The sequence below is a fragment of the Xyrauchen texanus genome, chromosome 34 (assembly GCF_025860055.1).
Source record: "Xyrauchen texanus isolate HMW12.3.18 chromosome 34, RBS_HiC_50CHRs, whole genome shotgun sequence".
Taxonomy (NCBI): Eukaryota; Metazoa; Chordata; class Actinopteri; order Cypriniformes; family Catostomidae; genus Xyrauchen; species Xyrauchen texanus.
Genome location: NC_068309.1, coordinates 23430464 through 23707019, shown reverse-complemented (window position 1 = coordinate 23707019; position 276556 = coordinate 23430464). Strand labels below are relative to the sequence as shown.

Here is a 276556-nt window from a genome sequence, read left to right as displayed (position 1 = left end):
CCTCAGGGGAATTCACCAGGGAGGGGCTGTCGTGAGGAGCATGAAATCCAAGAACCAAGTCCGTGCCAGCCAGCACGATGGGTTGGGAAGTGACAGACACGTGTCCAAGCTCTGTGCGAGGGGCACTAAGGGGACGATCGTTTTTGATGTACCTATCAAGGCTTTGCAGCGGGGCGGAGCAGGTAGTGTGGCATCAGGAGGCAAAAGCGCATCCCGAGGCTTAGGTGCTGAGAGAAGACTTGAAGCACTTACCTTACTCTGCATACACGGCAGGGGGCGGCTTAGTGACTGAGGAGGAGGTCCCGTATAGGCTTCCTCTGAACTCGTCAGAACCGGCCGGCAGGGGTCAGCAGTCGTGGTTCCGGAGGCGAGGGATCCACGTTCGTCTGTCTCAGGAATGCTTGGGAGCCTTCCGGGTCCTCGAAGACGTTCAGGAGACAGGGGGCGTGCGCTTCCTGCAGAGCGCTTGACGCTGGGGCTGAGAGCTGGGCCCAGGTTGAGGCAGAGCTGCCTGAAGTTTGGAAGCCACAGGAGGATGCCCTCGCCGAGCAGACGGAGCACGGCCCGCACTGGTAAGGCAGCGGGGCATGATGTGAGAAATGGCCTCTGTCTGTCTCTTCACCGTTGAAAACTGCTGGGCAAAGTCATCAGCGGTGTGTCGCCGAATAGACCGAGCTGGGAGACGGGGGGCGTTGAGAAATCGTGCTTTGTCTATTTCCTGCATCTCGACCAGGTTCAGCCATAGATGATGCTCCTGGACCATGAGGGTGGCCATCGCCTGCCCGAGTATCCGCGCTGTGGCCCAGAGGGTGAGGTCAGTCGCGGAGGGGTCAGGACTACCCAAGTGCAGATCTTCGAGTGCCTTGGCCTGGTGAACTTGCAGAAGGGCCATGGCATGCAGGGCAGAGGCGGCCTATCCATGGCGCTGTAGGCTTTGGCAGTCAGTGACAACGTCATCCTACAGGCCTTGGAGGGGAGCACCGGGCGATCCCGCAAAGTGCCGGCGTTCTAGGGATACAGGTGGATCGCAACCAACTCTGTCTACCTGGGGGACCTCCGAGTACCTGTGGGCCTCCCCACCATTGAGGGTAGTGAGAGCGGATGAGTGAGGAGGTCGGTTGCGTGCAATGAAAGGTGCCCTCCACAACCTTGTCAGCTCATCATGCACTTCCGGGAAGAAAGGAACCGGGGGGTTGGGGGTGGGTTTGTGAGCGACACCCAGACTCGAGCAACCAATTGTCTAGCCACGAAGGCTGTGGGGAGAACGGAGGTTTCCAGTCCAACTCCACTCTGACGGCGGCCCGGGCAAGCATGTCGGCCATCTGGGCAGCAGCCTCAGACTGGGCATGCCGTCCCGAAGGTGGCAGTGCAGCGGCGAACTCATCATCCAGCTCGGATGTCAACGAGCGTGCCAGGGGGCGGGTGGTTCGTGGGGATCTACCCAGCGAAACTGAACCTGCTGCCTTCCCCAAATCGCCTCCATCACCAGCCGGGTCATCCTCAATCCCGTGGGAAGAAGGAGCGACACTGGGGGGCAGCTGGAGTGGTTTTCCTCTTTAAGAAGGACAGCAGCGACCACAACGTTGCCATGGTAAGGTTCTTGCAGTGAGAACACGAACCATCCACAAACGCTGCCTCGGTGTGATCGCTGCCCAGACACACGAGGCAGCGCTTTTGACGTCAGGAGCGGAAGGGGTGGAAGGGCATCTTTATAAAGACGTGTCCTGAAATGGCAGCTGTGTATTGCTCTTTTAGAGAAAAATATACTCTTTTTTTTGCAGTGCTGTCGAAGCGCCCAGAGTCGCAGCTGCACTGCTGTGCAGAGAAGGAGAAAGCCGCAGAGGTGTGTGAAACAGTAAGTGATCTCAGCTTGATAATCGCACAACCGCTCGGCTCCGAAGAAGAAATCTGAATGTACAGAGGCATGATTCCCTCCCTTTAAACCTGTACGTTCGGGGGAGGGACATGCAAATTCTGTCTGCCAAATTCTCATTGGCCTTTTCTCAAGTTCAGTGGTAAACGAGGCCTTCAAGAAAGTCCCCTAGTGTCGCTTCACTCGACACAACGTCGAAGTGAGCGACAGACAGGGAACAGAGACGTGCACAGACATTTTGAGGGGAAGGGGCTCTAAACCTTTTAGAGGGGTTTGGGGGTGCACATGCATGAACTCAATTTCTTTTATGTCATAGTAATTTTTTTTTGTTTTTTTTTGCCTTTTGTTACTTTTAAAGCTTAACTAAAGAAATGTATAACACTTTTATCAATGGAGTAGGCCTGTTACTATATCAAAATATTATGCTTAGTAGCCTAATTAGACACAAAACTAGATACAATTATTTTGTATCCATAATTATTGTTCCAAAATATGCTAAAGATGAAAATATAAATGTTGGGATAAGTTGCACTACACAGGAAAAAATCAAACAAATAAAAACACCTTGGTTTAGGTTACATTTACCGGTTCAAAAATGTTTAAAAAAAGACACATTTTACTGTTGTTACAAATTATAGAGTCAATATCAATAAAGTATTATAATGCCTGACTTTATGCAAACAAACACAAAAAGACAGTACGTAGACTGCTGATTATGCCTTATAATTGATTATTGTACTCTGTAAATGATACATCAAAGTTTCAGCATAATGTTGATGCATTTTTACACCCCTACATAATTTTATAAAGCTTAAAAAAGTAATTTAATTTGGGTGTGCAAGCTTTCATTTTGGGTGGCATTTGCACACCCTGGAGCACTGCTCTGTTGGAGGGGCACCTCAGCAAAAGGGCAGAGGCTCAAGCCCTTAGAGCCACCCCTCTGCATGTGCCTGTTTGCTAAAATGCATTTTAAATAAATTTGCGGTCCCTAGATTAATTATACAGCTCTCTACTGTAGCATACACTGCACTCATAATACATCTACAACTAGATTAGGCCTAGAACAAAATAACAGGTTTTATATAAAATATTAATATACAGTAAATATTAGTGCTGTCAGTCAATAAACTTTTTAATCGCAATTTTTGGAAGTTAATCACTATTAATCGCAGATTTTAAAAATGCTTAAATTTGACACTAGATATATTTATTTTCTTGTCAGAATGAATATATTTCCATTTTAGGAAAGAAAACTAAATAATATGTAACAATATAATGCTTTATTAACATTTTCTAAACAAAACCTTCCACCGTATAAAGATAAAAATGCACTAAAATAGCACCAATTCTAGTAACATTAAACGTTACCCAACTTGAGACTTTGACTAATTGAAAGAATTAATCACAATACTGCGATTAACCTGTTGCTCATGTAAACAGAATATTGCGATAATCAGAGTAATGATAATCGCAATAAGATATGTAGAATATTCCTACTTTAATCACTTTATACTGGCATGTAAACTCTTTAATCGCATTTCTTCCACTCTGACCAAAGTGTACCTGTGACAGTGCTGCAGATGGATGATGTTACGCTCAAGCACAGGTTCGAAAACATTATGAAACAGCAGTTTCTTGCACTGTTTTCAAGCATTGGTGCTCCCCAACTGCAGAATCTACAGGCCCACGGCAAAATAAAACATATTTTCCTGAGTTGTGAATGTCCGTTTGCAGACTTGTTGAAATGTTGGTGAGATAAAAAGACCGTATTCTGTAACAAAATGGCAAGTGCATCTTTCAAATGAGTTTGTCCTTGTGGGCGGAACACAACAACATCCAGTGTATTCCGATTCACAAACAAGTGACTCTTATGAACCAATCCTTTTAATGAATCAAAACAGACAGAACAACCAGTGTAGCCTGATAAACTAATGACTCTTATGAATCGATTCTTTTTTGTGAACCAAATGCATTCAGTGTTGTCGAAAATTACTCTTATTAACCGGTTCTTTTAATAAATAATTCAAAAAGATTCACAAACTGACTGACTAATTTTCCTTACGCCAAGCTGTATTTAAAGATACATATTTGCAACAACTTGTTTTTTGTAATATTATTTTATAAAAAAAACAAAAAAAAAACAATAACCTGAGTATTGGCAAGTAGCATGTAAATGTGATTGAAGAGGTTTGTCAAAATCATGTGAACATCTTAATCTAAATGTTCCTTATTCTCGGATTATTGCAATAATCAGACTCAGAGTATTAGTGTACATGTAAATGAAGCGCTGTTGTGTGAGTGTGTTGAGAAGTGTGCATCAGTGTAATGACTCTGGGTGGACACATTACAAAGGTTCCGCCCTTCAAACCTGTTTTAACGTGTAATGGGGTTCAAGGATGGGCAAGGAGGAGGCGGGAACCATCTGAACAGTCGACATTACTTTAATGACATAAATCAGTTTAAACACAGACACTCAGCTGCCATGTGCGTCTCTCTCTCTCTCTCTCTCTCAATTTTCAATTTCAGTTTAAAAGTACTTTATTGGCATGATTGTGTTAATATACAATATTGCCAAAGCATTAATACACAAAACAGATAATGACAAAACAAATAATAATAATAAAATTGTATCAAATAACACTAAAGATAGAAATAAAATAAGGTGCCAGGTAATGAATCAAATAAAATAAAAACTATAATAACAATATACATTATACAATATAAAATAAAATAAGCATGGTCATTATGAACATAAGAAAATAAAAGTACTGTGACTGAAGTACATTAAGGCAGTAATTGGTTTCTGAGCGTGTGCATCTCAAAAATGAATTTTGCTGCAACTGATGCATGATGGTCCTCCCCCAGTAACACCAGCATCTGATCGGTTTCTGCCAAACTGGAAAACTGTGGCATGAGGTTTGAGAGTTTGTGGAGGTATTTCTCTCTCAACTCTGTACATTTATCACAGTGAAGGAGAAAGTGAGTCTCTGTCTCGACCTCACCCGTGTCACAGTGAGCACAGACTCGTTCTTCCTTTGGAGCCATGTTTGTCTGTGTCTGCCTTTTTCTATGGCCAGACTGTGATCACTGAGTCTGTATTTGGGGAGGATCCATCTCTGTTTTGGATCTCTTACAGTGCGGAGATATTCTGATCGATTATATGTTCTGTTTAGGGCCGATAACATTCCAATTTGCTTTGGTTTTTACTTTCATTTTCCCATTTTCTCTCTCTCTCTCTCAAACTGGCACCTCTGGCTCGTCTTTATCACCCTCCAGGCTGAGTAGGACAATTCATCCTCACGGCCCAGCTATGCTCTCCTTCTCGACACATAATGGTAAATGCGTTAATCTTGATTAAGAAAAATGTACATGTCAAACTTCAATCAGGAGTGTGACTTATTTGAAAAGTAGGGTCGTTTTGTTGTTGAATTTGTATTCTGTCAGTAATGATTTTCACAATTATTAAAATTTTCATTATTTTATTTGAGGTAATTTGCCTTTATTTAGAGTGAAGACTGGAAATAAGGGCTGAAAAATAGGACATGATGAAGGTCAGACTTGAACCCCTAAACTGTATACTGTATGTCCTGAGCATGTGCAGAGCCCACTTGGCCACAACTTCAGCCTCCAAATGGTTTGTGAAATAGATGTTGAAATTTTTATGTTGCTAAATACATTCAAACCACCATAAATATAAAAAAATAAAATTTTTGTTGGAAAATTCATATAACCGTAAGCAAGAAAACAAAAGAAAAGCAGTGAGTGGTGCTGTAGGAGAAAGGTAAGGTACCAGCTGCAGGCCTGGAGAGCTGGATAGAGTCCTCAGTGCTGTAATGAGCCCAGGTCTGTGGTGCAGTCATCAGAGCAGGATCTGTAATGAGTCACAGTCTCGGGTGGAGGCCCAGTTTGCTGGGTTCATGCAATAGTGTGTGTGTTTGAGTGAGAGAGAGAGAGAGACAGAAAGAAAGAAGTGGAGCTAGAGAGTGAGAGAAAGAGGGAATGTTCCCAGCTCCCCCCTGGTGACAGCGATGGGCCAGTGCCATGGTCGCGGCGCTGGGAGGAAGCTGAGGCTCTGCATTATTAATGTGCGCCGCGGCGTCCTCGCCTCTTCCCAGCCACACAGCTCACTGCCTGTCCTGCCATCACAGAGGGAGAGAGAGAGAGAAAAAGAGAGAGAGAGAGAGGAGTGTGTGTTTGTGTTGTGGGGGTATAGATAAAGTGAGCAAGAGAGGGGGAATTGGATTGTTGTTGTGCATGTTAGTGAATGCAGTGTGTTTGTGTGTGTTGGGCCGAGAAAACATAATGTTGTTTTTTTTATGTTGGTCAGTGTGAATATGTATGCCTGAGAGACGATGAAGTTTTCTGCCATGCAATATACATTATCTACAGACACAAAAACATCTAGATCTAGTGTGTTTTTGTGTTTTGTGCTGAATAGACAAGCATTTCTCACTAAAAGTTTGCACACCAAAATCAGACAGAAGGGAAAGGTGCAGGGTTCAACGTGATCCGCATTATTAACTTTCTAAAGAAACACAAACATTTAAGCAATACAGAGACACTTGGTCTCTTCCAAAAGTAAGCTGCTGATGTGATTACTATTACAAAAGATAGGACACTTAATTAATTTGGCCAAATTCTAATGCAGCATCTTATGGATCTTTTACTGGGAAGGCAGACAAGGTGAGAAAAATATAGATTAGAAATAGTTTCATATTACAATCAATACATATCACAATACACATTAATAAATATAGTTCAGCTTTATTTATGGAATATTACAGGGTTCAATACAAGTTAAGCTTAATTGACAAAATTTGTGGCATTATGTTGATGAACACAAACATTTTTTTGGCATGTCCCTCCTTTTCTGAAAATAAAATGCAAAAATCGAAGTAACAGTGAGACACTTACAATGGAAGTGAATGGGGCCAATCCGTAGATGTAAAAATACCAAAATACTTTTGAAACCATTTCAAAACTAAAGCCACAAGATGTAAACAATATGTGTGTTAACATGATTTTAGTGAGATAAAACCACTTACTAACCATTTCTGTGTAAATTTATATCCAGTTTTACAACTTTGTTACAATTACACTGTAATGCCGTAAACCCTAAAACCCTAAAATGACACTTAAAAATATTTAAGCAACTTTACAGCTCAAATAATACACAAGTTTTAACAGAATACTTAATGTAAGAGCTTTATAAGATTCTAAGCTTCACATTGCTACCGTTAAACCAAAAATTGGCCCCATTCACTTCCATTGTAAGTGCCTCACTGTAACCTTGATTTTTGCTTTTTTTAAAGAAAAGGAGGGACAAGTCGAAATTATTTTTTGTGGTAATCAACATTATGCCACAAATGCTGTCAGCTGAGCATAACTTGCAGTGAACACAGAATATTCCTTTAAGACTATTATTTTACCCAATATTTGTATGCTTATATGAGTATCACAACACTAGCTTATAGCAACATACTAACATCAAACTATATTTAAATAAATTGCAAGTGGAACCTACTGTACCACATGGAGTGTTATTTGTGTTGCACGCAGAGTATGTAGGGCATTCCAAATCAGTCACTTATGAGTTCAATAATGGTTCAGATGCTGTCCCAAAAAGCAACTGCCTATGTAGGCAGTAGGGAGTGAGGCACCTCACAAGGTTTTGGAACAGAGCTACTGTCAGGAGAACTGTCTGTAGTAACATTAACTCTTATAAATCACAAATCATAGAATATCACAGTTTTTAAAACTATTTTTGAGATGTTCATGTAGGATGTGCAGTTATAGTGGTATGAGAAAATTGAGATGTTGAGGCAGGGTGGGTTGGGTTGGGTTGGCTGTAGCAAGAAAAAGTGCCATTGAAGCAGGGGATGAGGCACTGAGACAGCTTGAGTGTGGTTGTATGCAAGCAGGCTTTGTGAATTTCTGTATTTGTTGGTGTAGAGCCAGTTTGTCCTATGGAGTTAAATGGCACCAAAGTTCCTTCAAAAAGATAATTCACCTAAGAATTACAATTCTCTCATTTACTCACCCTCATGCCATCCCAGATGTGTATGACTTTCTTTCTTCTGCAGAACACAAACTAAGATTTTAGGAGAATATCACAGCTCTGTAGGTCCTTTTAATACATGTGAATGGTGACCAGACCTTTGAAGCTCTAAAAATCAAATTAAAGCCACAAAAAAGTAATCCATATGACTCCAGGTGTTTAAAATATGTCTTCTGAAATTATTTGATAGGTGTGGGTGAGAAACAGATCAAATATTTAAGTTTTTACCATAAATCTCCACTTTCACTTTCAAAATGTGAAAGAATATGAAAGCGAAAGTGAAAGTGGAGATTTATAGTATAACAAAAAAGGACTTAAATAATGAAGTTTCTCACCCACACCTATCATTTCACTTCTGTTGTGAAAAAAAGTCATGCACATCTGGAATGGCATGGGGGTGAGTAAATTATGAGAGAATATTCCTTTTTGGGTGAACTGTCCCTTTAAGGAAAGTCAGCTCATTCAGTGACCATCTTGGCAAAACCCTCTGGAAGTTATTTTCTAGTCGTGCAAGGACCGCTATCTTCTGTCTACTTGAAATGGGGAAAGATTCAAATCTCAAAAACTGTTTGCCAAGCTATATCCAGGGCTCAACAGTAAGGATGGCCTTCTGCCCTGGAACCAGTGTGAAAGAGATGCGAGCCAGTTGACAGAACTGTCACTTGCTCTATCGGCCCAGTGTTGCACTGTCACTAAATATTTCAGTCGTTGATCATGTTTATGCCTTGTAAACTTAAACAATTGGTTTTCTTTGATGAATAACATTTTGTGGTTTTAAAATAATGTCACAAAGGTAACATTATATAACTTGCTAACAAAGATAAGGTTGTCGGAATTACTATAATGACTTGTAAGAGCCTTAGAAGCATCAGTTAGAACGGGTTGCAAATTCTAAACCAATCAGTAATGTTTCACACTGTGTATCCTAATTTTTTGCAAAATTGTATATGAATTTATAGCAGCAAATCAAATTATTATTGCAAATGAATTAAAAACCTATTCTTCTTTCTAAAGAAAACTTAACATTAATGAAATATTAGTAACTGAATTTCACTACAGTTACCATTTAAATTGTTTGTAATCAGAATACAGTTACATTCAAAAAGTATTTTGATAATTGAAGAGATTAATTTGCATTTTAATGTAATTTGTTTCATTTAATATTTAACCTATTCAGTTGGTCAACATTTATTTGTATAAATTATGTGATCCGAGGAGCATTTGATTTACGGTGAAACACTTTCTTATGATGTGTTTCATTCATATAAGTTCACACTGTTGTGAGTGAAAAGGTGGATATGATGCAATTGAGGAACTTTCCCTTGGGCGCTTAATAGAGGAGCTACATCGTGTTTCTACAGCTTAACAAAAAACTGTTATGAAACACTTTGACAGATGAAACATAAATCCAATAAATACATGATTACATGCCTTGTCTGTGTTTTTAAAGCAGTTAGGGTATTTTTACAAGAAAAAACATTGTATAGAAAGCTACAAATAATATATTTTCTGCCTCATTCTCTGAACAGAATTCACATATGATTAGAAAAGGATGCGATTATATTTTATAATTAATTCTATAAATAAAAATCACGTTAGAGCATACCATTTTTCTCTAGTTAGAGAAAAGGCTCCTTTAGCTAAAACCATGCAAAAAACAAAATTTTTCAGGTTGGTTCAGCTAATGCACTTGCACATCCAAGAGCAAAAAGATCAGGTGATGACTTGCTTCCTTTGCCACAGCTGCCATATTGATCACAATATAGTGACAGTATTTGAGATTATTTTGAATTTTTTTGGCAGTAGTAGGTTAGTGTTTGACACTGCAGTGTCGGTTAAGCAGTTGTTGAAAGTTAAAAGTTCAATTATGACATTAGTCAAATTTTCCTTGATCTTTTGACATATAAGAGGTCATTGTACTATAAAAACATACTGCAAGTTTTAGAACTCAATCTTTCTCCTCATTGCAAAAAGAGCATTTGTTGAAACCAAGCTGCCGAAGCCACTCGCTCTATACTTCCTCTACTTCCTACATTGTGATGTCACTTTTTGCATCTGACTACCTCCACAACAACACATCAATGGCTAATTTATGTTATCACTTCCGTAGCCTGCCTAGCAGTGGTTAAGCAGTGAGATAACAAGGAGAAAGTATGTCAGTCAAGAGCAGAGAGCCAATCATAACAGTAGACATTTACTGTCAAGTCTTAAAGGAAATACAAAATCAAAACCAAGCATTTCTGACAGAGGGTCAGAATGAGGATGGAAAATTATCATGAACTCCAAATATGTGACTGTTTTTTTGTGCAAAAAACTTTGCTAATATTATAAGTGAACATCAAGGAACATTCAAATAATAGTCAACAGGCATGTCTTGATCCCTTTAAAGGTTATTATGTTGGTTGTATATGGATTTGTAGATGCTTATGGTTGGAGGGTAAGGAAGGTTCTTTGGGCATATCGTGGGCATTCATGATGAGTAAAGGCAGTAGATTTGGACTCTTTGGTGGAGATGGTGAGGCTGGATTAATCACGCTGTTGTGGAGTGGAAGGTCAAGGTGCCGAGCCGACCTGTCACAGTGGGACAATCCGTGTTGGACTCCACTGCTACGTGTCTCTGTGTGATGACGACTAAATGCAGCCGGTGCCAGCCAAACATAACTTCAGTCTATTATGATGGACTTCAGAGGATGAACTGATGCCAACTCCAACCATAAGACATGGGATACTTCATATGCCATTGCTTGAACCTTGGACTTAGGATAGACCTCACCGAAATTACCGGCCGGTTGAACTACGATGCACCTCACTGATCTCTGCCTGCATCACCTCGGTCTATTGATGGACTACACTCTTATAATGGAATACATAGACTAACAATTAATTGCCAACAAAGGACAATGCATCTGTGAACTTCTGCAGTTAATACAGAATGAACTTCAAAGACATTAGTCATTAATCTTACAGTTCACACAAAATCTTTGTTAAAACTATATTCATGATGTTAGCCAGAGGAGAACTGGCCCCCACAGTGAGTCTGGTTTCTCCCAAGATTATTTTTCTCCTTTAACCAACATATTATGAAGTTTTGTGTTCCTTGCAATAGTCGCCTTCGGCTTGCTCACTGGGTTTCTAAGTACAATTATTATTGAATTACTTATTTTTAAACACAATATGTACTTACATATTTTTATCAAACTAAACAATGATGATGACTCTAAGACATTATAGATATTACAGTTTTATCTTCTGTTAATGCCTGATCTTCTGTAAAGCTGCTTTGAAACGATGTTTGTTGTCATTTTACACAAATAAAAATGACTTGACAATCCTACAATCTTATCACTGCAACACAGACATGCAACTGCGTTGATCTGCTCACCCTCTCGGCCAACACATGCATGCCCTTCCCCCAGTTTCACGCTCGCTTCCTCGCAACAGCCACAGCCAAGACAACAGTGACAGCCAACAGAGACCAATAACCCTGCTGGACCGCTCAACTGGAGACATTCAGCGCTGCATTTAGGAAAATACAAACAGGCAAAACATCAAAGCCTAATGCATAATCGGTAATTGATTCCAAGATTGATGATATAAAATAGATATTTTTATGTATACTAATTTTCAAACACTGTAGAGTGTCAAAATCTAACCTTTATTCTGTGCAATTTGATCAAATATGAAAGTTCTTTAAAGCAAAAATGTGTTGTGTCACTAATGGCAACAAACAGAATTAAAAAGTAATGTCTGTTTCCAAACACTCCCCCCATTTGCCATTGTTTAAACAAATGGGTATCCTTGTGGGCACAAAGCATACTTCTTCATTGATGGCCATTCAAAGTGGTTGTGTATTCAGAAGAAATATAAAAACAGATTTCTCACAAGCAACATATTACAAGATATTACAACATATTTCCATCACAAATGTTTCATATTTTAGTAGATGTTTCACCATGCAATGACATGAAACATATGTTCTTCCATGTCTGCAAAGAGATATAATAGAAAGTGATCAGTCACCATGCTAGAATTCAAATGTGGGTCAAATATTGACTGGCCATCTGCTTTTTGATAATTTTTTACGTTAAGTGATCTTTAGATATGCCACTTCAGGTATTCCTCAATTGAGCAGTCTTTGACCATGTGAATTGACTTTTTTAAACATTTTGTTTAAAATGTTTTTTTAAATTATAAGATAATTTGCATCACTATCCCTTGAATGGATATGTTGATCCTACAGTATGACACTTAGGCCAATATGTTTACTCTGTTGTTCAATGTATTTAACACTGGTATTACTCATGCAATACATTGATTGTTTTCATTTGTGATGCAATTAAATATATGTTAAATACTATATTCATGTACAATATGCAAGTATTGCAAGTTGTCATTCAGCCAATTCTTTTATCCAAAATGAATGACATTATATCCATTACAGGGATAGTACCCATGGACCAACCTGAGATTAGATGCCTAGTTCACAACAAAAGCACAATTGTAATAGCTCAAGGACCACTTCTTAATATGTTTGAACCTTTCTTTATCCAGTACGTCTCACCACTCCATAAAACAAATACAGTATAGCTGCATAGAGTATTATAGATAAGGCTACCTGTTTAGTTTATAAAATGTTTGGAAGTTTATTTAAAAAAAATGTATGTACTGTGTTTGTGTGGGTAGGGTTCACATGGGCCTTTTTCGACCCACATATGCAGGGGGGATTTTGGGAGTGAATGTCTGTGAAGCAAAGATGGCATTGTCCAGATTGGTCGTGTACTTCCAGGGCTACATGCATCAGCCCGGAAACTCCCATTGAGATGAATGGGAATGCTGATGGATACCTCTCTGATCCAGGTAGGTGAACATTTGGCAGTCCAAATAAATAATGAATCAAGAAAGAGATGTTAAAAATGACAATATTACTTTCAGTTCATTTACCACAATGTGAACAGTATATGCAAATTAAAATGGAATTGGAGAAAGTATTCAATAAAAAAAAAATCAGATCGGCTAAAAATGCAGATCTAGAACTTTCAAGAGCAAATACAATTGCCAAACATTGACCAAATGTTTGACTTGGTCCAACCACTGATTGTGGGCTATATCTCCTCATCAAAATATATGAGCTCTGACATTTGCACACAAAATGGGACCAAACACGAGTCACAATCAGGGTGTGGATCTAGGCAGAAACCTTACCCGACTTCTCTCCTCAGGGTGAGGAAGAGGGAGAGGAAGCGAGAGCAGAGGAAATGTTTCAGCGCTGTGGGAGGCTGACAGCCTGAGGGCCTGTGTTTGAGGCGTGAATGAGCAAACCCAATGAGCTGTTGCAGTAGAGGAGGGCACGTCACCATCACTGTGGAGATTTTGCAAGACCCCTAATGCCCCACAACTGCACATCACAATACACTTTGAAAAACAAGGTGTATTGTAATGTACAGTTGTGGGGCAGTAGGGGTCTAGCAAGAAGCTGTTCCAAGAATTTGTGAGTTTCTTCTTGTAACATAGCTCCAGCATATGCACTCCTCTGAGGTGAGCTGACAGATGTCCACTCAGATAGGTACCTGTCATTGTAAACAATGACAGGAAGGCATTGTTTCAATTCAGCACAAGCATGAGACATGTATTGCCTAGGGTGCATATGGTAGATGCGGTATATTCCTGCTGTAAGGGCACATGACACTGCTGTGTATGAAAATAAAAAACTTTCAATAAAACATGATTGATGCATTTCTACCCACCTACAAGCACTGTAGGGAATACCAACACAGTTCACCTGCAAAAGAAAGCAATTTACACAATATAGTGTGACACACTACACAATGTTAGAATTTTCAGAGCTCTTGAGGGGTCCCCTTATACCAACCACCTACCAACCCCCCTTTCCCTTCACAAAATATATTATGTTCAAATGAAGCTGTATTTATGATAAACAAATGAAAACATTAATCCAGCTGTTCAGCCACCTCTTTAAATACTGATTGATAGTATCTTTATCACACTGTAATATAATTTCTCTTTCTCTTGGGTTTCTCTAACAAACGACAGGGCACATGATTACCTCACCACAAACATCACAAGCACTGGAGCTCTCAAATCTCTTTGCCATTAATGTATATTCAAATATGCTGCATGACAATCCATCAGGTTTGATGTCAGTATCCAAAGCCATTCGCTAAATCTCCTTTTATATTCCATGGAAAAAAAACAAACAACAAAAAGAGACAGAAGTTTTTTTGTATCCACATGTACAAAGGTTAGGGCAATGGTGTTTCTACATTAGGGGCAGGTGGGTCTGTGGCCCACCAGATGTGGCACTGTTGTGAAAAATGTGTGGCATAATCACACATTAATTTAAATAATATTTTATTAATCTTAAAGGAATTTTCTGGTTTCAATAAAATATGTTTTATTAAGCATTTGTGGCATAATGTTGATTACCAAAAAATATACATTTCTTGCCCTCCCTTCTTTTCTTTAAAATGATCAAAAATAGAAGTTACAGGGAGACACTTACAATGGAAGTGAATGGGGGCATTTTTTGATGTTTAAGGCTTCTTATTTTATAAAGGCACTGACATGAAGTCAAAATGTATTTTTGTGGTAATCAGCATTATGTCACAAATGCTGTCAATTGAGCTTAACTTGTATTAAACCCAGACAATTCCTTTTAAGTTGTTTTATGTCCATTATACAAAACAACAGTTAATTTTCTTATGAGGAATTCTGTAATTATTAAGGTCTGTTGTGTTAATGCCATTTAATTGTTCACATTTGCTATGTGTGGGGCTAGCACGTCATCCTCAGGGTTAATCAACAGAGATCTGGAGAACGTATACGTATGTACAACGAGCGTTCAATGATAACACGAGGAGCATGTTTGCCTTTGCCCCTTAGCCAATCAAAAGCTTAAATCAAATGTATGTCAAGCTGGCATCCATGGAATTGACCTTTCTTGACTGCAGACCTGCATAGTGACTTCATTGGTATATTTTAAAGCTAATTTTATTCTAATGTGTTGCTGGGTGGATTAATTAAAGCACACCTCTCATCAATTCAGTGAAGTGAATGCCATTGCTTTGAGGTGTTGTTGATGAATTGGTTTGTGATTTTTTTTATTTTATTTTTTTATAAATTTGCAAAGATTTCAAAGGCAGCATGAAAGTAATCTGCTGAAGTGAAGTGTGATGTATATCGTTGAGTTCACATGAGAATTCGGAAGCAGGGCTTATTTACAACAGAAGAACGAACGAGAGTTTGGCCATTTCAAACCAGTCCTGGATGGAAGTGCTGATTTAAAGATAAAAAAAATGTAATTGTCGACTTGTTTCTCACTTAAACCTATAGAGACAAAGATGACATTCATTGATCGACTGGAGTCGAATGGATTACTTTTATGCTGCCTAAATATAACTTTTGGACTGTCAATGTGCTGGCTCCCATGTACTTCCATTATAAGCACTTGACATCTGGAATGGCATCAGGGTAATTGAATAATGAGAGAATTTTCATATTTGGGTGAACGATTATTTAACACACTAATTAACACAATACTCTCAGTTTTTTCTCTTTCTCTCGCTTTGAAGCGTAGAGCTTGCATTAACAGAATCTGAATAGGCTAAATGTAACTTGAGAATCTCAGTTAATTAAATAGTACCTCTCGCGCTCTTACACTCTCCTATGAGTCCTACCACCCCTCACAATCACACACGCGCACACACAAACACACGCTCACGCAAGTTTACTCGCGCGCACACATAGAAACAGATTAAGCTCAAATCAATGGCTGGAGCTGAAGCGGAGGAGAGATTTCACTCTGTCTTCTCGTTAAGGCCCGGCTGAGGCGCGGAGGCTCGGGGGAGTGTTATTACCAGGGTGATGGTTGATAAGACGCTCGTTCCTCCACGCCGCTTCCCGCGGGACAGATACATCGCGCAGCCATGGAAACCATAAGGCTAGGTGTTATGCTATAATTGGGCCTGTGCTTTTAACAGCACAGCCAGGTATGACATCGTCTTCAAATGAGAAATTATACCATAGTGTGTGTGGGGAGAGGGGGAGAGAGAGAGAGAGAGAGAGAGGGGCTCGTGGGGCTTCACCTTTTCTAATACTGCAACCTATTTTTTCCCTACTCTCCCTGCATCTGTAACTGTCCAAATATACAGTAGATACGTTTAAATCATATTAGTTACATTTATAGAAACTGCAATGTTAAATCAAAAGGATGCCTTTTTTGTTCCAATCTTTTAAAATCAATAAGATTGCATGAAAATTAGATTAAAGCATATTCATATTTTTATTTAATAAATGTCATGCTATATATATATTGCCCAGGAAAAAGTAAATCTGTTCACTGAACACACGTTGACTTTTTGTTACAACATGCCCCAGTAGCAGGGAATATTGTCACAATATATGGGGAAAGATGTCACAATTGAACATACCTCTAAGCAAGTCATATAGGTTTTCAGCCAAATTTTAAAGCTAAAACAACTATGAAGGACAAATTAAATTAAAAACAAAAATGGAAAAGTTTATGTAAAAAAATATCAAAACATTGGTTGGGCAACAAATTAATTAAACACACGTGACCCGATAGAAATGTGACAACATGCCCTGACCTGACTGTCATTAAAAATATCTTTGTCCTAACAGCACATTTCAAGTTAAAGTTCACCCAAAAATTTGACATTTGCTCACCATGTATTAACCCTCATACTGCCCCTTTTCTGAAGAATACAAACAAAGATCACAATGCAAGTGAATGGTGACCAAAACTTTGAAGCTTTAAAAAGCACATAAAAACAGCATAAAAGTAGTCCATATGACTCCAGTGTATAATCCATGTTTTCTGAAACAATCCAATTGGTTTTGGGTGTGAACAGACACAAATGTAACCCCTTTTTCACTATATATATCTTGACATCAGCAGTCACTTTTTGGCAATCATGATTTCAAGCTCGATTACACTTCCTAGCACCATCTAGTGCTCTGCATGTGTGTCAAGCACTAGGAAGTGTAATCAAGCTTGAAATCATGATCGTGCCTAGAGACTGCAATGGCAAGGTGTACAGTGAAGAATCTGTAATATTTTGGTCTGTTCTCACCCAAAATCAAGATGGCCACCATTCACTTGCTTTGTATGAATCAACAGTGCTAAACCATTCTTCTAAAAATCTTTGTTTGTGTTCTGCAGAAGAAAGAAAGTCCTACACATCTGGGATGGCAGATCTGGGAGGGTGAGTAAATGATGAGAGAATTCCCTCTTTTGGGTGTATTAATCCTTTAAAACTTTCAGTAAAAATCTGCCTTAATAATAACATTTCTCATTTGTGCATTTGGCAATACAATACTGTGTGTGTGTGTGTGTGTGTATGAATTTTATACAGTTTTTCTTGGTTGTTGGCAGATAGGATGTTCCAAGCTTCTTGGAGAATTTACCACAGTATATATATATATATATTATGGAAGAAACATTCTTTGTGTTGACTTTGATTCATGCCTATATACATTATATTATGATTATAACCAACTAACACACAGATCTGCTCTTCAATGTTTTGTGTTGTTTATATAGACTTTGAAAACTCCAGGAGGGAGCTGCAGGAGATGAGTGGAGATGTAGGTGCAGGGTGCAGAAGAGAGATTCGATGGGCAGCCATTCGCTCTGCAGGCGCTGTTGATTACGATCAATTTCCCTCGTATCGATGCACACTCTGGCCCTGAGTGCTAGTCCCTCCTGCTTTTTACATGCTACGTGCTTTGTGTACCATGGCAGTTCTCTCTCTTCCTTCTCAGACTCTATCTTTCTGTCTTACTTTCTTTCTTGTCTTCAGTTTTTCCCATCACGGCCTTTGGAGCAAGTCACACCTACAGTATGACTAATTTTGTACGTGAGGCTAGAAGGTCTCTCAGGATGGCAAAGTGTGAGTGGTGCATTTAAAAACAAACAAACAAACAATGGCTGCCTGTCTCCAACACACATGCATTTCCTGTTTTCTGACATAAGTGGTAGGTTCTCGGATGCAGCTCGGCAGCTGCCGGAATGCTGTTTAATGCAGGGCCAGTATTGTCAGATGGAAGGCCTTGCACGAGCAGGCGGACGGCAGATAGCCGTAATGGAAGAGAAAAAATTGTTCTTCTGCAAGAGTGAGACCTCAGGCAGGCAGAGTGTGAGAGGGCACACCCGTCATCGCTCTATCTCTCTGCTCTTGGCAGCCTCCATCCGAATTAATTGCATCTCCGAGAGAACGGGAGAGAGCGAGAGTGGCTGAGAGAGAGAAAGAGGGTGAGTGAGTTGGCCCTACCACTACGCTGGTGTTGCTGTGGTTGGAATCATTTAAAATTCTACCTCCCGTGTGGTTGCTGGTTTCCAATTTAATGACCCCCCTTGCTCTTTCTGTCTGCACCCCTCCCTTGGTCTCTCCCCATCTTTCCTTCACTCTAAGCCCTTACCTCCCTTGTTGCCTTGTTCACTTATCTGTTATCTCTCTCTTTCTATCTCTCTCTCTCTCTCTCTCTCAGGCATCTTTAGAGAACTCTCCCCCCACAATGCTGTGGCTGCCGCAGTTCTACGTAACGCCCTGCTCTGCAATTATGAATCCGACATCCTTTCTGTTCCCCCAGGTATTATGTCTCTACACCTGTTGTCACAGGCGACAAATTAACCCTTTCGCTGATTTCCGCGTGCCACGTGACGGACTCCAGCAATATTTTCGAACCAGGTGGAAGCTCAAAATCAACTTGATTTCGTTCCAGAATGATTTTATTCAAGTAGCGGTGAGGACAGAGAGGACATAAGGGGTTATATATATCAGGAAGCCCTGTGGACACCCAGCACCTCATTGACATTTACACAGAGTTTGGCAACTGCATGACTCACCTGTGACTGCAAGGTATGGCATGGAAGAAGAGAGAAAACCAGGAGAGAGAGAAAGATTGAGAAAGATAAGGAGAGAGAGAGAGAGAGAGAGAGAGAGAGAGAGAGAGAGAGAGAGACACACATGCAGCCAGACAGAGGAGAAAGAAAGACTCTTATAAGCAGGAGCGGTTGCATGCTTTGGGTTGTGGCCCACCTTGACAGTCAACGGGGTCTGGGACCATCTGGCCTGCGTGTGTGCTTGTGTGTGTATTTAAGTATCCTGCCAGGTCTCTGTGCTCCTGTCACCTGCACCAGTGGAGGATAGCAGGAAGGAAGTGCTCTTATTCAGCCAAAAGAGAAAGTGAGAGAGAAATTTGGTATTAAGCGCCAACCAATAAGACTTGTATCCAAGCCATTGCATACAAAAAACATTAAAACCTCTATAACACACTTGTGTAAGGCTGAACACACACAAGGTTAGAATGACAAGGTTAGAATGTGTTTTGAGTGCTAAGCTTTGACGAGTGTGAATTATTATTTTTTTTGCTTGTCAGGGCTAGTTTGGTGGACCTAATTTATGTTTTAATTAGTAAAACTTAGCTGGTGAAGCTGGTCAACTAACATGTCTTCTGGTGAAGCTGATTAACCAAGGAAGTCTTGCTGGTTAAACTACATTTAGTACTGTATATTTCAAAATGTCTGTCATGATTTACTCACCCTCATGTTGTTCCAGACCCATAAGACTTTCTTCCATGAAACACAAAAATATTTGAGAATGTTAGATTAGGTCAACTTCTAATTTCACTCAGTGGCAATTAAACCACTGCTTTCCCTAAAATATAATAAGAAATGCAGCAATGAAGAGTTTAATTTACAGTTGCACTCACTGAGCACTTTATTAGGAACGTAATAAAGTGCCCGACGTGGTCTTCTGCCGTTTTAGACCATCCATCTCATGGTTCGACGTGTTGTGCATTCTGAGATGCTATACTGCTCACTACAATTGTACAAATTGATTATCTTAGTTTCCGCAGCCTTTCTGTCAGCTCGAACCAGTCTGGCCATTCTCCGCTGAACTCTCTCATCAACAAGACGTTTCCATCCTCAGGACTGGTGCTCACTGGATGTTTTTTTTGTTTTTGCACCATTCTGAGTGAATTCTAGAGACTGTTGTGCTTAAATTCCAGGAGATCAGCAGTTACAGAAATACTCAAACCAACCTGTCTAGCACCAACAATCATGCCATGGTCAAAATCACTATCACCACATTTTTTTATCATTCTGATGGTTGATGTGAACATTAACTGAAGCTCTTGACCAGTATCCGTATGATTTTATGCACTGCACTTCTGCCCCAGGATTGGCTGATTAGATAATTGCATAATTAAGTAGGTGTACAGGTGTTCCTAATAAAGTGCTCAGTGAGTGTATATAAAAAAAATAATCTGTGTAAATGATATATTATTGTTTGTGTATTTCAAAATTTTAACAAACATAACACATCACTTTCGCATGGTTTGTTTAAGTAACACAATCCGCTTTTTGAATCAGTTTAGACCAGATTCGCTTTTTGAATCATGAAGACAGAAAATGCACAGCTCATAGAGTGCTATGAAGCCGTGCTGTAATGGGAGTCTATGCCAGTTACAGGTATCATTAGATTTTAGGGGAGTTTAGATCAATGTTCATTAGACGAGAGGCTCTAAATGGATAGTTGCTGTACTTCTCTGAGAGTATATGGGAGGTTCATCAGTGATATTTGAATTGTATTGCTTATTGGACATTGGGCTTTCAATCAGTGTATTTTTGTCCCACCTGGAAGCCTGGCTTCTCTATATAAGGATTGGTCGAGCTCTCAAAATGGTGGGACTTTGCAACAGATGGCCAGTAATTGAAATAGTGATTTGTACATGATTGTCAGAGTATGAAATGTAAAAGCACCTTAGAGTTTTCGGCGGTTTGGTAACTGAGGCTGTCGTTGTGCCTTACATCTCTTTATGTGTTCCACTGAAGAATAAAAGTTGGAAACAACGTAAGGTTGAATAAATGATGACAGATTATTTGGTGAACTACCCTTTAAGAAGTCTCATGAGCACACCAGCATTCCCAGCATTCCTATGCTTGTTACCATCCAAAACACAACATACGCTGGCACTCACCTGTGCTGATCTTTTCAACAGGGTGTGTTTGTGCGTATATGGGGTTGTTTTATATGTTATTCTGGTTGGGTGTGGTATGTTCTGGCTCCCCTGGTCTCTCCCCTGTTCGGTCAATAGCTGAGCACAAGCTGTGGATCGATGTGGGGTCAATAGCTTTCAGACGCCTGCCTCTTTGTGCCTGTGCTGATTTAGCTAGCGTCCAGCCCTCTTTCTTACAAACTAGTTTTTTTCTTTATGACTGTCTCATTTAAATACATCGGCAGCCTGAAATTAGAGACACAGTATTAATTCTGTGACATGCTGAGAGCTCTTCACTCTAGACCAATCTCTCTCTCTCACCAAACATGCCATAAAAGCACTGAAACCATAGAAATTCCTTTTTGCATCACAACACAAATTTCAACTAACCTCCCTTGTGGTTGTGTATGTGTGTGTGGGGGAGATTGTGCAAATATGGTTTGGAGTTAAGGGAAAATAGAGCTGATTAGGCTTGAGCTTTTTTTTTTGTCTATTTCTTCTCCACACATCTGCGTCCAGGCCAAAGTTCTTCCCCATCACAGACCTGAGAGTTTGTTTTCACCATTGGCTTATACAGTATTTCCTATGTTGCTGTGGGCTGCATGGATCGATGTTTAGCGTGTGTGTTTACATTACATGTTAGTTAGACAGTGGATCATTGATTGCAATGAAGGTAAAAAAAAACTGCAGGGACAGAGAACTTATAAATGTATCTTGGATAGCACAAGTTTTTAAATTGTTAGTACCGGCATTTCAAACCATCCATCTTTTTTAGGTTCAATAAGTGACTTTGGGTTGGTGTCCGCATTAGTGTGCTCACAATTGTTCTGAATGTTGATTTATAGATAAAAATCACACTCTATTGACATATTGGTCGGCTGCCAGTTTGTGTGTGAGGTTACAACACACTTCTCTTTATCTCTCTCCCACACACAAACACAGGCACTTTGAAACACATAAATAGACGTACAGTAAGTGTCCTCGTCCCGTGCATCAATGTTCCAGATCTCACTTCCTTTCAGAAGCTAACGGCGTGATGGAGAGGCTCGTAGTGAGCAAAGTAGCATAATGGTAATTGTCATTACCGAGGCTGCAGCGGATGCTTGACTGACGCCATTAGAGAGAGTGCAATTACTGTAGGGTTTGGCGACCTTGCTGACTGGAGGAGGTCAGGGCTTCTCATTAGAGCGGCGTTGAAGGCAGCCCAGTGTCTCCAGTCTGCCAATCAATAGCAGCGCTCCCCTGGCCTGAACTAATCACAGACATGCCGCCCAGGCCCACCCTCTCCAAGAGAGCCCAGGATGAGGAACGTTGATGATGTGATATGCACACACGTTAGCTCAACGCACACAGATTGAGGCTCACAGATGAACATACATGTATAGGTCTGGTCAAAGCAACTTATGAGCATCGGTTCTTATTCTTAAGGTTGGGCATCCATCCATCCATCTATCTATCTATCTATCTATTCATCTATCCATCTATAATCTGTCTATCTATCTATAATCTGTCTGTCTATCTATTTATCTATATATCCACTTGCCTTCCTCTTATCCATCCATCTATTTGTCTGTCGGTCGGTCGTTCTGTCTGTCTATTTACTGTATCTATTTATCCACCTGCCTGCCTCTTATCATCCATCTGTATTTGTCAGTCTGTATCTCTCTATCAAACTGCCTGCCTGCTTCCCATACATCCATCTATTTTTCTGTACATCTGTCTGTCCGTCGGTGCGTCTGTCATCTGTCTGTCTATCTGTCTATCTATCTATCTATCTATCTATCTATCTATCTATCTATCTATCTATCTGCCTGCTTTCCATCCTTCCATCCATCCATCCATCCATCCACCTGCCCTGCCTGCTTCCCATCCATCCATCTGTCCATCCATCTATCTGTCTGTCTGTCTGTCCATCCATCCATCCATCTATCTGTCTGTCTGACCATTCATCTGGCTGTATTGCCATCCGGCTGTCTAACTATCTGTATGTCTGTGTAGTTTATGACAATACTGTATCTTTAGACAATTCTTTTGATATATGTGATGTAAGTGGGCCACATGTTTGCTGTCTGTATGTGTACATAATACGTCACTGTGGCAGGGCGGAGGGCGGGGCCCGGTCGTGATCCTACGCACCCGGTCCCGCCCTCCGCCCTGCCACAGTCACCTATTTGTAACATGCTGTCGAAATATGCAGTTACTGCAGTATGTGAGTCAGTAATGTGTATGTTTATGCCTGAATATACAGAAAAATTACATGTTTGATGTAGAATGGATATTGTTATGCTCTGAGGTGAGCATGTGTGCGGGGCAAGCAAGCTCTGAGTTAGTTGTCCTCAGAGACAGGGAGCGAGAGGGGGTGGGTTGGTATTGTTGGGCCGGAGGGCTCCAGGCTCCAGCACATTTCCGCACTGTTTGCCCTCCACTGCCTCAGCCACCAGCCGTGCCTATTAAATCAAGGGCCCCACTCTACAAAGACTTCAAGTTATGCCCGGATGAACCACCATTCTTCGTCCCCCCCTCTCTCTCTCTTTTCTTTCTCTTTCCTCCATCTCTCTATTTTCCCTTTCGCTGTTGCTTTTCTGAGTAAAAGTCAGAAAACTTGATCCCATCTCCACTAGTCCCATTATTCTCTCAGGTACTGATGAAGCTGTGGTGAAAACACATGCACAATGGTGTAACAGGAGAAAGTTTAATCAGAGCTGGATTATAAATGAATTTAAGACAGCTGAGTGTCTGAGCCAATTCCCATGACCAATTCTTAAAGCTTTAAACAAACGTTTTGGAATAGTGTATTCAAATAATCCCCCACCCCATTCCTAACTGTGAAAAGTCCTCTGGCATTCTTCTTTCACCCCAACTTGCCCTTTTTATGTCAAGAGGTGGGCAGGGGGCTGCCTCTAAATTCAGGACAAGTTTGGACTTGTGCACAAGGAGTTCTTATTTACATAGAGCAAGCTATCTTTTAGCATTCCTAGTCATGTTAATGGCAGTTGATCGACTGGTGCATGCAGCCCTGTAAGTTTGTGACCTTGACATTGCAGTTCCAGCAAAACTGTAACTGCACAACTCTATTGTAGCACAGCACACTTTGAAACCATTGAAGGAGGAGGAGGATGAAAGGACTGCACACAAACTTTGCTGGTTCTCATGTGCATCATGTACATTGGTTCTTACTGTAATACAATTAAAATAAGATTTTCATCAAAACATGTTGCAAGTAATCCAAAAGTAGATTGTCCATGTGTAATCTTAAAAAGTAATATTTTTAAATGACAATTTTGGTTGTGTAATTTGTAATCAGTTCCAGATTACATTTCAGAAGTCTACTAGAAATCTACCCAAACACTGCCATTCTGCTGGGTAATTTTGAGTTCCAAAGGAGAAAAAATCATGACATGAGAGTGAGTATACAATGACAACATTTTGGGCAAACTACCCCTGCATTACATGAACAGGCACACTAGTGAAATTCATTTGAAATAAATTTACAATGCTATTTACAATGTTTTCCTTCAGCTCATAGCATTAGAAGCACAGCATGTAAGTAAATTAAGTTTGGCAAATCAATTTTAATGAACACTGTTTTCCATAAACCATTTAACCACACAGCAACTGGGTTATTGCGGAGCTGATATTCACAATTCTGACACTATAGATGGATTACAGTGTCTCTATCCTGCCTATTCACTAGAACTGTTTGTGTTGTTTGTCATTCTAACATATTACTTTAACAATGAGGTATATATATAATTTTTTTTTATATATAGGTGCAGTTAGATGTTTAAAATATTCTTATTTGTATTGTCAACTGTTAATTTACTGTTTTTTGACTAGTTTGGTTAGATAACATAATGAAATTCAAAAGTTTATCATCGTGCAGATTGGTTTTCTCCGAAATTAAAAGCTGTGTCAGCAATATTGTCAACAGTTGTTCGCCTGTGTCACTGATATTTTACAATCCACATCCTGGCGTTAATAATCAGTTATGTAAACATGTGGACCGTCATAAGTGACTATATTAAGTGACCATATTTTGGTACCAACATTTATATTTTATGAGGCAATAACACTCTGTATTTATGTGCTGTTGCATTTTTGCCTGTATTGGCAATAAAATGAAGTAGATGTTTATGCTATCAGTTTTTTGCGCAGCTGAGAGTATTTTCACATATCACTGTGAGCAAGTGTCTATGCATGTATGGGCATGTGCTTTCGGGGAGGTGGTGGGTCTCTGACAGGGTTGCCTTATGAAAGTGACCCCAGGAAAAAGTTGTTTTCTTCAATTCTGGCTCTCCCTCTGGAAGAAACCTGTCCTTAACAGACCCAGATTCTGTACTTCTCTCCAAGGCAAACACCATAACACAATCTCCCTCCAACACTGTCTCTGTATTCCCATAAACTCCCAGCCAAACATTTCTGCGGAGTGGCAGCAGAGTTGCGTGATTTTGCCTGAAGCGAGGAGTGGTGTTTTCAAAAGTTAAAGCGTCAGTGTTCTCAGACAGTCCTTCCCCAAAATCACTTCATTGGTTGAGCAAATGTTGCTGTGTCGGGCTGGACTCAAGAGTGCGCATGCGCATTAACTGGACCAACCTAAAAAAAATGTTGTGTGTGTAATCTGAGCTGAGGAAGCACAATTTATATGAAATATGTTTTTGATTGTGATCTTGATCAACCATTTTAGAGATTTCAGTCTTTCTCCATTCAAGCATATAGGAGCTATGCTTGTATCCATAGAAAATAGTGTTACGAATATGGCTGCTGTGTAACCTGAATTCCCTTAAACGACTTTGGTAATACATCTCTCTCATCTTGCAGATTAGTTTATTCAAATGCCCTTGCAACTCTATAGAAATTGCTCAAACATTATATAATTTCATATTCATGCCCATATGTTCATGAAATATGTATAGAAATTTACTAAAGCAAATGAGCGCAAATTTTGATATGAAGCAAACTCTGGGGGTGAGTGGGGTTTCTCTCGCCAGTGAATGGGGAACTATCGAAGAGTGGGAAATAAAAAAAGAGGGAATTTGCAGAGATTCACACACCACACGTTGCTACTAGCCTCACTCTATCTCTCAGTAACAACTTCAGAAGATGTAAAAAATATCAAGTGGACCAAAGGTAAATCTTTTAAGTGAAACTGAGCAATCATTCTGTATTTCTCTCTGTATATTGTGCATCTCTCTTTACCTCTCTGCCTGCTGAGTTACAGAACTGAACCCCAAAGGATAAGAATGGTGAGATACTGAGCAATGTCAGTGAATGTATGTGCCACACGACCGGGGTGATGGCCGCTTGTTTACCAGACTCATTATGTCAGCTCTCTTCATCAGAGGCTGTGGCAGGTCACGCCGAGGCCTTCTGTTCACCCACACACACACACACACACACACACACACACACACACACACACACACACATACGTGTTGGTGCGGCTAACCTTTTGTACTGTATCTAAACTATAGATTATTTCTCCTAACCCTAACAAAAAACTTTCTGCATTTTATATTTTAATAAAAAAACAAATAAAAAAACAAACATCGTTTAGCATGTTTTTTTTTAAGCAATTTGAATTATGGGGACACTAGAAATGTCCTCATAAACCACATTTATAGCATAAAACCCTTGTAATTGCCAGTTTGTAACCTAAACAAATTACAAACCCCAAACCCCCAAACCAAGATTTCCATGTATTGCCAAATGCTATTTCCCGCTTCTTTACAATAATAGAAAGATTCACTTACATTGTCTGTCAGGACAGTTGAAGCAGCACCAATAATTGGGCCAGAAGTGCACTTCCAAAAGTTGTCAAAGTTGCAAAAACTGCATATGACTTGTACACATGTAAACTCCTGTTATTAGGGACATTAAGTTTTCATTAAGGAGTATTTTTTAGGTACAAAACAGTGTTCATTAAGGGAAAAGACCAAACACAATTAATTTGAATAATGAGTGTGGTCTCAGTCACCATTCACTTTAATTGCAGTGTTTTTCTTTGCAATGAAAGTGAACATTTTCTAAAAATCTCCTTTTGTGTTTAATGGCAGAAAGAAAGTGATATAGGTTTGTAACAGTGGCGAATTCTCAGGGCCAGCAAAGCCTTCTCTGCTGGCCTAACATGCTAAATAAATACTGTAAATATTTTTCATCCTCAATCACCTTTTTGCCTATGTATTTTTAATCGCTTTCCACTCTTAATTAATCTACAATAGAGAAAAATGAAAAGTTTATCCAGTCTGAATTTATCCCTTGTTGCTTACAAGCCAAGTGTGACAACTGTTTCACAAATCGCATGCACGAAGCAGCTCGTGAATGTGAGCTCCACGCCCTCAGGCCTTTAGAATTTCTTCAGAATCCCTCAACAGTGCAAATGAATGGGCAACTACAGTCAGAATGTCAGATTCATCAGCCAATCAGATTGATTTATTTGTTCTTGTGGGTGTGATCTTTATAGGATATGTCCCGGTCAAGGCCTCCATGAATATATGACATGAATAACATCCATCAATGAGTCAAAGTTCCTACATTATATGATAATATAACCGATTTCATGAGTTCTTATGCCCATATAATCTTTAAGCTATTAAGGTTAAACTTATCTGGCATGTTGTCCAATATGGAGGGGCTTGAGGAAGCAGCTTCAACCTGAGCTCTGTAATATGTAATTTCCAAAACATTTTCAGTGGACACAAATCTCCAGAAAACATTGCCATATAGTGTAGCAATCAGGGGTAGGAACCGGAAGCATTTGCCATTTTTAAGCTGATGGCAGTGATGGTTCAAACGCATGTGATGTTTTTATTGCTAGCTTTAGCGCATTAGCCAACATCAATACAGTCACACAGCGTGAGGTGATGCTAAAGTATTCAACTAACATTTACAAGGTGTTGTCCTCACAGAAGTTACAGTAGTTGTTACATTCACCATTAATTACAATGGTTTATTTAGGCCAGCATTACGGCCAGGCCTTGCCCCTTTTATTATTTGTTAGACAAGCTGTTCACTGAGTGCATGAAGTGTAGAAATTTCACGCTGTTATTTTGGTTGAATTACATCATCCAGGTACTCGTAGTGCTCTTTTTTTTTCCATTGCATTTTCAGTCTAAGCACACTACTGACATTACAAAATGGCGTGAACTATTAGAGAAGTATCCAAAAAGGGACGCAGGGTTCGTGTGTGGAAGTGAGGAGACGGGGAGCAGTGACATGCTTCAGGTACCATCACCACAATCACACAAATCTAAATACTGTTTAGTTGTGAATAAAATTGCCTCTGGTTGATCAATGAGGCACTGCAACCTCAAAAAAATAAAACCTTGCTTTTTATGTTACTTTTTTGTGTGAATGTGCACAGCAAGCTTACTACTTTCAATGTTGCTCTGCTGCCTCTCTCCTATTAAATGTAAAATTATTAAGTGCAGACATGAAACTCTGCAAGCTGATTGGTTCTTTGAACGTGTTATCTATTACATGTTTGTAATCAGTTGTCACTCACATGTAATATGTCAAGCCAATCAGCTCAACACATAATCGGGTTGCCAGTCAGCTTGCATTCCCTCTCATGTCTAGAGCATGTCTAAGTCAGTATGTCTCAGTATGTTCTAGCAGTATCCAGTCTCCTATCAATATGTCATACCCACATTAACATGCTTAATCTTGTTAAGTTGTCATGACTGAAATGCATTTATTGTTGTTATAGATCAGCTACTTTGCTTTGTACCACAGATTCTAGCATCATAAAGTGGTGTTTATTTGTGAATTATTTGGTAATGTTTAAAGGGGTCTTGTTTAAAGTTTAAATGTTAAATGTTTAAAGTTTTTTTTTTTGCATTAAAACAGTCATAATATAGTAATAAATGATAATTTTCTGCCCTTTTTTTGGTCCTCCGTCTGAACGCTCGGTTTTGGCCTAAGTGCCTCCTTAAAACTTCAACATATACGCCCACTGTTATGATTGGCTAATATTGTGCAGCCCCTTGAATACAGCCATTTTTGAATCTCAATTGTAAGAGAATGAACCAGTTCAACAACATTATAAAAGTAAATGTCATGGTTTACACATAATGCACATCCAACTCATTGCATCCGAACAGTTAACACTCACACCTTGTCTACACTGGGCGCAAGAATCGTGTCGTGTCAAAAGCAATGGAACCTATTATAATCAATGATGCTGTCTGCCATGGAAGCATCCAAATAAATGGTTTAGAAAGTTAGTGTCGAGGTGCCTGGTGTAGACAGCCTCAAGCCATTGCGTTGCGTCAATGTAAACAGGATGTCAGCAACATAAACGATCACGCAGTCATGACAAATAAAATATTCATGAATTAAACTTTTTACTCTCTGTAAAGGAGTTCAATGGGAAGGAGGAGGCGAGAACCGGCTTGGCAATATAAATAATATTTTAAAGAATAACTTAAGACAAAAGCACACACATGATGGACATGTCCGTAAACGATCTCTCTCTCCTCGCACCACCATCTGCCATCGGCCTTTATCCCTCTCGGAGGCTTAATTAGCCTGATAAGGGACCGGGTGTGTATAATCACGACCCGCCCCGCCCCGCCCTCTGCCCTGCCACACTCATGTTTTATGTGATCACATCCAAGTGTTTTAACTGCCCCATCCTTCAACAACAGTTCCTTTTCAAAGCTTGAATCGTAAAATACGCTGAAGACACATCCACATCCAGTTTCCAGTATCATTCAAGAAATATAAATAGCGCAGATGGGTGAAAGAATGCTTCCATGACACGTTTGTGCTCAGCAGAATGATAGAGAACTTCTCCTCTTTAGACTTATAACTTGACACCACGTCTTTTAAAAGCAGCCCGAGATATGCATCAAGTGGTCAGAGACATCTGTCTGTGCATGTTTATGTAGAAACATATTTAAATACAGACAGGCACATGAAGATGTTCTGTGTAAATCCACTTAGGATGAATCTTCCATGACAGGCCCAATCTCTCTCCACTTCAACTGTGTGACTGGCTGTGCACCAGTGGGTGGGGCCAAGGGTGCAATGACGGAAAAATAGGCATTACATATGCAGATGTATTTGGTCTTTGTGACGTCGCAAGTTCCAAGAATTCCAAACAAGCCGTTTTTGCAGCTTGGTTTAAATAAATGCTTTTTTTCTATTAAGGAGGAAGTTTTCAGTTCTGAAACGTACATTATGTTTTTGTAGTACAATGAACTCTTATATGTCAAAAGATTATGGAAAATCTGATTCCTCATGTCATGACCCCTTTAATTGTCAGGTTAAGAATTCTACTCTGGTTTGGTTCTGTTTTCCAGCCTCATGGTGGATTGGCGTCAAGGCGGCCATTTTGTGATTTGAGCTGAGGAAAAGAGCGTGTTGTCCTGCACTCCCTCATGGATTAGCTCATATGTTTGCACTCCCCCCACAGTGCACCTGGGAGCTAGGGCCGTATGTATCCGTCGAGAGATCGGGGGTAGGGGGTGGGTTTGGAGAGATAGATATATCCCTGTTCAAGCCTGTGACACATTAATTATTAACAAACTCAAAGTAAATGCGTTAACACTCTCTCTCTCTCTCTCTCTCTCTCTCTCTCTCCGGTCCTCTCATCCCTCTCTCCTCTACTGCTCGCCATCTCGTCTTCACTCATCCAGATATTCCTCCAGTGCTCTGTCTCCAAAAAACACATCTCCCTCTCTCCGTCTTTTTCTCCTATGCATACATAGCCACTGACAAACACCCCTCTATAAAGCTTTTTTCAGCTAGTTTTCCACCGTTCTTCTTTTTGTGAAGTGCAGTTTGCTGCTCGTAAAATGAAGTGAAGCATGTCAATTGGTGGGGGGTGAACGCAGAAGGGTGGGTGACAGCAGTTTCAGGCACAAGGCCCTGAGAGAGAGACTGAGAGAGAGATGGGAGAAGAGGGGCTTGGTGACAGAGTTTGAGGTTAGTATCTCATAAAAGGAAGCTAAGATAAAATGTTAAAGTCAACATGAAATGGCGTTCGACATATAAAGGGGCACTGGTCCATTCAGATTTATGGCTGGTCCACCCAATCAAAGCTGGTTGGAAATTAAAAGAAGTCACATTGTGTCGCATACAAAGTAATCTAATCTGAGATTCATAAATATCGTCATATTTCTGCAGACTGATGTTAAAGTTAAATCGAAAACAGTAGGCTACAATCGGTCTGCACTTACCGACATTTGAAACACTGCCCCCAGTGGCTAAAGTGGTAACTGTTATTTGGCAAATGGGCAGGTTTGAGCTCCATTTACTGGGTGTAATGTCCATGGAGGGGCGCCAAAAGAAAGTTAAGCTAATTGTTTTCAGCTGTCAGGCTGTAAAACAGTAAAGAGGAATGCATATTTTATCAACTGTACCACCCAACCCAGATCCCAAACCTAAACCTAACCACCAATAGGGTCAAATAGTCATGATAGTGGGTAAATTGCATCCTCCGAATTGCGCTCGTCACTGATTATGCAAACAAGATTACTTCCTGGTTGAAATGCGAGATGCAAACCTCGGTTCTCCCACCCTGCTGATACGATACGGTTCCGGTCACGTCACAAGGGATGGTAAACATACATAAGCCCATGCAAAAATGCCTTGTGGGAGGTGAAGCTTATAAGTTAGGCAGCATAATGCAGCTGATCCTTGGGCACTGGAACTTTCGGAAACATCATGCCGACTTCCCTTGTGATCATGCTGATTTCTATTTTATATACAGTATCTTTATATAGTTTGAAACACAGTCAATCCATTCACTAACCATATGATGCATATTGCACACAAAATCGGAAAGCACTTTGTCGATCTATATGGCTCTGATGTGTTTAAATTTAAACAACAACAAAAAATTTTTAAATGATATTTTATATTTGAGGTCAATTTAACCCCAGCAGAAACACTTTGTAAAAAAATACAATAAAAGAAATTAAAATAAATTACTAGCAGGAATGTATCTACAGTGTGTACATCAGTCTGAGAATCTGCGAATAGTGTTGATCATCTCCTAACAAGGCCACGTGTCAAGGTCAGTGTTGATTAGATGGTAAGTGAACAATCAGTTCTCATAGTCAACATGTTGAATGCAGGAGAAATGGGCAGGAGTAAAGGGCTGAATTACTTTGACAAAGGCCAAATTTTTATGGCCTGACAACTGGGTCAGAGCATCTCTGAAACGGTAAGGCTTGCAGAGTGCTCCTCCTACCGACAGTGAGTACTTACCGACAGTGGATGGCTCATCGATGTGACCCCGTCTGGTCTGAGCTAACAGAAGGTCTACTGTGGCACAAGTCACAGGAAATGTTAATGATGATTACGGGAGGAATGTGTCACAACACACAGTGCATAGCACCCTTTTGCGTATGGGGCTGCATTGCCACAGACCGGTCAGCGTGCCCATAATGACCCCTGTCCACCATCGAAAGTGCCTACAATGGGCATGCGAACTTTTGAACCTTGGAGCACTCAAAGAAAATTGCTTGGTCTGATGAGTCCCGTTATCTTTACATCATGTGGATGAGGTCAAATGTATTGACAGACATTAAAAAAAGAATAAACATGTAATTAACATTAAAGGGCTAACATCTGCAATTTATTACGCCTGCTTCTCTTTATTTGTAGGCAATAATCAAAAACACTTCTCGGTAAAACTCTATCATTTCGATTATATCGGTCAAATCTTTATCAAATCATTAACATATTTATTTAATCTCACATATAGAAGCAATTATTTAATGAGGAAATCGACAAATGAATATCAGTTAGCGAGTTGCTCCCCAGAATTAAAAAATATATAATTTTTGAATTCAGCAGCGGCAGATTAATATAGCGCAATGGCGATTACCAATCGAAGTGATCCTCCCTATGCCCTATTCACTTCGAAGGACAGAACTCTTGAGCTGGGCAATCTGAAGAGAGCATGGCAGTACTGTATGAATGCACACTTCGACAGCAGTCTTGTGGAAAAGCCCTTCTTGGAAATAAATATTTTCTTTGATGTGAAACGACATTTTGAGTTGCATCCTCTTCTCGCAGTGCCCTTTAAGAGCGCGAAAACGCCCGAATAAAGCGCGTGAGTACCAAATGCGTGTGACGCAGGATAGGTGTATACTTTAATGTGTTAAATTCCAATTTTCCGTGATCTTACTTTTACTTTACGCTTTACTGCACTATTGTCAGTATTTGTTGTTTATCAACCTCTCTGAAAAATATTCAAATATAATGAAAAACTAAAATGTGAACTAAATCTAACAACATGTCTTATACAGTAGGCCTATAAGATAAATTAAGACTGGAATCTCGGTTCGCCATATGGCACATTGGATTCTGCTCAGTACTTGGTGCGCATAAATCTGCACTTTTGTGAAGTATAGCCTACAATTGAGTAAAGAAGAATAGTTTAAATTTAACAGGTTCCACTAATCACCCTCGTGGTGACTTCACATAAATCACAACTATAAACCAGCTACAACACAAGCACAACAACAGCCATAAGAATCAAAACTATACATTTTTTAATAATAATTTTTCTACATAAGTTGCCTTGTTTTGACCAAACCTTTGTACTTGATAATTTTGAGTCAGTAGTACTCAAAGCCAAAATTTAATGAATGTGTATATTTGAGTTATTATTACAAAATGTGACATTTCAAGTACTGTTTAATTTGGACCACTTAAATATTTTTTTATTAATGACAACTTTAGGGTTTAGAGTAACAGTAACTCAATTAAAACAAGTAAGAATAGAAAATGTTTTGCTTGAGTAAACAATTTTGAAAAAAAAAAAATAATTTAGATAACTATTACTGTTTACATTTATCTTCTGACCCTTGTGCCTTGTGAAATGTATATTAGGTTATTATAGTACAAGTATTATCCTGAGTCATTGTGGCTTACTACATATGACATCACATTTGGATGTTTATTTTAGAATTTGATTCGGCATGTGTGTCGACACCAGGGAGCAGTGTGTGAGAATTTCACACATGTATGAAGAGAGACAGAGAGAGCGAGACACAGAGAGGGGCTGGAGTGTGGAAGTGGGTCATCTTTGTAACGTGAAGCAAAACAATTCCTCAGGAGAGCTCAGGCTTGGTCTCTTCTTTTTACCTACACACTAGCATCTTTATCCTCCATGCTGTCTCTTTCGTCCTTCTTGTCCTTAGTATTCTTAGTTCCACAAGCTAAACTTATACATTTGATGACTCTATTAGCAACAAGTAGCATCACAGAGTTTTTAAATGCAAAATACATTATTTTTACACAAGACTGTGTCCTTTCTGCATCTTTGTTTGGATGTAAAAAACATTTTACATCTTTTGAACAAATAATTAATACCAAAACAGAACTAACAGTACATTACCCTTTAAAAAAGTCCCATGTAATCTTATTTTAAAGGAGGTCCCTGTTTGGTGCCATTGAAATTGTATATGTAGGTTGATTTCCTCACAATACCACAGAGACACTGTGTTTAAGTATTGCTCTGTTGTTTTGAGCAACAAAGCAACATTGTCTTGACCAATGATGTGAGTTTGGGGCAGACAGTGTTCGAAAAAGCATTTGAAAACAATGTTTAATTTTTGCAGCTAATTTCAGCTTTAAGTACATGAATATTGTTATCAAACAGTACAATCATGTACACCTATATCAAAATGCCCTGGTATTTCCTCAGTCCTTTTTTTTATTTATACATGTCAAACCTGACTGTAAAAATCAACCTAAATGTCAGAGTGCTGCTATTCATTTAGTAATTTTAAAGTACTAAAGTAAATGAATCTAGGAATCAAACAGTATAACAAAATATAATTACCATGATATTTCCAGATAACTTCCAACCCTGACAAGGTTTTGAAGGTCATCCCAAATTTCCTATTGCTGATCTCTCTCACGCACGCACGCACGCGCGCGCAGCTATCATTATGAGGACTCTCCATAGACATAATGATTTTAATACTGTATGAACTATAGATTCTATCCCCTAACCCTAATCCTCACAAAAAACGTTCTGCATTTGTTCAAAACAGTCATCGTAAACCATTTAAACCTGCCCAACCTTCCCCCCACACCGTCTTGCTAGTAATTATTACAGCAGATATTAGGGGAACTGTTAATGGTATCTGCCTCATTGCACCTTCAAATGTTTTTTAACCAGTACTTGCCCTACACAAGCTGAGATTAAGGGAGATACAGCTACACCTCACACCTACACACACAAAGAGGGTCTCTCCCCCTGCCCACTTCCTCTGCAGCCCATGGTGTTTCCATTGGGGTGAGAGAGTGCCAGCTCTGTCCCCCCTGCTCCCCAGTGGGGTCCTGCCTCCTGGCATCTGTCAGGGCAGCTGTCTCTCTGCTCATACCGCGCCCGTCCTCCACGCAGCACTGAACGCCACAGACACACACACGCACAGGTTTACTCAGAGCTGTGATTATTCAGTGCACACATGCGTGCATGCTTACACACACACAATTCACTTTAGACACACGTACACATCCCATAGGAAAGAAAAATCACTAAAGAGATATTTTTTATATCTCAATTGTTTCTCCTATATATAAATTATATTAAATGGAGAGCAAATGAAGACTAAGTCTCCTGCATAGATATTTCTCCTGGGAAAAAGACCCAATTAACCTCACGTCTCCTCTATAGTTTCAGGAGAAACCTCATATAGTATATAGTCTCAAACGATGCTCAGATTTGCTCAGACATCTAAGTCAAAAGTCAGAGATTTAATTATAAACTCATTTTAAGACCAAATTATCTGAGCAAATGTTATACACATAAATTTTACAGCTCTACATTTTTACTTTGTAAACAATTTCTTTGCTATCTGCCATTTTATTTCTCCTAAGGAACTTGCGGAGAAACATCTGAGACAGAGATGATAACTGTAAATGAAACATAATTAAGAGCTCAAAGTCTCTTCAGCTATGAAAGACCAAACTCTGAGAAAAAAAAATTCCTCTGGGATGTGGAAAACTGACATACAAATGAATTTACATAAATAGTACAATACATTACAGTGCTGTATGACCATGTGTCAAACAAGCCAGATATGAACATGACAGTTTGGGCCACTGATTTGGTTGGAAATAATGACACAGGTGAGAAAACACTCACACTCACTCACTCACTCACTCACTCACTCACTCACTCACTCACTCGGCTGATTGCAATCTTATAGCATACACACAAACACATGAAGTCCGCTCAGAATCACATCATGATGGGAAGTCAAAATGAAATATGTCGAACAATCAGTGAAGACCTCAAAATTTCAGTGAAAGAAGCTAGTGTGTGTATTTATGTGGGCATGTCTGCCTGTGTGTGAATGCGTGTTTTGTGTGCATGTTTGTGTGTGTGCACCCAGGCGTGTGAGCACTACAGAAGGTAAAAATGAGAAAGTGTGCAGGTGTTAGCGAACATTCTAGAACCCCGTCAAGCCCTGTAAACACACACACACACACGCTTGACACACACATGTTGTGTTTCCATGTTTTATGGGGACTTTCCATAGACATAATGGTTTTTATACTGTACAAACTTTATATACTATCCCCTAAACCTAACCCTACCCCTAAACCTAACCCTCACAGAAAACTTTCTGCATTTTTACATTTTCAAAAAACTGTTTTCCTCATGGGGACCGACAAAATGTCCCCACAAGGTCAAAAATTTCGGGTTTTACTATCCTTGTGGGGACATTTGGTCCCCACAAAGTGATAAATACACGCTCACACACACACACACACACACACACACACACACACGCAAATGAGAACTAGTGATTCTCACAGCATAAACATAAAAACTCCACGCTAAACCACTAGCTTTTACAAAGTGAATGCACACCAAAATAACATAGAATATGATTGGACATCAACAACAAAAGATATCTCCTCCTATAAGCCCATTATTATGTTATTCTAACTATAAACAATTATATACTTGCCAAGTTATTTGATTATTTGAGCTTTTTACCCCTCCTGTCTGCTACCTGACAATTTAGGATGAGATTGGTTATTAGTATACTTTCAAATAGGAGAAATTGTAAAACCGAATGTGGCGGCTCTAGGAATGAAAGTCCCACCTTACAGTTATAAGAGGCAATCACCTTTCAGATAGAAACATCGCCGGTTACTTTTCATCAAGAATGCACATGTGCATTGTCTGCACTAGCCTAAAATAACAAAAATTGTGTTATCTGATCTAAAACGGTGCAGTACATTCTTGTCAAATTTTATTGCTGATTTGAAATGTTAAAAAAGGCCGCCGAGTGTCCTGACTTACAGGCTTCAATTTTACATTTAAATGGACCAAAGAATATGATCAGTACCACAAATTACCACAGTAATTTCTGTGTAAAACCTATTGGTGAAGGTCAACCTAATGTTTTAGCACTGGTCTTCTGTAAAGTACAGTACCAAGGCAGTGTTGTGTGTAATCTAATTACATCTGTGCATAACATTTCAAAATCGTAATCAGATTACAAGTTATTTAAAACATGAGTTACATTAGTATGTAAACCTGTTTGCCAAGTCAATGAACAAGGACAAAATATAAAAAATATTTTGAATTTGTTGAGTGGAAAACCAAGATTTCTGTAAAAAAGATATTTCGAAATTAACTCTGAAGTAATCAGTAATGAGGTAACTTTTTCAATTAAGTAATCAGTAAAGTCAGTAATCTGATTACAACTTTTGAGTTATAACTTGTAGTGAATTACTTTTTTGATTAACTAACCCAACTTTGTATCAAGGTATATGAATATGGTATGTGAGAGAATAAACATTTACGGTCCCCGCTAAATCCTAAATTGAATGAATGAATGTTACATTAATATAGTGCTTTTCTGACACTACACTCAAAAAGCGCTTTACACAGAAAACAGGGGACACTCCTCAACCACCACCAGTGTGCAGCATCCAACTGGATGATGTGACAGCAGCCATAGTGCGCCAATACGCTCATCACACACCAGCTATTGTTATCAAACAGTACAATCATGTACGCCTGTATCAAAATGCCCTGGTATTTCCTCAGTACTTTTTTTTTATTTATACATGTCAAACCTGATTATAAAAATCAACCTAAATGTCAGAGTGCTGCTATTCATTCAGTAATTTTAAAGTACAAAAGTAAATGAATCTGAGAATCAAACAGTATATCAAAATATAATTACTATGGTATTTCCAGATAACTGACAACACTGACAAGGTTGTGAAGGTCATCCCAAATTTCCGATTGCACACACACACACACACGCGCACATGCACGCACGCGCACACCTGTTAATAGGGAGGGGGTGGCCAGCATGAATGCAGCCCTGACTAATTGGGCACGGCGCAGGGAAGTGGGTCTGGAAACAACCTGGCAATTTCCTGCAACCCTCCCTCAACCTCTTCCTCTCTCCCCCTCTGTCTCCCTTTTGCCTCTCTCTCTCTCTCTCTCTCTCTCTCTCTAGAGTGAAAATAGTGAAGCGAGTGGGCAGGTGGGCTGCTAGGAGGAGTGGCTGCAGCTCTGCGTTGATATTCCGCTGGCGTTCAGCTTGTCCGTCGTCCTACATAGCAGGCGCTCCCTCTGGCAATGCCTGGATTGGCTCGAGGCTCAGCGCTCCGCACACTGTGGCTCCAAAAGACTTTACACATGTGCACACATGCGCTCACACATGACACATCCACACGTTCACTCAAAAATATGTGAGCACATGATGAAATGAGCTAACCTTCAGACATGCTAATTCACGCGCACACTACAAAGAAAAAGCTGGCCAACGTTGACCAGAGCTGCAATAAGACAGGGATATGTCATTGTGCTGTGAATGCTGCAGTGGGTATAAGCTTAGGCCTGCATCAATGTACCTGCTTTGGCCCTTGAGGTAGACAAAGAGAGAGAGAGAGAGAGAGAGAGAGAGAGAGAGTCAAAAGTAGATCACTCCCATTATAATCAACAAGGCTGACGCGCTCTTGCAGTGTCCGGCTGTGTTGATTATAATAGCAGTGATGTAGTTTTGTTGTGTCGCTTACTCTCAGGGTAGACACTATACAGGGTGTCAAGGGACACATAGGGATGAAAGAGGAAGGAGAGAGGTGACAAATATTTTTCTCTTTTACTGTATATGCACGGTAAATGTGCGTCCATTACCATGTGGAGCAGAACAGAGGCTGCCTTAAGGCCGAAACATACTCTATGTAAGCACGCAAAGGCAGACGTTTCTAGCTACACAAGCTCAATTTCAAGTTCTGTTGCATTGCGAAATGTGATACACCATAATGCACAACAACGCAAGTATGCTTTGTAGTCTTAATGTTGCTGCAAGGGGCACTACAGCTGACAGTAGATTGAACTGTCCACATCTATGATAAATAAGTTTCTCTTTCAACTACTGTCATGGCTGAGCAACAGCTGCTGAAGATAAAGTAAGCAAGTAAGATAAATTGAGTATATTTATAGTAACTTACCAAAATAGTAACACATCCATTTTAATAGCACAAACATTTAAAGGTAACTCTAACGCCCTCTGAAATACTGAGATTCGTTACTGCCTCATTAACGTAAGAGCACACCATAAAGCTTGTTGAACCAAACCACGTGTTGGCCTCCAGCTTGTAATTTCATATGCCTACTTAATGTATGTTTCTGTCCTTATGGTAGGAATGGACAGATCAATCCTAAAGCACTGATACTATGATACTGATATTGTATCAAGAGGATCAATCCTCTATGAATAGCGATGCTCAATTTTTTTAATTAGTCTACGATATTGGCCTTGAGGGTACTTAGTATCTTATCCAAGGGATTGCAATCCCAAACTTAAACGATAAGTTTCCCAAAAAATTAAAATTCTGTCATTATTTAGTCCCCTTCGGCTTCATGTCGCACTAAAACCCAGTTACTTGCTTCCATGGAACACAAAAAGAGTCATTTTAAAGAATTTCTATGGTCACTCTTTTCCATACTATGAAAGATCCAAACTTTTATAACATCATCATAAAAGTATCATAGATGTGGTCCATACAACTCGTGTTATATTCTAAGTCTTCTGAAACCATGTGATAGTTTTGTGTGAGGAATAGACAAAAATGTATATATTTACCACTAAAAATCTTGACATCCAATCTTGCTTTCCTTGGTGCATCATAAGAGAAGTAGAGATGTCAGAATTGTGAACTAATCTGTCTTTTAAGTCTTTTAAATGAATCGGTTTATCCAGTTTACCAAACTGGTCTAAATAATTTGTTCACAAATCAAACTGATGCAGTTCTCGAGTTCAACTCACTGACTCAATGGTTAATATAGTAGCTGACCAGAGATTATGAATGAATTACGATTTGAACTTTGTTCACAAAAAGCTATCGCATGACTTCAAAAAACTTAGAACATAGTGCACAAGGCATTTGGACCACTTTTATTATACTGCCAATATATTCTTCAGAAATTCACATTTTGCGTTCCATGGAAGAGTTTGGAACATTATGTTATATGAGTAAATGTTGAAAGAATTAATATTTTTGGGTGAACTATACCTTTAATGAAAGCACAGGAAGAGGACAGCAGCTGGTAGCGTGTGATTGAGCCATGAGGATAAGACATTCACGCTGCACTCGCCAGGGTCTTTCTGCAGCACCACTTACTCACACACACGCACACATCTGGAGAGACTGAGCTTCTTTGTCCGATTTGCTGCCGCCAATGCTGGAAGAAGGCCTGGGCCGCAGGGGCTCGCTTGCCTGCCTAGGAGCCAATAGCACTGAATCAGCCATGACTACAGCAGAGCACAATTTCAGCCCAGATCAGACACAGCTCTCCCCCAACAGCCCCAACATCACAACTGCTCAGTACAACAGAAAAAACGAGAGAAGAACATTGTTAGTAAAAAGATAAGTATACAAAACAAACATGGTAAGAGTGAGGACATTAGCCACAGAATAGGGAGTGCAATCTAATTGGCTTAGTAGATTTGGGCAAGCATTAACATTCGATACATTTGGTTTGTTGAAATGTTAGCTTGTGTGTCATGAAATATTCCAAAGGGAAATGTAATAATGGAATTGTGCACATATTTATACAACCTCAGAATAAAATAAAAAAGATCTCTTGACACCATTTCCCATACAGTACATTAAGTGACCAGTTTGTCAAGATTTAAAAATGTCATAAAAGCACTGCATCATTAAAGTATCGTGAAAGTTGTCCAGAAAACAAATGCGCATGATGCACTATATTCCAAGTCTTCTGAAGTCATACAATTTGTGGCAAACAAATATGGCCCATGGACATATTTGACGTCTTGAAGTTTGGTCACAAGCTGTGCATGAAACAATTATGTTTAAAGTTATTGGCGTCCAATATAACCAAACCCTGGTAATCCATTTTTTAGAGCTGCAAAATAATGGCATACAGGTTTGGAACAACACAAGGGTGTGTAAATAATGACATTTTAATTTTTGGTTGAACTATTCATTCAGTAGACAAAATCATAAAATCTCCATTGAGTCAAGCTTAGAAATGAGATCTTTAGGGGCCAACAGACAGATGTGGGGTTGTTTTTTCCATGTAGTCCACAGCTGGGGAGAAATATCAAAGTTTTTAACCGTTTAGCGCTTGCAACATAATAATAGAATCCAGAGAGGCTGTTATATGTCACAGCGTGTGTGTGTGGCATGCTACATGCACATATCTTTCTGTATCTGCACGCATATGTGCCGCATGTTTCCTGATGCCGTGAGCGTGGAGGAGATAGCAGTGCGATGAAGGAGAGGAGGGTAAGGAAGAGAGAAGGGGGGATTTTGGGGATCGGGGCTGGAGTAGGTCTTGGGGCACCAGGGAGATATAATTTTATAAACAGTTTACTTTCATTGTTTGGAAAACAAGATGCAATATAAGTCACAAAACTTTCACTAGAACGATCCCTTTAAGTTAAGCATAGAGAATCTGAAGGCTCTGAAATCAAACCCCAGGAATCTTCAAACTTTATTTTTTCTATGTAGGCTAACTCTAGCTGCAAGTTTCTCAAATGCTTAAGCTAACAACTACAACAAATTCAGCCCCAACGTGAGGCACATTCTGAGGTAGATGTGATAATCATTTGTTTAAGTTTTTCATAGATGTCTCATAGTGTAACAGTGCACTTCATTGTCTCACATTCACTGTTATATATTATAATGGGTTGTAGCCTGTTCAGTTTTAATCAGTCACCAGTGTGACACACTTTTTCTCAGTACGATGCCCATTAACGCATGAAGTCTTTTGTACCCTTAATTCCTCTCCAGCTCACAACTCTTGCTGGCCAGTGGCATCACTTAGCAACTTCAGCCCTCGTCCCAGCGGCGACGCCAGCTCCCAGAGAGCCCAGAGTCTCCCTAAAAGTCAGAACCACCATCTCCTGGCAACAGCGCAAGCCTTCTACTAACATCTAACACCTCCTGTCTCCTGGCAACTGTGATCATGTTCACAAGCGATGGTGCCTGTGCTGATGCTACAATCTGTGTGGCCACAGGGGTTGATGGCGCCCCCTTCAGATTGGAGGTGTCATCACAGGTGTGGAGTAAACAGGAGTAATCGCATTATGAAGAAGTTGTAGACTGAGAAGGTCCATTTCGTCTGAGTTTGTTCCAATCAAAATAGAGCAGGTCAATCGTACAATCATACTCCACCTCCTATCCTGCCAGGCGTCATCCTCCACCAACCCCACGGAAGTCTGTCTCCTAGCAACGCTGACTGCATGCACCCCGGGAGGGATCCGGAAGTCCACATGCTCAAGCAGTGCTGTTCTTGGAGTGCATGTCAAAGCACCCCCTCCAAATTTTTTTCTTTTTTCTCTTTCTCTTTCTCACTCTCTCTCTCTCTCCCATTCCCTCTCTTTGGACTACTCCAGCTGGCTCCCACGCACAGATTTGGAATGGCTCCTGCACAAAGAGCCTGGGATGAAAATAACAAGGCCACAAAAAATCTTCCACTTTACAGTTCTTTTCCTTCTGAAATCAATCGTTTCTCTGTTAAGAATAATAAACTAATGACCTCGGACTCTTCAGCACTTGTAAGCTCCAAAAATAAGTATGTCCCTGCTGAAACGACCAATTTAACCAACTAGTCATGATGTTTACCAGGAAAACCTGGTTTACCGTTATGGTTTTTCTGATAATGCTGGTCAAGTCTTGTTGGCTAAGCTAGCAAAAAAGGCTTGTTGGAATACCAGCACAGCATCCCATATTGTGGACCAGCATTCAAAACACAAGCAGCTATGCTGTTTTATTTTAGCAGGGGTCCCATAATCAAAACCTCTGAATAACCTCAGATTGTCTTGATCTTTAGGCCTGGTCTTTGCCCCAAATTACCCAGGATCTTGAAGTTTATCCACTCTCTTCTGAACCCTCTTCACCTGTCCACTGGGTCACTATTGTTGCCAGTTTACTTAAAATGACTGTGATAGCTTTCATATGTGTGTACACTAAGAATGTTAGGATTTTTGTTAACTTGGTTTTTTATGGTAAATATACATGGCTTTGCCTTTGCGAGCTGCCTTAAAGTTGGCTTGGGTATCAATTTTGAGTTAGATATCAGTGAAAACTAGCAAAAACAACCCATATCAAGCACTGGCGGCTTGTTCTCCAGAGTCTAGACCAGCTCATTAAGGTTGGCATCACACTTCTCTTCATTTCCGTAAGTCTGCTGAAGCCCCAATCTTCCCCACCCACTCTCTCTCCCCTGAAATCCCATAGCAGCTCTGCAGTGTCTCCTCAGAACTCAAGAGAGTTCTACTTTTCCACTAGTCAGGGCACTTGTTTGGTGAGCAGCTCCAGCCCACCTTCTGCACATCAGAGAACCTCTGTGAAATCCTAATCCCTAGAGCAGGGTGAAACACAGGCCCGGCTTGCCTGACCTCTTTGGTTGCCATGGATACAGTGCACTATAAATAAAACAGAGGTTTTTTATAAAGCAGTTTGGCAGGGCTGTTCGGACTGGTAGGGTTCACTCTACACACCCATCCACCCCCTTTTCCCAATTCTACTGTAAATTAAAAACTACTATCTGTGTTGGTGTTTTTCTTGGGTAGTATTAATTGAGTCAAAATCTGATGGAAAGGCAAAAGAGAAGTTGAGAGAGGGAGAAAGACAGGGAGGGAGAACAAAAAGTGAGCTCTTGAACTGGTCCTCACGCACAGAGGAAGCCAAGTTGTTTGCTGGTGACGTTTTTGGGAGCATTTAAATCTGTCGAGTGTAAACAGATGGAGCTGTCCTAATGGATGGCCATTAAAAAAAAAAAGAGGTCCATTTTCTTCAAAGTGGCGACACAGAGGCGTTGAGAGACGGGGGAGGCTGCATGTTTGTGCACTGAATCAGGGATGCGTTGCAGATTTTTTTATGGCGAGGCGAATCTCGGGAAGCTAGAATATAATTTAGTCACGGCTGTGGGAGGTTGTGGGGGGTGGATGACTGTGGGGGGTGGGGGAGCAGGGTTTCGACCGTTTCGCTGCGGTGAGAACACGCTTGACACTACATTCCTTTCCAGTTAATGCAGTACGGACTGCTGGAGTTTAACCCTCTGCCTGCCTGGGCCTGGAGCTGGCCAGAGTCTCAGCTAGTGACCAAAGAGCTCAAGCAATGTACATCCAAAACTAGTCTGACCATAAGAAACCAGCATACTAACCATTCGAAGATCAAAATATTTGTATATATGTGACGGTAGTTGTTTCATTAAAAAAAAGAAGTGTGTGTGAACATGAGGATAAGGCTATTTTTTTGGGATATGTACCATACCATAGTTTCTTTTTGGAAATGTGCCATTTCCATTATTTTTGGTACTGTGAGGTTAAAAAGTTTTTTTGTAGATTTCAAAGTACTATGGTATTACCATATGATACCATCACTTTACCATGGTACTGCCATAGTACTTTTAGTAAGGTATTGGTAGCCTTCATCTTGCCTTATTCTTTATCTTGGGCTCTTCTTATCAGCTCTGAGGCACAAGTTTAGCATCCAGTGACCATGTCCAAGCAGCATGCCAGTAGACAAACATCCCTGTCTGTCCCTGACAGAGGCACGACTGAGCCTTTGGCAAAAACAAAGACTCGCTCCACTTTCCAATCAAACTAACTCTGCCTCTGTTGCAGGTGGACACGTTGGCTCACGTACTGGCCATCAACCCAGATTTTCTGTGTTTTTTTTTTTGTGTGTGCGCGTGTAACGGGCGAGCGGGGAGTTAATACGGCAGGCCTGTGGCAGTCCTCCTGCCCTTAGCCTGATTAATCATGCAGTAGACCCTGTTCCCTATGCCTGAGGGCTGAGTCGTGCCCGCATGCTCACCCTATCACATGGGCCAGACCCCCTATCTTTTCTGTCCTCTCCTCTTCCTCTCCTCTATATGCTCCTTTGGGGCTAAAAAAGGGGGAGGGAAACGCACCAGAATGCCACACTTTGCTCCCTTCCCTTTCTGTCTTTTTTCTTATTGCCGGTTTCCTTCTGTGGGTGTCAGGAGATAGAGACAGGGAGAAAAAAACAGCAGTGTTCCTCTCATCTTCCCTCGGCCGCAGTGGCAACAATGGCCCCTTTTATCGCTCATCAGAGGGGCCCATTGGCAGTGACCAGGCTTTGACGGCATGGAAGGGGTTGTTTGCTAGGGGCTTCCCGCACTTGCCTGGAAAAGACTCACCGATGTCTCTGTGCATCGGAGAACAGCCGCTGCTATTGTTACGTTCAGTGTTGCAGAACTGGGTGCCGGCTCCCATTTGACCATGCCTTTTGATGGATTAGTGAGTGTGTGTGTGTGTGTGTGTGTGTGTGTGCATGCAGGGCCGATGACACATTAAAAGATCATAATGATATCACACACAAGACCAGTCAAGTTTGTAGTTCACTGCAACATCTGCCTGAAAATATTTACAGCCTCAAATTTGTACTGTACCATGCTATAGAGGGGTGTAGCAACCCTTATAATGGCCTTTTTTTTTTGTCTCTACCACTTTACAGAAAAAAAATAGTTTAAAGTGCTTTGCTGTTTGAGCATGGCAGCAATAAAACTATGGCAAAAGTGCTCAGCAGCAATCTACATCTTCCATGATACACTGCGAATGACACAATCAGGTCTCCCTACACTCTCAAACTACATTTACATTTGTATATAACTGAATATTTGGCAATATACTTTACATATACTGATTCTATACTTACAATTAATACATTTAAATCAATATTTTTTCCATAGTTTTAATTAAATTACGTAATTCACAGTGCTCCACAGATTGTAGTTCATTGTCTCATTAAAGACATTTAGTACAGTCTTTTTTTAACTTTTGTCTTTTTGTCCAATTTTTGAATACTTTTTCAGCTTCAGTCCAAGGTTTGTGATTCACCTAAGATCTATTGGTCTGGTTAATGGCTTACAACTCTTTTATTAAGAACTTTACTTCAGGAACCAAAAAGGCTGAAGTGGGTGGGCACTGATATCTATTGGTACAATAACTAGATCATAAAGTTACAAAGAAGTGTAAAACTTAAAAAAAAAAAAAAAAGTTTTAATTGATAGTTGATGCATAATGTGTCAATTAACTTTTAGGAAGATCAACATTTTAGGATAAAACTGATATTAAAGGGAAAGTGTCATTTGGTCTTGCTATTGGTTGGCATTTCTTATTTTTTTGGCCTTAACATTTTAAATGGTCATGTGGTGTGACAAACAAATGAATAAAAGTACAAATATTCCATGTAGTCTCTCAATTAAAAGGAGGTAATGTATCTGCATTTAAAGTAACTATAAAAGAATAAGCAAAATGTTAAGATGAGATTATAGCATGTCACATCGCAGGATGTGTCAACTTCCCAAATGTATTCCATGTCAACAACCAATTACACATTGATGTAAAACCCCCTCCCATCTTTCTCTCTCTATTTTATTGTAATCAACAAGCAGGGGGCATCCAAGAGAACAGCCCAACAATCAAACACAGCCGAAAGCTCTTTATGTGTGCAATGTTTACATTCTAAATGATTTGTAATCTCTGTCAGCTCTTTCATGGACGATGCCTTGTAATTTATCACACATTCTGATTAAATGTGCATTAGTATGAAGTGTTCTTTTCATGGCAGTATGACTTGACCTCAGATGACTCCTTAAACGCCTGCCATAAGCACATGTTAAACATAAACACAGCCTAAAGCCGGTCAAGCTACTGAGGAAAGAATTGTATCCGGAACCTGAAGGGAGTTTGATCATTTTATTAAAGAGGCAATATCCAACACTTACCCAGAATGTGTGGATGAGAAATACAAGCTTTGAGCCAGGACAGAGCATGTATATAAACTCTTCCAGCACATACAAATCCATAATTAAGTGCAAGCAAATGTGACATTGAAAAAAAATAAAAAATACACGAGGAACTTTTTAAAGGTAACTGCTGCCCCATCGACCGATGACCTGATTACCAAAGTTGTTCAATTTAAATATAATCATTATAATATTAAAGAATATAGAACCGGATGCATAAAAATAGACAATCTGATTCATGTTATTGCTGCACCGGTGGAATCTGAGACCATCAACCTCCAACAATACAGAGATCTGGCTTTTTCCACTAAAACGTGACAGCCTTCATATAAGCTATGGCCTTCAAGATGTCTTGAGTAAGCAAAAGTGATCTGGACAACATTAACCAACAGGATGAATAACTTTGGTTTAGCATTGTTTGTTTGTTTTAAGAGAAGTAAATCAGTCTTATACTGGTGGTTAGGATTTCATGATTTCATGTCAGACAGTGCAATTTAGTCATACATCCAGGTCAATATTATTACTGAATGTATTGACAGACTGATGTAGCAGGTGTTCCTTTCCTGCTGAACAACTTACCAAACATACTCATACCATAAAAAACAAAAACAACAACAACAACACTGCAAAAATTATTTACCCTACCATATTACTTTGGTAACAGAAGCATTCATGTTCCTGAGAGAAGTTATGCATCTACACCTCTCAATAGAGCCAATGAACTGGACACCTGGGTTGGGTGTTTTGCAGTGTCCAAAGAGGCCTGGATGCAGTGCAGGAGTTGGTCCCTTGTCGATTACCTGAGGGAGGGTGAGGGGCGGAACCTCAAGTGGCTAGGCTTTTCTGGTATTAGAGGTTTGTTGACACTGGGTGGAGCTTGGGTGGGCGGGGACTCACTGGACACACTGAAGGTTTTCATGAGCTGAGCAACACGGCCCCGTCCCAAACAGCTCTCCTCAGCTACTTCAGACCCCATGTCGACAGAAAACGCCCGTTTTGAGGCGGGCACCACTTGGAAATCTTTTCCTGAGAATGAGAGAGAAAGAGTGAGGAAGGATGAAGGAAGTATTTCAAGGACTTGTTATGACCAGTGTTGGGTAAGTTACTCTGAAAAAGAATCCACAACAGACTACTAATTATTTCTCTTATCAGATTGTTACTTGTTACTTCATTGAAAAAGTAATCACATTACTAATTAATCTTTAAAACATTACAGACACTTTTTTTGTTATTCTGCTCTAAATTCAAATGTGTAATTTCCTCTTCCTCCATTGTTACATGCAAGCCATACACTTATCAGTCGGTAGGTGGCGCAAACAATTCAGCTGTCACGGAAATGCAAACATAATGCATGTAATTAATGTTTTTAAATGTAATCCACATAAATAATCTAATTTTAAAATATACAGTTTGAAACCCCATTAATGTAATTTAAACACTTGAAAGTCAGTAGCTGTAATTCGATTACACAAATTTACAATGTAATCATTTACACTACTGTTGACTAAAAAGTAATTGGATTACAGTAAAAATTACTTTTTGGTCACTTTACACCAAGAATGGTTATGGCCCTCAAGGTTCCTCTATTCTGTCCATTACCCTCAAGTTTTCTGTCCTTATCTGAGCACACTCTTCTATCCCTTTCTTTTGACCCCTTCTCAGTGTCCCTGGCTCTTTCTTCCTGGGCTGCAGACTGCCAGACCGGAGGTCATTGGTGCAGGAAGTAGAGCAGGGACACAGCTGGGCGTAGTTGATGTGAGTGTGAGCATGGTTATAGGTGCGTAAAAGTGTGCGTTTGTGTGCGGTTATTGTGTGTTTGTAATTGAGAGATGGAGGGATGGAAGAAGAGGAAGGGAGGGCCACAGGGATGGCGGTGGAGAGCAGACAGACGCTGCTCAGACACCAGATGGCTTGAGGAGCTGCTTATTTTTAGCCACATCCCCAGGGGACACAGATGTGTGAGTGCGTTTGTTGTCTCTCATAAACACATACACCCTTTCACTTATAAACAAAAATTGACACACATTTTCTCCCTAACAAACTTTCTCCTGAAACACACCCTCACGCATGCTTACACACCCTGGTCAAAGACACGAAGCCACATGTGACTGTCAGTCGAAATGCCCCACTATTGAATCATGAAACATCAGCTTTAGCCACAAGGTCTTTTAAAACTGACATTCAGCGGAAGCACACAGTTTGATCCAGTCTCTCTTCAAGAGCTTGCTTATGTTTTGTTTTCTTGTCTTACTCTCTCTGGCCTCCGTTATTTGGGCATATCTCACACAAACATGTCTCCAGGTCATATTTGAACCAAAATAATGAAAATAAAGAAATATTTTGCATGAAGAAAATTTTTATTGTTAGGACTAATACTTTAAGGACTATTTTGCATTGTGAAATTCTTTTAATAACAATTAGACATTTCCCCCCAAATTCTCATAACCATACTGTGAACTTTTTTTAATGGTTCCCTTAATTCCTATTATTTTCCCATTATTCTCAAGAAAATTATTTTCTATAATACACAATACTTAATTCTTATTGTAATACAACAGATAAAAAACATATGTAATACAAAGATGTATTTCAGCATAAAGACAATAGAAAAAGATTCTACCATCTATACATACAGTATCTAACAAAAGTGAGTACACCCCTCACATTTTTGTAAATATTCGATTATATCTTTTCATGTGACAACACTGAAGAAATGACACTTTGCTACAATGTAAAGTAGTGAGTGTACAGCTTGTATAACATTATAAATTTGCTGTCCCCTCAAAATAACTCCACACACAGCCATTAATATCTAAACCTCTGGCAACAAAAGTGAGTACACCCCTAAGTGAAAATGTCCAAATTGGGCCCAAAGTGTCAATATTTTGTGTTGCCACCATTATTTTCCAGCACTGCTTTAACCCTCTTGGGCTGGAGTTCACCAGAGCTTCACAGATTGCCACTGGAATCCTCTTCCACTCCTCCATGATGACATCACGGAGCTGGTGGATGTCAGAGACCTTGTGCTCCTCCACCTTCCGTTTGAGGATGCCCTACAGATGCTCAATAGGGTTTAGGTTTGGAGACATGTTTGGCCAGTCATCACCTTCACTCTCAGCTTCTTTAGCAAGGCAGTGGTCGTCTTGGAGGTGTGTTTGGGGTTGTTATCATGCTGGAATACTGCCCTGCGGCCCAGTCTCTGAAGGGAGGGGAGCATGCTCTGCTTCATTATGTCACAGTACATGTTGGCATTCATGGTTCCCTCAATGAACTGTTGCTCCCCAGTCCCGGCAGCACTCATGCAGCCCCAGGCCATGACACTCCCACCACCATGCTTGACTGTAGGCAAGACACACTTGTCTTTGTACTCCTCACCTGGTTTCCGCCACACACGCTAGACACCATCTGAACCAAATAAGTTTACCAAATAAGACCAATTTGATGCAGTGTGCGGCATGCGGCGTATGGTCTGAGCACTGACAGGCTGACCCCCCACCCCTTCAACCACTGCAGCAAGGCACTCATTTACATTTACATTGATGCATTTGGCAGACGCTTTTATCCCTAGCGACTTACAGTGCACTTATTACAGGGACAATCCCCCTGGAGCAACCTGGAGTTATGTGCCTTGCTCAAGGACACAACGTTGGTGGATGTGGGGATCGAACCAGTGACCTTCTGATTAACCGTTATGTGCTTTAGCCCACTACACCACCACTACTCCATATGTCTATTTCCCAAAGACAACCTCTGGCTATGTCACTGAGCACGTGCACTCAACTTCTTTGGTCGACCATGGCGAGGCCTGTTCTGAGTGGAACCTGTCCTGTTAAACCGCTGTATGGTCTTGGCCACCATGCTGCAGCTCAGTGTCAGGGTCTTGGCAATCTTCTTATAGCCTAGGCCATCTTTATGTAGAGCAACAATTCTTTTTCATGAGGTGCCATGTTGAACTTCCAGTGACCAGTTTGAGGGAGCGTGAGAGCGATGACACCAAATTTAACACACCTGCTCCCCATTCACACCTGAGACCTTGTAACACTAACGAGTCACATGACACCGGTGAGGGATAATGGCTAATTGGGCCCAATTTGGACATTTTCACTTAGGGGTGTACTCACTTTTGTTGCCAGCAGTTTAGACATTAATGGCTGTGAGTTGAGTTATTTTGAGGGGACAGCTGTACACTCACTACTTTACATTGTAGCAAAGTGTCATTTCTTCAGTGTTGTCACATGGAAAGGTATAATCAAATATTTAAAAAATGTGAGGGGTGTACTCACTTTTGTGAGATACTGTATATATATATATATATATATATATATATATATATATATATATATATATATATATATATATATATATATTTTTTCTTTTTTAGGGCTGTCAATCAATTAAAAATGTTTAATCGAATTAATTACATTAATTAATAGTGATTAAACGCATTTAATCGCATATACAAATATTAGCTGAGAAAGCCCCTAATATAACAATAAGTCAAAATATAATGATGAAATAATTATACATAGTTATCTTTAAATATTAAAAAATTATATATATACAGTATATATAATATAAAAAATATATCCACAAAATTAAAATGCATTACATTCTTGTGGACAGTAGACTTAATAATTGATAAGACAATACAAAAAGCGGCTTTAGAATACAATGTATTGTTTACTACCATATTATTGACCATAAGCCAATCATTGGCATACAGTTCACAGCAAATTAATTTGTCAATCAGTTCGAGATTTATTATGAGGACATAAAGAGAAACATAACATTTTTAGGTCACTGTGTTATGTTAAATATAGTTTAATACTTAGAAAACATCTTGAGATCACTTAGTTCAAATTTGCGCTCCAAGTGTTTTGAATGCAAGAACGTAATGCATGACTGTGTTGTGCTGTCTGCTGGATGGTTGTTTTCTTCACTGTAAACTGTGCGTTGCCACACAGCTGAAATTTCAATTACTGCCCTCTGGATTAAACAGGTGGTACTACAAGCTTGCATTTCTCAGGAATGTTCCTTATTACGGTCCGGGGACATTGCGATTAATTGCGTAAATGTTTTAACGTGTTATTTTTTATAAAATTATTCGCACTGAATTAACGCGTTATATTGACAGCCCTAATATATATACATACACACACATATATATGTATATACACACATCTCTCTCTCTCTCTCTCTCTCTCTCTCTCTCTCTCTCTCTCTCTCTCTCATATATATATACATACATACATACACACACACACACATATATACATTTTTGGGGTGATTGCCTAATCATCATGAAACAAATATCACATTGCAAAAATTTTCAAGTGGTTCTAAGCAACATGAAAATCACCAAAAGGCTTACACACTCCAATCTTTTTATGAAAGACAGTGCTTGCTGTGGGCATGTATATACTTCTAGGTCATTCTTGGTATCTATTATCAGTTTGGATGGAAACATCAGAGCAAAAGCGATCTTCTGCAATCTGAATTCGCAAAATCTGGGAACAAGAAAATACTGTGATTCTCCCAAGAAATCTTTCCTTTGCTCCTCGCTTCGCGTAACACAAGATCTTTATTGAATGTTCTCAGAAATTGGCCAGAATTTATCGGGGCCTGTCTCCCTCAGCCGATCTGCGAGCCGGGACTCTGTGAGCTCACTTGATTTCCAGCTTATGGCCTGTTATGTCGAGCAGACCCGGGCAGACCCGGAAGAGCTAGTCTAGGAATTTCAACATATCTCTGCCTTCCTCATTCCAACAATTCAGACATTAATTCACCTGATTCTCTAAATCCTCCAGTTTTAAAAAATTATACTTTGGTCACTAGGGGATTAGCAGCTAATTCGCTCTCCGATGACTCCAGATATCTTGTAACCAACTCACAGAAATTCGTTTCCATCACAGTAATCGATCGACGTATTAGAGAAAGAACCTCTAAGTCAGCAACAACTTTCGTCAGCATTACAGACATGTTGGAGAGTTGACGCTGTATTTCTCCCACCGTACCATCCGAACAGAATCCCTGGTCCGCATGCCCGTCAGAGGTTCCAACTTGAGCACATAAGTGTCTTACAATTCATGTCCTTCGGAGTTAAAACAATTTAATGAGGAAAAAATTAGAGCGCACCTTTAAATATTGATCTGTTTCTCACCCACACCTATCATTTCACTTCTGAAGAAATTAAAAGTAATCCAAATTATTAAATCACTGGAGTTGTATAGATCACATTAATGCTGCGCTTATATGCTTTTTGGACCTTCAAAGTTCTAGCCACCATTCACTTGTGTTCTATGGACCCACAGTGGTGAAATATTCTTCTAAAAACATTTGTAAACTTTTTTCTTAAGTTAGAAATTAGTAAGAAAATGATAGTTAAGAAGAATATTCTTCTAAAGAACATTTCGTGAATCCAGCTCCTGGACATGTTCTTAAATGATTTCTTGAGATTCAATCTTCTTATGTCCTACCCTCTCTTCTTCTTTGTCCTCTCTCTCTTTTTTGTGCTCTCAATCCCTCCCTTCTTCTGGCCCCTGACCCGTGGTTCCTGAGTTACTGTCCTCTCGACGCACTGCGTGGGCCTGCCACTGATTGTCTCACTGTGTTGTGTGGTCGCCACGGAAACTCTGGATAGGCTCCAGTGACCTAGGCAGACACACATGCATGCACAGCACTCTTACACACTCACACACCCAGTCACTCTGATGATCTAAAGGTGTTTGCTCCACCGCATTTTCCACACCCCACTAGCAGCCCGTTCTCCGTCCTACAAACACCGTGCATATGTGTGTGTGTGTGTGTCCATGACTGTGTGTTCACACATGCACTCTATGCTGTTAGCTGACACCAGCGTAACTACAACGCCTCTCCCCCGTCACTTGCAGACAGTGTTTGCAATTTTCCATCCTCCCATAACCTTAGCAAATTCTCCACTAGAATTCGACCTCTCTCTCCGACACACTGGAACCTGAGCCTCTTTCACAGAGCTGTCACTACGTGCTCACAACACCCCCTCAAAGCCTGGCTGAAACCAAACTCTCCATCCAGGCTGGCAAAAACGGCTCCCACCAGCTTCACCGTGCAATTACTTGAGACAAAGCATGTAAATACCTGATCACAATGAACTTAACACCAAAACCACAGCCTCAATCTACAAATTTCAAACAGTCATTAACTGATTTGCATGTGTTTATGAATGACCATGAGAATATTTTTGGTGTATGTGACAAATACTGTCAAGCATGCACATTCACAAAAAAAAGAAAGATGCAATGAAAGCGAACTTCTGCCTAAAATCTCCATTTGTGTTTCACAGAAAAAAAATCACTACTCCGACTGAAATCCATAAAAAATGTCTTTGGGAGTAACGGTGTGCCAACTTCATGTTTTGATATTGTGTATATGGGACAATTTATATTCCCAGTCACCACTGGTAAGCAGATGAGCTGAGCCACACTGACAGCCCAGTGCCGGAGAAAAGCATGCTATCTCTTTAAATGTCCCCAACTCCGAGTGTGTGTGTGTGCGTGAAGGGGGGACAGAAGTGGGGCAGAGGGCAGAATTCCGGAGCGGCACGTTTGTGCACTGAGCCAGGCCGCACGGGGGCATGGCTGCCAGGGGGAGGTGGCGAGGGGGAGAGGAGGCTGGGTGCCCTGTCACTTATCAGCTCCGGCCGAGCGTCGCCCAGGGCCAGAGTCAGGAAGCAGCGCTGGAATGTGTCCTTCCCTCTGAAGGTGAAGAGATGCGACATATACACACACACAAACACACACACATACAGGCACACAAACCCACACACCAAGGCACACGTGCATGCACGCAGAGATGGAGCGAGCAGCTGTGGGAAGCTGTTGCTTTTACTCACATGCCAGGCTGAACATACAGGCAACTCACACACACACACACACACACACACACACACACACACACACACACACACACACACACACACACACACACACACACACACACACACACTCACACACATTCCTATGACTTACATGCTCTCAACTGTACCCACAAAGTTAAATGCTCACACAAATTGGCATGCACACATGCTTCCTGTTATACACACAAACATGCCACATTTCCAGATGTATACAGTGTATACCTGAATCTGTTCACATTTTTTGGAAATCCAATTAGGATTGACAGCTTTTGGCAAATAGACAGTTACTCCATCAAGAGATACACAATTATATAAAAAAATTATGCAGTTCAAACCAGATACTCTCATGAACACAAAAATCTCTTGTGAGCCAAATTAAGCCTAAAGCCTAATAGTACTAGTAAGTCTAGTTTCAAAGAATATAATTTAACATGACCTGAATGATTAAGTAATGAATGATATTCAATATTTTAGATCAAACAATTCTCATTTAACTTACCGAACCTAGGTTATGGTGGTGGGTGGTATTATTAGGATGTAATAGGCTGAACTTCCATTATTTGTCCAGCAGGGGACATCAACACTAATTACAGAGATGAATTGTGTAATGCCTAATAATACACACTAGATGGCACAAGTTCGGCTTCATGAGTGAGTCATAACGTCTGTTGAGGCTGTTCACACCCATAGGAGTGTTAAGAACAAATGCTCAAAAGAAATGTTAACATTTTAGAATCTACCATAAAAAAAATAAGATAAAAGTAAAAAAAAAAAAGAAGACTCTAATTTTCTGATTAAATAGGGGAGAACAGATCAGTGTGAAAACAGCTTCAAATTAAACCAAATTGATGCTCAGTGACAGATCATCATACATTTATCCTGAACCTGGAATAAGATATTCTGTTTCTGATTTTTTATTTTTTTGTCATGTTCAGTATTATTTAGATGGTGAGGGGAAAAAAGGTCCAACTGACATATATAGTTTGCGTACATATATGCTACAGTATGTAAACACCAGACTCTCACCTCTGTTGATCTGTGGTTTGGGGGTGTCTTGGGGATGGAGTCTGGATGTATCACGCAGCTGATTGGTTGTCCTGTCCTCGATGTCCATATGGGCAGGTCTCCTGGGGCCCGAGTGTGTCGGTAGGAAAGATGTCAAGTGGGGCCGATAGTAAATTGACGACAGGAGTGCCGAGCCATCTTCTGAGAGTCCTGACTCAGCCTCTTCTTTGGAGTCTAAAGGCTGATTATGGGATACCTGCCAAAGACAACAAATAAACCAAAGATTGTCCTAAAACCATCTCATATTTAGCCATCATGTTCTGTTGAGACGGACTTCACTGTCTTTGCCTTTGGGGTCCTAGAGAAGGATATTTCAGATCTGTAGTTGCATAAAATGCAAGTCAATACCACAGTTCTAAAGCTCCAAAATGGCAAAAAGCAGCATACAAGTAATCCATACCACTCCAATGGTTAAATCCATATCTTCAGAAGCGATATGATAAGTGTGGGTGAGAAACAGATCAATATTTAAGTCCTTTCTTTCTGTAAACCTCCACTTTCACTTTTATCATTTGTTTTTGTCTTTATGCATTCTTTGTGCATATCACCACCAACTGGACAGGAAGGAGAATTGATAGAGCGAGAAAAAAAATACATATTTATCTGTTTCTCACCCACACTTATATCACTTCAGAAGACATGGATTTAACCAATGGAGTATTATGGATTACTTGTATGCTGCATTTATGTTTTTTTGGAACTTCAAAGACCTACAGAGCTGAGATATTGTTCTAAAAATCTTTGTGTTCAGCAAAAAAAAGAAAGTCATATACATCTGGCATAACATGAGAATTTTCATTATTATTAACTATCCCTTTAAAGACAAAATCTGAAAAATGCTACAAAAATTGGAGTCATATTTATTTAGCTAAAAATAATTTATTCCCCAAATAATATCAAGAAAATATCACTTTTTATTCCAAAGCCCATTTAGTTGGATATGGGTGAGCAGCATGCCACCCACTGAAGCGTCACTATACTGAACTACAGTATGCAAAGTCTCAATTATAAATTGCAGTATCTATAAAAGCTGCACAAAAACCAAGTATCTTATTTTGGTTTCCATGTTGACGTATTAATTTAGTTTAGACTTTAGCTCTCTTCAACTAAATAAACGTATAAAAAAAAACTCTCTGGAGCTCCAGCAAGACAAAAACAGCAGATGTTGCACGCTTTGACAGTAACAAGCATGGGCAGTGTTAACACATAAACACATATAAAGTGATGGAATAGAAATGTGTGCTGTGTGAGGACTTGCCCTGCCCAGGGGTTTGTGGGAATTGAGGGAGAGAAAGTGTGGATGAGAGAGAGAAAAAGGGAGATGTAAACTGAGAGCAAATGGGAAAAAAAGGAGGGAAAGAGAGGTCCTAGCCCAGACCCCAGGGGATGGTCCCACAATCCCATCCATCTGTGACTGACAGGCACGCCATCTCGCCCGTTTTAATTCCCTGATCAACTTTATCAGCCATCTGCTCTTTAAGAACTCTGGGGCACAAATCAGCCTCTGGGCCCTCTCAGGTCCTCCTGCAGAGCACACACACCCTGTCTGTCCTCATGCTCTGTGACACACAGGCCACATAGTGAGAGCAATGCTCCATTCCCTACTTCTGCAAACCTTACAGGTCAGCATTTTAAACAAGCTCAAACTTTTTCCTTAAATACAGTTGTCCAATAAGTCTACAATCACATTGAAAATCTGGGATTCAAAATCAAATTTTAACCTGGAAATAAATAGAACGTTTTAGGAAAGTTTACAGTAAATCAATGAAATGCTATAACATAAATAAAAAAGAAATATTTCAGTTTCTGCACTATTTCTAACTCACAAATTAAATAAGAAAATTGCAACAATGAACTGCCACAAAATGAAAGCACATGTTTGAACTAACCCAACCATTAGTACATGGATCCAACCACATACTACACAGACCTTACACTACTCAAGATATTTTGCCAAAAAAAAATATCTTAGTTTTACATTTAGGCACACAGAGTTGTTTGTGTTAAAAGCGTAGTCCACTATGCTCAGCTGTCAGGGGTGTGGGGGTCAAGAGACTGAAACAGGTGTGATCAGAGAGCGACAGCTGAGGGTAAGAAGATCTCAAGATGAGAGCACAAAGACAGCTGCTCCAACCTCCAACCCCCCCTTCTCTTGGAGCAGAGTGCCAGGAGAGACCACTGACAATCTGGGTAGGCCATTCCTTTACACTGGCACCATCTTTACACTGCAACTGTGGAACCCAAAAAAAGAATGCGGTCTAGTTTTGTACCGTTGCTGTCAGTGTAGACAAGTGGAAGAGTCATGGCAGGGTGACACGTTTTAGTTGTTATAAGTGGGATGGATGACAGTGCAAATGCAGCATAGAAATATACTGTGAAGAAAGAAAAGAGCAGGAAGGAGGCAAATTATGTTAATATGGAAGTGGTGTCAATGAACAGCAGCAGTTAAATCCAGGGATTTTCTAGCAGCCTCTGGTGTAAATGAGCTCTCTGTGGTCATATAGCATGTCACATCAGTTCAATGAGCCAGTTATTATGAAAAATTATTTGGAATAGTGAACAGTGTTGATTCATTGCCAAATCTCTAGGGTTATATACCTGCTTCAATCCAAGAGATGAAATTTATTTCTTATGACATGTAAAAACATATCAATAAATCGATTATTGATCGGCACGTTATTTGAATGAAATACAGTATTTTTTAAGGCATCAATATACAGTTGAAGTCAGAAGTTTACATACACCTTAGCCAAATACATTTAAACTCCTGACATTTAATCATATAAAACATTCCCTGTCTTATGTCAGTTTGGATCACTACTAAATTTTAAGAATATGAAATGTCAGAATAATAGTAGAGAGAATTATTTATTTTAGCCTTTAAATCTTTCATATCTTTCAACACATTCCCAGTGGGTCAGAAGTTTACATACAATTTGTTAGTATTTGGTAGCATTGCCTTTAAATAGTTTAACTTGAGTAAAATGTTTTGGGTAGCCTTCCACAAGCTTCTCACAATAATTTGCTGGAAGGTTTTTACCATTCATCCAAACAGAACTGGTGTAATGCAGAGTTTGCATGATTTTAAGCCCAATTTTCAGTCGCCGACAGTTTTGTGGAGATCGCCAACAAAAGCCTGAAATCGTGGGCAAATTGGAGCTCGCTCCCGTGAGTGACAATCGCAATGTATGAACTATCAAAGACGTGATTTGAGAGAATCGCCGACATGTCGCTGATGTCAGCAAGATATCTAGAATGTTAAATGTCTGGACCTGTCTGAGATTCCAAATCGCACAATGTGTAATCATTTTTGAATGAATACAACTGCAGTGTTGACCTACAGCCAATGAGAGAGCAAGAAACTGTTTCAGTGCCAGGAGTCCTGATGTACCTGCAACAGAACAACAAATAGCATGGCTGCGGTATCAAGAAAGTCTCATTGGACAGAAGAAATGGAGGAACAAGGAGCACCAGATTTGATGTTTCCTCTGAACTGTACCACAACCGGGTGGAGAAAGAGAAGAGTTGAAGAGAAATTGCCAATTCTCTTGGACAGTCAGGTAAGCAAATAGGTAGATTTTTCAGTAGGAGGTACTTTTTCATATTGTAACCAATAAAATATATGATGCCTTGAGGCGATTAAAAACATACACATCATATTCTGAAATGCATAACAGAATTAGTATTTCGTATCACTTTTCACATGTACTCATTTGTGAAACGTAATTTGGAGTCAAGGCAGTCGTCGGGATTCGTCAATAGTGAAATGTTTTGTAATGTGTTCACCCGTCGCGGATTCATTGTGTAATTTGAAAATGCTACGACTTCAGTGACAAGACAGACAGTTGAGTAATATGAATGATACCACAATCCGACATCTTTTAAAGTTGTGTAGTGTGTAGGAGCCATAACGTAGTCAGGTTTGTAGGCCTCCTTGCTGCACACGCTTATCCAGTTCTGCCCTAAATTCTCTATTGGATTGAGGTTAGGGCTTTGGGATGGCCACTCCAATACCTTGACTTTGATGTCCTTAAGCCATTTTGCCACATCTTGAGGTATGCTTGGGGTCATTGTCCATTTGGAAGACCCATTTGCAACCAGGCTTTAACTTCCTGGCTGATGTCTTGAGATGTTGCTTCAATACAGCCACATAATTTTCCTTCCTCATGATGCCATCTATTTTGTGAAGTGCACCAGTCCCTCCTGAAGCAAAGTACCCCCACAACATGATGCTGCCACTGCAATGCTTCATGGTTGGGATGGTGTTTTTTGGCTTGTAAGCCTCACTCTTTTTCCTCCAAATATAACGATGGTCAGTATGGCCAAAAAATAAAATTTTAGTTTCATCAGACCAGAGGAAATTTCTCCAAAAATTAAATCTTTGTCCACATGTGCACTTGCAAACTGTAGTCTGGCTTTTTTATAGCGGTTTTGGAGCATTGGCTTCTTCCTTGCTGAGCAGCCTTTCAGTTTATGTCGATATAGGACTCATTTTACTGTGGATATAGATACTTGTCTACCGGTTTCCTCCAGTATCTTCACAAGGTCCTCTGCTGTTGTTCCGAGATTGATTTGCAATTTCCACACCAAACTACGTTCATCTCTGGGAGCTAGAATGCGTCTCCTTACTGAGTGGAATGATGGCTACGTGGTCCCATGGTGTTTATTCTTGAGTACTATTGCTAGTACAGATGAATGTGCTACCTTCAGGCATTTGGAAATTATTCCCAAGGATTAAACAGATTAGTAGAGGTCTACAATTTATTTTCTGAGGTCTTGGCTGATTTCTTTTGATTTTCCCATGATGTCAAGCAAAGAGGCACGGAGTTTGAAGGTAGGCCTTAAAATAAATCCACAGGTACACCTCCAATTCAGTACACCTCCCATCAGAAGCTAATTGGCTAATTGTTTAAAAGCTTGACATTTTCTGGAATTTTCCAAGCTGCTTAAAGTCCCAGTTAACTTAGTGCATGTAAACTTCTGACCAACTGGAATTGTGATATATTTAAAGTGAAACAATCTGTCTGTAAACAATTGTTGGAAAAATTACTTGTGTCATGCACAAAGTAGATGTCCTAAATGACATGTCAAAGCTATAATTTGCTAATGTTAAATCTGTGGAATGGTTAAAAAAAATTAAAGTTTTAATGACTTCAACCTAAGTGTATGTAAACTTCTGACTTCAACTGTATTAACATTTGCCGACATTTAAATTCGAAGCCTAAGTTGCGTGCTATCCAACTCACTCAGTTGGGCTACTGTTAGCTTAATAGCATTTAGAGACAACAATAGGGTGATAACATTTACTGAAACAGGTTGCAAAGCACAGGCATTACAACATAGAATGGGTATTTTAGAGTTCCTTGCACAGGATGCATACACACAAAAGTTACAATGGTTTTCCTACTTCATCAAGAATGAAAGTGACATTGAGGAGTTAGTGTACGAAACTGGTTTAACTGTGCAAACTCAACGATTAGAAACTATTATGCAATTTCTCTGGTTTTTAAGGTTTCATTCAAGCTGTCAAACCACAAAAAGACATACTTGTATCTGAAAATACATTATGCAGGATATATGAAGGATGCATATACACAATACAGTGTATCATCCTCTGAGGCTAGAGAACGTAATCTTTGTACTTTGGGTCGAATTTTATGGAAAACTATGCTAGTTACGCTCGATGACACTGCAGATATTTGAGCCAGATGCGTCCTGTGTGTGACCCACTTTAATTAATCCTGCCACTCATACTTTACTAAAGTTGTGTTGAAAAATATGTTTGAAAAGACACAAACTATTGTGCAACGAGCAACCCTATTTACACTATATCTGAAAAAATACTGATATACGTTGATAACCACTGGGACATTCTTCAGATTATCGATGCAAGAAAAAGGCATCGATCCCAAACCTAATGGGACATACATTTTTTTTCACTTTTTACTATTCTTAATCTGTCTAGCTGTCCAATGCAATACTTTACCTGTAGCATTTGGGTCCATTGCATTTGCAACTTTAGTAATAGTACAAATGTATTAGATTATTAGTGACCCCTTCATATAACAACATAGATCAGTTTTTTAAATACAATTAATTGTAGAAACATCCTATTCTTTTTTGGTATACCTTATAAATAAGTACCGAGGCCGAATCATTGTCAGAAATGGCATTAGAAAGTAATACCATGGTATTTTGATATATACCATTACCATAATTCTTACCATGATTCTTAAATGGTAGAATGTCATGGTATTACCATAGTACACTGAAAAAAGTCAAACTGGCAGTTGTTACCATACAATGCTATTTCTACCTGACCACTTAAAATTACTTTAAGTGTAATCTAATGTGATCAGGTATTTTGTCATATCAAATAAATGTTTGGACTTGAACATAACCATTACTGTTATCACATGACAAAATATTTTATAATTAGTGTAGTGTCCAAAAACAAGCAAAAAAAAAAAAAAAAAAAAAAAAAACTGCATTACCAACATGGGATGTTTTTTTTTTTTTAACATAGTGAATGTTTATAGTAATAGCATGACACTTTCTGTAAGGGAACCATGGCTTTGATATAATAGTGTATGTGTACACTCTAAAAAAAAATCTAGCCTATATTTAGGAATTACACATTTCAATTTCAAAACAAAATTCCATTAAATTGTAATGTTTCATTAAATTAAAAAAACGTAAAATATTTAGATTTTTATTTTATTTTATTAAGGATTACTCAATTCAATGTGATGGAATTTTGTTATGAAATTGAAATCTATCTAAGTGTATATACAAAAGGTGGTACTTGCATTTTCTACAGGTAATGAAGGGTTTTCTTCATTTACTGGAACCTAAGGATTAGAAGATATATAGAAAAAAAAAGAAGACATGAAACAGATTGCACATCAATTTTAAAAGGTATCCTATTGTAAGACAAGTCTCATTCATCCTGAACATCAGATTTGTTGCAATACCAAAACACACCTGTGGAGGCGCCAGAGTCCTTAAGTCGTTGTCGTTGTTCTCCTGTGAAAACAAAAGACTTCAGACAGGGAACACAAACTCTCCACACCTTCTGACAAATAGCATCTCTTTTATGATTTTAAATATGACAAAACATTATGCAATAATCCTAATTAACTGACAGGTTTGAACTTTTCAAAATGTAAGTGCCCTGAAATGGGCTTGTGCCGGTATTTGTGTGACTCCCATGCAATCCTTCACTAATTGGCAGCAGTGAGTCACATGTGGTGAGGTAGAGGGACAGATGTTTGTGTTTAGCTAGTGAAAAATCATAGTCTGGTGATACTGGCCAGCACATTTCCTACATGGAGTGTGCTCGCTGTTGCCATGGAAACCCTAGTTCGATTCTAACCCACCTTAAAGTAACAAGAAAGAGAAGGTGACAAGATCTTCCTCTCACACATATTAAGTTTAGACCCTGGATAGAGAACCTTAAAAACACACACTCTGGGTCTGAAACTGAGAGACTTATGTTTTGTGACACACACACGTTGGTGCGGCTACCCTTATGAGGACCCTCCATAGACATAATTAATTTTATACAGTACGGACTATAGATTCTATCCCCTAAACCTCACAAAAAACATTCTGCATTCAGCAAAAAATAATATATCTATATATATCTATATATATCTATATATATCTATATATCTATATCTATATATATATATATATAATTTAGTATGTTTAAGCGATTTAATTATGGAGACACTAAAAATGTCCTCTTAAAGCACATTTATAGCATAATACCCTTGTAATTACCAGTTTGTAACCTAAAATAAGTCCTTGTTAAAGTCTACAATACATGAAAGTACACGTTCAAAAACATGTTTCTGTGTGAACTGCCACATATTGTCTGTCGTGCTGATGCCAACTGGGCACACATACACAGAAATATGGATACATGAGCAGAGAAATTGAGCCATAAAGAACTGAGCAATAAGGGCTGTTGTGTCTGAGAGATGGGGAGGTGGGTTTTAGACAGGAGGTTTTTTTGAAAGGATGAAAGGGAAAAATGGAGAAGGGAATTAGAAATTGAGGAGAGAGGAAAGCAAGGTGCAGAAAGAGGGAGAGACAGAGGTTGTGATTTATTTGGCTGTTGAACGATGACTCTCCCTGTGGAGAAAGTTTGTCTCGCTGCCCCACGGCTGTGTCAGAGATTAATGGCAGCCACAGGAAGGTCACCTACACAAACACACACGCATTCCTGAAAATGCAGTGGCACAAATTTAAGAGTTGAGCAAATGTGGAGGTGTGCATGTAAAACACACCTTTAAGTTCAGTTGGACTCCTGAATGCAGTCTGGGCGGAAGATTTTCTCTCCCTGATCGTACAGGTTCTGCTGATGTTCGAATTGCCAAGTTGCTCTTCAAAGTGCCAGACTCATTGCTAGAAGGCATGACAAGACATGTGAAAACATAATCAGTCCTGACAGAATAAATCAACGCCCTTCACAGCAAAACAAGTTTTCAGCATGCACTGCAAAAAATATTTTTCTTAATTTTTTTTTTTATCTTATTTTTCAGTAAAAATATTTAAACATCCTTAAAACAAGATACATTTACTTGAGAGGCAAAACTGCTTAAGACTTGTTTTCTCAGAATTTAGGCTATTTTAAATTAAGATAATTTTTTTTTACCTTAATGGTTAAAACATATTTTGTTGTTGTTTTAAAGCATAAATATCACAATATGTTATTACATTAATGCCTGAAGGGATAGTTCACCCAGAAATAAAAATTCTCTGATCATGTATTCACCCTCATGTCATCCCAGATGATAATTACTTTTTCTTCTACTGAACTCAAAAAAAGATTTTTAGAAGAATATTTCAGCTCTGTAGGTCCATACAATGCAAGTGAATGGTGGCCAGAAATGTGAAGGTCTAAAAAGCATATAAAGGCAGCATAAAAGTAATAAATTCAACTCTAGTGGTTAAATCTGTGTCTTCGGAAGTGAAATGATAGGTGTGGAAAGAAATGTTTAAATATTTAAGCACTTTTTTTCTTTTTTTACAATAAATTCTCCTCCCTGCCCAGTAGGTGATGATATGCACAAAGAATGCAAATTGCCGAAAACAAAAGTAGTGTAAGTGGAAATTTATAGTAAAAAACGACTTAAATATTGATTGAATATTTCTCACCCACATTTATCATAACTCTTCTGAAGACATGGATTTAACCACTGGAGTCTTATGGTTTACTTTTATGCTGCATTTATATGCTTTTTGGTCACATTCACTTGCATTGTATGGATCTACAGAGCTGAAGCATTCTTCTAAAAATCTGTGTGTTCAGCAGATGAAAGGAAGTCATGCACATCTGGGATGGCAGGAGGATGAATAAATGATGAGAGAATTTTCATTTTTGGGTGAACTAACCTTTAAAAATAAGAAATAAAAATGTGCAGATGGGGTAGAAAAAATATGACCTTATCTTACACAATTTTGCTTCCCTTGTTTTAAGGGTGTTTCAAAAAATACAAATCATGAAACTTATGTTTTGCAGTGTGTCAAGCTTTTTTTCTTTTCAGTGTTTTTGTCAGTGTTTGAATTGAAACTTCCATACTGTGAATTGTTCAGGACGCTGGGTGTTTTTCTCTCTCCAAACCCTGAATAGATGATCTTAGAGGATTTGAGTTCATCAACCTCGCCGATGACAATGACATGCACATCTCCATCTCGCCCCAGCAGCCAGCTCACACTCTTGTTATGAGCTACAGAGAAAGAGAAAAAGAGAGACTCTGAGATGGTTAGATTCCGGTGTGCGTGTCTCTACCAGCCTTCTTTACTAGCTTAAGCTAGCTAAATCAGCTTCAGTAGAAAGACTATGCTTGCCAATCAGCTTCATCAGCCTTTGCTAGTGAACATTTTGGCTATGCTGGTTCACCAGCTTGACCAGCACGAAACCAGCATTAACCAGCCTGGAGCAGCATGAAAATTCATCAGCTAGTCTTGTCAGAAGAAATATGAAGTTAGAAGCCAGACATGGCTCCAAGATAGGACCAGGCAAGGCCCACCCAGTGGGCACTCTCACCTAAAACAGCAAATTTGACCATGTCCGTGGTTGGAAAATGTAGGTGTTAAATGATACATTTTTAATATGATTTAATACAGACTGTATTTCATATAGATACAATTTGACTTCAGTTTTATTGAATGGTGAAAAAAGTGAAGGCTCCTTTTAAAGGTAATGTTACTAGTGTATGAGAAGCAAGAAACAATCACAGCAAGTGAAGAAAACTCTCATATGATGAACTGGTTCTTCTTGCAGACCTTGTACTAAAAGTACAACATTCCAGTTAAACACCCTGTCTGACATGCTCATGATCCCAGTCAAGACAAACAAGCTCAACTAAACAAATGATAACGACTAAGTGATCAACTTAAATTAGACAAAAAAATTATTATAGATTTTGTTTTAAATGTCTCAGTCGCTTCACATTTCATACACCACATTTTATCTCAGGGTATGCACAGAAACCTGACCATCACATTTTTTTAAATACACAACAGTACTAACAAATACAATGAATAGTAAATAAATCACACACATGATATGTATAAACAAAATAATTTTATTTCAGATAATTAGGGAAAATAGTCACACATCTCTTTCTTGGTCTCTCTCGTTTCTATTATGTAGCACACACAAATCTTTAATCAATTTAATTCAAATAATTCTACAATAACACCAATAAGCTAGAAATCATGGTACACAGCACATACAGAGTTACAGCTGCAGGCACTGATGACACATAAAATAACCAATTACTCATAATTTCTACAAGTGACCCCATGACTTTGGCTAAGTTAACATTGGGACTAATCATATAAGCAATAAGATTAGACTACTATTATGATTTTTAATAAAATGTATACATTCACATTTGGTCTTAAAGGAGAGATGACAACATTTACATTTAGCAGATGCTTTTATTTAAAGTGACTTACAAAATGAGGAGCATAAGTAATTCATCATGCAAAAGAAAACAATATTTTGGCTTTATTAGGACCACAGTGTTCCTAATAAAGTGATAAGTGTATATTTAATGCCGTTTTTCTTGATGTCCTTTGATTTAAATATTACATTCTTGAGCTTCAGTGGTATTTAAATGCCACCATACTACTGCAAATTTATTTATATAAATTATTTTATTAGATAGACATTAAGTGTCCTATTCTAGTGTCCAATTTATTTTAATGTTAATTCATTATACATGTTAAAATAAAGAACATGTCTGGGTTTGTTATACATACTCAGGGTGTGCTATATGCATATGGGTCAGTTAATGAGCATTGGCTGATAGGGCAACATTTAAAATGTCATGTAAACAACCTTTCAAAAGAAATTATAAATGAAAAAAAAAAAAAAAATCAGATGAGAGCGGAAAATCCGATTTGGGCCACATTCTGCTACGCTTGAATTTAGCCATAAATACATCAACTGTTGATATTCATATATATAATCTTTCTCCCTTTCTCCTCCTCCTCCTCTGTGTGTTTTGAGAGGCTGAGTTTCCGGTGTACTTCCTGCTTTGCCAGCAGTCATCTGTTTAAGGGAATGGAACTTGGCCTGGTTGACATGTTCCGTATTGCTCTGAAAACTGGGGCAGTAACAGAATGGTTTCCTGTGTAGCCAACTTGCCCAATTTAAGGGTTTTTACTCTTGACGATTAAGAACCTTGCATTTCAAGGGACTTTTATATATATAAAAAAATAATAATAATTACATTGTAAACTGAGAGAAGTCTATTAGACAGGCTTCATACGGAGACAGTCTCTTTGAATAATGTCTGTAGTGCTTCAGGACATTGTATCAGTATGTCTTCAGAAATCTATTAACCAGCAAGAACAGCTGCAGTTGTCTCAAGGAGATAGAGGACTCTCTGTTCTCCTCTGAGGTTTGAAACTCTGGGAATCTATACAGTAACTGCTTTGTTATTGGCCAACAAGACTTGTTCCTGGAGTTAGGCACACATAAAGCCAAATTAAATTTTAAGCAATCTGCACATTATTTACTTGTTCACATCTGTATTACAAAGACAGAATACATAGAATGTATATTTGAAGGCATAGTCCACACAAAATGATTATTTTGTCATCATTTACTCACCCTCATGTTGTTCCTAACCCTTATGACTTTCTTTTTTCCACGGAACACAAAAGATGTTTAGCAGAATATTAGTTGTCATCTTTTTCGCAGTAGTAGTGACGGAGACTGAACATTCTGCTGAACATCTTTTATTTTTTTCCACGGAAGACAGAAAGTTATAAGATGAGGTGAGTAAATGATGACAGAATTGTAATTTTTAGGTCAAGGTTTTCCCTTTAATGGCTTATCTTGCCCTATTCAAGTGGAAGATAAAGAAAATCTGTTGTTTATGCACTATTTAAAGGGATATTCCACATTCGATACTAGTTAAGTTCAATCGACAGTATTTGTGGCATAATATTGAATACCACAAACATTAATTTGGAATCGTCCGACCTTTTCTTTAAAAAGAGCAAAAATCGAGGTTACAATGAGACGCTTACAATGGAAGTGAATGGGGCCAAATTTTGGAAGGTTTAAAAAAGGCAGAAATGTAAAACTTGTAATTTTATAAAAAGCACTTACATTCAAACTCATGTATTACTTGATCTGTAAAGTTGTTTAAATTAGGGCGATATATGTATCACGATAAAGAAAATCCACGATAAGCTTTTGAGGAATTTCCAATATTTACTATGTGTCCCTAAAACACAAGCAGTTCGGCTTTCTCAGGCTGCGTTTCCACTGGGGCGGAAGAAATCCTCTCAAAGGCACTCACAGCGCTAGGAGAAAGCTTTGTCCACACTGCTGCCAATCCTACGATCCACCTTGCGAGCATGGTGCTCGGCTTTCATAGGAATGAATTGAAAACGCTCTCAGCTTTGCTCACAACGCGCCAGTTGTAACGTAGGGTCAGACTGGATGAACCTGCTAATGCTAGCTGCCTTGCTAACAATTAGGTTACGTCAGACACCGGATTGATTCATCCGCACCGCAAGACTTCATGACAACTGTTGAGCTCTCTCATCGTCTCTAGTGAAGAGCGCGACAGAACAACAGTGATGTGGACAACAGCTCTGATCTTTCTGCGCTGTAATCTTGAATATTTTTCTCGAGCACCAAACATGCATAATTTCTGCCCTGTCCCGCTCCGCATGTGTTGCCTCTTTTCCCTGCATGTGTGTAGACATAAAGCGCCACTTGAGTTAATGTGGTTTCAAAGCACCTTTTACACCACAACGTTTTTCCCTTCTAAATGTATCTTTATTAATCAGCATGTTACGAGCCTTTAATGATAAACAAATCGAATAAAGAAATAGATTTCTGGAATGGATAAGGACAGAATAAAATTACTAGTTGGTAAACTATTCTCTCTATTGAACTAAATACTAGTCTCTCTAATACTAAACTATTCTCTTAATGAAAATATCCAAAGGTTTTTTACATTAAAAAAAAAAACGTTTTCTAAATTTTCTCTCGGGACACCCCTAAACCCACATTCAGCATCATTCCACAGTCACAGGGTCTTCTATGCCCCATACTTGGGTATCTGAATCTAAAAAATATCATTTTAATGTAAACATTTTCCAACAAATACTGGACTGCTGTCACTATGCTTCAGAACAAACAGATGAACTTTTAACATTCATTTTCAATTGATAAACGGTAAACGACGGTAAAATTGATAAAAGATCCCACAGACCCCACTGCTTTGGCTGTCTCTGGACCCCCTGTGCAGTTTTGTAGAGACTATTTTGACTGTTTAGAATTTATTTTGTGTAAATGTATATCGTGATAAATATCGATATCGAACAATATGAAAAAGATTATCGTGATAACAATTTTGGCCATATCGCCCAGCCCTAGTTTAAATCATCATTTGTACAGTCGTTTTAGGTTTGTTGATATATCGTCATGGCAACAAAGTTGTAAAATTGGCTATAACTTTACAAAGAAAAGGTTAGTCAGCGATTGTACCACACTAAAATCATGTTAACACACATATTGTTAAAGTCTTTTGGCAATGCTTCTAAAACAGTGAGTAATTAAATGTTTACAGATTGGCCCCATTCACTTCCATTGTAAGTGCCTCTCTGTAACCCAGATTTGTGCTTTTTCTTTTTTTAAAGAAAAGGAGGGGCAGGTCAAAATTAAATTTTGTAGTAATCAATATTATGCCACAAATGCTGTCGATTGAGCTTAACTTGTATTGAACACATAATAATCCTTTAAGTTGACTTTTTTTGAAGCGGGTTCAATGGAAGTTCTGGCCCTTCCAGAAACAATGCTGATATGCCAGATTCCATGAGTACTTTGTACGTCTTACCAGTTTTTAAAGTAGTACATAACTTTAAAGTAGGTGTAACTTTAGCTCAACGACAAAGTTTTGTTTTTTCAGTTTTCCACAGCTCTCGGTCTCTTTTGCATTTAACAGATACCCTCTATCTCTCAGATGCATTCCTTCCATATCTTGCTGTTTACTACTCCCTGTTACCCTATTTTAGAAAGCTGAACTCCTCATGGAAGTCTCGTATCAGAGACGCATGAGGCTATGATTGGGAAGAAGAGGTGAAATTCATAGAAAACTGCCATTTTATTAACATGAACGTGCGCACAGTTTTAATTTGTCCGCTTCCAGTTTTGCACTGAGGCCGTGGTGAACGTTCACTAGCCATGTGAATTATCCATTAGTTTGCCATTTAAAGTGAGGGACGGATGGAGTAGAGATTCTGGTCTGGAATTCCCCTTGCTCTTGTGATGAAACTAAAGACATTAAACTCTCAGTGTCTGGTCAGTGACGTAGATATTCCCAATGGTAGTATTAATAAAATAGCTCTCATCTCATCCGTCTACACACTCACATGGTTCAACCATCTGTGTCCATTTCTGTAAACTTACTGTAGTTTTACAAGACGTTCTCCATGAAACCTGCAGTAACACATGGTACGTCCACCAGTGCTGAACTGATTTCTATCAGCTCAGCTACTTTGTCCTGGCTGAGTCATGTGCCACATAAAGATTCTAACCATATTAAGTCAGTTAAAGCCAGCAAAGAAAAGCATTACCAGACTTGAGGCCTGTGGTCGCACAGCAGTTATATATCTGCACTAGTAATCCAAAAGCCCTATGTAAAAACCTCAGGCAGAGTGATGAGTAATCTTGAGAGTTCCTGATAAGTGGCCCAATCACCATGGTGCCCTTGAACAAGACATTAAACTTCAAGGAAATTGTCCTTCTAATGTTAATCGTGTTTCTTGTTTGATAAAATGTGTTTGCTTAATGCTAAATAAAATCAACAACATGCTCTTGATTAGAACTGCATATTAGAGGTAGACGATATATCGGTTTTACTGACTAATCTGTGGCAAAATTTGCTTTTTGGAACTATCGGTTATATGCAAAAATATGTGCCTATAGTTTTATTATTATTCCTTTTCAATAAACCTCATCTGGTGAAATACATCAATATAAACTCTTCATCTGGTGAAAATACAGGCTTTCCTTTAAAGCTTAATAAATATTAAAGTAAAGCTTAAGTAAATACTTAAATATACAGCATAATAAGGTAGCCGTCTCTCTGTCATTTAAAAATAAGAGTACACTGTGTATTTTGAACTTGTTGACTTACTATCCATTACGTAAGATTTTGTTTTTCATTCTATAAATCCACTATCGGCCGACCTCTACTACATATGATAGTAATATATAATAGAAGAGGAATACTTGAGCACTGTTTAAATATTATCTGTTGCATTGCCTTAATTAAAAACTCAAAATATAATAATTCACTAAATCCACAATAATAGTAAAAAACATCTGATGTCATATGACTGCTTGACATCCAAATTGATGTTCTAATAAATGTTCTCAGATAACTATAATTTAACAAGCTGCACAGATCACAGGACCAGTTAAATATAGATATACAGACAGTGGACACCATCAAAATGCACTAGACATTAAGAGTTAGATAAACCAGAAGCCAACCTCTGTTTGGTTTGGTTTTGAGTGGCTCCCTCTCCAGCTTCTCCTCTCGCTCCTTCCAGCGTCGCACCTGCTCCTCGCGCATCTTCATGAAGAGGGTCTTCTTTTGCTCATCGTTCAGAGCATCCAGCACATCCGGGTCGATGTACATGTCCTTCAGGATCTGCTGCAGCATGGCCGTGTGTGTGGTGTTCCTTTATATATCCTGAAGTTCTGTAAGAGCGAGGATGATTATGGTAACAACGATGAAGCCCAGCCTGGTCCTCAAACCTACAGCTGTGACGTGCCTTCACCACACACACGCTCTCATCACTGATCAGCATCCATAAACTCGACAAGCTGTCAGGAGAAATAAAACATTATAACATCTGGAAACAATCGCTTGCTTTTACAGTTTGCTAGCTTGCTCTTTCCATGCAGCTTGGGACTTTTTGTGTGATGTGTTATTTTAAAAGTGTCCATTCTGGTTTATTAATATCACAAAACAAAAAAATTGGATTTTAAAAACCAAAAGTGGAAATTGTATAATATTGTTTCAACCATCTGAATGCAACATAGTTTCAATGCAAGGCAAACAAATCAATTAGACCGATTTTATGTTTGATTCAACATATTTTCACTGAGAAAAAAAAAAAAAGAGGATGAATCAACGTCGGTGATCAACGTCCTTTTAATGCTGCGACACACATACATTTTATGCAGATTCTGTCCAGATTAAAAGGTTAGTTCATCCAAAAATTTAAATTGTCTCATCATTTACTCACAGCATCCCATATGTATATGGCTTTTTTTTTTTTTTGCTGAACAAAAATGAAGAGTTTTAGAATATTCCAGCTCTGTAGGTTAATACAACGCAAGTGAATGGTGACCAGAACTTTTAAATCCAAAAAGCACATAAAGGCAGCATAAAAGTAATCCATATGACTCCAGTGGTTAAATTAATATCTTCAGAAGTGATGCAATCTCTTTGGGTGGGAAACAGATCAATATTAAATCAAACTAATTAACTATAAATCTCTACTTTCACTTTCAGATTGTGAAAGTGAAAGCTAAGATTTATCGTAAAAAGGACATACATATTTATCAGTTTCTTATCCACACCTATTATACCGCTTCTGAAGACATAAATTTAACAACTGGAGTCGTATGGATTACTGTTATGTTGCCTTTATGTGCTTTTGGAATTTTGGTCATAATTCACTTATATGGACCTACAGAGTGGAGAAATTCCACTAAAAGTTTGTGTTCTGCAGAAGTCATTCAAATCTGGGATGGCATGAGTAAATGAGAGAATTTTCATTTTTGGGTGAACTATCCGTATAAGCAAATATTAAAGTTTCCATAAATCTGAATAAAACAGCTGAAATATGCCTGTATTCATCTGAATTTTGGGTCATGTAAAACACACGAACAGAAAGAATATTCATTTATATTTGCACATGTCCACATTAATGTCATTCTGGTTGATATGTGATGCAGGCAGTTATTGAAGATTTAAAAAGAAATAAAAAACAGAACTGCAAAAAAAAAAAAAAAAAAAAAATGGTAAGAGTAAGCACTTCCAGTATTTCTACAAAATAACAGCAATATGAATAAATAAAATATGCATTTTTTTTTTTTTTTTTTAAATAAAGTCTTAACCAGTATATGGACCTTAATCAGAAAATGATGTGCATGTAAACCTTTCCAGAAGCCCACAAGACACTTCTCTAATTTAACATTGACTCACTTTGGACACAAATGAACTAGTGTGGTGTGACCTCTTTAAAAGCGAACCAGCATTACAGCAGAGAGAGTCTAAGATCACAAAACATTCAGAGCAGGAATGCTAAAAAATGTTACAACTCCAACAACAATAGTAACTGCGACTGAGGCAGAGCAGAGAATGTCTCCCCTACATATTTAATGGACTGCAGTTAATGTCTTGAGCAGGAACTAGAAACACAGAGCGATAGGGTGGAAAAGAGATGGAAAGTTAGAAAGAGAAGGAAAAAAAGACTGTAAAGTAAGATATACTCACAGCTGGGTGCGGACGCTCCACGGCAGACTTTACTAAGTGGGAGAGAGAGTGCTTGTGTGTCCTTCTTGCCTTTGTGTTATGACTTAGCTGGTGACATCACAGCATTCCATACTCTCTCTCTCTCTCTCTCTCTCTCTCTCTCTCTTTCCCTTTTTCCTTCTTTCTCACAAATGTACACGACACACTCTACCTTGCCTTTGCACTAACACACACAAACTTCCTTTCTGCCCCTATAACTCTCTTAGGTTGGAAGAACACTCAGGAAGCAGACATAAGCTGTTGCCGCAGTAAATGAAGTAGCAGCATCCTGTTTAACAGAGGAAGAGAGAGAGTTTGGGATTGAGGAGGAGGGGCAGCTGAAGAGAAAAAGACAGAACTTAATCACTGTTAAGCAATGGAATTTACACAAAAACAACTCATGAGGAAACCTTCACTCTTCCAGTTACAAAAAAAGAAAGAAAACCATAATTCTATGTTATTTGGAAAAGAATAAGCTAATTCCCCCCACTGAAATCCCCTTTGTATAACTTCTGAGGTCATTTCCTTAAAAATCTTTCTTTGCTGTAAATTCACACAGATGAAAGACAAGAATTAGTGTTTAGTTTCCTTCTGAAGCAAACAGAGAGAATGCTGCAGAATTAGTTTGAGGATAAGAATAGAATAAGCTGTGAATTTGCTTTAGGTGCTTTATTATAATCATACAGCAGGTGGAGCCACAGTGTCTTTGGTTATCCGTGCTCTTCAGTAACAGCCTATTTTTAATTTATATAAAATAAATATTTCATTGTTTTGGTCGCCCAGTACCCTGTCATATTTTACATATCTCCAGCCATAATGGAATTTAAAGTGTTTTTTTTTTTTATTATTATTATTATTTTATACTTCTGCTCAGTTCTGATTGTTCATCTTGCTGCAGCTGACAGCTTTCTCAGTCTAAGTATTTTATTCTTCTGAAGAAAGTTAATAAAGCCTTCTCTGCTGGTGTAACAGGTCTAATATATATATATATATATATATATATATTTTTTTATATATTTTTTTTTATTATTATTTATTTATTTATTTATTTTTTCATTTATCTTGATTTTTCTCTTTTTTTGGTATTTTTCCACTCCTGATTCTGTGTCTATTTAGTCTGTGTATAATCTAAGGCACAGTTTACATAGAATGCGTTTTTACATTGTCTGTACTGTTTTTTTCATTGATTTCCTACGTTAACACACTTTTTTGGCTGTTTTTCAGCCTCTACCGCAGAAGTGCTGCATTTTTTAGACAACGTGTCAGGTTAAAGTTCACATGAAGTGCCTTGACAAACGCAGTTTGATTTGGGGTTTTTGCATATTTCCTACTAAAACAGGAAGTGGGGTTGGGACATGCTGAACGATTAAAAAAAAACAGCCAATAGGCTTTAGTTTAGAGCCACACACACACAAACCCATTTCCAACATGCTTCTCATGTCAGAGCTGCTTAACAGGGAAACCTGAGAAGAGCTCTCAACACTGGCCAGCTTTTCAAAAGACTTAAACTGAACTAGGCTTTAGTTTAGAGCCACACCTTTCCATCATGCTCATGGCCGTAACCAGCTATAAGGTTACAGAGGTAAATTTTTTTTCTTTTTTTCTAAAATAGCATTTAAATCAATATAGAACTGAACAATGCATGACTGCAATTTTTTAATTGCTTTAGAATCTTTAATTCAATATTCAAAAAGTTTTAATATCATTAATCAGGTGTAAACTACAGTTCAGAGGTCCAGACTGCTGCTGAAGCAGCACATACGCTGTCACATCACACCTGTTATTTTTCTCAGCACTGGTCAGGTCTCAATACGGGCCAGCTTTTCCAAAGACTTGAAAACGGAACAATGATCTAACTGACAACATACATCCATAACCAGCCCAAAAACACAAGTCTTTGCATACGACAAGGCTGGAACTCTCGTGCACATCCAATGCAGGTGAATGAGAAACACATGAGTAAAAGATAATGTATCCATGGTTTGAATCACAATACACATAGCACAAAGAATAAAGAACACTTACTCGAGGTGTACATCCAAAGAAACTTCCGGCTGCACAAAAAATATAAATAAAGCAACTTTCCAGCTCCTGAGTTGGTGCATCCCATTCAGGAGTGTTCATCCCTATGCCCTATTTCCATCAAAGAGAGTCAACCTCCACTGTGAGAACTTCAGATGGCTAAAAGTGATAACGGTCAGGCAGAACTCACCTTTTAAGTGATTCTTATTGGATACTCTGTTTGAAAAGACTCCACAGCATGGATTGTGCTCCCTTCGAAGTCCCATGTTAAGGCATGATCAGTGCCACAGCGGGGTGGGGTGCGTTTCCCATACAATGACATAAATCACTGCTTAAGGGGGCTGCAAGCGATTTTATGTCGCACATCCATTGTTTGAACCTCTCTGGTTCAACAATATAGAACTGACTTTATGCAAGAAAGCTTCTGAAGAAATGAAAGCTGCATGCACAATGTAGATACATATGCTGCAATAGATGGGTTTCCCTCTACATCAGACTCTGGGGTTCCCCGATGTACATGAACACAAACTCTTCAAAAATATATAAACGTCACTTGTGTTAACATGGACACATAAGAGCCATGTTCTCCGGCAGAAACCCTGTGTTATAAAGCGCTTTCATTTTACAACTTTTAATCACTTAAATGGCTGCATTTGTGTTTACATGACGTTTCACAACCAGAGGTGGGTAGTAACCCATTACAGTTACTCTATTACATTTAACTTTGGGGGAAAATATTACTTTTAGAGTAGGTTTAAAAGTGGGTACTTTTACTCTCACTCAAGTAAATTTATATATATATAACGGCAATATATGATTTCACGTTTACAATTTCGAACTTTTAAAAGCGTGACACCCGCGTTCTGTAACATGCGTTGCCCTTTGTCTAGATATGTTTTATTTCTTTGCAGAGCATGAACGAATTCGACCTGAAAGACCCCTATACCTGGCGAAAAGATTATCGGATCAGATTTCATTCCGTGACATTTACAAGCAAAGCATGTGTGAGTACGAGCTCCATCTTATATGTCATTTCCACGGACTCCCTCAACAGTGCAAGTAAATGGGAATCTAAAGTCGAATGTTCAGATGGATCAGCTAATCAAAATTGTTTTATTTGTACCTGGTGAGTGTGTCATTCAGATGCCATGCGGAGGCCTTGTTGCGAGCCTTAAGTAACGCAGCCACGTTAAATGACAGGAAAGTTTCACATTTGTCGATTACGCATAATACATTTATTGAAGTTTAAATCAGGCTGGCTCAAGCATTCAGTGTCAAGTTAGTGAGCATTGTTGAAATGTCAATAGTCTCTTTGATACTGTGACGTAAGTTACTGTAAAATGTGATGTCCATAGGGTCATATTCATCTTACCAGCATGTGTCGCCTTGAAAGCCTAAACTTGAAACACGCGGGCCTCCTCACACACACACACACATATACAAAAAGCATTACATTACAAATGTCAAGTGTTGGATGTTTAATCAACAGCGCCATCTTGTGGTAAATTGTGAAATGGATTTATTCCTGAAAAAGTTGATTTTAAGGTCAGCGAGGTGGTAGGCTATATCAGATTTAAAATGTCTCGACTGCAGCCCTCTGTATAAGCATATTCGATGATGACAACAATATCTGTTTAATTTTTTTCTGTTTAACCGCACTCACCTTTCTGTTGAAATGTTGAAGTTTTAAATGGTTGAAAATTATTTTCACTCGGCTCTTTGCTCACAGTCAATTTTCAGATGACAGAATTACGTTAATTAAAATTGAGTTGAATTAATCTGATACTTGTTTGGTTGAATTTGTTTGTCTAGTAAAGCATTGCTGTAGCATGTTTTCATGAACAAATTGCTCATATATCACAATAACAATAAACTACTAGGAATAGCTTCAAAAAATACATAATAATTAATATATGATTAAATATCTATCTTATAAGTTATATAATAAACAGTAAATAATTGGGCTTATATAATCAAAATAATTTATAATATAGTCTAATGCATTATATAAATGATGTAATCTACCACACACTGGGGTTTACAACATGTCTATACGGATAATATTTTAAACACGATGTTTGTAACTAAAGACACCCATATGACTCGGCATAAATCAAAGACAGAGGATACAAACTAATTTCACACGAAATGATACAAATAATTTCTATTGGGGAAAAAATAAACGTTTTATTATTATTATTATTATTATTATAAAATTATTTTCTTTATTATTACTATTATTTTATTATTACAAGTTTTAAACGTTTGGCGGAATAATTAACTAGGCTAATTATTCTTACAACTGAGACAATAGTTTGTCACCAGATGGCGCACATCTCCGTAGTGTAGGAGTAAAACAGAGGTACTGTTTAGACTTTCTTAGCTGTCTTACTGAGGCATTCAGGCAATCCATTCAACTGTTTATACCTTTCAGCGTGGCGACTATAATTCGGTCTTGTTCACATCTGTACACTTAAGACTGGAGCACAGAACCTGCTTGGGTTGTTGGCAGGTCCAGATGTTACAGAAGGAGGAAAACATGCTTGCTGTAGATTTTCACAGTGATTGGTTCTGGCTGACAAGTCAGCATTTAGATGATCATGGTAAAGTAACTCCAATAGAGAATGACTATAGCCAGGCTCATGATTGAGGAGCAACTGACTAAACCTGACAATGCTTGTGCTCAGGCTAGATAACCAGCTGGCTTCTTCAGGAAAGCGCCACACCCATTAGCACTTAACCACAGAAATAGGTCACCTCTGTCTCACATGGGGCGCTTAAACATGCTTAACAACCGGACATCTTGAAAAGATCAAAAGAGTAGCACAATGAAAAGATTAATCTCAAATGTGTGAAATGTTATTAGTAGAAGTCAAGCACTGAAGGTCCACAGACACCTTTTGTATCTGTTAGTTTTCTTATTTTTTGGATTCCATGACAGCCTAAAGAACCGTATGGTAAAGGTTTTGACATTTAGCACACTTACTGAGGAGGGTCTTGATATTCATTATGCCAGTTGTGGGTCCAGTCTCTTACACCTTCTAGCGCCACTAACTGTTTAAATGTTCATGCATGTTTAATCTTCTTAAGCATGTTCTTTTTAACTTTTAAAAAACACAACTTTTTCTTTCTTTGAGTTAAATACCGGGTGCAATTTCCACCATTCAGATTTTTGTCAAAAATGTACTTTTACAAACTCGTCTTACAACTTTCTTAGGATGTTCCTTGAATTAGGGTCAGATGATCTTTAAACTGTGCTGGTAAAACAACGATTACTGTTTTTTGATACATCAAATATTTCACGAGTAACATAAACCTGTTTGTAGGAGAGGATGCCAAACAGGAAGGAAGCTCATACAGATTTGTGAATGCAAATTACTACAACACTTGCCCTGCATCCAAATTGATGATTTGTTCAAGAGCTATGAGTACATATGTAAGACAGACAGTGTTTCAATAGTTTTGCCCAACAGGTAAAAATTTAAAAAACCATAACCTTTTTTTTATAGAGTAAATGAGCTTAAAGGAATAGTTAATCCAAAAATGAAAATTCTCTCATCATTTACTCACCCTCATGACATTCCTTCTTCTGCAGAACACTAAAGATTTTTTTTAAGAATATCTCAGCTCTGCAGGTCCATACATTGCAAGTGAATGGTGACCAGAACTCCAAAAGGGAGATAAAGTCAGCATAAGAGTACTCCAACAGACTCCAGTGGATTAATCCATATCTTCTGAAACAATACAGTTGTTTTTTTATGAGAAAAAAAAACAAAATAGAACACCTTTTTCACTGTACAATCATGATTTCAAGTTCAATTACACTTCCTATAGCGCAATATAGCACTCTGCACATGCGTCAAGCACTAGGAAGTATAATCAAGCTTGAAATCATGATCGTCGTGCCTGTTCAAACCAAACCAACTGGATCGCTTCAGAAGACATTGTTAAACCACTTCTTATGGAGCTTTCTGGAGTTCTGGCCACCATCCACTTGTATCGTATGGACCTACAGAGCTTAGATATTCTTCTAAAAATATTTGTTTGAGTTCAGCAGTAGAAAGTCATACACATATGGGATGGCATGAGGGTGAGTAAATGATGAGAGAATTTTCATTTTTGGGTGAACTATCCCTTAAAGTCATGATTTGTGTACCGTTTTCCTTCTTTTTTTTATTGCTGTTACTCAAACAAAATGTATCCATATTGGCTCAGAACATCTTCAGTCCAGTCCTCACAAAAGTCATAAAATTGGTTTTGGGTGTTCAACAACGATCTCCAGAAACACTAACAAAGATGCTTAAACACGCCAAACAGCAAGTGAGGTTGTATCTTGGCAATACTTAATGCGTATTGACATTAAAATTTACTTATCATTGCCACAATGCCCTGAGAACGCCATAAATTGTGAAAGTGCCACCAACTGATCAAAAGTTATAAAGTTTTAATGGCAAATCTTCTCACTTCTTAAAATCATCATGAGCCTATGAAATAAATAAATAATCTCCACCTTATAATATGCACGCACCATAATCACTGCTTGGAACTTCATTTATTACTTTTTAACCACTCAACAATATATTTAGTATTTTGATAGCATTTGTTTTTTTTTTATAGCTATATTTGATTTATATGACTACCCAACCAGACTTTTTCATGGCTTTTCAAAACAGTTATATGCCTTGCCATATCTTTTTTAATTCATTTAATATTTTAAAACTAAAGTTCTTCCTCACTTAAGAAGGAACACAAGGAAAAAGTATTTACAAGTATTTCATTAAAAAATAAATTTACAATTTAAATCTTTGCTAAAACAATTAGTTAATTAAAATGTTTCAATATTACTCTTTGAAATTGAATTCTGTCACTAACTAAGATCATCATAGTACAATCACAATGGTCATTAAAAGGTAGTCTGGCCATTTAAATAAAGGATTTTTTTTCACATAATTTACCAAAAATAGCTACTCAAACACTGGGGCAATTATCAGGTCAATAGAGTTTTTAAGTTGTTTTAAGTCATTCCTACACATGATAATATGCTATTTAATAATAATAATAATAACAAAACAAAAAAAACTAAATTGTTGCCAAAAGAGGCAACAATTTGTAGAGAGCCAGAGATCCGATTCAAAGGAAATCTGGAGAATCAAGTCAGCAGTGTTTTCTGAACATATATGAAGATTAACTAAAATAAAGCATAAGGCACAATTAAGACATAACATAAGACTTGTTCTTCAATTAACAAATGTATGTGATTTTTCAGGATACATTCAACAGAATTGCAGCGCAATCAATATCATTTTAAAATATCTAATGTTATTATGGTTGTTTAAATGAAAAAGACCCCATTCTCAACAGTATGTATTCTTCTGAAAAATGTAAGATGACAAAAGACTTGGATATGATCACACATCCAATGAAAATGTACTGTTATTGTTAGTTCACATTATACATTGGTTAACCATTGGAATTGGAAGCAACCATCATTACCCATACAGAAAAAGAAGATTGCATCAAATGACATTACGACACATGTTATTACAGTATGGTTAGTCTGCATGCTTTAGGTCAGACTCGGCACAAGAAATGCTCATATTCTGTTCCTTTAAAAGTGCTACATGAACTGTGTACACAAAGAAAACTTCATTGAAGTCAGAACCTTAATATTGACCTCAGCAAAAAAAAAAAAAAAGAACACTACATGAACGAGTGTACACAAGAAAAAGAAACACTTAGAAACATTTATATTGACATTCTTTTCATGAGAGGTGGTTAAATTAACATTTATTTTTTAATTTGTAAAATGTACATAAATTATATTTGACGCATAACCGCCGAATGAGTAATTCAGTGATCCTCTTTGCAAAGGGAAGGAACATAAGTTAAGATATAAAGAAAGGAAAACTGCACAAGGAATTCCTTGTTGAGATAATTTTCAAACAAACATTGGTCAGACATTTTCTCCAGCTGGTAAAGCAATGTGCTACTGACATCAACCACTGAAGACAGAAGAGGTCATCACACACCTTCATTAGAATCTTCCCATGTATGTTTTCCAAGAAAATTAAGGATACATATTGATTGCCCCTTACCCAAAGGCCTTGACACCATTCCATGTGACCAATAACCCCCAACCCTCAAATGTTAAAGGGACACTTCACCCTAAAATGAACATTCTGTCATAATTTAATAATTTTGTTCCAAATCTGTATGACATTCATTTGTGGAACACAAAAGGAGATATTAGGCAGAATATTCATTGTTCACTGTCACCATTTACTTTCATTGTATAGGGAAAAATAGATGCAATGAAAGTGGTTGGTAATTGAGACTAAAGCTGGTCGCGCACCGGACGAGAAGCACCACACAAGGTAGGACGAGGCACAGGTATCATGCACAGGAAAGCCCAAAGTTTTGAGTCTAGTCACCAAACACACAAACGTTATAAAGGTTTTCAAAGGCTACATCATTAAGAATTAACAAAGTGACGTTGATGAGTTTGCAGGTTAGTGAATGAAACTGGTGCAACTGCACAAACTGAACAATTAGAAAAGGGACATTTATTATGCAAGCCTTGAATAGTCTTAATTCAAGCTGTCAAACCACAAAAAGACATACTTATAACTGAAAATACATTGTGTTGGCTATATGAAAGATAAATGTACACAATGTTTCATCCAGTCATGGCTACAGTAAGTAATCAATTTCCTTTAATAATGATTTGGGTTGAATTTAAAGGAAAACTATGCGAGTGGTGTTCTGTGGCGCTGCAGAATTTCAAGCAGCCTCCAGAGTCGTAGCTGGGTGCCATCGAAAGATGACGAATGGCAACGGCGGTTTGTGTACATTTATAGAAAACAACTGTTTTGAATTTTAGAACGCCCCATGTTGTCTACTAGACACGTCCGTTGTGCGACCCTTTTAAAATTCTGCCTCACATCTGCTTGTTTGTTCCAAGAAGGAAAAAAAAAAATTCAGGTTTGGAACAACATGACAGTGAATAAATGACATCATTTTTGTTTTGGGGTGAACGATCCCTTTAAGAGGAACAGAGATGGAACAGGGGCACATTGATAACATGAATGTTCACAAAAAGTGCAGACAGAATAGATAACTGCTATATGTTCACTTCACCAAGTTGGGTGAAGCTTGCTTATTAAAATTGGTTTCTTTTCCAGAAACAGACCTTTTTTTAAGTGCAGATAAAAAGGCTTTAAAAAATAATAAAAACCTTTAAACAAATAAACGTGGAATTCAGCCACATGCATTTCAAATATTAATCATATATTTAATTGATATACTTATATTGCCAACATTGGCACTTTCAATATTGCACACAGTAATGAAATATAGCACTGGAAAGAAATAAAAAGTAAAAGGGGAGAAAACAATTTAGAAAACTTTGTGAGACAAAGTTTCCATAATGACAAATTACGTGACGCAACACTGAAAATTTATAGGGAAATGGGGTAAAAGACATGCTGGCCACACACCACAAATAGGCTTTTAGGTCTGTGACAAATGACACATTACTGCCAAACTATGGAGGCTTCAGTTAAAAACCTCATAATAAAGTGTGCCTAGCATTTGATAAACTAAGGGAAGGCTAATCCGCTTTGTCAAGGTTACGAACACCTTGTGATGTTTATGTATGGGAAAATGCCTAGGTGATTTCCGATCATGAGGACTGAGTAACCAGTCGGGATCAGAGGTATCGCTTTAAAACCTGCAAACAATGATTTCCTTCTCATTAAGGAACCGAGCCAGCCCATCTGACCACAAGTTATGCAATAGCATACAGGAGGGCCAGGACCCAACCAAAACAGACAAGGAAAAAAAAAGAGACAAGAACCCAAACATAGATCCAAAGCATCAGCCAGTGTATAAGCATGCGGAGTCTGTAAGGCACCAGGTTGTTCAATGCTGAAGAGTATGCTCCCCAACAAGTTTCATTAAAGTCAGGGTTTCCCAATACATGTCCTCAAGGGCCCCCATGGAAAAAGGGGTTTTGTTTTCTGATCAAACAGTCAAAGCGTTGATATTATCTTATTATGTATGTTCTTACATTTCTAATTCCTTAAAATAAGACTACCTGACCAAACTTTACTGGCATTATGGACATTTAAAACCATCACAGAGAAGAGTCCTTGAGGACGAACATTGAGAAATCCTCCTCAATGTGGCTGTGTACAGGTTAACATGCAACTCCAGCATTCCTTGGTGCCACTCATACTCTCATTGGTAGACTAATATATAGTTTTTAAACTCTTTTATCGATTGTTTGTCCAATCCCCCACTAAAAACGTGGGATGTTTTCTACTCCACTGAAATACATCTGATTCACAAAATCATACTTTGTATATTTTACTACATTAGCAATTTCATACGACTATCTGTATGTGTATCGAGGGGTCTAGTAGATCAGGGATGCAACTTGTTACGTTACAAAAATGTTTTGAAGAGCTCTTTCGTTTCTGTTGTCATTGCTCCGGCTTATTAAGTACCTTTGTATACCTTTTTTTTATACACTGTGCATGACAATGAGATACAAATACATAGCATATCATCTGCATGACAATAACTTCAATAAAATAATACATTGGTAATACTCCTCAGAATGTTTGTGAAGAGGTCTCCATGTGGACTACCACACTAAAAATGGATAACAGGTTGATATTTTCACATCAAGATACCTAGCAAGCCCTCAGGTGATGCTTGTAATATCTAGTGGCATGGCTACCAAGATAACCTCTTCAGATGACTTTAAATTTTGGTACAAAAAAACCCAAAACTAAACAAAACAAAAAATCAAGCTAAAATATCTGATTTGTGCTGAAGTCATTAGCTCACATGTCAAGGAATTATTTCCTAGTAACACGGCAATAACTCCATTTGAACATTGCAAACACTTCTTGGAACGTGTAAAAAGTTCTCGGTTAATAAGGGAAACAAACGCTCAGTTCTTCTGTAATCAAGTAGGAAACACAGTTCATATATATAATGTCATTACTTTGTTTAGCAGCCGCTTACTGTATTAATGGTGTGTAAGTGGAATAACATCCAGCGATGGGTGGCGAGTTTCAACTGTAAGTTTGTGAAGGTTGTTGTATTTTTGTGGGTAGTGCTCCCTTGGAGTTAAACAGTTAAATCTTTATGTATCTTTCTCTCTCTTTTTTTTTTTTTTTTTTACATTTTTTTTATTATTTTTTTTACAGTAAAATTCTCTTACGTATGATTTCTCTTTATGTTATTCTGATTATTTCTTTTTTCTTCTTCTTCTTTCTTTTTTTGCATGTTTTCCCTCCACTATCAATCCTCGTCCCCATCGTCTCCGTGCATCTCTTCTTGCTGCTGCTGCAGCTCGCTTGCCCTTTTTTCCCTCTGCTTCTCTTGAATCTTTTTCATTTCGTCTGCGTATTTACAGAAAGTGTTGCCGAATTTGGACCACACTTTGTAGGGCACTGTGATAGAGTTGCGATAGGTGGGTTTTACCTCGCTTACCCTCATGAACACCCCGTACTTATTGGAGCCCACGTCAAAGAAAAAGCGCTTGTTGTCCACAGTCAAAGAGGTTCCCTCTGGCAGTTCCGCGGGCTCGTCCTCCACTCCGTAGTCGTCGATGAGTTTGGCGAGAGCATCGCGAAACTCGATAAGTCCCTGCGCAGGAAGAGCGATCGTCTGGCCTTGTGTGGACCCCAAACCGGGCCCCCGGTTAACGGTCTGTCGGATCCGTAGAAACCGGCCCCTCTGGTTCTCCTTTAGATCCATGTAGTACTTCCGATTCTCCCGGACCAAAAACTCACTCTTCAACGCCCTCCGGGGCTCGTCTTGCGCTATGTCCGGATTGCTCGGCCCCAGCTGGGCATAGTGCTCGATGAAGTCCCCCAAGTAGTCACGGAACTCGACAGCGACAGACATGGAGAGAGTGAGACGGCTCTTGTTTCCCCCGGCCCCTACTTCTGCTATCTTTAAGAAGCGGCCTTTCGCGTTCTGCTTTACGTCCAGATAGAAGCGCTTGTTCTGGATGTCAACCCGCTTCGAGGCGAGCTCTTGCGTCTCGTGCTGCAGCCCGGAAGCCGAGCCCGCCCCTCCTGTCACTGGGTGCATGGAACCGACACCCGGGCCCGTGGCTGCTCCTCCCTGCTCACTTCCACTGTCTCTGTCCGCCATGATGCTGCCTGCCTTCTCCCTCTGTCTTACTGCAAGCCTACTGCCAACCAGCCACGCCACCGCTCTCGCGAGATCTGTGTGAGGAGAGAACACGAGCGCTCTTCAGATCTGCGTGCGCATTATGGGCACCTAAACCGAATAACCTTAGATTCATAGTATAAAAGGTTTAGCATTGTTATCGCACTGCCTAATCACATCATAGGTTTGTGCGAGAAGGAAGGTAATAATCCGCACATTCAAAGAAAAATTTAGCTCATTGTGTCCATTGTTTTGGTCCTTCGGCCTCGTTATTTTGTGTCAACTAAACTTGCCGCTTATCTTATATACTAGCCTGTATTACATTAGTATCTTAATATATTACAAATAAATCTACTGACCGTCGATACAGGCACGATTTGCTGAGTTTTACGTGTTTGGTGTCCACGTGGGACTTTACTTGCAAAATGCTATTGTAGATTAAATATTGCAGGAACACGCAAAGCCTGGAAATAATTCATTGTTATACATATGAATTAATAGAATTTGGTTTAATTCATTTTAATCTCATTGAAGAATGCCCTGGAATTTACCAACGTTTTGATGCAACCCGACAGGTTTAATCCCAGATTTGTGGAACTTTTTCTAGTTATTTACAAATTGATCTGCTTTGTCATGACAATAATAACAGTAGATATCTGGAAATACGTTTGATACAGTAAGTTTTAAGCTAGTATTTTGATGAAATGAATAATTGATATAAAAGTTTGTTTTCTAAACTGTTTTAAGGTGGGTGAATTTTAGTAGAAAAGACTAGGTAAAGGCATGTGTTAGGACATTTTTACGATTTTCTGTAGGTTGATGGAATGTAGGCATACAAGCTACTCTTTGTTTTGTTTCTTCTCTCCACGACTACATCGTTATGCATTTATACCACATGCAAATCAGTCATGATAATCAACAAGATAACATACCTGAATATTTTTTGTTTTGTAGTTGATCAACCTCTTATTTTCTAAAATTACCAGGTTAACTGCCAATAAAGTTTCCGATTCAGTTAAAGCACAGCTTCGCCAACATGTTGAGAAGAGTATGTCTGAAGACAGAAAAGTTGTTTTTGGTTTGATAATTTTTTTAAAAGGTTCAATTTTAGAATAGATTTTTTATTTATTCACATGTTTGATTGTTTTTCAGCAGATACTTTCTGGCCAAAATGGTTCACATGGATATGCAAATGTTGAGAAAATGACATATCAATATGCTTAAATGAAACATTCGTGCAATATAAAAATGAACACAATTAATGCAAACTGTTCCAATGCAGCTGTAGCGCGTCTCTGAAATTATGTAGGCCTTGCTATTTCAAAAAATATGATTTGAATTAAATAATAGATCATTAATCAGTCATTAATAATTTGTAATATAAAATAATGAAGCTATAGGCCTACGATTATAATTGATTTAGTAAAATATCTTAAATGAATATTGTTGATTAAATCTAAATGCATTGCTTCTGAATTTAGCAGACAATCCGCACAAAATGTATGAACAATGTCTGACAATGTAATACAGATTTAAATTGGCACATTCGTTTAAAATGTAACAAATGTTTAATACATATAAAAATGCATCACTTTGATAACGATTTGTATTATAGCAGCGTCTTATAGCATATATGTGTAGCCTAGTCGTAGAAATATTGCCCAAACTCAAGGTTATTATATAAATATAAAAAAATCTAAATTGCACATACATAATTTTAATTAATATTTATTTATTTTATTCATTTGAACTGTTATGTCATTTAACTGAAATTGTATGTATTAACTTTGGAATGTGATCGCTTTTGTAAACGTGTAGCCTAATATTTTTCAATGCTTCCATGAATTATTGAATCTCTCTAACAATTAATTTTATACATCTGTATAAAATAATCAGACTGTTCGTTAAAAATAAGGGAATCTATGCAAGGCTTATCAGCTGTTAGCTACATCTTTTATTGAGGCAAGAATGTAAATATTCGGTTGCATATATTCTAATTGTATTGTAGTCTAAATGTACGTTCTAACTTTCACAAATGTGCTGTGTACATTAAAATATCAAACAATCTTTATTAAAACAATTTGGTTGAGTTTAATATTATTTTGAGGTTATATCTAAAATACAATAACATATTTAGGGATTATGAAAGAACCAAAAGTAAAAATTATATATATAAATAATTGACTCTTAACCCAAAAGCCTGAAATGTAATTACGTAGATTAGGCTAAATGAGATGATTTTGAATTCATATAAATATACCCACTGGATTGAGAAAAAAAAAATTATATTATATATATATACTTACAATAGTATCATGATACGTGTACAATGTACGGCAACCTCGACATACAGAAACTTTAATAGGATATACTTGTTTGTGAGAGGAAAATAACATAAACATTCAGTTTTCTTCAGTCCAGCAATAAACAACATGAAGTGATGGGTCCACGCTTTAACTAAAATGACGCATTTTAATTGTTAATGTTTCTTTCTTTCATCGAAGATACGGTGATCACAGGCATTCATGCAAATCAGGCCTAAAAGGAAAAGCTTTGAATGCATTATTATTTGTGCTTATTATTTTACACTAACAGACATTTACATTTGTAATGTTTCTCTCCAGGATCTTGTAGCTACAAATCACCGAGGATACGCCGAACACAGACAGCCTACGTAGAAATCAGGCCTAGTTAGGAAAAAGTGCATACAATTTTATATTCATGCTTTAATAATTAAAGTGGGATTATCATTTATATTTTACGGCCAAAAATGTCACTTTAATAAATAGACTGTATTTATATAGAATACACAAATAATAATAATAAAAAAATTAAAATAATAATAAAACATTTAGTTTTAATGATTCCAGACTGTTTTCTGGGTTAAGCTTCTATTACAAGTGTTTTTTCCCCCTGATTAAAACATAAAACTACATTAACTCTGTATTTAAGGCTATCCACCATAAATAAAAAGTGTGTGTGTTTTTTTTTTTTTAGAAAACTTTTTGTGACCTGTTGAAGTCCCACTAGAATGAAGAATGGTTTACCTGGCTATTCGTTACTGAAACGTAACCAACATTTTGTCATTTTAAACTTCTCACTAAGAAATGTATTTTGGCCTAACACAATGACAGTGCGCACTTGTGCGCGTCTATATAAAAGAAAAATAGAGTGAAGGAAAGAGGGACTGTTGGCTTCAATTCTTTAGCGTCACTCAAAGGTTTGATGTGTTTTTTGGTCGAAGGTGAACGCTCGAAGGCTTGAACACAACGGTATGCCACAGTCACACTTAAATAGGCACACTGCATTTGCCGCAACTGTCTGTCAGCCTCTGATCATCCTTGCTGTCTGTCACCACTGTAAACAGTTACGGACTTTGCGCAAGCAGTCTGTTATATACACCCCCCGTGTGCGAAAATTCAATCCTTGGCCGTTATTTTGATTATAAAACAAATGCACCGCGGAATACCATGACATATTATCCCAAAGTGCAGTGCTGTTGCCAAAGTCGCAGACCTCATATCGAGCGACGTGGTTATATCTTACCCCGCTCAGTCTGCAGGCAGAGCGTAAGCCCTTGTGCAAGCCCTTCGCAGTTGAACACTGTCAAAAACAAAGATGAAAACCTGTAAGCCCCGACGGCCTACTGTAAACACTGCCGCGGTGCTGCTTCACCGATGCGCCGTTCACAAGATGGAACGAAAGAGCAAGTCGTGGCATGGAGACGGACGCACGCAGGAGCTCAACGCTGTGCGCGTGGAGTCTGATGTCAGCACGCTCAGCTGGGGAAAAGCATGCTCGTGCGCCTCGCACTGTTGCTTTCTTGATACTACAACTGGAGATGCTATATTAATATAAGCTACAGGAAGCAGAATCTTATTTGAAAACGGACTAATTTAAGTGTTTTACCATGTATTTCAAGTGTTTTAAAAAAGAGTTTTGAGCCATTAAACTCATATCTCACTAAGCTGGTAGTCTTAGTGAAGGTTTAGGGCTGGGTTTACTAAGTAGAACATTTATGTACGTACGTTACAAGCTACTAAATTTCAACGGTTTGTAGCTATTACAATAGTAGAATCTTTAAGTAACCTAATGCGTAAAATACGTTCGTAAATTATCAAGAGCCTCGAACGGATATGTCATAAGGCTTTCACGGTTTATCAGAGACAAAGGGACACAAAACAAATATTATGTTATTATTATAGGCTATTATTATGCCAATGAAAAATAAAGTAAAATAAAATAAACCCCCTTTAAACGATACTCTGCAGTAAGCAGTAAATTATCTATGGAAGTTCAGGCCTACTTTGATGACATGGCAAAACTATACCTTGAAGTATGATATATGCTTAATTATGTTAAATTAATAAGAAATATGTGACGCTGCAATAGTTTCCACACTAAATAACTAAATAGATATAAAACTAAGCATTTGAGTAAGCATGTGCTATAGCAGAGATTATTTCGCAGAGATGGGCCACGTCCGTCTGTTTAAATGAATGTGAGAAATTGGAACGCTCAACCAAGAAGTTCTGAGCGTCCAACGGTCAAAGGATGTAGAAAGGAAGACCCGCCTTACAGTTAAAAGAGCCAGTCGCCATTTAGATAAATCACCTGCCAATCAACTATTGTGCACATGCACGTTATCTATACCAAGCCGTTTTTTAGCATAATATGATGTAAAGAATCACAATTTATGATTCCAATATTGTCAGATTTTATTGCTGATGTGAAATATGTACTTCGGTTGTAATCTTGACCAATCGTATTTGAGATTTTGGTCTTTCCTCATTCAAGTAGATGGGAGCTGCACAGGCATGACTGGAAATAGCCTCCAGTGAGCGTTTCAAACATGGCCGACAGTGGACTGACTTGCTAGAGAGACTTTGGCTATAGCTAGTGCGCCAACATATTTGGCTATGAGCGCCAACCACTCTCTCTTCCTCCTCCTCTTCTCCATTTTCTAATGGCAGGTTCAGATATGCTCCTTTTTGCCTCTGTATGGCATTCACATATTCAACCCAGTCTCGTGAAAATTCGTGCATATTTTACGAGTTGGCAATTTCGTATGATTTCCTATGAGTATAAATGTGTACAATTCATAAAGAAAGTTAAAAATATGAAATGTTAGTTTCAATTTTATTAAGTTTATTTAAGTATCAAACACATCAGATTTGTAAATTTTGTACCATTACAAACTGTGTAAAAACTTGCGAAGTAAAAAAAATTAATACATCTTTCTAGTCATTTATTTCAGTGTATAGATGAACCTAGCGTCGTCCTATATGTAAGAAAATCTACACGTGTTAGCTCACTACCTGGCCGTGGCTATCATTGGCTGTTATTTGTGCTTCTGTGAATTCCTGCCGGTTAAACCATTTTTAATTATCCACATCGCGTGGAATCACACTATACATTTATAATACCAGTCATACTTTAGCCATAATCATTTATTTGAATATATACTGTAATATTTAATAACTTTCAGCGCCTTCTCAAGATAACAATGTATTTTCACAATATTCGTGTTGCGGAGCAAACACCTGGAAACACTCCAGGTGTTTGGCTTAAGTGCACCAAACGGCTTCTACTTAATAACGAGCGATCAACCTGCTGGTTTGGGAAATAGGAGTTAACCCATCGTAAATTAACGAAGGACGTAAGATACGATGTTGAGAATGGTCTGCGGTGAAACCCGGCTTTGTTTCAGAACCATGGACAGTAACCAACATCCCGATGATTATTAACGACGTTTCGAACGATCTGATCTGATTTCTGAAATGTTTCAGAACATGATTCAGTGGCTTCCTTTGTAGTCGAGTAGGCGACGATACAAAAATGCGACTTTATTAACCAGGTATGGACTCCAGATTTCTGTTCCACTAACTAAGAGTTAAAAACGACTGATGCTTATTTAAGACTGATGCAGCAGGTAAGCTACTTCAGCAAAAAGATTTGAGCTAACAAAAGGTTAAAACCCAATTTGCTCCAGTGTAGTCTCTGTAATGTCACAATAGGCTACATGTAAAAGGCATATTATATGCTTTGGGGGAAAACATCAACAAAAATAAGAAAATTAGCAATTTTAGCAAAGTAAGATAGTATGATTGTTTGAATGTCTGACCTGTGATTCCTAACAGTAATCTTAGAAAGGGTGGCTCTCACGTCTTGTGCGAACAGAACGGTAGATGTCGCTCTTAGTGAATATTTTAGCTCCACTCCTTTGCAGATCCACAGGTTCAGCCTTCATTTACTTCTCTACGTTAGGATTTAGGTTATTTTATATTTTGGCCATAGCCAGTGAAAACCTAACATTTATATTTCTCATATCTTTCTACGCCGTCGGTGTCTCTTGTTATAGCCTACATAACCATCATTCCATGCATATATGATTGATCTTATTTGTGTATCAGATGCTTTGTATTTTGTATGGCATCCTTTTTGTTTCTTCTTTTAATATCTTAAAATTGTTTATATCTGTCCATGCATGCATCAGCGATGCAATGGCAATCCGACGTATCCAATGGGTTTGATGCAACGCCTCACTATCATTTTTTTCTCTCTCTAGGCAGAGCGGCCAATGTGACCCGAATGCAGGGCATGATTTAGTAATGGAATGAGACGCAAAACTCATTCAACGCTGTCGTTTCACAAAATAGAGACGCTGAAAACCATTCGCTCTGTTAGGCATCGCGTTCAATGCACCGCAAATCTCTGGAAGCAGTAACATTAGCCTACTGCGTTGCTGTGACAATTTAAATGGAGATTTAATGTGGGTGCTCCCGTGCACCATACATTTTGGGGTTTTCTTATTCTTTTTTATTCGATAAGGATTGATGATTGGAGAGATCATGGATTGACTTGCTGCATATTTCCCTCGGTCCGTCCCTGATAGATAGGGGTGGCAGAAAGCGACGGGGCAGCAGGGAGACGGCAACAGTGTAAAGCTGTTGGCATATATTCTACGAAAGTGCATCTTGCATCGCATGTGGTGAGTGGATATTGAAAGTAATAGTTTACTGCAGCATTGCACATTTCACTGCAGTCAGTGCCGAGCAGGGCGCGCTCACCACTGCAATTTTTGGGCAAAGATTGACTGGCGGCGTCTTGCGGATATCTGCCTATGCCTTTGGAGGAGGCAACATCCACGACTTTAACTACATTTTAGGATGCGCTTCAGCAGAATGCAGTTAAGGGATTTTTATTAAGCCAGCATCATTACACCGTTTCCGGTTTCCAGTTGGTGATTCCCTGTAGCAAATTTATTGGAAAAAAAGCAGCGGATCCCGATGGCATGGACACTTACGCAAGGTCTGCCGCGCCGCCGTGCTACTGGAGCCTATTCGCAGTGTTTTCCCTCAACCCAGCTCCACCGCCACCGCCCCGCAGCCCAGAGAGCCCTGCCGCAACGCGACCACCGACCATCGAGCCAAAGCAGGCGGCATGAGGAGGCTTGATTCGGTACACTTATCCATGCTGCTCATCGGGGTCTCCTTCGCCTGTTACTCCCCGAGTTTGAATTCCCTGCAGGACCAGGCTTACCGATCCGCCGTTGTGATTGAGGGCAAGGTGCAATCCGCGCCTCAGAACGTCTCAGCGGAGTCGTACAGTGTGAATGTCAAAGTCCTGGACGTGTGGCCGCGCAACAGCGGGGGTCTGGAGCGGGAGCAGCTCGTCACAGTGGGGGAATTTGGCTCGGAGACTCCGTGCGCCAAAGTGAAAAAGAATCACAAGTACATATTTTTCATGGACCCTACTGAAGAGCCCTTGGTTTTCAAAGCATCGTTTGCGCCCTTAGATACCAGCGGGAAGAATCTAAAAAAAGATGTTGGGAGAATCTTGTGTGAAGACTGCGGTAAGTTTATTCCAACAAAATGCTTGTACTGAGGGTTGCAAATGTGATAGATTGGCATTTGCCGTCGCTCTTGATTATGCTTATGTGTGGTGCGGATGACATCAAAATGTTTGGTCTATAAGTAACAGATGGGTGCATCGTGAGTGCATCTCTGCAGCAATAGTGGGCAGGAATAAAAACGGTTAAAGATTTTTCATGGTATCGTCAGACATATGCAAAGACATATGCCGTATACACGCGCACGCCCACAGACGCCCGCACACGCGTCCTCGCAGTTCATCTGTAGGATATTACTTGAGTTATTTACAAGACCATTTCTTAATTAAACTGAGCTATCTTAATGTTCTTGGTGTAACAATTCGATAGGTCCCATATACAATTACCGGTTGTATGCACATGAAAAGTCAAATATATATATATATATATATATATATACATATACAGTATTCTCGAGTTGTTAGACCAAAATGACTCGTTATGATGTTTAGCATTTAGCTCATCGCTCTGTTGGGAATAAGAAAGTTGCTGGTCTGCGCTTGTGTATTAGGCCTTCAGAACAACTGCACTGGGAATGGACCCTTTAAAACTCAACTCAGGACTGAGGGAATGTCTTCCTATCAACCCTTCGTCTTCATTTTCAATTACTGTTTGTATGAAATAGTTATGTTTCCCGGATATAGAGAGATACTTGACATGTGTATGACAATGGTAAGTAAGCCCAGTATATTCCTCAAAAGCACAATACACCTTTTAACCTCCAGTCAGCTGTTATGCTTTAATTAAGATTCAAAGCGTCATCCCAGATCAAACTCACTCTTCCCTCATTGTAGTGAAAGCCTAACTATAGGTGCTTCCACACTCTGGATAAGTTTTAGGACACGGAGTTTTTACAGGCCTACTTACAGGGGCTCCTACTAGTAACACGTTTTTGCCTCCGTCTGCGCTGTTTTTCAATAGTTTTTCTATGTAGGCTAAACATGCGCTGAACGGCCCCTTAACCGCTTTAGATTTCCGCTGTCCATGGTGCTGTTCCGTGTTCTCTTCATTTTATGAATGCGTGCCAAGCAGGAGAAGCACGTGATAAAAAAGAAGATATAAATGGAATTATGATTTCATAACTGCAGGTTGAAGCATATTTGAGTAGCTTACAATACAGAGGCCTTGAATAAACTATCGATTTGAACTAAGCTCGTCCATAAATTGACAATCTTGTCTTTTTCAAAGATCAACGAGTGGTCTTTAGATGACTTTGCAGTTTCTTTTCACAGACTCTTTTCTTAATTTGCCAGAGAAAGTGTTGTGAATCTAGCATCTGCTTTGGACAAACTTGTGTGATGCAACAAATCCATTTACATGAGACTCCACCTGGCTGAAGCCATCTCTTTGCAGTGAGAATGGTTAACAGGTGATAGGCCTACTCAGTTGTGCTAAACAAAAATCTAGTATGTCAGAGACTGCAAGGTATTATTGAACTGTTGGTGATGAGGTGGCTGAACCTTAGCCTACCATTCACTAATAAGAACTCTGCTCTGTACCTCCAGTGAACATAGAGTGATGTGAAAAGAGATTCAAGAGGTTGTTGGAAAAGAGGATGGTCATGATCTTACATGCACTTAACAAGTGGATAGGTTAGTTTGATTATTTTATAATCATCAGTGGGGTGGCTGTGGCTCAGGTGGTAGAGCGGGTCGGCTGCTAATCGCCAGGTTGGTGGTTCGATTCCTAGCCCACACGACTCCACATGCCGAAGTGTCCTTGGGCAAGACACTGAACCCCAAGTTGCTAGCGCCTTGCATGGCAGCTGTGCCACCATTGGAGCGTGAATGTGTGTGTGAATGGGTGATTGGGACAGAGTGTAAAGCACTTTGGTGACCTCTAAGGTAAAAAAAGCGTTATAAAAATGCACACCATTTATGAGAGTATCTGCTCATATTTTCATTCTGTGTGACCTTCTTGTGTCTTTAGTGTCTAAATTTCCCCATCTTATTCTTGAGGAAACGTTACAACTTCAAGCACTGTTTCTGCCATAAAAAAGTGCCTTAAACACAGTGAGCTTTAAATACTCAAATAACTATGTAAACGTTTGTGTCGCATATTAGATGGAAATGATGTCCAGCGACGTCATTGGCTGTAGTGAAAGTCGTAAGTATTCAAACGAAGGTAGTCACCATATCATACAAATTAGCCTCATTTAGAAAAGTCGTACGGATCCTGACGATTTCGCCGTGAGTGTGTGTTGCATACACAAGTTGCCAACAATGAACCGCAGCATAATTTAGTTTTCATTTTTCTTTTCTTTCTTTTTTCACATTTTATTCATACGTCTGTTGTATTTGTTGTCATTTTCAGTTATTTGTCAAGTGGTGATTATTGAGAGTTCATATTATAGGCCTATTTAAGTTGTTTTAGAATGTCACTTGTTTTTACTGAGTTGCATGCGTGCTCAGTTGTGACTTTGGCATTCGCATCTCTGAAATTAAAAACAAAATCACAAAGGGCTGATAATATGACGATAATCATGATCACGCTCACACTCTGCCATCCACTATTGTTGTCATAGATACCATGGAACGTTGTAATGGAATTTGGAATCCCTTGCCCTCTGTGACGTGACGTCTTTCGGGTATATAAAGCCAAGGTTCCTCCTGGTTTACTCACTAAGTGATCCCCTACACATCAGCGCTTTTGAATTTGCTAGAATCAGTTACATGATCTGCATATTAATTAATAACATTTATTGTATAGATTAATTAATGAAATAAGCATTATTTGGCATTATAAGCCTTTCCCCCCACACTTGGCAAGACAAGTTGATTTTTGAGTAATAAATTAAGATGCAAATTTTTTATAAATAACTTATGCTAATTCAAAATAACCACTTCAGAAAGCGTTATCAATTTTCTCTTAATTTCCATCATATTTGGCATTTCATAACATCTCAAACATTCTATAAACAAATTAATCTCCATTGTGATTGGATCAGTTAATGTGAGCCCAACATTTGTTTTATGGGAGCCTTTACAGCTCTATTGAAAATGCTAAACCAGTTCACTTTAAATCAACTTAATATATTTATATTTGAGATGAGAACATAATTATATTGCATAAAGTCTAAATGTTATTCAACACCGTCATCAAAAAGTGATATGATCACATTGCTATGAACTGTTTAAATGGATTCAGACTTCAAACGAGTGGTGTTCATTCAGCATGATTTTTACTGCATGCTCAATTATTTAAAATGAGCTAATGCAGCAAATGTAATGTATTTCTATGCCAAATGAAACAGGAGACTTGTTGGTGTTTAATGTTCTGTTATGATGGGATTTATAGGATTTTCTCTCATGTTACATTTTTTTGAAGGTTACCATTGCAGAGAAGAGTGGAGCTAATGGTTAGGTCGAGGTTGGGTACAATACTGGTGAATAAACAGTGTGTATTGCTTTTCTCATGAAGCAAATTTAGGTCCCAAAACTTGTTTTGGGATCTGTAAACTGTAAAATAGTACAAAAATATATTTAATATTCAAATATGTTTGTTGCTAGCTTGCAACAAGCTGCAAGGTTATTTGAAGCGATCATATTTAAGTTAGGTTAACTCAATTCATTTAGATTTTTGCTACACAATGTATTTGAGTAGAGCCTACATTCATTTAATATCAAACAAACTCATTTTCATTTTGTGGGTCCAAAGCCCATTTATTGAATTAAGTTGAACCAACAATTTTTATCAGTGTACACTCAAAAAATAGCTCTATGGCTTAACTTGATTTAATCGTGGACTCAGGTAACACATGTTTGAAATGAGTTTTCTTAACTTCAAATTACTATGTAATCAGCGTACTGTAAACACTTGTGCAGAATGAGCCTGGTTAAATTAGGTAAACCCAACCAAATTTTATGTGTCACTGTTACTCAAATCTCTTTTATTTCTTTATGTACTAATTAGTGAAAGCGAATGTAAGCAAGCTAAATACATGCTTGTTGGAAACACTACAGAGTATAGTTTAGTGGCAATGCTATGGTAAGGACAGCATTTGCTCAACAATGTGATAGGTCGATTCAGTGTGCAACATTTACCTGTCCTGATCGTTAGCTCATGCTCTACTCTTCACCACAATGGTAACCCCCAAAACTCCAACATAACAGAAACTCTTTTAAATCATAACAAAACAACACATTAAACACTAACAAGTATCCCACTTTATATTCATCTTGCACAAAAACACAAATAACACTTAATTTTAATATTTAATCTCCCGATCGAGTCCCATACAAAACAGGCTGGGAGATGGAAATATGCTGCCCAGTTTCATCAAAGCCAAAGAAAGTATTCATAGTGCCAATTTAAATGGATTAAGTAAACATCCATTTTACAAATTTAAATGGATAGAACACAATGAAATCAAGTTGTGACAAAGTATTTTTGAGTGTAACCCCTGTTGACCTAACCTTCACTGGTCTGGCTCTATGTATCTCTTGATTGAAACAGGAAGAATGATTCATGTTCTAACTAACTCTGCTTTCAAATATATCACATCTGACTGGTGGGTCAAGTTTTGTGTATATGTTTCTTCTTTTGTCCCTAATGGCTCAGTCTAGATTGAAAGCCTTTAAATGCAGGTATTTTGAAGTTTTCACAGTTTTCATGTGTTTTTAAAGTGAGTACATATCTATTAATTCATTATATTAAACTACAGTACATATCACCCGTGAAGAATGACAGGTGGATTGGTGCAGTTGTCTAGTGTGTGTCTGCCTGACATTCTCTCCCTTTGCTTTCAAAATGTGTTTTCCAAAAGATGTTGCTGTCTGCAAGCAGCTAATTCTTACCCATTATAATTTATAACAGTGAAGTTATTGAAAAGACTCTCAGTATTTAATGCTCTCCTTATGTGTTATCCTGATTTTCCCCTCCCCTGTGCGGAGGTCACAGCTGCATTGAGGCGGCAGCGCAGAATATGCCTGTGGCTCAATATCATTGATTGGAAAGAACTCTCGGGCAAAATTGCATGACACAGGACAAGAATAACAGCTGGTGATTGATGTGCACTGAGGGAAGGACTTATATTTAAGAAATATACTATGTCTGAAGTATTCTCATATTTTTACATGACTATACAAGGAGGTCAAATCTAAAACTTGAGGTATTTTTGGGCTGACCAAACATACAGCTAAGATGCAGTTGTAATGAAATCCCAGTGGGTTCCTGACTGACATTGATAATTTACCTCATTAAGGAGTTGTCACTAACAGTACAATAACTGAAGAGGTAATTGATGATTACAGTGTGGTCTTATGGCTGCATACTTAAGTAGATTTGAGGATCAGGTGGGGCATCCTCTTGTAGAATGGGGCAGTGGCCATATTAAAGAGGACATATTATGAGAAGTAAAATTTTCCTTGGTATAAATTGGGGGCGGCTGCGAGACTATCTGTCTGTTTGAACAACTGAGGACGAGTGGCATATTCAGAAAGCTGTTTTGAAAGCATTGTTAATTTTTACATTCGGTGGCACTTATGTCACAGAAACCACATTCTTCAGCTTTAACAGGCTGTGCACAATTCTGTGTGAACCTGTCATAATATAATGCAAGCTTTGCAAAAAGGTTAGTTGTTGAAGGATGAAGCAGTTAATACATTTTTGACAGAAAACCAGCAGCTCAAGACTAAGACCTTGAGACCTCAAAGACACAGCAGCAAAAAACGGTCGAAAAAGAGGGTTGAAATAGTAAAAAAAACTTTATAAACATTTATATTGGACCTCAAGAAAAAACTAAATAAAAATCAGTGATATGCCTCCTTTAAAAACAAAAATTCATATTTTGGATACCAAAGTAGGATTATGCACTCTCCAGAATGGCCCACTTTTCTATAGCTCCAAGAAAAGCCTCTGCATCTCACCCACACATATTCCCTTCAGACAAACAGGCCTTAGCGCAGCATGTTTCATGAGCTAGACATGAGCAATCTGTGAATAGCTGCCAGTTTTTGTATTAGTATTGTAAAACATAATATCTATATGTTTAGGAGGACAGATTGTTGGAAAAGTTACCTTTTGGCGTAAAGTCAATTGTGGATTATCTTGCCTTTTAAAGCATTTCTTCTTGGGTTTAGGCAATTTCTATTTTTAAACTACATTACCACATTTTATATTAAGAGGTTTCATGTTATCCTGCATGAGATACAGTACATGTACATACTCTGATTTATAAGGATCCCAGCCTGTCTCTGCAGCATAGTTTGTCACCTTGTAGCCAGAGTTTTTTTTTCCCACAGGGAAGAACCAAATAGTGTTAACTATTTACTTTTTAAAACTGGAGATCAACAACTACAGTCAGGGTTCCAACACATTTTGGCCAATTCATTTCCATGATTTCCAAATTGTTTGTGGTGACTAAATAAAACATTTCTAAATAAGTATATAGACATTGTGGTAACACTTTACAATAAGGTTGATTTGTTAACATTAGTTAACACCATTGTTAACATGAATTAATAATGTGCCATACTTGTACATCATTTATTTATCTTGGTAAAAATGAACTTACATACTGTATACAAAAACATTTTTATTTGTATTTATTTTTTACATTAAGGTAACATTAGTTAATGCAATATGAACTAACATGACACAATAAATGAAAATTGACCAAGATTAATAAATGCTTTAATAAATATTGTTAATTGTTATACCTGATAAAGCATTAACAAATATAACCATATTGGAAAGCATTACTGAGATTGTTCTCAAAAAGAGCCATTTCTAGCAGATAAAATATTTAAAACATGAGCATAATTAGAAGAATTTATATATTAACTTTAAAATTCCATGACATTTCCAGGCCTAGAAATTGCATCCTTAAAATGTGTTTTCTACGGATGTGGGAACCCTGTAAATTGGCTTGTGAAGTTACAGTTGCATTAAGATTTTACAGTTTTTGGATTATTCGCTTCGGTTTTACTTTTACAATTAGTACATTTTCAAAACTCTTTGTACTAATATCACAACAGATCATCAAAAATGCAGTTTTTTCAAAAGTTTCAGCATATTTTCAGCTGAATAAGTATGAAACACAATTTCATAAAGTAACATTTTCACCACACCAAATATGTGTTTCATCTATATATACCTTTCATTGAAAGTAACAACCTTTCATAATGCTATTACCATCAAAAGTTTATCAATTAATAATTTGGTATATCTATACATTTTCAACTGTTTTTTATTATTAACAATTTTTATTGATTCCATTCAACAAATTAAATAAAAATAACAGAAAATGTGGAATCAAGTTATATAAAATTAAACCTTCCCCTGAACATAACCCCCCACCCACTTCAAAAAACAATCTTCGGCGGTCACTCGAAACGAGTATGACTGTCCTCTCAGTCGGGTCATCTTATTTGTGGATCCTCAGGTGTCTGTAAAGTCCAATCCATGATCCACAGATTCTGCTGCAATGTGGGCATTGGAAGATTGAGGTGGTGTGTGGTGGTGGAGCCTTTCTCTGTTTGTCCTTGCGATGTTGCCGCTTTGCCTCTGCGGCCACGAGTTCAGTTTCGTGGTGTGCTGCACCTGCCTGCACTGCTTTTCTCCAGTAGTCCCTGTTCAACAAAAGGTCCTCCCAGTCGCCGGACGTGATGTTAAACGTCTTCAGGCTGGTCTTAATATTGTCCTTGAAGCGTTTCTTTGGCCCACCGGGGGCTCGTTGTCCTTCTTTTGGCTGGGAGTACAGGATCTGCTTAGGGAGACGGTTGTTGGGCTTGCGAATGACATGGCCTGTCCGTCAGAGTTGGTGCTGCATTATGATGGTAGTGATACAGGGCATATCAGTTTCCTCCAGAATGCTGGAGTTTGTGTGTCTGTCTTCCCAATTGATCCTCAAGATTCTTCTTAAGTCTCTTTGATGGAATATTTCCAGGGCTTTTAGGTGTCTGCTGTAGGTGCACACACACATGTAACACTAGAGATCCCTCTCCACTGCCCTTCCCCGAGAGCCTTCCAAAAATGCCAAATATCTGCCCCATTTTCTATCAAATAACCCCAGATTTCCCAACCTTCTATACGACATCTCCTCAAATGCTGCTACCCAGCCCATCTCCGTGCACCACTTTCAAAATGAGGGCGCTCCAGCTGACTTCCATACCCTAAGAATAACTTGTCTGCCGACCATATCACTGGCCAGGACCCAATTCTTTATGTATTTATCCCCTATATCAGTGACCGCCCAATTGCCGGGCAAGTCGGGCAAACTGAAATTTTAGTGCTCAATACGTCACACATAAAACTCTGAAGCCTCAACCAAAATTCTTGGATCTTAACACACCAACAAAAAACATGGGTTGTATCTCCATCTTCTGATTGGCATTGCCATCAGGTGGGTGTGTCTTTAAGACCAAGCCCATACAATCTAGAGGGGGTCCAATTGAATCTATGTAAAATCTTATATTGCATAAGGCACCCCTTTGCAAGGCAGTGATTTTTTAGAATCTTAGCCCACACTCCCTCCTCTGATACCAAGTTGAAATCTTTCCCCCATAATCTCTTGAGAGAAGCCGAAGAATCTGAGACCTGGGAATCCAAAAATCTTGAACCATATTTTCAAAGGATCTCAACACTACACTCTCATATAGGTCAAAGAGCGTATTAACCTCCCTCACAATCCACTCTGACCAGCATAAAGGGGACTTATTAATACATAATTTTGGGTTCGGCCATATGCTCGAGGCTACTTTTAAATAAATGTCTGAATTAGACACTCTGGACACTTCTGTCCATACCGAGTGCAAATGTGAGATAACGGGGTGTACATTAACTTCTCCGGTTAGTTTGATAGAAAGGCTTTGCAAAGGCGAAACAGGGGCAAGAAATTCCTGTTCAATACAAAACCAGGGAAGGGTTTTTCAGGTGGAAGCATCCAATGAGCCAAATGTCTGAGACCAAATGCATAGTAATAAAACTAAATAATGGGTAGGCCTAGCCCACCTTTGTCAATCGGCCTATGTAACTTACTGAAATATAATATGAGACGTTTACCATTCCAAGTGAAGGATTTCGCTATGCTATCAAATTGCTTGAAATAATAGAAGGGGACACCTGTAAGGAGAGATTGTAGCAGGTAGTTGAATTTTTTATAACATTTTAATAACATTGACCTTCCAAAATCTTACAAAGATAATCCCATTCTACCCATATCAAACGCCTTTTTGAGTGAGATGGCAGCAACTGGAGTCTGATCGTTCGCCACTGCCCACATGACATGAATGAATGCCTAATGCTATCAGAAGTGTTACAGCCCCGAATAAACACCACCTGATCTATATGTAAACAGATTTCATAACTTTACTTAATTGGTTAGCCAAAATGTTTTGACAATATTTTAATGTCTAGCTGGATCAGGGAAATTGGACGGTAACTCTTACACTCCCTTGGATCTTTGTTCTTTTTAAGATTCAGACTGATCTGGGCTTGCATCATGTTTGGCGGAAGTTTCCATTCTTTAATGATTCCGTATAAACTGGAGCCAGTTCTGTAGCATAAGATCTAAAAAAATCAGCGGTAAAGCCATCTGGCCCCAGAGCCTTAATTACCTCGCCAAGCTCCTCCAAGGTTATCTCAGAATCAGTTGTCAGTTTAGGAAGTTCTAATGTTTCCACAAATTTTCTAATATTCTCATCATTAGACAAAGACGTGGAACTATAGAGATCAAGATATAATTCTTTAAAAGCATTATTAATATCAATGGCTGTGGTAAATATTTCATCACCAGCAGATTTCACTGAGGAAATGGTAGAAAAAGATTCTCTCTGTTTTATTTATCTAGCCATATGTTTTCGTGCCTTGTCCCCCGACTCAAAGTATGACTGTCTTGCCCTGAATAGCCAAAACTCCACCTTCCGTGACAAAATAGTATCTGTATTTCAACCGGGTCAATTCTCTGAGGCCATTAGATGACACTTGGTGCTTCAGCTCTGCCTCGGCACTTTTAATATTCCCTTCCAATTCCACGAGTTCTTGTGCTTTGGATTTTTGGATGAATGAGGCATACTGTATGATCCGACCCCTAAGAACTGACTTAAGTGCCTCCCAAGCCACACCCACAGAGGATACTAAGGACCAGTTGGTCTCTATATAGACATTGATTTCAGCCTTTAACATTTTTTGGAATTCAGGATTTTGCAAAAGGGATACATTAAAGCACCAACTATATGATTTCCTTTTCTCCATATGTGGCAACAGCTCTTAACACACCAGGGTGTGATATGAGACTAAAATGTTTCCAATTGAGCAATCAGCATCTTAGCTTAGATATAAAAAATATATATTCTAGAGTAAATCTTATGGACTGATTAAATACATTTATAATCCCTCCCAGATGGGTTCAAAAGTCTGCAAACATCTGGAACACCAAGAATTTTACACATCTTGTGAAGTGTCAATGTTGCTCTTGGGGGCTTGCACACTTTTGCTTCACGATGGTCAATGACTGAATCCATAAAAAGATTAAAGTCTCCTCCCAATATTATATCATGAGGGGTGCCAGCTAAAATTATAATGACTCTTCCTAATTTATCTTTAATCTGTTTGAGACATTTGAATTATAGATGTTTACTTATCAGTGTAATGACTCCCCTGCTCTTACTTGGGCCAGCACTAAAGAAAGCATGTCCACCCCATATCTTCCCAAATCTGTCAGCTTCTTGCGGGGAAAGATGCGTTTCTTGATGAAACACTATATAATTTCTTACACTTAAGAAGAGAAATAACCTTCCTTCTTTTATGGGGTGCCCCAACCCATTCACGTTCCACATGGAGAGAGGCAATCCACTCATATTAACATTTGACATTTTTACATATAAGAAAAAATAGATTAGATAGATAGTATTGAAAACAAGATTATAAAGACCACATTCCAACAGTGGTGCATCCATCAAAACCTGAACATCCCCCAGAACCAAACAAACAGAAAAAAAGAAAAATGGGCACATTAACCCCACGCACGACAGCGCCAAATGGCATCTGACCCTCTAAACTCAAACAGTCCATATCGCATGCCTACAAGAACCCCCACGATAAATTTGCCGTCGGATTACTCAAGTCTGGTGTTTCTATACAAATTTTTTGAGACAGAATTACATGCCAAAAGATAATATATAAAATTAACTCCAGCCAATAGGCGGAATAAACACAAAGAGCTAGTAGATTCATCCATAAAACTGTCCTGGAGGTGTGTTACTCCACAAAACAAACTCCATATGCTAGTCAGAACAAGCACAAAAAGAGCGTGTAGATTCCCCATACAGCCAAGCGGATGTTCAGTGAGCCGGTCCACTTGGCTGCAACATGAGTGCAAACATTTACAACAACAATTACTTAATCACTCCAATGTCTTGCAAGAAATACTCCACAAAACAAACTCCAGCCAATAGGAGGATTAAGTACAAAGAGCATGTAGATTCATTCATAAAAATGTTACACCACAAAATAAACTCCAGCCGCTAGGTGGAACCAAAAAAAAGCGCTCGGCTTCCTCAAACAGTCAAGCGAATGTTCAGAGAGCCGGTCCACTCGGCTGCAATGTGAGTACCACAATATTACCTACTCACTCCATTGACTTTATGAAGGACATCGCTTGCTGTGGGCATGTGAATATTTTACGGCATCCTTAGCATCTATTCTCAATTGGCAAAAGCGACGTATGTAAAAGTATCTTGAATTCCTTGAATCAATAACGTTTCTCTCTTCGAATTTGCAAAGTGATTTCTCCAAGAAAGCCTTCCTTTACTCCTTACCTCGCATAACACAAGATCTTTTTCTGATGATCTCAGAAATTTGGCCCTGTCTCCCTCCACGGATCGCCGAGCAAGAACCCTGTGAGCTCGCTCGATTTCCATCTTATTGCCTGCTATTTAGAGCAGATTCTGAAGGAGCCCATCCAGGAATTTCACCATATCCTGTCCCTCTTCAGACGATATGGATATTATTCCGCAGGCTATTGTTCTCCATGTCCTCCAACTTCTCCCTGACATGCTCCAAATCCACCTTGGTCACTAGCGGATTAGCAGATAATTCCCTCTCCGATGACTCCAGATAATCGAGTGTGTGTATGAGCATTTGCAATTTGTCAGCATAGTGCAGGACAGATTGCAAAAGGAACCAAATAATTAATTTGTATACTGGAGGCCAGTCAGAGAAGTCACAGAGGTGGGCATCAGGAGGAGGAAGAGGACAGGAACTGGTGAGCCCTGTGATAAATTCATTGATCACATCTTTTGATTACACATTGGGTTGATGTTACAGGCATTACAGTATTTTTACTAATGTAACTTTAAAACTGTAAAAAAAAAAAATATTTAACATCTATAAGGGTAATTTGAAACATGTATCTTGCATTGTTTGCTACATAATGAAAAGATCAATAAAATCATTAACGATTAAGATGATCAAAATGAATTAAATTGAAAGAAGATAATTCTGTCGTGTTTGGTTGATTAAACCACATGTTCTCATTACACATCACAATAATCTTGTATTCTGAAACAGGGATTATATGAAAATATTTTCAAAGCTATTAAAAAAACTGTAAGACTGTCTAATGAATCAACTCCCATAGTCCTCGGATACTACTGTAGTTCATCCATGTACAGGCTTGTCTGTACTGTCCCTCTGAGTGCTTGCTGTTGAATGACTGCTGTGAGTGACTCCGGGTGAAAGCAGCGGTGTGAATTGACTGACTGAAGGTGGAATACCCGAGGTGGGCTTCCCATCGATCCCGGTCATGCATGATGATGAATGTTTGTGTAGGTTGCTCTGCATCCTCCCTCTGGAGATAGATTCATACACTGTGGCCCTCTTCATAGCTGTTTTACAGAGTGTTGGGTTGTCAGGAGATGTATGAACACTTGGTGCATGAAAGCAGGCAGTGGTCTCTAGTGTGTCAGCTGTACTCTGGGGCATGTGTTGTTACCTAGACTTAATTACTACATTATAATTGCTTTCAGCTCTAAACCCTCTTTCTGCGCACTTAAGTAGCTCAGTTCAGCTTTGGCAGTTTGTCCTACAGGAAACCAGACATAATTCCTATCTAGGATAAGTGCCATAACTTGTCTTATATTGCAAAGAGTGTCTGGCATATATCTCATTATGTAATTTAGAGTATATCCATGTTTTGTCACATTTTGGCACCATATGAAACAGAAACCTTAGAATTTTTTGAGGCCATTTATATGCAGCGATTTGAAGGGATATTTTGCCAAAAAAAAGAAAATGCTGTCAAAATTTACAAGCACAGTTTCAAGACTTAACTAGATACTGTATACTGTTCATAAAGAAATAAAGCATTCATAAAGATATTACTGATATACTTTTCATAAAGATATACTGTTCATATGCCCTCATTTTGCAATTCACTTTTGATAAAACTTTCGATCTTAAATGTGAATTAAATTCTCAGTCTGTCTTTAAATGGCAGTTGATAGTGACTCACTTCAAAGCTTACAAAAGCACCCAAAGATTCCTAAAAGTCCATGTGGCTCACACGTCATATTCAAAGTCTCCTGATGGCATACGATTTTAAGTAATTTTTCAGTGAAAATAGTGACTCCTGTGTTCCCGCAAGAACTTCCATTGTTTAGTGCTAAAAACAATGCAAGTCTTGTTGTATGCCTTCAGAAGACTTGAAATATGACGTACAAGACGCTTGGACTACTTTTATGATATACTGGGTGCTTTAAGCTTTGCAGAGAGTCACCTTCAACTTCCATTATATTGAATATTCATTACCATTTTTCTTTTTGTATTCCATATAAAAAAGTAATATGGGTTTAGTGGTTGGGTTTAACTGCATTACAGTGATTAGTCTAAATAGAGCGCAACAGAGCCTGCCCATTTTTCAGCCGTCTTGGTTACAGACTCCATTAAAGAGTTGTAAATCATGAACCAAACCAATCAGCTCCGAGGTGAATCACAACATTACTGACTTTAATTTGAGGAAAAAAAGTTAAGAAAAAGACAAAGGTACAAGTCTGTGTACTTACTGTCTTTCATGAGGGCATGGACTATTGTAAAATAATAAGGCCTCTCAACAAGTTTTTATCCGGGAATAAAACTTACCTTTGCTGTTACAAGACACAGTTGGTGTGTTGCAAGCTGTTTCCTGTTCTACAAAAGGGTGTGTAAGCAAACTGCCATCTATAGAAATGTGTTTCCTTTATCTATACTCTCTGTCCTAAGACCTTAGTCTAGTAGACGTGTTGCTTTGCTGAACATATATAGTGATGAGCTGGACATTAAAAATTGGAGAATGATCTGATATGATCTGGTGTGTGTGTGTCACTTCTTTCTCCCCTCGTGAGTGTCCGGATTGAGACAGTGACTGCAGACCTGACTTGATACTTAGGGACCAGTTCTAAAAATTCCTTACAACTACCATCCCATGAAGCATTTCAAATGACAGAAATGAACATACAACTATATATATATATATATATATATATATATATATATATATATATATACATATAAACTAATGATTTGGGGTTGTTTATAAGTATAGAAACAATATAGTTTATGTTTATTAAGAAATATTAATAAAAAAAATATATAATTTTTTTTTAATTAATTTTCATCAAAGGACGTGAAACAAAAAAACTAGATTAATTTAGTGTTAAGAAACCAACTTCAGGCAAGTCAAATTGGCGTCATTTTCACCCGTCATCGGGGCTGGACTGGTTATCTGGCATATCGGGTATTTTCCCGGTGGGCCAACACACTTTGGAGCCGATCAGGGGCGGACAGGCCATCGGGAGAATTGAGCGGGCCGGTGGGTCGGCTGCGAAACCAGCCGATTGGGCCGTGATAAGCTAAAATAAGCCGCCGCGTTATGCTGAACGGACCTCAAAACGGCGCCGAGATATGCAAAAAAAAGCCCACATACATATGTTATAGACTGTTTGGCCCCTGTGTATTCTGTCAATTTTCCACTTCAACATACTGCATTGCCGGTTCATCTCTCTTCATACAGCCACATGTGTGCCAAGGTCTCCCTCTTTTTTACTTTCATTCCCTCTGCTTCAAAATAGTCAATTTTCTATTATTTTAAACTATTTTTAAAGGTGTTTTACTTTTCAGTATTGAATGAAATATATTTAACCAAAATGTATCTTGCTTCATCCACCAGCTTGGACTTATTTTTGCACCTTGCTCTTTATAGTACATTCTGGGATTGCCTACGATACATACAATGTTATCTTATAATTTGGCCAAAGCGGGATATAATTATGAGACCTGTCTTTTGGAACAGCCTTTGCAAGCATGCCTATGATGTCTTAAAATGTTGACTTTGAAGGCAGATAACTAGCTTTTGGAACAGACCCAAAATGTCATACTAAATGAATTTGCAAACAGATGACGTTAGAATGTTTCTCAAAACTAACTTCACACTTTTGCAATCACTTTTTTCCATCTGGTCCCCAGGTATCTTTCTTTGATATAAATGCTTCTTGTTTTGTTATCTAATGCAATGACATTCTATTGCATTACTTTTTTAACAATACTAATGCTTTGCCACTTCTAAATGGATCACCCAAAATCCTGTATTTATGGCAAAAAGAAACATAAAAGTAAAAAGACAATAAATTATGTTCTTTATTAATCTGAATACCATTTATTTGTACCATGGACTTCAGCTCTTTTTTCCTAAAATTGACAGATTGCTCTGTTTGTAAAATCCCTGAACAATAGTTAAAATTCATATGTTCAGCTTTGTCAATTTAAAGCTGTAGATTCCCTAATGCAGGTGCGTCATGGATCTGTATTTTATTTAATTGTTTTATTTATTGAGGGGGCTCCCTGTTGCATGGATCCTTTTTCCCATTAAAAATACAGAACCTAACTTTCGTTAGTTAAAGTTTAAAAAATCACTAGAAAGGAGATGATTCATACTTAAATAATATAATAAGCCACTTTAAACATGAAGAAAGGAGATTGTAAAGATGCCACAAAACCTGTAAAATGCATTTCAGCACCAAAGTAAATGAACTGCGACCAATCAAACAAAAACAAACATAATCTATATTAGATTATAAACAAAACTGACTAACTGTCTTTCACAGAGATCAGACATAGTTGGCAAACGTTAATTGCACTGAAATTGATGCAATTAATTCATTTTTATTACCATAACACCACGTTTTTCCTTGGTGCTTGACCTTCCTCGTGAGTCACATATGGGACATGATCGGACTTGGACTGACAGAATTTAGACATGTGAATAAAGATTTTTGCCACAGACATTCTTTTTTTTTACATGCATCATTTAATTTTATTATCGATGGAATACGTTTTTGACGTTTAAATAACCCATTGAAAATCCTCTTGGCCCAAAAATCTAAGTGGACACGTGCCCCATCAGTCTGAAGAGGCATGATGCCTACAGTATGTCTCAATGCATTATTTAATTACAGTATTTCATGCTACGTTGTCATGTTTTGTTCCCTGTATACTCTTGTGTGGAATTCCCCTATCTTATTCTAACCTGGATTGATTACTTCTTGGAATGATATACATACCTTTTTAAGCTTTTGATGTTATTTAGTAGGGTTGGGCAGCTCGATTTTGTCCTGTTTGAATATTATTACTTACTATATTTCTTTTGCATCATTAGGATTTCTAATACTGCTGTCACATTTCTTTGAACAGATCTAAAGGTTGGATATGTGTAAAATACTACGATCAATGCCTTTTATGTATCTTTAACAAGGGCTGCCCTGTTTTAATTAAACTTTTTAATGCGCTGGGAGTAAAAGAATCTGATGATGAACAATGACCTCCATCATCACAAGTGGTCTATCATGTTGCTGAAAATGCTGACTTACACTCCTCTACATTCCTTACCCATGAAGATGATCGTTTCTAACATTAAAAACCGTATCTGTGACAAGAGTGACCATTTAGGGTTATAGTAGTGGCAAAGCTGTCCATCGTGTGAAAAATTTAAAGAGCTCCAAAATAGTCCCATATGGATTGGGTTGTCCACAGTGTGTAACGGAGGAAGGGAGGCTGCAGAGACAAGCCTGCATAAAACCTTGTAATTGACAAGCTGTAAATCTGAGTCAGGGCGTTTTAGACTGTAAAGGCAGTCGAGTGTGAACTGTGTATTGTTATTGGAACTCAATGCACTGGCGCATTGTGACCATTTAAGAGAGACACTGTACAACCTTTATGGGTTAACTGCATATTTATATAGGCAATAAGAAAATGTTCTGCAAATTGCTTTTAAGAACCCAGTGCATGCTTCTTTAACCATATGGGCAATAAATAGAGGCAAGATATCAAACGTGGGCCTGGCAAATGATCTGTTATCGGGTGTAGGAAGAGTGTGTTCCACATATTAGATTCTCCAAATATAGGCTATTTTAATAGATATTCATTAAGTATGAAGACTGGAAAGAAAACTGAACTTGTTTGCTGGCCTTTAGAGTATCCAAACATTACCAGGACCCTGCCAACATTTTCATCTTTGCATTTTAGAAAACTTTACTTATATATAAAATTGTTAAGAATACAAATGGACAATAAAAGTCCCATGACTTTTTTATTGTTTTTGGCTATTTTGGGCTTTGTAGAACTTAGAGGAAGTCATCACATTCACCACTTAGAGGCAGTATATGAACAGGCTTTCGACAGTCCCAAAAAACATTACAAACAGGCCCGAGAGTTTGCACCCTGCAGACGTGGTGTGACTATGGTGTTACTCTCATCAGATCTGACATTAAAGCACTAGGAATCATGCCTAATCACCAATGTTTAAACTACATTAATGCACAAATGCATCATGTGCCTGAATATCTTGCCACAGGAAATGACATTTAAACTCCTCCGAAACATTTGGCATGTGTCAATATGCTAGTTCTGAAAAGACATGTCTGTAATTCATTGTACTTGGCTGTAATATTCTGGACACACTTTGTAGATTCATTCGGCTTTGTGAATTTAGACAATTAATCAGTTCAACTGCCAAGTTCATGACGGAAAGAGACGTACTTATGTACTTATGCATTAGTTACTTAGCTGCAGCTGGCATAAAACAAAACGGACACTGAATTTGAACTGACATCACTACTCACTAAGAAGCAGCAATCGTGGGAGGTGATCTTGCAAATAAACTTCTGGCCCCTTTTTTCACCAGACCTTCACAGGGAAAATAAACTGACAAGCTGTTTGAATGTTTAGCTGGGAGTATTTGGATGGAGGGGGTGGCAGGAGTAGATTTTTTTTATTTTTTTTTTAGTTGCTCTTAAAATCCATGTTTTTGGTTTTCCTACAGCTGACTGAACAAATTCCTAAACAAAATTAGTTTAAGAATGAAACTTTCAGCCTATAGAATTACAGTGATACAATGGATAAATGATATGCTTTTGGAAAGCATTGCTGGAATCTCTGCATGCATGATCAGCTTTGTGACTTGAAAGCTGTAGATTCCTTAATGCATTATTTATTTACAGTATTTCCTGCTTTGTTGCCGTGTTGTTCCCTGTATTCACTTTTGTGGAATTCCCCCTATCATACCCTATATCAGATTGATTATTCCTTGTAATGATATCCATACCTGTTTTAGCTTGTGATGTTATTTAATAGGGTTGGGCAGCTCGATTTTGTTCAGCTAGGATTAATATTTGCATAGTAATGTTTTCTTTTTTTATCCAGTGATTTTATTATTAATTTTGCTTGATATATCCTAAACTTAGGAGTGGATAAAAATGGTAAACTTTCTTAACAAATAGTGTGTTTTTTCACTCCACTAAATAATGATAAAGCTAAATTTGACATTTATTGTAATAGGTTTTTGTTTACGATGAGGTTTCATAATTTTGGTGATCATTTATAATTAAAGCTGAAGCATGTGTCTGCAACACTAGCATCACCAAAAGTAATTGCAAAAAAACAGATTTTTTGAATACACTCTCCATATGCAATTGGTAGAACAAACAAATAGTCCTGCCTCAAAATCACAGCATTGGTTGAGCCAATGTTGTTGTGCTGGGCCGGAGGGGCCGCTAAAACAAACTGATCAGTGTTTGAAATCGCAAAAGAGTCACATTGTTTACACTTTTTGGAGAATCAACTGACGAATGGTTTACTTATAATTGACTCTAAATATTAAGCTGAGATATGATGAAGTACTGTAACATTGATAAATTGCACATGATGGCTTTTAAATAGTGATAAATGTCTATAATTACTCATTCTATCCTTAGAAATTGAAAGGTGCACTCAGTAATTTCTTATGAATGTTGTCTTGGACTCACTTAAAATGGGAAATTCTGCATTATTTTCAATATTTACCTGTATGACTTTCATCTCTGCAACAAAAAAGGCGAATATTGAGGAATATCCTGAAATGTATTGTAGGTGCACACTTATGTTTTACGCGTGTAATCTTGGACTTACAGTGACACCTAGTGGCGTGGATGCAGCATCGTTCAAATGCAATAGTTTCAGATGCCATTGTAGAAATTCACTATTCACAGTCAGCCATGATTCATTTGATCCATGAATGAAAGTGTCCAATATCATGTAAACCATGAGAGGACCTTTTTGTGAATAAAACATCTTTTATACCTGCGAATTAGTAGCTGAGAATTAGTAAACCAATAGATACAGATGAACAAATCAAATAAATAAACTTGTTTTTGTATCAAACTGTCATTTTGATTGAAGCTACATGAGTAAATCTGATCTGTCTCTCACTTTCTCTCTCGTACAGCTGTCAGCTGTGTCAGAAGTGTGAGCGAAGCACTTTGTCGCATAGTTACTGAATTTAAGATGTTACAGATGTATAAACCGTTCTAAACCTGTTAATTCTACATGCATATGGTATTATACCACATCTCCGTAAGCGAGCGACGTGATAAAAGTGTCTTTCCTGTTATGACCAACAAAGCTGTTAACATTGCAAGTGTGTGTAAGTGCGCATATCTTGGTGCTCCCTCATAAGTCATAATGCAGCACATTTGCAAGAAAGGCAAAAACGCTTTGTGTAATGTACCAGCTGCATGGTGAAGAGAGATGCGTAAACACTTGTTACATCTCTCATCTCCATTTCTAGTTCTATCCAGGGTTGGAAATTAACGGAGGCTCTTTTCGCTGAACATTTTTTGTTTCGTGCCATCCGTTGTGCAGATGTTGCCGAGTTGTTAATTTAATAGCCAAAATAATTGGAAATATGTGAATAAAAAAATTAATAATTCTGTATCAATGCACATTATGCAATGTAGAGATGCAACTTTGTAATTATTGAAACATTCCATATTAAAATTGAATGAATTGTTTACATTATTTGACATAAAAGGATAAAAGGATAAAAAGGAGTCATAAGTATATCATTTTAAGAAATCAATTTCAGGGCCCCATCTTTGTTATAATGCAATGTCCTCTTTTGGCCTACAGCCCTCAATCAAGTTTGATTTTTGGCCCTTCATAGGAAAAAGTTTGGGCACCTCTGATGTAGACTAAATCCAGCTGTTCATCTACTCTGGTGTTTACTGGACTTAAAGCACCCTGAGCTCTCAGTCACACCCTCAAACACTCCATCTTCTCTCCACTCCATCTCTTCTGAAAGTGATGTTTGGTGATCAGTGCCTTAAGCGCTTTTCCCTTGATAGTAAATAATGTATTTGGCACACATTTAATGTGGCAGGGGAAGGATGTCATAACAGGGTGAGGCATTCGCCGTGCATGTCAAAGATGAGCTGAGAGCCAAGTGAGGACGGGCCCATGATGTGCTGGACCCTGCAAAGGGGCCTCCTCTCTGATCTGAGCGGGAAGAACGTACAGTATGGTTTTCTCCTCTATAATTATCAGATCACTCAGCCTTCCAAAAAGGGACAGTATTTTACAGTCTTAAAGGGATAGTCCCCCCCCCCAAAAAAAAAAAAATTCTGTCATCATTTACTCACCCTTTTCTCTTTTTTTTTTTTCATTTGACTCCCAAAAGGAGATGGTAGTTAGAATCTTAGCCTTAGTCACAGTTCTTTTTCATTGTATGGAATGAAGATGCAAGATGAGTGAATGGTGACTGAAATTAAAACACTGCCTAACATGCTCTTTTTGTCATTCTATGGAAGAAAGAAAGACACTAGAGGTTTGTTCCAACATGAGAGACTGTGAGAGAGTGGGATAGGATAGTGGCTGAATGAAAAGATTTGCCCCTCTACTTTCTGCCTGGAAGCTGCTCATCAAGTATTCATCAGAAAGTCTCTGCGCTTTGCCACTGCAGTATGGCATGTGTACATTCTGCCACTCAGGACTCATGTGTAGCGTGGAAGTAAAGGACGCACTGGAGGTGACCTCCTCCTGCACCTGCACTTCTTCCTTCCCTGGGCTCAGATCGCATGCAAGCTGCTCTGCATACGTCAGCTGGTCAATGCAGCATTTTTAGCTTGATCTCCACAAAGTGTCAAACATCTAACTATGATGCCACATTTGCTAAAGACACTGGAAATAGTTTCGCGCAAAAATACCATCAAATCACAGCCGGTGCTGTATGTATGGCTGTTTTGCGTGCAGACTTAAATATTTGCATGCTTTGGCACATCTTTATTCAGACATTCTTAGAAATAAATCATTTCTAAAGACATAATTCACAAAAAGAAATAAAAATGAGAATTCTGTAATTATTTACTCAACCTCATTATGTCCCAAACCTGCATGATTTTCATCTCCAGAACAAAAAAGGTGAATTTTAAAGAATATCCCGAAATGTATTGAAGGTGCACACTGTAATCTTGGATTTACACCGACACCTAGCAGCGTGGATGCAGCATCAATCAAACGCAATATTTTTCACTGTTCACAGTCAGCCATGATTAATTTAATTCACGAATAAAATAACAGGGTGGTTACCAAGATTAAGCAAGTCGTATTCCACTGGTCTTGTGATTCTAACATGGCAGCCTCCACGTGGGGGACCCTCTTCATGTAGAATAAAACAGCTTTTATAAGGTTACTGATGTAACTGAATCACCTTTCAATCTTCATCTCATGTGAGTAGATATGATTTTATACATTTGTTTACATTTGTTAAAGGTGCACCTTTAAATGATATACAGTAGGGATGCACCGATGTATCAGCTGCCGATATTTATTGGTCAATTATTGACCAAATTAAAACCATTGGCATATTGTTAATAAGCATGAAAACACAGATATTAAAAAATTATTGTCTATCTATAAATAATTACTAACACACTTTGTAAAAACTCTATGAATTCAAATATAAATCCAGAAATAATAAAAGCCACAATATGTGGGTTGGCATTCCTAAGAATATTTTATATTTAATTTGATTTATTCTCATTCTCATGTTGATCTGGGAAAAACACTATTGTGAAATGTATGAATGGCACTTACCTATAGGCTACATGATGAGTGAAACCATCCTTTTTGAGTAAAATTTTAATTTTCGTTTTATTAAATGACAACATTTCTCCCAAATTCCAATTAAAAACATTGTCATTTAGAGCATGTGTTTGTAGAAAATCACATCTGGTCAAAATAACATAAAAGACGCAGTGTTTCAGACCTCGAATAATGCAAATAAAACAAGTTCAAATATTTTTTAAACAACACCGTAATAATGTTTAATTTAGGAAGAGTTCAGAAATGAATATTTGTTGGAATAACGTTGATTTTCAGACAGCTTTTATGCGTCTTGGCATGCTCTCTACAAGTCTTTCACATTGCTGTTGGGTGATTTTATGCCACTCCTGTAGCAAAAGATTTTAGCAGCTCAGCTTTGTTTGATGGCTTGTGGCCATCCATCTTCCTCCTGATCACATTCCAGAGGTTTTCAATGGGGTTCAGGTCTGGAGATTGGGCTGGCCATGACAGGGTCTTGATCCGGTGGTCCTCCATCCACACCTTGATTGACCTGACTGTGTGGCATGGAGCATTGTCCTGCTGGAAAAAACTTTCCTCAGAGTTGGGGAACATTGTCATAGCAGAAGGAGTTTTCTTCCAGGATAACCTTGTATGTGACTTGATTCATGCTTCCTTCACAAAGACGAATCTGCCCGATTCCAGCCTTGCTGAAGCACCCCCAGATCATCACTGGTCCTCCACCTGGTCATCTAATTGTTAGATGGAGACCTGGAGAGGCCTTCAAGCAGCAGTCTCGCACCCACTGTGAAACTTGGTGGATGATCGGTAAGGATCTGGGGGTGAGCTGTATATTAGAAATTATTTATTATTAGAACAGTAAAAACGTGATTGTACCTCCTTTATAAAAATGTTAAGCAATCCTAAATAAAACAATAAAAGGTAAAATATCGGTATCGGCCTATAGGTTTTTGTTAAAAGCAGTACTGGCCAAAACATTTGCCTAAGTCCGTGGATTGAACACTCAATGACAAGTTGTTATATGCACACAAATCTGAGCCAGTGTAACCAATACCACCATAAAATGTGTGTATTGTTTTTCCATTTGCTTGATGGTGCGCACATGTGTGCTGCAGTCTGTCATAATCCGTGTCAGAATAAAGCAGGCAGTGACTGTGACAGCAACTTGACAAACGAAAGGTTTACGAACAAAGGAGCATGGGCAGGGCATCCGTGTGTTTGTGTGTGGAGTGCCAGATTGTTGAAAAGAGGGTCTGCTGGCACTCCCGTTGGAAGGCTCCCACTCGGCTCGAGGGACGTGTCCGGCCATGTTGGTTGCACACTCCATGCACATCGAGCGGCAGTGTTTGTTTCCACAGGTATGTCGTAGGAGTGAATTGATGTGTGTCTTAACATGAAAAGGCTTAAAAAAAGAATGAATGGTTGTTCTTTTGCTTGTGTTCAGAGGTGGACAGAGAAGAATTTCTGCTTGTGTGATGGGGCAGTTACCATCCATTGGGAGAGAATTTGACGAATGCAGAGACCTGTGTGTGATTGAAACCAGATCAGAGCACCATTTTACTGGCCTCATTCATTCAAAGCCCAGCCCATGCAATGACACATTTCACATTACAGACAAACTAGAAGCAGTACAGTAAAAGAAAATGATCTGAAAGTATGTATAAAATAACTTTTCTTTCTTGCAAGAACTGCAATAATTGTTCCATTTTATATCGGTATATGTAGACTTTGAGGTTATTTTAAAGCATTGCATTGCATTTGATCAGTCTAAGTGAACCTTTCCAATGCTGACCATTACATAATCTTGCAGGACTGCATGGTGTTAATTTAATATTTCCTAAGGATTGCAGGCCACGTCCCACGTTCCGATACATGAACTGTAGGGACGCCTTTTGTCCCAAGGCTTCGCTTAAATCTTTTTCGAAACTTACATAGCTGTGCTTCATGCATTTTCTCTCATGAGAAACAAGCGACAAGTAATGAGAGAATCATTCTTTTCCACAATCAGAATCAGTGGTACTTTCTCTGTAATATTGACATTATGATATTAATGTTTAAAGCCCTGATGTGTAACACAAAAGGAAGCAACATTTCCAGGTTCCAGTGATTTTCAGCATCTGTGATTGGTTGATGTATTTACATTTATTCAGGAGTTTAATGTTTTCATACAAATGAAGTTGTCCGAACTGGTACGAATTCTCCACCTCGTAGTTTTGTGATTAATTCTCATGAGACAATACTCACTGAGCAATTTATTAAGATATGGTCCTAATAAAGTGCCCGACATGGTCTTTTGCTGTTGTAGCCCATCCACCTTAAGGTTCGACATGCTGTGCATTCTGAGCGACTATTCTGCTCACTACAATTGTACAGAGTGGTTATCTGAGTTACTGCAGCCTTTCTGTCACCTCGAACTCTATGTTTTGTTTTTTTGCATCATTCTGTGTAAACTCTAGGGCAGGCGTACTCAATAGGCAAACTCCGGTCTGGATTCTGCCCAAAGGACAACTTAATCCAGGCCGAGATCTAAATCTTTGTTCTAGTAATCTGACACCTGGGTAAGTGATTGTATAAGCATAATTAAATAAAATCTTGGTGTGAATGGCCCTTTAAACTAGTATATTAAATGTCTGCAACATAATCATATGAACAAGCAAAGCAAGCAGTATTTATACCCTTTCCCACTCTGCCCTACATTAATGTGAGAATTCATCTTCATGTGTCTGATATCACTTCGACAGTTCAGCTAAGCCTGGTGTGACAGGAAAATGTAATGTGGTTCCAGAGCATTTTTTCCCTTCTAAAATTAGCTTGAATAATCAACATGTTCTGAGCCTTTCATAAAAAAAAAAAATTGTTTTAATTTTGTGATAATTAATACGAGATTTCATCATCTCTGGCATGGATGGTAAGGAAATTCAACCATAACTTTGAAATGACAAGTTCTCTGCTTATGATGAGAATGTTTCCAATATTTGATAATAAGCCCATTCTTAACTACAGCAGCTAGTATTTTTAAGCTGCACTATTTTGATGTACATTGTTTGTTTATTGTTGGTTCTCACTTTGAGGAAATTCTGAATGTAAAAATATTCAAACACAAATACTGGACTGCTATCACTCAGCTTCAAAACAGTTCATCTTATCTCCTAATAATTATATCAAGAGGCACTCAATTGATGAACCCTGAACTATTGTGTTTTTTTGGTAGAAGATCCCCCATATCCCACTACATTGGAATATGGACATTCTGGGACCCCAATGGTCTTTATCCTTGCCCAGTTATGAAGAGACTAATTTGACTGTTTAGAACTTTGTTTTCTTCTGTTACAAAGTAGCCTACTAATGCTGCCAACTTGGAAATGTATTATAACTATTCCAAAAATAATTGCATTTCATGTATTATATCATAGCCATACTGACTACTGACACCTTGTAAGTTATTAGTGTCTGGACCTTTGCTGGATAGGAAATGTTGCTATCGGACCTGTTGGGACTTTAATTGAATACCCGTGCTCTAGAGACTGTTATGTGTGAAAAGTCCAGGAGATCAGCAGTTACAGAAATACTCAAACCAGCCCATCTGACACCAACAATCATGCCACGGTTGAAATCACAGAGATTAATTTTTTTTCTCCATTCTGATGGTTGACATGAACATTAACTTAAATAAAGCTCCTGACACGATTGACTGATTAGATAATCAGCTGAATATGTAGATGTACAGGTGTTTCTAATAAAGTGCTTGGTAAGTGTATGTTGGAATACATTTACCTGGAGTAAAATAACTATGTATTCAATAGAAAATATGCAACAAATATTAAGCTTTGATACACAAGTTAATTTTTAATACATTTTAGGACACATTTCAGTCATGCATATGTCTGCATAATTTGGCACGATAGTGTTTGTCGTATACTGATCTTTCTTAAGTTCTGTACCGTATCTCCTTGTTGGGTTTCAAAGTTAGAAAATACTACTATGAAAATACTAAAGCAGTTAAATGATAGAGTTAAAGTTTCATTCAGAAACATTCAGCATCAGAGCATGCACTCCATTGCTATGACACTTTTGTGTTTTGATTTTTGTCACTTGAGTTGAATAGGTGCAAGAAAGAAAATACCAATCACAATTCAGTATGCAAATATATGTAAAAAGAAGACCAAACACAATATTAATATTTGCAAATATAACATAATCGCTGTCATTTTGCATACAGTTACATTTTGAAGTCTGAACGTTCTATGCAAATCAGTGGGAAATTTAAAAAAGAATAAAGTTTACATCCTTCAATGCTGGCGGCATATACAAGGGTTCAATTATCTGCAAAACAAAATTTGAAAGGAGTCTGTACATTTAATAGGATTAAAACCAAATTCATTGTAGAAGTTTAATGGGTTAGGGGTTTAGAGCAAGTTCTTAACCAGAATAACAGACTAATATCAATATAGTTTGCTGCAGTGCAAACTATATTTTTTCTCCCCTTTGAGAACCTTCCTGTCATTTTGTTTAAATACTCTTGTTGATGACAGTGGAACTGTAGAAACTTGTAGTAACAATAACTGTAGTACCCGTGGTATTTAGGCGGAAACTATGGTAGCCATGGTGATTTTTTTTTTTTTGTTAGAGCTTGCCAAGACACAGTGGTTACAATATAATAATCTGATAGGCTGGTTTTAGAAACTCGTTGTTTGTGTAGAATAATTAATCCAGTTATTATGAAGGCTTGTGGAGGAAATGTGGCATGGAAATGTGGCAAATGTCCAGTCCCAGCATGTCAACACACTCATATTCCCAATTGTTTTTGCTTTTTTTTATCACGCGTTGTCTTTGCTCAGTCTCTTTTTACTTTCTTCTCTCCCTCCCTTTCTGTCTTTCACTTTTTTCATATGCTGTGCTCCTCTCCTTCCACTAACTCTGGATTTGTGAGGTAAGAGTCACCTGCGTGCTACTGTGAGGAGCAAGAGTTGAGGCTCGATGCAGTTGGTTGGAACAGTTCCCAGAACACGTTGTTATTAGATAAGTTGCCTGGAAGAAATTTGATGCATACAGGATTACTGACTTGGCAGTATTGATACTTGGAGAGCAGTACCTGCCTCAAAGACGAGCATTGCTGGGCACCAGCTTATGTTGTGTTTTGGATGTTGGTATTGAATGCTGCTTTGCTGGTGTACTCAAAGGCTTTTAAACTAGCGTAACCAGCTTAATGAGATACACCATGCTGGTCAACCAGCTAGACCAGCAACTGACTAGCATGGGAACTGTACGCTGGTTATGACCCCCCCCAAGTGATTGAAATAGATAGATTTAAATATTGCCTCTGTATTGATTTACCTGCAGTTGTAGATCTTGAGCCCTGGCTTGAGCTGAATTTCTGGGCAGAGATTATTTATGTTTAGATTGTCAGTGGAGATGCAGCTTAATGTAAGTTTTGTTTTCATTCCTTTCTCATATTATTCTCTGGCCGTGTTGTTGACGTCATGTTGAGTGGCCCGGACTTTGGAGTTCAGGAGTATATCTCCTCATGCAAACACACGCTCTTTCCGTCTGGTCCCTCTCTCATTTTGTTGTTGAAAGATAGTCAGTGAAGAGCGAGCAGGTTGTTGTGTGTGCGGCAGTGGCTAGCAAAACCTCTCATGGCAAAGAATTGGACACCTACAATAATTTAGTTATGTTTCTCTGTTTCTCAATACAATGGCAGTTGGTAGTAGCTTAAAAAGCACACAGAAGTATAATAAAAGTAGTCTGTGTGGCTTGTGCATCATATTACAATTCTTCTGAAGGATTCAATGGTGACAAACAATTGATAAGAAACAGTCCTAAATTTAAGGCATTATTCAATTCATTATTCTTTGCATTTAGTGCTAAAACTGAATATGCATCGGACCTTACTGAGTAATGTATTTGAACATTTCTGCACCACTCGTGTCACCAAATGAAATTGCAAAAATAAACATTAATTTCAAAACAGCTTTCTGAATACACCCCAGTCCACCCTTGATTAATGTCCCATGTCCCGCCCCCGAACATACAGGTATAATGTTTCAGAAATATGTCTGTTTCATTCCAAAAATTTTTCGGAGCCAATGGTCATGTATGCAGCAAGCTGCGAGTCACACACACCTGTTCCTCTTACCTCTGAGCGATCTGCTGTTGGATCTACAGCGCACTTCAGCGGCTTTCTCCTTCTCTGAACGACAGTGCAGTTTGCCCCTGGGCGCTTCGACAGCGCAAACTAAAAGAGTGTTTGTAAAAGAGTGATTTTCTCTAAAAGAGTATTTTCCTCTAAAAGAGCAATACACAGCGGCGTTGAATGTCCTTTTCAGAGCACCCCTCTCCACTCATCACAAAGCCCCTCGCTCATCGGCTCTCACTACCCTCGTCGCCCTGTGCTCCCATCCAAGGCCTGTAGGATGACGTCATCATTGGCTGTAAAGCCTACAGTGCCACCGGACAGGCCGCTTCCGCCCTGCATGCCATGGCCCTTCTGCAAGGCCAAGGCACTCAAAGATCTGCACGAGGGTAGTACTGATCCCGATGTGCTGCAGGAACTGCGCTCAGCAACCAACCTCGCCCTCAGGGCCATGAAGGCCACAGCGCAGTCACTCGGGCAGGCGATGGCCACACTTGTGGTTCAGAACCGTCATCTGTGGCGGCCGGCCGGTCGGTTCTGACGAGTCTAGAGGACACCTCCACCGGACCTCCTCCTCAGTCACTAACCCGCTTGGATGCATGGATGCGTGGCTTTCACTTCCCAACCCGTCACGCTGGCTGGCCAGGACCATCCGACTCGGTTGCGCAATTCAGTTTAGCAGCTTAGGGCTTCAGGTCAACTGGGAAAAGAGCAAGCTCCCCCGGTTCAGAGCATCTCTTTTCTCGGAATGGAGTTACACTCAGACTCAATGTCAGCGCGCCTCACTAACGAGCGCGCGCAGTCAGTGCTGGTATGCCTCGCCGCCTTCAGGCCAGGAACTACGGTCCCTTTAAAACTTTTCCAGAGGCTCCTGGGGCATATGGCGTCCTCCGCGACGGTCACGCCGCTGGGGTTGATGCAAATGAGACCGCTTCAGCACTGGCTCCAGACTCAAGTCCCGAGACGAGCATGGCGCCGCGGCACGCACCGTGTGATGGTCACCCCCGCCTGCTGCCAAACATTCAAACCCTGGACAGAACTCTGCTTTCTGCTGGCAGTAGTCCCCTTGCAGCAGGTGTCCCAACGCGTCCTGGTCACGACCGACGCATCCAAATTGGGTTGGGGCGCTGTGTGCAACGGGCACGCAGCTTCTCACAATAAGTTGCTGGAATTTTGGAGTCAGGTTTGTAGGCCTCCTTGCTCGAACATGCTTTTTCAGTTCTGCCCACAAATTTTCTATCAGACTGAGGTCAGGGCTTTGTGATGGCCACTCCAATACCTTGACTTTGTTGTACTTAAGCCATTTTGTCACAACTTTGGAGGTATGCTTGGGGTCATTGTTCATTTGGAAGACCCATTTGTGACTGAGCTTTATCTTCCTGGCTGATGTCTTGAGATTTTGCTTCAATATATCCACATAATTTTCCTTCCTAATGATGCCATCTATTTGCGATGTGCACCACTCCCTCCTGCAGCAAAGCACCCCCACAACAGGATGCTGCCACCCCCATGCTTCATGGTTGGGATGGTGTTCTTCGGCTTGCACAACAATGGTCATTATGGCCAAACAGTTACATTTTTGTTTCATTAGATAATAGGATATTTCTCCAAAAAGTAAGATATTTGTCCCCATGTGCACTTACTTTTTTTGGTGGTTTTGAAGCAGTGGCTTCTTCCTTGCTAAGCAGTCTTTCAGGTTATGTTGATATTGGACTTATTTTACTGTGGATATAGATACATGTCTACCTGTTTCCTCCAGCATATTCACAAGGTCCTCTGCTGTTGTTTTGGGATTGATTTACTCTTTTCGCAGCAAACTACATTCATCTCTAGGAGACAGAATGCGTCTCCTTTCTGAGCGGTATGATGGCTGCGTGGTCTCATGGTGTTTATAAATGTGTACTGTTTGTACAGATGAACGTGGGACCTTCAGGTGTTTGGAAATTGCTTCCAAGGATGAACCAGACTTGTGGAGGTCCACAATGTTTTTTTTTATTTCTGAGGTCTTGGCTGATTTCTTTTGATTTTCCCATGATTCCCATGAGTTTGAAGGTAGGCCTTAAAATACATCCACAGATACACCTCCAATTCAGTACACCTATCAGAAGCTAATTTGTTAATTTTCTAAAGGCTTGACATCATTTTCTGGAATTTTCCAAGCTGCTTAAAGGCACAGTTAACTTAACCAATGGACTGGTGGTGGAGTAGTGGGCTAAAGCACATAACTGTGGGGATCGTCGCTTGTTCGATCCCCACAGCCACCACCATTGTGTCTTTGAGCAAGGCACTGAACTCCAGTTTGCTCCAGGGGTACTGTCCATTTAATAAGTGCATTGTAAGTTGCTTTGGATAAAAGCGTCTGCCAAATGCATAAATGTAAATATAAATGCAATTTAATTTAGATATAGTCAATTAAAAGTGAAACAATCTGTCTGTAAAAAATGACTCATGTCATGCACAAAGTAGATGTCCTAAACAACTTGCCAAAACTATAGTTTTCTAATATGAAACCTGTGGAGTGGATAAAAAGTGAGGTTTAATGACTTCAACCTAAGTGTATGTAAACTTCTGACTTCAACTGTATGTGTCTCAATATTTTAATATTATTTTTATTCGCTGGATGCTTTGGAATGCAAATCACCTCCCACTCATTGTCCGTTGAAAAGAAAAGTGAGTCAACGTCAACATGGTGCAAGGGAGCATTAGGACTGAAGGCTCCGTATACCATAAACTTGCAGCTCGGCCCAAACTTTCTCTCACAGGCTGTCATACTTCCATAAATTATGCTTTTTCATCTTTTTCTAGGCCACAGCTCCATTGTGCCTGGGCATCAGCTTTTATCCAAAGCTTGGTGTAGTATGTTGTATATCTTTTATGTCCACTTACATTTTTTCTTGCATTTTTATTTATGTTTATATTTTCCATTACTTTATTTATTTACTTCTGCCCAGAGAGAAAATAATTTGCTGTGTGATAGATAGCAGGTTCAAGCCAATGATTGGTGAGTGATGTAGCTTGTGTAAGATTATTCTCTGTGTAGTCACAATGAGTCAGTGTGCCTCTGGTATGCAGCATTGCTGTCGTTGGAACAGCAAGGAGCATATCTGTGACCCGGCCGTCTGCCTGTCGCACTGAGATGGCCCAGTTGCGGTCTAGGCTTCCTATAATCTTCTCTCTATAGAGCCTGAAGGGGCCATCCTGCCACACATACCCGCGGACCAAACACCAGCTCTCTCCTCAAATTATCTGAGGCCCTCTGAAAGAAAAACTTAACCCCTTAGTTTTCGACCGGTCGGGTGATCAACCCCAAAGAACGCTCGCCACTAGCACAGCCGTTGTGTTTTTCAGGAAGGCCCTGCAACACTGGAAGAGAAGGGAGATAAGCCAAAGCCATGATAAGACAAAGCTCTACTCATAGAAAAAAAGCCAAAATACAAATAATTGGTGTGAGTGTGGGGTGGTTTAAGGGACATCTCTGTTTAAAAGACCAACATTGATAGTCATATATAAGCATATGTTGTGTTATGGATGCTGGTTCCCAGCATGGGATACTGGTATCCCTACCGGGTTTATTAAAGGGATAGTTCACCCAAAACTGAAAATTCTATTATAATTTATTCCTCTTCATGTTTTTCCCAAACCTGTCTTTTCTTCCATCAAACACAAAAGGATATGTTAGACAGAATACTAGCCTCAGTCATCATTCACATTCATTGCAGTTTTTGTCAGGATATACAGGTTTGGAACAACATGATGGTGAGTAGCCTAAGTGATGACAATTTTCTTTTGGGGGTAAATAATCCCTTTAACTAGCTTAAACAGCTAGCTTCCTTTGATCAACCAGCATCAGAAAGACCATCATACCAGTTAACCAGCATTTTTTTGCTGGTGAACAACATGGCTATGGTGCTTCACCAGTTAGACTAGCATCAAACCAGCATAAACCAGCTTGGACCAGCATGGAATTTTTTTTTCTGCGAGTGTTGGGACTTCAACAACTTCCTCACTGTGTCATGTTTGTGCTTTGCTCTGAGTACATTCTCCAGATAAAGGATGAGCTGAGAGTGTGCAAGGAATTTGATTTGATTTGAAAAATGCAGAGCTGGGTGCGGATGTGTGTGTCTCTCTGTGCGAAGGGGCTTTGATAAGAAATTAGACCCTTTCTCACGAGCCTCCGTTTTTTTCTCTCCCTCCTTTTAAATACTAGAAAATGTAACTATGGCAGTTGCCTTTTACAAGCTAAACAAGTGAGTCTAGTATATGCAGAGCATGCATATGCAGGTGTGCGAGTGCTTGCATGTTTACATTGTACCAAAAGGGCATGTACACATCTGTGTCAATTCACTGGCTACATGTTGGCCTGTTTCTGAATGCTGAACAGTGTAAGTGTTTGTGTTAACGCTGTGATGATGATGTGGGCGCTTGTTTGTTAAACTGTGTGAGAGTGTGTGGGTGTGTGTTTGTCTGTTCTCCTGAAATTGAGAATGAGAGAAAAAACATGGATGGAGTAGATCTCACCCGTGAGTCTCGGGTGAGACTCTAATGTATCTTCTGCAGACTGCGATACAGTATATCTGAGTGCCAGTTTTTGTAGGGATCTGAATAGCTGTCACATGGTGGCAGAGACAAAAGCCAACCGCATAACACCACTGCTTTATGGAGGCAGGGGTTGTGTGTTTACCTTTCTAAACATTGTCCTTTCATCACCATAGAGTAATTGCACTCGTCAGTCCTGTTTGATCATTGGACAAAACATGACATTATCATCTGCACAAAAGGCAGTTTGGTGGACGCAGTCATTTGATGTAATTTTGCAATTGAACTTTAGCTGAAGTTGTAATATTCCCTGTGGCATCATAGAAGAGCAGTAGAGAGTGATTCCAGCTACTGTTGCAGGCTTATTGTTGATTAATGGAACATATCGCAGATGTCATAAGCGGTTGGAAGGCTTGAAAATTATTGGCGCTGTGTGCGTCTTTGTGGTTTGTCGATCACTTATGTAATACTCACACCCTCACCCGGATTATGATCCCAATCATCATTGATGGGATAAGCAGAGGATGAGCTACAATATTATGTTATGCACCTGTGAGGATCTTGGATTAGACTATGCACAGGATGTGCAACTTGTTGTTGTGCCTTTGACTTCATTCCATCTAGCTCTCTCTGTGCTTGTTTGTGCTGTCACAGTACACAAATCCCTCTGTGATCCGATGCACCTCGGTTAGCGTAAGCTGTGAAAAGGCATCTCGCAGCACGCCAGGGCTAAATTGTACCCTATTGGCTGGCATGTTGCTATGTGTATACTGATGTGTCCTGTCCCCTCTGTTGAGATGAATGTCCATCTTTGATATGTTGAAGAATAATCTGGGATAGACTCTGATATGGATATATATCATGTACCCTTTCATTCATAAATCACAGTATCATTGGCTGGATTGATCAACCATCACAGTGTTTGGAAGGCAGGGTTTAAAGTAGTGGGTGGGGATTAAATTTGACAGCTCTGTGATTGACTGCCGGATGATTGGGCAACCTGACAGCTCCCAAAATGAGCGGGAAGAATGCCATTCTGCATGTGAAGCTTGCTTTCTCTCTCTCTCTCTCTCTCTCTCTCTCTCTCTCTCTCTCTCTCTCTCTCTAGCAGCTGCCTGTTTCTCTCGCCGCAGTGTTTCCCTGCGGACTGAGAAGAGGCTACCTCATGGACGACTCTGTTTTCATGTGGTGCAACAGCTCTGTCTCTGTCTCATCTCTTGTTCTGAATGGTTGCCATGGTGACAGCTGCGTGCAGTGGAAACGGTGCAAGGCTGCATTCACACTCACCAATAACCACTTGAATTTACACGCATGCATGTAGGGCAAGGATTCTTTACATGCAATGCACAGAGCACACAGATACACATGCATATGCAAGCATATGCAGGCTTTCTGTGAACAATTTCATATTCAGGGTCTCTGCAGCACGCAATGCGCACATGCATTCACTTGCACTCACTCAGCCTCTCCATTCACATGTCTTATTGCTTGTAATCACAAACACAGATGGTCTTTTGCTACAATACACATGGTAGTGCTGTTTGGAACTTAATGGGATTGCCCTTGTTTTCATCTTCTGCCCGAGATTTGACCACTGCAGTGGTACAAGATAGACTTCTAACTTCAATTGTTCAAGCTTTGGTAAATGCCTTGAGACTTTCTGTCTGTTTGGGCGGATGTCTCGGAACCCACACTGTGCCCCTGTGCAGACGAGGGCACCTGGAACCACAGATCCTTCCTTTAACAAAAAGAATGTGTGTGATTTTCAAGATATACCTTCAAAGAGATTGACTCGAGATCAGACCCTTTCCGATCCTTAAGGTGCACCACATTAGAAACATGTCTTGCTCCCAGGCACCGGACCTGGGCACCGTGATCATTTACAGATGGACTAACTGAAGCTGGTTTCACAATATAAAGGATTTGCATGGGCATGGGCCATGTATCCAGTGATTTTGCACAGCACTCCTATTAGAATCAGCATTTTCATAATTGATGACCTGCTCTTTCTGTCAACATAACATAAAATTCTGCTATTGGTATTTGATAAATGTGTTAAAATACTCTGGATATCGGATACTGGTGTGCTGAAATCCCCACCTAGCTTCTTAAATAGCTTAACCAGCAAGAATTACTTTGTACTCACTAAAATCAGTTGGGTTAAAAATGACCCAACACATAGCCCAATGGTGGATTTATATACCACTGACCCATTGTTCGGTTATTTTAACCCAATTCATTGGGTAGCAAGTTTTACCCAATAAATTGGGTTATAAAATAACTCATTTGTTGGGTTTTATTTTTTGGGGGGCCAAAATGTTGCTTTAACCATCCTAGTATTATTGGTACTATTATTATTGTTGACATTATTATTATTATTATTGCTGTGTAAATAAATGATAATGCACAAGTTACAAATATCTTGAAAATGCTTTATTTCATTAAATTAAAAGTTGCAAACATTTTCATTAATTAAGTAAATGTTGCAATTGTGAAATTAATTTACTTCCTTTTTATCATTAAGTTAGTTACAATCATGTTTCAATTTACAAGAACCACAACAAATACATAAGTAATAAATAAGTAGGCAATGGTGTAGCTTTGCTGGCAAGGACGAAGACGATAGAACCCTAACTAGAAACATGAAACATGAACATGACTAAACTAGACTTGACACAAACAAAACATGACTTGACTAAATCTTGACTTGGCTTGGCTTAAACAAAACAAAACAACAACAAAGTTACATTAACAATACTCCTACAATTCCATTGACAATGGCAAACATGAGGGCTAAAATACATTGACACGAGTAACAAGTTAACAAGACCACCAATGAAAATACAAGACAGAAAACAATATAACAAGACAATGAAACATGAGCCAATAACAAGACAAGACTAATAAACAAAGGAACCAATGAGAAAAAAACACATGAAACATGGCGGGAACAGGATAATCACATGACTAGACAAGAAAGTGAACAAATTTAAAAATGAAGGACCTGAAGACATGAACAGGACTAACTTTTCAAAATAAAAGACACAAAAAACAGGAATACACAGAATAAACATGACATATCCCCTCTTCTAAGGGGCAGCACCCAACGCCCCAACACATGAACAAAAACAGAATAAACATGACATAAATCCAGTGCTCTGTAGGGTGGGGGGGGGTGTCTTGAGGCGTGGGGCGTGGCAAGATAGGGTGTGGGGCATGGGATCAAGACAGAGTCCGGGAGTGATGAGAGGGTCGAGGGGTGGAGCCAAGGTGGAGTCATAGGGATGGAGGTGGGCCTGGACCGTGGCGCAGAGGCGGGCCTGGACCGGTGAGCAGAGGTTTGCTTGTGTTCATGGCATGGAGCAGTCTGGGGTTCGATTGAATCACGGCGTGGAGCAGACTGAAGCTTGGCTGTGACATGGCATGGAGCTTTTTTTTTTTTTATTCATGTTTCAAGGTTCCACTTCTGAAGTGTTTCCCTAACATATGAATCCATCACATCCTATTTAAAAAATATAGTTCATATAAAGCGAATTAACAACTTGTAATTTCAATTTCAAGCAATGGGCTTCATTAATGAGGCGATCACAAAACGAGCCAGGCACTTTCCTGCAATGGTAATAGAACACCATCAAAATGTTGCTGAATTTTTGGAATTAAAAAGTCACAATAAAAGTGATAAATGTCACAACGTGAAAAAAGTCATAACTGTCTTTAATTCAGGGGCGCAGAACTATCTGAAAAGTGGCTTCTGATTAGGCTATCACCCAATGTCATGTAGATGCTGGCTATTGTGTAATACAGGGGTCAGCAACCTATGGGAAAGGGAATGGAAAGCTAAACACTAAGTGTGATGAGACTGCCGCTGTGCGTGCAAGCCTTTCGCACATCACGAGCCAGCAGTACTTCTCTTTCCATTAATCGCGGGAGTAAATGCGCCCACTTTGCTTCGGTCAGACTGCGCGGATGACCGCCTACATTCCGTGTTTCATATGTTTCTTTTTGCTTTTTGACATGGCACTCCATGACAAAAAGGTTGACGATCCCTGGACTCAACAAGTAATATCTTGTTGAGTCCAATTTGTGTATTATATAATTTAGTGCCTTGCAGATATAACTTTATAGATAAAATATTTCATATTTCCGCTTTAAAGTATTTTAATGTTACACTGTAAAAATGACAATATACTTTTCTTTCAGTTGATGAAAATTTACAAAAAAAAGTTTCAGGAACACAGAAAGTGAGGGGGAGCATCCCAGTTAATAGTTTCTAAGCCACAGTTTAAAATAGGTTGGCTTTAGAGCAAATGTTATGTCGGTAGCCAAGTGAGTAGCAATACAGCAGACCCAAAATTAAGGGGAAATTATTTCATTATTCAGCTATTATTGTATGTTGATAAAGAAAACGAAAAATGTTCATATAACGTGATATTATTAACTTATCTCTGTATCTTCTGTTGGCAGTGGCACTTGACCGTTGAAATTTAAAATGTCTTTGCGAGACCAATTTTAACCCAACTGGATGCGTTATTACAGAAACAACCCAATAAACATTAGGAATAACCCAACAGAACGACCCAATATGTTTAACCCTGCTATTGGGTAAAATAAATAACCCAACGTTTTTTAGCGTGTACCAACTTCAACAGTATGGCTGGGAACCAAAAACTTATTCTTGATCAAATCTTTTTGGTAAATCAAAACACTTACACATCGTTGTGTATATACTTAAACATTTTAATGTTGTGTAAAAACACTTTTCCTTTTAACACAAATTTAAATTCCTTACAATCAGTTACACCAGCACTTAACTAGCACTAATCTGTCTTGACCAGCGTGGATGCTCTACAGCTCTCAATCACAGAGAATATCTACATTTATTCTGTTATATCCCTGTCTCTGCAGTGCCTCTCCACCGCACAGCTGCCCTTGCTTCACCTCAGTCAAGTCAACAGGCGAGTGTTAAATGCAGGGATCTGCATCCCTTTACCTCCCACTCAGATCCACCATCTCCCTACGCACATGCACACATACACATATACTGTATACCCTGCCCTAGGTGAAACGCACTGGTCTAAACAACCAGATGGGTGTTTAAAACCATTACATCTCCAAAGATAAACTCAGCGAGCTCGTGAAATGCCAGCAGTGTCTCGGGGCGGTATATATGTGAGATGGTGTACAGGTACTGCGGGAGGCTGGTAGAGGGGAGGTGGGCTACACTTATCTGCTGTGATCTTGGAGAAAGTTAAAGGGGTGGGTGGGGGCTGAAACTGGCAGAGATGGGGCCTGACTGAGGGTACAGGAGTGGGAGAGATCTAGGAAAATCCAATCCAGGACTTTTTCCACATTCTCTTTATTTACTCTTAATGTCAGACATCCCCACCCACCTGATCAGAGTAGCGAGCGCCTTGGGGCAACCGATGTTGAGAAACAGCAGATGTTTTTTAATGGATGTAAAGAGGAACATTTTGGAACAGAGAGAGAGAGAGAGAGAGAGAGAGAGAGAGAGAGAGAATAGAAGAGGAAATACATGACAGTGCCCCATTTTAGAGAAATATCTCCTATCTCCTTACTGTTTTATTTGGCTGAGAGTGTTTTGATTGATTGTCATTAGCGTGAGAGTCCATGTCATAGCACATTCTTTTACTTCACCCTGAGCTGGAGGGCTTTGTTTTAGTTTGTTTTTTTTTTTGCCAGGTGAGCGGTTCACAGTAAAAATAAAGCCAATTTTCTCTCTTCTCCTTTGTTCTGTAAATTCTTTTAACAGCATATTGCAGATTCATGTCAGCTTTGCCCACCAGAAGCGTTCAATCCCTGTATAGTAAATATAGTATGACACCTCTGTAGTACAGCAGGGCAAAGAGGAACTAATCTTTAAAGGGAGTAGGCATTCACTCACCTTTATTAAGATACCTTTAGATCTCACACTTCTGCATGTATAAATTAGGGCTGAAACTAACGATTATTTTGATAATCGACTAATATAACGATTATTAGAATGATTATTCTACTAGTCAAGTCAAGTCAAGTCAATTTTATTTGTATAGTGCCTTTCACAACACACATCGTTTCAAAGCAGCTTTACAGAAGATCAGGCATTAACAGACTGTAATGTCTTTAATGTCGATGAATCATCATTGTGTAATTAGATAAAATACAATTGTTTATCGTGTTTAAAAATAAGTAATTCAATAATAATTGTAATTATAACCCCAGTAAGCAAGCTGTAGGCGACTGTGGCAAAGAACACAAAACTCCACAAGATGTTGATTTAATGGAGAAAAATACCTTTGGAGAAACCAGACTCACTGTGGGGGCCAGTTCCCCTCTGACTAACATCATGAATATAATGTAAATATTACTTATGTATAGTGCAAGTCATGGTTTAAAATTATTAAACCAAGTAAGTGTTAATGGTCAGTGTTTAAACATCGATTTTGTTTGAACTGTAAGATTAATGGCTAATGTCTTTGAAGTCCATCCTGGATTAACTGCAGAAGTTCACATAAGTGTGATTGTCCTTGTTAATTGGCTGATGAAGGCTTTTGTTGGCAATTGTTAGTCTATGTATTCCATTTCAAGATCGTAGATCGTAGAGGTGATGCAGGCAGAGATCAGGGATGTAAAACGCAGTTCAACCTGGCCGGTAATTTCGGTGAGGTTCGGTGTGGTGCATCCTAAATCCAAGGTTCAGACAATGGCATATGAAGTACCCCATGTCTTATGGTTGGAGCAGACTAGGAGAGGGTGACCCACAACCGGAGTGCATCCAGCTCAGTGTCATTACCAGTGACAGGTTCACTCACCACGAGGAGGTTGTCGTGAGGGAAGCTTCAACATTGCCACACACACACACACACACACACACACACACACACACACACACACACACACACACACACACACACACACACATGTTGGTGTGGCTATCCTTATGAGGACTCTCCATAGACATAATGATTTTTATACTGTACAAACTATAGATTCTATCCCCTAACCCTCTCCAAACACTTTCTGCAGTTTTACATTAAAAAAAAAAAAAAAAAAAACCTTGTTTAGCGATATGAATTATGGAAACATTACAAATGTCCTCATAAAAACATTTATAGCATAATACCCTTGTAATTACCAGTTTGTAACCTAAAAATATGTCCTTGTAAACCACACAAACCCACCCATCCCCCCACACATGCACACACACACACACACACACACACACACACTGTTTATGCCTACAACGTGGCCTTTGATATTCTAAGAATGGAGGCTTGCACTGAATGGCCAGACGAGTTAGGACATGCCAGCTCCTGCCCCCCTGCCACACACACAAATTACTTGCACCAGCTGAATGATGACATGGCTGTGAGGGGGGTAAGGCCCCGATACCACAGCACCGTCTATGACTCACCCCTGTCATGCATTCATTCTCGTCATCATTTGTTTAAGTTTCTGCCAATTTTACGTAGGTGCTAGCACTAGAAACGTCATGCACCTTTTTTTTTTTTTTTTTTGAGGGGACACAAGTGGAAGTCCTACAGTTACTCTCTTGGTTACCGAGCCCAGATAAGATATGACCAATGAAAACAAAACACTTTTTAACAACTTAGCCAAGTTCAGGACCTAACATAGAATTATTTGTTTATAAACCAAGCTAAAGTGCAACTGACAGGCGGTGATGTGTTTTTGTTGTATATGGAATCTGACCTGTTGATACTAACTCCTTTTTTGTTCCACTGAGAAAAAAGTAATGTGAGTTTTGAGCAACATGCAGGTGTGTAAATGATGACAAAATTATCAGTTTAAAGCTGAATGGTATAATTTGTCACCGAACTGTTTCCAGAAACTTCTACTGGTTGTACAAACAGATAGTCCTGCCCTGAACTCGCCACAGAAAGGTTTGATTGTGCCACCATGTTACACTTTTAGGTGAAGCGTAATTTCCAAATGGCAGTCGAAGGGTCTTTCCAAAAAAAAAAGTAAGAAAATGTATGTTTTCCCTTAGGGTAATTCCACAAGACTGTTTGTGAAGGTTACATTCATACAGAAATACCATGCTCTCTTCAGAGTTAAAGCCAATAATCTGCAGAATTTACATCTCGACTGGACTGACCAAATTTAGACATGTCAATGTGTGATTTTTGGCACAGCATTTTAAACCAAAATGTTTTGGGAAGATGCATTCCAAATCCACTTAACTCAAAAACCCGAGGGGGCACATACCCCTGGCTGGCACAACACCTAACCATTCACCTTCCATTTAAGTTGATGAAACATCGCTCTGTCAGGGAACAGTATTTGGAAACATTGCTATTTTGGGACCAAGGCAGATTCATTGATGTTCGTTTTTTTAAATGATGGGATACGTTTGTTTCATTGTGATGTGCTCACGATGAGAGGTTTGTTTAGAGAATGACATCATATCGGACAGATTTTGGCATCAGTGCGTCTTGTGTGATTAGAATGGCGATAACGGTTTGTTTTGAGGAAGCCCTTATGAAGACACTTTTGATATTGTATCTCACATCTCTTATCTGATTTTTGGTGCCCTGCAATACAACAACATTACCATCTCCCATATAGGGATTTGAACCTTTAAACACTCTGTCAACATCAGTTTTATATGGGCTTGGCACTCATTTTTTGGGCTGCTGTATTTAATATAAATTCACCTAAAATGCAAAGACGTTTTTAAAATGTGGCTTAAGTGCCAAAAGTACTTTTGCCACAGTATTAATTATACAAATATTTAGTTTCTTGTTTTAAATTTTCACTCCTCGTGGGCCCTAACATGACATAACCTGTTGGTGATTTTCTGAAGTATATAATTCAGTACAGTAAACTTTCAATGGAGAAAAGACAGACAGTGGAAGTCAACGTGTTGTGGTGCCATGATCTGTATTTGCTGGTATATCCTACTTTACAATGTAAATCTCACATGTGCAGAAATAATCTTTTGCCTTTCTTACTTTGTTTCCTTCCTTTCCTCTTTCCTTTGTTTGTTCTTTCTTTCTTTGTTTCCTTCCTTTCTTTCCTTTGATTGTTCTTTCTTTGTTTCCTTCCTTTCTTTCCTTTAGTTCCTTCCTTTCTTTCCTTCTTTCCTTTGTTGTTCTTAATTTTTTCATTCCTTCCTGTCCTTCTTTCTTTCTTTCTTTCTTTCCTTTCTTTATTTTTTTTACTTTTTGTTCTTTCTTTCCTTTTTCAATTTCCTTCCTTTCTTCTTAGTTTTTTTCCATTGTCCCTTCCTTCCTTCCTTGTTTCTTTCCATTGTTCCTTCCTTCCTTCCTTCCTTCCATCTTTCCTCCCTTCCTTCCATCTTTCCTTGTTTCTTTCCATTGTTCCTTCCTTCCTCCAATCTTTCCTTCCTTCCATCTTTCCTTCTTTCTTTCCATTGTTCCCTCCTTCCTTCTTAGCCTATAACCTATCTATTTTTTTAATGTTTTTTGTTGTGTAATATATTGTTTATTTTTTTGTAACAAAAAACATCTGTAAATAACCTGTATCACAGCACAGTTGTTAGAGGTGTAGTGGTGTGGCCTCATGTATCTGTGCAAACACCAGTGCTGGAGGGAAGTTTGTCAGCTCTCATGGGGTTCCCATGCTGTGTTTGCGTGCACTGCTCCCTCACTGCTGGGATTCCTGACAACACGCAAGCAGGGAGAGATGCTATCAGGGACGTGTTGTGACATGCTTACAGTATGGGAGGCTGGGAGCAAAGAGAAACAGAGCAGGAGAGAGAGAGAGAGAGAGAGAGAGAGAGAGAGGGACATTGGGGGACACAAAAGGCAAGAAAGAGTGGGAGAGGTGTATAATTTTAATAAAATACATTTCTAGAAATCTAAAACCATGGAAATGAAAAAGCAAAAGAACAATGAGATGTTGACCTTATTTTTGCTGCTGCGTCACTGAATGCTTTTGAATGGGTCATCAGTTTTGTAGATTTATGTAGATGTGAGTGTTTGTGTACATCTCTGGGGGTGCAAGGGCTCTGTGTAAGGCAGAGATCAGCCATGGGTCACCTTTAGAAGTCAACCGGAGGGCTGGATTCATCTTTTTGCCCTCCTGCTTCCATGAGACTGAGGGAGACCAGAGGAAAAGGACAGAGCAAATGTGAGCAGGTGAGCTGGGAAGGCCTGAGCACAGAGAGGTCTTGAAGCACCAGCTCCAGCTCCAGGGCTTGGAAGAGACAGCACTTATCATGAGGATCCAGGCAGGGAACAGTTAATTGCCTGACAGCAATGGGAAATGCCTCCTTTTGCTCCCTCCCTTTCTTCCAAACAAGGAGGTGTTCCCAGTGTGATGTGAGAGAGTGTATATAGGAGCCCGAACATTCTGACAAGCTCAAAGTCTCAAGTGCGCCAGTCACACACTGCCTGTTGGACTGTCAGCATTGTCTTTCCATTGTGGATTTACGTTTTTCTTTCTTGGTTTGGTACTGACATGATGTCAGAGGGCAAGAAGAGAGAACGGAATGGGAAAAAAAGGGGTGGAAAAAAAGGACGTAAAGAGAACAGGGATCCCACAGAAGGTAAACAGATAATGCACGCAAGGTGTGTGTGTTTGTGTGTGTGCGCCTGTGAAAGGAGGGGGCTCTAGGGTGTGAGACGTGTGAAAGAATCTCTTCCCTTGTCTTGTCAAAGCTTGCTGCATATGTTTGTCACATAAGTGGACTTCCTAAAGCAGTTAGCGTGTAGCAGCATATCTTGCCTTTGTGGCGTAGGTGCGTAATTGTTGCATTGATGTGTGTGTTGCGTGCAAGGCAGAGCACCAGTCAGTCCTCAATGAACTCCTACTCTAGTTTTCTTGAGTCATGATTGGTGTTGCCTGTCCCGGCACCTCTCAACCTACGGCACTCATCTAATTTCTGCATATTGTTGCCTATAATGAGCTGTACTGTTTCCAAGATTCAGCCAAATTGTGGGCTGCCTCTCTATTTGCCTTAACTCAAGAACTTTTCAAATCTTTGATAATAGTGGCTACACTGGTGCTGGTTTCCTCCACTTGTGAAACAGTGGCTGCCTCTGTGGTTTTCCAGTGGTTTGTGCTGCAGGGAGATGGTCATTGCTGTGGAACATTTGAAATGTCAGTGCTGGGAATTTCTTGAATGGGGGCTGAGGAGAGTGCTTAGAACTCTTCTCTTCCACTGTGCTGCTGCAAGTCACGGCTTGTCAGTGCAGTCTGACCCTGAGGTCGAGGAGGGAGACACAGCTGGACAGAGAGACAAGTCCCTTTTGCTTTGTCACATACTCACTATGCAACTTTGTGATGGGATGATTAACACCTCTCATTTCAACTGAAATGTGTAATCTTTTTTGCCATATATTTATTTAAAATGTAATTATGAACTATTCCAAAATAATCAAATCGAATTTGAGATTTTACGATGCATTGTAATCAGTAGTTAAAAAATCCAAATCTAATCAAAATGTTATCAGATCAAATATTTACACACACACACACACACATATATATATATATATATATATTAGTGCTGTAAGTAGATTCAAATAGTTAATTGTGATTAATCACCGATTTTTAAAGTGCTGAAATTTGGCTCTTTATAGTATATTTCTTTTCTTGTCAAAATGCATTCACATTAAGAAAATTAAACTATATGTAATAATACCACTTGTTTAACATTGTCCAACAGTATAAAGATGGAAATGCACTAAAATTGCACCAGTTCAAGTAACAATAAACTTTTCCAAGTCTAAGAGGGAGGTTTAATAATTGAAAGAACAAGTCAGTGTTAATCTCGTCAACAAAATTACTGACGAAAATGTTTGTTAAGGAAGGGTTTTTGATTATGTCAATAATAACAAAGACGAGACGAAAATAGATGCATCTTCACAAGAACTAAATGAATTAATTTAAGCGTACTGTTTACATTTACATTTACATTTATGCATTTGGCAGACGCTTTTATCCAAAGCGAATTACAGTGCACTTATTTCAGGGACAATCCCCCTGGAGCAACCTGGAGTTAAGTGCCTTGCTCAAGGACACAATGGTGGTGGCTGTGGGGATCGAACCAGCGACCTTCTGATTACCAGATTACCAGTTATGTGCTTTAGAGAACTACACCACCACCACTCCTTAACGAGAGAAAAATAATACTGCAAGACTGCACACGAATAGAAGATTAAACTACTAGAAAGAATGAATTAGTCCAATAATCCAGTATGTAAGCAATTTCCCTGGTTGAACTGCATTAACAGAAAGAGTTAAACAACATCAGCATTATGAAGCACTTTAAAACGGGTTAATTATCTCACAAGTTCAGAATACAGTAACTTCTAAAAAGTAGCTAATACTTCAGTCATTGTATGCCATTATTTCTGGAGCTCAGTTTCTGAGTTTTCACATTGTATTTTATTGTATCTGTTATATGTTTGATACATTTTTTTAATTAATGAGTAGGGAATTATTTTCTCCCAAATCACTAAATAGCAACAAAAACTACCACAGCACTTTCCTAAACACCTGTTTGTCACTGTGCACTGCAACATTTTCCTGGTCCATGAAATGATTGCATGTAATGTTTAAAAGTTGATTTTGAGGTAATTTGATCTAATGTAAAAACAATTTCTTTGTTTAAAAAAAAAAGTGTTTTTATTTATTGGATTTTTTTTTTTACATTTAGCACAATATTGTAGCTAATGAGAATCCCTAAAATTATCTCATTTATTTTGAGACAAAACAGTTATTTGTCATTTTCAATTTTGTTCAAGGTGATCAAAAGTTTTTCAATAACTGTTCAATAAGTGAAAGCATAACATTTGGGGTAAATAACAGGGCTAAAGGCCCCTATTAAACACGTTGTTTTTCTTCAGTGGGGGGAATAGATTTGTTATTAATAATGTTCAAAGTGAGCTCACATTTACTCATCCAACCACAATAGATATGAATTTGATTAAATAATACTTCTAAACTTCTATACTTCTAAAATGTCAAATGTGATTGAAATGTGCTGGAAATAGTGCATCCTTTGTTGAACTGGTTATTATGAATAAGCGTTTTCTTAATTTGTAACTCAAAAAAACATCTTGCTATCTCAAAAGTATTTTCATAAGTTGACAGATTTTGCACTATAACTATTGTCTCTATATCTGCACGGTATCACTTTAAATCCCCTAGGAGCCTTTTACCCTATATTTGGGGTAAAAGGCCACCTTTTCTAAAATAATAATAATTTTAATGAAAACAACCTTCTGTAATTATTTCTACTCACACAAATTATTCTGCTCTATAAATATTCTTTAAAAAGTAAATGTATTTGTTCAATCTTGATACACTGTGACCAGAAAAAAAGGGAATTTTCCTTAAGATGTGTCCCACTGAACATGTTTCTAAATGTTTGAATATTGATATTAAAGTTCATTGTGTGACAGTTTGACACATTTTTGTCATTTTGCACCAATATTATCATCAACTAAACTGTTATTTTCATTGACTAAAATAATATGGCATTTTCATCAGAGTTAAACTGACTAAAACGAATGAATATGACATGAAAAAATATTGACTAAATTTAAAAAGAATAAAACTACGACTAAAACAAAAAACTGTACACTGGAACTAGTCCCCATAGGTTGTGTATTCATTGCGCATTAAATCTCTTAAACAGCAGGCTGTGACTATCCACTTTGGATATGGAATGCACATGATTCGCGTCAGGGTGTCAAGCGCCACTTTGAACTCCACATGAAAAGCGCTGCAGACAGCATCTTGTTCTGATTTTAGCACTGACACTGCCCAGGTAATGGCACTTCATCTGAATTGTCCGTTAATCATTAGCTGATGCTTCAAAAGGTTAGAAGCAACGGGTTCAAATTTATTTCAAGTGGGGTCGTTTCCACATTTCTTGACCATTGGCTCGTAATCACTGTTGTGTATTTCTGATGTGTACATCACTGTAATGTCCCTGCAAGACACATCGCAAAGATTCCGCCCAATTCCAACCAGTGTTTGGAACTCACATGGAGCTGCGTTCATCACGATTTAAGATTAATTAACGTGTTAAACGTTTTAAATTAATCGTGTGTGTTAACGAGTTAACTTTTGACAACTCTAATATGTATAGTATATATGTTTATGTGAATCTCAGAAACTGGACATTAGGGCAGTCAAGTCAAGAACTTCCATAGACAAAATGGCAGTGATATTTTGAGTGCTTGGGAGACTGACCTAATATATAAGATCATACATGAGATATTCAATTAGATTACCGTGTCAAGACAAAAAGGCATGTTATTGTATTGTCTTTCTTTCTCCAACAAATACACCTTCCCCCCACCTCTCATTTATTTGCAGAGATGTCTGAGTCTTTCTGTGTCCTTTCACTTGAGGGAGGTGTTCCTTACCCTGTAGCCCTGAGACTTGATTTGCAAGGGTTTGGAAAGAGAGAGTATTGTGTTCCGCAATGCAACACAGGCTTTTATGTGGTCCTAATTTCTGTCTTTCGACACGCTTTACCTCCCAATACAAACACAGGTGTAATTTAACATAGGATTGTGAAAGACATAACATTGTATAGACTGTGGTTTGCCCTCAAATCTGTGGTTACAGAAATATGTCAAATTGTGTGGCTACATAAAGACAGTGTCTCAGAGTGATGCTAATCACCTGTGTTGTGTCTACGGAAACAAAGTGCATGAGGGCCCCGTAAAAAAAGGAAAAAGTAATGCAGGTTTGGAACATTATGAGAGTGAGAACATGATGACAGAATTTACATGTTTGGGAAAATTGTCAACGTACACACTAAATCTGAGTATATGGTATAGGCAATTCGGAGAAAATCCTTTACATTATGAAAAATTATATTTTTTTAACTAGTTTTTAAGTTTTTTCATTGAAACTTGTTTGTGTGTAAAGAGTAGAGTCCTTCGTTTTTGTTTGATATGCCGCTTTAAAAAATGCATAAATCTTTTGAGCATCGGCGTGCTGATAAACATGTCCACATATGTGGATTCTAGGACATTATTCCCTCTAAAGTTGAAAAAACATCTGTGTTAGCACTTCGTTTTAATATAAATAAACTGAAAAAGTTAAGTTTCAGGCTGCAGATGATGTTTGGACCACTCAGCATGTTTGGCAGACATGGGTCAATGGTAATCAGTACATAGATTCAGAATTTATAATGTATCATTTTAATTTAATATGGTTGGCAGCGATTGGATGATGCTGGCCATTAATTTGAATCAGAATTAATTATGCTAATTTCTGATGTAATGTCTGTAACGTTTCAAAAACATGAATAAACAACACTCCTGGAAGCAAACAATTTTATAAAAAAATCAGACTTTCTATAGCTTGGTATTATTTAAAATTAGTCCCTCTGTCCACATATGTGGACATAATATTTTAGAAAACTATTTACAAAAATATATTTTTACAAATAGTTACAAATCAATAAGGTAAATGGAAAATTCACAAAGAAGTCACGCTCAGGTCTGTGATAGATTGTGTACATATCTGGCTATATGTGGCATACGCCAAACCCGCTCATGCTTATGACTTTCTGTCATTGTGTCTGACTGTATAATTTCTCTCTGTTTGATTAAACCACATTTTGGTTTATACACTTTACATGAATATTTAAAAATGATCCAGGTTCCTTCATATCTCGGCAGAGATATCCTGCTCAGTTTTGTGATTGTGAGCTATACACAGTGTCTGGGGCTTTATTTAGTCTCTTAAATAAGTGTGGCTAGATAGGAACTTCTAAGGTTTGAATATGCTCCACATTGTCTTCCCAGTCTGTGATAAAAGAGAGCCACATCTCTGAAGACTTTAAGTTGTACTTTAATAAAAAAAAAAAGTAAAAAAAAAAAAAAGAGGAAGAGGAAACTGAAATGAAAGGAGGGTTTTTAAGTGATGAATCATATATTTACATATCATGTACCTATTTTGGATATTATACCACTGAATGTTAACTGATAAGCAGTATGCGGGCAGCACATCGGCCACAGCGCTTCACAAAGGCTGAATCACACAGCTTGTCGAGCCACGAGAGAGAACACACCATCTCCTCAGGCTATGGATATCAACTGTTCCTCAAAAACAAGCTTTGCTTTCCATAGAAATGCATACTGTCTTGTGTAATGTTTGCGGGTGTATGTCAGGGCTGGCTCTTAAACTTAAACACGCTTCTTCTCAAAATGTATATCCTCATGCCAGGAAGTATACTAGATATTTTAAAGGGTATATTACCATTCATTGATCAGGCTATTGAATGTTTCAGAGTTTTGGTTTTCACACGAGTGGGAAGACCTTCATTACTTAGAAGTGGCTACCATCAAATTTTGTTTCAATCTTTAGAATTTGTATCTTGTTTTCCAATAAAATATCTCAACATCTTTATACAGTTTCAAAACATACTTGTGAGGTTTACGCTTAAAACAATAAATAATGGGGTAAGGAAAATAAACTTATTTTAAAGGGAATGCACATTGTTTGCAAATAGTTTAATCTTGAACATCCTTAAATTTTTTAGGATTTTTTAGTGCAAAACTAGTCAAAAATACTGATTAAGAAAGTGCTAATCAAATTCTGAATATGGATTTCACCTTGAAGTCTGAGACAAAGTTTTATTATTTAATTACTAATTTTGATTCGTCAAATCAGCAAAAAAGATTCAAATGTGTTTTATTAGGTTATCTAAATGTGTTTTATTAGGTTATCTAAATGTGTTTTGATACTACTGTTATATCAAACACTCTTTCCTTGAAAACAAGAAGAGAGAGAAATGGAACACTTGATTTGAAAACATAAGGTTAATTTGGTTAGTCAATTTCAAACAAAAAGAGGGCTTAATTTGACATTAGTAAATACGGAAATTACACTTTGTTTTGATTGGTTTATACAGTGGGGCCCAAAAGTCTGTGACCACATAAACATATTGGGGGTTTATTCTATTTTTTTAAACCTGGAAATAAAAGGAAAATGTAATGTTAAATAATAATAATAAAAGGAAAAGTTATGATATTTATTATATTATTAAATATTAAATAAAGATTTTGAAAGAACTATTGGTCATTAATGAAAAGCAAGTACATGTTTAATTTACTATAAAAAAATTATAAATGGAAACAATGTCAGTAGTGGACTCAGACATTTGAAACCCACTGGAACATACACTTCAAATGACTCAATACAACACTAGTTGGTTAGATGTTGCTGATTTAGTTTTTATTATTATTTAGGCTTATTTGTCTTATGGAGTTGAACATTTCAGTGAATAATCTTGTGGTGTTGCTCTCGGTAGGAACAATACAGCAAGAGACAGAGCCTGATATCTATTCTTTACGAATACACTCACACCACAAAAGTGTGTGCAAAACCAGACTCCTCTCACAGTGAAATCGGAAGCAATAGGTTGACTTTTCTTTTTTTTAAATCGTTTTTTTCTTACTGAAATGCAAAACACTGCCTCCAGTGGCCAAAGTGGTAAGTGTTGTTGGGTGTATGGACACGTGTTAGTTCCATATACCGTGTGAAATGTTCACAGGGGGGTGTCAAAAGCGAGCTGTGAAGCTAGATGTTTTCATCTATACAGGATAAAATACAGTGAAGAGGATTGCGTATTTTATAAATTGTTCCCCACAACCCAAACCTAAATCTAACCATCAGTGTAGTAAATATGGAATTGCACTAGTCACTGATTATGCGGATCCAATTACCTCCTAGTTTCATTGCGGGATCTAAACCTGGGTCTCTCATGCTGCCGATTCAATGCACTTCCAGTCGCACCACAGAGAAATGTAAACATGCTGGAGCTGATGCAAAAATGGCTGCTTGTCGTTGAGTTGGCATAATGTAGCCATTCAAAGGGTACCGGAACTCTCAGAAACAACATGCCGTCTTCCCGTGTTATTATGTTGGCAAAACATACACTTCCAGCACAATCCTGCACCTTATTTTGACATTGCAATGGCATGAGTTATTTTCTTGGAATCCTTAACTATGTATCTAAACAAGATATGTGTCATAACACGAAAGTGAAAATAAATGTTCAATTCTTTGGAAACCTTGAGAAGTTAAAAGAACTTTAATTTGTGCCATGGCTAGATAGCAAAGTTTGTGTGGTTTTTACATCCTTCCCTCTCTCCTTACTGCAAAATGAATTAGCCTGCTTAAACTGATCCTTGGCACTGACCCTCTGGTTATGTATTTCCAAGCCATTTCTGAATTACAGGCACGGCCACCTAGAGGAAGTGTCATGTGTCTCTAAAAGTGTGAGTTGCATTAAAGCTCTGATGAAATATACTACCTGAGGGGTGGTATGGAGAAATAATCAGCATGCTCAGGTAACCCAAACAAACATGTTTAAGAAGCCATCTGTACTATTTAGATGCTTAAATTGGCAGTCAACTTCATGCAACCTAAAAAATAAAAAATCTCCAACGGTTATAATTAAAGGGATGGTTCATCCCAAAATAAAATTCTGCCATAATTTTGTTACCCTCATGTCTTATGCAGAAAAATATAGGAGATCATGTATATCCCAATAAAATGGCAGTGGATAGTGTCTTGCTTTAATGCCTACTAAACAACAAAATTCTCTTTCTCACCACAACGCATACCTTCAGATCACTTGTGATATGATGCACGAGTTTCATGGATTACTGTTATGATACTTTTGAGTCCTTTTTTAGCTTTAAAAATATGTTAAAATTAACTGCCATTGTATTGAATAGACGGACTATGATATTCATTAAAATATATTGTATTCATGCAGGTTTGGAACGACATGAAAGTGAGTAAATAATGACATAACTTAGAGTAGAGTTTCCCCTTATATCAAGACATGGCACATGATATATCATACACATGTGGCATTAGTTATAAATTTAAGTGTTATTTGACAGTTTTCAGTGCCTAGTTTAGTGGTCTACATACTTATGTTTGATCTCTTTTATGAGTTTGAATAGTCTAATGTGACTCCGTCATGGACTGTAACTGCATTAAGCTCGGAGCATGACTTCGGATTCATGAAAAACATAGAGCATTCAAATCAGATGCCTCACCCTTCTTATCTAAACAAGGGCAAGTACAACCCTGTTTGTACAAAAGCAATTCGGAACAAGATTCCTCATGTCAGTCATTCTCTGTAGAACTCTTATGTATGATTCATTCCTAAATTGCAGCTTTATGACCCCCATTTGACTTAATAGACTTTAGGCCTCAGATCCACAGCCAGCTTACCCTGCTAAAACAAATACATCTTAAACTAGCTTAAAATGGTTTTCTAGTCTTAGACACTTTCCCAGCCTGGTCTTGCACAGAGGTTTTGCACAGTAACCAGATTTTTGTTTAGAAACAATACCAAAATTATTATCAAGAATATGATTTTTGTAGTATATTGTTGCCTTGAGATCACTTGTCGTATTAGATGGAAAAAATATAATTGTGTCTGGTAACAGGTGCATGTAAAAGGGCTAGAAATAGCATTTTAGCTTAGCATAAAGCTAAATGATCTCATGACAATTTACACAAGGTGAACTGTTTCTGCTGCTCCAAACTTCAAAACCCCACAGAGTGTACACAACCAAATTTTTTGGGGGATCATATGTGGATTTTCTCTATTAAGCTCCCAAACGGAAAATTCCTTAATGGCATTATATCAGCATTTTTACTCATAACCGTGTCCTCTGTCTGCTCGTATGAATGTAACACAGCTGAATAGACTCAATATGACTATATTTACATGGACACCAGAAAGCAGCTCACACCTGAGCTAAATTATGTCTAACACCTGTCTCTAATTGCAGTAGCTTGAGGAGAGCGGCATAAAAAGCAGCAGCAACAGAGCCCAAGGGGGAGCCCGACACGAAGGCCAAGAAGCTGCTGTGTTGAATCTGTGAATAAGCTATTGATTTAGAATTAAAAAGCAACCTTACCTGAAACCTGTTGCTGTTTCCGTCCCTTCCTCAGTGGAAAACCCTCACAAGCTTATTCTGAGAATGTGGGTTATTGAGAGAAAACAGCATTCCGGCTACATGCACTGTGTAAGCAGCATTCCCAGAGCCCATCTGAAGGGGGAGCCTACAAGGTTAGCATAGAATAGCATAATGCAGTGGTCCACATAGACATTCTATGGACAGTACACTGGCAAAGAGACAAGAGGCCGTGTTTTTGAATATATGTTTATGGAGGAGATGATTTCCAATGTGCAATAAAATGCTTTTGTGAGGAAACAATTCATCACTTAATGAACTGAAAACCTCTTTGCTAATCTTCAGCATCTTTTACACCAAACAATCCTTTTGGAGTGAACCATGTGTGGAGTTTACTATTTGCTGTTTCATAAGAGAAGTCACAGATGAGTTTGCGACTGGTAGGTGTCAGATTACGTCTCTCCCCATTCATTTGCATGCGCAAAAGGTGACTTACTGTTGTAACGATTTTGTAAAAGGTATTGGGTGTTGCTCAGCCCGCCACTCTGCAGATGTCTGTTAGAGATGTGCCATTGGCCAGTGCCCACAAGGATGCCACACTCCTCGTAGAGTGTGCTCGAACTTGCAAGGGGATGCAGCTGGGTCTGGTAGGCCAACGCAATGGCGTCCACGATCCAGTGAGCAAGCCTCTGTTTGGAGACAGCATTCCCTTTCCACTGTCCACCAAAGCAGACAAGAGCTGCCCAGAGCATCTAAAGCTATGCGTGTGATCCAAATAGGTGCACAAAGCACGCAACGGTCACAGCAATGCTAAGGCTGGGTCTGCCTCCTCCCGGGGCAGCGCATACAGTTACACTACCAGATCCCTGAAAGGGGTCGTAGGAACCTTGGGCACGTAGCCTGGTTGGGGTCTCAGGATGACGTGAGAATCTGCTGGACCGAACTACAGGCAAGTGTTGCTGATAGAGAACGCTTGCAGGTCCCCAACCCTCTTGATGGATGTGAGCGCAATCAGGAGGGCTGTCTTCAAAGAGAGGGCCTTTAGTTGGACTGACTAAGGAACCTGATGATCAGGTTGTGCTTCCCTAACGACTTACTGTCCACTGAGTCGTGGTGAGCTGCTATGGCGGCTGCATAAACCTTCAAGGTGGAGGGGGACAGCCACTCCTCCAGCCTCTCCTGCAGGAATGAGAGCACTGACCTGACTGTGCACCTCTGTGGGTCTTCAGATAGGGAAGAACACCAATTTATGAATAAGTGCTACTTTAGGGCATAAAGCTGCCTGGTAGAGGGTGCTCTGGCTTGAGTGATCGTGTTCACGATGGCTGGTGGTAGACTTCTTCCATCCAAGGGCCAGACATGGACTTTTCAGAGGTCTGGCCTCATATTCCAGAGGGTGCCCCATCCCTAAGAAAGAAGGTCCTTCCTGAGGGGAATCCCCCTGCCAGGATGGTGCTGTTGCGAGGAGCGTGAGATCCGAGAACCAAGTCCGAGTGAGCCAGTAAGGGGCCACGAGAGTGACTTGTTCCTAGTCCTCCCTGACCTTGCACAGGACTTGTGCAAGTAGGCTCACTGGGGGAAATGTGTACTTGCATGGCCCCCGGGGCCAGCTGTGTGCCAGCGCGTCTGTGCCGAGGGGGCTTCCGTCATAGAGTACCAGAGCAGGCGATGGGTGAATTCTTGGGAGGAAAACCGATCTACCTGTGCTCTGCAGAACCGACTCCAAATCTGCTGGATCACCAAAGGGTGGAGTCTCCACTCTCCGCTGTGCGATAACTGCCATGACAGCACATCCACTGTGGCATTGAGGTTCCCCGGGACATGAGTGGCACCGTGGTGATTTATATACGATACTGTTGCTGTGCTTTCTGTGCGGCAAGCCAGGGCAAGCATAGCGGACAGCTCGGCGTCTGCCTCAAACTGGGCTGGCACACCCAAAGGCACTAGCCCAGTCGAGTCCTCAGTGTCGGAGTCTGCCAAGATGCTCTTCGATGCAGGGGCGAAACTCTCATCCAGCTCGGGGGGCTCCCTGAGAGACGTCAGACTGGCCGTAATGCGAGCCAGTCTCATCTCGGACCAGACGGGGGCAGGTGAGCATGCTGGGGAACGGGTGATCCACGGGGATATACCCGGCAAAACCGCGCCGTTATACTCCCAAAATCTCCTCCTGCGCTGGCCCTATACCCGTGGGTAGAAGGTGCGATGTGAGGGGGGGATAGAGTGGCTTTCCTCCTGATGAAGGAAAGCCTCGACTGCAACATTGCCATGGTCATGTTCTCGCAGTGAGAACATGAACCATCCACAAGCACTGCCTCGGTGTTATTGCTGCCCAGACACGCGAGGCAGCGCCTGTGGCTGTCAGAAGCACAGAGGTAACGACCGCATCCAGGAATGACTCAAAGACGGAAGGGCATCTTGAGAAAGATGCATCTTTAAAAAGACGTTCAACGTCAAAGTGTACTCTTAAAGAAATATATACTCTTTTAGAGGGCTGTCGAAGCACCCAGGGTCATAGTCTGCACTGGCGTGCAGAAGAAGAGAAAAGCTGCTGAAAGTGCTCCAACAGCGTATGCTCTATTAGAGGTGAGTGGAACATCAGTGGGTTTTACTCAGCTTGCTGAAACACAACCGCTCGGCTCCGAAGAAAAACCTGTCTGAACAGATGCACGCTTCCCTCCTTTTATACCTGTATGTCCGGGGGGGAGGTGCATGCATTCTCATTGGCCTTTTCTCAAAGATTAGAGGTAACCGAGGCTCGAGTGAGTGACAGAAGGGGAACTCGTTATTCTAATAATGGGTTGACAGCAGTGAACATTAAATGGTGTGAAACAGAAATGTAATGGACACTTAGTGTTTTTTCTGAGGGAATACACATCACTAGAGTTTGTCACAGGAAACCTGATACATTATGTGACTGACACTACAATTCAAACATTGTGCCAAAGATTTTCAGGTTGTTCTGAGATACAGCATCAGAAAAGTCATGCATCATTCAGCTCATGAACTGATGTTTGGCTAAAACAGCTTGCTTTACTGGGACAAAGAAGTGGGACAATTGTTCCTAAATTAGGATGACTGCTGATTATTTTTGTAACCTTTGTCAAGATATTAATTGGAGAATTGCTTGTTGTGACAGGGTGGAGTGCGGGGCCGGGTTGTGATTCTACACACCTGGCCCCTTATCAGGCTAATCATGCCTCCGAGAGGGGTAAAGGCCGACTGTGGATGGTAGTGCGAGAGAGAGAGCATTTACGGGCAGCTGTCAATCATATGTTTGTGTTTTGTTTCTTTTAGTATAAATTCTTAATTAAATATCATTTATATTGTCAAGCCGGTTCTCACCTCCTCCATTCCCTTAATCCCTTTTTAAGTCATTAAAACAACTTTTTTTAACCACTCCACAGATCTCATATTAGCAAACTATAGTTTTGGCAAGTCATTTAGGAAATCTACCTTGTGCATGACAAAAGATTGTTTGACTTAATTGACTATATCACAATTCCAGTGGGTCAGAAGTTTACATACACTAAGATAACTATGCCTTTAAGCAGCTTGGAAAATTCTAGAAAATTATGTCAAGCCTTTAGGCAATTAGCCAATTAGCTTCTGATAGGAAGTGTACTGAATTGGAGGTGTACCTGTGGATGTATTTTAAGACCTACCTTCAAACTCATTGCCCTTTTGCTTGACATCATGGGAAAATCAAAAGAAGTCAGCGAAGACCTCAGAAAAAAATTATGGACCTCCACAAGTCTGGTTCATCCTTGGGAGCAATTTCCAAGCACCTGAAAGCACCATGTTCATCTGTACAAACATTAGTATGCAAGTATAAACACCATGGTACCATGGAGCCATCATACTGCTCAGGATGGAGATGCATTCTGTCTACTAGAGATTAACATAGTTTGGTGCGAAAAGTGCAGATAATCCCAGAACAACAGCAAAGGACCTTGTGAAGATGCAGGAGGAAACAGGTAGACAAGTATCTATATCCACAGTAAAACGAGTTCTATATTGACATATATATCTCCAAAACCACCATAAAAATGCCAGTTTGACTACAGACTACAGTTTGCAAGTGCACATGGGGACAAGATTTTACTTTTTGGAGAAATGTCCTCTGGTTTAATGAAATAAAGGTTTAGCTGTTTGGCAATAATGTCAATTGTTATGTTTGGAGGAAAACGTTTGAGGCTTGTAAGCCAAAGAACACCATCCCAACCATGAAGCATGGGGGTGGCAGCATCATGTTGTGTGGGGGTGCTTTGCTGCAGGAGAGACTGTTGTACTTCACAAAATAGATGGCATCATGAGGAAGGAAAATTATGTGGATATATTGAAGCAATAGGTCAAGATATCAGCCAGGACTTTAAAGCTCGTTCGCAAATGGGTCTTCCAAATGGACAATGACCTGCGATCATTGGAGAAAGACAATATATTCTGTCAAGCTTAAAGTTGGACTCCTCAAAGATTGTTTCCTCATTAAAAAAAGTTTAATTCCAAAAGTCATGAAATGTAATTTTACAATATTTGTTGGAAATCATGACAACTTACAAAGACTCCAATCATATCAGTAACCTTATAAAAGCTATTTAATTCTACATGGAGTGGGTCTGCATATGGAGGGTGTCATGTTAGAATCACATGACCAGCAGAATACTACTCGCTTAATCTCAGTAACCGTCCTGTTATTTTCACTCATTGATTAAAGTAATCATGGCTGACTGTGAATATAAAATTTCTACAATGGCATCTGAAACTGAAATCTATTGATTTTAAATGATGCTGCATCCAAGCCGCTAGGTGTCAGTGTAAGTCCAAGATGACACAAAGACAAAAGTTACTGAGTGCACCTTTAACTGAAGTATGTAATTTCTGCAACAGTAGTGCTACCGAATGGAATTGCAAAAAGAAACAATGTGTTCAGAACAGATTTCTGAATATGCCCCTCATCTGCTGTTGAGCCAACTAACAAATAGCCCTGTTCTTGACTAACACCATTGGTCAAGTAACGTTGTCCGGGTGGAGCTAAACGGGTCACCAAAACAAACACAGGAATTTTTTGTCACCATAGAGAGACAGTGTTTACAGTTTAGGAGATAATTTATCTATGAATGACTTACAGTTGTCTCTGAATGTAATGATGAGTTTGAAGAAAATATTTTAACACTGAAAAAGTGTCACTGTTTTGGCAGTAAATAGTATTTATCATAACAGAAATGTAAGAAAATCTTTGTTTTAACTAAACCTGTGCTGTACTGTACTTTTGTACTAGAAGTGCTGCAGTTTTTCTCACTGAGCGAGAACTGACATTGATGCATTGTAATGTCATGTCCTGAATGGGTGCGTTTTCTGGTGTTTTACAACAGTTATCATGCTCTTGAATGCTATATGTTTGACAAAATTCTCCTGCTTCAGACAGAAAACGTATGCTGATTTTCATTGATCTTACTCCAAGCTGCGTTTGTCAAGTGTGGCGTCTGTGTAATGTTTAACAGCCAATATCTCACACAACTCACTCAAAAGGTGTGTTTCAGGTCCATTTCTCTCAGTTTGTGAAACATTCTCAGCAGATTGGGTGTGAGTTTTGGGTACTACTTGCTTTGTCTCAGTACAACATGATCCCAAAGGAAATTGACATGCTGGTTCTGAATGTTCACGTACGCTGAAATTGACCCCATCATCCGAATTACTGACAAGTGCCATTCCCCATTAGACATTTTGCATCAATTCAAATGTGTTCACCTTTCCCTGGGGTGCTACTGAACAATCTCAGAGAAAGGTTTTAGTTTCTGTGGAAGCCAAGAAGTAATCACATTCATTCCGGGATGCAGGTTCGGATCCCGTGGAAACCAGGAAGTAATTGCTTTCACATAAAAACATATGAGTGCAATTCGGAATTGTCGCTTTGGATCGAAAATGACATTTTTATTCCACTTACAGTTAGGTTTAGTGTTGGGGTTTGAGTTAGGGAGTAGGGTTTATAAAATATGCATTCCTGTTAACTATATTACACCATTTACAACTAAAAATGCAACTCACTTTTGGCGCCACCCTGTGGATATTTCATCTCAGCACTTCGCACTTCAACCACTGGGGGCAGTGGTTACATTTTTAGTTAGCACAGACCGATTTCAGCAGTACAATTTTTGACCTTGTATTGAAAAATTCACAGGGTGATCAGTCAATTTAGTAATCTCAATATTATTGGACTCTTTTGCTTACAGAATTAATAATGTAATATTGGCTGGCTGCAGAGCATTTCTACAATGCCATTGGTAAACCAAAACTATTGCTTTTGCGTCATGCTGCAAACTTTTGCACTCCAGGCCACTAGGTGTCCGTAAGTCCAAGACAACATGTCAAATCAAAACAAAAAATAATTAGTGAACCTTTAATTAGCTATTGACTATGTGTATTGACAAATAAGGAATGGACAGCTTTTATAAAAGGATATTTGCTTTGGATTCAATTTGAGAAGGCTCAAAGAGTTACTCTGACACCTACCCCTGCCCTGGAGCAGCAGGTGCCTTTTTCTAATCCAGAACAGTAGGGCACGGCCAAATAGAATCGCTCAGTCTTGCTTGTCCAGCTGCAAGTCTTTGAAGCTGTATGATTGCTGTCTGAGTCCACATTAATCCCATAATGCATTTCCTGAGTAACTATGCATGGTGGCGTCTGGGCATGTGGCAGCCCATGTAATGATTTCACCATCATTCAGCTCTGTTGTCCTCCATTTGTTATTGTTATTGTTTTCAGTGGTCTCTGAAAGCCAGTACAGGCTACTTGAGGATGAAACATCTGTCATCAATGGGTCATTTTACATAATTTCAAAAGACGTGTAAAAGACAAGCCAAGTTTCTCCGCCCTCTTAGATTATGAAGATAATATACTGAGAGTAATGTTCAAGCTGCTATTTGCTTCTAATACATTGTTTTTTTTTTTGTTGACAAATCTTGACAATGCATTGCTTTGACACAGTTTTGCAGGAGCGGGGCCAGAAGGGTGGTACGGGGTGTGCGTGTGTGTGTGTGTCCCACCCGTCAGATGAAATTACTGGATTCCACCCCGTTCTTGACGCTTGCCACCCCGGGAAAAAAATCCTGGACACGCCCATGCAGCTTTGCCGAAAGCCCTTGACTCATTCTAGGGATTTTGATTGTGGCTAAGATTTCTCATCAGATAAATTATGTTGCATATAGCATGTTTAGCTAATAAATGATTCAAGACAGAGTCATGACTAATAATGTTCATAGTTTAGTAGCGCTTCTCTCTAATGTGGAGTACAAGAACTGTGAATAACTCAGGGTTTTCAAGCAGGGCTTCAGTGGTTTAAATGTGCTGCATTGATCCCCAAGAGCACTGGACTGTAGGGAAGACAGAGCTGCCTCACAATGCCAGTGTCTTTGGTGACATCATCTGGCCAGCTAAGAGAGTTTTCTGGAATTCTTTCTCTTCTCTCTCTCTCTCTCTCTCTCTCTCTCTCTCTCTCTCTCTCTCTCAGGGTCCCTTCATATCTTCTCTGCTCTATCAGCGCATCAACCACACCAGAATGTGTTGGTGTTAAAAACACTACTTTAACATAATATGTTCTTTTTCTTTCTTTCTTTCTTTCTTTCTTTCTTTCTTTCTTTCTTTCTTTCTTTCTTTATCTCCTTCGTTCTTCCTTTACTTCCTTCCTTCATTTTCTTCCTTCCCTTCTTTCTTTCTTTCTTTCTTTCTTCCATATTTCTTTCCTTCCTTCTTCCTTTACTTCCTTCCCTCCTTTCTTCCTTCCTTCCTTTACTTTCTTCTTTCCTTCTTAACTTTTTCTTTTACTTTCCTTTTTACTTTACTTCATTCTTTCTTCTTCCCATCTTTCTTTCTTTCCTTCATTACTTCCTTCCTTTTTTCCTTTGTTCTTTCCTTCTTTCTTTCTTTCTTTCTTTATTTCAGCTGCTGCTCCTTTACTGAGACGTATGAAGAATGCAGTGTTGGTGGATGAAGGAAGCAGGCTGATTGTCAAATGCGAGGCCTCCGGCAACCCCACCCCAGAGTACAAGTGGTACAAAGATGGCGCTGAACTGAAGAAGAGCAAGGAGATCAGAATCAGAAACGGCAAGTGAGTCAGCATGTCCAATAGCCAACATCAGCACTTCATAAAGCACTCATCCTAGACCTCACATCTAGAAGTACATCATGACCTTCACGTGAGAAAAGAACTTCTTACTTTGGGCAGTGTAGACACTGCACGTACTCTTCTGATTAAAGTGTTTGAGCATGCACGTCTATTATATTGTTAAATAGTTTTGAAAGATGAATGAGGTAAAGATTCAAAAATTATTTTTAATTGTGAGAATGATCAAGGCATCAGGTTCTCAACTGGTTTTGATTCAGGGCCCAGGCTTTACATTTGAAATCGAGTAGCAATCCAACAAAATTTTAAACACCATGAAATGCAACTTAAACATGAACCCATTTTTAATGTAGTCTGGGTAATATTTTTTTAACATTGCCTATATTTTAATCATTTGTTTGAAGAAGGGAGATTGTAAAGCAAACAGTCCATGTTAGCATCTGCCTAATTTGGCTAGCTTCTACCAAATGGTAGATTAATTTGTGCCAAAATACCACGGAGTTTGATTGAACAGACAGCCTTTTATGTAAATAATAAAAGATATGGGAAGTGTTTAGTCTTCCCTTTTTAAAAGTTGATAAGATTTTTTATTTTGCTATCTTAACTACACATGATTATACAGTACAGACTTGTGTCCTGTATTTTGGGATTTATTTTCTGATGTCTACTTTATTCAGAGTTTTAGACACATTCCACACATAAAGTTTCTCCCTTTTCCATTTGTTATAGTGGAATCATTGACTCTTTCTTCTCTCTCTGCCTCTCTTTCTGTCTTTTGAAGGAAAAACTCCAAAGTCCAGATCGGCAGTGCAAAACTGGAGGATTCTGGGAATTACACATGTGTGGCGGAGAATGTTCTGGGGAAGGACAATGGTACCAGTACCGTACATGTACAAAGCAGTAAGTACAGGCCGGAATACGGCTGCAAACTTTTCTTTACACAAGTACACATTCGCTTCAGGTGGTATTTTATTAAATGGAATGAAGTCAGGAGCATGTGCTGATTTTCAACAGTTTCATGATTGTTTGTGTTTAAAATATATAAATGTAGGATACGTTTTTCTCGCTGCCATTGCATTGTGATGAGAGATGAATACTTTGCCCTATATCATAACAGAAGAATATTAAAATAAGACAAGAGTGTGTGTATGTCAGCCTTTTCACAAATCTGTAAGTGCATAGTTTGCTTCTTTTCCAAACTGAAGTTACTCCAGGTATCTCACACACTCATTGGCTGAGAATGTGTGAACGACAGTGCTTTTTCTGTTTGCATTTTGGAGTTGTCTGTGGAGATTTAGAGCAGTGGCAGGATCCAGAGTGGTGCGTGCATGTGTATGTTTGTGTATGCTCGCTCTGATTATCTGTCGGCATGTTAGGCACCCCGGAACAAGTCTTACTGTGTCACGACAGCCAGCTTTACTCAGAGGCAGGGAGGCAAGACCAAGCCCATTATGGCCCTAGGCTCGGGGAGGAGATCCCTCCCCTCATACAGTTCTCATAATGTACATGCAACATAGATCAACAGCCTGAATGAGGCCACCACCAATGAAGTGCTGAAGTGCTCAGGGGAGCAACAGATAAATCTATCAACTAAGGAAATACCTACAGCTGAGATTTTGTGATACATTGTTTTCTCAGCCTCCTTCGCTCTGATGGTGCAGAATGGGGTTACGATACCACAATTTCAGTAGTCAATACTAATGCCAGTGACATTTCTTGATTCTCAGTACCTATTTTAATACCACAGCAAAAACTAACATGCTATTAAACACTTTTTTATTGAAAAAGTTTAATATTAATGTAAACATTAACAAATTCAATTACAGTGGCATTGATTTTTTTCTGAGGTCATCAGTAGAATGGCTTCTGTAGAGTAAGGCTACAGCGTTTGGAGGCCTGCGGCAGTGCTACCTTAGCAGCTGCATAAACCAGTGCTTTCTGAATCTATCTGAGAAGAGCAAGAGAGAGAAAAAGATGGAGAGGTTGATTGGGAAAAGCAAAGAGACGCATTGGCTTGAGGAGGTGCTGTATGGGAAAGAGAGTGGCAAGAGGGGAAAGGAACGAAACAGAACAGAAAGCCATAGATGGAGTTAGAGCATAAAGTGGAGGAGACCCAGCTGCTGTTTTAAACCCATTTTACAATGTAGTTGTGGATTTCAGGCTCTGTTCAAGCACTCAGCCAATCGTGTGCTGCCTCTTTCTCCAACAGCCAATCAGATCGCGGGACTCCCTGGCTAATGTTTGTCACTGCAAATTAATCTCTCTCTTCATAAAGGCTGTTTTTCATCACATGCCTCCCTTTTAAACAACTCAGTAAACACACACATGCATATTTTGGCTCTTTCAGTAGTAAGTTAAACAAAACAAGTGAACAGAGTAATTGAACTCATTTATAATAACTGATCAGTCCTGAAGTTACGGCTGTTCAGGGGAGGTGAACTGAGGCTGTCCAGGGAACGAGAGAGACCTTGTGACCTTGGGACTGCAATTAATGAATACAAACAACAGACGATTTAAGGGCCCATCCCCTTCCTGTTCCACTCCCCAGGGGCAGGTCGGTTGCATGGTTGCCTCTGAACACTGCCGCCTCTGACTGTACAGCAGACCCATGGTAGCTGTCTCTCAGCCCAACACTACAGGACTGTCACCCTTCAGTGCATCCTGCACGGTGGTCCTGTGTGAGTGTGTGTGTGTGTGTGTGTGTGTGTGTGTGTGTGTGTGTGTGTGTGTGTGTGTGTGTGAGCGTGTATTTATCACTTTATGGGGACCAAATGTCCCCATAAGGATAGTAAAACCCGAAATGTTTGACCTTGTGGGGACATTTTGTCGGTCCCCATGAGGAAAACAGCTTATAAATCATACTAAATTATGTTTTTTGAAAATGTAAAAATGCAGAATGTTTTCTGTGAGGGTTAGGTTTAGGGGTAGGGTTAGGTTTAGGGGATAGAATATAAAGTTTGTACAGTATAAAAACCATTATGTCTATGGAAAGTCCCCATAAAACATGGAAACACAACATGTGTGTGTGTGTGTGTGTGTGTGTGTGTGTGTGTGTGTGTGTGTGTGTGTCTGTATGTGTGTTTGGGTACGTGTCATTGTTGAAGGTGACTCTGGTTGATCAAAGCATTGTAGTGCAAGTCACCAAATGGGTGAGTTGGGACAGAGAAATGTCAAAAGGTTATGGGCTCCTCTGTTGTGGACAAATACTCAATCTGCAAACAAGCCACCCATGCAGACAGTAATATTAGTGTTACAAGTGTTCCGCCACACCAAAACACTCTCAAGTAGCCCCACTCAGCCTGGACTAAAATCTTAACATATCACAGTAGGGTTTATATTAATTTCCCATAATGATATGGTGTGTGCAAACCAGTTAAAGTCAACATGAAATAGCATTCACATCTTATTTTATGTCCACAATCTGATTTATTTCAGAGTGAAACAGGATATTCAGTTAGAAAAAAGCAAAGGAATTAATTGGACTGTTAAAATTGGGCATTACATACCAGAATGGAAAAATTATTTAGTAAAATAATTAAAAAATAAAGAGGCTGTGGTAAAGTCGTTTCAGAGGTCACTCACTGCCCACTTTATTAGGTACACCTGTACACCTACTTATTGTGGTTATCTAATCAGCCAATCATGTGGCAGCAGTGCAATGCATAAAATCAAGCAGATACAGGCCAGGAGCTTCAGTTAATGTCCACCATTAACTGGCAAAAAAAAAAAAACTCTAGTGAGTGACAGTTCTGCTTACGGAAACATCTTGTTGATGAGAGAGGTCAACGGAGAATGGCCAGATTGGTTCAAGCTGACAGAAAGGCTACGGTAACTCAAACAAGCACTTTGTACAATTGTAGTGAACAGAATAGCATCTCAGAATGCACAACATGTCGTACCTTGTGGCGGATGGGCTACAACAGCAGAAGACCACATCGGGTACCACTTCTGTCAGCCAAGAACAGAAAGCTGAGGCTGCAAATAGAATAGAAAAGAAGAGCAGGGAGCCCTGCAACAGATGGTATGGCCCCCAAAGCGACCAACACTGAATATCAAATCAGTCTGGGATTGCATGAAGAGACAGAAGAAATTGAGACAGCCTAAATATATAAATGAACTGTGGCGAATTCTCCAAGAAGCTTGAAACATCCTATCTCTAACAACCTATCTAGGAAAATTGGTGCTGTTTTGAAGGCAAAGGTGGTCACACCAAATTTTGATTTAGCATTCCAAATGTTTACTGGACTTTGTATAATGTTTTATGGCATTATTTCAAAGAAATCCTCACTCTGCAACATTTTTAGAGAGTGCCTAAAAATTTTGCACAGTACTGTCTGTATGTCTGTATATGTAAAAAAAAAAAAAAAAAAAAAAGAAAAAAATATATATATATATATATATATATTGAGCAACATGCTCAACAAGCCACGTGATAAGATGCTTGAGTTGACGGTCTCAGAGGCGGAGGCAGCTGGGATTCATCTTCCACCACCCGGATTGAGCCGAATCACTACGCAACCACAGGGACTTGGGAATTGGGCATTCCAAATTGGGAGAAAAGGGGGATAAAGTAAAAAAAAAAGATACAAAAATAATATGATGATGGATGGACGGATGGACAGATGGATGGATGGATGGATGGATGGATGGATGGATGGATGGATGGATGGATGGATGGGGCGGGTGTGGCTCAAGTGGTAGAGCGGGTCGGCTGCTAATTGCAGGGTTGGTGGTTCGAATCCTAGCCCACATGACTCCACATGCCGAAGTGTCCTTGGGCAAGACACTGAACCCAAGACACTGAAAGTTGCTCCCAATGGCAGGCTAGCGCCTTGCATGGCAGCTATGAGTGTGTGTGTGAATGGGTGATTTGGACACAGTGTAAAGCGCTTTGGTAACCTCTGAGGTTAGAAAAAGCGATGTATAAGTGCAGACCATTTACGATAGACAGACAGACCACAAACATGTATTAAGAAAGCAAATAGGATTCAACTTGATTTTAAGTTGACTTTAAATATTACAGAAATTTTTATAAAAATAAATGTATCCCAGAGACAGTTAGAGAAGAGTAGAGACGATTTCCCCCTCAGATCTCCTCTGTGCTGACTGTTGTATGGGAATTCTTTGTTCTAGCCCATTTGAAGCAGGTTTGGTATGGTCTTCATGCTTCAGAGCATACACGATTCATGTTTTTCCATGGGTGCTGGACTTTTCAGTCTTCTGGGGAGACAATACAGTTTTTGCATGTGTGTCACTCCAGAAATGTACAAGTTGTTGATTTTTATAATACCTCCGGCAGTTGAACATATGGGTTGTATTTTCAATTCCGACCTCTCGTTTCAGTTTTGATTAAATTAAATTTGAACAAACTCTGCAACATGTTCACATGCACATGATCAGATCAGATTTAATCTTGTCAGAATCAAAGATATAGTTTTCAGTGTTGTTGAGTAAACTACGGTATAATATGGAATCCAGGTGTTGGACATTTATGATTCACTGTAGTAGAGATATAAGGGATAGTCCTGGCAGAGATGATGGCTCTATATCAGTGGTCCTCAATCTGGGTTCGGGGGCCCACGGGGGCCTCTAGAGGACTAAACAAATGATTTAAAATAAGATATATTAACATAATCTTACTTAATGAAAATGGAAAAGCAGGGCACGAAGATCGTCTATACTTTACATTAAAATCCCATCCCTAGAGGGCACTGCTTACAGCTACAGAGAAAGTGATAGGGACAGAGGCAGAGCATGAGGTGAGTGGAATGTGTTTGATGGAAAACGCAGCTGGACGGACAATTGCTCCAAACTCATCAGTCATGCTGGGGCCCACCAGCTGCTATCTCTCTCTCTCTCTCTCTCTCTCTCTCTCTCTTATTACCTCCCCCCAACCACACCTACATGTGATGAAAGCCAATCCATTTCTGCTTAACTTTACTAATGTAAAACATCACTTTTCTTTAATGTAGGGTTTTAACTCCAGGCATAGCGACAAACTGGAGACAACCACCTTGACCCCTCTATCTCAGGTCTGTGTCTTTCATCTGCCACGTCTTTCCTGCTCTCTGTGGTTTACAGAATAAAGTATCATTGTCCGAAACCTCCAAATACCCCTGTTCCCTTCCCACCATTGCTTTTATACCGGACACATATCAAAATTAGATAATTTCCATTGCAATCCATGGAATATCCAGTTTCAGTTTGATCTCATAAAATTAACGTGACAATGAAAATATTTTTGCAAACCAAAATGACGGGCATCATTACACGTTTGGCTGCAGTTTCCCTGTGAAATGTCCAGCAGGAACTGAAAGGATGTAGTAATCAGACAATGTTTTTAAGGTGAATATTAAATTGAGGATTTAATGAGTAAAATGCACTTCACTAACCTAAAACTTTAACCTTAACCTAACTAATATTGTCCTAAAAGATATATGAGAGTGTTTAAATAGTGTTTAAAAAGATAAATGAGAGGTGAATGAAATGGACATACTTACTCTTAACCAACGCCTAAACCTAATGATAGTGTTTTAAAGGCAAATTCGACATGTCATGAAAATACAACCCCATCATGGCACTTTCGCTTCACTTTCGTTTCAAGCGTCCTTGGCTGGGCTTGAGGATTCTCAGAGTCCTGAGTCCAACACACTGTCAGGTGAGCTAATGTACAATGGAAGTTAAACATATTGGAATAAGTGTGTAAATGTCGGTGGGTCTGTAATGCAAGCATTAAAATTGATCGTTTTTCAAATAATGTGTTAGACTAAAAGTGTTTTGATATAATAACATAACAGGGTGTGAGTAATAGAGCGACAAATAAGTGTTTATAAAGTCATAAACAGCCATAGTATCCATGATTTGTGTGAAAGTGAATAAAAAGCAAAGTTGTTGTAGCGCATCTAATGTTATTTTCACCAGAAAACTGCAGCAATATGTATAAAGCAGCACGTAAGTTTGCAAAAATGTAGTTATCGTAACGTTCATTCTATGAGACTAGGTTGCCCAATGTATATTTTTGATGCGCTGGAGAGCTGCTCCAGCCACTTAATTTAATTTACTCTGAAATAAAATGATTTACAATGTTTTATAAGTGAATTTTTTAGCTATGATGTTTATTCATTTATTAATTTGTCTGGTCAACTACAGTATCACTTCAATCTACTATGATAACTTCAAGTGTAGAAAGTGTTTGCATCTCTTATTTTCTTTAGCTGTCTCCCTTTCTTTCTTTCTCTGTCCTCATTCTGTTTGTGATAAAAAAAAAAAAAAAAACACACTTCGTTTTCTCTGTCCGGCCAAACCACAAGATTAACTGAGCTTAAAGGATGCTAGAAATCTTTTTGGGAGATTGTCAGTGACTGTGCTAGAATGTGAAGTACCTGTAAGGGAATTGAAGACATTGATCGGTGTGGGCAAGCAGTTGGGGCCATGTCGGCCCTCACTCAGGGAGATTCTTTTCAAGGCCACTGTATTTACAGTCTAGAACGAACAAGTTGTGATTCAGCACAAACAGGGCGGATTTACATAAACACATAAACAAACAAATTAATGACAAGGACTGAAATAGCTCTGTTGTTTTGCCTATTTCCACACTATATCTTTATGGGGGGCGTATCATGATTGGAGTATCATGTGAATATCATATTACATTCATTTCGTACCATCCTTTGCAAAAATGTTCGCTCAGAGTACAACAGCAGTGCACTTGTTTTTTTTTTACTGTGATGGTATCACTTTCAAACCAAAAATGTACCATGGTACTATCATGTTTTTTGGCCACAGAACAATGCTCATAAAATGTTTTTTTAACATGTACCATGGTACTACTATGGTATTCTTAGAAATGCCTTGGGCACCATGTGAATTCTATGGTACATTCCAAAGTATAGTATTGTACCACCGTGTTACTTTCTTGTTAGACTAGAGTGGATTTGGTGTTTTGTGTGAGTCAGGGAGTCTGTTTTGGATTAAGAATGCTGGTCAGTTGAATCATGGGCGACGTGTTGCCCATTAGGAGCCGTATAAGACCTTTGACTTGAGGGTCAGATTCTTTGGACCCATTATCCATTTTTAAGGTGCAGAGTGCTAGGTGCTCTCTCTGCCCTGTGGATCCATGTCTCTGGTCACATAAGGAATACATATATTACCCATTCATAATTGCTTGCTTCTTTTCAAGGTGTTGCTCTTTGTAGTTGTCTGTCACAGCTCTCGCTCCCACTCTCCCCTCCCCATGCCACATGTTTCTGATGGTCTTGCCCACAGTATTCATTACTTCATTAAGTCTGTTTGGGTGGGGAGAGCCCCTCTGTTTTTCCCATCAGACCAGATGCTGGTATATATGTTGGTGTGCAAATTGGTGTTCTAGTGGGGTGGATTTGCAGCAGCTGGCTGTGACAATCAGAGCTGGTGGTTTGGTAGGCTGGTGCTGCTGTTTCTGGGTGGGGTTATCCAGGATCTGAAGCCCCACTTCCTGCAATCGGTCTCTGTCTGCCAGCTCACATTAAAGCCCCCGATGCCCCAATTTCACGCCCTGTAGTGTGTGAGGGCGGCTCTGTGTGTAAGTGCTGACAACTGTCCCGGGAAAAGTCCAGAGGTACGGTGTCACTCCACACCAGCAGTTTGGGAAAAGTGTGTAATGGAGATTTTGGACCGGACGCCCTATGAATGCTTGCAGAGGAAGTGCGAGACGGGAGGGATCGAGTAGGATTTGGATGAGCCTCCGATGGACCCAGATGTGTCTGTCTATCCACTGCCTGTTCTTTTCGTGGGTCTGTGCGAGGGGCAGAGAGTGGGGCTTGTTTCCGGGGCTGGAGTGGAGCGTGGCAGAGAGCTCAGTTTCCCTCCAGCACAACCCACTCCACGCCGCTCTCCAAGGCCCTGCTGCAGAGGAGCAAGTGGGGGAAGAGCCTTGCTCCTGGTGCCCACGCTACTTCTACTTCTGTTGGGACTTGGAGCATGCTTGCTGCTCCTCCGCCGTGCTCTGATTCAAGGAGCCAGCCGCAGCAGGGAACCAGACTTACTGGATCTCCTCAGGGGAGAGGACAAGGAGGAGGCGCTCCTTGTCGATGATGCTCCTCGAACCCAGGCAACACCCACGAGCACTATTCCCCCATCCTCCCAGTGGTTCCCAGAGTCTTTATCCACATTTTTCCCAGGCACGGCCTCGTCCGAGCCTACTACTTCTAGCCCGGCAAGCACCCTTGCCATCACCATCTCCCCCAGCAGCGCCCTTCCCCCTCTGGGTAAGTGCCCTGAGCCTTGCTTGTTTACACACGCATCCTGTTGTGCAATCACATGCAATAGCGCTCTTTGATTTCTCTCAGAGTCGTCTCTGAAATGAGGAGGACAAGACCAGGCACATCAGCTATGCAGCAGGAAGTTGGGAATAGAAGAGAAAAATAAAGACCTGTTAATGAAAAGGGGAAAATACAGAACAGAGTTCACTGTAGACTTCTGTTTTTCTTTTTTTTTTCCACCTCCTTGCTTTTCGGTTTTAGAGAAGGGTACAGAGGATCCTTCACTGAGGCTTTCTCTGAAGATGGCAGTTGTTTAAAGTTGTGGTCATTAGTAATGTTTTGTTTTTAAGTCATGCATTTTCTTTGGACAGAAATAGTTTGGTTTTGGCATCCTGCCTAAACATTGATTGTAAAGGCTTTTATCTGTTTGACATTCATCTCACGATTTCTAAAAAACTCCCTTTATACATTGAATATGCAAATACTGCATGTAAATATCATACCTGGTAGTTCTCATGCTGGTGCCACAGTCATTTGCTTAGTCCATTTATAGATTTAATGAAAATCCTGTCATGTTAATTCATGTTGTTGCAAACCTGCATGACTTTCTTTTTTTCTGTAGAACACAAAAGGTGTTAGGCAGAATGTTAGCCTCATTCACCATTCACTTTTATTCCATATTTGAAAGAAAGTCAAACGGCTTTGGAACAACGTGAGGGTGAGTAAATGATGACAGAATTAAACATTTTGTGTGAACTATCCTTTTAAAGTCGGCATGAAATGGAAGTTGCAACTGACTTCCGTATTATGACGTATTTCTGAGTGAAATAGCTTATCGAACAAGAAAAAAATTTAGGGTGGGTTTATCCATTGGTTGTTGATTTGATTGTGAAAATGTGGGCGTTGCCATAGCAGAACAGAGGCAGATCTGAATGCAGTGGACACACACACCCCTCCCACCATGCTGCTCAAATCAAAGCCAGTTATCGGTGAAATTTTGCAGCAATCTCAACACATTTATGATAAAAATGATAGCATAAATGCACAAGAACATTGTGATCTTTGCTTACAAAGTGGCTGTAGCCAAAACTAGAGTAAAAAATAACTATATTTTAACATTTTGAATCACAATACACTAAATATAAAGGGAAAAAACACATACCGGTACTCATTCTGTGCATCCCAAGATAACTGCATTCAAAAATATATATAAACTGCAGGCATCCAAAGCGTTGTATTCATTATTGATCACCATAGCAATTTAGGCATGAAATGTCTCGAACACAGCTGCAAATTTGCCATTATTCCTACTCAGCCGAAATGTAAATTCAAGCCAGTTGACCCATAACCAAGTTTGGGTTAAGGAATGATAGTTTTGAAGGAAAACAGGTGAAAATACACCTTGCCATCTTCATCAAAATGCGATTGATGCTTCGTACAACTCTACACATGGTTGTGGTATTTATAAGACAGGGGAAGGGTTTAAGCTGACAAAATGACTGGAGAAGTCCTACATACGTCACCAGAGAGAAGTCTGTCGTTTCACAGGAAGGTCGAGTTATGAAATTTTGATTAAAGATTGCAAGGTCAAATTAAAAAAAATTAAATAAAACTTTGGATTTGGATTAATCGTTCACAATAAGATCAATAACATGCATTTAGAACATAGATAGGGTGAATTTTCATTTCATGCCAACTTAAAATATTGAATTTTACCCTGTGCATTGGACATATTTTCCACTGACTGGTCCAAAATATCCTGAATAGGTAAACATCCAAATACCGGATCACTTTAGGAATCAAAGCGCTCCAGGGAAGTTCTGTTTCCTAACAGACATGTCTTTTATTGTCAGTGTGAGTCATTGCAGTTAATGCAAACATGAAGAGCCACAAGTCCACAGTAACGGTCTTAAAAAGATAATAGATTACTTAAAGCACTGAATAATGCACCAACACCACAGCTGTATTCTACATTCAACATACATATTTGTTTTACCACATATTTCTACAAGAACACTCTGACAGGGAATTACGTAAACTGTGCTTTTACTGATAGTACAAAGGGATTAAGTGTTACCTTGTATGGACCTTAATGTGAAATTGCTGTGCCATACCAAATGAACCTGCAGGTTAATTCTAAAGTAAACTTGCCCTCTCCCTCTTCCAGCTAAACATCTTAGGGAGTTTTTTCCTTTCCACTCTCATCCTTGGGGCATTAAAGAGATAGGCCACCCAAAAATGCTAATTCTGTCATCATCTACACTTTTGATTTGTACTTTTGAGTGACATAGTTTCTGTAAAGCTGCTTTGTAACAATATGTAAACAATATTGCTGTCTAAATGAAACTGACTTGACTAAGAATTTCTTAAGATTTATAAAAAGGTAATTAGTTTAATTAGTCTTGCATTTTCCACACTTGCTTATGTGCACACAGACAGAATCCAAAGATTAGTTGCACTGCACAGCACCAGTCTGCTAAACAATCAAAACAACACTGACATTTGAACTCTTGTGTCCTGTGGTGTGCCAAAGCTGTTGCTACAAAACTGATAGTGTCATAACTTTTTTGGTCTTTTCTTACCTTGGGCTACATGATTTTGTTTAGAGACTTTTAATAAATACAGCAGCGCACATATAAATGTGAAACTGAGAAGACCTCTCTGAAGGCATCAGGAATCCCGCTAAACAAAAGGGGTTGCACACAATGGATTCACATAATGGAAACCACTCAAAAGCCGTAAGATTGCATGCAATATAAATTGACCTCTTGTGTAGTGATGAGATTCCTCTCCTAGCTGTAACAAGAGACATCTCCAGAAATCCCCAGCAAGAGGGGGTTGAGAGAGTTTGCTGGCGCAGGAGGTTGACCATGGCAGGAAGCCTGTCTTCACTATCATGATCTCTCAAGCATCATTTGTCAGCCTATGGAGCTTTTTTGAACTTCAAACTATCAAAGGCGTATCAGTAATGTGGATGTAATTTGAACTAGCAAATATTATTTGTTACCAATTGATACAGAATTGTTCCCCTAAAAATGAAAATTCTATGATTTACTCACCTTCATTCCATTCCAAACTGACATACCATTCACTTTCAAACTGAGTCACCATTCACTTTGATTGCATGGAAAAAGGATGCAATGAAAGTTCATTGTAACTGAGTCTAACCTTTCCTTTTGTGTTCCTTGAAAGAAAGAAATGGGAAATGGGACTGGAACAACGTAAGGCTGAGTAAATTATGACAGAATTTTCATTTTTAGTTGAACTATCCATGAAAAGGCAATAAGATGCACAGGCCACCCATTGGAAGTCCCTCCACCCGTGAAATTACTCGGACTGTTTGGACTGTACACTTGGAGAATGTGTCTGCAGAAGAAAAAACAAAACACTCTCAGCAACAGGGACCTCTCCTTTCATTTTTACGACTTTCCTAGAACCCTTTGGAGATTGCAGAAAGATAGACATGTTTATGAAGCCTTCCAGATGGCCCCTTTTTGCCCCCACCCAGGCTCTCTTTTCAGTTCCTTGGCCATGAAGGATTAATCAAACTTAGGGCTAAGCTCGATGGCCAAACCCTTGGCTGAAGAAAGTGACCTCTCATGGGAGCTGTAGGGCAGAGTGAAAATTGCTTTACCTTCACCATTAAGAACTTGAAGAACTTGGAATTTTGCATGTCCTATGTATAACCGAGCCTTGAGACTTAGGAAGCCACCTAGCAACCCTATAGCTGAATGTAAAGAGATTACTTGCAAGTGTGAGATTGGATACACGGGTATCCTCAGGGACTGTAGTGAACTGACCTTGTTAGGCTGTTATACTTTGATGATCATTTAGCATGAACAGTGTCATGGGAATGCTAAGTCTGGATTAGCTTAGCTGCAATGCTCCAAAGAATGGATCTGAACCAAAAAGGCAGATGTAGAATTGGAGTTGTTTTGTTTTTTTTGCGCCAGCTGCAGTCTGATCAGAGCTGACAGAGCGATACCACCATTAGGAACCACACACAAGCTTCGCCTGGAAGCATCATATTTTTTACACAGCTGCTCCATCCAAATTACAGCATTACGGGCCTTTTCACACTACTGGGAAAGCTCAACTGATAAAGGATGGAGCTAGTAACGCCAAGGTCATGGGTTCGATTCCCAAGGAAGTAATAGAAGGTATAACTTGAACTGTAAGGCACCGTTCAGACCGAATACGTTCTTGCATTAAAAAAGGCTGGACACTTATTTCCAATTATTTCAGAAATGACAGCATTTTTGCAATTTACTAGCACTTGGTAGTGTACTTGCAGAATGATGCAGACACACCAATGCAAACTTGAAATGCAAACCAACGTGTTAGCCACCACACGGATCCTTCGGCGTAGGTATATAAACCGGCCTTTAAAAATGCGTCACTCTTGCGCAAGAGGGTGAGAAAAACAGCAAGACAAAGCAGCGGTCAAAAACATCAATCTAGAGCATGTTTACATAGAAAACAACACAGACTAATGCAATAATGCATACGTTGTGAACAGCCTCTAAATGGCTTTGGATAAAAGCGTCTGCCAGATTTATGAATTAAATGAATGGATTTAAAGACAAGTTATGAGCGATTATTCAGTTGCATAAATGTGTGCAGTTGGTTAATATGCCTTGTTCCCCCAAACCCTACTCAGTCAGTAAGACAGATCTCTCTCTCTCTCTCTCTCTCTCTCTCGCTCTCTCTTCTCTTTCTATTTGCAGAGCTTACCCACATCTCCAGCAGAGAGTTGATGGGAGCCTCAGAAACATGAGGGAAAATTGTACAGGCGTGTAACTGTCACAGCTCTACAACTGATGGAGAGAGATTTAAAGTGTATCACTAGACAAGAGGCATAAACATGACAAACATCACCACAATTACCCCACAGGCTGTCGTCACAGTCTTCTTATCAAAACTATGCACTTTTGAAAGAAATCAAAATAACATTCCCTTAATCTGAATGTCAAACGGCGCTTGGAAGCTTTCAGTAAGGGAAAAGTCCAAACCTGTGTATTTTATACTACAAGAAGCAAACATTTTAATGATAGCATACAGCAGTGTAATAGACCTTATTCACTGTAGCGCCATCATTGATTTTTTTTACAGGAATGAATATGGGGCGAAGTAAGACTTACAATAGACTTACTATATAGACTTAATATCTCTTCAGTGAAATGCACTGTATAAAGCTACCAATTAGATCACATCTAATTTACCACAACCCATGTTGTATGGAGTTTTTTGTCTACTGACATTTTTTGGAAAGATATTTTTTCAGTGTTTCATCAGCACTTTAAACAAGTGTACAATCCATTGAAGATACTGCAAGTCATAGCCTCATTGCCATTCTCGTCAAAAAGATGGTACTGCTGTGAATAAGGTTTATTGCAGTATGTTTTGAATGCACCAGAATGCTTGCTTTTGCATCGTGCATTTTCTGATCAATGCTTAAATATATATTCTGTTGCACATTTGAATAGATTCAGGGAGTGAATCTCATCTTAATAAAACCATCTTTTCGGTGCACCTCTGCTCACACTCCTGGGGATAAAAAGAGTTGACTAAGAAATACAAACTTACCCGCTTGTGCAACTCTAGGAAAGTGTACACATATTTTTAGGATCAAGCCTCTAGATGTGTTCTTTATGAGGCATTTTCTGTAGGTGAGGACTCTCAGAGGAGGAGTTTTAATATCTGCGGGTTCCATTTCTCCAATTTGTGTTGTGTCATTAGTCCTCTACTAGGGTAAAAATTCCCTGAAATGTGCTAAATCTCTAAGCAGGCATGGAGGGATGGTAGGTTGGCAGGAAGCGTACGCCTCCCAGCAACCAACTGGTTAATGCGCTTGCAACACATAAAGTGATGTTGTGCTAATGAGGACACCTATTCAAATCTGGGCTGCATTATGTACCCGTGCAATTACTCCCCCACTTTCCTGCTATGGAGATAGTTCACACAAAAGTTTAAATTCTGTCATTATTCTTATGTTCTTCCAAACCTGTATGCGGTTCTATTTTTAGTGGAACAAAAATACCTTTTTAAAAATGTTCCAGGATGACATTATGATGCTTTTTTGTCTTTTTCTGAGCTTAACACTACTTGGTTACTATGAAATTATGTTGCATGAAAAAGATGTGTGTGAGGATTCCTCCAAAGTTCTCCTTTTTTTTGTACCATAGAAAAATAAATATGTGTTTGGAAAGAATTGAGGGTGAGTTTTTTGGGGGTGCCTTTAAAGGCAAAACGGACACAAATTAAAACAGGGCCAAGTTTCATTTACTTGATATTTCATAATATTCATTTTTTCACAACTTTTATGCATTTGAGTACAATTACTGCAAAAAAAAAAAAACACACAAAAAACAGAAAATAAATCAGTAAACAAACAAGCTTGTTAGCTCAATAAACATCCGATGTAAATTTGCGTCACGCAATACTGCCACAAACAAATAATCCTCACCACCTGCTACAGGCACAATCACTTCAACAAACCAGTACAAGATGTTCTCTGAGCTGTTTGTGGTCCCGGAGTCAATGTGGTACTTACTAAAACACAAATAACAAAGCCTGACCAGACAAACACTTTGTTCCTGATACTGAACCTCGACACTGATGTGGTAACATGAGTACCTCTAGATCATGGTTGATATCAGATAGGGGCCAGATGTCAGGAGAGCGCACCTCCACATCTGCTCCAGACTGCATGGGAAGCACGGCTTACCCTAAAAAATCAGAAATGCCTGGGTAGCTCAGTGAGTAAAGACGCTGACTACCACCCCTGGGGTTGCGAGTTCGAACCCAGGGTGTGCTGAGTGACTCCAGCCAGGTCTCCTAAGCAACCAAATTGGCCGGTTGCTAAGGAGGGTAGGGTCACATGGGGTAACCTCCTCCTGGTATCTGTGGGGCATGTGGTGAGTTGTGCATGGATTCAGTGGGGAATAGTGTGAAGCCTCCACATGCACTATGTCTCCGCGGTAACGCCCTCAACAAGCCCCGTGATGAGATGCACAGATTGACAGTCTCAAACATGGAGGCACCTGAGATTCGTCCTCCGCCACCCAGATTGAGACGCAGTCACTACGCCACCATGAGGACTTAGAGCGCATTGGGAATTCCAAATTAGGGAGAAATATTTACAAATATTTATAAATAATTTAGATATTTGTGGCAGGGCGGAGGGCGGGGCCGGGTCCGTCATGTGTGTTTGTGTTGTCTTTTAAGTTTTCCATTAAACTATGATTTATATCGTCAAGCCGGTTCTCGCCTCCTCCTTTCCCATCCTTTAACTATTTTACATTGGTGCCGAAACCTGGGAAGGAGGAGGGATACGCCGTAGTAGAGTTCTCGCCACTACCATCCACCCCAACGGAGCAGCCGCGGCCATCTGCCGGGGGCGAGGAGCCCAGCCACCTGAGCGAGGGCGATGGCCGCTGACCGCGAGGGAGGAGGGGCTCTAGCCAACCGCCTGGAGCGAGAGAACCGCTGCCAGGGGCGGAGGAGTCGCCTACCGGCCGCTGAAACGCGGCGGGTTTAAGACCGCCGACCGCTGAGCGGGAGGGGCTCACTGCCGACCGCCTGGGCGAGAGAACCGCTGCCAGGGGTGGGGAGACCCCTTCTAGTCCCCGAGAATGCGGCGGGGTGTTCCGTCCGCCAGGGGCTGGAGGACTGCCTCGGATCCGCCCGAGAGGCGCGGCTGTCGTCCGACAAAGGGTGGAGGAGTGGCCGAGGAACAAGCTGCGGCGTATCTGAGAACTGGCGAGTAAGTTTTTTTTTTTTTGCATCTCTCTCTCCTCTCTGTCTCTCACTGTCGCTCTGCGTTGGCCTTTATCCTCTTTTAAATTGTATAGTTTTTTGGGGGTACTACACTGTTACAGGAGTACCCTCCCATTTTAATCATTTCTGTTTCCCTCCCTTGTCCCTCCCTCGTCCAGGTAGATGGGGATGACCTGCCGGCAGTCAGCGCGCCTCCCCAGGGAAAGGGGAATGTACGTCAGGCCGGGGCTCCCCAGCCTGAGAGAACGAGGAGGAATGTGGCAGGGCGGAGGGCGGGCCGGGTCGTGATCCTACACACCCGGTCCCGTATTAGGCTAATTATGCCTCCGTGAGGTTTAAAGGTCGACTGCAGAGGGCTGTGCGGGAGAGAGAGATCGTTAGCGGAGGCATAATTAGCCTAATACGGGACCGGGTGTGTAGGATCACGACCCGGCCCCGCCCTCCGCCCTGCCACAATATTATACAAATTATGTACATTACTTCAATATTTTGGCCAATAAAAAAATATAAATCTTCAATGAGTGTCTATGGCAGATGATACGTATCTGTACCGTTGGATGAGACCGTCTCATTTTGTGACCTGCCTGGATGCTGTACTTCTCTGAGAGTGTATGGGAATTTCTCATTTGCATTGGAAACTTTATCTTATTGTTTATTGGAAATTGGGCTTTAAATTATTGTATTTTTGTCCTACCTGGAAACCCGGCTTCTCTATATGATGATGGTCAATAATTGAAACAGGGATGTACAGTACATGACTGGCAATGCTTGAAATCCCAAAGCACCATGCTGTCAAGCACAGAGTTGTTCGGTGGGTTGGAGCATCATATACAGACACATTTATAAACTATGTGGTGTAACTAGAGCGGTCAAAAATTTTGGGCTCTGTGAGAGTTCTAAACACTGGAAATAGTTGGAATAGTGCAGAATATTTGCACTGTGTCCAAAGATTAAATGCGCATTACAATCCATATGCAATTTATGGGGACTTGTTCTTTCAATTAGACAACCTCCCACTTAGACTTTGGGAAACATTTAGTGTTGTTTGCATTGGTGTTATTTTAGTGCATTTCCTTCTTTTATACTGTAGAGGGCTTTGTTTGGACAATGTTAATAAAGCATTGTATTGTAATGTTTAGTTTTCTTTCCTAAGATGGAAATAAATGCATTTTGACACAAAAAGAATCATATATATATATATATATATATATATATATATATATATATATATATATATATATTGCCATTTTTAATTATTCCACAAACAGTTCTGAGCTTGGTGGATTCTTTTCATTTGATCATTTCGTTGTTTGATTAGTAGTTCCCCACTCCTCACTTTTGAAAAGCACTTGCAGCTACTGGTGTGTGTGTGTGTGTGTGTGTGTGTGTGTGTGTGTGTGTGTGTGTGTGTGTGTGTGTGTGTGTGTGCGTGTGTGTGAGCGTGTGTGTGTGTGAGCGTGTATTTATCACTTTGTGGGGACCAAATGTCCCCATAAGGATAGTAAAACCCGAAATGTTTGACCTTGTGGGGACATTTTGTTGGTCCCCATGAGGAAAACAGCTTATAAATCATACTAAATTATGTTTTTTGAAAATGTAAAAATGCAGAAAGTTTTCTGTGAGGGTTAGGTTTAGGGGTAGGGTTAGGTTTAGGGGATAGAATATAAAGTTTGTACAGTATAAAAACCATTATGTCTATGGAAAGTCCCCATAAAACATGGAAACACAACGGTGTGTGTGTGTGTGTGTGTGTGTGTGTGTGTGTGTGTGTGTGTGTGTGTGTGTGTGTGTGTGTGTGTGTGTCATGGTCCTACAATGAGTTGCTCTGGACCGCTAGGGTCCCCATATCCCAGCTTTTTTATTTGGAGAGAGGAGAGAGAGAGAGAGAGAGAGAGAGAGAGAGAGAGAGAGAGAGAGAGAGAGAGAGAGAAATAGAACAAGATTGCTCATTTTGTTCTCAGCTGAATTTCTGAGTGACTGTGCTGTCTGCCCTATGTTGTCTGAGGCCTGAGGCTAGTGAAGACAAAAGCCGTCAAATTTCTGGCTGTGGCTCATAACACTTTTCTTTTTATTTGGAACAAGACAGTCTTCAATCATGTCTCAATGCACAGAAAATTGGAGATGGAGGCCCATAGGATGAATAAAAGTTTATATTTTTTTATGAAATCTTAAATCTTACACAATTCTCAGTGCACGTTGCAGTCCTAAAGGCAGACTTTGCATGTCATTAAATTTTTTTTTTTTTTTTTATGTACAGTATCATTATGATTGTTGTTTTAGACTTTGCTCAGCAATTTTTTTCTTTTATTTTTATTTCTTGGTGTATCTGACTCAACATGTAATTTCAAATATTGGAATTTCATTACTTAACTTGTGGCACATTTATAACGTCATTCAAAATGCACATATATCACTTTTTGCTCATTCCTTCCTGTATCGGGAACTATTCTTCACAGCTGTTTTTTTTTTTTTTTTTTAATTATGGGTCTCAAGAATATTTATAAATGGTGTATTAAGGCTCCCTCATGTTCACACAGGTGTCTGTGCAGTCCTTGTAGTTCATCACATTAAAGGGATAGTTCACCCAAAACTGTAAATAGTTCATCATTTACTCACCCTCATGCCATCTCAGATGTGTATGACTTTCTTTCTTCTGCTGAACACAAATGAAGATTTTTTGAATATTTCAGCTCTGTAGGTCCTTACAATGCAAGTGAATAGTTACCAACTGTTTAAGCTCCAAAATGCACAAAGGCAACTCAAAAGTAATCTAAAAAAAACCACTTAAATATTTAACTGTTTCTCACTCACATCTATCATATCACTTCTGAAGACATGGATTTAACCACTGGAGTCGTGTGGATTACTTTTATGCTGCCTTTATGTCCTTTTTGGAGCTTAACATTTTTGGTACATATCCACTGGCATTATGAGGACCTACAGAGCTGAAATATTCTTCTAAAAATATTTGTTTGTGTTCAGCAGAAGAAAGAAAGACATACACATATGGGATGGCATGAGGGTGAGTAAATGATGAGAGAATTTTCATTTTTGGGTAAACTATCATCCACTAACGTTTGTCCACCAGAAATGCCTGAATTCTTTTTGTCTTTACTTTGAACAATATGTTTATTTTTTATGTTAACTTTTATAACTTTATCATCTAATGCAATAGCATTAATACATTTTGAATTGTGGCTTAAGTGTCCAAATACTTTTTGGGGCTTCTGTATGTTGTCTTAATTGCTAGCAGAAATGTCAGTTTTTTGTGAGTGTTGGTGTTTTGATGTTAGTGGATATATTTGTGTTAGGGTCCTTTCCCTGATAGCATACGTACATCACCTAGATGTATATTTGATGTGTGTGTTTACATCTGGAAAAAAAAATTCTAGGTTGTTTGCTCATCTGCAATATTTCTAAAAGACATTTCCTCTCAGATGTCAATAAGACATTGTAATGTACACTAACCCAGTAAAAATTACAATTTAAACAACTTTACAGCTCAAATAATATGAGTTTTAACAGAAGAATTAATGTGTGCTTTTATAAAATGATAAGCTTAACATTTCTGTTTAAAGCCTCCAAAAATTTGCCACACTAACTTCCATTGTAAGTGCCTCACTGTACCCTCGATTTTTGATTTTTAAAATAAAATTGTTTTTACAATTTTGATGTAATGGACATTATGCCAAAAATGCTGTCAATTGAGCTTAACTTCCATTGAACCTGGAATTCATGTTATTTTTGAGAGTAAACAAGGTTTTGTTTGTTGTGTGTGGAGGGACTCAAACATGAAACAAGAATTCTAAAAAGAATATTGCTTGTTATTGTAAACCTAATGTCAATGTACCTCTTGTGTGGCATACTGTCAATTACCACAGACCATAATTTCGACTCATCCCTCAATTTAAATAAATGAACAGGAAACATTTACAGTAGATATACTTGTAATGGAAATAGTCAGTTGTAATCAAGAGCATGCCACACATGCAGTACATTAGTTTCAGAATAACTCTTTTATATTCCTTTAATAAAATGAACATGCTCATTCTTAAGATTTGCTCTGAAACCCATTTTGAATTTGAACTTGACAAAAATGCCACACTACACTATACAAGAAATAAACCCTTGCGTGTTCTGCAAAAATATTGATCTGACGCTGATGACATGAGTGTTTGAACTCAGAGGCATGGCCAGTTAATAGAGGACACATTGAATCGAAGGGTTTAAGTTAATTGAAATATGTTTATTAAATCAAAATATTTAAATCATTTGTAAACTGTAAGCAGTACATTTATCTGTGGTGTCTGCAAATGCATGGATGTAAGTTTTGGGTGTACGACATTTAACCAAATCATAAAACAAACATTCGCAGAGCGAAACATAAATCAAACGAAAACTCAACCAAAAAAGCACAAGCTGAAACAGGTGCAAGAAGTCAAGGTGATGAGCCTTCCAGCCACACCCACTAGCCAACCCTGGCAGGTAAGCGGGAGACCCATCACAGTAGATATGTTCAGCTTAACAGCAGTTGAAACTTGAGTATGTACAGTATGTGTTTAATATGACAGCAGGAAGCAGTTCACCCTGTCAATCGTCACATTTCTGCTATTGATTAGAAAGTCAATAAACATGTTCATGCATCCCAATGTAGCATTCCTTGAACTGTTGTCAAAGATAAACAAACTGCTGTCAGTAAGGCATAATGCATTTTACTGTATGCACATGTGATTTTCTCAAGTATTCCACACTGTAAGCTTTGGCTATGTTTGCATACTACCTAATCACTCTTGCAGTTTCTGCAATATACTGTATAATGTGCATAATATGTACATTCTCTATGGCATGGACTACACAGATGACCTACTACATTTGCCAAAATACGCAGTGTACAAAAGAGCATGCTGCGGTGTAGCACGCTACTGTTGAATATTGCTCTGATAATACGGCAGGATTACAGATCCATTCCAGAAGTGTGAATCAGCCTGAGCAGGTGGTGTGGGGGGCTTCCTGCACACACTAAAATATTTATCTTTGCCTATCGAACGTCTCAAACGCCAGCCGAGCAAAAAAGATGTACAGAAAGATTTGCGATGGAAAACAAAAGTCATTGTTCTAAAGTGAATGAGTGCATTATTACTGTGTTTAGACTTAAATGTGGGTAGCTATCCATTATGGTTTTAATGCTGAATTATCAGTAACATGTAATGAATGTTATCTGGCATGTTGTATCATCCTTCTGTGTTTTAGTTCTTGTGCAATGATTTTTACAAAGGAATCACTGAAATCTCTTTCTTTTGGTTTTGCACAATGTGATCTGCCAATGCTAATGTCATAAGACGTCTGTGTGTTTGTTTCCTGCAGTAACCACAACGTTACCTCCGGGCTCGGGCCACACCAGAAGATGCAACGACACAGAAAAGGCCTACTGCGTGAATGGTGGCGACTGTTACTTCATAAATGGTATAAATCAGCTGTCTTGCAAGTGAGTTCATCTCTAGTGCCTATTTTCTATCTATATTCCTGGTGGAACACACTATATACATCCTTTACCTTCTCCTTCTCTCTCTCTCTCCATCATTCTCTCTCTCTCTTTTTCCACGGGGGAATTCACTAAAAATGAATTGCAACTGCTGATAGCATCATTTATTTGCACAAGCTGTCGGCACTGCTTTAACGCAAGATTCATTCATGGAATTTGGCATATCTCGTAACAGTGCAAACATGCTCGAAAATGTTTGTGCTAAACACGATTTGCAATAACATCAGTGTTGAGTGCTCAGTTGCAGCCAACTACAGCAACCTATCCACTTGATATGCCTCTTTAAAATGCTGAAACTACTTTGTGTACACCGTATTTCTGAATATATGCCTAGCTAAAACTTTCATCATTTGATCAATTACTGCTGCTATAAACAACAGAATAAAATCATAATTTTTAAAAATACAATTTCATTTAATGGCGCAACGTTAATTACAGAAGGCAGATAGCGCTTAGTTTTTTTTAACAAGACACAATCATTAATAAGTCTAATTTATGTGGAAAGGTGGTGCGTTTGCGCTGAAAATAATGACATAATTAAAAACTCCTGCTGTGCAGTGCAATTTGAGAGCATTTAACAACTGGTTAAACTGGATTACAGGTGGTTAATGGATAATACACAGGTTTTTGCAACAAAATACCACGTGCAAAAATGATGCAACTGTTCAGTGAATTCACCCTTACGTTGTTTACTCGCATCCTATCCTCAGTTTCCAATAAAAAGTCTTCCAGATGGAGTATATTTGGGCTGTAATATATGCATTCAAGTAGGTTTTTCTATAGTTTGCCATAAGTTTCCTTAATATAGTTTTTAAGTGAGAGATTAAGAATTGCATGCTAAGTGAAGTAATTACCCTTGTTTCAATCCAAGTTCGCAGAGTTCCCCATCTTTCTCCAGCAATAGCCAAATGGTATCAATCAAGTCGCCCATCCATTTCTACTTTTCACTTTCTCTCTTTCTCTCTCTATTCCTCTATCTTTGGTTGTATCCCTGTTTTCTGTGTGTCGGGGCACATCCGGTTGACTCATTAGTGCAAATGTTAATGAGTGTGATATGACTGTCTCTCTGTGTGTTGTGCTTGGGGAACTGAAAAAAAACGGGCCTCTTGGAAAGATGTGCATCAAACCACTCTAAAATGCCATGTCACGCTGGTTTAGTACTAGAACAAATATTTACGAGATCCAGAGGCCTCCCACAAGGTAAATAGGGCTGTTGCTTACATTTCAATCACAGGGGAAAAGAACACAGATTTATACAGATGCTTTTAAATCAGGGATGCTTTGGACATCTTGTTTTGGGCCATAAAAACATTTTCGCCTGTATTATCAAAACAAGCTACAGCTGACAAGGACAATCAAGTACTGTAGCTACGCAGGGCGAGATAACAAACAAGGGTACAAGAGTCAGATGTGGGAGCACCTCTGTGTAGTGTCACACATGGAAATATGTATGGTCAGGTTTTGCCTACATTGTGGGAACCACATGTCCCCACAAGGATAATAAAACCTGAAATCAGCTGCATTGTAAGGCCCAGCCAATAGTCCCATAAGGAAAACAGCTTAAACATTCTAATATGTCTTGAAGACCCCATGAGTTTGCTTGATGTGCACAGTTTTCTTTCTTGTGTTGATGTATTTTCTATTTGGTGGGACATATTGAAGGGCTTGTAGCCTTTCCCTAAAATAGTCTTTTTAAATAGCCAATAGGGTTTGATTGTGTCACAGCCATGAACCCTGATTTGCTAGTTGGTGGCATTAGGGGGAGGGGCGTTATAATTTTAGAGACCAGAAATCTGTGTAGTGCAAGATAAGCCATCAATATTTTGGTCTGTTTTTCAAATAGAGCGAGATATTTAAATATGTATATCTCCTAAAAGCTAAAATTGTCAATGCGTAAGAGTACATTAACATATAAAGATGACCTCAAAGCTAACAAATATGGACTAAAAACTCCAAAAGGTTTTCTGTGAGGGTTAGGTTTAGGGATAGGGTTAGTGGATAGAAAATATCCAACCTGGTTTCATAGTATCATGCTAATATAACTACATTTTTGCAAAATAATTTTACGTGGCTCATTATAAGTACTGTCAGTTTCCTGGTGAAATTACAATTTCGCTACAACAACAGAGACTTTTATTCCCTTTTAAACAAATCACAAGTAAAATGGCAGATTACCCTTACTTTTCATCCTGTTCCTCACACAATGCTATCTTATGACATCTAAACACTATTACTATATTACATGTTTTGCATTACATAACCAACAACATTTACAAGTTTGCACATTTACGTGATCAAATTATACAATTGCTTAACCCTCTTAGCTCTGAGGGAATATTTAAAGATTTTGTGTTTCACAGTCATATATATTTTGATAACTAACTGAGAATCTCAGCCTAAGAAAATGTGAAGAAGAAAAAAACCTGAGCCAAAAATGTACTTTTTTTCTTATTTGTTTTTATTTGACATTATATACCTCAGGGTAAATAAGGTGGCTTCAAAAAACTGCTTTTGTTTTGTTCCTAATTATGTCACCGGTAACTGAGTAAAATCTTGTGTTGATTCAACACAGTGATCAAAATTTATAGCATTGCAAATATTATTGATCCTAGTGACCAAAAACATCTCCAATTGTCCAAAAGCCTCTCCAAATATAATAATTTTACACAAGAACTAATTACACATGCAAAGACAACAATGACTAAATTTTGGCATATTATGCAGACATGATTTTCGTAAAGAGATTTCACAGAATGAGTTTAATTCTGTGCCATTTGAGTCATCATTGAGTCTGTGTCATGTACTTGGTGCCATCTCCTGGTGACCATGTGTAATTAGAGACTCTCTGCCAAAATATGGAGGACATTCACCACTGATTGGAGCAATCTGAACCTATTCTGATTGGTTTAGCGTTCCATGAGGCTACAACATTTCAGATGATGTCATCTGATCCAGGAAAGATAACGTGTTTGTAGGTAGATAGGAAGATGCCAGATAGCCAGATACTGTGTGCACATTTTGCTTTGTGTGGGTTATCTAATAATCTATGCATCAGATTACTTTGTGTGTGGGTTTGTTTTACAGATAACTGTCTCCTCTAAGTAATGGTATGTGTTATTTTATGTTCTGTTTATTTTTTGTAAATTTATAAGTGAAAATACGGCATATGAGCAACACCTATTCACATAAAACATGTATATCAAAGAAAACTCAAGAGCACTAACCCTAAAAACTTCATCTGTTTGGGGAAAAATTGTACTCACTTTTAGCACCACACAGTAATCATCTCACCTCAGAACTGCCACAATACATGTATTGTGAACAATGTATACAAGTGTACAAAAATTATGCCACAGTCAGTTAGTATAAAAATAATAGAACAAATCTATAGAAATTCCCCACCACCATAATAGAAAACATGTATATGTGTGTATGAATGTTTTAATACAGCATCTGTGCTTTATATGGAGCTATTTTGTTGCTGTGTTTGAGTGTGAGCAGTGGAGAGCTCTTACAGCACGTAAAAGTGCTGTTTTTCTTTTTTTTTAAATCCATTTCAGACCGCATGTTGTGCCATGTTATGAGTGCACCTGCTGGTATTTTCAGCCCAGATGCACGGTGTGCGTGCCTGCGTGTGTTTGTGCGTGTGCGTGTGCCTACCCCTGGAATACTGCTCGGCAAGCAAATGGCCTGGACATGGCTGCAACAGCCACTCAATAAGTTGTGTACAAATTGGAAGAAGCAATAACTCAGTTGTTGCATCTAATTCACTCACGGGTGAGGCACAGATCCAGAAAAGTTGGATAATGCAGTCAAGGCCCTCAGGGAATTGTTGCCCCAAAGCTATCTCATTCAATATAGGCCAGGCTCCCATAGGAATTACTCTCCGGCTGAAGAAGTCCAGCAGTGCAAGCCAGCTCATATTTATGCCTGCCTCTTTCCTTTGAAATACAGAGCCCCACACACACACACATAGAGGGAAGGACGAGGTAACAAATGACCCGGGCCATCATTTTTTTCTTGCTGGGATGATGGAGGAGTATTTTACAGCCTGCCAAGTTACGGCAGCTCCACATCGACACCCATGTCATGTTTACATAAGAGCGGGACAGACAACAAAACTGAGGAGGAGAAAGAGATGGCAGAGGAGATTCACGGCCCTGTGCGCTGAGGAGGCCCAGACAACAATGCCATTTGACACTGGTGCTGGTTTATTCACTGCTTCTGAAGCGATTTTGTATTGAGCATCAAGGACAACATCTGATGTGGAGATTTTGGCTTGCCAAGTTTGTTTTTACTTTGTGCATGTCAAACTAAATTACCTTTTCCAAATAGTAGTTAGTGCTGGGCAGTATATACCATGAGACAGTAGAAATATGTCAACAGGCAGAGATTTTGCTGTACCCCAGCTGAAAAAACAGCCTAAACTTGTTTGCTAGTCTCCCAGCCTGGTGAGACTGGTCTGGTTTGTTGGGTTTAGAGGGGTTTTGGGCACTTGTTAGCTTGGCCAGGATGTTATACCAGCCTGAATCAGCTTTGACCAGCAAACGTTTAAAAAGTTTTTTTTATTTTTTATTTTTTTCAGCAGGGTCGTTTATACCATGGTAGATAAGGAGTTTTGTTTTTTTACAGTAAGAAACTTGCTATATTAAAACAGCTTTGTGTGTGGCTCAATCATTTAGTATTTAGAGTCAGACCTTTCCATTTTATAATATTACTTTTTATTGCTACAGTTTTAAGTCTTTTTCTAACTCCGTGATTATATAATGTGAAACTTCATCATAGTATTTGTAATTGATAATCATGTCATTTGGTTTGCCTCCATCAAGTTCCATGTAAAAGGATAAAACAATCAAATTAAATGAATTATCCAAAAATAGTTATTACCTCATTGTTATTCAATATATAAACAATATTCCTGTTGCATTCACATTAAAAACCAACAATACTGTCATACTTACCATTACATAAAATCCCTAATTTGAGGTAAAACTGCCTCAAAAGGGTTTTTAAAATGTCAGTACTTCAAACCACATGCATTCTTTATGCAACACAATGAGGATCAAGAGATCAGGCTTCACTTCCATGAGAATGTCGTTCAGGTGTGACGTGCATGCTGGATAATTTATACTACCTATGATTGAGTCGGACAGATTCACCATCAGGACACAAGTAACGCAAAGTTTTCTGTATCAGAATGGACTCATTTAGGCAGTGCTGGTCCTCTTGTTTTACAGAGCTCGTTCTTTGGCAGAGTTAGAATGACCTGAATGAAGGCAACAGGATACAAAATAAAGACTGCTCTCTCTATATCTTTTTCTTTCTTAGAGCTTTATTACAAAGCTTAATTGACAAGACTGTAGAGGATTACAGTAAGTACTCTGAATACGTGAGCCCAAAAAGCATGTGGACACTTTTGGGAACTTAAGTCAGATTTAAAAATGACTGAATGTCATTCCGCTAGAAACAAAATGTCTTGTTTTATCAAATTAAACTATTGTTGTATAAATTGAAACACTTTTTTTGTGCAGTGCTTGTGAGGAGGTATTTAAGGCTTACTTACAACCTCCGGAGGTTGTTTGAGACGCATTCCAGACAAACTAAAGTCAAATGTAAATGCATCTGGTTGTTCGAGCCACATATGTTAACTTTACTATGCCCAAACAGCGCTACATCCGCAAAGGGAAAATGCACAACAAAAACAGTAAGAAACAGATGCACGTTGTAGGAGAGACAGAGTTTTTTCTTTATTTATTCGATATAAATCGCTGAAGCAACTGAAACTGAACACTGACAATGAGTGCATTTGATGTGCATGGACATATCTGAAATATGACAAGTCCTGAGGGGGAAAATACACAGCGCCAATGTTCAAACCAAATCTACGCCATGGGGGGAGACACATTTATCATGTGTAAATGGAATATATTTAATTAATCAGATAGCATTCCGATCAGTAAAAATGCATTAAGTGACCAAGAGTAATTACCCCCTGAGGGTCATCTTTCTTTCATCTTTAAGTGTGCAAATATTTTTTGCCCCACTGTAGTACAAATATGTCAAACAATCTGAACAGGGTGAAGTGAAATTACAATAAAATTACAGCAAATGGAATATATAGAGCAAAAAATATTGGTTAGATATTGCATGGTGACGAGGCATAAATTATTAAGTAAATATGATTTATGGAAGTAAAGATAAATACATTTTAGCTTGTTTAATGATTTGGCTGATATTAATGTTTGATTTGTGCGTGGTTCTGGTTAGAGACTGGTGTTTGTTTAAAACAGGATTAGAAGATGTCATAATCGGCATACTGAGGGGGCTCTTTTTAGGGTTTCATTTTTCTGTTTGCAGTGCCTCTTTTCCAGTACTTTATATCGTGTAAACTATATATTGCCTGGAGTAATTGGCTCTCATTTGACCCTTAATTATGCAATAGATGTCTAATTTGCTTTACGTGGCCCTTTGCCATGTTTAAATTTTCGAATGTGGTAATGGCAAGGTTTTGGTAGATCTATTATGTTTTGGAATATACAGTTTGACCACCTGGAACAGAATTCTTGGAATTGGTGTCTAGGTTTGTTTGGAATATCATGATGTTTATCCTCTTCAGGTTTACTTTTGCAGCCCAATTCTGGCAAAATTTCTTTTTATTTCTCTCTCTCACCACCTTTGTAGATCTTTGCTAAACAGATGCTGTTTGTTGAGTAATGTCTGTAGTGTGTCTTTTTTTTTTCTCAAATCTTTAATTTTCCTATTCAGTCGATGTCATAGGGCAATGTCTGTTGTGACTGTGCATTTTATAGTAATGTTTACCATTTTTAATGTTTGATTTAAAGACATTTTGGTTAGCAATTTTGGTATTGTGTGTAGTCGCCACTTGAAATAGACATGGCATAGAGAAATCTGATATGGCAATAAATGTAAAACATATATAATATGTATGTTCATGTATGGTTTTCACTGATATTTAAAAAAAGTCGCATACAGTACTTGAAAAATGCATGTCCACAGCTGAGGTGGGGGGCAGGTTGGGGAAAAGATTTGAGGGAAGAGTGAGCCAGAGCAAGATGGAACGAGTATATAAAGAAAAAGAATGCAAATAAGGTGGAAAACAGAGCCTATGTGTCTCTGTAAATATTAATACAGAAAGAAGTTATTTACCACTTGAACTGTAATACCAGTCAAAAGTTTGTACACAAGGTGCCCTATTTTAAGAGTGCTAAATGCAGCACTATGCGAAACGTCATATGTGCAAATTCAGAGGGCATGGCCATGAAGTTTTGGTATTTTCATGCAAGCATGCACTAAGTCTAAGGCACAAGTTTGTTGGCGAAATCGTGCGCAAAGCGCAAATGGGCTAAATCAAGTGCGATTTCATTCTGAGGTTCTCCGGTTATTGCATCATCTTGCATCATAGTGATTAGCAGTTAAATACTACTCTGTGACTATTGTCGGCTGCGGTGCTCCGGACTGCATTGTTGTATGTGTTCTCTATTGGCCTCTTTAGGACTGTTTGCTCTTGTCCTGCTCACCTGTGCCTCAGCTGCAGTATTGACAGTGTTAAGGGATGCTTGAAACATGCTTTGATGCTCTCCCGTAAGTCAATGTTTTGCTATGTAAGTTTGTTTTATTTTTCTCTGTTTAATTTCTGTACAGCATTCCTTGAGCTTTGGAAATGCGCTATACAAAATAAACATATTCAATTATTATTATTATTATTAATCATATTGATCTACTGACAAACAAATCATGGCTAATCTTAAAACTGTAAATCCAGGAACTCAGTTTAGACTTTGCACAGAGAATACATGTGGTTCTCATACATCATGGCAGAATGCTATTATCCCAATTAATTGGGATAATAGCAAATTGCCCTTTGTGCCACTTCATTAACATACAACATACACACAGGTTGCACACATATGGCTACAGATAGCACAAGAACTCCCACCCATGGTCACTTGCATTTTCACCTGCACGAACATTGCGCCTATATTTAGTGCTCTCACAAATATTGGATAGGATGCAGTGCACGGCTATAACTAGTACTTAGAGCATCCAAAATAGAGCCCTAGGTGATCTAGCATTCTTTATTAGAACTAGTTCTCTTACGAGAGATTCTCTCGTATTGCGTAAGCTAGCTTACGGGAAAGATTCATCTTTTCTGAGATATTGAAGCCAAAAAATTATCCTTAATTTTGTATCCATTGTCAACACAGTGCAGCAGCTGCATACCTTGAGCGGGCTAGCTAGCGAGCTCATTGGTTGCTCTGCGGCAACTGCTGCAGCCTATAGACGAACTTGAGTGAACTTGCGTCCAATGACAGGCACCCGCGCCGTCACTGTATCAAAGCCTGCCAGAATGGCCGTGGCTAGAGTGCATATAAGCGCAAGTTCGTAGGCTGGAACCCTGATTTTCATCTATTCAGCTGAGCTCTTCGCATCTCTGAACTGCAGAAGCCGCGTGCCGCTCGAGGGGCATCTAGCAAGCTTGGACAGCGCCGAAGAAGCCGGCCGCCTTCGCCACCTTCAGCCATCCTGTGAGCTACGCCATCCGGGCGACGTATCCTTTTAGAGCAAGCTAGTTCCTCAGCGTAACTTCACAAAAAGAGCAACGAAGCGCCTTTTTAAGATGCCTCGCACCACCTGCGCCTCATGCGCGCCTCTCTCAGCCGGAGACCGCCACCTCATCTGGCGCTCTCTGCCTGGGACTGGAACATGCAGAGCTCGCCTCGCTGACGGCGGATGCGACCTCTGCGAGGAGCTTCGATGTCGACCCCGCGGGCTCGACTCAAGCACTCAAAACCGAGCTGCCGCCGCTTTCGCTTCGCTACGCAGAAAGAAGCGCCGCCCCAAAGGCTGCCGGAACCGGTGTTAGAAGCGACTACCTCGCCGGAGCCTCTCCCTCGAGCCTCGCTTCACCCTCCCCGCCTCGGACGCCGCAGTTGCCGCCGAGCGGCCGCGACTGTTGCCATCTCGGATGACGAGGTGGAGGATAAGGGCTGCTGTTCCATCATGGCTTCGACAGTGAGGAGTGGTCAGGCTCCCAAGCCTCCTCCTCGCCCAGGAATCCAGCAGGACCCGCGCCGAGTCGAGGAAGAACTAACGCGCCTCCTCACACAGGCCGTCGACCGCCTCAGGCTCGAGTGGTCACCGCCCTCTGAGCAGGCTCCCAACAGACTCGACGGCTGCTTTCTTCAGAGCCGTCGCCGCGCGGCGCCCACGGCCCGGGCCGCTCCCTTCCTGCCGGAACTCCACGCCGAGCTCTTCCATCCCCCCGGTCGAGGATTCGGACTGGCTTAGACCGCGAGATGGCGGTCTAAGCCAGTGCTCCCGTCTAAGTCCTGCAGAACTACTTCCGCCTGTGTTGGCCACGCCTGTGCCGCCGCCGGCCAAGCCGCATCTGCTCTGCATTCCATGGCCGTTTTACAGATCCTCCAAGCAGACCTTCTTCGAGAGTGGGATGAGAAAGGCAGGCACCTAGAGGCTGTTTCAGATCTAAGGAGCGCGACGGATCTCGCCCTTCGTGCCACCAAAGCTGCAAGCCCTAGGGAAGTGCATGGCCGCGCTGACTGTGACCGAGAGACACCTATGGCTAACGCTAGCCGACATGGGAGAAGCTGAACGGTCCACGTTCCTCAACGCGCCGCTCTCTCCGTCCGGTCTCTTCGGTTCCGCGGTGAGTGGCATTGTTGACCGCTCGGAAGTCCAGAAAGCCACCCAAGCCATGAATCTCTTCCTGCCTCGTCGCGCTAGCTCCTCTGCAGGCCGCCCACGTGACCAGCCTCCTGCACGAGCCTCTTCACAGCTCCAGCTCAGCAAAACCAGACTTCTCAGCGCCGACAGGGCGGCCGCCCTAGAACGCTGCCAGACCGCCGCCGCAGACCGCCGCCTCCGCTGGCCTCGGCCTAAGATTGCGCTTGAAACCTGAGCAACCGAAGTCCTCCTAGCTTTGTTGAGAAAACGACGGCTCAGTCCCGCCGCGCGGACCACCGCCAAAGCTTCGCCCCTGTCAGTCCCCTTCTCTCAGGCTACTGCAGTGGTGGATTCAGCAGCCAACAAGCCGGTGATACTGCCCGCTTGCCTGCACTCAAATGCCGCTTTCACGGCGACCCAAAGAAATCTTGTAAAAGCAAACATGCCTTATGTGTAGAAAATGTGCCCACAATCCAGTGTTCACCCCTACACACAAGCATTACACTTCCCGTGTCCCTATCAGAGCCCACTCTCATAAAGCAGGCACAGCCAGCTCGAGTGTTAGAGTCAATAAATCGCTCACCTAATCCGTCAGGCGTGCCCTTCTCTGCCCGCTCTGTCACACGGCCAGCAAACACCTCTCTGTATGTAAGTCCCATGCCCGTGACTATGCTCGCAAGATCATCACAGATGTGACTCTTTCCCCATTCACCTCAATCGGAAGTCACTCACAGAACAGCCTGTCCCTGCTGTCTGCGAGCAGTCATGCATGAGCACAGTAAGCACGCCACACATTCTGTTCAGCTCGCTGTGTGCGGCAATCAGGGCTGACTTGGCCATTCACCCTCTAGCGCTACGCTTCAAAGCGTGGAAAGCTATCCCAGGGATATCCAAATGGGTGTTAAGCACAATAAAAACAGGGCTATTTGCTACAGTTCGATCGCCGCCCTCCCCGCTTCAGAGCTGGCTCGAAACTACTGTGAACACGGAAGCAGCCTGCATGCTTCGCTCAGAAATAGCAAACCTTCTGTGCAAAAGGGCCATAGAGAGAGTGCCACCTTCTCTGAGCGAGTCGAGGTTTTACAACCGTTATTTTCTTGTCCCTAAGAAAGACGGCGGCCTCAGACCAATATTAGATCTCAGGGTTTTGAACAAGGTGCTCGCAAAAAGACCGCTCAAAATGCTTACAATCAGGAAACTCCTCGCGCGATGTGCGCCAGGGGACTGGTTTATTTCTCTCGATCTGAAAGATGCCTACTTTCAGATTCAGATAAATCCCTGTCACAGGCCATTCTTGAGATTCGCCTTTGACGGCCAGGTTTATCAATACACCGTCCTTCCGCTCGGCCTGTCTTTAGCACCCGCACTTTCACGAAGCGCATGGATGCAGCGCTCGCACCCCTGCGGAGTCAGGGCTTGTGAATTCTGAACTATTTGGACGATTGGCTGATTTTAGCACAGTCACATACAGAGTTTCTGTCTCACAGGACAGTTCTCCTCAGTCATCTGAACAGTTTGGGTCTTGCAGTCAATTGGACCTAGAGCTCACTACAGCCCAGTCAGGCAATTTCCTTCTTTGGAATAGAACTAGACTCCATGGCGATGACGGCTCGCTTATCTACACAGCGCGTGCGGCGTGTTCAGCGACTAGCCGCGTCCTTTTCAGATGAACAGCCTCACGCCTCTGAACAAAATTTCAGAGAATGCTAGGTTACATGGCCTCAGCCGCAGCAGTGGCTGAGCAACCGAAGCAGCTGGGTTTACTGTGCATGCGCCCGCTTCAGCATTGGCTAAACACCCGCGCGTCTCGCCGGGCTTGGCCAAGCTAGTTTTCAGCTGGTCTAGCTGGTCTTCCAGCGTAGCCATTCCAGTGCTATTACGTCCATATTCATTTTGCTACATTTTGGACATCCATCCACACTGAGATGGCGTTTTTGTCTAGCGATAACTGAGATTTCGAAAACGCTCTGCCAAGTGGATGAATTTGAAAACGCAGTCTTCGCATTGTAGTGTGGACAGGGAAAATTGAGTTAATAAAAAACTATGATGTATTTATGTGATGCAGTTATGTGATCCATTCAACTCAAAATCATCAAGAGGGTGTCCCATGTTGTTGTGGCATTCATGTGCCTGTTATCCACTTATATGATAAATGTTACTTGTACATCTCAAATTGCATTACTAAAGGCTGACTTGCTCTCAGTCAGCAGAACACAAGGACAACTGCATTTCAGATTGTACATGGAAATGATGCAGGGCCATGTTTACTTATTTTTCAAACATGATGAATTAGCAAACAAAAACAAATTATTGTGAATATTGTCTTAAACTAAAGAACATTCTTAATTAAATTACTAAGTTCAGGCATGAAACTTCTTAGGAAATGTTCTTTGAACATGAACATGTTATCTTTAAGCCAATAAGCTCACTCACATGTGATATGTCAAGCCAATTGGCTCACATGGTGTAAGCTGATACTGTAGGTCCTTTTGAAGAATAGTCGGGTAGGCAATCAACTTGCGCACTCTCTCTTTGCCTAACATTTACATTTACTCAGTTTGCAAGTCAGCCATTTTCATCGCTGTGAGCTGCGATTTTTTTCTGAAAATCCCATTTGCTTTGGTGGTTGCTGGGGCTTTTTCTTCTATCAGCTTGCATGGTTATGTCTGCTTTTGACCATGACAAACAGAAGCACTTCGAACCACTTCAATCCGTGGATTTGAAATACCTTTCACTCAAAACCATTTTTCTAACTGCTCTGTCATCAGTTAAACATGTGGGAGACCTTCACGCGCTGTCTGTCAGCGCTGCGTGTCTTGAGTTTGGACCAAGTGACTCCAAGGTCATTTTAAAGCCTAGACACGGCTATGTCCCCAAGGTGATCGGTACTCCTTTCAGAGCACAAATAATTTCCCTATCGGCACTGCCAGCATCCGATAGCGAACGCGACGCCAATCTCCTTTGCCCAGTCAGAGCACTGAGATTGTATACTGCGCGCTCCGCCTCTTTCAGACGCTCTGGGCAGCTTTTCGTTTCGTTCGAGGGCGCACCAAAGGTTTCGCCGCCTCGAGACAGACACTGTCTAGATAGATAGTGGACGCTATTGCTGCCGCGTACGCGTCAAAAGACCTGCCATGCCCGTTAGACATTAGGGCTCACTCCACTAGAGGCATGGCCTCCTCGTGGGCATGGTCCAGTGGGATTTCCATTCACGACATATGTGTGGCAGCGGGCTGGGCTTCCCCCTCCACCTTTGTCAGATTTTACAATCTGGAAGTGCCCGCCCTGCAGGCAAAGCTACTAGCGGTTTAATACGCTACAGCTCCCCTGGTGAGCTGCACTGACGGGACACATTCCACACAGACCGGCACCGCCGCTCTGTCTTTCCCTTCCCACTAGGTGCTTATGTATTACACACACACTGGCCCGCACTCTTGCCGGCCAAATATTATTCCCCCACTCACAAGGGCTCCCCCAGGTCCCCCCACCCCCGGCGTTCATGCAGTGGATGCTTGGCGCGCACGGCGTTGACAATGGGTTCCCGTAGCGTAAGCTAGCTTACGCAATACGAGAGAACCTCTCGTAAGAGAACGAATCGGTTACCTAACATAACCTCGGTTCTCTCTAGAAGAGGGAACGAGTATTGCGTAGCCGGCCGTGCTCGAGCCACGAGCAATTTTCGCTTCATTCAATGAAAACCAGGGTTCCAGCCTACGAACTTGCGCTTATATGCACTCTAGCCACGCCCATTCTGGCGGGCTTTGATACAGTGACGGCGCGGGCGCCTGTCATTGGACGCAAGTTCACTCAAGTTCGTCTATAGGCTGCAGCAGTTGCCGCAGAGCAACCAATGAGCTCGCTAGCTATCCCGCTCAAGGTATGCAGCTGCTGCACTGCGTTGACAATGGATACAAAATTAAGGATAATTTTTTGGCTTCAATATCTCAGAAAAGATGAATCTTTCCCGTAGCGTAAGCTAGCTTACGCAATACTCGTTCCCTCTTCTAGAGAGAACCGAGGTTACGTTAGGTAACCGATTCGTTTTCTTTGCTTTTTTAATAATAGTCTGTAATAACACAAATGGAAGTAAGGAAATTATGAAGTGACCAAACATTTTAAACATTGAAACTGTCTTGAATTTTAGCTTTTTCAATGTAGCCACCCTTTGCAAAGATGCCAGCTCTGCAGACTCTAGGCATTCTCTCATCCGACTTGGTGAGGTATTCAACTGGGACAATTTCCAAACTGTTTTCCATGTTGTTGTAATTGTTGGCTGCTTTTTGTTCACTATACAATCCAACTAATCTATTTATTTATTTGTATTACTATTTATTATAATAAATAATCAAATTTAAATAAAGTTATTTGTATAACTGTTTGTTTAATTATTATTATTTATTTTTATAAAGTTTACTTATGTCAAGAAATTCATATGTTGCCAAAATGTATTTGTGTCTACAAAACAAGTTTCAAGCATTTATGCCTAATCCTTCAAATCAAAAGCTTTTTAAGATTATGTGAAATGTTTCAGTCAAGGGTTTCCAAACATTTTACTAGTAGTGTACATCACAGCATTTAATAACTTGAAAATATTACTGCATTACCACATTTATAGTAGTTAAGTCAAAGACGCAAGGAAAGGTATGAAACCGTATACTTTTGACAAATAAAGAACACAGACAGACATAACAGTGAGTATATGTTCTTCATTTGGTGGGAATGGGCTGGAGAGAGGAATGAATGAAAGGAAAGGAAAGTTGAGGAGTTATAATCCCAGAAGTGCACACTTGACTGAGAGTCACACGTGTGCACACACGTTGGGTCGCCCCTCTGGCACTCTCCAGCAGGATAACATTGTTTCCATGACCTCTGACCCCCCCCCCCTCAGTGGCGTACCTGTTACTTAAAACATGTCTGCACTTCCATGAGGGAGGGGTAATATTATCTTCCCTCCCTTATTCCCCCAACGACCAGAACCGTATGTGTGTACACACACAGTGCAGACGGCCATGGTTTAGTACAAAGTGCTCTCCCACCATCTCTCTCTGTTATTCCCAGGGTCTCAGTTGCCTCTGATAGATGTTAACATTTCAGTGTTTTGCCGCGTGCCAGGCAGTGACATGGCTCTGTAGCTGCGCAGGGAAGAGGTTACGACCTGAACTTTGGCTCATTTTACATTCTATAAACTTACCAAAGGCTTCGTGTGTGAGCTGCATGTATTGTGTCATGCGTAATGCCTCACATCCTACTTCAAAGCTGACATTTTTTACATTTAAAGAAAAAAATAATTCTTAAAACAGGCTAATGTGATTTGATTGTCTTAGGTGGTTTAAGAAGGTTTATCTTGTCTCCCAGCCTGGCCAAGCTAGTTTTCAGCTGGTCTAGCTGGTCTTCCAGCGTAGCCATTCCAGTGCTATTACGTCCATATTCATTTTGCTACATTTTGGACATCCATCCACACTGAGATGGCGTTTTTGTCTAGCGATAACTGAGATTTCGAAAACGCTCTGCCAAGTGGATGAATTTGAAAACGCAGTCTTCGCATTGTAGTGTGGACAGGGAAAATTGAGTTAATAAAAAACTATGATGTATTTGTTTTCATGTGATGCAGTTATGTGATCCATTCAACTCAAAATCATCAAGAGGGTGTCCCATGTTGTTGTGGCATTCATGTGACTGTTATCCACTTATATGATAAATGTTACTTTGTACAATCTCCAAATTACATTACTTCAAAGGCGACGCGACTTGCTCTCAGTCAGCAGAACACAAGGACAATTGCATTTCAGATTGTACATGGAAATGATGCAGGGCCATGTTTACTTATTTTTCAAACATGATGAATTAGCAAACAAAAACAAATTATTGTGAACATTGTCTTAAACTAAATAACATTTTTAATTAAATTACTAAGTTCAGGCATGAAACTTCTTAGGAAATGTTCTTTGAACATGAACATGTTATCTTTAAGCCAATAAGCTCACACACATGTGATATGTCAAGCCAATTGGCTCACATGGTGTAAGCTGATACTGTAGGTCCTTTTGAAGAATAGTCGGGTAGGCAATCAACTTGCGCACTCTCTCTTTGCCTAACATTTACATTTACTCAGTTTGCAAGTCAGCCATTTTCATCGCTGTGAGCTGCGATTTTTTTCTGAAAATCCCATTTGCTTAGGTGGTTGCTGGGGCTTTTTCTTCTATCAGCTTGCATGGTTATGTCTGCTTTTGACCATGACAAACAGAAGCACGTCTTTATCAAGGTAAGCAATAGGCAATGAAGCTCTGGCACACATCATTATCTAAGGTCATTCGTTTAAATAAGTCCACACATAGCTGTGTTAAGTCACTAGTTAAAAAAGCTCTGGGCTTTCCTGGTCCAGATAAACATTAAGGCATTTAAGCCTTTCAGCCAAGCAGGCCCAGAAACAAAGAGATTTAGTTATTTTGCATTATGCCATTCAGCCCAGCAGGCCGAAGAACACCTAGCTAGCATACACTGTGCACATGAAACTTCGGAGCAGCAGCAGCACAAAGTCTTGGTGGTAGATCTACTTGTTTGGGGTTTTGTGTTATACATTTGTACAACTTCCATGATTTGTTGGGGGATTGTACCCCCATAGCAGCATGTCCACATGCTTAACTCAGAATGTCTGTGTATGTTCTAGAAGTAGCAAGTCTCTGTACTTGCACTGCAGCAGCAGGAGCAGAAGCATAACAAATCTTGTCTAAACTCAACTAAAACAGTCATACAGTGAAAACTAATGAAAACTAAATTAATGGACAAATTAAAAAATAAAATATAGATAAATATATATGAAAATATATAGAAATAAATATTTAATAAAAAATTCTAAACTATTATAATTAAAAGCTAGCATTTAGCTATCTACCTTAACTAGCTGATAGGTGTGCATAACTCCTTTAAGACCAGCAAAACAAACCAGCCTAACCAACTAGGCCAAACTGGGAGACCATTCCCCTTTTAAGAATTCTTTTTTTTTTTTTCAGTAGGACATTCAAGCAAAGATTCCCTCCCATACTGGGGAAGAGCAGAAAGGCAGCATACAGCAGATAGACTGGTGACACAAAATAATACATTCTCTGTTTACCCTGTAAATTTAATGTGGCCATTCATCAGTGATGATACCTGACTGCAGCATATACCGAGTAAATGGAATTAGCACTGTGAAAACATCATCCCCACAATGCTCATTACACACTGATGAGCGATAATTTGTTTACTGGAATAACATGAATAAGCATAATTGTCCAATCAGACCCATGAATGAGAGCCATGACATAATCAGGCAACCATATATGAGAATACTGCTTGCTGGCTCAGATATAGCTTTGGTGGTTTTATGCTGTCTTCAAGTCGTGTCGGAACGATTGTATTTACAAGGTTAGCACTCATGAACGCCACCACAATGTAATTACCAGTGGGAAACTCTGGATTTTCTTAAAGCTCTGACTTTCCAAGTTGGGGGCATGACAGTTAAAGGAATACTCCAGATTCAATACAAATTAAGCTAATTTCCCTCTTTCTGGGATTACAGTGTGGCACTTTCACAATGGAAGTGAATGAGGCCAATTCATAAACTTAAAAATACTCACTGTTTCAAAAGTGTAGCCACAATTTGCAGACATTAAGTGTGTTAACATGATTTTACTGGATAAAATCACTTTTCTGTGTAAAGTTATATCCAATTTGACAACTGCTGAAGAAAATTGGTATTTATCAGAATAAGTGGTAAATGGTAATTTGACTATACGATTTAGTTTATATGCATTTTGTGTATGTATAGTGATAAAGCTTATCATAAAATATGGTAACATTTTACCAAAAGGTTGTATACAGTTACATTAATGAATGCCAATGATGAATTTCAAAATGAACTTTAACAGTTTAACATTTAAGTTTAACATTAGCAGTTAACAATATAACATCAATACTTTTACAGAATGTATTAGTCTTTGTTATTGTTAATTTCTACATACTTTTTTATTTTAACCCTTTAATGCTTTATGAACTTACACTAACACAACAGTATAGACCTACTGTATTTATAAATCAACATCAACCAAGATTAATAAAAACTGCTAATTTATGTAGCTGCTTTTTGAGGTGACGGGCATGTACTATAAAACAACATTTCCCATCATTATCTGTGGCAGCATGAGAATAATATAAATAAATAAAACATACAATTCCACACCTAGTGTGCATTCTTCGCTGTTCTTTTTTTTTGTTTTGCATAAGCACAAAATATGAAAAAGGAAATTGCCCAACATGCTCATTATTTTCCCACCAAAATTACTTAAACACATGACATCATAATTACCATACTTCCCAAGAGGCAGCAAAAGTCTGTAGAAAATATGGTTGCATCATTCCACCCTGCAACTTATCCTGCATATTAAACTAATTATGGCTGCATAATTGGTTCACTATTGGAAGGTTGGAGTGGCTACGGTATGCAGGCGCGTGCGGATGTGTTTCCCAAGTTGTTGTGCATAATATTTTATGTGTATTATGTCTTTATATGTTTGTGTGTTCAGTGTGTATCATCTTTTCCAATTCTCCTTCCACCCCCAGATGTCCGGACGGATACTTCGGCCCGCGGTGCTTGCAGACAGAGCCCCTGCGGTTATACGTGCCCAAACCTAATAAAAGTATGTTGACTTGAGATGTACAGCTGCAAACAGAGGACTGGTTTGTCACTGAGTTACCACTGTTGTCTCTCCCTTGCCCTCTTCTGCCTCCCAAGGCTTGCTGGCTTCAGTCTGTCCTGAAACGGACACAGTGGTGCTCCTGTGGGGTTCCTCTGCTTCTGCTGTACATTATTGCGCTGTTGTTCTAATTCCATGTTCTCTGCTTTTTCCCCTGTCTCTCTCTCTCTCTCTCTCTCTCTCTCTCTCTCTCTCTCTCTCTCTCTCTCTCTCTCTCTCTCTCGCTCTCTCTTTCTTTGGCATTTCTCCTCTCTGCTTGACACCCCTTTTTTCTCCACCTCTTTCCTTCTCTCTCTCTTTCTATGGTTTTATTTCCTTTCATCAGGTGTCCGAATGACTTTACTGGTGATCGCTGTCAAACCTACGTTATGGCCAGTTTCTACCGTATGTCCACTTCTTCTTCTGTCTGACTGTCCGTCTGTCCATTTTGCATGCTGAAACTGGAGATGTCGAATGTAATTCTGTCATGGTTAATCATCTACTCGCTGGTCTAACAAACTCATCAGTTTTTAATACCTAATCAGTTTTATTTGGTCCAGTGTGCATTCACCTTCCTTGCATCATTGGTTAATTGTACATTGAAAATCATTTTATCCTGTAACATGATCAGTGATGCATGTTTTCGAGTATGATTGCATGTACTTTAGTAAATTAAACACAAAACTCAATCATTTTGATTGATGTTTGAATTGAAAAACAATGGAAACACTTGTAATAAATAGGCTGCATCACTGCTTAACATATACATAACGTATTAAACTAGAAATAATAGTTAGTGTGAATTTACTAACCATTAAACACATGCTATAGAGTGTCCAACTAGACCACAAACTAGATAGCACAAGATGTATTTGGTCAGCTAAAATGAGATATAAATATTGCACAATAACAATCATGAAATGGTAGCTAATATTTTATTTTTATGAATGATTTGTCAAGATTGCTATATAAATATATCCATATACTACATATGGGGAAGATGCTATTAATAAGATAATATTTAAACTAAACTAAATTACAAAATAAATTGGATGTATATCAAAATTGCATTCACATAATTCAAATTATTTTAATCTAATCTGTAACTGTACTGCTAAAATGCATGTTTTTATTGAGATTTGCAGTTTCGTAATTAAAACTGCTTATACATCATTCTTAATTTGGTTTAAGTTAGGTGAAACTCATCAGAAGAAGATTTTTAGGAGAACTAATTTTTGTCTGAAATGATAGCAATAACCTATGATGATCACTAAGCATTTCTGTATTGTATCAATCATTTAGTAATGTGATGCGATTAGTATTTTAGAGAAACACCAGACTTTGCAAAAAAAAATTTTTTTTAAGAAGCACTGTTTATCTCTCTCTGTTTATTTTACCCATCACAGTAGTTTGCACACAATATATCACCCCCTTCCAAAATCCTCCCCTTAATTATGTTGTGAAATTAAACAGCTCCACTTCCCCGAGGTGACACATTTGAACCAAATAAGCCTACACATCAGCATCTCCACCGCACATGTCCATCAACTGCAGAATAACACCTAGATTAGAGGGAGGCAAAGGGATCACTACACCTGACAGCTCATGCCTGTGAGCTACTGGCTCTTGCATATGTCCGCTTGGTGCCTATAATCAAGCCTTTGTGCTCTGAACAATGTTGCTATTCTGCCGCTGTTTACATTTTAACATGACCTTAATTTTAACATATTTATTGTTTAAGAAAAAACAAAAATTACAGTAGGTACAATTCAAAAGATTCATGTTAACACAACTGTTCTAGGATGGGAAGCTTACACAGTTGGATGTAAAACAGAACAGATTTGCTCCCTGTTTAAAAGAAAAAAATAAATATGAAATGTTATTAAAACAGAATCACTTGCAAATCAAGAAATATTATAAAATGACACATCCTGTGTCATGTTATGTTTTGTCATGATTAAGCATCCTGGAATGTGATATGTGTTACACATATCATGATAGATCATCATGTCTTTGCAAGCCAAAAATGCATGGATTGTTCGTTGTCAACAAACATTGGATACTGAAACTGTGCAGTTACTTTTAAAGGATTTTTAGAACTGAAGAAATGTATAATCTTAAAATGCGGCACTGTAGGTGCTTATAAATACAGCTCAAGCAGCTTGAGGAAAAATAGTATGGATGGGCAAATCAATCTCGAAATATTGATACTTCTGATCCTTACACAATAATATTGATATTCGTTTTGTATTCGTTTCTTAAATTTTTTTTAGAAACTAGTGATTATCTAATTTGTTTACTGTTGTAATAAATCTGTATCATAATCTTTTAAATGAAAAAAATATAGTGGTAGAAAATAGTTGTATTAGTTATAATACATAGTTATACACTCACCTAAAGGATTGTTAGGAACACCTGTTCAATTTCTCATCTCATTTGGCAGTTGCTTCAATGCATTTAGGGGTGTGGTCCTGGTCAAGACAATCTCCTGAACTCCAAACTGAATGTCAGAATGGGAAAGAAAGGTGATTTAAGCAATTTTGAGCGTGGCATGGTTGTTGGTGCCAGACGGGCCGGTCTGAGTATTTCACAATCTGCTCAGTTACTGGGATTTTCACACACAACCATTTCTAGGGTTTACAAAGAATGGTGTGAAAAGGAAAAACATCCAGTATGCGGCAGTCCTGTGGGTGAAAATGCCTTGTTGATGCTAGAGGTCAGAGGAGAATGGGCCGACTGATTCAAGCTGATAGAAGAGCAACTTTGCCTGAAATAACCACTCGTTACAACCGAGGTATGCAGCAAAGCATTTGTGAAGCCACAACACGCACAACCTTGAGGCGGATGGGCTACAACAGCAGAAGACCCCACCGGGTACCACTCATCTCCACTACAAATAGGAAAAAGAGGCTACAATTTGCAAGAGCTCACCAAAATTGGACAGTTGAAGACTGGAAAAATGTTGCCTGGTCTGATGAGTCTCGATTTCTGTTGAGACATTCAGATGGTAGAGTCAGAATTTGGCGTAAACAGAATGAGAACATGGATCCATCATGCCTTGTTACCACTGTGCAGGCTGGTGGTGGTGGTGTAATGGTGTGGGGGATGTTTTCTTGGCACACTTTAGGCCCCTTAGTGCCAATTGGGCATCGTTTAAATGTCACAGCCTACCTGAGCATTGTTTCTGACCATGTCCATCCCTTTATGGCCACCATGTACCCATCCTCTGATGGCTACTTCCAGCAGGATAATGCACCATGTCACAAAGCTCGAATAATTTCAAATTGGTTTCTTGAACATGACAATGAGTTCACTGTACTAAAATGGCCCCCACAGTCACCAGATCTCAACCCAATAGAGCATCTTTGGGATGTGGTGGAACGGGAGCTTCGTGTCCTGGATGTGTATCCCACAAATCTCCATCAACTGCAAGATGCTATCCTATCAATATGGGCCAACATTTCTAAAGAATGCTTTCAGCACCTTGTTGAATCAATGCCACGTAGAATTAAGGCAGTTCTGAAGGCGAAACGGGGTCAAACACAGTATTAGTATGGTGTTCCTAATAATCCTTTAGGTGAGTGTAATAGATTTTTAATACCATTAGACAAACTTTAAATTATTATTTTTTTTTTTATAATTTTTTTAAGGTCATTATTCCGTGGCCCAGCTATTGATTTTTTGTGTAGGACATTTGTTATTAAAACATTTTAGCCCATACAGTGGTAAATATTAGGGTATTATCAGAGGACTCCCTGGGCTTTTCAGAGATACCAAATGTTTAAGAGTTTGGCAATGAGAACTTTCTCTCCTTAGTCAATTCAGCAAATACTCATTATAAAATATCAATAACAATATAATTATTACTGTGACTTTTAAATTATTAAAATAAGCTGTCATTTATCCCAACATAAGAGTCACTTTTCATGCAAGTCCGCAATCATATTAAATAGATCAATATAAACATTGTGACCACTTGTTTTCACAAATAATCACTATATGGTGCCATAAACATGTGAAACTTACATGCCATAGGTTGTTTGGCTCATCAGCTTGAACAGAGAGTGAAACAGGAGCTGTCAAATGTTGTGTATCATATTTGATACACACAGCGTTATAGGGTATGATATAACAATAAATGGCTATAATTAGCCATTTTATCCTTAGAACCCACAAAAACAAATCTATTTAATTATCAGTGTTGGAATCTATACTGGGGACATTGGACTTGCATTTGGGTTTGCATTGAAAAGAGAATAAGAGGTATGGTCCATCATTAAAACATAGCTTTTGTCACCAGGGACTGAGAAATAGAAAAGGAAGGTGTCCCTTATTTCAGTGCACTATCTGAATTTTTTAATCTTTAACACACCTGACAAATTGTCACTTCGACATGGAAAGCCCATCCGTAAATCCCAGTATGCCGTCTGTGTGCAGATAGTCCTTCAGAGAAAGCATGTAAGCAGACATGTCCTCAGAGCTGTCTTCTCTGGATCTTCTTTCACTTCCTGTTCCACTCACCGCTGAAGAGAGAACTTTAATCGCTCTCCCAATTAGAGCTATAGCAGAGAGCTAAAGCCTTCAACAAGAGAACATTGACATCAATAGTAGGAAGGGTAACTGGCCTCCAGTTTGTTTGGGGATTGTCTACAGTTATCCAAAGCACTGCCTTTTGAACTGGGATCCAATGTAAATTTGAGAGACAAAAAGCTGTTAACACAGAGATTACATTTTAAAGAATATCTTGGCTGCTTTTCACAAGCACATATTCCAAATTTGTATTGTTAATTGCTTAAAATCTTCCCATCTGCTGTAGTTGTCAAATTTAAACTACTTTTTATCAGGTTTAATGTCAATTACATCAGACATTACTGTTCTCTGTCTTGGCATTGAAAACAAAATTCCAAAATATTTTTTTTTCCACACAGTATGAATAGCTCTATTTACTGTATATGTAAATATATAGCTTGCTGTATAATGCAGTGAAGGGCATCCCAGGCAAGGGGATTATCATATTTGGGAGTCCCTATTTTAGAACATCTATACCAACTCAATCAGACCCAAGCCTATGGAAGTTTGTTGTCATGACAACAGTGGGGATTTGTTGCAGCTAATTTTAGGCATGTGAGCTGTCCATGTAAAAGTGCTCCTCGCTCATCCATTAATGGAAATATTTGTATTATCCTAATCCCAAGGTCCCTTTGGCAAGAAAATATTTTTAAGCCATTATTAGATACCTCCAGTTATAGCATGCAGAGCTCCTAAAATGAAAGCCACTATCCCCATACTCTTTGTCCGATTAATATCAAGTCTTGTGCTAGTTGTGGATGTGCACTACATACAAACTTACATTCATGCAAATTTGAATCCAATAATATCTTACTCTTACAGGAATGTTCTGGGTTAATTACAAGTTTTTAACTACAATTTTTTTGACTCGTCCCTTGTTTAATAAAAAACAAAAAGAGGCTAAAATCGTGCTCACAGAAAATAATTTACAATAGAATTTAATGGTGCCAGTCCATAACAATTAAAAAAATTGTTTTCAAAAGTATAGCCACAAGACAAATGTATAGACACAAATAAACATGTTAATATGATTTTAGAGTGATAAAATCAGGGATTTACTGGCATTACGCCATCTACCAGATTATAGGGTCAACCGGCATTACGTTAAGTTGTAATATTAGATATAACTTTACACAGATAAGGTAAGTTATTGATTTTATCACTCTATAATGCTGTTAATATGTATAATGTTAACCTCTACGTGAATATACATTTGAAAAAGTGTGTACTTTATTATTCACTACCATTGTAAGTGTCTTACATTTCTTTTTATTTTAACAAACGAGGGACCATCTGATATGTCACAAATGCTGAGAAGTCAGATTTACTTGTATTGAACCCAAAATATTCATTTAATTGCATTGTCTAATATATCTATCTGAATAAACTGTTGTATATGATTGCATGTTTTACTAATATACACATCCCAGAGTGTACTTGGCATCTTGTGATTAACAAATGACAAAACCCAATATACAATTCAAATTGTTTTATGAATAATATCAACTGTCTCTGTGCCCCACAGGTAAGACACATCAGAGAAAATATAATTGTATAGTTGAACATTTAACAAATACTTGAATGCACTTGCATTCCTGCATACTACTTGCTTGTTTTGTATAGTGAAACTGTTTTGTTTACTGCGTGAAAATAATAATTTTGATTAAAGAATTGATATAACCCCTTAAACAATATAAATTTCAGCATCTAACTGTGAATTCTCACAATTACATTAATTCATCAAAAATAAATAAATCTACTAACCTAAATGCTCGTCTTAAAACATTTAAGTCCTAATCCATGCAATAAATACTAAAATAAACTACTAGTTTGATGCTAGATGCTAGTTTGATAACTGATAATAATAATTCTTCTTTATTACTCGTAATTATAATTCCAAATCATGTTTTAGAAACCCATATTTCATTCTGCATATGCTTGCTCTAACCTGCATGTTCTAATCACATGCTGTTCTCCAGTATGCACATATGTATCACCACTAAGTACGTATGTGCCTGATGTGTACAAAATTCTCAACCCACTTTCATAATGCCCATATGTGTTTCTGTGTAGGGTGGGATATCTCTCTCTTAAACTTTGTTCTTCTTTTTTCTCTCTGTTTTTTGTTTTTGCTCTTCAATTATCAACTCTTTGAACTGGCAGAGTCTCTTGGGATTGAATTTATGGGTATGGACCAATCCTTTCATCTGATTTCCAGACTGAACTGTGTAGCTCTCATTCCATTTGACACACCTCCTTTGCCTCTCTCTGATGGACTCTAAAGCAAATGAGCAAATTGATTAACAAATAAATCTACCAATCAGCCATTGCTCTGTATTGTAGCCCTTTTTTATCTGCAGCCCTTGTCTTGTCTTTAAGAAGTTTCTTATGACTCATTGTGTTTTAGCTATTAAAAGCTGAAGTGTGTACATTTTTCTTTCTCTCATCCCATGTTGAAGTCGGCATAAAATGAAAATTCACCCTATCTATTTTCTAAATGCATGTTTTTAAACTTATTGTGAATGATTCGTCCATGCATATGTTTTATTTATTTTTATTTTATTTTTGACCTCTAAATCTTTAATCAATATATCGTAACACGATCTTCCTTTGAAATGACAGACTTCTCTCTGGTGACGTCTCCAGTCATTTAGTCAGCTTAAACCCTTCCCCTGTCTTATAAATACCACAACCTTGCGTAGAGTTAAACAAAGCCTCAATCGCATGTGGTGAAGATGGCAAGGTGTATTTTCTCCTGTTTTCCTTCAAAACTACCATTCCTCAACCTATACTTCTTTGGTTACGGGTCAGCTGGCTTGAATGCAGTTTATATATATATTTTTGAATGCAGTTATCTTGGGATGCACAGCATGTTTTTTTCCCTTTATATTTAGTGTATTGAGATTTAAAATGTTAAAATATAGGTATTTTTTACTCACTCTTTTTTCAACGGCTACATCCTCTTTGTAAGCTAAGACCTCCATGTACTCGTGCATTTATGTTTTCAGTTTGATCATAAACGTGTTGAGATCGCTGCTCAATTTCACCGATAACTGGCTCTGACTCTAGCATCACGTGGTATGTGTGTCCACTGCAAACTCACTTTCAGATCTGCCTCCATTCCGCTATGCAGTGCCCGTATTTTCACAATCCAATCAACAACCAATGGATGAACTCAAGTCCCCACCCTACTTGTTCGATAAGCTGTTTCACTCGGAAATACGTCACAATACGTATTAAGTAAAGTCAGTCGCAACTTCTATTTCATGCCGACTTTAATATGCAAAATGAACTGCAATGAAACAAACCACTTGTAGGTTGATTTCATGTAAATTGTAATTACTTAATTGGGCCAATGTTGCTGTTTCGGGCAGATCAGGATGCTCAAACAAAGAGAGCAATGTTTTGAAAATGCCTCAGAGTTTGGGACAGGACTATTTGTTTTCCTGATCAATGAAAGACTGGAGAGTGTTCGATAACCTGCTTGAAAATCATCATTTTTTTTAAAATTCTATTTGGTGGTGTAGAAATTACACACTTCAGCTTTAAAAGACATACGTTTTGTTGCCACCTCAGAAAACGTATTGTCAGAATACTGATCTGTGTACTGAGCAATTTATAAGATTAGTTGGAAAAACTTAAAGATCTAGTAAATAAATTTGTTTTTGCGGTCAACATTATGATACACATGTTTCCTCATCTGTGCGTAAGCAGCTTGCCTCAAAATGTAAAAGTTAGCATTATGTATGGGTGATTTGTGTCTGTTTTACACACCAACCTGGTATTTATGGAGCAGTAAACATAACAAGCGCGGAGCTTCAAGTGAATTTGTTTATGTGCACTAGAGTGGTGTTAACATTGAATTTAATTATGTTACACCTGGCAAGCCTTGTATCAAGCTATTTCAAGTGTTCATCATTTTCCATCACGCATGCACTCTCTGGTTTTACATCAAAATCTTTGGGCTACCCATTATGATGTTTGACATAAGAGATGAGATTGGTTTTATTGGAAAATTGGATAAAATCTGGCCACGTCAGCTAGGACTTTTTTAAAGCATGCTGTAACTTCCCCAGATGATATTTTATAGAGTTGAACAAAGGTAATTTGACAGACATGTCAAGATTATTTCAATGCAATATGGATGAGTGCTGCAGACAAGACTTCCCTTGACTTTTTTAAAGGTATTGTTCACACAGAATGAAAAATTGTCATGTAATTATTTACTTACCTCGAGTTGTTCCAAATCTGTATTACTTACTTTCTTCCATGGAACACAAAAGTAGACATTAGGCATAATGTTAGGAACGGACTGTGACATGACGGTGACTGAGGCTGACATTATGCCTAAAATTTCCTTTAGTGTGATACAGAAGAAAGAAAGTTAAGTGTTTGAAATGGCATGAGAGTAAATAATCACAGAATTTCCATTTTTGGGTGAACTAGCTCTTTAAAAATTGTTAGATTTCCTCCCCTTTTCCCCTAAATTTCCTCTTCTCCCCTTTCTCTCCTTTACCATCTTACCTCTCTCCATTTCCTCCTTTTTCTATTTTGCCTCTATGTCCTTGCATGTTAGTTTGCCATTCTTCTCCTGTACCAATGAGATTTCTGCAGCTGTATGTTATAATGGTTCCAAATTGGATGCAGTGTCTCTTTTGTTTTCTATTCTTGATTTTGTTAGGTTTGAAAGAAAAAAAAACAGAATCCTGGTGCCCTAGCTTGCCAAACTGCATTAGTCCCATAATTATGTTGTTTATATGACCTCTCCCAATCGTCTGTTCTCTGCTTATAAAAAACAGCCCTTGTTTTTCCTTAAAAATGATCCATTTTATGGTACATGTAAACTAGGCCCTCTGTGAAGTCAAGTTGTGTGGTTTCTTAAGAGCCAAAGTTACTCAGATCCACATTTGCCACCACAGAGAACACAAGCCCCTTCAGAAATAATGTTTTCTGACCATTTTTCCTCCTCTCTCTGTACTACTGAGCAAATGACAGCTGGATTATTTAATTATTGATAATGAAATATTTCCCACTAACCAGTCCCCAGACTTTTGCATTTCAGACACATTCTCTTCCTTTTGGAAGGTCTATGAGACCAACCCAAGGCCCATTTCCAAGGGAAAGACAAGGGCTGGATATAGTTTATAGTTTATTATTTGAAAAATATTTCTTTTCGAATTGTACCCAAAATTCAGCATGTTTTAAAGCTTGCTAAACATCCATGCTTTGAATGGTTATGGATACACTAATAAACTATAATTTAAGGAACCTTTCACCCAAAAATAAGAGAATGTGAGCCTCAGTCATCAATCACTTTCACTTAAAGTTTTTCCTTCATACAATGAAAGTGAATGGTAAATGAGGCTAGCGTTCTGCCTAATGATAGGATTAAACTATCCCTTTAATTGATGATTGCATTTGTGTCTGTATACGATCATCTCTTAAAGGAACCTGTCCTGTAAATTCATCTACATTTCAATGGCATATTGTAACTTTGACTCACTGGAATGCAGGCTGGGCTTGTAAATTGGGCTGAATTACAATGCACTCCAGTGGAGAAAAGCATCCATGGAATCACAGATGCATTTTCACCAGGAGATCATTCAAGCATAGGCCGATTCCCACATGTCCAGATAATGATACGCATTATGCCTCATGCAAGCACTTTCCACTGCTGAGCTGGTCCATTAGAGCCCTGTGTAAAGCCTAAGCCTAGTGCCTATGCTGCGATTAATCCTGATCTCCATACAGCAACAGTAATGAGAGTGCAGCTCTGCTCGGCTCTGTTACCGATTCTGAGTCATGTTACATGCCTGATAGAATGAATATGTTCCTATAAGCTTTACATGGTTTATCTCAAATGTATTGCTAAAAGGCATGGTTGAGGATTCGCTGCAGCAGTGGGAACTGTTTACGAGAGTGTTTTAATTGGAGAAGAGACTGATAGTTGTCTTCTTTTGTGTTGCATTTGTGTGACACTGTACAGAGGCAGAGGAGCTTTATCAGAAGAGAGTCCTGACAATCACCGGCATCTGTGTGGCTCTTTTGGTGGTGGGCATAGTCTGTGTGGTGGCCTACTGCAAAACCAAGTAAGTATAAGAACAACGGCAGCCACATATATTTTAGATTTCTGTGAGTTATATGTTTCCACTTGAAAAAATGAACACCTATCGAATAGTACTTATATTACTTAAAATATATAAAATTTGTGTATTTCGAAATATTTTAAATATATGTTTTAAATATTTTATATATATTTATCACTTAAATTAACACAAAATGAATTGAATAGTAGATTTAACAAATATTTTTAAAATGCATATTCCAAAATATTTAATATATATATTTTCAAGTAAATTAACACCTAATGAAATTAATAGTGGTTTTAACAAATATTTAAAATACATGTGTGTGTGTATATATATATATATATATATATATATATATATATATATATATATATATATATATATAACTCAGCAAAAAGAAACATCCTCTCACTTTCAAATTAAAATGTGTAAATATTTGTATGAACATAAACCAATTCAACAACTAAGACATAAACCGAACAAGTTTCACAGACATGTGACTAACAGAAATGGAATAATGTGTCCCTGAACGGGGTGGGGGGTCAAAATCAAAAGTAACAGTCAGTATCTGGTGTGGCCACCAGCTGCATTAAATTCTGCAGTGCATCTCCTCCTCATGGACTGCACCAGATTTGCCAGTTCTTGCTGTGAGATGCACCCCCACTTTTCCACCAAGGCACTTGCAAGTTCCCAGATATGGCCCTAGCCCTCACCCTCCGATCCAACAGGTCCCAGATGTGCTCAATGGGATTGAGATCCGGGCACTTCGCTGGCCATGGCAGAACACTGACCTTCCTGTCTTGCAGGAAATCACTCACAGAATGAGCAGTATGGCTGGTGGCATTGTCATGCTGGAGGATCATGTCAGGATGAGCCTTCAGGAAGAGTACCTCATGAGGGAGGAGGATGTCTTCCCTGTAATGCACAGCATTGAGATTTGCCTGCAATGACAACAAGCTCAGTACGATGATGCTGTGACAATCCGCCCCAGACCATGACAGACCCTCCACCTCCAAATCAATCCCGATCCAGAGTTACAGGCCTTGGTGTGATGCTCATTCCTTCCACGGTATATTCAAGTCAGACCATCACCCCTGGTGAGACAAAACCGTGGTTCGTCAGTGAAGAGCACTTTTTGCCAGTCCTGTCTGGTCCAGCGAAGGTGGGTTTGTGCCCATAGGCGTCACTGTTGCCGGTGATGTCTGTTATGAACCTGCATTACAACAGGCCTATAAGCCCTCAGTCCAGCCTCTCTCAGCCTATTGCGGACAGTCAGAGCAGAGATTGTTGTAACTCTGGCAGTTGTTATTACCATCCTGTAACTGTCCCACAGGTGTGATATTTGGATGTACCGATCCTGTGCAGGTTATGTTACATGTGGTCTGCCACTGCAAGTATGATCCGCTGTCCTTCCAGTCTCCCTGTAGCGCTGTCTATCACTGTCTATAAGTTCCTATCACTGTCTGAGCAGGGACCCTGGTCATGTTTCTTTTGGTGTTTTTCAGAGTCAGTAGAAAGGTTTCTTTAGTATACTACGTTTTTATAACTGTGACCATAATTACCATCTGTAAGCTGTTAGTGTCTTAACGACATTTCCACAGGTGCATATTCATTAATTGTTTATGGTTCATTGAAAAAGCATGGAAAACATTGTTTAAACCTTTACAATAAAGATCTGTAAAGTTATTTGAAGTTATACAAAATTATATTTAAAATACAGTGTCCTAAAAAGGAATGTTTCTTATTTTTGCTGAGTTTACATACATTTACTGGCAGCCTAAAGTTTGGAATAATTTACAGATTTTGCTCTTATGGAAAGAAATTGCAAATACTGAATAAAAGAAATGTATTCACCAAAGTGGCATTCAACTGATCACAATATATAGTCAGGACATTAATAACATGAAAGATTACTAACTACTTAAACTACTTCAAAGTGTTCTCATCAAAAAATCCTCCACACGCAGCAATGACAGTTTTGCAGATCTTTGGCATTCTAGCTGTCAGTTTGTCCAGATCCTCAGGTGACATTTCACCCCACGCTTCATGTAGCACTTGTCATAGATTTGGCTGTCTTGTCAGGCACTTCTCACGCACCTTACAGTCTAGCTGATCCCACAAAAGCTCAATGGGGTTAAGATCCATAACACTCTTTTCCAATTATCTGTTGTCCAATGTCTGTTTCATTGCCCACTCAATACTTTTTCTGTTACAAAAGTGGCTTTTTCTTTGCAATTCTTCCCATAAGGTCTGCACCCCTGAGTCTTCTCTTTACTGTTGTAAATTAAACTGGTGTTGAGTGGGTAGAATTCAACAAAGCTGTCAGCTGAGGACATGTGAAGCGTCTATTTATCAAACTAGAGACTCTGATGTACTTATCCTCTTGTTTAGTTGTACACCTGGCCTTCCACATCTCTTTCTGTCCTTGTTTAGAGCCAGTTGTGCTTTGTCTTTGAAGACTGTAGTATACACCTTTGTATGAAATCTTCAGCTTTTTGGCAATTTCAAGCATTGTATAGTCTTCATTCTTCAAAACAATGATTGACTGATGAGTTTCTACAGTTTCTATTTTGCCATTTTTTACCTAATATTGATCTTAAGACATGCCAGTCTATTGCATTCTGTGGCAACTAAAAAAAAAACACAAAGACAATATTAAGCTTCATGTAACGAACCAAACAGCCAAAAAGCAGTGTTTGATATTATGGCAAGGGATTTTGTAGTTCCAAATTAGCAATTTAGCATGATTATTCAAGTATAAGGTGTTGGAGTGATGACTGCTGGAAATGGTGCCTGTCTAGATTTGAACAAATAACTCTTTTCGAATATTGATGGTGCTGTTTTTTACATCAATAATGTCCTGACTCTATTTTGTGATCAGCTGAATGCCACTTTGGTAAATTAAAGTACAAATTTCCACCCGAAACCAAACCAAAATCTAACATAAAACGAAGGCAGTCTGAGTAAACACAAAATACAGTTTTTAAATGATAATGTTATTTATTGAAGCAATTATTTATCCAATACCAACTGGAAAAATGATGTGGAAAAAAAGTGATTGAAAAACATCAGTCTGGGAAGGGTTAAAGCTATTTCAAAGGCTCTGGGACTCCAAAGATTTAATGTTCTCCATTATCTCCAAATGGAGAACATTTTGCAAATTAGTTAACCTTCCCAGAAGTGGCCAACCCTCCAAGAACAACATCTAAGGAACTGCAGGACTCTTTCATATTAATAAAGGTAACTGTTCATGACTCCATTATCAGAAAAACACTGGCCAAAAATGGCATCCATGGAAGAATGGCATGGCAAAAACCACTGCTAACCCAGAAGAACTTTAAGGGTCGTGTGAATTTTGCCAAAACACACCTTGATGATCCTCAAAGCTTTTGGGAGAATGTTCTGTGGACTGATGAGTCTAAAATGAAACTGTTTGGAAGACAGGGGTCCCATTACATCTGGTGTTAATCAAGCACAGAATTCTACAAAAAGAACACCATACCTACTGTCAAGCATGGTGTTGGTAGTGTCTAATGATGTGGGGATGCTTTCTGCTTAGGGTCAGGGTGACTTAACTTAGGGAATTACTGAGTGAAACGTGAATTCTGCTCTCTACCAGAAAATCCTAAAGGAGAATGTCCTGTCATCAGTCTGTGGGTTAAAGCTCAAGCACTACTGGATTATGCAGCAAGACAATGATCCAAAGAAAAGGAGAAAATCCACCTCTAAATGGCTCAATTAAAGTTAAACTTTTTTTTAATGAAAGTTTTGGAGTGGCCTAGTCAAAGTCCTGACTTCAACGCAAATGAGATGCTGTGGCAGGACCTTAAACGGGCAGTTCATGCTTGAAAACCCTCCAATGTCACTGAACTAAAGCAGTTCTGCAAAGAAGATTTGGCCAAAATTCCACCACAGTGTTGTGAAAGACTGATCTCCAGTTATCAGAAGAATAACTGGAATAAAGGTGGCAGAACCAGCTATTAAGTTTAAAGGGGCAGTTCGTTTTTCAAATGGGAGATATAGTTTTTGGATATAACTTTTTTGCTTAAAAAATATATATATATTATAATTGAAAACTGTATTTTGTGTTTACTCAGGTTGCATTTGTTTTATGTTATAGCTCATTTAAAGATCTAAAACATTTTAGTTTGAAAAATACACAAAAATAGAAGATATCAGGAAGGGAACAAATACTTTTTCACAGCAATGTGTATATAAATGTATATATATATAAAACTAATTTCAAACATTTAGGGATACGCCTTCAAATCAAAAGATTTTTAAGATCATGAGAAACATTTCAGTCAAGTGTTTCAAAACTTTTGACCGGTAGTGTATATATACACAGCTGAAGTCAGAAGTTTACATACACTTTTTAACCACTTTTTAACAAAATTTTAACCACTTCACAAATTTTATATTAGCAAACTATATTTTTGGCAGGTCATTTAGGACATCTACTTTGTGCATGACAGGAGTATTTTTTTCCAAAAGTTGTTTACAGACAGATTGATTAACTTTTAATTGACTATATCACAATTCCAGTGGGTCAGAAGTTTACATACACTAAGTTAACTGTGCCAGAAAATTCAAAAAAAATTATATCAAGCCAATTGGTTGTTGATAAGAGGTGTACTGAATTGGAGGTGTACCTGTGGATGTATTTTAAAGCCTACATTCAAACTCAGTGCCTCTTTGCTTGACATCATGGGAAAATCAAAAGAAATCAGCCAAGACCTCAGAAACAAAACTGTGGACCTCCACAAGTCTGATTCTTCCTTGGGAGCAATTTCCAGATGCCTGAAGGTACCACGTTCACCTGTACAAACAATAGTACTCAAGAATAAACACCATGGGACCATGCAGGCATCATACCACTCAGGAAGGAAACACATTCTGTCTCCTAGAGATGAACGTAGTTTGGTGCGAAAAGTGCAAATCAATCCCAGAACAACAGCAAAGGACCTTGTGAAGATGCAGGAGGAAACAGGTAGACAAGTATCTATATCCACAGTAAAATTAGTCCTATATCAACATAACCTGAAAGGCTGCTTAGCAAAGAAGAAGCTACTGCTCCAAAGCCTCCATAAAAAAGCCAGACTACAGTTTGCAAGTGCACATGGGGACAAAGATCTTACTTTTTGAGAAATGTCCTCTGGTCTAATAAAATTTTACCATTTGGCCATAATGACCATTGTTATGTTTGGAGGAAAAAGGTTAAGGCTTGCAAGCTGAAGAACACCATCCCAACCGTGAAGCATGGGGGTGGCAACATCATGTTGTGGGGATGTTTTGCTGCAGGAGGGACTGGTGCACTTCACAAAATAGATGGCATCACGAGGAAGGAAATTTATGTGGATATTTTGAAGCAACATCTCAAGACATCAGCCAGGAAGTTAAAGCACGATCGCAAATGGGTCTTCCAAATGGACAATGGCCTCAAGCATACCTCCAAAGTTGTGGCAAAATGGCTTAAGGACAACAAAATCAAGGTATTAGAGTGGCCATCACAAATCCCTGACCTCAATCCAATAGAAAATTTAGGGCAGAACTGAAAAAGCATGTGTGAGCAACGAGACCTACAAACCTGACTCAGTTACACCAGTTCTGTCTGGAGGAATGGGCCAAAATTCCAGCAATTTATTGTGAGAAGCTTGTGGAAGGCTACCCAAAATGTTTGACTCAAGTTAAACAATTTATAGGCAATGCTACCAAATACTAACAAAGTGTATGTAAACTTCTGACACACTGGGAATGTGATGAAAGAAATAAAAGCTGAAATAAATAATTCTATCTACTATTATTCTGACATTTCACATTCTTAAAATAAAGTAGTGATCCAAACTGACCTAAGACAGGGAATGTTTTCTGTGATTAAATGTTGGGAATTGTAAAAAAAAAAAAAAAAATAGTTTAAATGTATTTGGCTGAGGTTTATGTAAACTTCTGACTTCAACTGCATATATATTATTATTATTATTATTATATGTTAGTACTGTCAGTCGATGTATTCACAATTAATCACATATTCTTTTTTGTTAATCTCGATTAATTGCAGATTATGAAAATGCTGATAGTTGACACAATATATACATATTTTCCTCTCAAAATGCATTTATTTCCATTTATGGAAAGAAATAGAAAAAATAAGTAACAATATAACGCTTTATTAACATTTTCAAATATGTCCTAAATATTATGTCACCTATTCAAGTAACATTAAATGTTTCCCAAAGTCTAATTGAGAGGTTGACTTATTGAAAGAATTGGTATCCCATAGGTTGAGTTTTTATTCATATTTTCATTCATTTCGTATTTCTATATTCAGAATTTTACATTAAACATATTCATCTTATAATATTATTTATGCATTTGCAACTACTGTGTAAATGCATTTTATAAATGCTCTTTGAAAATACACCTAATTTCCACTTCAGATGCAACTGTGACAATTTTGCTGTGTAAAGATGGCTTTAGTCCCAATAGGTTTAGTATTTATTGCAATGGGTATTAAATCTCTTAAACTGTCATCCCCTCAATATTAATCTGCCGGTAGACTGTGACAATCCACTTTGTAACAGCAATCTTGAAGCTGCGTTCATGATTCCCATAAGAGCGTCAACACCAGCATCCAGTACCGCTTTTAAATTCCATGGGAAAAGTGGAGTGATAGTTGCCGTGCTTCAGTGGTAATTAAAATGTGCATGATAAATGTCTATCACAAGTCCCATCTTGGCTTGTTTTGTACCAAGAGGATTTTTCTCCATCATTTTATCACTGAGAGGGAAGCGCTGTTGTGGTGTGTCCGTCACTGTAATGACTCCAGGAGAACACATTACAAAGCTTCCGGCCTCCCAACAAGTGTTTATGCTGTATTAACAGAAAATATGATTAAGACAAATTTATTCCTTAACCGTTTTTAATTAATCGCATGTGATTAACACATTAATTAATAAATAAATTAACACCTAATGAAATTAATAGTAATTTTGGCATATATTTTGAATATATTTATTTTCCAAAATTTGTAAATACATATTTTAGATATATACTGTATATTTACACCTAATGAAATGAATAGTATATTTGACAAATATTTTACTTTAAAATGATGTACACTCACATTGGATGAAGAAAACACTGTTTATTTTATTAATAAGGGGAGTCCCCCTCATGATGGCAGCTTTGGAAAACCACCCAATTATTGGACACGTTTGGTTGCAAAATAAATTAATCATGTTTGAAAAACTTTGCCATCGATAGCAGACAATGTTTGCGTGACATTACCTGATAGGTATCAGTATGAACTCTAAGACCCATGTTGTATCCACTAGCAATACAAAATAACAAATTACTAAGTGCAGCTTTAAGTTGAGCAGCAGCACTGGTAAGGAGTTCCATGCCAATTAACTTGTAAATGTGACATGACAAATGTGACTGGGCCGGTGTCTGAGAGAGTGACACTGCCTCACTGTAGCCTCCCCCCCAGGAAACAGAGGAAGAAGATGCACAATCATATGAGGCAGAATATGTGTGTGGATCACCCCAACCGGAACCTGGCCAACGGACCGAATCACCCAGGACCTGGTCCAGAGGAGATACCCATGGTAGATGTACGTCACACTTCTTACTAAATGACATTGCTTGTGAAGTCATACCTTCTTTAGTGATCAGCCGTCTAAAAAGAAGGGCTCTTTCTCTTTCCTAACTGCAGTATATCTCCAAGAATGTTCCAGCAACTGAGAGAGTAATTAGACACGGAGCAGAGGTGTCTTTTCCTGGCAGCCGGCAGTCTTCCAGATCTCACATTTCCTCCACCCGACCGCATTCTTCCACTCACAGGTACATTCCCTGACAGCAAGGCCTGCTTTACCATACCGTGTGTGTGTGTGTTCATACTTAGAAATAGTTTTAGGACAATTTTGTCCCCAGAAGTAATCTAAATCTGACCTCCCTTTAAGGATATTTTGCGATTTTGGAACGTTACTAGAAAGTTTCAGAATTTGGATTCATAATTAAAGTAAATAATGATTTTGTTTTTTGGTTTGTTTTTTTTTTATCCTAAAAAGTGCAAAAAGTGTATTTTAGTGTTAGATTTTTTTGTGTGGGTTAGGGTTAGTGTGTGGGGGTCATGTTTTGCCTACATTGTGGGGTCCAAATGTGACCTGCTCCATCATTTTGAGTCACTTTGACCCCAGAATAACATTTTGAGTTTTATTCTCTAAAGTAAAAAGTAAAGTCTCAGCCAACATTTCAATTATAATGTCTCAGCAAGATCATCAAGAGCAAGTGTCGTGTTCCAGTTGCCCCTACCATAGTCATATGGCTGTTTTCATCTCATTCAGCATTCTTTCCCCTTCCACTCACCTTGACATGGAATCTGAATCTGGTGTCCAATTTTCGTCCCTTTTAAAGTAAAGAGAAACTCAGTGATACATCGTGATCACTCACAGGACTTCACACTTTTCCCTCAAACCCATTCTTGCAAACACACATATGGGTTAAGCATATCATGCGCTTCTTCTGTACCGCTTTTTTCCGTATCTTTTCTTTTTCTCTGTCTTTCTCAGACACGAGGGGAGAACGTGGAGTCTGGAGCGAACAGACAGCGTCCTCTCCGACTGTCCTTCTGGCATGATGTCGTCCTCAGTGGGGACCAGTAAATGCAGCAGTCCTGCGTGCATGGAGGCGCGGGCCAGGCGTGCCGCACACTGTGACTTTACTGAGCCCCACCGGCCAGCCCTGCAGTATGGCGACTCGTTCGACTCGCTTGGGGACTCTCCGCATAGCGACAGGTGAAAAACAGCGCCCCCTCTCTCAAGCCATGGCACTACAAACTATTTTAGTGTGTGCATTAAGACTTCTCTGCGTTCCAGTGCGTAGTCTCCATAACCCCTGGAGACTGGCATGGGTGGCGTGAAAGATTCAATAGCCAATACGCAAAGTACATGAAGAATATAACACTTCGGATCCCTTTACACCTGGCATTAAAGGATAGTTCACAAAAATATTATGATCCTGTAATTTACTTACCCAAAACCCTTATGACTTTCTTCTGTGGAGCACAAAAGAAGTTGTTAGCCACAATTTTAGGGACTCACAGTCTCAGTCACCATTCACTTTAATTAAATGGAAAAAAGATGCAATAAAAGTGAAGTTTGACTGAGAATAATATACTGCCTATCATCTCCCTTTGCCTTCCAAGTAAACCGTCCCTTAAATGTGCGCAAGTGATTAGAGCTGAGTGATACATTGAATACCCACAATATAATCACGATATAAAATTCAACAATATCGTGATGATTTTAATGAGCGTTTTATTTGCCCATTAAGTTTCATAGAGTGGATTATTAGACTAATTTCACGATCCTTCAGGGCTGTATAATTAATCAAAATAACATCAAAATGGAGATATGATCATATGTGATCATTTTACTGCCAAAGGCTGCAATTAAAGGCAGATAAACATGGTCTGTGTGCGCTTCAGAATGAAACGGCGACACTGTGATTTGTGTGCAAGCATGAGGCCGACGAGGTCTCGTGTTTTTAGCGCAGTACACCTGCATTGTGAAGTACTGCTGGTTCAAGCATTCACGCAATTCCAAAACATTAGTGACCGCTATTAAGTTATAATATAAATCTACAAACACGGAACAGTAAAGGAGAGTTTGACAGCGGTTCACAAGATATGAAACTCATAACTGTCAAACAAACATGTCCCTTTTCTGTTTTATAATAAAAGCTCCTGGTGAAGGTGAAATTTACACAACTGCATGCAGTGTCAAAATAAAGTAAATACTTATGAAGTATAAGTAAATAGGACAGAAATATATAGATGTTTCTTTGACATGCTGAACATAATAATAATCCAGTATTATATTATAATAATAAACTTGACTGGGTTCCACAGTAATAATTTAGCATGATGCAATGTTCATCTGTTTTACAAAAAATAAGTGATGTAGTTTTTGCACATCTTGTTCATTCCCAAAGAAAAATATTTTGTAAAAATATATGAAGGTAAATAAGATTTTTTATTAAGCTTCCATATATGATTGTATGTTAAATATAAGTAGAAATGTGTTAATCAATGAAAATGATTACATTTACTCTCGCTTGTGTATATTTATTGAAAAACCGTGGAAAACATGCATTAATTGTTTAATAGATTTTTATTTAATGCCTTTGAAATATTAATTATACATGGCTACAATGGCTGTTTAGATTAAATGATGGTTCCTCTGACTAAAAAAAACAAAAACACTTTTATGCTATTTCAGAGCAAAAACATAATTATCAAGATATATACCGAATATCACCAATTTGCTGAAAAATATCAAGATATAAATTCTGAGGGGCCTGGGTAGCTCAGCGAGTATTAACGCTGACTACCACCCCTGAAGTCGCGAGTTTGAATCCAGGGTGTGCTGGATGACTCCAGCCAGATCTAATAAGCAACCATAATTGGCCCGGTTGCTAGGGAGGGTAGAGTCACATGAGGTAACCTCCTTGTGGTTGCGATTAGTGGTTCTCGCTCTCAATTCGGCGCTTGGTAAGTTGTGCGTGGATTGCGGATAGTAGTATGAGCCTCCAGATGCGGAGTCTCTGTGGTGTTATGCACAACGAGCCACATGATATGATGCGTGGATTGGCAGTCTCAGAAGCGGAGGCAACTGAGACTTGTCCTCCACCACCCGGATTGAGATGAGTAACTGCGCCACCACGAGGACCTTCTAAGTAGTGGAAATTGGGCATTCCAAATTGGGCATTCCAAATTGGGAAAAAAGGGGATAAAAGAAAAAGAAAAAATTCTAAAGCCATATCGCCCAGCCCTACAAGTGATCTCATATTGTGATAAGATCACCGACAACGCATGTTATTGTAAAGGGGGCCTTAAACTAATCGGGCAGATCGTCCAGATGCTCTGGCTCAACTGAGCGAGTGTCAAAGAGGAAGTCGGGGTCAAGCAGAGCTTTGCTGCTCCAAATACACAGTATTTGTATGAAGGCAGAGTGGAACTAGCCCACGGCCAGCTGTATTTACAGTTACTGTATCTCTCGCCTGCAACACGCCCACACTGCCATGCAAGGTCCAAAACAGGAGGATTTATACCGTGAGGGGTTCATTAAGTCAACAAGAGCGAACAACACATCATCTCAGGGGTGAAACAGGTCTCTCGTGCTCTGCTGTGCACTCTTTCTGTCTCGTTCCATCTTTCCTCTCTGCCTTCTTTCCACCTCTGCAGCCGACTGAGCTATCTGCCTCAGGCTCTGCAAATCTGTGATAGACTGGCCAGTGTTAAAGGAATAGTTCACCCAAAAATGAAAAATCTGTCATCATTTACTCACCCTTATGTTGTTCCAAACCAATGTGCCTTTCTTTCTCCCTTGGTACACAAAAGGAGATGTTAGGCAGGAGGACAGCTTCAGTCACTAACATACTGCCTAACACCTCCTATTGTGTTCCATGGACCAAAGAAAGTTATATAGGGGTTTATAACAACATGAGGGTAAGTAAATGATGAAAGAATTTTAATTTTTAGAAGAACTATCTCTTTAATTAATCTTCTTCAGTTTGGCCTTCCCTCCTAGTGCACATTCACTTTAACTCACACAGCACATGCCAGAGCAAGCATGGATAAGAGAATTATTTCTTTCAAAGGCATCAAGGAAAATGTACTTGATTAAGTATATTATGATGCATTCTAACGGAAGTCAAGCGTAGTCATTCATCTGGTTGTGTGTGTGCAGCAGTTACAATGCCAAACATAGTCTGAGAGGTTTGACGTGGCCCCCATTTGTTTCTGTAACACACACTTTTGCTCTCATTTGCTACTGAGCTTTCAGCTGCCGTGTCTTAATGTGCATACTATAATTTTCCTAGTGCCATAGCAAGATGGGGGTAAATTCACACAATCCTGCAACGTCATAAGACAAAAGCACTGTAAAAGAGCCACAGCATTAGAGCCAAGATTATTAGTCTAGAATTTTTAAAGGAGTTTTTATTTCTATTTTAATTTTTTTAATGTAGTTTATTTTCATTAGTTTTCACTCAGTTACTGTTATTTTAGTTTAGCTTAGGTTTAGTTCAGACTTATGTAGTTTCAGTTAAATATTTCTGTATATTTAGCTTTTATTTTATATTAAGTTTTTAAATTATAGGGCTGCCAAAGTTCATGTATTAACTGATATCATTTAAATATGTTAAACGCTGTATGGGATGTCCACTGGCATTTTTATCTTTAATGAAGGCCATTCGTGAAGGTTTAAAATGTTATCATTTATTTAAGGTAACACAATGTATTCATTAATGTGTTTTAACTAAATTAAAGATCGGGCCTGCCAACAAAAATATATATATAAAAATATTCATAACTGCAGTCTTGACCAACCAAAATTTCACAGAAAAGATGTGCAAGTTTGAATTACTTCTATTAGAAATTTTTTAAATTCAGTTTTTGTTTGTTTTCCCTAATACCACTGATTAAAGCACTTACAACACCAATCTAGAATTCCACATTATGGCATCTGTTTTTAAAGTGTCTTCATTTTGGTGGTGACTCTCTTCCCTTTGTTTGTACCTGAAAACATTTGACTCATATGCATTTGTTTTGCAAAACCTTCTCTCCTACTCTTGCTCGCTCCCCTTCCTTTCTCTCTCTCCCTCTCTTTCTCTCACCACAGGTATGTGTCCGCCCTGACCACACCGGCACGCCTGTCTCCCGTGGACTTCCATTACTCACTGCCCCCGCAGGTGCCTACCTTCCAGATCACGTCTCCCAACACCAGCCATGCCATGTCCTTGCCTCCTGCTGCACACGCTCCATACCCACCAGTGGAGGACCATCCGCTGATGCGCCGCTACCAGGTGCCCCTCCATGAGGCCCGGGGCCACGAGCCCTACCGGCAACAGCAGCGCGCCAGCTACCTGCAAGACAGCACGGGCAGCCTGCCCTCCAGCCCCTTCCGGCTGGCTCAGGAGGAGCCATACGAGAGCACCCAGGAGAACCTGTCCTCCTTGGAGCAACCAAAGAGAAGCAGTCAGCGCTGGCATAGGTCCAGACTCAATGGCCACGTGGCGCCGTGTGGCTACCAGCTGTCCCGGGACTTGGGCTCGCGCAGTTGCCTGTCAGACAGTGACTCAGAAGTGGAGGAAGGTGAGAACACACCCTTCCTAAGTATGCAGAACATGAACGCCGCTGAGCCCTCCACCCTCTACAGGCCCGTACCTGACACACGGACTTCTCACGCCCAGAGTGGGCGGCATGGGCCTCGTGCCAGCACACAGACCAGACTGACACACTCACGGCCCAAACTGGACAATGCACCCCACTAGAGAGACCGACATCTATACACAGTCAATCTACTATAGACCTGCACCTATAAGAAATATTTTTATTTTATATAACTGACAGATATTCTAAACAAATGAAATATTTATTTTCATTTTAGCAAAAGTTGTCTACTAGTTAACAGCAAAGACTTTTTTATAGGGAAAACTCTATTTATATGTACATTTTGATTTACAGCATAAAAAATATGTGCCAATTTTTTCACAAATTAAGAAAAAAAAAATAGAGTAATATTGTGGTGCCTTTTGCTGTATGCCGACGCCAGAGGGCCAGTGGAGTTTTTTGTAGCCTTTCTTATACGGACGCCTCATTTTTTATACTTGTTTACTCTGTTGTTGTCTCTTTTTGGCCTTTTTCCTTACTTTTCTTTCCAGGTTGTGTTCTTTTGGGAGCAAACCCCTATTTGAACTGTGACATTGCCCTCTTTTAACCCCCGCGCCATCATGCAATATAAACCACTCGAACATAAGGTGTATGTTTACATAAATTTGATCCACAGAAATGTTTTATGATCATGTTGCTTTGCCAACAGGAAATCGATGACAAATGCAATCGGGGGTTCCTTCTCTGTCTAAAGTGGGGGTGATAAAATATATGTGTGCGTGTGTGAGCGATAATGTCAAAATGCTTCATCTGACCAAACACGTATCTCCGCCATGCACCACAGCAAGGTGCGTAGGCTGAGCGATTGAGAGGCCTGGGACTGTGGCTCTGAGAAATATGCTGCTGTTGTCTAGAGTTACGCATGTGGGCACCTGATTTGTTCTTTCAGATGCCATGCCTTGACTTGCATTGTATTACTACAGGGTAAGGTTTGCCACATGGGAGCTTTCTCATTCCAAAGGGTAAATGTTAGGGGGCCGTGGGCCAGGCTAACAGCTGGTGGAGTTGAACTTGGCTGTCAGTGCTAATAGCTTTTGACAGATAACAAAGAAATAAAGAACATTTAGTCTTTCCCACTCATCCCACCTTCCAATCACTCTGTCTAATCACCCTCATTATCAGCACATCCATCCGGTTTGTGTGGCCAGTGGAGAGATAGATTGACAGGGAGGAAGAGAGAGAGTATGGATGAATGGAAGGCCTCACAGTGTCTCAGGACCTCACTCCACTACGCTTCTCCCTCACGCACTGGACTGAAAAGAGATTGACGAATGTGCCTGTTCTCCCTTTGGTCCCTGTACTCCAGGACAGGAAGAGTGAAATGGAATTTCTGTGCAAAATACTCACACAAACACAGACTCAAATGACAAGACACAGCTGTGAATTACTAGGGGTCATTAAAATGCCAAAATATGCAAACTTTATATTCTACTTGCGTTCAACTGCATTTCATTTCTGAGATAAGGATGGTGTGTAATCTGGAGAATGTATGTTTTGCTGTCTTGTTTTTACATTTGTGGTCCATTTATTTCATTAAGTTCACCTATTTCATACTGTTTCATATTCACAACCAGTAAGACACCAAATAGAGCTTATCATTAATATTATTATTATTATTAAAGTACACTATAAAATCAGTGTATCATTATTTCTAATATGCAACTATAATACAAAGCTATGCCTTCATCTTCATTTTGAAGCAATCACTTGGCCCAGACCAAACCAAACTACAAACAGCTGCACAGACTGGCTCTGTTTGGAGGGAGACACACCTACATCCAGAACCTAATCAGTGAGATGAAGTATATTATAATCCGCTGTTTTTAACTATTCACCTAATGCAAAGAGCATCCACAGTCAGCATCAGCTTAAAGAATATTCATGTTAAAGCAGATGAAGTCCATTCGGTAAGGCATATATAATCGACACCAAATATAGGAGGAAGATTAGAACTAGGCAGATACGTGTTACATATGTTTTCATGTACTTCTTCCATAAAATGAGATACAATGAGTTTTATTTTGGTGAAAAGCCAACAATGTACAAGAAAATTCCTTAAAGGGGTTTAGTGCTGTATTATGACAACCCAATTGAAAATAATTTCTTTTTTAAATGAAGAAATATTTTGTTTGAAGGTTGATGACTAGAACTACACTAGATATTTACCCCCTCACATTTTGGATTTTTGTATGTTTTAGAAATGCAAAAAAGAAAGAGCTCTAGTTATTTTATAAGTGTGATTTCACAACCCCACCCCAGATAACTCAACCTCTGATGGTTTTGATTTCCCCCTTGCTTGCAATGTCTAAACACCTCACCTCTGCATGTCCTTGTGGTCAAGGTTAGATGGGTGCATGGTACAAGCAGCAGATTATTATTGTTTTCCTTAAGTCAGTGGAAGTGGTTTTTTTTTCACATTCAGCAATAAAAAGGAATCTTATTCCCCACCATGTCCATTCTTGGAAACTGCTAGAGGATTTAAAAAAAGAGAGACAAACCCACTTGACTGTCATAGACTGTAAAAAGAAAAAGAAAAAAAAACTGTTCTTATAAGAAAATAAATATTTCTTGGTATCATTTTGACACGTGCCCATATCTGACCTGTTGTTTGTCTTATCTGTTTGGTTATGATGTCGCATATTTCCCAATCTCTTTCCCTTAAAGGAGTGAAAGATGAAGCCACTAGGTGAACTATTCCATTGCATAGAAACCGGAACACTGGGAAGACAGTCATTCTGTGTGAGCAGATGCCAAATGGACCTGTGGTTCTCAACTGGTTTTGCTTTAGGCCCAGATTGGACATCAAGAGGCGATCTGGCGCAATTGTTTATTGCACAAAATTTAATTCTGATGGTTTTATGTTCCCACCACCGCACAAAACTCCTTGTGGTTGGCAGACTCGGCACAAACTATGTTTATCCTGCAAGTTCACTTGCAGTATAACCTGTTTATACTGCAAGTAAACCTGATTTTAATGTAGTCTGGGTTGTATTTTGTTTTACCTTCCTGGTTTTCAAGGATGAGGGCATGTCACGCAACCTGTCCATGTAGCCATCGGCCTTCTTCTGGCTAGCTTCTACAAAGGGACACCTGAATTTGTAGCAAAATACTGTTTTATACTGTCAAAATACGTAACTATGCACAAAAATAGAGTAAGTTGCATTTTATTTTTTTGTATTTAGCATTGTTTTTTGTCCACTGTCCACTGACCCTATTAGAACAGCCTGCAACACATTTTTGGTCCTTTCCTAACAGTTGAAACCCACTGAAATAGACCATACACACTTGTACAGTACAAAGTATTATGATTTGATACACCCCATTATAAAGGTGTGCATCCATATTTACTTTGTGGTAATGGTGAAAGGTTGTAAGAATTTTTGAGAAGAGTTTTGTTTTAGTGTTTGGTGCTGTGTTGGGAGATAATGCACACATTATGCTAGCTCATGATGGCTGGTGAGTATATGCAGAGAGTATAGCAGAGATGGGCCACTTCTGTTACAATGAATGGAAATCAATTGGAAAGTCCAACGATCAACAGATGTAGAAAGTAAGTCTGTCTTACAGGTAAAAGAGCCAATCACCTTTTAGATGCAAACATCACCTGCCAATCAACTCGAGCTATACAAGCTTCCCAGCTGTGTTTATTTTCATAATGTGTGGTAAAGAAGCACAGTTTATGATACCAGTGTTGTCCAATTTTTCTGCTGATTTGAAATATGGGTAACACTTTACAATAAGGTTCCATGTATTATCATCAGTTAAGAACATTATAGTGAACATGAACAAACAATAATCAATACTTTTACAGCATTTATTAATAGTAGTTAATGTTAATTTCAACATATACTAATACATTTTAAAAAATCTAAAGTTGTGTTTGTTTACATTAGTTAATGCTCTATGAACTAACATGAATTAACAATGAACAATTTTATTTTTATTCATTAACATTAATGAAACATAATAGATGCTGTAAACAATATATTTGTCACATCCTTTCGTCTCACCTTTCTTTCATGTTCAGATACTTTTATTTGAACCCCTTCATGGAGCTTCATGTTGTAGTTGTTCCCCACACTGCAATTCCCAGCAAGCACCATCTTCATTAGTTTCACCTATTTTCCATCAGTGTTCACAGCTGTTCCTCCTTAATTCCCATGCCATATATATTCCCTGGTGTTTCCTCACTCATTATCTAGTCTCATCTATTGTAGTATTGAGCTAAGTAGTTCCTTTGTTCATCAAGCCGTGTGTTATTTGTAAATTTGTCTTCTTCATTAAATACTGCATTTGGGTTCACTGACTTCTCTCTATCCTTGTTCATTACTGACAATATTGTTAATTGTTTGTTCATCATGCCTAATGCATTAATGAATGAAAACTTATTGTACAGTGTTACCGAAATGTGTTCTTTGATCGTAATATTCACCAACCGTTTTGGAGATTTCAGTCTTTCCCCATTCAAGAAGATAGGAGCTGCATGAGTGGAAAAAGCTTCCAGGGAGTGTTCCAAAGATGGCTGCCAGTGGACTAACTTGCTAGAAAGATTTTGGTGTGGGTTACTTCTAGAGTAAAACGACTAGAAATAGAAATGGAAATCTAGCCAAAAACATACTTGAGTGAAAGTATCCACATTAAACTGTACTTAAGTAATATGTATTATAATATTAAGTAAAATGTAACTTAAAATGTTCCTAGCTAGAATGAAATCAAGAGAGAAGATTGTGTGAGAGAGGATGATTTAGAGGTAAATTTAATTGGTTTGTTATTTTGACATTTTACTGTCTCCAGCGAATATCATTTCCCCCCTGGTGGCATTCACAATCTGGTCATAGAGTCATCTTACAGTAACAAACCTTTTGCAAAACGATTTTTTATGTGTCCTGTTGTACTGTATGTAACACTTCTATTTCCTGGTGGAATAAACACTAGCGGCGCTAAAACAATAATGACTTTAATCCCCATTCACTCAAATAACGAGTAAAATTGCAGATTCTCAGTTCATAAACACTTTTCTTTCTGTTCCTTACGCAATGCTATCCTATGACATATAAACACCTTAACCATTTTGCATGACTCATAAAACTTGCATTACATAACCAACTCATTTACAAGCTTGTTTAAGTGTGATCAAATTGCACATTATCTCAACTGATAGAGTGTTGCATAAGCGATATAAAGGACCGGGTACAAGTCCTGAAGAGCACGCGAGTCAACACATGTACCGAATGTCACACAAATATTTCAATTTATACGAAGCTCAAATTAGATCTGAAATTCTGACTGCAGATGGTTGGAACTCCACACAGCCTCTGTGCAACGCAGCATTTAAAATAGCTGACCTCTGGTCTGTCATCTGTTGTTTGTCGGATGCAGTAAAAGAGTGGCTTCAGTCCAGATGAAAGAAAACGATTTGCAAAAATGTAATGAGTACTTTTCAAGTTTAAACAAAATTGGAAGGAGATAAACGAAAAAAAACTTTATGGAAATGTAGTTAAGTAAAAGTACAAGTATTCGGTTTAAATTGCACTCAAGTTAAAATATTTTTACTCAATTACTTTACACCCCTGCTTGTGTGTGTGAAAAGAACAAGGTCTGTTTCTCTCAACTCTTACCTCCAGCTGTTCCTTGTGTCTTGTGAGACATTTCCAAGACATTTATCTGGGGCCCATCATTGCCAACACTTTCCTTTCCCCCTCATGACCCTGATCAGCTCAGTTTTTATGTGTTTCTCTGCTCTCTGGTCAATTCTGACATGCCTTAACATTAAACATATGCCTCACGATACTGTTGTTTAGCTGCCAAGTAAACTCGAACAAACCAGTCCATGGAAATTTAATGGTGGATGGACTATATCCTACTTGCTTTAAGTTTCATGCTTACAACTTTTAAAGAGGTCATTATTTTGCCTGATTCTACACAGAAAAGGCTGTAAAAACTGTCTGAATATGTTATCTCTAACCAGGGTTGTGAGGGTTACTCTTGAAATGTATTCCACTACAGATTACAGAATACATGCTGTTAAATATAATTTGTAACATATTCCGATAGATTACTCAAGGTCAGTAATGTATTATTAATAATTTGGATTACTTCTTTAGCACTGGTAGATTTTTTCACTTGTTTTGACGATAAAAACTCTGCCAGTACAGTAATGCCGAGTTTACACTACACGATTTTAATGCTCGCCGACAGATTGGTGGAGATTGCCGACAAAAGCCTGAAGTTGTAAGCAAATCAGAGCTCACTCTCGTGAGCGGCGAACGCAATGTGTGAATTTTCAAATATGCAATTTCAGAGAACCGCCGACGTGTCGCCGATGTCACCGAGATATCTAGCATGTTAAATATCTGGACCTGTCGATGCCAAATCGCACAATGTGAAATATGTTTTGACTGAATACAACTGCAGCGTTGACCTACAGCCAATGAGAGAGCAAGAAACTGGGCACGGGAAGTTTCAGTGGGAGGAGTCCTGATGTAACTGCAACAGAACTTCAACTAGCATGGCTACAGTATCAAGAAAGTCTCATTGGACCAAAGAAATGGAGGAAAAATTTGTGGAACATTGGCAGGAGCACCAGTGCATATTTGAAGTTTCCTCTGAACTGTTCCACAACCAGGTGGAGAAAGAGAAGTGTTGAAGAGAAATTGCCAATTTTCTTGGACAGTCAGGTAATCAAATAGGTAGATTTTTAAGTAGGAGGTACTTTTTCATATTGTAACCAATAAAATATATGATTAAAAGCATTCATATCATATTCTGAAATGCATTACATATGATCATGTATTTGTTTTCGGATCTCGTATCACTTGTCGCGTGTACTCTGTTGTGAAACGTAATTTGGAGTCCAGGCAGAGTCATCGGGATTCGTCAATAGTGAAATGTTTTGTAATGTGTTCACCCCTGTCACAGATTCCTCGTGTAATTTGAAAACGCCACGACTTCCATGACAAGACAGACAGTTGTGTAATATGAACAATACCACAATCTGACATCTTTGAAAGTCGTGTAGTGTGTAGGAGGCATGAGATAAATTACACATGTTAAAAATACATTCTCTGAAAAACTTAAATATCATATGCAGTGTAATAGGGCAGAGGGCGGGGCCGGGTCATGGTGCTGCACACCCGGCCCCTGATCAGGCTAATCAAGCCTCAGAGGGATAAAGGATAAAGTTTAATGTAACTGTAGGAGAATATAGTTATATATATATATATATGCAGTCCCATTACATGTATGTCGTTACTCCCCAAGCCGGTCTTTGACCATCACATAAGTGTGGAAATACGTGGGTAGAGATTTTGTTCTAGTTACAGGCACAAGTGTATTTCCAGTATTGTATATCTTACAAATGTTAGGTTCTGCTCATCTAAGAAAAAAAAAAAACAAAGCTAGACATTGCCAAGACCATTTAGCCTGAAAAGGAGAACTTGTATTAAAATGAATGGGGAAATTGGAATGTGCAATTTGGCAGATGTACAGGAAGTCCTTCCTTACAGGTAAAAGAGCCAATCACCTTTCAGATACAGACATCATGAGACACGTTAAAAATGTTACGTTCTTTTGTACCTGACATGGCTCTAAAAAAATAAGTGGTGCTCTTATGTGAGACGCTGTAAAAAAAAAAAAAACAATGTCACCCCGCGCAACATTCAAAAACGTCTGTCTAGGATTCAAAATGCGTTCAGCCCCTTAGGCTACGTCTATATTAATCCGGATGCATTTGAAAACTTTGTTTGAATTTTTTAAATGCTCTCTACTGCCATTATTAAGCATTTTCCAAAAGTTGCTCATTCACACTGAAATGTTTTAAAATGCTTAAATCATGTTACTGCACATGCGGAAAATTCCCGTTGCATGTACGGTATTGTCCTCACGTTCTGCCATCTTGATTGTTTTGGAAAATCATAATTTTCAGATCTATCCATTTTCACAGACCATACTACAACGTGAAAACGGCATTTTCAAATGTATCGACTTTGGAGTGCATTTTCAAAAAGCTCAGTTTTCGCGGACAAAATCCAGTCTCAATGTGGACAAAAGGCCAAAACGGAGAGAAAAAGATGCAGTTTCAAATGAAAATGTATTCGTGTGGTGTGTGGACAAGGCATTAGTCTTGCTGAAAGTCTAAATTAGTCTACCTTATTTTTTACATTCAGATGATGTACAATTCTCAGGAATCCTTACTTAACAATTAAAAAGCTGATATGTAGTACTTGATTGCCTAAACTGTAGCTAAGTTTTTTAAGGCATGTAGTGTGAATTCTCCTTCTTTGCAGTTGCACAATGCGTATGTACTTAGATTGTTGTAGCTGATAAATCAGATGTGAAATTACCGGGGAAGCAATAACTGTAATGTAACTTTACATCCTTTTGCCTCACCTTCAGATACCTCTAGTTTTTCTTACCTGAATCTAACCAAATTAAAAAGCTCATATCTCAATGGACACAGTATTTGGTATGTATCAACAAAATGTTAATTCTACCTTCATTTATTATCATAATTATCCTACTTCCCACTTCTGGACTGTACAAGTGATTTGTTGTTGGAAAGAACAGGAAACATGAATGACAGCAGGTTCGTTCATACATATTTCTTGAGGAACTTTTATTTTGACACTATAATAAATATTACTAATTTAGCTTGCTGATGATAATGGAATTTTGGTCAAAGACAATCTATTGTCACAAAATAAAAATTTACAATATGCATAAAATTTTGCTGCTGTACATAAATTAATATGACCTAAATTACTGTATTTTGAAAAATGAATAAAATCACTAAAAAAGCACTACAGAAACTGTACACTCCTCTACCATTTTGAAAGTTTATGACTCCTCCCATCTCGGAAACGCAGGAGTCAAAATAATCTTATAAAGAGTTTCCCTGTTGTAACTACGACTTGAGGGGTCATTCATGTGCATGAGGTATTTACTGTACTAGTGGTATTTACTATAATTTCGATAGCATATGAAGCCAGCATAAGTGATAGATAGACTTGCATGGGAGTTTAGTGTGAAATGTTTCTCTTCAGTAATTCAAGTGAATTTGGCACCTGACATCCATAGTTCCTGAGCATTTTTGTTGAACTTCCTTGCACAGTTGAAAGCTCTGTTTTGGGTTTGGTACTGTAGGTGAATGTTTGAAAATGTCCTTTGACTAAGAAAAACAATGCATGTGGTGTTTTTGGGGCCAAAGCCAGTGATTCAATTTTATACATATCTGTCTTTTCTCAGTCATGGAAGCTATAACCCTGGAAAAATGGTTTTACCGCCTTATTCATTACCTGTATGGATAGTGAATCTTTGAAACTGACTGTTGTTGGCATAAGCTCTATTCTGTAGTCCCCTGTGTCAGGAATGTGGTATAAATCATGGTGATGAACAGACTGCCTTAGACTTTAATGCAGAGATATGGTTCCTCCACTACAAGGGATAGTTTTATGAGACTTCATACAATGTCTGATCAGATGATAACTGATATGAAAGGCATTTGGGTTTCAAAGTTTCACCTTGACAATGTTCTGATGTTTTCCCAAATGGAAATTTGGCATCATTCCCAATTTGGCATCATTGTCTGTTCCCTTAAAGAAATGTTTTTTCTCCGTTCTACTGATTGCCAAGCATCTGTTATCCAAAGAATGATCTCATTACGCCACCAAAACGGTTGAGAAAGTTAATACATTTTTACATTTTCCTCCTTTCAACCGGTTATCTAGAGTCTTGGAATGTGCTTAGATTTCATTAATGACTTTATAATGAGAATGAACTGAATCAACACACCTTTTTCACTGTGATTTGACAGAATAGATGTAATGGTTTGATTTTAAATCAAAATGTAGGCCTACTTGAAATTAAATTAAACAACTTAATCTAAACAATTTAATCACAACTTGTCTGCTTAAGGCTTTAACAAGCTAAAGTAAAGGCTACATTTACATTTACATATTAACTATTCATGATGAATTTGCTAGTTAGATAAATGTGTCTACAGATACACACTGATATAAATTATTAGTAATGTTTTCTCCACAGCTACCATGTAGGTGTGTAAATATTTCCATGAGTTAAACCAGGCTAAGTCTTTCACAACCTGACATTGTGATGCTATTGGTCCAGTAATGGAAACAGAAGTTAGCGTGACTTGACTTGGAAAAAGAGATGAAGATAACAGCCACATTGATTAAATGAGGAAATACCCAACACAAAAATAAATACGCTACCACCTGACAAGGAATCTAAATAAAAACAGTTTTTTATATATAAAAGGCTGTCAATGTTGCAACAGGCAGAGACATGATGCCTCCAAACCAGCCTCAGGTCAGCATAATCTGTGAACCAGACCTGCCAATTTCTTTCAAACACAAGCTTACAATAATTCCGACAAGACACACCTCAATGCACATGAACAGCCAGGCATCTCTCACAAAATTTAATACAAAGTCCACACACATCCCCAATATGTCTCAGCTCATCACTCAACTAAGACATTTCCTCCATTTGCTTGTACACTCTTTTGGGCTGACATCAAATCCGTATGTTCTCTCAGGAGTCTCCGGTGATTAAATGTTCAACACAGACTGAGTCAAGGACCCTCTTAGACCATCAGATTCTAAGAACCAGGTGTGGCCATGAGCTCAAGTCTCAGCTCTGACAGCTGGAAACATCTAGGATTTTGAAAAGCGCTGTGTTCCCACCAAGTTCAAGCGGTGCATGCTAATTACACACCATACATTCTCTCCACAAAACTGTCATATTCACACTCTCAGATTGAAAGGCAAGAAAAACATGACAGGATGATGTATTTTTCCAAGCAAAATACCCAGGCTTCAATGGCCATTAGTGTACGAAAATATGTGAGCGAACGATTATTAACCCTACATGTTTAATTGCCTGTGCTGCTCTTCATCATGACACAAAGGATGTAGCCTATAAAGACTGCACACGAAAAAGAACAAAGAAGCTTGTGCATGAAAGACAAGTTTTACCGTGTTGTACAAGTCGTTTCTTCTGCCAGGATCTATGTCTCAGCATTAGACGCTCACAGTGCATTCACTGACCGTCTGATGAACATTGCACACAAAAATGGTAATTTCGGGCAGAAATCGCCAATTCCAATCTACAATATTCCTGAGTCCCAGGATGCCTTGCGGGCGAAGCGGGCAGAACTTCCGGTTAAGCATAAACAATCTGTGTGTTATTAAAACCGAAACAAAAGTTCAATGTTCTCTGTAAAGCAACTATAAAACAATATTGAAACAAGTTCCTGGTTTATCCCTTAATGAGGAAGCGGTGAGCCAGATGAAGTTTGCATATACAGGTGATTTATTAAATATTTTTTCTACACTTTTCAGTGCTTACAAAACACACACACACACACAGAATGGCACGTGTCACTCTCCCCTCTGTGGCTCTCAGCTCCCTTTTATCTCTCTGTCGCCTCTAACTACAACACAGAACAGCTGTTAGTAAAATTGCCTACAGGTGTAACTCCTTAACGCTCTCATCTCCCAGTCTCATTCTCCATTCGGCTCGACCACACCCACACTCCCACCTCCACATACCCCTGTCGACCGACTCAGGCCGGGGAGCCCTCCCTGCCACAGGTGCCACTGCTAATCATTACTGAAAATAATTATATCATCTAGGTAAGCAGTGTGAGGTCTGAGGATTCTGTCCATGGGCCACTGAAATGTAGCCTGGCCCCCGAACAAACCTAACGAAAGCATCACTAATTGGTATGGGAAGTTAAGGGGATCTGCCAATATCCCTTTGTCAAATCCAGTGTCGAATAAAAGCAAGCCTAACCGATCGAGCAGTTTATGAATCAAAGGCAACGGGTACACATTGACTTTTCTAAAATCCACATAGAACCAGACCGAGACATCGCTCTTAGGAACCAGGACCACTGGGCTGGCCCAGTCACTCTTATCGCTTTTCCACCGGGGCTGGTGGAGGAGCTGGAGCTGGTGCTAGTGCTCGGCCAGAGGGTGGCACTTGCTCAGAACCAGCTCACGTTTCCACTGACAAGCAAGCTGAACCCGCTACGTCATCAACAATGCAGAAGTTACACAAAAGACATAAACATGGCACTGTACGCAGAAAATATTAAATGTTTGATTTAGTTTTACAAACTTACCACACTTTCGATTGTTTGGCTCGTCATCTACAAGGAGTTAGTGCAGCTTCTCGCAAGGAACAATAACGGCATGGAGAAGAGTGAGTATACAAAGTATAGTAAATAAAATAAAATATTTTATACAGGTGAAACTCGAAAAATTAGAATATCGTGCAAAAGTTCATTAATTTCAGTAATTCAACTTAAAAGGTGAAACTAATATATTATATAGACTCATTACAAGCCAAGTAAGATATTTCAAGCCTTTAGTTGATATAATTTTGATGATTATGGCTTACAGCTTATGAAAACCCCAAATTCAGAATCTCAGAAAATTAGAATATTGTGAAAAGGTTCAGTACTGTAGGCTCAAAGTGTCACACTCTAATCAGCTAAACACCTGCAAAGGGTTCCTGAGCCTTTAAATGGTCTCTCAGTCTGGTTCAGTTGAATTCACAATCATGGGGAAGACTGCTGACCTGACAGTTGTGCAGAAAACCATCATTGACACCTCCACAAGGAGGGAAAGCCTCAAAAGGTAATTGCAAAAGAAGTTGGATGTTCTCAAAGTGCTGTATCAAAGCACATTAATAGAAAGTTAAGTGGAAGGGAAAAGTGTGGAAGAAAAAGGTGCACAAGCAGCAGGGATGACCGTAGCCTGGAGAGGATTGTCAGGAAAAGGCCATTCAAATGTGTGGGGAGCTTCACAAGGAGTGGACTGAGGCTGGAGTTACTGCATCAAGAGCCACCACACACAGACGGGTCCTGGACATGGGCTTCAAATGTCAAACGCCTTACCTGGGCTAAAGAAAAAAGAACTGGTCTGTTGCTCAGTGGTCCAAAGTCCTCTTTTCTGATGAGAGCAAATTTTGCATCTCATTTGGAAACCAAGGTCCCAGAGTTTGGAGGAAGAATGGAGAGGCACACAATCCAAGATGCTTGAAGTCCAGTGTGAAGTTTCCACAGTCTGTGTTGGTTTGGGGAGCCATGTCATCGGCTGGTGTTAGTCCACTGTGCTTTATTATGTCCAGAGTCAACGCAGCCGCCTACCGGACATTTTAGAGCACTTCATGCTTCCTTCAGCAGACAAGCTTTATGGAGATGCTGACTTCATTTTCCAGCAGGACTTGGCACCTGCCCACACTGCCAAAAGTACCAAAACCTGGTTCAGTGACCATGGTATTACTGTGCTTGATTGGCCAGCAAACTCGCTTGACCTGAACCCCATAGAGAATCTATGGGGCATTGCCAAGAGAAAGATGAGACATGAGACCAAACAATGCAGAAGAGCTGAAGGCCGCTATTGAAGCATCTTGGTCTTCCATAACACCTCAGCAGTGCCACAGGCTGATAGCATCCATGCCACGCCGCATTGAGGCAGTAATTAATGCAAAAGGGGCCCAAACCAAGTACTGAGTACATATGCATGATTATACTTTTCAGAGGGCCGACATTTCTGTATTTAAAATCCTTTTTTTATTGATTTCATGTAATATTCTAATTTTCTGAGATTCTGAATTTGGGGTTTTCATAAGCTTTAAGCCATAATCATCAAAATTATATCAAATAAAGGCTTGAAATATCTTACTTGGCTTGTAATGAGTCTATATAATATATTAGTTTCACCTTTTAAGTTGAATTACTGAAATTAATGAACTTTTGCACGATATTCTAATTTTTCGAGTTTCATCTGTATATTTTTACCTCTAATGTTACAATGAGCTTATCCAAGGTAGCTCAGTTCAGCCAAGTTAGATATTGTTGTTCGCTCTAACAATAATCACATTGAAACTCATTTATTTTTCAGTTGTTCATTTTTTAACAGCTAGCTCTGCAGAACAGGGCAAGACGCTTGGCTGTTGTGTGGTCATATCCTAAAGCATGACACTGGTGTGATAAAATCATTCCTGGATTTAATCCGACGCAGTTTATCCAGAATTGTTATATTTCCAGAGAGTCTTTTGATTACATTTGCCATCATCTCCATCATTTTCTGGAAAGAAGAGACACCAATTACCGTTTGTGTGTACCTGTGAGAAAGAGGGTAGTCATTTCCCTATGAAAGTTGGCCACTGGAATTGAATACAGAAGTATGGTAAAAGTCACCTTTTTGGAGTTTTCAACTATGTTAAAGATTTTTGCAATGCAGTGAATAAGGTACAGTACTTCTTCCTGTACACATCAAGTTCCCAGATGCCAGGAAATTGGTCGAAATGGCTAGTTTTTTTTAACAGCGATGGAGAGTACCACAATATGTTAACGCTATAGATGGAAACGCTATTTCCTGGAAGTGTGCATGATGCAAGGGTGTTCAGTTAGTCACACTTGTGGGAGAGGTTAAGTGATGGACATCTACTAAGTCAAAACAACATGAACATTGCTGGCTGTGATGTTGGGCACTACCTTATAGGACACCCTGCTTACCCCCTGCAGAACTGGCCAATGAAACACTGTTCAGACACTGGCAGATTGACCCCTCAACAACAGATGTACAATTACAGGTTAAGCATTGCAAGGTCTGTAGTGGAGATGAGCTTTGGGAGGATGAAAGGACGATGGCGCTGTTTCCTATAGAGAAATGATTGCAACCTGGAACTGGTAAAGAAGATGGTGCTGACCTGCTGTGTGCTCCATAATATCTGTGAGGAACATGGAGACTGTTTCAGTGAGGATCACCTGTGTATGCTGCATTCAAACATACAGTCCCCTGTCCAACCAGTACCTGAGCATGGTTAACCAGAAGTAAATGATATGCGAGCTGCATTACTGCACTATTTCAGCAGGCAGGATGAATTATGTTCTTAATATACTAATTGGTATTCATAATGGTCATTTTGGAGGTGATTGATTTATTTAAAAAAAAATGGTTTGTAGTAGCTAATTTTGGATATAATGTGAAGAAACAACAAGACAGGATGTGTTAAAAGTCAGATTTATTACATTAAATGTCAATATGTACAACAAAAAATTGTGATTAAAAAGTGAATACAAGGTTTAACGTTTGGTTACGTATGTAACCTCCGTTCCCCGAGGGAGGGAACGACACGTTGTGTCGGAGAAGCGACACTAGGGGTCTCTCTTGGCGCCGATATTCACCTCTGACCTATTGAAAAGGGCCAATGGGAGTTGGCAGTCAGTATTTGCATACCCGCCCCGGACATCACGGGTATTTAAAGCGGGGCAAATCACGGAAGTTTAGTCAGGATTTTTCTGAGGAGCGGAATGGTCCGGCCACAACAGTGGCTCGGTTCAGTGACATGGCGGAGGAAAGACACAGCGTGTCGTTCCCTCCCTCGAGGAGCGGAGGTTACATACGTAACCAAGCGTTCCCCTTCTGTCGCTCTCTCCGCGTTGTGTCAGAGGCGACACTAGGAGACCCATTCAATCTTGCCATGTGCTGAACCGTGTGCGTGAACTGCCCGATACAGAGGCGGGCAGGGATTCATCCAGTGCCGCGCATCGTCTGTACCTGGCTGCACGTACCCTTCCCCAATGCCCCATAAGAACATCAGAGTCCTTCTAGTTACCCTGGGAGGGAACAAGGCGATGTTGCCAACATGGGAGCGGGCCAGCCTGGCTGGGCCTCTTTTCTCTCTATGTTTCTCGCATAGAGCAATCACGGCCGGGGCCCTTACACGCATATAGGGAAGGGGTCTTACCAGACCCTCGGAGACCACACCTGCCCTTTTTCTTGGGGAGGAAAAGTGGTAGACACGTCACCGCGGCCATCTTAGGGCTGCGTGTGGAAAGTATGGTGCGGTGGTAGATCCAGCCTCGAAGGGGGAGTTGCTACAGCACGGCGACCGAGGCAGCTGTAACTGCCTAAGGGAGACACGGGAGTCGCTTCGTAAGGGGACAGAACAGGTGGAATTACACACAGGGGAGTCGAGCAGGAGGCCTCTTTACCTGTGGAGCACCTATACCAGTACAGGGTAGCCATCAGGGTACCCGCAGTGGCTGGGTCGGCGAGTTCCTCCAGCTGAACCGCGGACCCGGAGGGCTGGGGAGGAATCGACCAGGGGCCCGACTTCGAGTGGGAGCGCCCTGGGAAGAAGGCGCACTACTTTACCTTGACGTCAGGAAAAGGGCTGAGGCATAGCGATCCACCCGGCGGTCGGTCTACGTGTTACCCGAGTTCTCACGGGCTCGGACCTGACAAAACACGAGGCGCTAACCGACTCAGCGGAGGTTGTAAAACCTCGTGAAGGTGTTGGGTGTTGCCCAACCAGCGGCTCTACAGATGTCTGCTAGGGAGGTGCCCTTGGCCAGTGCCCACGAGGGCGCTAACACCCCTTGTTGAGTGAGCTCGGACCCGTAAGGGTAGGGAGCGCGACCTGGGTGTGATAAGCCAGTGTGATGGCGTCGACAACCCAGTGGGCGAGCCTCTGTTTGGAGACGGCATTCCCTTTCTGCCGTCCCCAAAGCAGACAAAGAGCTGCTCAGAGCGTCTGGTGCTCTGTGTGCGGTCCAGGTAAATCGTGGGGCGCACTGGACACAACAGCGAAAGGGCTGGGTCTGCCTCCTCCGGGGCAGCTTGCAGGTTCACTACCTGATCTCGGAATGGTGTGGTAGGAACCTTGGGCACATAGCCGGTCGCGGTCTTAGGATCACAGGCGTATCTGCGGACCGAACTCCAGGCAAGTGTAGCTGACAGAGAGCGGCTTGCAGGTCCCGACCCTCTTGATGGAGGCGGCGCGATCAGCAGGGCCGTCTTAAGAGAGGGCCCTGAGTCCAACTGATTCGAGCGGCTCGAAGGGAGGTCTCTGGAGTCCTGCCAAGACTACCGAGAGATCCCAGGAGGGAACTAGGCCTGGCAGGGAGGGATTCAACCTCCGAGCGCCTCTCAGGAACCTGAGGATCAGGTGGGTGCTTACCCAAAGACTTGCCGTCTACAGGATCGTGGTGGTGGCGATAGCGGCAACATACACCTTGAGGGTGGGCGGGGACAGCCTCCTGTCCAGCCTCTCCTGTAGGAACAGAAGCACTGACCTAATCGCGCATCTCTGCGGGTCTTCGGCTCGGGAAGAACACCAATCTGCGAACAAAGCGCCACTTTAGAGCGTAAAGGTGCCTGGTAGAGGGGCTCTGGCTTGGTTGATGGTATTCTAGCGGTCGCCCGGTAAGCCGGCTAGCTCTTCAGCGTCCGTCCAGGGACCAGGCGTGGAGGTTCCAGAGGTCTGGGTGCGGGTGCCAGAGCGTGCCCGTCCCTGAGAGAGGAGGTCCTTTCTCAGGGGAATTCGCCAGGGAGGAGCTGTCGCGAGGAGCCTGAGTTCCGAGAACCAAGTCCGAGTGGGCCAGTAGGGGGCCACCAGCGTGACTTGCTCCTCGTCCTCCCTGACCTTGCACAGCACCGGTGCAAGAAGGCTCACTGGGGAAATGCGTGCTTGCGCGGCCCGAGGGCCAGCTGTGTGCCAGCGCGTCTGTCGAGGGAGCCTCTGTTAGAGGCGTACCAGGCGGGCAGTGGGAGGTTTCCTGGGCGGCGAACAGGTCTACCTGGGCCTTGCCAAACCGTTCCCAAATCAGCTGGACCGACTGGGGTGAAGCCTCCACTCCCGCCCGGGCAGGCGTTGTCGTGATAAGCGGCGTCCGCTACGACGTTGAGCTTGCGGGGATGTGAGTGGCACGCAGCGACTTGAGTCGCTGCTGGCTCCATAGGAGGAGACGGCAGGCGAGTTGTGACATGTGGCGGGGCGTCGCGCGCCTTGGCGATTATATGCGCCACCACCGTGGTGCTGTCCGATCTCACGAGGACATGTTTGTCCCGAACTAGCGGGAGGAACTTCCTGAGAGCAAGAAGGACGGTCAGCAACTCCAGGCAATTGATGTGCCAGCGCAGCGGGGCCCCTTTCCAGCGGCCGCTGCTGCGTGCCCGCTGCACTGCGGCACCCCACCGGACGGAGGCGTCGGTTGTGACCAGGGCGCGTCGGGACACCTGCTGCAGGGGCACTCCTGCCCGTAAAAGCAGAGGTCTGTCCAGGGTCGGAGTGTTTTGAGGCAGGCAGGGGTGATCCTTACCCGATGCGTGCCGTGGTGCCATGCTTGTCTCGGGACTCGAGTCTGGAGCCAGTGCTGGAGTGGTCTCATATGCATCAACCCCAGCGTGCGACGCCCGTGGAGGGCGCCATATGCCCCAGGAGCCTCTGGAAAAGTTTTAGAGGGACCACTGTGCCTGGCTTGAAGGAGGCGAGGCAGTCCAGCACCGACTGAGCACGCTCAGCTCGTGAGGCGTGCTGTCATTGAGACTGAGTCTAACTCCAACCCGAGAAAAGAGATGCTCTGAACGGAGTGAGCTTGCTCTTTTCCCAGTTGACCTGAAGCCCCAAGCGGCTGAGGTGCGGAGCACCTGGTCTCTGTGTGTGCATAGTAACTCTCGAGAGTGTGCTAGGATGAGCCAGTCGTCGAGGTAGTTGAGAATCGCGGATGCCGGCTACTCGTGGCGGGGCAAGGGCGCCTCTGCGACTTTCGTGAAGGCGAGGGACAGAGACAGGCGAAGGGGAGGACTTTGTACTGAAGCGCCTGGCCGTCGAGCGCTGAACCGTAAGAAGGGTGGGTGTCGTGGCAGAATTGAGGCGTGGAAGTCAGCGTCCTTCAGGTCTACAGCTGCGAACCAATCTAGATGCTGAGCGCCAGCCAGAATATTTCTCTGCGTGAGCATTTTGAGCGGGAGTTTTAACAAGGCCCGATTGAAAGCTTCGCAAGTCCAGGATTGGTAAGTAAGCCGCCGCCTTTCTTGGGTACAATGAAGTAAGGGCTGTAGAAACCCTTCCTCATTTCGGTTGGAGGGGCCGGGCTCTACAGCGCCCTTGGCTAAGAGGGTCGCGATTTCCGTGCGCAGGGAACTGGCATGCTTCGCCGTGTACTGCTGAGCGGGCGCCCCTGAAGGGCGGGAGCGGGCAAACTGAATTGCGTAACCGAGTCGAATGGTCGGTGCAGCCAGCGTGATGCGTTGGGAGGCGAAAGCCACGCTTCCCAGCTCTGCGCTAGGGGCACCAAAGGGGCGAGTATTTTGGGCGTACCGGCGGGGCCTGCAGCGAGGCGGAACAGGTAATGCAGCGTCGGGCGGCCGTTGCGGCCTGAGGCTGAGGTGCTGAGAATAGACTCAAAGCACTTACCTTGCTCACGCGCCCGGCAGGCGGGTTCTTGACTGAGGAGGAGGTCTGATGTTGGCGTCCTCTGGACTCGTCTGAACCGGCCGGCCGAGGGGACAGTCGTGGGCGAAGCGGAAGGCGGGATCGCCGCGTCCGGTGTGCGGGACTGTTGTGATCTGAAAGCACATTGCCGTGAAAGCGGCATTTGCGAGCCAGGTGACCCAGAGGCAAAGGAAATAGCTCTTTTATTGAGAATGTGGGTACCACAGCCCCGTCAGGGGTGTGGCAAATGAAAAAACAAAGGATTCTCCTCCGGCCCTCCACCGGGGGCGGGCGGTCTTACCACCTCCGGAGCTAACGTCTTGGCTCTGGGTCGGCTGTCTCAGGAGCGGCTTAGGAGCCTTCCGGGTCCTGGAGGGGTTAAGTGAGACAGGGAGCGTCTGCCGCCTGCGGAGTGCTTCGGCAGCTGGGGCTGAGAGCTGGGCCCGGGTTGAGGCGGAGCAGGAGCTGGTTTCCTCGCAGGGGGCGCCCTCGGCGGGCAGGCGGGGCAGGGCCCGTGGCGGCAGGTCTCTGGCGAGGGCATGATGTCGCGAAATGGCCTCCGTCTGCTTCTTCACCTGAGGAGAACTGTTGGGTGAAGTCCTCGGCGGTGTCACCGAAAAGGCCAATCTGGGAGACAGGTGCGTCCAGGAGGCGGTTCTTGTCAGCCTCACGCATCTCGACCAGGTTGAGCCAAAGATGGCGTTCCTGGACCACTAGGGTGGCCATCGTCTGTCGAGTGCCTGCGCTGTGGCCGTCGTAAGCTCTCAGGGCGAGGTGGGTCAGCTGGCGCCAGTTCCTGCAGCACATCAGGATCAGGTCCACCCCGTGCATGTTTCTGAGAGCTTTGGCCTGGTGGACTTGCAGGAGGGCCATCGCATGCAGAGGCGGAGGCAGCGCGTCCAGCCGTAGTGTAGGCCTTGGCGTTGGCGAGGATGTTGTCCTACAGGGCTTGGATGGGAGATGCAGGCGACCCGCCAGGAGGTAGGGCTACGGGGCATAGATGGTGCGCAACTGCCCTATCGACCTGGGGAATCAGCGTCGTACCCGTGGCGCTCTCCGCCGTCGAGGGTGGAGAGAGTGGAGCGGGTGGCACCTAGGCAGCGGAGGCGGGGCTCTCCGCGTAGGCGTCAGCTCATCATGCACCTCCGGGAAGAAAGGGACCGGGGGATCGCGAGGCCGTGAGCGGCTGCCCCAGGAACCAATCATCCAACGAGAAGGCTGTGGGGAGGATGGAGGGTTCCAATCCAACCCCACGCTCAAGGCGGCCGGGCAAGCATGTCGGACATCTGGCGTCGGCCTCAGCCTGGGCCTGCTGGCCCGAGCGGCAGTCCAGGGAGTCCTCGGCATCAGACACCGCACTCTCCGATGCAGCGGCGAGCTCATCTGCTCGGACTCGGGAGGATAGACAGCCAGGCGTGAGGCGAGCTGCTATCGCCCTTGGCGTGGGCCGGAGACCAGCGGCGTGTCGAGAGCGGGAGGTTCGAGGGGGCTACCGGCGAAACTGCACCGCTGCCGCCCCAAATGCGCCCCCAGCGCCAACCGCACCGTCCTCAATCCCGTGGGAAGAAGGAGCAATGCGAGGTGCAGCTGGGGTGGCTTGCTTTCTGTTGAAAGCAAGCGCGACACTAGCGTGGTCATGGTCATGTTCTCGCGGTGAGAACATGAACCATCCTAAGCGCCGCCTCGGTGTGATCGCGGCCCAAACACACGAGACAGCGCCTGTGGCCGTCTGAAGCGGAGAGCACTCTACGCATCCAGGAGCGACACAGAGGCGGAAAGGCATCTTGAAAAAGCGGCGTCCTTAAAAGGGCGTTCAACGCCGCTGTGTTTGCTCTTTTAGAGAAATTACTCTTTTAGTAAAAACTCTTTTAATACACAGTGTGTGTGTGTGTATGTGTCTGCGCTGTCGAAGCTCAGGGGCAACAATGCATGCCGTGCAATGAGAAGGAGAAAGCCGCTGTTGTGCACCGTCAAGATCAACAGCATGCAGATCGTCAGAGGAAAACAGGAGCGTTTAAGTGGTGTGTAACTTCGCAGCAAACTGCAGACAGACCATCGGCTCGAAGAAATTTTCTGAATGAACTCCGTATTTGCCCGCTTAAATACCCGTATGTCGAGGCAGGGTATGCAAATACTGACTGCCAACTCCCATTGGCCCTTTTCAATAGGTCAGAGGTGAATATCGGCGCTCAAGAGAGACCCCTAGTGTCGCTTCTCCGACACAAGGTGGAGAGAGCGACAGAAGGGGAAGTGTCATTCTTTGAACAGCACACATACACATTTAAAAACTGCACAAAAATTGTTCAGTGCAAAAATAGTTGAAGTATGTCCAGTGCTAGAAAAACTATGTAAGATGTCTTTAGCAAAGGTGCTGACATGAAAGAAAAACACCTTCCTCTGCTCATCTTCCATGACGGTGACCATGCACCCTAGACGTCCAAGCAGAAATGCTGAGGTATCATTCATACTTGTCATGATTTCTTCATGCATCTCTCTTGTTTGCAGCATGAAACGTTCATCTGCAGCTTTAAAATATTCCAGCAGGTCCTGGTTACTGTCATGTTTTATTTTTCTGTGTAAGAGAACAGTAACAAAGAACACAATTTAAGGGGAACCAGTGTCATAATAATACACATAGGCATATTTTTGGATTATGAAAATGCTATTACCTGCTCTTCTGCTCCTCGGTGTATGTGAGTGGTTTTTCACCTCTGGCCCTCAAGGTCCACTGTCCTGCAGTGTTTAGCATCAAACATGATCAAGCTCACCTGCCTGTAACTTTCTAACAATTCTCAAGACCTTGGTTTGCTTCTTCAAGTGAGTTTGGTCATGGATGAAGCTAAAAAAAAAGCTGCAGGACAGTGGACCTCGAAGGCCAGAGTTAAGAAAACAAAAGCCGGTTGACTGACTTGCCGGCCGAGTCCATAACGTCAAAATTAATAATTTTGCTCCATCCACTGCCGCTTCTATTCATCTCTGTTTTTTGGTCCCTGTATTCCTAAAAAAAAATTATTTGTGGACCACTTGATCGGCAGAGCACGGTTCGAGATTGGGCTCCAGCTCCAGCCCCGGTGGAAAAGCGGTATGTGGTATTCTTCTATTACCCCATATCTAGTATGATCTTTAATTCTTCCCATACCACTTCTTTTTTGTGCTCGGGTCATCGGTAGGGATGACTGCATACCACTACCCTAGGTCGTTTTGATACGGTGCTCTATGAGATTCGTTTCAACGGGAGAGGTGAGAACAAGTCAGAGAACTCTCCTTGCAACCTGGTAACCTCCGTGACATGTAATGGTAAGAGGTGGTCTCCACAAGTTACCAGGGTGAATCGATCGGTGGCTTTTAAGTTCACCTCCGGCCCGAGCTCCTCCCTCTCCAGAACCACTGTTGCCAAAGTAACAGAAAACGCCTCTCTCCATGCTTTTGGGAGGTTGAGGTGCTGAATCTGATGTGCTCCACCTCTATCCATTCGTTTTACCTCATAATCGATTTTCCCAACTCGCCATGTGACCTCAAAGGGCACTTGCCACGTGGCGAGTAATTTAGAGCTCCTTGTGGGGAGCAATACAAGGAATTTATTTCCTGGTGTAAATTCCCGTAGTTGAGTGCCCCTATTAAAAAGTCAGCTTTGACATTCTTGGGCCTGGAGCAAATTCTCCTGAGCTAATTGTCCCAGTGTGTGGAGATTTACTCAGGTCAAGAGTAAATCTCTTGCTAATGTCCCTCCTCCCAATTTTCCCATAGGAAGTCAAGCAAGCGGCGTGGTCAATGCCCATATAATAATTAAAATAGGAAAAACCCTGTGTGTTTGAGCCACTTGTCCCAATTCCGAGCATCATCGTGCACGTATTTACAAATCATATTCTTTAGGGTCTGATTAAATCATTTGACCAAACCATCGTTATGGGGGTGGTAAACGCTGGTCCGAATCGATTTAATGCCCAATAATTCATACAGTCTGCATAGTGTGTGTGACATGTGATAATTATGAAGAATGCCTTCATGCTGAAATGTTCCGCAGTGGCACTGCTTCTGGATATCGCGTTGAATAGTCCACCAGAACCAACACAAAGCGATGCCCGGGTGCCGTCCACTCTAATGGCCCAACGAGGTCCATAACAACTCTTTTGAAGGGGACCTCGATCAACAGAAGGGGGCGTAATGGCGCTCTTGGGGTGGACGGGGATTCACCAGCTGACATTCACGGCATGTCTCACACCGACTGCGAACATCCCCGCGAATGCCCGGCCAATAGAAACGGGCTATTAGATGGTTCAGTGATTTTTCCTGCCCTAAGTGACCCTAAGAAACATATCCAGACATCTCTGCAGTATTAATAATTGGGAATGTCTGGCTGGAGGCGTTGACCATCAATCACTTTCACTTGGTCGAAGGTGTGCCTAAGGGTTTCGTCTCGTGTCTGCTCCAGAGGGAAATCCCCTGCAGGGAATCCTCCCTTGTATCCTCCTGACGTGGAGCTGAGGTGGACAGCACTGGCATCGCCTCCCCAGCCAGCAAATCGCACACCACACACCAATACGCTTGGTTGCAGGAGCCATCCACACATATTCCCCTCAATAAAGTTGTAAATTTCAGCCAATTCATAACCAAGATTAGTGGATTGTAGAGGCAGGGACTAACCGCAGCCTCGACACTATGCTTTTGTCCCCAATATTGAATGATGACCATGACAAAAGGGTAATTTTGAAAGTTTCCCATGCTCACACCTTACCTTCATCGGCGAGCTTATTTCCAAAGCCTCGGATTGAACCAAGCTTTGGTGAATGGAGGTTTGGTTACAACCTGAATCCACCAAATCCTGGAATCCAGACCAATGTCTCCACCTCCATCGCGGGGCATTGGTCCTGGCAGTGCCCAGGTTCCCCACAGTGCCAGCGGACTGGCCCAGGCTTTCCCCAGCACCCATGGCAGAGGAGTAACTATACTGTGGGGAAGGCGAGAGAGAGGAAGCCGGCGGGTTATGAGAATGGGGCGCCGGTTTTGGCAGAAAGCCCCATTCCCGCCTCATTTCCGGAGTGCAGGTATAGGAAAAGGGGAAGAGTCCTTGGACAGAATTAGCTGCAATGAGGACCAGATCTTATGCCGTTTAGACAAAGGTCTGGCAACATGAGGCTACTTTGATCTCTGCTACCAATCCTCTAGTTTTTCAGCCTCATGCAGCTCCACAGGATCTTCTACAACAAGTCAACATTTCTCGATTGTTTAACATTTATGATTCATGGCAGCCCATGATGAATGTTCTGCAATCTCTGATGGAGTGTAGCAGAAAGTACATGTGAAAATGTGATGTGCAGCATCTGATGGTTTACATGTGTCTTAGTGATGAAGCAATGCACACATCAATCATTTTATACACAGGCCATTTCAACACATCTGCAAAAACCTGGCGGCCAAGCCATGTACAACACAACTGTCATCAGCCTCATCATACTGACTAAATATCACTGAAAGAATATTATTATTTACAGCTTAAGCTCTGTTCCAGAACGTAGAGAGCTGCTTCGCTGCTTGCTGCCTATATAGGTTGCTGTATTCTAAGGCAGCACTTTAGCCAGCATGGAACCTAATATCAATTAAACCCTTTGAAGTGCTCAACAACTCTCAGAAACTCTGTACATCATACAAATACCGGTAGTGCTCCACACAGGAGAAACTTTGTACTGATTTCAAACAAGTTTGACATTAGCTTGTTGCTATGCTTACAACGTGATACTCTAATAATCATAAATATGCATAGCACACACAAATATTGCGTGAAATAAACCATTTTAATTACACTGAACTATTTTAGTAGCTATTTAGTAAAATATAAGTATATTTATATGTTTATAGTCAACATTTCTCTATTTTTTAAAGTAGTACAATTATGATAGAAGCCTAGCAGGCATGCAAGCAGCACACAATGTTTAAAATATGTAACTTTCACACAGCTTCAAAATTATATTGCCATAAGACTTAAACATTACACATATAAGCATGTGTATATTATGTTAGCATGTTATTATAACTCTTTGTTCAACAAAATAACCTGTCTTTCAACTTATGTCATGACCAGCTAAAAAAAAATCAAAATCATTTCTGTGCAAAATTGGAATTTCCATCCATCTTCTATAGCTGCTTACCCTTGGGTCACATGGAGACATTACTGGAGACATTCCCTGCTATCTTCAGCCAAAGGCATGGAAACATCCTAGACAGGTGGCCAGTTTATCACAGAACAAATAGACAGAAACACCCTGGGTGAGCTGTGACTTGAATCAGGGACCTTTTTGCTGTGAGGCAACAGTGCTACCCACTGAGCCACCATACCACCTCAAAACTGGAATATTACAAAAACAATTAAAATAAAAAAGCTAAATTGTCACTTCTGGGAAATTGGTGCAAAGAGAAATAAAAATGGAAGTTGAAGTATCAGTGGCTGTTTTATTCAATGTAATTCATTATTTGGGGTTTGGAGCTCGCAGATAAAATGCTCTTGTGAAATTCATGTTGGCTTGCTTTTAGCGGCAGATGCCTTCTATTTGGGAGCGAAAGAGTGTCAGACAGTCCTGTAGCCAATCATTTTTATTAAAGGTTTTGTGTCTGGCATTTCATAATAACCAGAGCAGGAAATCAGATGCTATGCAATGATAATGATGATTTTCTCTGGCTGAATTATGTATTCATATGGCTTTTTGAGGCAAAGTCACATGACCTTTTGATGCTCCTCTAAACTCACTGAGCACTTTATTAGGAACACTATGGTGCCCAATGTGGTCTTCTGCTGTGTAGCCATGAGCCTCAAGGTTCGACGTGAGATATTACTCTGCTCACTACAATTGTACAGAGTGGTTAGCCTTTCTGTCAGCTCGAACGGTCTGGCCGTTCTGCGTTGACCTCTCTTATCATCAAGGCATTTCCGTCCACAGAACTGCTGCTCACTGGATGTTTTTTGTTTTTGGCACCATTCTGAGTAAACCCTAGAGACTGTTGTGTGTGAAATTCACAGGAGATCAGCAGTTACAGAAATACTCAAACCAGCCTGTCAGGCACCAACAATCTTGTAACGGTCAAAATCACTGAGATCACATTTTTAGTGAACATTAACTAAAGGAATATATTTGCTAAACACATTTCCATCATTGTTTATGCGCATGTCCTCAAGCGAAAGTTTAAATACTTAATGCATGTTTTGGAGATTTGAATCACTTGGTGTTTTCATTAGCATTCTTATGCGGATCAAACATTTGGATGGAAACTCGGATATAGTCGCTTGATAATCATGTCAGATTTTTCGTGAAATGCATGACATTGGTCTGACGTAACAATTCGTAAAGCACTGTTTACCTGGTGCTGAAATCTGTAAATTCCAACCACAGAATGTATGTCAGTATTGCACAACCAGATGCTTCTTCACCTAGAAAAATAGTCCCACCTCAAAATGATGATTTAGATAACATAATCTCATTTAAGTGTCATTCTTTTAATGAGGAATTGCTTTAATGAAGCTTAATATTTCTTTTTTTCTAAACCATCTGGCTGTAAATGTACTCAAAGTCTAAGTGTTGGCCTACTATAACACATGTTCCATTTGTTTTTTAAAAGCTGAGAGACAAGGCAAAATTATTTTATGTGGCAATCGACAGCAATGCTGCATATGATGACCATAAACATTGTGTATTCTCACACATTTCATGTGCTGTGTATGAAATCGAGCTTGCGTAACATGAAGTGTTTGTGTTTATGTTCTTGCGTAAAAGACGTTTCAGGTCTAAGATATAAATAATCCTAAATATAACTTCAAGAATGTGTAGTGTTTTTCTATAAAAATGAATAAAATATTTAATGGCTATTACTGAAGAAGATGGTCTAACCATACAAGGAGAGAAAGGTCCAGATCTAATTGATGCCACACTAGTTGATATTTGCTGTTTCAACTATTGATCTGCCAATGATCTCAATGCTGAGCACACAATGTACACCAAGAGGTCAACAGCAGTGTAAAGACTTCTAGTGTGCTTTGCCTTTTAATTGTAAATACAATATAATAAAACTGTAAAAAGAATGTGGAATAAAATAAGTGGAATGTGAAATCAGTTTAAAGTTTCTTGCTTGAAAACGCAGAATATAAAAATGAACAATGCTTTGACCTGCCAAGAATTCGGATCAACTATAATTACAGGTTATACCAGCCATCCTGTGTGATCATGTTGCATTAGTACACAAGCTTAAACCTCAATCATATGTGAAATTAGCCTAAATTTACTGTTTATTCTTAAACCCAATAATGAGTAACCTTCTGTGGCTTCAAACATCAAAGAATTCATAAATGGGTCACATGAGCCACATGGATGGCTTGACAGGTGAGCTGCATGTGTTGTACTTTGACTGCAGTAAAGAAGTAATCAAAATGGTAATCCAAACCATATAAACCTGTATGTGTGCGGCATGAGAACATGAGAACTCTCAAAATGAAACACTTAACCAATAAATGTTTCCTTTGATGAGCCCTCATGATAATAGTGCAGGCACTAAAATGCGTTGTACATGCTGAGGCTTGATTCGTTCCAACACCCTTTCTCTTCTCAGTACACTTCAGATGGACAGCAGTCAAAAAACGTGTTTACTTTGCCGATCATGCATGTGGAGGTGGCAGAGGAATTGTGCGGGCATGTGCACATGTTTAAGTTACATAATGACATGAAATGGGTTGCTTTTTCTTTGTTTGTATTTTATATATTTTCATGGGGGATCACAAAATGTAATAAAATAACCACTGTGCCACAGCCACATGTTGATGTTAGGTTAAGATTTCATTAAACCTATTTGTTTGTTGGATCAGTTGAAGAAAGAAAGGTGTTATAAATTGCAAGTTGGCTGAAAACTAGGTTTTCGATCTGTTGTCAAAATAACTTCATGAGCTGTTAACGTACTTGTCATTATAGTCATGGATGACATTTTGGAAAGCTAATTAATCTTTATCACAGATGCAGAGAGTGTGCTATGTTGAAGTGATAGTTCTACCAAACATGAAAACTCTGTCATATTTATTCACCTGCAATTTGTTCCAAACCGGTGAAGAAAGAATGAGTTTGGCATGACATTAGGATGAGTAACCATGAATTTTCATTTTGGGGACAACTATACCTTTAATGTTGTGTCACATACACTCACTGAACACTTTATTGGGAATACTATGTGTAAAACAGTTAAAGGATGGGCAAGGAGGAGGCGAGAAACGGCTTGTCAACATAAATAATAATTTAATAAGAAACTTAAAACACAACATAAAACAAACACACAAGCGGACATGCCCGTAATTCTCTCTCTCCCGAACAATGGTCACCGGCTGCCTTTATCCCTCGTGCGCCTCATCAGGCCGATTGGGGACCGGGCGCGCGATATTCCGACCCGGCCCCGCCCCCCTCCACTCCACATTCCTCCCGGCGTTATCTCAGGCCGGGGTGCCACCGGCATGACGTACACCCCCCCATCCCTTGGGCGGGGTGTATCTCGCGTCCCGCGTGGTCATCCCCGCCTTCCTCGCCCTGGGAGGAGACAGGAGGGGAAAAAAAACAACAAAATAGGTGAGGGAAAAGGCAAACACGGTGCGAAAGGGAGAGAGAGAGAGAAAAGCTCACTCACCGGTTCTCTGATGTACCGTCGTGTGGTCCTCGAACACTCCCCCACACTCCAACCCTGGGCGAACCGGAGTGAAACCTTCGACCCCCAGCGGGTAGAACGCGCCTCCGCTTTTCTGGCGGCAAATGGGGACCCTCCTCCGCCCCTGGCAGCGGCTCTACCGCTCCGGGCGGTCGGAGAGTTTCTTCCCTCCTCCCCTCGCGGACGGCGGCCTTCCCTCGACTGCTCCGCGTCTCTGGGGACGGCAGGGCACTCCTCCGCCCCCGGTAGCGGCTCCCTCGCTCCAGGCAGTCGGGGTATCCCGTCCCCACTTGCCCCGCGGATGACGGCCGTACCCCGCATCCGGGCGGTCGGGCTACTCCGTCACCCGGCAGCGGCGCTCCCCAGGGTGGACCGTAGTGTCGAGGACTCTGCAACAGGCATCCCTCCTCCTTCCCGGCTTTCGGCACCAATGTAAAACAGTTAAAGAATTGGCAAGGAGGAGGCGAGAACCGGCTTGTCAATATAAATAATATTTAATTAAACTCAAAGCACAAACATAAACACACATGCGGACATGCCCGTAATTCTCTCTCTCCCGAACAATCGTCACCGGCCGCCTTTATCCCTCGCGTGCCTCATCAGGCCGATTGGGGACCGGGCGCGCGATATTCCGACCCGGCCCGCCCCCCTCCGCTCCACACTATGGTCCTAAAAAGTGGCTGACGTGAGATGCTATTCTGCTCACTACAATTGTACAGAGTGGTTATCTGAGTTACCGCAGCCTTTCTGTCAGCTCGAACCAGTCTGGCCATTCACTGCCACTCACTGGATGTTTTTTGTTTTTGGCACCATTCTGATTAAACTCTAGAGACTGTTGTGTGGGAAAATCTCAGGAGATCAGCAGTTACAGAAATACTCAAATCAACCCATCTGCCACAAACAATCATGCCACGCTCCAAATCACTGAGATCACATCAGTCATCAGAATGAACAACACAACATTAACTGAAGCTCCTGACCCATATCCGCATGATTTTATGCACTGCACCTCTGCCACACGATTGGCTGATTATATAATCGCATGAATAAGTAGGTGTACAGGTTTACCTAATAAAGTGCTCAGTGAGTGTAGATGACCAACAGTCATATCCAGCCAGTTTTTGCCAAGTTACTCACAACCTTTACATTTTACTATTGTGTATTTTAAGATCATGAAATAATCTTGTTTGTCTCTTCATTAACAGTAAATTACTATATGACTGTCACCTGCTCTTGAACACTAACCTCTTCATTTTAAGAAAGAGGGCAAGTAAATGATGAAAACAAAAATGAGGTTGTAATACTGAGGTTTTATCTTGTGACTAAAGAAATTTGCACTCAAGTCCGGTTTTACATTGGTCAGCAATTATTCTAGGGTATGTTCCATTGTCATAATTTTAAAAACATATAATCATCGTGCTAACTTCTCATCAATTTGTCATGCGCTGTTATTCCAGTCTACTTTCTTTGAATGCTTAGTGTACCTTTAATCCAATATATCACTGACACCCAAAATGTCCAGTGTGGGTAAGAAGGAATATATGGAGGGATGATCTGAAGCAGACTATATAAGAGCATGCTATATAGGCAGAGCACACTTGGAAATGCTGATGCCAGTTCTGTTGCTTTAGCTCCTGTTTGCCAGCACTCCACAACTATGAAGATCCTGATTCTGTTCCCAGTTTGCATGAGCCTGATTCTCGGCAGCTATGCACAGAAGCCTCATCCCTGCAGTAAGACATTCTGACCTAATGTCCTTTGACTGTAAATTATAGTGAATTACTGCTTTATTGTTATCACATAACTTATGACCAAATGGTAACTGCTAAATAGCTGATTAGTTCTACTAAACAGGGGTTGTGGAGTAAAAGATGTCATTTAATAACCCATTCAGAAAATACATGTTTTAATTATATGATATATATGTATTTATTTATGTATTTTAACATTGAAAATGGGCAAAAATATATCAGAACATATGTTGGTAATTTACATGTATATATTTATTTTTAAATATATAGATTTTTTTATTTTCCTGATTAATTTTCCATAATTTTTGTGTGTGTATATTTAAAAAATCAATATACATAAATATATTTAAAATAATAATAATAATTTCAACAAGAAAATAATTTTTCCCCACTGATTACCTAGGAAATTGTAACTACATTTACACATTGCATTTATTTATTTTACATTTGGCAGATGCTAAAACAACTTGCATTCATGTTATTCAATGTATCAGTATGTGTGTTCCCTGAGAATTAAACCTTGGTGTTGCTAATTTTCATAACCCTGAAGTTTTTTTTATTTGGGATACTAGAAGGAGATAGAAGACTTAGTTGGTCTTATATTAAAAAGGTCTAATTAAACTTCTCTCATCATTTACTCACTCTCGAGCCAGCTAAGATGTTTATGACTTTTTGTTGTTCTACAGAACACTAAAGATTTTTAGAAGAATATCTCAGCTAGGCACATACAATGCAAGAGAATGGTGATCAGGTCCTTTGAAGCTCCAAAAAGCAGATAAGGTCAGCATAAACATAATCCATCAGACTCAAGTGGTTTAATCCATGTCTTCTGAAGCTATTCAGTCGGTTTTGGGTGAGAACAGACCAAAATATAACTTCTTTTTCACTGTACATCTTAACAGCAGTCTCCTTGGTTGTCATGATTTCATTTAGCACCATCTAGCCTCTGCATATGCGTCAAGCACTAAGAAGTGTAATCAAGCTTGAAATAATGTTTGTGCCTACAGACTGCAATTGCTAGATGTACGATGATGATGAAGTAGTTATATTTTGGTCTGCTCTCACCCAAAACCAACTAAATTGCTTCAGAAGACAATCATTAAACCACTGTAGACTTATGGATTATATTCATGCAGACTGTATCTCCTTTTTGGAGCTTCAAAGGGCCTGATCACCATTCACTTGCATTGTATGGGCCTAGCTGAGATATTCTTCTAAAAATCGTTGTTTGTATTCAATAGAAGAAAGTCATACACATCTGGGATGGCATGAGGGTGAGTAAATGATGAGAGAATTATCATTTTTGGGTGAACTATCCCTTTAAGTATTGTATTTAAATTTTTCTTAAAAAACATTTTTGGACATGCAATTCGATTTTCATTCGCACACAAATTTAATCATAAGATACTGTCCATACTGATTGTTTTAGTCTAAATTAAAATGTTTTCTCTCACATGACTTACAGAGTCTCCACCATTGCTTGAGGGGAAACTGAATTTGGTAAGTGGGCTGGACATGAAGAGAACATCAGAACTGAAATTCGATTTTCAGCTACACACTGCAAATGCTGATTTTGAAATATTTTAATAGTGCTAATATAATCTCGCTCTCACACCCAGCTCTTCCCAGGGCAGAAGTTACGTGTATATGAGAAATTCTACTATGATGCAATTGGACAAAATATTCGTGTTATAGCATCTGGGAAGGAGGGCAATGAGACCTTATTTGCAGACAATTTTCTACTATTTAGAGAGGTACGGTCCCAAAGATTTTAAGATAATAGCAAAACAGAAATAAACAATTAAAACTACCATATTGTGAAATTCATCATTAAATTGTGCTGCTGAGTCTAACTTCCTGAACTGAGCTAATATGACTTTTTGCTATCCTCTCCACAGGGGATCGAATAATAGATCTACTACCACAACCGCACCTGTATTAAGAAGTCATTGAAGGTTTCTTTCATGCCTCTTGAGATTCCCCATGATGCCAAGTTCTTAAGACAGATGGTCTTGGGGAGCAGCTCTAGACCTGGAGAGGGACTGCTTGTCAATAACTGGGAAGGAACAGTACCTCAATCAAAAGGTAAAATGCTCAATTATGAGAGGGTTTTTTTTCAGTTGATTCTTAATCAGGATTTTAGGATTCAGCACTGTCTATAACATGGGTGCATATTGTGTTTTACATTATATACATATATATATTATTTTGTATTTAATTTTTTTGCATGATACTTTTAACCTAAATTATTTCTGCTTTTTGTGAATATACTTCTATACATTTGTTTATATTTAGTTTTCCCTCCATGCTATACAGAGCCAAAAATACAATCTAGCTAAATAAAGGAATAGTTCATCCAAAAATGAAAATTATCATTAAAATTTACTTACCGTCATGCCATCAACAAAACTTTTTATGAGAATATCTCTACTCTGTAGTTCCATACAATGCAAGTGAAAGTATTTGAAGCTCCAAAAATCACATAAAGGCAGCAATAAAGTAATCCATATAACTCCAGTGGTGAAATCCATTTCTTAAGAATATGATAGGTCTAGGTAAGAAAAAGCTCAATATTTAAGTCATTTTTTACTATAAATTCTGCTCCCTGCCCAGTTGGTGGCGATGTGCACAAAGAAATGAAATGCAAAAGAAGAATGTGAAAGTGAAATGGGAGATTGATAGTAAAAAAGGACTTAAACATTGATCGGTTTCTCACCCACACCTATCAAATCGCTTCTGAAGACGTTGATTTAACAGGTGGAGTCTTATAGGTTAATCTTATGCTGCCTTTAAGAGCTTTTTGGAGCTTAAAAGTTCTGTCCATTCATTCACTTGCATTGTATGGACCTACAGAGCTGAAATATTCTTCTAAAAATCTTTGTTTGTGTTCTGCAAAAGAAAGTAAGTCATAATCTGGGATGGCATAAGGGAGGGTAAATGATGGGAGAATTTCCATTTTTGGGTGAACTATTCCTTTTACTCCCAATTTATAGTAAAAAAGGGTTAAAACATTTTAAAATATATATAAATTAAATATTTTAAGATGTTTTATTAAATAAATAATTACATTTATTAAACAATTAATGACCATTACAACAATCAAATTGAGTAAATTTTGTGTTGGCTTGGGTGAATAAATATGAAATATTTTTTCATTACTTTTTTCATGAATTTGTTCTCTGTGCCTTGCTCCACAGAAAACTATCTATTGACCTTCACTGAGTTTGGCTGCATGCCTCTGTACGTTGTCTATTTCACAGAGAAAATTGACTTAAACTTCATGGCAAGGTTAGTGTAAAAGGTTATGGGCCTTTCCCCTCACAGAGACCATAACCACATCCAACTCTGTTTTCCATTAAAACCCAAGACACATGGATAATAATTTTGTAATCAAGTCTGTAATCTTGTCCTTTACCTAACCACATGTGTAGTATGCTGATGAAGAACAACAGGATATTATGCAACAGTTTGCGTACTAACCAATTACATGTGTTTACAGTGCCTTTCCTCTTCCTCAGATCAGAGCCGTCTTATGGAAGAATTACACGCACATAAATAAAACGATATGTGTGCCTTACGAATGCCATTAAACACTATTTCTCAATCCTGTTTTCAACAAACACCTACTATTCATCAATTTAGCAGCAGAAACAGCTGATTCTGTTAATATTCAGAAAACAAACCCTAACCACTAACCTACACTTTTTCAAACCCTTAAAATCAGAGGCCATTATTTATAGGTTGATAAGAATATTGTTCCAGGATCAACATAACATTTTGATTAAAAAACATGTCCTATATGTGTATATTTAATCCATTTCTAAAGAAAGCAATGAATCATTTCTGCATTATACACTTGGCTAGAGGGAAATGCCCTCCTTAAATTGAGAGTTTTAAGATAAGCGTTTGAGAGAACAAACTTCAGTCACAAATACATAACTATCATATTCATTTATGCGTCAGTTTAAATTTTGCACAACTACTGCATTTTCTTAGTAATTATGTTACTATTATGTTGTTTAGAGAAAACAACATAATAGTGAAAATGTATTTAAATAAAATAAATTATTATTTTATTTATTGCAAACTGTACAATGTCATTTTTTTCTAAATTGTTTTTATTTCAATTTGTTACCAGTTGGACCAATTTTTTTTTCTCCCCCTGCGATTTATGGTCACTATTGTAATGCCTAAATTTTCCCCAGGGATCAATAAAGTACTATGACTACAGTAATATAGCTATACTATATACAGAGATCATCATGCAGAACACTATGCACACTATGTTACTTTATTTTTAGGCACAAAAAGTAGAGTAACAAATTACATTTTAAATTCTTGTAATCAGATTAGTTACAGACTTTCAATGAAAGTAATTACGTTGAAGTACATTACTTGGGTTCATATATTTAAAAAAAATATATATATATTTATGTATAATGCAACTAAAATGTGAATTCAAATGGTCATATGTAAGTCTGTTTGCGTTTCTGTGACAGCTGAAGGGTGTGCTACAATGAACAAGGAGAAAATGGACATAATTTTAAATTTGAGTGGAAAATATAATAATTTTGTGATAAGTGTTTTAGAAAGTAATTTACAAGTAATTATTAAAGTGATTACTTTTTCAATGAAGTAATCTGACTATAATTTTAGAGTAGTTAGTAATATGCGGTGGATAATTTTTTTTTGTAATTTACGTAACACTGATTATATGTTAATCCATTTTCTTTGCCTCAGTTATTATGACCTAGTGCTTGGAATAGAAGACCCGGAGGTCTTCATACCTCCCTCTTTCTGTGATTCGGTGGAACTTAAGGAGACCAAAGATGGTGCTGTGACAAACTTCTTCACCGCTCTTCTTTGAAAGCACCTGTGTGTATGAAATAAAATCCTTTTTGATTTTGCTTTTAAACCTACTTCACATTAAAGAATGACTGTTGAAACTATGGCTATACTGCAAGTTGTTTTTATTCTCATTAAAGTCAAATACAGTCAAACAGGATAAAGCAATTCCACTCCTATCATAAAGCACAGGCAATTTTAAACTATAAGAATCAAACTAAATGAAATTATAACCATATATTGTATATACAGCTAGCAAAAAAATGCAGGATATCCAAAGAAGACTGTACAATGCCCAGTGCCTCTGCATACAAGTCTTTGGGGTTTTGAGAGGGAATTGCAATGCAGAGTGCTGGGCTCTCGTGTTCACATTTCACAGGTTTAATGTTGAGTCAAACCCACAGCACTGTGATTTAGCAGCAAACAGGTGCATAGCTACTATTTGTAGAGGATGTCATAGTGGCCAGGTCGGTAGAGGAGGAAAATCTTGGGCTCTCCATCTTCAGGGAAGATGTGGTGATTGACTGTTCCTCCCTCTCCTCTGTCCATGTACTCCACTTGGATGCACACATTAAAGGCCTGAGCCAGAGCTATGATGTGAATATGGTCACTCTCTTTGGACATGGGCTCCACCTCCTGGTCAAAACAGAAAGACTGACTGGATTAAATGTTGCAGAGTCATTGAAGAATAGGTAAACATAAAATACTGGATGAAATAAATAATCTGCAATAATTAAAATATCTAATTTTATCAATATAAATAAATAAAACTGCCTATAAGGGAAAGTTTAGATTTATATGTGCTGTGAGTGGTCCGATTTCAAATAAACTTTTTGCCTTCACTAGTTTATTTTAAATGGTCCAGCGGTGTGACAAATTCATTTTAAAAGAACAAATATTAATGACAATCAATTATTAAGGTTATAAAACATCATGCATAATAATTACAATAGAATTCGCTAAATGCTGTCTAAAAAAAGCATGCCACATTGCAGGACAGTATTGCTCTGCGATTATATCATATCATGATACTTACAAAAATGTTCCTCAATTAAAAAGCAATGAATGACCCTTTTGTTATAGAGATACTTGCCAATCTCCCAAAATGCACAGTGTAGCATAGTGTTACCTGTTGGCAAAATTCTCGAACAGTGCGGCCGCCCTCTATGAAATGCTGGAAAAAGTCTTCCTCTCTCTGCAGGTAGCCCGAGGTTACCAGCCGCATATACACAATCAAATAATCTGACACACTCTGCTCATTGAATGAGCTGAGCAGCTCCCCTACAGATGGCTGCTTGTCACATGTCTCAATCAGGTCCATGAACTACATTGAACGAGAGAAGAAAATAACATATACAAGAAAACTCATTAAGGGAAAGAAAATAAATCCAACTAGGTCTGAGAGGTAGTTGAAATTTGCATGCAACATAGCAAGTTGCATAGGGCATATAAATATATAAGACTGCAAATGTTATAGTCATTATTGCACATAATCAACCCTTCGTTAAATGGATATTCATTCAAAAATGAAAATGCTCTCATCATTTACTCACCCTCCTGCCTTCCCAGATGTCTGCAGAACACAAAAAAAGATTTTAAGAAGAATATTTCAGCTTTTTAGGTCCATACAATGCTAGTGAATGGTGACCAGACTTTTGAAGCTCCAAAAATCACATAAAGGTTGCATTAAAGTAATCCATATGACTTCAGTGGTTAAATACTTGTGTTCTGAAGCGATGCAATCGTTTTGGGTGCGAGAACAATCAATATTTTAATCCTTCTTTACTATAATTCACCTCTTTTCACGTCACATAATGTGAAAGTGGAGATTTATAGTAAAAAAGGACTTGAATATTGATCTGTTTCTCACCTACACCTTTACCACTGGAGTTTTATGGATTACTTTTATGCTGCCTTTGTGATTTTTGGAGCTACAAAGTTTTGGTCACCATTCACTTGCATTGTGAGGACCTAGAGAGTTGAGATATTGTTCTAAAAATACTTGTTTTTTTCTCAGCAGAAGAAAGTCATTCACATCTGGAATGGCATGAGTGTGAGTACATGTTGAGAGAATTGTTAGATTTGGGTGAACTATCCCTTTAAGCTCCACCTTAAAAACAGTGCTGACCAATGCTTTGTTAGCAACTGTTGTCATCGGGTTCATATTAGATGAGTTTTATGGAAATTATCAAAACATACAGTAAAATGGATTAACATAATAGTCACACAAGGTACCCAGAGAGAGTAAAGGCAATATGTTTGCCTTTTCCAAATCTTTATATCTTGAAAAGTGCTTGTTGTGGAATAAACTATTTGTCTGCACTCATTTCCAAATGAACGGGTACATCAACAACATTCAGTTATAGGAATTGTATCAGTTGTTACTGCTATCAAATTATACTTATTTCTTTTTATTTGACTGTGAGAAGTGTTTGCCTCAATTTTGATTCACCGCCTCTGCAGTTTTTAATCACTTTACTTTAAAGAATTTCTTTAAAGAAAAAAGGCAGATAAAAGATTAATTGAAGTGTCGCACTTCATTTAAAATATTTAGGTTTCACAGAAATGTCTATTTTCTTTGAGATGTTCTGTAAAGCTTGTCTGTGTGAAAAAAGTAACAAATGTGTGCTGAGCTTCTCAAAGGGTGCATTTTATTCCCAGTACAAAGGAGAAGGACTTACCGTGTTATGAAAATCTTCAATGGTGAATTCTGTAAAACCTTGGCTCACTAAATCTAGTTTACTCTTAGCAGCAATTGCCTTGAACCTGCCAAGTTAACGTAACCAATAATTGTGAGTTACAACAGGATCTTTCAGGAATGTGCCGAAGGCTATAGAAGCCATTTAAAGGGATCGTTCACCCAAAAATGAAAATTGTCTCATTTGCCTTCACTAGTTTATTTTAAATGGTCCTGCAGTGTGACAAATGAATTCTGAGCATATAAATATTATAAGTAATCAATTAATCAGGTCATAAAATGGGGGTCTGTGTACCTCAGTGAGTATTGATGCTACTACCAGCCCTGGAGTCACGAGTTCATATCCAGGGCATGCTGAGTGACTCCAGCCAGGTCTCCCAAGCAGGCAAATTGGCCCGGTTGATAGGGAGGGTAGAGTCGCATGGGATAACCTCCTCGTGGTCACTATAATGTGTGGTTCTCGCTCTTGATGGGGTGCATGGTGAGAGGTGCATGGATGCCTAGGAGAATAGCGTGGGCCTCCACACGAGCTACGTCTCTGCGGTAATGCGCTCAACAAGCCACATGATAAGATGCGCAGATTGACGGTCTCAGACGCGGAAGCAACCGAGATTCAAACTAAAATTAAATTATTGCTACAGTGCATTTTATTGGTCTGCAATTGTATCATGCCATGTTACTTAATAAAACTTTTCCTCAATTAAAAAAACTAAATGACCATTCTGCTCAAGATATCCTTGCCAATCTCAAAGAAAAAGATCCATATTTAAGTCCTTTTTTTTCTATAAATCTCCACTTTCACATTCTTGTTCTTTTGTTTTTGGTGATTTGCATTCTCTGTGGAAATCGCCACCTACTGGGTAGGGAGGAGAATTTATAGTAAAAAAAAAAAAAAAAAAGGACTTAAATATTGATCTGTTTCTCACCCAGACCTATCTTAAAGCTTCTGAAGATATATTACCACTGGTAATTTAACCACTGGAGTCTTATGGATTACTTTAATGCTGCCTTTTAGGGCTGTCAATTGGGCAGAGAAACTAAAGTCAAATTTTTACCTTGGAAAATATTCTAAATTCGAATTCAATTAGAATTTTAAAGTCATCTGATTTTTTAAATTGACATTATTTCCTTAGTCCACAAGAGGGCGCATACATACAGTTTAACCATACAGCACCATGTTATATTATTGCAAAGAACATTCTTGGCTGTTAAAAAAAACATTCCATTTTAAACTTAAGTGCATAAATTCCTATTCTCACATTTTAAGTCAAAAGTAAACCGATGGGGGGATGCTTCAGTAGGCAGTTCTGTGTTAACATGGTATAACACTTGTACTACTGCCACAGTATATACTACCAAAGACTCAAACTTCATAATAACAGAGATATACCACAGTGTTTTTCATTAATTACAGCTGTAAGGTAGAATTATTCCCAGATAGCAGTGGTATTCGGCTGAACTCAGCTCATGATCCCTGGTCAGGGGCTGTTCAAACAGACAGAAAATAGAAAGAAACAGAACGCTAGGATCTTGATACACAAATTTCCAACTTGAACTCCTTTACAGACAAACTCATTGCTTAATCTGAGAAAAGCTGATAAGAGAGCAAGACGCAATGGCCAAAGACCTCCACTTACTGTAAGGGGCTGTTCACACTGAACGCTTAAGCAACCATCCAGTTTACCATTTGTTTTTCTATGTAAACACGCAAGATGAACATCTTTGTTTCACTTTGTTTTTGTTTATACAGTGTCTTGTGCAGGAGCACTGTTTTTTAGATGCTGTAACAAGTTAAAAAGAACTTTATAACACGTCTCGAGACACTTGGTTTCTATTAATCTTTATTTTGTTGTGCTTCATTTAAACTTTTTAAGCACAAGAATGCGATCGGCCTAAAGTCATCACCAGTGCTTGATATATATCCAAAATTCGAAAGGGCAGTTTTAGTATTCGAATGTGGTAATTTTTCTTAAATTCAACTAATATTTAAATGTTAATTTGACAGCCCTACTGCCATTATGTGCTTTTTGGTACTTCAAAGTTCTGACCACTATTCACTTGCATCGTATGGACCTACAAAGCTGAAATATTCATTTAAAAATCTTCTTTTGTGTTTACCAGAAAGAAAGAAAGTCATACACACCTGGTATGGCCCGGGCCGCATTAATGCACGGGCTTACCATGGCTTAAGCCCCGGGGCCCGAGACAGCAGGGGGGCCCCGAACTCCAGTCGTGGTATTTTCCCATTCCGTATGTAAACGCGTTCTGCAGGAGATGCTCATGTTTACATGGAGAGGATGCGCAACGGCTAAACCCCTTCATGTAGCGCAAAATCATTGAGTGAAAACAGCTCTGACGACTAACAGGGGCCCAGCAAAACGATAAGCCCCGGGGCCCAGGACCACCATAATGTGGCCCATGAGGGTGAGTAAATGATGAGAGAATTTTTGGGTGAACTATTCCTTTAAGTTGACCACTATCACCTTCTCACAATTTCACATAAAATGAGTGCTCAGTGGAACTAAAACAATTGTGTTTATTCACTTCATTTGAACGAGGCTTGAATGAAGGTTACCTATGTAATTCTTTGCTGTCTTCAAGTAAAGACTCCAGATGTGAGAAGCCAAATGCTCTGTAGAAACAGTTTCCATCAGGTCGTGTTTTGCGTATAGATGAGTACTTCTTTTGCAAATCCTGTTAACATAACAGTTTACTTGGATGAAGGATACAAAGACAAAGGACGGGGGAAGTTGGGACATATTTGAGAATAAATAAACATTATATTCACTCTTCCCTCCAGTGTATGTGATTATAGTACAAATAGACTTCCACCTGGATAATGATAATTTATGGATAACATTTGGTTGAAGAGATAATAAACATTATGCTTCACTCTCTACTAAATTCTTGACAATAACTGTAAAAAATAATAACCCTTATTGATTTCATAATAAAAAAGTTACTTATGAAAAATTATGTTCTTACTCTTATCTTCTGCTGGTAAATGGCATCATCTTTAGCATAGTCCCTTTTAAGGACAGCAAGGTCCTGTCTTTCCGACACCAGAGGGATACTGGTGGCTATCTGGAATAACATTCAGGCTGGGTTAAAGACTGCAATTTTGCCATGCAATAATGAGAATCAATCTCAATCTCTCAATCGCTCTCTCGCTCTCTCGCTCTCTCGCTCTCTCTCTCTCGCTCTCTCAATTTCAATTTCAATTTCAAAGTACTTTATTGGCATGATTGTGTTTACATACAATATTGCCAAAGCATTAATACACATAACAGATAATGACAAGACAAACAATAATGATAAGATAGAATTAAAATAAGGTGTCAGGTAAAGAATCAAATAAAATAAAAAACTATAATAACAATATACACTATACAATACTATACAATATCAAATAAAATATGCATTTAACAAGACATTATGAACATAAGAAAATAAAAGTACTGTGAATGAAGTACATCTCTCTCTCTCTCTATATATATATATATATATATATATATATATATATATATATATACACACACACACAACTCTGGAAAAATATATATATATATATATATATATATATAAAAACATCAAAAAAGGTCAGAGTTCCACACTTTTTGCCAATAAATTCCCAAGGATTTTCCTTTTCCATTCATTAGTAATCATCTCTCACAAGGATAAATTTCTAGTGGATGAAATTTAAAAATATATTTATTCTAGGTACTTTCTTTCATATATTTACTTACACTTCTTTAAGAGTACCAATCCACTAACTGCATTGCAGAAACACCTTTATCTCTCTCGAGGAATAACCTGTGCATAGATTGTAAAACAACAACCAAACAAACTTAAAATGAGAACAATTACCTCTTGCTGAATCTTATCTTGCTGTGCTATTATTGCCTCATCATATGCAAGACAATTCAGCCCTGTCAGGGAACAAATACAATTAAGTGTAAACATTTACAAATCCCAAAATATGACCTCTCAACAGTCTCTCAATTGCAAATATCTTCCTTCCCTGAATGGTTAGACGTGAACCATTACATTTGCTATCACAAAGAGTGGAGTGGCTTTCTACATTTTGTTTGCATAGTGCAGGTTATTTCCACTGTCCATGAATGTATTTTAAACCTAACTTATAGGGAAGAGCGTCATCGTCTGTCAAACGTTTATACCAAGCTAATAATCACTTACGCAATGTTATTATTTTATGGACAGTGTAACAGCTGCTTTGAAACGTAAACAATGATTTATCAGCTATTGTTATTAGAAGGTTAGCAAACCACTGCCTGCTCTTCCGTTTAATTCCTGATGTTTTTTCAACTCAAAATAACATTAAAAGCAACATTTACAAACTGCAGCAACCAAACCTTCATTCTGGTACCAACTGCGGTAAACTAATCCTCACCAGCAGCATCTTTTTGAGAGATCTCCTGTGGTTGCTCCTCCGCCATGTTCCAGCTGATCAGTCATTTCCGGTCACCTGATCGACAGGAAACCCCTTCCGGCTGAGTATTCTTTACCAGAGTTCTTCTACCAATATTATACGTATTATGCAGCAGTCCCATAGATGTTCTATGGGCGGTACACTAGGAATGAGACCAGGTGCCGTTTTATTTAAATGGATGTCTATGGAGGGGATACTTCTGTGTGCTGAATAAGCTGCTTTTGTGAAGTAACAGCTAATATTTTATGAATTGGCCACCTGTCTGCTAATCTCCAACATGTTTTACACTAAACAATCCTTTTGGAATGGACTATGTGTGGTGTTTACTAATATAAAATCATTGTTTTATAAGAGAAGACACGGACAATTGTGCGACAGGATGCTATCAGTTTACGGCTCTCTTCATTAATTTGTATGGTATCCGCAAACGGTGACTTTCTGTCGTAACACGCTAGTTGAGCGTTAAGCTCTTGCCTATGGTAAAAAAAATGCTGAGGTTGTTATCTCAGAACAAAAGATCTATCTTTACCAGGGTACTACATTTGTTTACATTGATCAGTCATGCGTCAATACTTTTGTTCATCTTTAGAAACATTCACTTTAAGACTCAATAATCATGCAAAAATAATTGTTCAAATTAGTATTTGTCACATACACAAGTGTACAAACACAAACTATTTTACTATTCACGCCTAGCAGATCAATTTAAGGTGGTGTAAGTGATTTTAGCTGTTCTGGAATTTCCACAAGACTGAGCCATTGGATTAGACATATCCCTTTTTTCCAAACCCTCGCCCTCCAAAGATAGCATGGAGACCATCACCTTGCAGTTGTCAAACACAACAGTAGCAAAATAGCTCCCTCAGCTGACAACAGTTCTGAATCTGAATATGAAATTAAAAGGGTTATGAGATGCTCTTTTTTTATATAGTTTTAGTAGTAGTAAAGTTTTTTTGTTGCATTAAAAAAGTCATAATTTAGTAATATATGATAATTTTGCACAGTCTACGGCCCTCTGTATGAAACGCTCAGTTTTTGACTAAGCACCTCCTTAAAACTTTAACGTAAACACCACTGTTATGATTGGCTAACATCGTGCAGCCCCTCAAATAGAGATTTTTTTTTAAATTAAATCTGAAGAGAATGAACAAGCTTAACAACATTATAAAACAAAATGCGTGGGTTTACACATAACACACATCCAACACATTGCATCCGAATGTATTAAACTGTTTATCTCACCCACAACTGTTAACACTCCCACACTGTCTACACAGGATGCAAGAGTCGCTCGCGTCCTGTCAAAAGCAATAGAACCCATTATAATCAATGATGCTACCATGGAAGCCTCCGTAGCGGTGCGTCGCATTGTGCCGACAGTAAACAGATGTCCCGTTCCATTTTGCGCGGTGGATTTTCTACTGCCATCAACACAAATAAATGGTTTAAAAAGTTTGTTGACACGCCTAGTGTAGACAGCCTGAAGCCGTTGCATCGCATCATGTCAATGGATGTGCCTGCCGTTAGCAGGATGTTTTACCAACATCACACAGTCATGACAAATTAAATATTTATGAATGGAACTGTTTAGTAACAATTTTTGCAATCGCTTCTAAATGTTTTAACTGCCCCATCTTTCAATAACAGTTCCTTTGCAAAGCTTGAATCTATTATGAATGGTATAATGTGAGCTGAACATATAATCCACTCTAAAATACACTGAATTATCTGCTTTATCTACTACACTGTGAGACAATGCAAAATTATTGACAGCAAAGTCTTTCTAGCAAGTTAACCTTTGGAATGCTCTCTGGAGGCTTTTTCCATTCATGACAGTGCACATCTTATCTACTTGAATGGGGAAACACTGAAATCTCATAAACGGTTGGTCAAGATTACAATCAAAGAACATATTTCAAATCAGAAAGAAAATTTGACATCACTGGAATCATACATTTTTCTTCTTTACCTCAGATAATAGTTAAAAAAAAAAAAAAAGCATTTTTCCGGCTTGCATAGCTAATGCACATGCATGTTCTCAAGTTGATTGACAGGCAATATCTGTATCTAAAAGGTGATTGGCTCTTTTACATGTAAGGTGGGACTTATTATATCCGTTGACCATTGGGGTGTTCCAATTTCTCCCATTCATTTTAATAGAAGTTGCCCATCTCTAATAAATAGTCACATCAAAGTCTTCTGATTGGCTGATTAAAGAATGTGTCCATGGCCCCGCAGCCACATTTTTGTTTGCCGTTTACACAGTCTAGTGCTGTCAGTGACCGGCGAGATATCTTTCAGGGATAAGTACAATTTTCTCCATACCATTCCATAAAAATTACAGCACCTTTAATTACTGAAATCAATAGATTTCAATTCAAAGACCTTTAAAATGTAAACATGTTATGCAACTAGCTATTGTTGAACAGCACTTTATTCTTGTCTGACAAAATAAAATAGGCCATGTATGTCATAGACAACAGTAACACACACAAACACAATTTAAGATTTAAATAACTATTTATTTAAAATGTAAGAAACTCCATGTAAGGAGAATTGAATCGCCAATGACGACATTTCATTACACAGTTATTAACATCAAGCAGACAGATCAGTGTATTGAAGACCGGAGTGGTTGGTGGAAAGTAAACAGTTGCATGAAGAGGTAAGCTGGCTGGTTCAAAAGAGATATATTGTTGCACAATTCAGGTAATGTTGAAGGTCAATGACATGTTTGTCCCAACATGTGTTAAAAGCAATAAAATAAGACACGCTGCTTTCAATCTGTGACAGGTCAAATCACTCAGAGTTAGCAGAACCCTTCTTTTTGTAGTTTTCCAGGTTTGCCAGAACCCACCCAGCAGGTCCGAGGATGGCAAGAGTAAACAATGTCAGACCAACTGCTGTCTCCTGTGAAAGGACACCAACAGACAAAGAATTGTCAGATAAACTTTTGTTACATTAGTCAAAAAATTATATTGAATATATTCAGAGTGAGGAGTTAAATAGTAAAAAATGATTCAATAGAAAGGCCCAATCTATGTATTACTACAAAAAGTTAAAATAAGGGCATTTTAGTTACAGTGTGATGGCTAATTTTGGGCTATTTTGTTTTAAACCTTCATAACAAATCACAAATATTTGATTTTCTAATTTTTCCAACGACCCTTACAATCCTCAATGTTTTCCATAAAACACTCGTTTATTTACTTCTATAACTAGGCATTTAATGCTTAGTTATAAACTAGATAGCGTTTCTTTCTAGTGCACTACAAAAAATATACGGCCCAGCTGTCAAAAAAACAATCCTGATGAGGCGCTATTTCACAACGACCTAAATAACAGCCAAACGCCTTCCTTTAGCCCAAAACCACTATCAGTCCAACAATAATCCGAAAATGTTATTCAGATCTATTCACAAATAGTGTCTGGATTTGATGTGATCTGAACTGATGCTGCGTGTTTCTCGTGATCAAATACAGCGAGACTAAAGGTGAGTGCAAGGAGATCATGGCGTCCCCATCTCGAGGCTCAAGAAAACGATCTGCTCTGTACTGTATACTTACAGCAGGACCAACAGCGTCCTTGGCTGGACGTGTTGCGATGTTGGCTCGCTGGGTGATGGTTGATCCCCGCAGAACCGGGACGGCTCGGATCCTAGCGATTCCCCGCAGTAGTCCCGACATCTTGAATCTCGGCTTGCGAATGTGTGTAATGAACAGGAACCGGAAAAACTCACCGGAACTCGCGGCATGAATTCAGCAAGGGATCATGGGAAACATCTTTATGCATTGGGGAGTTGTAGTAAATACATGTATGTCCATGGTAAGAGTAAAGAAGCTTCTATACTCTTTGGTTGTAGTGCGTGCGTGTGCGTCTGTCAAGTGGCCGCCGCCGCCAATATTGCCCGGCAATACTATATTTATCCGTTATTTCGGCTTCATTAAATTGCATTTTTTTTTTTTAGGTCTGGTAGTTCTAAAAAATAATACACTGTGATACAGTACTTACTTTACCTTTCGCGTTGTGATTTGTCAAAATCAATTGGTTGCCCTCCCTGCTGCTTAACCGAATTGTGCTCCTTCAGAGCGGCCGTATTTCCCGCCAGGAGAAGATGAGAAGCGAATGTGAGAGGATAAAGTAGCTATCTGTAATGCATATTGATTATTTGTTTGTAGGGTATTATAGATTTAGACTTTTACCATGTCATTTTAAAAGTCGTATTATTCTTAAATGCTAACTTTTAACTCGTACATGTGTAGCATAACCAGCGAGAATGGGTCAGGAGTAATTTAACAAAACGTGGATTGTCATATTTAACGTTATGTAAATTGCTTACTATTTTGGCAAATGTTGGCTGTTGATAAGCTTTTGAGCATTTTTGTATGCAGTAGTGAATAATGCTTGCTAGGTTGGGATGCGTCCTCCAGTGGTCGCATTTGTTGTACTCAATCGTCATCGAGGCTGTTGACAAATGCGACCGCCGGAGGACGCATCCTTCCAAACGAGACACAGCCATGGTTTTAGCATGAAAAGCGCACGTGCAGCTCAGAAGAGCAGTTTATTTCTTCAAAAGGTTTGTCAAGGGATGGTGTCAAGAAAACATTTTAAGTGACTTGAGGTGGGCGATATTCTGATGACATCGACATACGGACATGAATGTGTCAACTGCCAACCACAATACATGTTCGTGTATCCTTGCTATAGTGATGACGAAAAGTGCCGCCGTTTGGTAGCTAATGTGCAGTTGTAGTCATCGTTAATTGATTTTGCATTATTTTTCATTTAAATATGCACTTGTAGAGTGAAGACACCTAAAGATGCTTAAAATTAAAACGGAGTACAATATTTCACAGTACAATATTTACTTATATCGCCCACCCCTAAAAGTGACAATTCCAAACATAAAACTTAAAGGTGCAATATGCAATATATTTACTATACAAAAGCACAAGATAAATATGATAAAGCAGTATCATAATATGTTATCAGAGATTTAGGAAACATGCTAAATTGAAATACTGACTTTTCTGAAAACAATGCTGCAGCCAGTATTTTCAATTTTGAAATTGGGCCTGTGTGATCCCGCCCATTGCTTATTTCCCACCCGGGTTGCCAGATTTGAAACAAGTTAACGGGCAAATACAGCGCGCTGCAGCCATGGAAGCCAGCAATACGGATCTGCAATACAGCTTACGTTGTTAATTATAAAAATCCACATGAGATGGTTTATAATTTGAAAACAATAAAAACATTGCAAACGTATACATTAGCTGATCAACTTACAGTGTAAGGCTTGTCACTTGCTGTTGTCAGTTTTCCCGTTCATGTTGCGTGTCCTCGACCTAGCAACCCGCGTGAGCTTCGAGTCTGGGGAAGAGGGCAGTGTTGCCAACTATTTTCAATGGAAAGTACCTAAAGCCTGCTCGAAAAGTAGCTAAATGTCGCCAGATGACGTCATGCGTCATTAGCATATTAATAACGTCATCGCGTCATATTTGCATTCTGCCTAATTTGTCGGTACTGTAGCCTACTTCAGTTTATAATAACGGTTATCTCCCCTAAACCGTGCTCATACTGTTTTTATATAAGTATATAGCCGAATGTCCAGTAAAACGGTTCTCAATTACATATTTTCTGTTAGACAACGGAACGGAACTTAGCTAACGTTACATGTTTATGAGTTTGAAGAAGGTTTATTGTTGTGTTTGGATAAGTAAAATGTATAGAGTCTGTAAATATACGATCTGAAGTCGGAGAGTTCAGAAACCGAACCGGAATGAACTAAAACTCTGATTAGTAGTGAATATAAGCTCATGCCAAGAAAAAACGGTCAAATTAAATGTTTTGAATTAAAACAAAGGAGAAGGCAGCTGATATGTTTCACTGATTGGTTCCTGCTAACACAGCGTCCACATGCACAGCTCATTCATGTCTATGTCCGCTGGCGTGCAGTCAACGGAATGTGCTGCTCCTCTCAGCCGCTCACTGAACAGAGCAGACGCAGCAGGGAAGTAAGACCTCACGCTTGCAGTACTGGCGATATTTGGAATTTGGAAAGTTGCTAAGGTTTGTCCAAAAAGTCGCTAGATTTGTCGCTAGTCGCGTTTTTGAAAAAATGTCGCTAAAGGGGTCTGAAAAGTCGCTAAAAATAGCGACAAAGTCGCTAAGTTGGCAACAATGGAAGAGGGGGCAGGGGAGACAGCCTCCAATATTTTTCATTTGGACTGCAGTACCCATTCTAAACGCTTGATGTCAATGGAACACATTGCTCCTTTAATGAATGCAGTAAGATACAAACAGTAAGAAGCAACTAGATGGGTACATTTCCTGAAGAAAATGTGAGTGGTGCTTGCCGTGGCAAAACTCGTCAAACAGCATGTTGTAACTGGAAAAGAACAAAAATTGTGGTCATAAATAAACCAACCCAGAAGTCTGTACGATTTTCTGGTGCAGAAATATGTGATTTGTTACTCGGTTGCTAGGGGAAGCCCGTGTGGTTGCTATGCAGTTACCAAGGTAATACAATACATGGCTCCTTTCCATCCTGAGTGAAATAAGTCAACCCGGAAGTCTGTAGTGTTTTCTGGTGCAGAGATATGTGATTTGTTGCTCGGTTGCTAGGGTAACCCCATCTGGTTGCTAGGCAGTTAGCATAGTGATACTAATGAAGTGTCCTTGCCATCCTGATTGAAATAAGTCAACCCGGAAGTCTCTATGTTTTTCTGATGCAGAGATATGTGATTTGTTACTCGGTTGCTAGGGTAACCCCATCTGGTTGCTAGGCAGTTACCATAGTGATACTAATCAAGTCTCCTTGCCATCCTGATTGAAATAAGTCAACCCGGAAGTCTCTATGTTTTTCTGATGCAGAGATATGTGATTTGTTACTCGGTTGCTAGGGTAACCCCATCTGGTTGCTAGGCAGTTATCATAGTGATACTAATCAAGTCTTCTTGCCATCGTGATTGAAATAAGTCAACCCGGAAGTCTCTACGTTTTTCTGATGCAGAGATATGTGATTTGTTACTCGGTTGCTAGGGTAACCCCATCTGGTTGCTAGGCAGTTACCATAGTGATACTAATCAAGTCTCCTTGCCATCCTGATTGAAATAAGTCAACCCGGAAGTCTCTATGTTTTTCTGATGCAGAGATATGTGATTTGTTACTCGGTTGCTAGGGTAACCCCATCTGGTTGCTAGGCAGTTACCATAGTGATACTAATCAAGTGTCCTTGCCATCCTGATTGAAATAAGTCAACCCGGAAGTCTCTACGTTTTTCTGATGCAGAGATATGTGATTTGTTACTCGGTTGCTAGGGTAACCCCATCTGGTTGCTAGGCAGTTACCATAGTGATACTAATCAAGTCTCCTTGCCATCCTGATTGAAATAAATCAACCCAGAAGTCTCTCTGATTTTCTGGTGCAGAGATATAGTTACTGCTAAACGGTTGCTAGGGTACTCTGTGTAGTTGCTAGGGAGTGGCTTGGCAGCTGCCAATCATGAATCTCCAAAGGCTGCTTGTCAGTATGAATGATATAAACCAACTCCCATGCCTCTGTGACATTCAGAATGGAAGATATCCCTCTATGGATTTTGGTTGTTAAGGTGCTCGACAATGGTTGCTAGGGAGGGGCTAGGAAGTGTTGAAGTGATGCATGATTGGCTGTTTGCTGTCCCGAGTCAAACGAGACCACCCTTGTGTTTCTATGACACTTCTATCCGGAGATATCCCTTTGATCTTTTTCAATAGAAGTGTATGGGACTTGTTGCTAAGGTGCTCTTAATGGTTGCTAGGGCGTGGCTTGATAGCTTCACAATGATCCAGAGAGACTGATTGGTTGTCTGAGTAAAATGAGCCCACCCCCTCGTCTCTATGACACTGTGATCCAGAGCTATGTTCAATACAAATCCCTATGCCTTTTCATTTCATGGGCCGTCCTACACCATTATAAGTCAATTGGGGCATTTTTGGGCAGCTCCTGCCCCCAGGGGTGCAACTTTTACCCCATATTGAGGTATGCTCTTACAGAGCCTGCCAGCCTCTTCAAATGTGGCAAATCACACGTTTCTACGAAATCCTCGCTTGGAGCTGTGACGCGTCAAAGTTTGTCTCAATGTTAAGTCTATGGGATTTTTCGGCCGCTTTTTTGCCCCTGGGGCAAATACCGTACCCCGATCGCTTATAAAAGTCATAGCACATGTGTCCTCAATAGGCCGTTCGATTTGACACCTCATTCGTGGGTCTACGCCAAACGGTGCGGGACGAGTTAGGTGCCGAAGTTTTGTTAAGAGATATAAAAATAAAAATAAAAATATAATAAGTATGGAGATTACAATAGTGATGCTTTCAGCACACTAGATAGGTACATTTCCTGAAGAAAATGTGAGTGGTGCTTGCCGTGGCAAAACTCGTCAAATAGCCTGCTTGAAAAGAACAGAAATTGTGGTCATAAATAAATCAACCCAGAAGTCTGTATAATTTTCTGGTGCAGAAATATGTGATTTGTTACTAGGTTGCTAGGGTAAGCCCATGTGGTTGCTATGCAGTTAGCAAGGTAATACAATACATGGCTCCTTTCCATCCTGAGTGAAATAAGTCAACCCAAAAATCTGTACTGTTTTCTGGTGCAGAGATATGTGATTTGTTACTCGGTTGCTAGGGTAACCCCATGTGGTTGCTAGGCAGTTACCATAGTGATACTAATCAAGTGTCCTTGCCATCCTGATTGAAATAAGTCAACCCGGAAGTCTCTATGTTTTTGTGATGCAGAGATATGTGATTTGTTACTCGGTTGCTAGGGTAAGCCCATCTGGTTGCTAGGCAGTTACCATAGTGATACTAATGAAGTCTCCTTTCCATCCTGATTGAAATAAGTCAACCCGGAAGTCTCTACGTTTTTCTGATGCAGAGATATGTGATTTGTTACTCGGTTGCTAGGGTAACCCCATCTGGTTGCTAGGCAGTTACCATAGTGATACTAATCAAGTGTCCTTGCCATCCTGATTGAAATAAATCAACCCAGAAGTCTCTCTGATTTTCTGGTGCAGAGATATAGTTACTGCTAAACGGTTGCTAGGGTACTCTGTGTAGTTGCTAGGGAGTGGCTTGGCAGCTGCCAATCATGAATCTCCAAAGGCTGCTTGTCAGTATGAATGATATAAACCAACTCCCATGCCTCTGTGACATTCAGAATGGAAGATATCCCTCTATGGATTTTGGTTGTTAAGGTGCTTGACAATGGTTGCTAGGGAGGGGCTAGGAAGTGTTGATTTGATGCATGATTGGCTGTTTGCTGTCCCGAGTCAAACGAGACCACCCTTGTGTTTCTATGACACTTCTATCCGGAGATATCCCTTTGATCTGTTTCAATAGAAGTGTATGGGACTTGTTGCTAAGGTGCTCTTAATGGTTGCTAGGGCGTGGCTTGATAGCTTCACAATGATCCTGAGAGACTGATTGGTCGTCTGAGTAAAATGAGCCCACCCCCTCGTCTCTATGACACTGTGATCCAGAGCTATGTTCAATACAAATCCCTATGCCTTTTCATTTCATGGGCCGTCCTACACCATTATAAGTCAATTGGGGCATTTTTGGGCAGCTCCTGCCCCCAGGGGTGCAACTTTTACCCCATATTGAGGTATGCTCTTACAGAGCCTGCCAGCCTCTTCAAATGTGGCAAATCACACGTTTCTACGAAATCCTCGCTTGGAGCTGTGACGCGTCAAAGTTTGTCTCAATGTTAAGTCTATGGGATTTTTCGGCCGCTTTTTTGCCCCTGGGGCAAATACCGTACCCCCGATCGCTTATAAAAGTCATAGCACACGTGTCCTCAATAGGCCGTTCGATTTGACACCTCATTCGTGGGTCTACGCCAAACGGTGCGGGACGAGTTAGGTGCCGAAGTTTTGTTAAGAGATATAAAAATAAAAATAAAAATAAAAATAAAAATAATAAGTATGTGAGATTACAATAGTGATGCTTTGCAAGCACCACTAATAATAAGTATGTGAGATTACAATAGTGATGCTTTTCAAGCACCACTAACAAGTGGAGACTGTTGGTACCTCCTTACCCAGCAGTGAGAGTTTGATTGGGTTAGTAAATAGTTTAGTAAGATAAATGAAGTAAATGTTCAAAAATAAGTTAATGATTATTATCATTATTATGATTATTAGAATCATTAAACCCAAAAACCCCTTAAAACAAAACCTATATCCACGCTGTTAATTTACAATTTAGGCATAATGTCTACATACTGTGTAGACTCATCACAAACGATTTAGTAGCAAGGTCTCCTCTCTCAGGGATGCATAACATTTGAATGCATAACATTCAGCCAATAATCAAATCTTTAACTCAGTGACCAAATCTTTTATCCTGATTGTGAAAACTACACAGAGCTTAAAAGTTGACAGCAAGACTTAACAGGTGTCGGAAAACCCATAATTTGCTCCACAGAACCCTTCACTTAAAAACATGTAAATGGCTGAAGTCAATATGATGAATTTATATCTGTAAAGCACTGAAATGGGGTTACATAAGGCATAAATTATATCTTGCAAATTATACATGTGTTACAGTTTTGGGGGAAATTAGCTAAAAAAAAAAAAAAACAGCTATTTTTAATTTTTGTGTTAGGGCCAGTAGAAATAATCCTTAATGTTGAGCCTTGCCTGACCAATTAGAGACAACGATGTGGCGCTAATCCCCGCCCATTTTAGGATTCACGCAATATGTTGTATGGATTAAATTTAAAATGAAATGTTTTCAGTTGAACTTTCATGAAGCAATGTTGTTCTTTTTTTGTTTTGTTTTTTTACAAACAGATTGAGATTTCGGTGCAATTCTTTGAATGAAAGGCTAAATGTTTGGCATGGAAATTACCTTTCAAGTCATGGAAAAATCATGAAAATTCATTGTTTGAAAAGAGTTGGAACCCTGTGTTATGTAACAGTGACACCGTGCTTTAGTGCTGCTCGTATGGTTAAATGGTTACTGAACAATCTTATGTTACATAATTATATTGGTTAGTAAATTCTTACGAGCCAAGCAAAACATGTTATTCAGAGTAGCACCATTTTTTATTTGACGGTCATAAGAAGAGCAGCTGTGAGGGACAGAGGTAGGCCTACATGCTCTTCAATGTGTTGAACTTGTTGCCACCTTGCACTTGTAAAATTGTTATACACCATATCAGTAACATAAAAATGAGCCTATTTTTTTGATTGTGTACTTGTTTGATATTGAAATTACCGCAAACATACAATTTGTTCGTTCAAACAGTAATATATAAATAATTATGTGTATAAGCTTAACAACCAGTATAACTCAGGGCAGAGAGGAGCACACAGCAGTCATAATACAAACACACAATCCTTTATTAAATGTTAAAACACACAATAAAAGTCAACAGGATTCATACAATAAAGGTCAACAGGGTTACCCTCCATTTCAAATGTGAGCAGGCAGCCTCCCCCTTTCACGTGTAACGTGTTGCCAGTCTAATGATATCACAGGACAGATGTATTCAGATGGGCAGTTCACGGACAGCAGAAGCTCCCCTAACAAAGATCCAGTCCTGTGCTACCTTACACATTTTCCCCCACTACCGAACTATCTTTAACACCAGAGACACTAACTGCACCGAGCAGCCGTTTAGCATGTACCCCAAAATAATCGGAGGTCACATCCCCACATCAACCTCAAACAAGAACCCAGCCAGAAAAAAAGAACCCCGATCCATTACCATTAAACTCTTTAAATAGTTCACTACAACAAGCTGCACCTGTGTATGCCAACATTCTCATTTGCAGAGTACAGCCACTCACGTCAAGTATAGTTCTCTGCAGAGCTGTAATAGGTAGTTTTGAAACTGGGATGGGTGTTTCTAAACTATCCAATGAAAGCAGGGAATCTCTGTGTAGAAATCAGTGGGCGTTTGCAGAGATATAAGGGTGTACCCAAGTTATTTATTTATTTATTTATAATTTGTTTCGAACAATACGGCATACATATAGCATGCCATCTAACAATGGTAGTAAGAAGCATTTGATTTTTAACAACATGATCAGTCAAATGTTCGAAAAGGAATGGGAAGAAGTCGAACTTATTTAAACCCACCCCTATCTGTTATAGTAAAGGGAAAAACAAGAGCTGAAAAAACACAAAAAGATGATAATTTTTTTTTTTTTAAATAAATAGAAAAAGAAAACACAGCGTATCATGAATTACACACCATATTACCTCAAGTAAATAATCAGAGTACTATTAACAATGGTAATCCGAATATCTGCACGGCCAATAAATACAATACATCTGTAAGTAATACCCACAATGCTAATCAGAATATCTACAAGAAAGATAACAAGCATATGAATACATGAATACAACGATTTAAACCCCACACTCCTTGTACTGTGACCAGACCTTCTGTTTATAGAATTCTTTAAACTGGTGAATACATTGACAATGTTTAAGTTCAAGCCCCAAGCTATTCCATAATTTAACCCCGCATACAGACACACTAAAACTCCTCCTGGTGGTTTTGACCATAGGTATAAAAAGTTCCCATAGCTCCTCAAACTGTATGACTGCTCACTCTGTGTGAAGAAGTTTTGTATATTAGCAGGTAATAAGTTATGAAATGCTTTAAATAAGAGTTGTGCCGTGTTAAATTTGACAAGGTCCTGTATTTTTAATAACTTTGATTTGAGAAAAAGTGGATTTGTATGTTCGAGATATTCAGCCTTGTGTATGGTAATGTATAGCCCTTTTTTGTAAGATAAGTAATGACTGTAAGGAGTGATTATAATTATTCCCCATACTTCAACACAGTAAGTTAAATACGGTAGAATCAGGGAACAATACAGGGTACGGAGTGTATTGTAATCAAGGAGATGTTTCAGCTTTATTTATTATTGCTAGACTTTTGGAGACTTTAGTTTTTATGTGTCTGATGTGAGTTTTCCAAGTTAGTTTATTATCTATTGTAACTCCTAAAAATTTTATTTCAGAAACATATTCAATTTGTATCCCATCTATCTCAATCATCTTTTCGGTATTTTTTATATTATTACCAAATAATATGGCTTTAGTTTTGTTAAAGTTTAAAGATAGTTTGTTAATGTCCATCCATTTTTTTATGTACCTTAGTTCAGTATTTAAAACATTGATAACCTTATTCACATTGTCATCACAGTAGAAAATGTTGGTGTCATCAGCAAACAAAACACACTTAAGTAATTTTGAAACATTGAAAATATCATTGATATACAAGTTGAATAATTTAGGGCCCAATATTGACCCCTGGGGGACACCACACGAAATTACACTACAGTTGGATGAGAACTCACCCATCTGCACATATTGCATTCTGTCACTTAAGTAGCTTTTTACCCAGTTTCCAGCCACTCCTCGTATCCCATACCTTTCTAATTTCTTGAGTAGTATTGCGTGATTGATAGTGTCAAAGGCTTTTTTCAAATCAATAAATATTCCAATGGTAGATTTTTTATTGTCCAGTGCTTTTGATAATTCTTCTATTACATCAATTAAAGCCATAGATGTAGATCTTTTATTTCTGAATCCATATTGACTTTCATTAATCAA

At 39.6% G+C, this 276556-nt stretch overlaps 6 protein-coding genes across 9 annotated transcripts; 2 read left to right on the top strand and 4 right to left on the bottom strand.

The window, feature by feature from the left end:
- Positions 1-47144: 47144 nt before the first annotated feature.
- zgc:100829 (uncharacterized protein LOC445149 homolog) lies at positions 47145-74552 on the bottom strand. Of its 2 annotated transcripts, XM_052104270.1 has the most exons (8): positions 74245-74534; positions 72228-72563; positions 65775-65922; positions 64480-64597; positions 63170-63211; positions 62995-63036; positions 56147-56381; positions 47145-48252 (listed from the first exon to the last, which is right to left on the bottom strand). In XM_052104270.1, exons 2-8 carry the CDS (start codon positions 72397-72399, stop codon positions 48023-48025), a joined length of 987 nt encoding a protein of 328 aa, XP_051960230.1. In that variant the 5' UTR covers positions 72400-72563; positions 74245-74534; the 3' UTR covers positions 47145-48022. The 2 variants fall into 2 exon arrangements, with proteins under 2 accessions (XP_051960230.1, XP_051960231.1); XM_052104271.1 differs by lacking the exons at positions 47145-48252; positions 56147-56381; positions 62995-63036; positions 63170-63211 and adding an exon at positions 63231-64393 and having other exon boundaries at positions 74245-74552.
- A 10905-nt stretch (positions 74553-85457) lies between these two features.
- On the bottom strand, positions 85458-90193 carry puraa (purine-rich element binding protein Aa). Its single transcript, XM_052104570.1, has 2 exons — positions 90022-90193; positions 85458-86531 (listed from the first exon to the last, which is right to left on the bottom strand). Exon 2 carries the CDS (start codon positions 86455-86457, stop codon positions 85597-85599), a length of 861 nt encoding a protein of 286 aa, XP_051960530.1. The 5' UTR covers positions 86458-86531; positions 90022-90193; the 3' UTR covers positions 85458-85596.
- A 3207-nt stretch (positions 90194-93400) lies between these two features.
- nrg2a (neuregulin 2a) lies at positions 93401-222815 on the top strand. 3 transcript variants are annotated; one of them, XM_052104319.1, is made up of 11 exons: positions 93401-94330; positions 155234-155399; positions 156196-156314; positions 177797-177917; positions 196734-196792; positions 203120-203143; positions 206943-207045; positions 214523-214658; positions 214760-214887; positions 215616-215840; positions 219729-222815. In XM_052104319.1, exons 1-11 carry the CDS (start codon positions 93919-93921, stop codon positions 220378-220380), a joined length of 2145 nt encoding a protein of 714 aa, XP_051960279.1. In that variant the 5' UTR covers positions 93401-93918; the 3' UTR covers positions 220381-222815. The 3 variants fall into 3 exon arrangements, with proteins under 3 accessions (XP_051960279.1, XP_051960280.1, XP_051960281.1); XM_052104320.1 differs by having other exon boundaries at positions 93405-94330; positions 214535-214658; XM_052104321.1 differs by lacking the exons at positions 196734-196792; positions 203120-203143 and adding an exon at positions 196275-196351 and having other exon boundaries at positions 93409-94330; positions 214535-214658.
- Positions 222816-250752: 27937 nt separating this feature from the next.
- Positions 250753-255817, top strand: epdl2 (ependymin-like 2). Its single transcript, XM_052104000.1, is given in 6 exon segments — positions 250753-250932; positions 252416-252450; positions 252570-252704; positions 252849-253035; positions 254148-254238; positions 255691-255817. Coding segments are annotated over 6 exon segments (732 nt in total). The 5' UTR covers positions 250753-250775.
- Positions 255818-255912: 95 nt separating this feature from the next.
- LOC127627746 (ubiquitin thioesterase OTUB1-like) lies at positions 255913-262998 on the bottom strand. Its single transcript, XM_052104272.1, has 7 exons — positions 262905-262998; positions 262361-262422; positions 261479-261577; positions 261069-261187; positions 258477-258561; positions 256925-257119; positions 255913-256431 (listed from the first exon to the last, which is right to left on the bottom strand). Exons 1-7 carry the CDS (start codon positions 262948-262950, stop codon positions 256234-256236), a joined length of 804 nt encoding a protein of 267 aa, XP_051960232.1. The 5' UTR covers positions 262951-262998; the 3' UTR covers positions 255913-256233.
- Positions 262999-265444: 2446 nt separating this feature from the next.
- LOC127628093 (cytochrome c oxidase subunit 8B, mitochondrial) lies at positions 265445-266677 on the bottom strand. Its single transcript, XM_052104776.1, has 2 exons — positions 266510-266677; positions 265445-265853 (listed from the first exon to the last, which is right to left on the bottom strand). The coding sequence occupies exons 1-2, from the start codon at positions 266627-266629 to the stop codon at positions 265743-265745; spliced, it is 231 nt and encodes a 76-aa protein (XP_051960736.1). The 5' UTR covers positions 266630-266677; the 3' UTR covers positions 265445-265742.
- Positions 266678-276556: the final 9879 nt, after the last annotated feature.

What these genes read in the sequence shown, in the direction of transcription:
- zgc:100829 (XM_052104270.1), bottom strand. Translation starts at nt 72,399, where the DNA reads ATGCTGCAGCAGATCCTGAAGGACATGTACATCGACCCGGATGTGCTG. An exon ending in AGCGTCCTGAACAATTCACA is followed by an intron (nt 64,598 to 65,774) that starts GTATGGAAGTTT and finishes CATGCCTTCTAG; the next exon opens with CAATGAGTCTGGCACTTTGA. An exon ending in GAGTCCAACTGAACTTAAAG is followed by an intron (nt 63,212 to 64,479) that starts GTGTGTTTTACA and finishes TTGTTTTCACAG; the next exon opens with GAGAACAACGACAACGACTT.
- LOC127628093 (XM_052104776.1), bottom strand. Translation starts at nt 266,629, where the DNA reads ATGTCGGGACTACTGCGGGGAATCGCTAGGATCCGAGCCGTCCCGGTT. An exon ending in AGGACGCTGTTGGTCCTGCT is followed by an intron (nt 265,854 to 266,509) that starts GTAAGTATACAG and finishes GTCCTTTCACAG; the next exon opens with GAGACAGCAGTTGGTCTGAC.
- nrg2a (XM_052104319.1), top strand. Translation starts at nt 93,919, where the DNA reads ATGAGGAGGCTTGATTCGGTACACTTATCCATGCTGCTCATCGGGGTC. An exon ending in TACCGTACATGTACAAAGCA is followed by an intron (nt 156,315 to 177,796) that starts GTAAGTACAGGC and finishes TGTTTCCTGCAG; the next exon opens with TAACCACAACGTTACCTCCG. An exon ending in ATAAATCAGCTGTCTTGCAA is followed by an intron (nt 177,918 to 196,733) that starts GTGAGTTCATCT and finishes TCCTTTCATCAG; the next exon opens with GTGTCCGAATGACTTTACTG.
- LOC127627746 (XM_052104272.1), bottom strand. Translation starts at nt 262,950, where the DNA reads ATGGCGGAGGAGCAACCACAGGAGATCTCTCAAAAAGATGCTGCTG. An exon ending in TTTACCAGCAGAAGATAAGA is followed by an intron (nt 261,188 to 261,478) that starts GTAAGAACATAA and finishes TTATGTTAACAG; the next exon opens with GATTTGCAAAAGAAGTACTC. An exon ending in GACAGCAAAGAATTACATAG is followed by an intron (nt 258,562 to 261,068) that starts GTAACCTTCATT and finishes TTAACTTGGCAG; the next exon opens with GTTCAAGGCAATTGCTGCTA.
- puraa (XM_052104570.1), bottom strand. Translation starts at nt 86,457, where the DNA reads ATGGCGGACAGAGACAGTGGAAGTGAGCAGGGAGGAGCAGCCACGGGC.